Here is a 288,358-nt window from a genome sequence, read left to right as displayed (position 1 = left end):
TGAAGTCTGTTGATCAAGATGTGATGGGTGACTGGGTTGAAGACAGCGGATACGCCCAATAGAATGAGGGCCCCGATGTCGTTGGGGGCTTTGATGAGGGCTGTCTCTGTGCTGTGGTTGATTCGGCATCCAGATTCAGAGTCCTGGAGACTGTTGTGTTCTAGGTGTTTGGAGAGTTGCTGGTTGAATTTTTTCGAGATCCTTTGCTGGAAACGGGCGCAGGGAGATGGGCCGGTAGACCTTCATTTCTTCTGGGTTTGCAGATGGTTTGTTCGGGAGGGCTGCACTTAAGCGTGTCTCCAGTCTTCAGGGAAGATTGCTGAGGTAATGAAGGTGTTCAGGACTTTCTTGAGCTTGTCGCCAATAGTCTTGCTCCTGAGGCTGAAGATGGGGTGGTGACAGTGGTCTGTGGTAAAGTTGAGTACACAGAATTCATAAGGGAGATTGCGGCTTGAATTGTGAGGGTCCCAATTGGTGAGCAGGTGTTGGGGGTTTCCGTTTGTGGGTGTGAGCAGGCTGATGATGTCGGCAGCTGGGGGTTAGGCTTTTGAAGTTTTCGTAGTTGACAGAGCTTGTCATGGAAGAAGATAGTCAGGCTGTCACACATTTCTATGGAGGGGGTGGTGTCGTTCTCGGTGGCTGCGGAGTAGGAGAACTCATTCACGATGGGGAAGAGCTCCTTGCTGCGTTTTGTGCTGGTTTCTATGCGGTCAGCTAGAGCGTTCTTTTTTTCTATCAGTAGGGGGTGGTACTGGTTTAGAGCTGTCTTGAAGGTGGTACGATTCCCTACTTCTTTGCTGGTGCGCCACTTCTTTCTACTTGCCGGCAGTTGCATTTGGTGGCTTTCAGCTCAGCGATTAACCAGCTGGCTCTTCTGGCAAGTAATCTGGATCTGGCTGGCTTGGCAGTGGTAATTATGTCGACACATTCTATGATCCACTGGGAGAAGTTCTTCGCAGCCTATTCTGGGTCTGGGAGGTGAGAGTGGAGAGTATTGTTCCACCGTTGTTCTGATATATTGTTCCAGTTTCTGCGCATGGAGTTGGGGAGCATGGTGCCAGTGTTGGTAAGTCCTGAGATGGTGAAGTGGATGCTTTAGTGGTTGGCCCAGGTGAGCTGCGAGACATGGTTGAACTTGACTTATGCATTAAAATGATAAGGATTATGAGTAAAGTAACTGTTTTCTAAAAATCAGTGAGATGAAAAACAATGACCTATTCTTTTACCACTTTCGTAAGATTCCAGGTTTTTCCCCATGGGTGGAAGTGAAAAAAACCTTCTTATAGTCCATAAGGTCCACAATCCCCTTCAACGTATTAGATCTGAGCTTTCTAACAAGTATATGTAGGTCCTGGGTACTCACAAAGTGACTGTGATATCCATTCTGAGCTATTTGGAAAATTAGCAAATTTTGTCAAAAAAACATTTTTTGACAATTTTTGCTAATTTTCAGTATCAACCCTCATGACTGTTTTCAAGTCCCTGTAGCCACCAGGACCCCATAATATATCCCAGGTGATATAACAAGAGTGGCTAGGGCTCATTTCCAGCCTCCAGGTACATGTCTGACTCCTATTTTGGCTTGGCAGTTCGGGCTGGACTGTTCCCATGAGGCACAGGGTCAGACTGATTTGCATATGGCCATGTCTGAACTGGGGAGGCAGAGTGGGCTAAAGAACGGTGATGGATTAAACCCAGATCAGTTGACTGGGGGTGAGTGCTTGCAATGTTCAACACTCCGTCCATCATTTCCTTTGGTTTTGCTTTGTTCGCCATAAGTTGGCAGGGTATGCTCAGACGTGAGTCCCTTGCTCACTTTGCCACTGGATTCAAGCAAGCCTGGCTGAAGACGGCTGAAATGCCAGAAACCGGTCCTAGGTAGCTTGTTTCCGGTCCAGGGAAGACATGGCTTGGCAGTTCGGGCTGGACTGTTCCCATGAGGCACAGGGTCAGACTGATTTGCATATGGCCATGTCTGAACTGGGGTGGCAGAGTGGGCTAAAGAACGGTGATGGATTAAACCCAGATCAGTTGACTGGGGGCGAGTGCTTGCAATGTTCAACACTCCGTCCATCATTTCCTTTGGTTTTGCTTTGACTCCTATTTGTGACATTTCAAGGTGTTTGGTGTCAAACCCATTTTTTCCATTATAGGCCATAGAGCTCAGAGTAACATCACATTTCGAGTTCTGGACCCAAGGACCCCATAGTATACCTCAGATGACATACCAGGAGTGTCTAAGACCCATTTCTGGCCTCCAGGGATGACTTTTTGAAGTTTTTGGGCTTAAGGGGGCAAAGTCACTTCTTTCACCCAGCCCAAGGTGCTCAAAATCGGGTACAATATCAGGTTTTTCCCTTGGCTGGAAGCTGAAAAAAAAATTCAGATAATACCAAAGGTAGATAGATCAACTGAAAGCATCAGATCTGACCTTTCCAGCAGGTGTATTTATGTCTTGTGCACTCAAACGGTGTCTCTGATATCCAGTCTGTGCTATTTGATAAATTGGCAAAACTCGCTAGCAGTGCTCACTATTAGCGAGTTTTGCTAATTTTCAGTATCAACCCTCATGACTGTTTGAGGGTGCCTGTGGCCACAAGGACCCAATAATATATCTCAGGTGATATAGCAAGAGTGACTAAGGCTCATTTCCAGCCTCAAGGTACATGTCTGACTCCTATTTCTGACATTTCGAGTTGTTTTGTGTCAAACTTATTTTTGCCATTATAGGCCATAGAGCTCAGAGTCACATCACATTTCTAGTTCTAGACCCGAGGACCCCATAGTATACCTCAGATGACATACCAGGAGTGTCTAAGACCCATTTCTGGCCTCCAGGGATGACGTTTTGAAGTTTTTGGGTTTAAGGGGGCAAAGTCACTTCCACCCAGCCGGCTACGGTATCAGGTTTTTCCCTTGGCTGGAAGCTGGAAAAAACCTTCAGATAATACCAAAGGTACATAGATCACATGAAAACATCATATCTGAGCTTTCTAACAAGTATATTTAGGTCCTGGGTACTCACAAAGTGACCGTGATATCCATTCTGAGCTATTTGGAAAATTTGCAAATCTTGTCAAAAACACTTTTTTTGACAATTTTTGCTATTTTTTGGTATCAACTCTCATGACAGTTTGTGGGTCCTTGTGGACATCAGGAACCCACATTATACCTCAGGTGATATACCAGCAATGTCTGAGACCCAATTCTAGCATCCAGCCACCTGTTTTAGTGATATTCGTCATATTTTTAGGTGTTCAGGGAACAGAGTGACTTCTTCTACAGAAGGCTATGGTGCTGCTCCATGTGCTCCAAGAGGTCAAAAAAATATTTAATACAAAATCATTTCAAAAGTATATAGGTACAATTGCAGTGTCTGGAATGCCATACAGGTGCACTTACAGTGTCCTGTGTACATCCAAAATGAATTTCTAACACTTTTGAACTGTTCCTGAGGCAAAAAATGGCTAAGTCCCAAAACATCATTGATGCATCAAAGTGTTAAAAAATGCTCAAAAATGGATTAAAATGAAAATAATTGAGTGTTACAGTGGCCTCATTACATTATGAACAGACAATGAATGAAACAAAATGAATAGTTTCAAAAACAAGTTTGGGGGGACAAGGTCACAGTTGTGTCCTAAGTCATGGAACTCTGAGCTGGGTAAAAGTTCAGCATAGGGGCCCTCCCCATGGAGGTCAAAAATGTTAGTACATCAAAACCATTTAAAAACTAAATAGGTGTAATTGCAGCTTTCTGAATTGTATATAAGTGCATTTGCACTGTTCTGTGTATTTTCAAAATGAATTTCTAACACTTTTGAAGTCTCCATGAAAGCGAAAAATGACTACGTCCAAATACATCATTGGTCCATCATATTGTCCAAAAACGGTCAAAATTGGGTTAACATGAAAAAAAACAAAGTGCTACAGTGGCCCAATAGCATGCTAAACATATAATGAATGATATAGAATGAATAGTATTACAAAAACATTGAAAATTGTTATTTTAAATTTCAGGGGGACAAGGCCACGGAAGTCATGGAACTCCGAGCGTGGTAAAATTTCAGCTTTCCCCCCTTATGGAGGTCAAAAATGTTATTACATGAAAATCATTTAAATACTATATAGGTGTAATGGCAGTGCCCTGAATGCTATATAACTGCATTTTCACTGTTCTGTGTACCTCCAAAATGAATTTCTAACACTTTTGAAGTCTTCTGAAGCGAAAAATGACTAAGTCCAACTACATCATTCGTGCATCAAAGTGTTCTAAAACGGTCAAAAATGGATTGAAATGAAAATAAATGAGAGTTACAGTGGCCTTAGAGCATTATAAACACACAATGAATGAAACAGAATGAATAGCTTTACAAATAAGGATACAAATTAGCATTTTCAATTTCAGGGGGACAAGGTCACTTTTGTGTCCGAGGTCATGGAACTCCGAGTGTTGTATAATTTCACCTTGTCTCCCTTATGGAGGTTAAAATTTTGAATACTTCAACATCATTTTAAAACTATATAGGTGTGATTGCAGTGTTCTGAATAGTTCCCAAATGTATTTTCAGCACTTTTGAATCATCCCTCATCACAAAAATCGCCAATTTCCCACCTCATCACCAGTGCTTCAAAGTGCCATAAAAGGCTCAAAAATGGTGGAAAATGGGAAAAAAAGCATGGAACAGGTGCTTAATAACATCCTAAACACAATGTATAGCTCCATTTAGTTTTAAATCATTTAATAATAGAGTTACTTTTTCATGCATCACTAGTGATGCACACTAAATCTGAGACGCAGCACTGGTGATGCATTTGCATCACTAGTGATGCAAATGCATTTTTTGTATCAACGCTCATGACAGTTTGTGGGTCCTTGTGGACATCAGGAACCCACATTATCCCTCAGGTGATATACCAGCAATGTCTGAGACCCAATTCTAGCATCCAGCCACCTGTTTTAGTGATATTCGTCATATTTTTAGGTGTTCAGGGAACAGAGTCACTTCTTCTACAGAAGGCTATGGTGCTGCTCCATGTGCTCCAAGAGGTCAAAAAAATATTTAATACAAAATCATTTCAAAAGTATATAGGTACAATTGCAGTGTCTGGAATGCTATACAGGTGCACTTACAGTGCCATGTGTACCTCCAAAATGAATTTCTAACACTTTTGAACTGTACCTGAGGCAAAAAATGGCTAAGTCCCACAACGTCATTGATGCATCAAAGTGTTAAAAAATGCTCAAAAATGGATTAAAATGAAAATAATTGAGTGTTACAGTGGCCTAATTAAATCATGAACACACAATGAATGAAACAAAATGAATAGTTTCAAAAATAAGTTCGGGGGGACAAGGACACAGTTGTGTCCGAGGTCGTGGAACTCTGAGCTGGGTAAAAGTTCAGCTTAAGGGCCCTCCCCATGGAGGTCAAAAATGTTAATACATCAAAATCATTTAAAAAACTATATAGGTGTAATTTGAGCTTTCTGAATGGTATATAAGTGCAATTGCACTGTTCTGTGTATTTCCAAAATGAATTTCTAACACTTTTGAAGTCTCCATGAAAGCGAAAAATGATTAAGCCCAAATACATCGTTGGTACATAATATTGTCCAAAAACTGTTAAAATTGGGTTAAAATGAAAAAAACAAAGTGCTAAAGTGGCCCAATAGCATGCTAAACCTATAATGAATGATATAGAATGAATAGTTTTACAAAAACATTGAAAATTGTTATTTTAAATTTCAGTGGGACAAGGTCACGGAAGTCATGGAACTCTGAGCGGTGTAAAATTTCAGCTTTCCCCCCTTATGGAGGTCAAAAATGTTATTGCATCAAAATCATTTAAAAACTATATAGGTGTAATGGCAGTGTCCTGAATGCTATATAACTGCATTTGCACTGTTCTGTGTACCTCCAAAATGATTTTCTAACACTTTTGAAGTCTCCTGAAGCGAAAAATGACTAAGTCCAAATACATCATTGGTGCATCAAAGTGTTCTAAAACGGTCAAAAATGGATTTAAATGAAAATAAATGAGTGTTAAAGTGGCCTTAGAGCATTATAAACACACAATGAATGAAACAGAATGAATAGCTTTACAAATAAAGATGAAAATTAGCATTTTCAATTTCAGGGGGATATGGTCACTTTTGTGTCCGAGGTCATGGAACTCCGAGTGGTGTAAATTTCAGCTTGCCTCCCTTATGGAGGTTAACATTTTTAATACTTCAAAATCATTTTAAAACTTTATAGGTGTGATTGCAGTGTTCTGAATAGTTCCCAAATGTATTTTCAGCACTTTTGAATCATCCCTCATCACAAAAATCATCAATTTCCTAACTCATCACCAGTGCTTCAAAGTGCCATAAAATGATCAAAAATGGTGGGGGGAAAAAAGCATGGAACAGGTGCTGAATAACATCCTAAACAAAATGTAGATCTCCATTTAGTTTTAAATCATTTAATAATAGAGTTACTTTTTCATGCATCACTAGTGATGCACACTAAATCTGAGATGCAGCACTGGTGATGCATTTGCATCACTAGTGATGCAAATGCATCACTGGTAAAAAGGACCTGTTCACTACTACTGATCACTACACAGTATGCTGCCACCACCGCCCTCGTGCTGCTTGAAACCTACAAAGGCTGTAGCCTTCTACCACTATAAGGATAGCTGGGTATAGCCCCTGCTGGTCCAACAAGACAGCATACCGTGAGACAGACCTGTGTCATGGCGTCCCCGCATGATATGTGTTCACATATGAGAAAAAAATCAGCATTAGGGTCCAGTGCTTTAAATGGACCGGTACTGAGTACCGGCACTTCTCAGTTTTCTCCACCTGAGTACCGGAACTTGTTTTTGGGCAAGGAATGTACCGGTATTCCCAGAAGCAGCAGGGCTCATGCCCTGAAGTACCGGTATGTGCAATGCAAAAACGACTGAAAATAACCCTTTCTGATGGATCGTGTTTATGTGCCGCTCTGGCAGGCAACGGGTAGTGTATTCCTGTGCTGAGGTGCTCCTGCAGTTTTAGGTTCTAATCGGCATCGCAACGAGAATGAGGATGTGGCCAGAGCTGCTGACAGTGGAACTGGAGAACCAGGTTCGAATCCCGACGCCGGCTCATCATCCTGTGATTCAGGACAACTCCCTTAACCAGTGGTGCTTAAAAAAAAGGAAGCTTTAATGCAAATGTTCTGATTGTCCTGTAAAGCACTTAAATGTCCATGGCACAAATTCATGCAATATCAAACTGGCAAAAATTAGGCCCTGCACCTTTGACATTGGAGCTGATGCTTGCCATGTCTCCTATGTAAGGAGGCAGTTTGATATTTTGGGTGTCCGTGCCCTCCATGGCACGGAGATAGCTCTTCTGGCATTCACTGAGGAATTCAAAGCCTTATTAGATAACGGAGGAGCTGCAGCCATCGTCCTGCTGGATCTCAGTGCGGCCTTTGATACCGTCAATCATGCCATACTGAAAGATAGATTGAAGGAGATCGGTATCAGGGACAAAGCTTTGGATTGGCTCTTACCTGGACGACCGATCCTTCCAAGTTATGGAAAAGGACTGTCTCTCAGACCCCCGGCCCATAAAATTCGGAGTGCCACAGGGCTCTTCCCTTAGCCCCACCAGATTTAATATTTATGTAAGACAACTGGCCTCTATAACGCAGGAGTTCGGCATTTCAGGTTTGTCGTATGCCGACCACACGCAGCTGATCGTCTCTATGCCAAGCACTCCCAACCAAGACAATCTTCAACTGGTTCCATGTTTGACCAAATTATACCACTGGATTTCAAACAATTACCTTAAATTGAACGGAGAAAAGACCGAAATCATGATTCTGGGGAATATGCCCATCCCCAGGCCACTGAATAACTGGCCTTCATGCTTGGGAAATCCACCTACTCCCAGATCAGTCGTAAAAAGCCTAGGGATCTGGTTGGATAGTTCCCTTGCAATGAATCAACAGGCTATTAAACTGGCTGCCACTTGTTTCGGGCTTCTAAGAATGCTCAGAAAGATACTGGATCTTATCACAGAGCAGCTAAGGAAAACAGTCCTACAGGCCCTCATAGTCTCTCGACTGGACAATGGGAATTCTCTTTACCTAGGATCTCCTAAGTATGTGATTAAAAGGCTGCAGATGGTGCAGAACGCAGCCATGAGGCTCCTGCTTAATCTTCCTAGTCACGCCCCGGTAAGAGAGTCCCTTACACAGCTCCAGTGGCTACCAATCAATGCTAGGGTAAAGTTTAAATCCCTATGCATTGCTCACAAGGTCTTGAATAATAAATGCCCGGACAAACTCAAAACACAAAACAGCAGAATGTGCCCTTGAAGCGTATAAGGTAAAGACTAAATTTCAATTGTAGATTGTAGCCGAGATATGTACGCATTATGGTACCAATTCTTATGCATGTGGCCCACACAGAGAGTACATAAAATGGAAGTTGAATCCATACGAGGCGATTTTTGATTTCCGGCCATCTGGTCACCCAATTCCCAAAGAATATTGTTAATAATTCAGTGTGTTTTTATGCTATTTAGCTAATAATGCATGGAAATGTTTCTTAACATGTGTATAATGAGATACTAAAGAGAAAATAATGAAAATGTATTGGTAAACCGTATTTTGGTAGACGTTAAAAATCCCTATTAAATACACATGCATCACCAATGCTGCTTTTGCTTATGCCTAAAACGAAAATGTGTTATAAAAAAGTGAAAATAACACATAGAGATGTTTTTTCTTTTGTTTATGAAGCCTAATGTGAAGGCAAGTCAAACCTATGTGTTACTTTGAAAAAATCTCATTCCTAAAATTTACGGCTTTACCTTGGTTTTTTATATAGCTAAAAAACAATTGCGAAAGTTGCTTATAAAATAGTGAGTGCAAATGCTATTTTGTTTTTCTTTCCAGCTTGAGGTTCAGTTTAATATGAGTCTTAAATTGATGTATCACTTGCCCTAGTAAACAATCCCCAAAGTCGATTTTTTTAAATTTTTCCCAAGCTCAATAATAAGAGCATGCATCACCAATGATGCAAAAGGTCAAGTCTGAATATTCAAACAGCAATAAAAAAGTGAGGGAAACAGATATTTGAAACATTCCTTTTATTTATGTGGCCTTATGTCCAAAGGCTTCCAACAGGAGCATTTTTTTTTTATTTATTTTTTTTTAAATCGGGCGATTTAAAAAAATCTGCAAACTTTTTTTTTCCCTAAAAAAAGTGAGAAATAGTGAGTTTTAGTGTAAAAAAGTGACCGTACAATATTTTTTCACCAAATAAAGTTTTTTTTGACTCAGAATACACATAGGCTTCATGTCATTGTGTTTTTGTTTGGGGGAGGGGCCCAGGGGAAAAAACACCTTTGGGGAGTATGCATCACTGGTGATGCTCACTAGAAAATATGGTACCCCAATATTTTTTTCAGAAAAAAGGGGGTGCATATGAAAGAGGGCGTGAAAATACATAGATTAAGCACCTCTTTTTTTTCGGCTTGAGAAAAGGTCAAGCTGTAGGCCTCACTCAAGTGACAGGGTAAAAAGGACCTGTTCACTACTACTGAGCATAACACTGCACAACATCGTATCCTACGCCGATGACACCGAGCTCATCCTCTCCCTCACCAAAGACCCCACTACTGCAAAACTGAAGTTCCAGAGAGGAATGCAAGAATTGGCAGCCTGGATGACCAACAGCTGCCTAAAACTCAAGGCCGAGAAAACAGAAGTCCTCCTTGGAACAACCCCGTCAGCATGGGACAACACCTGGTGGTACTGTTATGGTGATGGAATGCACAGCATTATTCATAAATTTTCTATGTTTGTCCAATACTTCTCCAAGAATACGTGCTTACTGGTTAAGTGACATGCCCACGTCACCTCAATAAACAACAACTTAATGTAGGGCGTCATCTCGCCCCAAACCAATAGCACAGTGAAGTTACGCCATTGCAGCGCTATTTATATTTTCCTCCTTATTACTCAATGTATTCCATTTATTCCTTCTTCGTCTTTTTTTTAATTTTACTCTTGTTTTGATCCACATGCGGAATAAGATGCTATTTTCAAAGTTTCCCATGGTTGAGTTGTGCCCCTCTGGGCCTCTTACAAGAACACAAAGTGATGCAAAAATCGTCGTAGGCAGCGTTTATTAAAATACCCAATGCATTTCAGGCTACAGGAGCCCTTCGTCAGGGGTAACTACAAATGATAATAAAACATTTAACCATTACCATGTGATTCATTATTATACAAGATGCTTAATCACTCATCACAGTACAATGCCAAAATTACCCAAAACATGTATTTTACAAACCACTCATATTTCCACAATGTTAGCCCCTCCACAAACAGTTTTAATGCTAACCCGCCAATCTCTACTAACTAACCATTCTTACTACTAAACCGTTCCACATCCATTACCACTAACAGCTTCTCTTCCTTCAAAATACTCATACACACCTTTCCCTATACTGATGTTAACCTCTTCCATCTACCTCATTCACCCCCACAACACCTGGTGGCCCACCGCCCTCGGAAGCCCACCTACCCCCTCACACCACGCAAAGAACCTCAGCATCGTACTCGACTCATCACTCACCATGAACCGACAGGTCAACGCCTTCACCTCCAGCTGTTTCAACACCCTCCACATCCTCCAAAAGACCTTCAAATGGATCCCCCGAATCAAGTAAAACAGTCACCCACGCACTCATCATCAGCAAACTCGACTATTGCAGTGCACTCTACGCCGGCATCAACAAGTCCCTAGTCCGCAAACTGCAAACAATACAGAACACCGGAGTCAGACTCGTCCTCGGCATCCCCCGGCACGAACACATCAGCCAACACTGGTGGCGACTCCACTGGCTCCCAGTGGAGAAGAAAGTCACCTTCACTATCCTCACTCACGCTTCAAAGGCCTGCAAAGGCCTGCACAACAACGGACCTAAATACCTCAACGACAGATTAAACTTCCACGTAACCAAAAGAAACTTGCGATCATCCAACCTCGCACTGGCTGAGACTCCGCGAATACACAGAGCCAGATCAAGGAGAAGATCACTCTCCCACATTGCAGCCAAGACCTGGAACGAGTTACCGGCAGACATCAGACGCGCCCCCTCCCTGGACACTTTCAAGTAGACCCTCAAGACCTGGCTCTTCGGCTGAACGGAGGGGCGTACCCCCTCCCACCTTCCCCCCCAGCGCCTTGAGACCCTCACGGTTGAGTAGCGCTCTTACAATTCCCTGATTGATTTATTGTGCCACTCCAAAATATCTTCTAATTTGCGTCGGTGTGAGGTACGCCGTATGGAGGACATAATAGTTCATCTGTTTGAACCTCGCATTTCCACATACTTTTGTTGTCCTTTCTACTATGGTCTCTCAGTCTCATCGGCCTTCCCAAGTCCTCCTACCACTGCAACCTTGGTCGCTCCAGGGGTTTCTGCACATCATGGTGAATCGCTCTATAATGGCAAGAAACCGTTTTAATCCTTCCTGCCAAGAGTGTTACATATCTACAGCCCTCTAATGCTCTGGGCTCTGTAGTGCCCATGCCCCAGTGCTTCCGGAAGCTCAACGTGACAGCTCTGTGCATAAGAAAGTGGTTATGTTTCATATCGGTACTCTAATCTAGGTCCAGGGAACATCGTACCCTTTTCCCTATATCATCTCCCCTACATTTCACATGAACGAGCCTTTTAGGGACATATTGTCTAATAAGGACAGAACGCCTTATAGGGACAGAACACCTTAAAAGGATTGAACGCCTTTTATGGACTAAATCTTTCACCTCGTTCCATGCAGGACGGTTTTTCCCAATCAATACTGCTAAGACGTCATCCTTTGCACATATGAATAATTTATGAGAACCCTACCCAGGGGATATACTTCACCTTCCTCTACCTATGCACAAGGTTTAATCCCATACGTCATCCTCATACTAAACAATGGCTAACACACGCACAAGGGGCAACGGGACTCTGTATAAATACAGCACCTACAGTTAGGAGGGAGCCGAGACTTCAAGGCCGACACACTGACCAGAGATGCCGAGGCTTCTGCATGCAGTCGCTCCAGCTGACAGTGGTCTAACCATCCCTTGCGGGGTGTCTAACTCGAGACCAGGACAAGGTCCCACACTCTCATTATTCAGGTAATTGGGTTCGACTAAATCCAAGCAGGATTCTTGTCTCTTAGGCTTATTAGCTCTTCCACACCTACTCACATGCTAGGTACACTTAAGTACATCTGGACAGGCATCGTAGGAGTATGCGCTTTATTTTATAAATGCATTTTATATTCATGTATATGTTCATGACTATTGCAAAAAGGTAGAACTGTACTATTCCTTATTATTCACTGTACTGCTGATCCTATATCTCTGCTAATGTGTAACAGTTGTAGCAGCGCATATATTTTACACGAGAACAACAGTGCAATAAATTCTTACTGTAAACACGCTCAATTGTTTCTACTGTGTATCTCTCTGTGGCCAAATGAGCAACCACGAGTGACTGGGTGAAAAGTAGTATATTGTTTCCACGGGTCTGAGGAATCAGGGTTTGTTATGTTCTGATGTTGCCAAAAACTAATCTCTCTGATAAAAGGAGATTCTAGTGGCACTGTGAGCTAGCTAATGCAAACAAGGCTAACATACTTGGTGGGGGTGCTCAGAGTCAGTCTACCACCTGACCCACAGTGTATGTTATCCAAAAGCGCAGGTCCTGCAGGGGTACTATAGAAACTACACTACGTGGCACAACCGACGTTTGGTTTGGTACTTATTTAACAGTAGGATCCGAGTAGCTCAGTCGTGCTTATTCTCAGAGACCCCAACTCAATGCTAGGGTAAAGTTTAAATCCCTATGCATTGCTCACAAGGTCTTGAATAATAAATGCCCGGACAAACTCAAAACACAAAACAGCAGAATGTGCCCTTGAAGCGTATAAGGTAAAGACTAAATTTCAATTGTAGATTGTAGCCGAGATATGTACGCATTATGGTACCAATTCTTATGCATGTGGCCCACACAGAGAGTACATAAAATGGAAGTTGAATCCATACGAGGCGATTTTTGATTTCCGGCCATCTGGTCACCCAATTCCCAAAGAATATTGTTAATAATTCAGTGTGTTTTTATGCTATTTAGCTAATAATGCATGGAAATGTTTCTTAACATGTGTATAATGAGATACTAAAGAGAAAATAATGAAAATGTATTGGTAAACCGTATTTTGGTAGACGTTAAAAATCCCTATTAAATACACATGCATCACCAATGCTGCTTTTGCTTATGCCTAAAACGAAAATGTGTTATAAAAAAGTGAAAATAACACATAGAGATGTTTTTTCTTTTGTTTATGAAGCCTAATGTGAAGGCAAGTCAAACCTATGTGTTACTTTGAAAAAATCTCATTCCTAAAATTTACGGCTTTACCTTGGTTTTTTATATAGCTAAAAAACAATTGCGAAAGTTGCTTATAAAATAGTGAGTGCAAATGCTATTTTGTTTTTCTTTCCAGCTTGAGGTTCAGTTTAATATGAGTCTTAAATTGATGTATCACTTGCCCTAGTAAACAATCCCCAAAGTCGATTTTTTAAAATTTTTCCCAAGCTCAATAATAAGAGCATGCATCACCAATGATGCAAAAGGTCAAGTCTGAATATTCAAACAGCAATAAAAAAGTGAGGGAAACAGATATTTGAAACATTCCTTTTATTTATGTGGCCTTATGTCCAAAGGCTTCCAACAGGAGCATTTTTTTTTTATTTATTTTTTTTTAAATCGGGCGATTTAAAAAAATCTGCAAACTTTTTTTTTCCCTAAAAAAAGTGAGAAATAGTGAGTTTTAGTGTAAAAAAGTGACCGTACAATATTTTTTCACCAAATAAAGTTTTTTTTGACTCAGAATACACATAGGCTTCATGTCATTGTGTTTTTGTTTGGGGGAGGGGCCCAGGGGAAAAAACACCTTTGGGGAGTATGCATCACTGGTGATGCTCACTAGAAAATATGGTACCCCAATATTTTTTTCAGAAAAAAAGGGGGTGCATATGAAAGAGGGCGTGAAAATACATAGATTAAGCACCTCTTTTTTTTCGGCTTGAGAAAAGGTCAAGCTGTAGGCCTCACTCAAGTGACAGGGTAAAAAGGACCTGTTCACTACTACTGAGCACAACACTGCACAACATCGTATCCTACGCCGATGACACCGAGCTCATCCTCTCCCTCACCAAAGACCCCACTACTGCAAAACTGAAGTTCCAGAGAGGAATGCAAGAATTGGCAGTCTGGATGACCAACAGCTACCTAAAACTCAAGGCCGAGAAAACAGAAGTCCTCCTTGGAACAACCCCGTCAGCATGGGACAACACCTGGTGGTACTGTTATGGTGATGGAATGCACAGCATTATTCATAAATTTTCTATGTTTGTCCAATACTTCTCCAAGAATACGTGCTTACTGGTTAAGTGACATGCCCACGTCACCTCAATAAACAACAACTTAATGTAGGGCGTCATCTCGCCCCAAACCAATAGCACAGTGAAGTTACGCTATTGCAGCGCTATTTATATTTTCCTCCTTATTACTCAATGTATTCCATTTATTCCTTCTTCGTCTTTTTTTAAATTTTACTCTTGTTTTGATCCACATGCGGAATAAGATGCTATTTTCAAAGTTTCCCATGCTTGAGTTGTGCCCCTCTGGACCTCTTACAAGAACACAAAGTGATGCAAAAATCGTCGTAGGCAGCGTTTATTAAAATACCCAATGCATTTCAGGCTACAGGAGCCCTTCGTCAGGGGTAACTACAAATGATAATAAAACATTTAACCATTACCATGTGATTCATTATTATACAAGATGCTTAATCACTCATCACAGTACAATGCCAAAATTACCCAAAACATGTATTTTACAAACCACTCATATTTCCACAATGTTAGCCCCTCCACAAACAGTTTTAATGCTAACCCGCCAATCTCTACTAACTAACCATTCTTACTACTAAACCGTTCCACATCCATTACCACTAACAGCTTCTCTTCCTTCAAAATACTCATACACACCTTTCCCTATACTGATGTTAACCTCTTCCATCTACCTCATTCACCCCCACAACACCTGGTGGCCCACCGCCCTCGGAAGCCCACCTACCCCCTCACACCACGCAAAGAACCTCAGCATCGTACTCGACTCATCACTCACCATGAACCGACAGGTCAACGCCTTCACCTCCAGCTGTTTCAACACCCTCCACATCCTCCAAAAGACCTTCAAATGGATCCCCCGAATCAAGTAAAACAGTCACCCACGCACTCATCATCAGCAAACTCGACTATTGCAGTGCACTCTACGCCGGCATCAACAAGTCCCTAGTCCGCAAACTGCAAACAATACAGAACACCGGAGTCAGACTCGTCCTCGGCATCCCCCGGCACGAACACATCAGCCAACACTGGTGGCGACTCCACTGGCTCCCAGTGGAGAAGAAAGTCACCTTCACTATCCTCACTCACGCTTCAAAGGCCTGCAAAGGCCTGCACAACAACGGACCTAAATACCTCAACGACAGATTAAACTTCCACGTAACCAAAAGAAACTTGCGATCATCCAACCTCGCACTGGCTGAGACTCCGCGAATACACAGAGCCAGATCAAGGAGAAGATCACTCTCCCACATTGCAGCCAAGACCTGGAACGAGTTACCGGCAGACATCAGACGCGCCCCCTCCCTGGACACTTTCAAGTAGACCCTCAAGACCTGGCTCTTCGGCTGAACGGAGGGGCGTACCCCCTCCCACCTTCCCCCCCAGCGCCTTGAGACCCTCACGGTTGAGTAGCGCTCTTACAATTCCCTGATTGATTTATTGTGCCACTCCAAAATATCTTCTAATTTGCGTCGGTGTGAGGTACGCCGTATGGAGGACATAATAGTTCATCTGTTTGAACCTCGCATTTCCACATACTTTTGTTGTCCTTTCTACTATGGTCTCTCAGTCTCATCGGCCTTCCCAAGTCCTCCTACCACTGCAACCTTGGTCGCTCCAGGGGTTTCTGCACATCATGGTGAATCGCTCTATAATGGCAAGAAACCGTTTTAATCCTTCCTGCCAAGAGTGTTACATATCTACAGCCCTCTAATGCTCTGGGCTCTGTAGTGCCCATGCCCCAGTGCTTCCGGAAGCTCAACGTGACAGCTCTGTGCATAAGTAAGTGGTTATGTTTCATATCGGTATTCTAATCTAGGTCCAGGGAACATCGTACCCTTTTCCCTATATCATCTCCCCTACATTTCACATGAACGAGCCTTTTAGGGACATATTGTCTAATAAGGACAGAACGCCTTATAGGGACAGAACACCTTAAAAGGATTGAACGCCTTTTATTGACTAAATCTTTCACCTCGTTCCATGCAGGACGGTTTTTCCCAATCAATACTGCTAAGACGTCATCCTTTGCACATATGAATAATTTATGAGAACCCTACCCAGGGGATATACTTCACCTTCCTCTACCTATGCACAAGGTTTAATCCCATACGTCATCCTCATACTAAACAATGGCTAACACACGCACAAGGGGCAATGGGACTCTGTATAAATACAGCACCTACAGTTAGGTGGGAGCCGAGACTTCAAGGCCGACACACTGACCAGAGATGCCGAGGCTTCTGCATGCAGTCGCTGCAGCTGACAGTGGTCTAACCATCCCTTGCGGGGTGTCTAACTCGAGACCAGGACAAGGTCCCACACTCTCATTATTCAGGTAATTGGGTTCGACTAAATCCAAGCAGGATTCTTGTCTCTTAGGCTTATTAGCTCTTCCACACCTACTCACATGCTAGGTACACTTAAGTACATCTGGACAGGCATCGTAGGAGTATGCGCTTTATTTTATAAATGCATTTTATATTCATGTATATGTTCATGACTATTGCAAAAAGGTAGAACTGTACTATTCCTTTTTATTCACTGTACTGCTGATCCTATATCTCTGCTAATGTGTAACAGTTGTAGCAGCGCATATATTTTACACGAGAACAACAGTGCAATAAATTCTTACTGTAAACACGCTCAATTGTTTCTACTGTGTATCTCTCTGTGGCCAAATGAGCAACCACGAGTGACTGGGTGAAAAGTAGTATATTGTTTCCACGGGTCTGAGGAATCAGGGTTTGTTATGTTCTGATGTTGCCAAAAACTAATCTCTCTGATAAAAGGAGATTCTAGTGGCACTGTGAGCTAGCTAATGCAAACAAGGCTAACATACTTGGTGGGGGTGCTCAGAGTCAGTCTACCACCTGACCCACAGTGTATGTTATCCAAAAGCGCAGGTCCTGCAGGGGTACTATAGAAACTACACTACGTGGCACAACCGACGTTTGGTTTGGTACTTATTTAACAGTAGGATCCGAGTAGCTCAGTCGTGCTTATTCTCAGAGACCCCAACTCACAAAAATCAGAGACGTCTGGAGTGAGTGGGCAAAAACTCTGACACACAGCTGAGTAGGCAAAATACCCTCTATATTGGCTGCTGGATAATCAAGCTTGAAAGGACATTTTTCCCAAAATTGTGCATAAACACCTTATCCTAATTTCCTTGGACAGTTATTCAGTGTCTTAAACACAATGACTACCGTAAACGGAGATTTAGACCCACTGACATAAGCGCTTCCCAAATCAGAAGGTGAGGACGATGCCGATGCATTACAGATTACACCCAATGTAAGAACCAAATGGACAGTTAAACTCGTCTAACATGGGTTACCACCCAGAGGAGGTGTAGTAATATTCGTGATAGAGGCACACAAAGATTTCCAAACAGAGGTATTCTATTCCTGGGTTACATTCCCAGCAGCAAAAGCTCTAACAAACACTTTTCATTGTTACACACATGAAGAGATCCCAGTGGTCTACACTCCGTTTGAGGAGATTGAAATTCCACTTACCTACCAGGAACATATTTTCTGGTTTAATGGCGCCCTACCCCACACAAGAACAAGAGCAAGGCTTGGTCCTTTAGGAAGACCAGGAGCAACACGGCCGATATTAGCAACCTATGCACCACATCCTGACATTGACACAATGCCACGTGATGAACTGCTTGTTCAACACAAAGAGTAGGTAAAACTTTATAGAAACATGACAGAATTCATCCTGAGGACACTAGTGGTTCAACCAACAGTAATTACACCAAATGCAGCTCCTACACAGAGCACAGCTACTAAAATTACTCCACAAACCTTACATGCGGTAATGGGTATATTGCCCAGAAAACGTGAACAAATTCCTTTCTGGGTAGCTCAGAAAATAATCCAGTTAGGAACAGTATTCCCAAGTGCAACACCATTTGAAAAACACAGAATGTTAACAATCTGCTTGCCCATGGGGATTACACCACAGTTAGAGGATTGTACCTCTTGGGGTATAGTTTTTGCTGCCATATATACCAGAACTCATGGTATTCCTTCATTAGCAGTGATACCAGATGTATTAAGACAAATACACAATGAGTACGGATCAGAACCTGCCCTAAACTTAGGGATGAAGTTATTAAATAACTAGGACCAGGTATCAGCTATAATACTAGCTAATATTAAAGGAGAAGCAGCATCACTGGCAATCCACCAACCCCCACAGGAGTTCTCTCCATTAGAACAAGTAAATGAACTACCCAAAATAATTGAAACTGCATATGCAGAATTAGGCAGGGATAGTTTGGGGGTAAAAGCTTTAAAACCTCGACTAATGGGCAGTCCCGAAAAGGACACTTCAAAGCAGACACCTACTTCTTCTAAAAAGAAGTGGGATAATAAAAAACAAAACTATAAAGACAAGAGATCTCAGTCCCGAGGTAGGTCTCCTCCACAGGAGCCCTCTGAAAAGAGGTACAACCTTAGGAAAAGGGATAATATTAGGAAACATGACAGGTATTAGGATACTGATACACGTTCTTCTCGTTCCTTTCAGGGCTCAAAGAAAAGCTCTGAAAGAGAAGTACGGTCAGAAAACAGAGAAGAGCGCACAGAGTCCAGAGGCAAGCAGCGCGCTCAAGACTTTACTTCTAAGAAAGAAGATAAGCAAAACTCAAAACCTCAATTTAAGAAAAAGAAAGTTGCTGGTCTGAAAATCAGACATGCCCAGTATTCTGAGGACACAACTTCTGAACGGGGAATGGGCTCAGACGATGCTAGACAGTGCAGCATAAGTAACAATAACTCGCCAGAACCTGAAGGAATTTCTGGTGACAGCGGACTTGAATGATTATATCACGGCGGAAACACCAGACACCAGGCTGAGCGTACCACATAAGTTACATGAGATAACACTCCGGATGGAGGGGGACAAGCCCAGGAAAGTAAAAGCTCTTTTTTGGAAGAACTTACCATCTGGTTATGATATCCTGTTAGCAGAACAAGATTGGCCGCCAGCATTCGTAATGGAGTGCCCCAGGGGAGAAAGTATAATTTTTCCTGCATTTTCCGATCATGTTCCCGTTCACCTTAAACATACATATGCACAGGAGTGGGCAGTAGCCCAAGCTCCAGCATTGTACAAAAATCATACTGGTTGGGATGAGAACTCAAGCTACCATGTGATACAGTTAAAAGTTTCACCTACTGCTCAGAGGCAATATCCAATAAAGCAAGAAGCTAAACAACAGGTCAGGGAGATCTTAGATCAACTTGAATACCAGGGGGTCATTGAAAAATGTACCTCTCCAATTAACAATCCTTTGTTTCCCGTCTCTAAACCTGACAATCAGTGCTTTAGGGTCCCAGCGACAATTTTGTCGACTAGTCCAAGGGTATAAGAATAGCCCCGGGGTATTTTCAGCAAGAGTAACAGAGTTACTTCAAAAATGTGATGGATACAATGGGCTAATTCTCTTACTGCAACAGACGTTGAACACAGATTTAATCCAAGTTTAAAAACACAAGCATTCCTGTAATACGAACAATAATATCCTTCACCAAATGAAATCTTTCCATTAGATCAGTATGAATATATTATTTACACTGACGGACCTGCACAACCGGCCATAGGAAGTAAGCAGCAATACAGTTCATCATGTGCTATCATTCGAGGTCGCATGCGTGATGGCAAGTTTCATCCTAGTTGCACAAAGACGCAATCTCTAGGAGACTGCACGGCTCAGTTGCCAGAATTAAAAGCACTAATACTAGCACTTGTAAATACGGATCACGAATTCCCCACACTAATCGTGTGTGATTCCTTTTACTGTGTACAGTCGTACAATGAGTACTTACAACATTGGGAACAAAACGGGTTTAAGGATGCGAAAGGTGCCACAGTTAAGCATAAAATTCTATGGGAAGAGGTAGCAGAGTTGAAAAACAAGCTACCAAGGCCTCACATGATCCATACGTTGAGTCAACGTGATGGCATTCACGATGCAGGGAATTCATTGGCTGAAGAAGCTGCAATGGGGGCTGTTCGTACGGCTTCCGTAGCTGCACTCACTCGTTCAAAAACGAGAATAGACGGAGATATTATGGTAGCTGTCAACGCTTCACGCAAAGGCAGCACAGCAGTACCTAAAACATTTCCACTCAAATACTCCTACAAGTTAAATGCACAAAACATTCCATAAGATCAGATTCCTGGAGTGGGGAATAGAGTAATACCAAATATGGATCGTAGGCAAGGTTTAATACAAGCTGCACACGAGGGTTTGGGCTCTGCGCACACAGGGGTTACAGCGACTATTTCTTTACTGAAACAGCGCTATTGGTGGCCAGGGTTAACTAAGCAAACTAAGGACTATGTCTTCAATTGCGACATCTGCCAGCAGATGAAAGTCTCCACGGTAGCAAAACCAGCGCAAACACCATTATTAAAATCAGACTAACCTCTCGCATGTGTGTACTTGGACCACTGCGGCCCCTTACAAACGGACGGGGCTTACAAATATATCATGGTTTCAGTGGATTCCTGCTTGAGATTCCTATGGGTACGGCCTCAGCGCTCAGCTGACGCTCGAACTGTTAGCAAAGATTTGCGAGTCTTTATCGGCACATACGCAGTTAGCACGTTACATTCTGACACGGTCCTGCGTTTAGCTCTCTGGCTTACAAAGAGGCCATGGAAGGAATGGGCGTAGCATTGCAATACTTCTCTCCGTACCATCCTGAGGGAAATTCTGTTGTGGAGAGGAAAAACCAGGGCATAAAGCAATCTTTACCAGCTAGGGTATTAGGCAAGGGCGGCAGTTGGGTCACACACCTTTATGGGGTACAGCGAGCCTTAAACAACCAGCCAGTAAACTCTCTAGGGGGTGTCACTCCATATGAGATCCTCTTTGGGGCACAAATGTGTATACCTGATCTGGATTGTGAAGGCGCAGTGGCGGATGAAAAACCATTTGATATCCATGATTGTTTGGCTGTTTTACAGGATCTAAATTAATCCAGGACAAAACAAAGTAATGTCCATCTAAAGCAGACCACCACTGGGGAAGTCAAGGCAGTCATGGCAAGACCTGTGTGGATCCCAAAAGTCGGGGATCTGATCAGAGGAAAAATTGCGGACAAAAAGGAATTTGCACCTTCATACAGAAAACCTGTACCAGTCCTTGCAGTACAAGGAACAAGAACTGTGCTGCTCCCGCCTCTTGCCGGAAAAAAGGAGAAAAGATTTGTCTCAATCGACTTTATCAAACCACGCTATGTGGCAGATACTAAACAGTAGGCCTTGTGGACTCCGCTGTAGCAGACGCCCTCCTCTAGCTACAATCCAAGAAGTTCAATAAGAAAGACTCATCACGTTTGAAGAGCCACCTGTAAGGAATGAAGGACTAAGCAACAATGCTATGGAATTTGTTCCACTTAAACCAGACATTCAAATTCAAAATGAACATCAGAATAATTCACATTATTCAATTAGACCTAATACAGAAGTCTTCATCAACTTGCCTTGGCGAGAGGAAAATATCATTTAAATGAATCCCAATGCAATTCCTACAACTGATCGAACTGCTTCTGGCTATTTCATTAACTTCGATACGTTTTCTCTGGATCAAAGCGAGCCGGAATCGATGCCAGCCAAAACACCATTCAAGTAACAATTGAAGAACCTTTTTCACTTTCTTCAAAAGACATACCTGGTATCACCTTGGATTGAACTCTGGGTTAATTTCTGGGATAATATTTTTTCCTTTTCTGGCTAAGCTTAGTACTAACTTTTAGTATGCTTATTAATGGACACTGTCTTCAACAAAGTTCCACAGCCCAAAAGGTCAACATTCTACTGAGGCCTCATCCATCATCACATCATGAACAAAGAGACTTGTCATCGGTGAACATTACAGCAGTTCCTATACCGGATAGTATAGTATGGGACAAGGTTGATTTCAACATATTTGGACCGATCGAACTTTTAAGAATTAATAATGTATTTAAAATATCATTAAGTGATATCATTAACTCAAGTACATTTTCTGATGATTGGGACACAGACAATCAATAAACATGTTGTCTGATTTAGAGAAAGCTGCTGCATTTTCTAATAATGAAATGTTAGAGGGTTCTTCAGATTATGACACATTGTACTGTTACCAACATTATGGTCATCATTTCCTGCACAAATCCATTTCACCTAGGAATGTTTTTGAGTACCATCAGTGGGAACATTGCCCAACACCACCAAAAAGTAGTTGCACAGAAATGTTCATACTTTTCAGGGTTTAACACCACAGATCCGGCCTCATATTACTATATGGTTGCACAAACATCAGCACTGAAACTTATGTTGACAAACACTAAACATATTTACTCTGCATCCTTTTTGACCCAATTGTCTGAACAGGGTTTCAACCTATGGAGAGACAAAATTGACTCAAAATCGATTTGGGGTTTGAGGGACTGGCAAGTCCAGAGTACAGAGGCACTCTTTAGAGCATGCCTCATTCCACAGCAGATGATCTTTATAAACGATACTGTGCAACAGACATCCTGTCTTGGATTGGCCAAGAACAAAGATCTGAACACTCCTAGGTTTCCAACACCAACACAGGGGTGGCAGAATTCAACTACAATTGAGGGGGCAACAGCGGATGACATACTAAAGTACAATAGAACAGACCCAAATTGGAAGGTGTGGGTGGTTTGGCCCTTAGACACGAACATATGTCATAAGCATTTCCTGAACATCACCAAGGGACTCAGTATCCATAGGCCAGACCCACGTTATGTGCAGAGGTAACATCCAGGGGTAGTAACATCCTATAGGGTTGGGAAGTTGGGCATCAATTGGCTAGAAACCTCAACACATGCAGTAGTGAATCAACACTTGTCTTTACTCTCACATGACATGGATCTTAGGGACTTCTTACAAGAACCCAGGAAACAACGTCAAAAACGTTTCATAAATGCAGGCATTTATGCTGCCTATAATGAAAACTGGAAAATTTCCCAACCGGCAGCTGCAGAGAGAATACAGGAAATAGACCGTATAAACTTAGAAAAAGCTTTAGCTGTGGTGGATAATGGGTTAACAACTTTGACCTCCAGGATATATTCATTGGGCAACATTGTATCTTCTGCTATTGACATACCGGAACAGGATTTAGACATATTACAACACGGCCAATCTCAGTTACGTTCTATTATGTTATTAAGCTGGACACTGCAATCTTTGCGTGCAGGCTTTGTGCCTTGGCGTTTTATCAACAGTACGTCTCTGTTTTCAAAATACAATCTGACTGATACACAGATAGAAATGGCACAAAGGGGAGCTAAATATACAATGCTGCAAATTGAAAAACTGGATAAACTACCATTCACAATGGCTGAATTACCATCAACAGAATGGCTACTTCATGGCCAAATCACTTTCCTGGTCACGGCCTTTCAGTTTCACTATTGCCTTGAGCAAAGGCAGGCAGGCAGATATGAAAAATTGGGTAAAGAATCCATTAAGAAATCCTGGGATTTACCATATAGATTTCGATGCCGGAGTGGGGATCGAGAAGTGTTTCTTAGTGGTACAAACTGCAAGAACGCTTTATGCGGTTCTCTCATGTGCCGAGATATTGTTTAGCACGGAGCATGTAATCGTTCAATAGCGTATTTGTCTTGCCACATGAAAGAAACTCCAGCTGCTGTGATTACGCCAGTGTTCGAGTTACTTTCGAATGGGAGTTACTGGATGCTAAATTATCAAGGTTGCTGTGGTATGCTTCCAGGCATCGCCTATCTGGTGATCGTGAACACCAGGCTAACTTGCTGTATGCAAGTATTGTTTCCTCCGACAAATACAGTCAGGGAGGTGCCGCTATGGCCTTCACTGAATGTTTCTAGTATACAGTTTTACAGCAGACCGTACCCTTAACCTCCGCTCAAGAAACCTTTGAACTTCAAAACGCAAGGACCTCGACAGAGATACAGGCGCTTACTCGTACAAACTGCCCCCTACATTTCGTAGAAATGGTGGGTCATATCTTTAATATGTCAGATACGAGTGGTATTGTACGCCTATTTAAGACCATAGGGTCAGGATTTCTTAGCACCTTCCAGACAATCCTCAGAGTTATTCCTTAACTTTATACACTCCGTATTTGGAAGCATTTTCAGGGGTCTACCTCTGATCCTGCTCGCAATAGCTGGAATCCTGATTGTCGTTTACCTGCTATGCAATGGACGGACCAACCACCAGCAAGATGACAAAAGCTCTCCTGGAGAGTATTACTGCGAGCGCATAGTGCAAGATCTGGGTGCACCTCGCCTCTGGGAACTAAGTGCTTCTTAGTTCCTATCGTTCAGACCAGTCTTTGAAGACTGCATCATACTTGTTTTCTGATGCTTGTTTTGCCGAGGAGAATGCGAGTTGGACATCTGTCTGACACCTCAAACAGAGACGCCAGCAGACTTATACTCCAGTCTGGAACTACTGCAGTCCCATGCTCGACTCTGTCCTCAACGTATTCCCATCTTGACACATGCATTCCTCGAGGATCCGCTGGTGCCTTTTACAACGGAGTTGAATTTCAGCTCCACCGTTAGCACTGAGGTATCGACTACAGCACCGGCTGCCTCTCCACCAGCTGTTGGCAGCGCTGAATTCCATCTATGCACCCTGGACGTGCTATGCGAGGTATTACAATGTTTGTGGCAGCTATCAGCGATAATGTTGCATCTCCCAGCCAGGACGAATTTGGATTTTTCCCCTTTCATTTCAACAAAATGCTTCAAATTGACACTTTCAATAACAAAGCATGGCCTTCTAAGTATGCTTGCAGTAGTTTAACGTGTATGAATGAACTCATTTAGGACTGTGATTTGCGGAACTTTAAAACAAAAGTCATATTTCAAGAAAACGTTTTTTCTGTCCACGTTTTTTTAACTGTTTTTAAATGATTTTTTAACGTTTTTAGAAACATTTTAAATTACTCATTGATAGTTTTATGCACTGTCACCTAGTTAAAAATGTGTATCTCAATTATGTATATTTATTGTTGAGTATTAGGAGGAGTGGGTGTTATGTTTCATGTCAGTACTCTAATCTAGCTCCAGGGAACATCGTACCCTTTTTCCTACATCATCTCCCCTTCATTTCACATGAACGAGCCTTTTAGGGACACATCGCCTTGAAAGGACAGAACACCTAGGGACAGAATGCCTTATAAGGATTGAACGCCTTTTATGGACTAAACCTTTCACCTAGTTCCATGCAGAGGAAGGGTTTTTCCCAATCAATACTGCTAAGATGTCATCCTTTGCACATATGAATAATTTATGAGAACCCTACCCAGGGGGTGTGCTTCACCTTCCTCTACCTATGCACAAGGTTTAATCCCATTCATCATTCTCATACTAAACAATGGCTGACGCATGCACAAGGGGCAACGGGGCTCTGTATAAATACAGCACCTCTTCCTATCAGTAGTTAGGAGGGAGCCGAGACTTCAAGGCCAACACACTAACCAGAGATGCAGAGGCTCCTGCATGCAGTCGCTCCAGCTGACAGTGGTCTAACCATCCCTTGCGGGGTGTCTAACTCGAGACCAGGACAAGGTCCCACACTCTCATTATTCAGGTAATGGGGTTCGACTAAATCCTAGCAGGATTCTTGGCTCTTAGGCTTATTAGATCTTCCACACCTATTCACATGCTAGGAACACTTAGGTACATCTAGACAAGCATCGTAGGAGAATGCGCTTTATTTTATAAATTAATTTTATATTCATGTATATGTTCATGACTATTGCAAAATGGTAGAACTGTACTATTCTTTTATATTCACTGTACTGCTGATCCTATATCTCTGCTAATGTGTAACAGTTGTAGCAACACATATGTTTTACACTAGAAGAACAACGGTGCAATAAATTCTTATTGTAAACACGCTCAATTGTTTCTACTGTGTATCTCTCTGAGGCCAAATGAGCAACCACGAGTGACTGGGTGAAAAGCAGTATATTGTTTCCACGAGTTTGAGGAATCGGGGTTTGTTATGTTCTGAGGTTGCCAAAAACGAATCTCTCTGATAAAAGGATATTCTAGTGGCACTGTGAGCTAGCTAATGTAAACAAGGCTAACATACGCGGTGGGGGTGCTCAGAGTCAGTCTACCACCCGACCCACAGTGTATGTTATCCAAAAGCACAGGTCCTGCAGGGGTACTATAGGAACTACACTACATGGCCTCCTGCAGGTCATATTCAGCCTGTAACTCTTCAAAGGGGAGCTTCTCGGAGTCCTAGTAGAGATCTCCCACCTCTCTCAGTCCTGCCTCCTCCCAAGCTTCGAGTCCCGCACGGTGCCCCCCCTTGGAAAGTGTCAAAGCAGGCCCGGAGAATAGGGCACTCTGCTACCCACTCGCCTCCGGTACCTTGCCCATCACGTCTATTGGTGGGGGTTTATTAGGCTCCAGAGGGAATAACTTCGATTTCAGTCTGTTGATCTTGAGGCCAGATAATCTTTCAAATTGCTCCAACATGGCCTGCGCCCCTTCCAGGTCCGCAGTCGTATCTCAGAGGAATAGTAGTAGGTCATCCGCATATAGGGCTTTGCGATGATGTGTCTCTCTGATCATCTGGCCTCTGTAATCCTGCCTCTTTCTCGCTCGGCAAGTTGGTGGCTCTATAGCAAGAGCAAATAGCAGCAGGGACAGTGGGCATCACTGCCTCGTCCCTTGTTCCACCGCCTGTTTGGAAGAAATAGTCTTCCCCGTACACACTCTGGCCGTTGAGTTTGTGTAGAGCAGTTACCCTTGTCACAAACCCCCCCCCCCAGGCCCATCACAGTCATCACTTCGTATAGGAAGTGCCATTCAAGACTATCAAAGGCCTTCTCAACGTATACAGCATAGACCACTGCTTCAGGCTTATTATAGTCCACTACGTCCATAATAAAGGAGTCTTAGTATGTTTGTGGCTGGATTCCGCCCTGGTATAAATCCGGCCTGGTTGGAGTGGACCAACGTCGACATGTGCGGCAATAGCCGGGTTGCCAGTATTTAACTTAAGATCTTGTAATCCAGATCTTGTAATCCATGTTTAGCATGGATAATGGCCTGTACGCCATGTGACCATATGCCGATTTCCCCGGCTTCAGCACCAGAACTAGGAGGGCTTCTCTAGTGCTTTCCAGCAGTATCCCTGTGTCCCGGGCTTCAGCATACAACTTGACCAAGCCAGGGGCCAATTCTTCCACATGTGGCGTACAATTCTTCCGGCAACCAGTCTGTGCCCGGCGTTTTATTGCATGCCATTTGTTTAATGGCCGCTCGCACCTCCTGTAGTGTAATGTCTCCTCCCAACTCTTTGGTCTCTTCAGGGGCTAAGCGTCTCATCCACAATCCGTCCAAATATTCTCGGGTCTCCACTCTATTGCACTGCGCCGAACTCTTGAATAGCCCAGCATAGTACCCAGCGAAGATATAATTAATCTTCTCCTGCGGGTATTGTCTGTTGCCCTCCCCATCGTCCAGGTCTACTATTGGCGAACCCTTGTCTTTAGGGTTTGCGAGCCACGCTAGCAGGGACCCCAATTTATCCCTTTCTGCATGTGGTCGCTTTAGGTAGCGCTGATAGTCATAGCACCTGAGCCTTTCCGTCTGCCTCGCCACCTCCTCTTTAGCCTCCTGCTCTATTTCCTGGAGCTCCGGGTGTCCTAGGTGTCTGTGCTCCAAACCTCTGAGAGTCTCGTCTGCCTCCTCAACTTCCTTGAGGAGTGTATGCCTGACCCCTGTAGCTTCTGCTATACAATGACCTCTTAATATCACCTTAAAGGCGTCCCACGCTACCTGTGGGGAAGAGGCTGTCCCTTCATTCTCAGTGAAGTATTGGGTTAATCTGTTCCCAATCCCTTCTCGAACTACTTTGATTTGTAGGGTGGCTGGGCGGAGTCTCCAGGTGGGAATCGCAGGTCTAGAGCGTGCCCAATTAAAACTTATTAGCTCTGGATTGTGGTCTGAGATTGTACGTTACAAATATTATGCAGTGTGTACTAAGCTCTGTACATCTGCCGTGCATAGCAGTGTGTATACTCTCGTGTGTAGCTCCTGTACTGCCGAGTAGTAAGAGTAATCCCTGTCCCTAGGGTGAAGGATTCTCCATTAGTCCAGCAGTCCCCATTGATGTCGCAAGTTATTAAATGCCTGTGATGCGTGCACTGTCAGGTAATCCCGTAGTGAGGGATGGGACCTATCCAGAAGGATGTCACCCACGCTGTTAAAGTCTCCCCCCACGATCGTTGTGCCAGTCAGGTATGGAGCCAGGAGATGGTTTTGTTGGTTAAAGAAAGCAGGTTGGTCAGTGTTGGGGGCATATACACCACTATGCTCTTCGCGACCCTCCAGCCGTCCTTGTATGGCCACGAAGCAGCCCTCTGGGTCTACTGGGGAGTCTATGAGTTGGAAGGGGACCCCTGCCTGGATCCATATCATAGCCTCTCACGCATAAGCAGAGTATTTGGTAAGTTGGTCTTGTCCCCTCCAGCGCCTTTGCCTCACTATTCCCTCTTTTTGCGTGACGTGCGTTTCTTGAAGCAGGGATATTTTGATGCCTCATCTTCAGAGGTAGGAAAATACCTTATATCTCTTTGCCATTGTATGCATCCCTCTAATTTTCCAAGTCATGCATTTGTATGGTTGTGTGCCTGTCATCAGGTGTCATATTAAGAATGGTGGGTAGGCATCCCTGTCATTCCCCCTGCCTCTGTCACCTTAACCGGCTTGGGCTCTCTGTTCTGCAGCAGGTTCTGTAAGTGGTGCAACTCAAGTCCTTCCCTTTGTATAAACTGTAAACAATTCCCTCAACTCCCACTCCCCAGGACAAGTAGGTAAACCCCTCCCATCCAAACTGCTAACTTAGTCCTGCAAGTGGTTGCTTGGAGATTGTGTAGTCCGAGGGGGGTGGTCTATTGCTCCGTCAGCCCTTATGGCCGCCACCCAGCTCGCTCACATCAGAAAGTCCTCGCCAAGCTGCCCCCATAGCAACCCCAGTATCTTATCTCTGGGCCAACTGCATCAAATGTCCCCCAGAGTCTCTTCTCGGCTACCGCAACCGTTTATCCCTCAAATAACGTCATCAGCAGTCTGCGGTGTCGCCTCTGGGAGTACTGTGCTCCGGGCCTCAGACTCGCAGGAGCCCTGTTCGGAGTCCGTCTTCATCATTGCATCGCCGTCTTCGGATTGCGCTTTCCCCTCTCCTTCCCGCTAATCAATGCTACCACCCCCATCACCTTTTTTCTTTCTATTCGCGCCTCTTCCTGCGTGGGGCCAATGCTTCTCTTAGTTCTGCATGGGCGGGGTCTGTTTGTTTGTCTACTTGACTAGGGTGCCTCGTGGCCCAGTCCTGTTCCCTCTCGTGCCTCCAGCCATTCCCAGGTCTCTTGCGGGGTTTGGAAGAACTTAGCTCCATCTGGCAGGGTCACTCGCAATTGGGCCAGATAGAGCATTATATATTTATAGTTCAGCTGGCGGGGTTTTTGCTTTAAGCTCTGTACTTCTCTCGAGAAATCCGGAAAGAGTCTTACTGATGCATTATTCACCTTGATATCCCCCTTTTGCTGCGCCTAGGCTAATATATGGTCCCTGTCTTTGTAGTGCAGCAGCTTTGCTATCACTACTCGTGGAGGGGCTCCGGGTATAGGCGGTCTCGCTGGTACCCACTGGGCTCTCTCTAATACATAGAACTCTGATAGTCTTCCGGCGCTACCTCTGTGCGCATCCAGTTATCCAGGTAGTCTACCATGTTGGCGCCATCTACTTTCTCAGGTACTCCCCTATTCTAATGTTATTTCTGCAAGACCTGTTTTCAGCGACCTCCGCTCGCAATTCAAGTGTCTGCACTTTTGTTTCGAGAGTAGCCAACTGTTTTTTCATAGCTGCTATTTCTGGAGAGGCTTGTGCCAGCCGGCGCTCGTTCGATAACCCTCTTTCTGTCAGTCTGTGATCTTCTGTGAGTATGCCCAGATACACACCTATGGAGTCTATCTTGGCCTCTAATCGGTCACTGGAGGAAATTAGGACCTGTAGTAGGATCCTTGTTTTCCTCTATCGTTCTTTCAGCGGAGGCTCCATCTTTGTCCCGCTTCTTTGGGATTTCCCCATCTTTCCCTCCAGATATGTATTATTCATTATGCCCCTGTTAGTTTGTGCCTTTTGACCAGGGTTCTCCACTCTTCGAAGGATATGGGCTGTTAACTATTGCACCCTGCCAGCCCTACTTGCCTGCTCAGAAGTTTGCTGTGTCGTGCCTGGGTGACGTATGTCACTATTTGCGCAGTTCACGGCTTAATCTGTATGGGGAGTGCCTCTCAAGGCTCCTGGGCCTGCCAGCGCTTTACTCTGTGTGCAGCAGAGTCCTACGGCGCCACCCGACTGGTCCGGTTTTGGGGGTCTATCGTCAAGTATCTCAGAGGTATCTCTTCTCTTTGGTGCAGTTTCCTATCTTGCGGGCTACATCGTCTCAGGCCTGCTCCGCTGATGCTCTTTCTTCACCCCAGCCAGGCTGTCTAATCTCCTGGGGTTGCGTCAGCACAGCGCCTCGCTTCTCTCTTGCACCTGTCTCGCTTCTCCAATCTATGCCCCTCTCGGCTTCACCTTTACGGTGGCACCAGTCGGGGGGAGGGGGGGGGGGGGTCTCATGCTCAAATTCCGGATTCCGGTGGTCGGGGACACTTCCAGAGTCTTATTCTGTTCAGGGGGTCGCACTCACAGTCTGCCCCGTCAGCGGCACCCTCTTCTCCGCTGGACTCACCGCTGCTCTGTCCCTCTGCATTGGGGCTCCTCTTCTTGCCGTGTTTCCCACTTCTCAGGCCCGCAGTGCTCAGGTCAGATATCTTGATTATGGTCAGACCTCTGTCTGGGTCCATGGGTTCTGGGCCAGCCTGGGCCTCGCCTGCCGTCGCTCACGCGATCAGTTCTGTGCAGGACAGGCCTACCTCAGCTCAGGAACGTGGCTGATGGGACGCCTGTCATTTCTCCATGGATGTGCCTGCTCCCCTGTTGCAGTTCCTCTGTGCAACTCTCTTCAGTAGCTCCGTCGTACCTGGGGGGCGGGGGGGAGCTTGGGGATTGCTCTCCGGGGCAGAATGTCAGTCAGGATCCATCAGGATGGAGCTGGATGGCAGCCAGCCAATCGGAGCTCTCAAGCTGTGCTGCTCACTCCATCGGCGCCAGGCCATGCCCCCTTGAGAATGAAATATTCTGTTACACTGTCTCAACATATATTACACGTGTTATTGCCAGAAAACAACAATTAACAGAACCGGATGATTTGGAGTTTGAAGATTAGAGTTTACAGTACCTTGAATCCGAGGATACTATGGTACAACTGTTCTTAAGAAATGGACTTTTATATAATGGATTTTATTGGTATTTTAGGATTTTCGCTTATATATTTATGTACAGTGTAATATCGAGCACAAACAAATGTATTTAAAAGTAGTTTTAAATTGCTTTTATGGATAAATAATTATCCGAATAAAGATCTTGATGAGGATGAATATGTATTAGTGATGTGGGATTCATATTATTTTTGTGATGTTTTGAGATCAATGCACACCTGTCCCAATAAAGTGGCCTTTTACTCTCACTCTTCGGTCTTTCTTGCATACAGTCCCACCCGAAGATAGAACTGGGTTCCGAGGTTTCTTTTTTCAAAAGACCAACGGGAATACTACCAGACGTCCATCGATTCAGGATCTACCTCGCGCTGAGACTGTCAAAACGCCCTGAGCCAGAATATATACTTTTTGCCAGACTGTATCACTCTAACGTGACACATGTTGTAAAGCGCTCCGATACCTTCGGGTCTGGCTAGCGCTATATAAAACTCCTAAAAAAAAAAAGTAAGAACTATTGGCTTTGCCTATGCTTGTTTTTCCATAGCTGGTAAGTGACACCGTGTCATATGTGACACCTTCAGCCAATGCTGATGTATTACCCAATATCACTTTGTGTGCTCTTTTCTTTGAGCCTGTAAATGGAAACTACATGTACCATAATGCAATTTGCTAGGAGGTTCTGAATAAAACCAAAGACTTCCAGCACTGTTAGACCAGCCTTTTTGCAGCAGTGTTCTTGTTTCAGTCATGCACGTTTGCTCGCTCTTCGCCCCTCCTTCCTAAATAAGTAACATTACGTCAAAGCGCCAATCGTTTTGTGTCATGCGGCGACTGACTCACTCCTTCCCTCAGTGTTTATGAGGGAAGGAGACCCTTGGGCAACGGAAGTCAGTCTCTGTAGGAGCAGGTTTGTTGTTTCTTCCTCAGCTGCTCCCTGCAGGGCACATACACGGAGTTTGTGTCTGCAGTTCTATATGGCGCCGACACGAATGAGCAGCAGTTCCATTACACAGCGCTCCTTTCCCTGGTTACAGCGCTCTCTCACCTGCGCTGCAGACACTCTCTCACTCTTGACCTGTCACCGACAGGACCCGCTGCGCCCCCACATTCCTCCCTCCATCATTGAGACCTGGACTGAAGTAGACCACGACTCCCTAAAGAGAGGACTGTACCCCCTCCCCCCAGTGATCTCCCCTCATCTGTGGTGGTCTCCCCCTATCACTCCGGCCCTGTCCCCGGCAGGACCCGCAGCGCCCCCCCATTCCTCCCCCCCTGGTTCAGTCCTGGACAGAAGAAGGGCCGCAGGGTGGGGGGGAAGGAGCCCCCAGAGAAGGTGAAGAGCAGAGACCGGTCAGTCACATTGTACACCGAGAGCCTGCCCGCCTCATAGTCCACGAAGAGACCCACAGCCATGGGGGGCTCACGGGGGGCCAGGAGGATGGAGGGTCCATCGAGAGCCTCGTATTCACCATCTCTGAGCCACACTGTCCAGAATCCATTCTTGGGTGTAAATATGATCTTCCCCTTCCTGCTCGCAGCCTCGTTACACACCCCCAGGGTCCAGCGGGACTTGTCCCTCACCTCCACCTCCCAGTAATGCCTCCCGGAGCTCAGCCTCTCCCTCCCCAGGACAGCGACGACTCGATCGAATCTCTGGTCCGTGTCGGGCCGACCCTGGTCTCTGTCTCCCAGCCTCACGCTCCTTCCGTCCTGGGACAGGACGAGCCTCCGATGAGCGGAGTCCGGATCCAGGGTCACCGCAGCTGCAAGAGACAAACAGAGGTCAGAGGTCATCAATCACTCCTAGTAGTAACAACAACTCACCCAACCACTGAGGACCCACAGGCAGGTACTCCCAACCAGTGCTAAGTGCCAGGATTGTCATCAGGCGGCCACTGCAGCTGGCGCCACACACTGCCCCTGGCAGCGCCGTCACTGATAGGAACAACACCACTACAACCATCCCACGCCTACAAACACACCTACAACCATCACACGCCTACAAGTGTGACAACCCGGATTATTCCAGGCCTAAGAGTGCTAGGGCGGCAGGTGATAGTCATTTTTAATGTATATTGAATGAATAATTGATTGCTGTGGTGATCATCTCGAAATTAGCCAGACCGCATGTGCAACTTTCACAAGCGCTTGTGTGCCGGTGCCGAGCACCAGAAACCACACGCTCAAATTAAGCACTCCACCAATAAATCAGACAGGCCTGGCACTATCCGGCTGGCCTCTACCAGAAATAAATAGCTCTAATACTGAAGAAACAGAAAAGACACAACAAGCCAGCTCTGGAGGGGAGTCCGAATAGCAGTGGCTCTGGACTACCGGGCTCTGAAGCAGCCAGTGCCTGGTTCTAGCCTGCCGGGCTCTGAAGCAGCCAGTGCCTGGATCTAGACTGCCAGGCTCTGAAGCACCCAGTGCCTGGTTCTAGACTGCCGGGCTGGTTCTAGCCTGCCGGGCTCTGAAGCAGCCAGGGAGGGCAGTGCAGAGTGCGGAGGGCAGTGCAGAGTGCGGAGGGCTGTGCGGAGGGATGTGCAGAGTGCGGAGGGATGTGCAGAGTGCGGAGGGATGTGCAGAGTGCGGAGGGATGTGCAGAGTGCGGAGGGATGTGCAGAGTGCGGAGGGCTGTGCAGAGTGCGGAGGGCTGTGTAGAGGGCTGTGCAGAGTGCGGAGGGCTGTGCAGAGTGCGGAGGGCTGTGCAGAGTGCGGAGGGCTGTGCAGAGTGCGGAGGGCTGTGCAGAGAGCGGAGGGCTGCGCAGAGAGTGGAGGGCTGTGCAGAGAGTGGAGGGCTGTGCAGAGAGTGGAGGGCTGTGCAGAGAGTGGAGGGCAGTGCAGAGTGTGGAGGGCAGTGCAGAGTGCGGAGGGCTGTGCAGAGTGCGGAGGGCTGTGCAGAGTGCGGAGGGCTGTGCAGAGTGCGGAGGGCTGTGCAGAGTGGAGGGGCAGTGCAGAGTGTGGAGGGGCAGTGCAGAGTGTGGAGGGCAGTGCAGAGTGTGGCGGGCAGTGCAGAGTTTGGTGATTTGTGATCTGAGGAAGTGTGCAGAGGTTTGAGGGCTGTTTATTTATTTAATTACAATGTTATCTAGCATGAAAAAGCCCCACATTTGTACCAGAGTAGTTCACATATGATCAGATGCTACTGCATTCAAGCAGTTTACTAAAGAGCATTACATGGGTTAAGAAGAACAGCAACAAATTACACAATTACATCAGCTTAAACAGACGTCATGAGCAGAATTACTGAATTATCTAGAAATGCGGAGGCTGCCAAGCAAAAAAACTTAAAGAAGACAAGACCGTATAGAGTGGAAGGTTGTGCAGAGCGAGGAGGTTTGTGCTCTGAAGGAAGTGTGCAGAGCTTTGAGGACTGGGCAGAGTGTGGGTTTTACAGAGAGTGAAGGAAGGTGAAGAGTTAAGTTGTGTACAGAGCGGTGGGCTGTGCAGAGAGTGGAGGTCTGTGCAGACTGGAAGGTTGTGCAGTGTGTGGAGGGCTGTGCAGAGTGTGGAGGGCTGTGCAGAGAGTGGAGGGCTGTGCAGAGAGTGGAGGGCTGTGCAGAGAGTGGAGGGCTGTGCAGAGAGTGGAGGGCTGTGCAGAGAGTGGAGGGCTGTGCAGAGAGTGGAAGGTTGTGCAGTGTGTGGAAGGCTGTGCAGTGTGTGGAAGGCTGTGCAGTGTGTGGAGGGCTGTCCAGAGTGGAAGGTTGTGCAGAGAGTGGAGGGCTGTGCAGAGTGAAGTTGTGTACGGAGTGGTGGGTTGTGAGAGTGGTGGGCTGTGCAGCTGGCAGACCAGCACAGAGAGTGGAGGTGTGTGTGGGTGGAGGCTGCCTGTGTAGGACTGAGGACAGCATTACTACTGGGGATGTGCAGTGGCGGGAGGATGACACACAAAGCACACAGCACTGCCCAGGGCTAGAAGATGGTGCAAACGGGGCACAGCTGAGCAGAAGGCGGTGTCTGGTTGAAGTGTGAGACTGAGTATATGGAGTAACAGGACATGAAAAAGCTTAAACTTCACATGATTCACGACTCGAAATTGGCAACAGAGTAAGGCTGTGGAGGGCTGTGCAGAAAGTGTGGAGAGAGTAGGGTGGGTACATGTGCACTGAGTGGAGCTCTCGACTAGGTGGCGGCCTGTCCAGTGTTGAACATTGTGCAGTGTAATGGCTGTGCAGAGTGTGGGTGTCTGTCTACAGAACGGGGGGGGGGTGAGGGCTGTGGAGAGTGTGGCTGTGCAGAGTGTGGGTGTCTGTCTACAGAACGGGGGGTGAGGGCTGTGGAGAGTGTGGCTGTGCAGAGTGTGTGTGTGTCTACAGAACGGGGGGGGTGAGGGCTGTGGAGAGTGTGGCTGTGCAGAGTGTGGCTGTCTGTCTACAGAACGGGGATGTGAGGGCTGTGCAGAGTGTGGCTGTGCAGAGTGTGGGTGTCTGTCTACAGAACGGGGGGTGAGGGCCGTGGAGAGTGTGGCTGTGCAGAGTGTGGGTGTCTGTCTACAGAACGGGGGGGTGAGGGCTGTGGAGTGTGTGGCTGTGCAGAGTGTGTGCGTCTGTCTACAGAACGGGGGGGTGAGGGCTGTGGAGAGTGTGGCTGTGCAGAGTGTGGGTGTCTGTCTACAGAACGGGGGGGTGAGGGCTGTGGAGAGTGTGGCTGTGCAGAGTGTGTGTGTCTGTCTACAGAACGGGGGGGTGAGGGCTGTGGAGAGTGTGGCTGTGCAGAGTGTGGGTGTCTGTCTACAGAAAGGGGGGGTGAGGGCTGTGGAGAATGTGGCTGTGCAGTGATTGGGGGTTTTCTTCATAGAGAGGCTGACAGAGAGCCAGGGTTGCAGCGCCGTGCTTAATTTGTGCAGGTGGTTTCCAGTGCTTGGCACTGGCATTTAATGGTCAGCTCTAGCGACAGTCCAACACATGGTGGCACTGTCTTTTTTTAATTTTGAGATGAGCACAACAACCAAGTTTATTAAGTCAATATACATGAATAATACCAGCCTCCAAGCCATTATTATAGCTGTGTGGGGCCTGAAGTAGTCTAAATTGTCACACTTGTAGGAGTGCGATGGTTAGGTGTTATGTTGGCACTGCCACTGGCAGGGTATGGGTGGTGCATGCTGCAGTGGCCTTCCGAGAAGGACCCTGGCACTTCATGCTTTACAAATTAAGCACTGGTTGCAGAGGTGCTGGTACAATTTTCAATGTGGAGGGGCCAGCCACAGACGTCACCCCAATAGAGGCAGAGGGCTTGTGAAAAATCCAACCGGCGCCTACAAAGGGAGCTTAGAAAATGGCGCCACTACACCGTATGACAGAGAGCTTCCCGGGTGCAGGATCCAGTGGAGCATTTAGAGAGCATCTCCCGAGGCAGATATATTATTAAATGTGATGCGGTAGAGTAATCAATGTCATCAGACTCCTTAGAAATGACAGTTATGTGCAACTAAATCACCCAAACCACCCACTGGGCTGAAACTCAGGTGTGACTCAGTAGAAGCAAGTTCCTGATCACTTTCAGTGGCTGTGATTGGCTTAAAGCCACGGCTGGAGATCCTGGGGTCTGACATGAACAGGGCCTGTGGTCTGACCAACAAGCCACCAACAAGGGCACTAATGATTGGTCCATGGAAGCATGTGAAGTGCGTCAGGTGGTCTCAGACCCACTTGTGATAGGTGTGTGTTCCATATTTGGGTATTACTGCACCTAAACACTAAAATATCCTCAACACTTTGGAGAATGAGCTGATTTTGTCTCTGACTTACGGGAATCCTGCAATTCCCTGTTCTCCAAAGCACAGAAGGTGTAGAAAATGAAGGGGCGGGGTATCAAATTCCATTGCCAATGTGATTTAGGGAGTTATCTGCATGATTCTGTAGCTCGAGTCGTAATAATTCCCATTCCCCACTAAAGACCCCTCTTCAGCAGGCACCAAACCCCCAGATAAAGGAAAAACAGAAGAGCGACCTCAAGAAATCATCCAATAATGGACATTTTATAGCAAAGCCCCTGATGCATCACTTTTGGTTCCTCCAAAACATCTGTATTTCCAATAGAAATATATTCTGCCCATTGTGTAGATTATGAAATAGTTTAATTTAGAAACACTGAACCAGAGCATGAATACTGGGTCAGGGGAAGCAGTGGCCTCAAAACTGCCCCCCCCCCCCAGTGACCCCTCATGAGGCTGACACATTGATCCTTTAAAGCAGGCACCACTTTCCAGTTTTTCTCTTTAGCAGAACTTAACCGTCAGGTGTGTTAGTCACGTGGTGTCACTGAAAGCCAATGAACATACAACTCCCACAATGCACCTATTTTTTAAAGGTAAATCCAGGACTACAGACAGGGGCCCTCCTGACATGGGGCATGGAGGGAGATCTGACAACCCTAACACTGCAAACCATGGACAGACCTGATGCAGAGCCCGGCCTGTTCTGACAAGCACCACCGCTTCATGACCGTCAATGCACAGGAGCCAGGGCTGGGAGCAGGGGCAGAGCTGATGCAGAGCCCGGCCTATGCTGAACAGCACCACTGCTTCATGACCGTCAATGCACAGGAGCCGGGGCTGGTAGCAGGGGCAGAGCTGATGCCGAGCCTGGCCTATGCTGACCAGCACCACTGCTCAATGACTGTCAATGCACAGGAGCCAGGGCTGGTAGCAGGGGCAGAGCTGATGCAGAGCCCGGCCTATGCTGAACAGCATCACTGCTCAATGACTGTCAATGCACAGGAGCCAGGGCTGGGAGCAGGGCAGAGCTGATGCCGAGCCCGGCCTATGCTGAACAGCACCACTGCTCAATGACTGTCAATGCACAGGAGCCAGGGCTGGGAGCAGGGGCAGAGCTGATGCCGAGCCCGGCCTATGCTGAACAGCACCACTGCTCAATGACCGTCAATGCACAGGAGCCAGGGCTGGGAGCAGGGACAGACCTGATGCCGAGCCCGGCCTATGCTGAACAGCACCACTGCTTCATGACCTTCAATGCACAGGAGCCAGGGCTGGTAACAGGGGCAGAGCTGATGCCGAGCCCGGCCTATGCTGAACAGCAACACTGCTTCATGACCTTCAATGCACAGGAGCCAGGGCTGGTGGCGGTGGCAGGGCTGATGCCGAGCCCGGCCTATGCTGACCAGCACCACTGCTCAATGACCGTCAATGCACAGGAGCCAGGGCTGGGAGCAGGGGCAGAGCTGATGCCGAGCCCGGCCAATGCTGACCAGCACCACTGCTCAATGACCGTCAATGCACAGGAGCCAGGACTGGTAGCATGGGTAGAGCTGATGCCGAGCCCGGCCTATGCTGACCAGCACCACTGCTCAATGACTGTCAATGCACAGGAGCCAGGGCTCGGAGCAGGGGCAGAGCTGATGCCGAGCCCGGCCTATGCTGACCAGCACCACTGCTTAATGACTGTCAATGCACAGGAGCCAGGGCTGGTAGCAGGGGCAGAGCGGATGCCGAGCCTGGCCTGTTCTGACCAGCACCACTGCTCAATGACTGTCAATGCACAGGAGCCAGGGCTGGTAGCAGGGGCAGAGCTGATGCCGAGCCTGGCCTATGCTGACCAGCACCACCGCTCAATGACCGTCAATGCACAGGAGCCAGGGCTGGTAGCAGGGCAGAGCTGATGCAGAGCCTGGCCTATTCTGACCAGCACCACTGCTCAATGTCTGTCAATGCACAGGAGCCAGGGCTGGGAGCAGGGACAGAGCTGACGCCGAGCCCGGCCTATGCTGAACAGCACCACTGCTCAATGACCGTCAATGCACAGGAGCCAGGGCTGGTAGCAGGGGCAGAGCTGATGCCGAGCCCGGCCTATGCTGAACAGCACCACTGCTCAATGACTGTCAATGCACAGGAGCCAGGGCTGGTAGCAGGGGCAGAGCTGATGCCGAGCCTGGCCTTGGCTGACCAGCACCACTGCTCAATGACCGTCAATGCACAGGAGCCAGGGCTGGTAGCAGGGCCAGAGCTGATGCCGAGCCCGGCCTATGCTGAACAGCACCACTGCTCAATGACTGTCAATGCACAGGAGCCAGGGCTGGGAGCAGGGACAGAGCTGATGCAGAGCCCGGCCTATGCTGACCAGCACCACCGCTCAATGACCGTCAATGCACAGGAGCCAGGGCTGGTAGCAGGGCAGAGCTGATGCAGAGCCTGGCCTATTCTGACCAGCACCACTGCTCAATGTCTGTCAATGCACAGGAGCCAGGGCTGGGAGCAGGGACAGAGCTGACGCCGAGCCCGGCCTATGCTGAACAGCACCACTGCTCAATGACCGTCAATGCACAGGAGCCAGGGCTGGTAGCAGGGGCAGAGCTGATGCCGAGCCCGGCCTATGCTGAACAGCACCACTGCTCAATGACCGTCAATGCTCAGGATCTAGGGCTGGTAGCAGGGGCAGAGCTGATGCCGAGCCCGGCCTATGCGGACCAGCACCACTGCTCAATGACCGTCAATGCACAGGAGCCAGGGCTGGTAGCAGGGGCAGAGCTGATGCCGCGCCCGGCCTATGCTCACCAGCACCACTGCTCAATGACCGTCAATGCTCAGAAGCCAGGGCTGGTAGCAGGGGCAGAGCTGACGCCGAGCCCCGCCTGTGCTGACCAGCACCACTGCTCAATGACCGTCAATGCACAGGAGCCAGGGCTGGTAGCAGGGGCAGAGCTGATGCTGAGCCTGGCCTATGCTGACCAGCACCACTGCTCAATGACCGTCAATGCACAGGAGCCGGGGCTGGTAGCAGGGGCAGAGCTGATGCTGAGCCTGGCCTATGCTGACCAGCACCACTGCTCAATGACCGTCAATGCACAGAAGCCAGGGCTGGTAGCAGGGGCAGAGCTGATGCCGAGCCCGGCCTATGCTGAACAGCACCACTGCTCAATGACCGTCAATGCACAGGAGCCAGGGCTGGGAGCAGGGACAGACCTGATGCCGAGCCCGGCCTATGCTGAACAGCACCACTGCTTCATGACCTTCAATGCACAGGAGCCAGGGCTGGTAACAGGGGCAGAGCTGATGCCGAGCCCGGCCTATGCTGAACAGCAACACTGCTTCATGACCTTCAATGCACAGGAGCCAGGGCTGGTGGCGGTGGCAGGGCTGATGCCGAGCCCGGCCTATGCTGACCAGCACCACTGCTCAATGACCGTCAATGCACAGGAGCCAGGGCTGGGAGCAGGGGCAGAGCTGATGCCGAGCCCGGCCAATGCTGACCAGCACCACTGCTCAATGACCGTCAATGCACAGGAGCCAGGACTGGTAGCATGGGTAGAGCTGATGCCGAGCCCGGCCTATGCTGACCAGCACCACTGCTCAATGACTGTCAATGCACAGGAGCCAGGGCTCGGAGCAGGGGCAGAGCTGATGCCGAGCCCGGCCTATGCTGACCAGCACCACTGCTTAATGACTGTCAATGCACAGGAGCCAGGGCTGGTAGCAGGGGCAGAGCGGATGCCGAGCCTGGCCTGTTCTGACCAGCACCACTACTCAATGACTGTCAATGCACAGGAGCCAGGGCTGGTAGCAGGGGCAGAGCTGATGCCGAGCCTGGCCTATGCTGACCAGCACCACCGCTCAATGACCGTCAATGCACAGGAGCCAGGGCTGGTAGCAGGGCAGAGCTGATGCAGAGCCTGGCCTATTCTGACCAGCACCACTGCTCAATGTCTGTCAATGCACAGGAGCCAGGGCTGGGAGCAGGGACAGAGCTGACGCCGAGCCCGGCCTATGCTGAACAGCACCACTGCTCAATGACCGTCAATGCACAGGAGCCAGGGCTGGTAGCAGGGGCAGAGCTGATGCCGAGCCCGGCCTATGCTGAACAGCACCACTGCTCAATGACTGTCAATGCACAGGAGCCAGGGCTGGTAGCAGGGGCAGAGCTGATGCCGAGCCTGGCCTTGGCTGACCAGCACCACTGCTCAATGACCGTCAATGCACAGGAGCCAGGGCTGGTAGCAGGGCCAGAGCTGATGCCGAGCCCGGCCTATGCTGAACAGCACCACTGCTCAATGACTGTCAATGCACAGGAGCCAGGGCTGGGAGCAGGGACAGAGCTGATGCAGAGCCCGGCCTATGCTGACCAGCACCACCGCTCAATGACCGTCAATGCACAGGAGCCAGGGCTGGTAGCAGGGGCAGAGCTGATGCCGAGCCCGGCCTATGCTGAACAGCACCACTGCTCAATGACCGTCAATGCACAGGAGCCAGGGCTGGGAGCAAGGGCAGAGCTGATGCCGAGCCCGGCCTATGCTGACCAGCATCACTGCTTCAAGACCTTCAATGCACAGGAGCCAGGGCTGGTAGCAGGGCAGAGCTGATGCAGAGCCTGGCCTATTCTGACCAGCACCACTGCTCAATGTCTGTCAATGCACAGGAGCCAGGGCTGGGAGCAGGGACAGAGCTGACGCCGAGCCCGGCCTATGCTGAACAGCACCACTGCTCAATGACCGTCAATGCACAGGAGCCAGGGCTGGTAGCAGGGGCAGAGCTGATGCCGAGCCCGGCCTATGCTGAACAGCACCACTGCTCAATGACCGTCAATGCTCAGAAGCCAGGGCTGGTAGCAGGGGCAGAGCTGACGCCGAGCCCGGCCTATGCTGACCAGCACCACTGCTTCATGACTGTCAATGCACAGGAGCCAGGGCTGGTAGCAGGGGCAGAGCTGATGCCGAGCCCAGCCTGTGCTGACCAGCACCACTGCTCAATGACCGTCAATGCACAGGAGCAAGGGCTGGTAGCAGGGCAGAGCTGATGCAGAGCCTGGCCTATTCTGACCAGCACCACTGCTCAATGTCTGTCAATGCACAGGAGCCAGGGCTGGGAGCAGGGACAGAGCTGACGCCGAGCCCGGCCTATGCTGAACAGCACCACTGCTCAATGACCGTCAATGCACAGGAGCCAGGGCTGGTAGCAGGGGCAGAGCTGATGCCGAGCCCGGCCTATGCTGAACAGCACCACTGCTCAATGACCGTCAATGCTCAGGATCTAGGGCTGGTAGCAGGGGCAGAGCTGATGCCGAGCCCGGCCTATGCGGACCAGCACCACTGCTCAATGACCGTCAATGCACAGGAGCCAGGGCTGGTAGCAGGGGCAGAGCTGATGCCGCGCCCGGCCTATGCTCACCAGCACCACTGCTCAATGACCGTCAATGCTCAGAAGCCAGGGCTGGTAGCATGGGCAGAGCTGATGCTGAGCCTGGCCTATGCTGACCAGCACCACTGCTCAATGACCGTCAATGCACAGGAGCCGGGGCTGGTAGCAGGGGCAGAGCTGATGCTGAGCCTGGCCTATGCTGACCAGCACCACTGCTCAATGACCGTCAATGCTCAGAAGCCAGGGCTGGTAGCAGGGGCAGAGCTGACGCCGAGCCCCGCCTGTGCTGACCAGCACCACTGCTCAATGACCGTCAATGCACAGGAGCCAGGGCTGGTAGCAGGGGCAGAGCTGATGCTGAGCCTGGCCTATGCTGACCAGCACCACTGCTCAATGACCGTCAATGCACAGGAGCCGGGGCTGGTAGCAGGGGCAGAGCTGATGCTGAGCCTGGCCTATGCTGACCAGCACCACTGCTCAATGACCGTCAATGCACAGGAGCCAGGGCTGGTAGCAGGGGCAGAGCTGATGCCGAGCCCAGACTATGCTGGACAGCACCACTGCTCAATGACCGTCAATGCACAGGAGCCAGGGCTGGTAACAGGGGCAGAGCTGATGCCGAGCCCGGCCTATGCTGAACAGCACCACTGCTCAATGACCGTCAATGCACAGGAGCCAGGGCTGGTAGCATGGGCAGAGCTGATGCCGAGCCCGGACTGTGCTGAACAGCACCAATGCTCAATGACCGTCAATGCACAGGAGCCAGGGCTGGTAGCAGGGGCAGAGCTGATGCAGAGCTGATGCAGAGCTGATGCCGAGCCTGGCCTATGCTGACCAGCACCACTGCTCAATGACCGTCAATGCACAGGAGCCAGGGCTGGTAGCAGGGACAGACTCCTGTGTGCTGACATCAGCAGCCACATGCCAACTCATTCAGCCTTCCCTGATCAATAAATGTAGAATATAAGGTTACTGTGCTTTTCTGTAGATTGCAATTCATACTGAGGTTTTGTTTTTATTTTTAGTATAATAAAAGTGTAAACTCCACTCCCTGATTCTTGCTAAAGAGTATGGCATGAAATGTGTTCATTTTTGTAGCACCTACCAGTGTGAGCTTGGTAAAGACTAGACCTAGTTCAGTGGGTTAATGCACCTGCTGTGCAATGTCTCAAATGGAAGGAAACACCAAAAAATAGAAAAAACGTAACGTAGGTTCAATAGAAGCGGTAAGAATCTCAAAGGTTCCATATTACCGCCCAGTGCTAAATCAGGAGGTAAAAGCCACTAATAGACATCAACAAAAATGATGCTCGACATACACTCGCACAGTACACAATTTCACACATTTCTAACTCCAGGTCACCTCCAGCCTGTGCAGATGTAATGCAGATGTGTGTGTGCTGTGTTGCAGCTTTACCTTGTAATCTGTGTGGGCCAAATGTGTCATACAAGCGCTTTTATCTCTAAACTCACTGAGTACAAACTGTAATGCTGCAGGAATAGGGTCTCTGCACACATTTCACGGAGGTCTAAAGAGAGGCAATGTGTATGATAAAAGATGAAAGGCATCACAAGTATTTCTAATTTGACTGAGCTATGTTATAGACATAGGTCTAGTAGAAACAAAATGTCTTGGCTAGCACTACAGCTACAAAAACGGTCAGAAGTTGGCTGTCAGACTCTTGACTTTGCTTTTTTGTAATGTTTTTGTAAATCATTACAATTTTATAAAGAGGGATGAAAAGATAGAAAGAATCGAGAGGCTTGCAAAGGTAGAGAGAGAGAGTTGTTAGATAGACTGGCAGGCAGAGAAAGATAGAGACAAGACAGACAAATAGACCGTTGCATAGAAAGAGAGCTCAAGAGAGAGGGAAGCAGACATATGGAGAGTTGCCTGAATAGATTGGTCAGTAGACAGACAGACATGGTTGCAAAGATAGATGGACGGATAGCTAGATGTATACGTAGATAGACGGAAAGATACGTAGACAGATAGGTAGGTAGACAGACAGGTAGTGCTCCAAACACTACAAGCGATGTAGGCCCGAGCAGTGTAAAAGACCCCGGCATCAGTACAGATCCCAGCAGCACTACAGATCCCAGCAGCACCACAAATGCCAGAAATGCTATAGAACCCAGAAGTGCTACAGACCCCAGCAGCAGTACAGATCCCAGCAGTAGTACAGATCCCAGCAGCACCTCAGATGCAAGCAATGCTACAGAACCCAGAAGTGCTAAAGACCCCAGCAGCACTACAGATCCTAGCAGCACCTCAGATGCCAGCAATGCTACAGAACCCAGAATTGCTAAAGACCCCAGCAGCACTACAGATCCCAGCAGCACTACAGATCCCAGCAGCACCTCAGATGCCAGAAGTGCTACAGAACCCAGCAGCACTACAGATCCCAGCAGCACTACAGATCCCAGCAGCACTACAGATCCCAGCAGCACCTCAGATGCCAGAAGTGCTACAGAACCCAGCAGCACTACAGATCCCAGCAGCACTACAGATCCCAGCAGCACTACAGATCCCAGCAGCACTACAGATCCCAGCAGCACCACAAATGCCAGAAATGCTATAGAACCCAGAAGTGCTACAGACCCCAGCAGCAGTACAGATCCCAGCAGTAGTACAGATCCCAGCAGCACCTCAGATGCAAGCAATGCTACAGAACCCAGAAGTGCTAAAGACCCCAGCAGCACTACAGATCCTAGCAGCACCTCAGATGCCAGCAATGCTACAGAACCCAGAATTGCTAAAGACCCCAGCAGCACTACAGATCCCAGCAGCACCTCAGATGCCAGAAGTGCTACAGAACCCAGCAGCACTACAGATCCCAGCAGCACTACAGATCCCAGCAGCACTACAGATCCCAGCAGCACCTCAGATGCCAGAAGTGCTACAGAACCCAGCAGCACTACAGATCCCAGCAGCACTACAGATCCCAGCAGCACTACAGATCCCAGCAGCACCTCAGATGCCAGAAGTGCTACAGAACCCAGCAGCACTACAGATCCCAGCAGCACTACAGATCCCAGCAGCACTACAGATGCCAGCAGCACTACAGATGCCAGCAGCACTACAGATCCCAGCAGCACTACAGATCCCAGCAGCACTACAGACCCCAGCAGCAGTAAAGAGCTCAGCACTGGTGCTGACCCCAGCCTTGGTGCAAAGTTCAGCAGCGCTGTAGACCCCAGCAGGCAGTGTCGGCTTCAGGGCAGTGCAACAGGTGCCGCCACACCACACACCAACCTCAAGTGGGCGCTCTTTGCATGACAGGCAGCAGCGAGATAAGAGTAGCTGCAGAGATCTTTCTGTGCATGGCATGTTTTCTGAGAATAATTACAACGTCCTGTTGGTTAATGCACTTGATGGAGGCCGTTTGTCTGGTCCGGCTTTTGACTCGTGATAAAAGTAGCATGTAGGGCTAATGTTCCTGCTGCAAAGCTCAACGTGCAGCATGCAGACCACAGATTACTATTTTATATAGATAACTCTTTGGGTTATTGCTCTTGTCACAGAGATCCTTTTGTTAGTTGGAGTTCATCAGTTACAATCCTTCTACTATAGCACAGTGAGCTGCTTACAAATTGAAAGGCACAGGTTTAGAACCTTATTGTTATTTCCCTCAGTGTTTTGTTATTTTACGGTTGTCTAAAAGGGTTTCTTTGAGTAGTATACATTAACAATTTAGAGCAGTCCCTGACCAATTTAAAAACAGATTGTCCAAGGGTGGGGACACGCAACATCCCAGTGTTGCTGTACGCAGATGATGCGGTTCTTTTGGCGCGAACCCCCAAAAGCTTGCAGATTCTAATTGATGGGTTTGTCAAATTCATGGATGCGTTAGATCTGTCTGTAAACTTAAAAAAATCTTATGTAATGGCAGCAGGTCATAAACCACGGACTAGCTTCCCATACAGAATTGGAAATCACATACTTGAAAGGGTGCAATCCTTCTCGTACTTAGGGGTGCTCTTTGATGAGTCACTGAAATGTGCCCCTTTGGTACAGGAAAGGTGTGGCAAATTGGTGGCATCAACTGGGGCCATAGCAGGTTACGGGAGAAGAGTTGGCCGCTGGTGTCCGGAACAAACAATGAACCTTTATGGTTCAATGTGTTGTTCCAAAACCATGTATGGCTCAGAAGTGTGGGGTTTTACAAATCTTGAGTCACTGCAAAGGGAGGAAAATAAACTCTTTCGCTCAATATTGAAAGTCCCTAACTGCACACCAGCTGTTATAGCCCACAGAGAATTAGGAAGACCCTACCTAGAGGACTTGATCAAATTTAGACCAATTCTGGCTTTGCTTAAAATTTGGATAAACCCGGATGCCGCGCTGAGTAGGCAGATCCTAAAAGACTGCCTTGGCAGAGATAAAAGCCTGAATATTCCATGGCTTAACTATGTCAAAACTAGCTTGGAAAATATGGGTTGCAAGGAGTTTTACTCAAACCCTTCAGTGATCACCTCACAGGATAAGTTTCACCTCAAGAGAATTTTTCTGGATCTTAGATCATCTGTTAGAACCACACTGGAAGGGGTTAAACCATCAGTGAGTGCTCACAGCAAGCTTGAAACCACTGAGGGGATGGAACCGTATCTTTGTGTTTTGTATAATGCTCAAGAAAGATTTTTAATGTCACGTTTTAGGCTCAATTTTTTATCATACTTGCTAGCCGACCCAGCTGGTTTTAGTCATTCAATTGAGCAGAAGGGTGCCTGCGGCTGCGACAATAGGTCTCCGCAGGACACCCTTCATTTTGTACTCTTATGTCCTCTATACGCAATACCAAGACGAAGATTTTTAAAGGAAATTTAAAAAAAGGCTAGGTTCACTCGAGCCAAAGAGGCACTGATTTTTTTTACAAAGGGCTAGTGACCCACTAACACTGTGTTCTGTTATAAGTTTTTTGAAATTTGCACTAAGATTAAGTGTTACCAGAGGCCAAAACCACTCGTGATTCCTGCAGGTTTCCCTACCCGTTACTCTGTTCAAGCCACCAAGGTGGACTCATTGTGAATAATGAATTATTTTATGTATAGAGATTCAGTCAATATTCTTGTATAATGATTAAATACTATTTTAATTGTATATATGTGCACTCTTTTATGATGGTTTTTAACCACCGAATAAAGAATTATTGATTGATTGAGTAGTAATACAATTTAATAAATAGAACACCCCCACTTATTGTGTTACATTTTAAATCCCGAATTTACAGGCAGATTTACTAACCCTTTCCCACCCGGTTTGCTTTAAAACAGGGATGCACACCTGGTGCAAAGTGTTGTTTTGGGTCTTACCTTCCAGTGCAAATCTTGAATAGTGTTGGGTGGTGGCCTGAAAGTAACACCGTAGCACTATGCACTACTTTACGTCAAGGATGTGTCCCATGGGGGGGGGTTGATGGACGCTAATCCACATCTACTAACTTTCATAGAAAGGGATTTGCATCAGCAGCAGTGCAGACTCCAGCGAGAAGGGCACGGACTGCAGCAGCAGCACAGATACCAGCAGTACTGCAGACCCCAGCAGCGGCACAGACCACAGCAGCACTACGAGTAGATCCCACCAGCAGCACAGATACCAGCAGTACTGCAGACCCCAGCAGCGGCACAGACCACAGCAGCACTACGAGTAGATCCCACCAGCAGTACAGATACCAGCAGTACTGCAGACCCCAGCAGCGGCACAGACCACAGCAGCACTACGAGTAGATCCCACCAGCAGCACAGATACCAGCAGTACTGCAGACTCCAGCAGCGGCACAGACCACAGCAGCACTACGAGTAGATACCACCATCAGTGCAGATACTAGCAGTACTGCAGACTCCAGCAAGAAGCGCACAGACCACAGCAGCACTAGGAGAAGATCCCACCAGCAGTGCAGATTCCAGCAGTACTGCAGACTCCAGCAGCGGCATAGACCACAGCAGCACTACGAGTAGATACCACCATCAGTGCAGATACTAGCAGTACTGCAGACTCCAGCAAGAAGCGCACAGACTGCAGCAGAAGTACAGATACCCGGAATGGTGCAGACCCCAGCGAGAAGCGCACAGACCACAGCAGCACTACGAGAAGATCCCACCAGCAGTGCAGATGCCAGCAGTATTGCAGACTTCAGCAGCAATACAGACCACAGCAGCACTAAAAGTAGATCCCACCATCAGTGCAGACTCCAGCAAGAAGCGCACGGACTGCAGCAGCAGCGAAGATACCAGCAGTACTGCAGACCCTAGCAGTGGTGCAGATCCCAGCAGTGGTGCAGACCCCAGCGAGAAGCGCACAGACCACTGCAGCACTACGAGTAGAAACCACCATCAGTGCAGATTCCAGCAAGAAGCGCACGGACTGCAGCAGCAGCACAGATACCAGCAGTACTGCAGACCCCAGCGAGACGCGCACAGACCACAGCAGCACTACGAGTAGATCCCACCAGTCAGCACAGATACCAGCAGTACTGCAGACCCCAGCAGTGGAGCAGATCCCAGCAGTACAAAAAGATCTATTGATGGACGGAATGCAGAACAAATCAAAACATTCCAGGAGGGAGGACCTGGCTCGGCAGTTCGGGCTGGACTGTTCCCATGAGGCACAGGGTCAAGACTGATTTGCATATGGCTGGGTTCAAACTGGAATGGCATGGTGAGCAAAAAAACGATGAATTAAGGCCCAGATCGCTGTGTTGGGGTGAATTTATGACATTGTTCTGCATTCTGTCCATCCACTGTTGTTTTTGCATCTGTCACCCTGAGTGCGCCAGGTATGCCCAGACGTGGGTCCTGGACTCACTGTGCCACTGGAATCAAGCTATCCTGGCTGAAAAGGGGTGAAACCCCGAAACCGGTCCTAGGATGCTTGGTTCCAGTCCAGGGAGGACCTGGCTTGGCAGTTCGGGCTGGACTGTTCCCATGAGGCACATGGTCAAGACTGATTTGCATATGGCTGGGTTCAAACTGGAATGACATGGTGAGCAAAAAAACGATGGATTTAGGCCCATATCTTTGTACTGGAGTGAATGTATGACGTTGTTCTGCATTCTGTCCATCAACTGTTGTTTTTGCAGACCCCAGCAGTACGGCAGACTCCATGGAGAAGCGCACCGACTGCAGCAGCAGCACAGATACCCGCAGTGGTGCAGACCCCAGCAGTGGTGCAGATCCCAGCAGTACAAAAAGATCTATTGATGGACGGAATGCAGAACAAATCAAAACATTCCAGGAGGGAGGACCTGGCTCGGCAGTTCGGGCTGGACTGTTCCCATGAGGCACAGGGTCAAGACTGATTTGCATATGGCTGGGTTCAAACTGGAATGGCATGGTGAGCAAAAAAACGATGAATTAAGGCCCAGATCGCTGTGTTGGGGTGAATTTATGACATTGTTCTGCATTCTGTCCATCCACTGTTGTTTTTGCATCTGTCACCCTGAGTGCGCCAGGTATGCCCAGACGTGGGTCCTGGACTCACTGTGCCACTGGAATCAAGCTATCCTGGCTGAAAAGGGGTGAAACCCCGAAACCGGTCCTAGGATGCTTGGTTCCAGTCCAGGGAGGACCTGGCTTGGCAGTTCGGGCTGGACTGTTCCCATGAGGCACATGGTCAAGACTGATTTGCATATGGCTGGGTTCAAACTGGAATGACATGGTGAGCAAAAAAACGATGGATTTAGGCCCATATCTTTGTACTGGAGTGAATGTATGACGTTGTTCTGCATTCTGTCCATCAACTGTTGTTTTTGCAGACCCCAGCAGTACGGCAGACTCCATGGAGAAGCGCACCGACTGCAGCAGCAGCACAGATAACCACAGTGGTGCAGATCCTAGAAGCAGTGAAGCCCCAAGAAGCGGCACAGACCCAAGCAGCACTACAGATCCCAATACCACCCATGCTGCAGATCCCAGAAGCGCTGAAGATCCTAGCAGTGCACATACCACAGCAGTACTACTGATCTCAGCAGTAGAGTAGATCTCACCAGCAGTGCAGATTCCAGCAGCAGTGCAGACCCCAGAAGCCGTGCAGACGCCAGGAGTGGCACAGACCACAGCAAAATACAGACGCAACAGAGGTGCAATCCAAGCAGAGGTGCAGATCCCAAGAGTGGTGCAGATCCTAGAAGCAATGAAAACCCAGCAATGGCACAGACCACAGCAGAGTTACAGGCCCTGCAGCAGAGTTACAAGCCCCTGCAGCAGTTACAGGCCCCTGCAGCAGAGTTACAGGCCCCTGCAGCAGAGTTACAGGCCCCTGCAGCAGAGTTACAGGCCCCTGCAGCAGAGTTGCAGGCCCGTGCAGCAGAGTTGCAGGCCCCTGCAGCAGAGTTGCAGGCCCCTGCAGCAGAGTTACAGGCCCCTGCAGCAGAGTTACAGGCCCCTGCAGCAGAGTTACAGTTGCAGCAGTGCTCGTTGTCTGTTCTCTCCCAAAGAGTTGCGGTGTGCTCGGATGAGCTCTACTGCCAAAGCATGAATAATACCAAAGCAAGAAAGAAGAGTCCATCTAACCAACAGCAGAGACCCTCCGACATGCTGCCCATTGTTAATAATTGATTGATATGAAATTAATGCACAGAGAGACTCTTAGATCCAACTCCTTGAACATAACACATAGAAATGAAAGAGAATTAAGAAGTGAGGAAACCAAAGGAGGACAATCTGTAGTTACCTGCAAAGTGGCGGGCCCATCTCCACTCTAGAAGGCAAACACAGGAAATTAAAACAGTAATAAACACATATGGAAAATACACAAATTTGGATCTACAAACAGGGTTTACTATACAAATTTATATTTTATGTGGAAATGTTCTGAAATCTAATTCACTAAAAAAGGCAATTACCCTTACCAATGCTTTAATCCCAAAACTCCAACTGCTCCCCATCCCACAGTCAAATCCCAATCCTAACTAATCAATAAACATACACTAGTCTAACTCTATTCCTGTCAGACTTTTGCTCCATGTAAATAAATCTCCGCCAACTCTGGATGTAAGATCCCGATCAGCCAGAGGCTGGTTTAACTTTAACTTTAGCAGGGCTCTTTGGCAACCTGGGCAGTGGCGCACCTTCAATTCTTTGCACGCCGATGCACGGGTGATCCTTGGCACCCTGGCTGGCAGCCGTGCCGTATGGAGCAGCCCTTGAATTCCCTGTTTTTGTCCTTCAGGATTGCTCTACCACCACATGGGCTTATCTTGGTCCTAGTTTACGTAAAGTTTTGAGGACAACACAAACATCAATTGAATGTCATTCGAGATGCTGTGCATCATATGCAAGTGTCTGGAAGGCGGAACACCCACATCCCATAAGGATACGGTACATTCTTCCCGGCCCTCCATCACTTACCACTCAGCTGAAATAACGAGCAGATTTATTACAAAGAATCATGCAGCGCAGCGCGTCACCTTGCTGCGCTGCATGACAGGGTAAGGGCAGGAATGCACAGCATTTAACATTATACAGCGCATTCTTGTCTTCTCCCTGTGCTGGTGCACAATGTGCCCCCTAGCGCCACCGCAGGTGCACGAGTGCACCATGGTGCAAGGGTGTCTGTATGGCAAGCAGGATTGTTTTTGTGCAGGAAGGGGCATTGACTCAGAGGCATTTTCTTTTTTCTATGTGTGAGGCATAAAGCAGCACACCCAGAGGAAGTAACGAGGAGAAATAAAGATATTTCTCCTCATTACACCTCACCTGGTGAGGAGTAGAATTTAGACATTACCAGGTCTACTAGTAATGACAAATCTGGGAATGAGCCAAAATATGGGTGGATGCGTGGGAACACCTATGCTCCCCCATAGAATGTCTCCCCGGGGCAGAGTAACGCCACACAGTGATTTGCGCTGCTTTACTCTCGATTTATCTAGCCACGCAAGGCCACGCAGTGAGCAAACCAGGGGTCGCAGCCGATCCTCTATGACTTCAATGGCACTACTATCCCTCGCCTCCCAAGAAGACGGAGCCCGGCAATACAAAATGTGATGGAGACATTTCTGAAGTCTGCCATCCCCATATCATCACAGTGTGCGTTGGGGTCAGTGAGGCTTCGGATTCATCCCCATATCATCACAGTGTGCGGTGGGGTCAGTGTGGCTTCTGATTCATCCCACTGTGTGCTGAGATGGAAACGTTATTAGAGTCTGAGCTGAGTGACATAAAGCCACACGCAGGGCTTCTCTCTGCAATGCCCGAGGATACATCTAGGTGCTGCATTGCTGTTTCCTCCCCTGCACCACCCACTGATGTGAAGGGCTGCCCAATATAAGCATAATCTGAGCTGAATGACATAAAGCCACACGCAGGGCTTCTCTCTGCAACGCCAGAGGATACATCTAGGTGCTGCATTGCTGCTTCCTCCCCTGCACCACCCACTGATGTGAAGGGCTGCATAATATAAGCCCAATCTGAGCTGAGTGACAAAGCCACACGCAGGGCTTCTCTCTGCAACGCCTAAGGATACATCTAGGTGCTGCATTGCTGCTTGCTCCCCTGCACCACCCACTGATGTGAAGGGCTGCCCAATATAAGCCCAATCTAAGCTGAGTGACATACAGCCACACGCAGGGCTTCTCTCTGCAACGCCTCAGGATACATCTAGGTGCTGCATTGCTGCTTGCTCCCCTGCACCACCCACTGATGTGAAGGGCTGCCCAATATAAGCCCAATCTGAGCTGAGTGACATAAAGCCACACGCAGGGCTTCTCTCTGCAACGCCAGAGGATACATCTAGGTGCTGCATTGCTGCTTCCTCCCCTGCACCACCCACTGATGTGAAGGGCTGCCCAATATAAGCCCAATCTGAGCTGAGTGACAAAGCCACACGCAGGGCTTCTCTCTGCAACGCCTAAGGATACATCTAGGTGCTGCATTGCTGCTTGCTCCCCTGCACCACCCACTCATGTGAAGGGCTGCATAATATAAGCCCAATCTGAGAGAGTGACATAAAGCCACACGCAGGGCTTCTCTCTGTAACGCCCGAGGATACATCTAGTTGCTGCATTGCTGCTTCCTCCCCTGCACCACCCACTGATGTGAAGGGCTGCATAATATATGCCCAATCTGAGCTGAGTGACATAAAGCCACACGCAGGGCTTCTCTTTGCAACGCCTGAGGATACATCTAGGTGCTGCATTGCTGCTCCCCTGCACCACCCACTGATGTGAAGGGCTGCATAATATAAGCCCAATCTGAGCTGAGTGACATAAAGCCACACGCAGGGCCTCTCTCGGCAACGCCTGAGGATACATCTAAGTGCTGCATTGCTGTTTCCTCCCCTTCGCCACCCACTGATGTGAAGGGCTGCCCAATATAAGCCCAATCTGAGCTGAGTGACATAAAGCCACACGCAGGGCTTCTCTCTGCAACGCCCGAGGATACATCTAGGTGCTGCATTGCTGCTTCCTCCCTTGCACCACCCACCGATGTGAAGGGCTGCATAATATAAGCCCAATCTGAGCTGAGTGACATAAAGCCACACGCAGAGCTTCTCTCTGCAACACCCGAGGATACATCTAGGTGCTGCATTGCTGCTTCCTCCCTTGCACCACCCACCGATGTGAAGGGCTGCATAATATAAGCCCAATCTGAGCTGAGTGACATAAAGCCACACGCAGGGCTTCTCTCTGCAACGCCCAAGGATACATCTAGGTGCTGCATTGCTGCTTCCTCCCTTGCACCACCCACTGATGTGAAGGGCTGCCCAATATAAGCCCAATCTGAGCTGAGTGACATAAAGCCACACGCAGGGCTTCTCTCTACAACGCCCGAGGATACATCTAGGTGCTGCATTGCTGCTTGCTCCCCTGCACCACCCACTGGTGTGAAGGGCTGCATAATATAAGCCCAATCTGAGCTGAGTGACATAAAGCCACACGCTGGGCTTCTCTCTGCAACGCCTGAGGATACATCTAGGTGCTGCATTGCTGCTTCCTCCCTTGCACCACCCACTGATGTGAAGGGCTGCCCAATATAAGCCCAATCTGAGCTGAGTGACATAAAGCCACACGCAGGGCTTCTCTCTGCAACGCCCAAGGATACATCTAGGTGCTGCATTGCTGCTTGCTCCCCTGCACCACCCACTGAGGTGAAGGGCTGCCCAATATAAGCCCAATCTGAGCTGAGTGAGATAAAGCCACACGCAGGGCTTCTCTCTGCAATGCCCGAGGATACATCTAGGTGCTGCATTGCTGCTTCCTCCCCTGCACCACCCACTGATGTGAAGGGCTGCCCAATATAAGCCCAATCTGAGCTGAGTGACATAAAGCTACACGCAGGGCTTCTCTCTGCAACGCCAGAGGATACATCTAGGTGCTGCATTGCTGCTTCCTCCCGTGCACCACCCACTGATGTGAAGGGCTGCATAATATAAGCCCAATCTGAGCTGAGTGACATAAATCCACAAGCAGGGCTTCTCTCTGCAACGCCAGAGGATACATCTAGGTGCTGCATTGCTGCTTCCTCCCCTGCACCACCCACTGATGTGAAGGGCTGCATAATATAAGCCCAATCTGAGCTGAGTGACAAAGCCACACACAGGGATTCTCTCTGCAACGCCTAAGGATACATCTAGGTGCTGCATTGCTGCTTGCTCCCCTGCACCACCCACTCATGTGAAGGGCTGCATAATATAAGCCCAATCTGAGAGAGTGACATAAAGCCACACGCAGGGCTTCTCTCTGTAACGCCCGAGGATACATCTAGTTGCTGCATTGCTGCTTCCTCCCCTGCACCACCCACTGATGTGAAGGGCTGCATAATATATGCCCAATCTGAGCTGAGTGACATAAAGCCACAAGCAGGGCTTCTCTTTGCAACGCCTGAGGATACATCTAGGTGCTGCATTGCTGCTCCCCTGCACCACCCACTGATGTGAAGGGCTGCATAATATAAGCCCAATCTGAGCTGAGTGACATAAAGCCACACGCAGGGCTTCTCTCGGCAACGCCTGAGGATACATCTAAGTGCTGCATTGCTGTTTCCTCCCCTGCGCCACCCACTGATGTGAAGGGCTGCCCAATATAAGCCCAATCTGAGCTGAGTGACATAAAGCCACACGCAGGGCTTCTCTCTGCAACGCCCGAGGATACATCTAGGTGCTGCATTGCTGCTTCCTCCCTTGCACCACCCACCGATGTGAAGGGCTGCATAATATAAGCCCAATCTGAGCTGAGTGACATAAAGCCACACGCAGGGCTTCTCTCTGCAACACCCGAGGATACATCTAGGTGTTGCATTGCTCCTTCCTCCCTTGCACCACCCACTGATGTGAAGGGCTGCATAATATAAGCCCAATCTGAGCTGAGTGACATAAAGCCACACGCAGGGCTTCTCTCTGCAACGCCAGAGGATACATCTAGGTGCTGCATTGCTGCTTCCTCCCTTGCACCACCCACTGATGTGAAGGGCTGCCCAATATAAGCCCAATCTGAGCTGAGTGACATAAAGCCACACGCAGGGCTTCTCTCTGCAACGCCCGAGGATACATCTAGGTGCTGCATTGCTGCTTGCTCCCCTGCACCACCCACTGGTGTGAAGGGCTGCATAATATAAGCCCAATCTGAGCTGAGTGACATAAAGCCACACGCAGGGCTTCTCTCTGCAACGCCCGAGGATACATCTAGGCGCCGCATTGCTGCTTCCTCCCTTGCACCACCCACTGATGTGAAGGGCTGCATAATATAAACCCAATCTGAGCTGAGTGACATAAAGCCACACGCAGGGCTTCTCTCTGCAACGCCTGGGGATACATCTAGGTGCTGCATTGCTGCTTCCTCCCCTGCACCACCCACTGATGTGAAGGGCTGCCCAATATAAGCCCAATCTGAGCTGAGTGACTAAGTCACACGCATGGCTTCTCTCTGCAACGCCTGAGGATACATCTAGGTGCTCCATTGCTGCTTCCCTGCACCGCCAACTGATGTGAAGGGCTGCCCAATATAAGCCCAATCTGAGCTGAGTGACTAAGTCACACACAGGGCTTCTCTCTGCAACGCCCGAGGATACATCTAGGTGCTCCATTGCTGCTTCCCTGCACCGCCAACTGATGTGAAGGGCTGCCCAATATAAGCCCAATCTGAGCTGAGTGAGAAAGCCACACACAGGGCTTCTCTCTGCAACGCCTGAGGATACATCTAGGTGCTGCATTGCTGCTTCCTTCCCTGCACCGCCAACTGATGTGAAGGGCTGCCCAATATAAGCCCAATCTGAGCTGAGTGACATAAAGCCACACGCAGGGCTTCTCTCTGCAACGCCCGAGGATACATCTAGGTGCTGCATTGCTGCTTCCCTGCACCACCCACTGATGTGAAGGGCTGCATAATATAAGCCCAATCTGAGCTGAGTGACAAAGCCACATGCAGGGCTTCCCTCTGCAACGCCTGAGGATACATCTGGGTGCTGTATTGCTGCTTCCCTGCACCACCCACTGATGTGAAGGGCTGCCCAATATAAGCCCAACGTCATTGCATCACTCCTGTACCTCAAGAGTGTGCCTGGCTGCTCAACCTTTACTACAAGCGAGGCTCAGGCAGAAAGGCATTCAGCATTACATTTCATATGCGGACTGTCAGAGTCACGTTCACAAAACCAGCATTGGTAAATGCATTAGATTTTGCCTATATGATTAATAATAAGCTGTTTTTTGTCGTACGTTTCAGCTTGCGGAGTCGTGGTACAATATAAGTTACAAAAAGTCTGTTAATGGTTATGACTTGTTTATGTACAAAAAGGCAATTTATTGCGCTGTTACTAGTGGTATAGTGCAGGTACGTAATAGCGATATTTTGAAACATTAAATGAAAGAGAAATAATAGACTTAATTGATGAAATAGCAGTATTATGTGTTTAGAGGAGTTCTGATAACATTTGGGCTCTGTGTCACTGCACCTGCTGCACATTCGACTCATGGTCCTAGTGCCTGCAAGACTGCATTTGTGACTGCCTATTAAGTAGTAAAACACAGCAATATTTGCTGTTTAGAGGAGTTATGACAACCTTTGGCACTGTTGTCACTGCACCTGCTGAACCATTCAAATCTTGACTCTACTGCCTGTAAGGTAACTGCACTTGTGACTGCCTATTTAGTATTTAATTATTGTAATATTTGTTGTTTTGAGGGGTTCTTAGAGACTTTGGGCCCCGGCGTCACTGCACCTGCAGCACCATTGAAATCATGACCATGGAGCCTGCAAGATAACTGCACTTGTGACTGCCTGTTTAGTAGTAATATTTAGCAATATTCGGTGTTTAGTCGTATCCTTAGAACTTTTGGCCCCGGTGCCACTGCACCTGCTGCACCATCCAAATCAAGATCCTTTTAACTGCAAGGTATCTGCAATTGTGACTGCCTGTATGTAGCAAAATATGGCAATAAAAGGTGTTTGGAGGTGTTCTGACAACTTCTGGACCTGGTGCCACTGAAGCTGCTGCACCATTCAAATAATGACCTTGTCTTCTGCAAGATAACTGCATTTGTGACTGCCTGTTTAGTGGTAAAATATAGTAATAATCGGTGTTTAGTAGCCTGCCTGGAGCTTTTGGTCTCGGTGCCTCTACACGTGCTACACAATTGAAATCATGAACCTAGTGCTTGCAGGATAACTGCACTTGTGATTGCTTGTTTAGAAGTAAAAGATAGCAATATCTGGTGTTTAGTGGTGTTATGACCACTTTTGGCTCCGGTGTCACTGCTCCTGGTCCACCATTCAGATCAAGACCCTTTTAACTGCAATTGTGACTGCCTGTAAAGTAGTAAAATCAATCCGATAATGCCTACTAAGTGCAAAGAAAGGTACTGATGCATGAATAGGAAATGCCACAAATGTTCAAAACTTAATAAAAAAGCAAGCTTTCCCGCATACTGTTACAAGCTGTCTGCCTTTTCCTTGGAAGAGATCTTATCCTATGGTTTAACAGTCCCTGAAGTCTGGACAGTGGATGAGGCTTAAACCGTGTGAATAGCTTTAGTAGAAGGTAAGTATCATAAATGAGTGACGCCAGGGGAAGATATGTATCTGTAAATAGTACGTGCTGTGTATCCTTAATGTAAGAAAAACATATACTATAGCGGATTTGGATGAGTACTTTGGCCTTGGCAACTGATAAGAGAAGCCACTTTTAAGATATATTAAATACAATATAACTCACACAAAACCTAAAAACCGATAATGGGGTTGCAAATTATGTGAGAAGGCGGAGCTCCGAAGTCCTACTCAAGAAACCCCTACTATGGTATTAGGTGAATTATGCATCCTTTGTATGACTAATATTAATTTTTATTATAGATTCCTGTCAATCATCTATGTTTTGCCGTAAGATGACAGCAGAGAGAGTTAAGTCAGTCACTGAACTATCTGTGCTCAAAAGTCCTCAAGTCAAATCACAGCACGCCCACAAGTCTAGAACAGTGGATAGATAAATAAACAGGTATTTACAAATATTTAAAAAAGCCTGCATGTTTTATTAAGTCATCTTTAATTACTGCATTAATTTTATCATCAGCATTTAAGGTCTTTCATAGGTTGGCATTTAAGTGTCCTTGGGGCATATGTATCACGCACTTTTCCAGTTCGTAAACGGGCCGATTTTCAGAATCGTCCCGTTTGCGAACGGGAAAAAGCCTTTTGAGATGCATCATCCCAAAAGGCCCTCGCAAACTAGGGAATTGCAAAATTTGCGATTCTCTATTTTGCGAATGCATTTAAGTAATCGCAAATTGCGATTCCTTAAATGCAATATAGGAAGCACCTAAGTTGTGAGATTTTGACATAAGAAATCGCAACTTTAAGTTGGTGGTAAATTGCGATTTCTTTGAAAAATGCACTTTTTTGCAATTTTCAAAGTGCCATGTGGTGCGCATACATGCCCGTAAGGCATGTATGTGCGCCACATGTGCACACATGCACATTTCCGGGGTGCAACAGGGTGTCTTTTTTTAATACAATTCCCATTCATTCTTTTGGGCCTCTTGGCCCATAGCAGTGAATGGTAAGCCATTCCCTAATTGCGACTCACAATTTGCGAGTCGCAATTAAGGAATGCAAAGGAATCGCAAAATATTTGCTAATGTTTATTTACATCTCAATTTGCGATTCTCAAATAGCGATTCTCTAAAAATCGCTATTTAAGAATCGCAAAACCATTCTTTGATACATATGCCCCCATCTCACAATACATTTGCTAACTAAATATATTGGTGAGATGACAAATAGAGACATTCAAAGTTTACTGGACATTTTTATAGTTAACACTAATGACAAGTTTGTGGTTTCTCACCCAACGATTCAATTATCTTCATCTGCAGGTCCACCTCTTCCTCCTCCTCCTTCTCCTCCTCTTCGCCGGACTCCTCTTTCTTCTCCGTTAAGGTATCACCCTTAGTTTGCTGAGGTTTCATATTTTTATACCTTGGAAACAGACCAATAGAGATGCTATGAAATTCCCATCTGCTCAGACGGTAAGGGTAGGACAAAATGTATACATTGAGCCAGTAAAAGTATAAAGAAGCAATAAAAAACTTTTTTTTTTTTTTTTTTAAAAGAGGTATGCAGTGAGTAGGGGAGTAAAATGAAGAATGGAACACCAAGCCACAAACAAAAAATGTATATAGTCGAAAACATTTTGAGCCAAAGGCCATAAAAGGACAAATACAGAACGTAACACATACTCTTCACAGCAGATAAAAATGCACACCATAAAACTCACAAAATTAAGTAGCAATAAAATATGAGAAGGTTGAGCATATAAAGTGCAATGAATAGGCAGAGGCAGGAAACCGTCAAGGTGCATAGTGCTAATGCATGGAAATCTCAAAGGGAATTCATTGCTCGAATTAGACTTCCATAATGAACCCACATCACACCGCACCTCCGGCTCCTATAATAAGTGACAGAAAAGTGACATAAATAAAAATAAAAACTATCCTAACTAAATCAACCAAGATATACTTAAAATGTACATAGAACGTGGATTAAAGGAGTACAACAATGAACAATTTAATTAAGTGCATTATAAAATGTGATCGTGCTCCATCAGGATTCCCAAAAGGGGTTCTAGATCCGTGTTGGAGAAAGTCTAGAGCATATACATCAAGAAGAAAACAAGTATCTACTAATAATAAACACTAGAATCCCAGTGGAATCAGGGGTGATGATCCTCTGGGTAGTCCGGAATCTGTCTAGGCCCAGACTGAGACACAAAGGATGAATCCATTTGTGTCTAGGGCCGGCATAGTAAGGACAGAAAAAGAGGAAATGGTCAATGTCCTCAGATTTATAAAGGCTTTTAGAGGTAGAATGCCCAAATGTAATTTATTATAAAGAATTTTAGCAAGGGGAGGGGCAACCTCGTCAAGGAAAGCTTCACATTTTGGAAATGGTTTATGGGAATTGGGAAGAAATAGATCCCAGGTTAGTAGAGTAGTGCCACTGTGCTATTGTAAAATCCCAGCCAGTTTTAACTAAACGTACGTTTGAATTTGAATTAATAGACTCAGGGGAGGTGTAAATTGAATGGGACCAAACTTCGCAAACTATTCATTAAGGTGCAAGAACCCCTTCATCTTATTCCCTGTTTCGAGAATCATGACTTCTAGAAGATCCCTTCTATATACATTCAATTTGCAATGGGACCAGAGCCTGACACAGTGTAGAAGCAGTTTAAGGGCAGGAAGATGTTCAATACTTTTATGGGTAGTATGCAGGATGTTCAGTACTTGTTTGGGTAGTATGCAGGATGTTCAATACTTTTCTGGGTAGTATGCAGGATGTTCAGTACTTTAATGGGTAGTATGCAAGATGTTCAATACTTTTCTGGGTAGTATACAGGATGTTCAGTACTTTAATGGGTAGTATGCAGGATGTTCAATACTTTTATGGAGAGTATCAATAATTATGCGTATGGACGGTGCAGACTGGGTAGTTTGAGCAGTAATTTAACTTCATCTCCTTGACCTTTAACGAATTAAGGTTGGCAGGTCCCCATAATTCAGCTCCATAGAGAGCTGCTGAGTGAGCTTTGGTCCTATAAACGTTCTAGGCAGGAGAAAGTGTCTGAAATTTTGAGGATTTATGCATTTTCAAGATGCCAGCAGAAGTATGAGGGATGATCAAACAACTTTGAGGATCTGGGGGGACCACGAGAGGAAGTTAGTGATTCCAACCCCAAGAAAGATGAACGTTTGTACCGTCTGTAGTGCGGTAGTGCCTAAAGTGAATTTATACTTGAGATTCTTATGGGATCTGAAAACTATTAATTTAGTCTTTTGCAAGTTAATTTCAAGCCCCCCAGATAGGTAGAAATCGTCAAATTTAGATAGGAGATTTTGTAAGCTGGACGTGGTCCTAAAAATGAGAACAGTATCGTCTGGAAGAGGAGCGCAGAGATCTTGAGTCCGCTCAACTTCGGGCTGTCAATTTTCCAGGTGTTAAGATGGTCAACAACCCCGTAAATGACGAGAGAAAATAAGGAAGGCACTAGCACGCACCACTGTCAAACGCTCCTACGTACAAGGATGGGCTATAAAGATGTGTGTATGTAAGTTTATGGTATTTCTATAGCACGATCAAAGCCAATAGGCAGGGGAGCAATGTACTTGGCCAAAGACCAGAATATAGTCAATGAGGAATAGGAGCATAGATAGGTTGTCCCAGATACTGGGTGCATATACGGAAACGGCTTTCTGCATTGTTAATCTGCAGTCTGATGGTGTCCTGCTGTGGTTGTGCCGAGAACCACCATATATAATGACCTTCTCTGTAAGATAAGTGGGGTGTTGGTCACAATGGTGGGATAAATAAGAATTATATGACCATTGATTGCAAAGTAATGGAGAAGAAGTTCAACTAGGCCAATGGAATAAACAGAGGGATCTCCCAAAGGGAAGTGTTTGACTGGGAACCTATACTGTCAAACGAACACATGAGATGTAGCCAGAGAACTAGGCCCCACCCCCACACCCACGCTAGAAACCCAGGCATCATCTTGGACACCAGATCCATCACCTCTGCAGGCTTTCACATACTCCGCATACTCAGAAAAAGCATCACATGGCTCCCTTCTGACAGCAGAAAGACCGTCACCCAGGCTATTCTAACAAGCAGACTGGACTATGGCAAGGCCCTCTACAATAGCATCTCCGCAAACCTGCTGCACAAGCTGCAAACCATACAAAACGCTGCTGCCAGACTAGTACTCAACCTTACTCGCCTCACGCACATCACACCTCATCTCCGACAAATTCACTGGCTCCCAGTCCTGAAATGCCGCAAGTTCAAGATGCTCACCCATGCCTACAAGGCACTACACAACCTGCGTCCCACCTATCTCAACCACAGACTACACTTAAACCAACCAACCAACCAGGAACATCCACTCGGCATCACTCGTCCTCACACACACACACACACACACCTATATCCATAGAAGTAAGACAGAAGGCAGGTCGTTCTCTTGCTTGGCAGCCAAATCCTGAAACGACTCTTACAGAGTTTCACAAAAAACTGGAAACCCGGCTCTTTAACTGAACCATCTTGCACAGCCGGCACCTACTCAGTGCCTGGACACCCACGTGTGACAAAGTCACGCTCTACCAATCCACGTTACATTACATTACATAACAAAGATAAGAATGGGACATAGAACGTATACGATGAGGAAAATCAAAGTGTCACTTGTACTGTACAACACTAACTAAGTTACTGAGTTATATAATAATATTAAGTAAATGCGACTAAATTATATACCAATGCGCTGAAAGTTAAACAGTTGAGAAAAAGTATGTTAGAAATCTAATATTACTGTAAATAACTTGTCATTATATAGCACATCATATCACACTTTTACTGTTTCTAGGTGCTGTAGAAATTTGATTTATAAACTATTCCAATGTTATTTAATTGCTCAGCGCCAGAAGGAGGAAAACCCGAGTCTGCGCATCCTGCATGGTTCAGCAGCAATCATTCAACCCAGTAAGCCATACAATGAATATTATAATACTGCTTTATAACATAAAATACACAAATTAAGATAAAAAAACGTTATCCAAGAAGGGGATCTTACTGTGGATAAGAGAAACACAGAAGAAACAGTTAAATAAAAAACAAAGGCTAAAGAAAGACTAGACACGAAGAAAAAGAGGGGAGTATAATGGAAGGGCAAAAAAGACAAAAGTAAAAATAAAAAAAGACAATATACACAATAAGCAAAAAAACAAGATAAAGGCCACATTAAGAGAATGGAAATTAGTGCATGAAATTAAAGGAAAAAGAAAACTATGAAAAAATAAAGGAACATTATAAAATGAAAAGTAAAAAAAGAGGATATAAATGGAAAAAAGAAAATGAATAAAAAGATGACAAAGACCATAAAAAACTATACAGGAGGGCAAAATTAGAAAAAACAAAGAAAATATAAAAAAAAATATATAATCCTACATCTCCCTGTAGAATCGCATGTTTCTATGCTCCTCACACCTAACTAGAGCTATTGAAAAATGAGGTCACACAAGGGGCAAAAACATGAAGAAGACTGCAGTGTGATAAGGTGGTGGAGGTGGACGACTTAAAATTGCCTTAAATTAAATTCAGGCAAGACGGAGGTCATCCTTTTTGGGAATGACACCAATTTTTGGACCCCTAATCTGTGGCCAATAACACTAGGTATCCTTCCCACACCGTCAAGTAAGGTAAAAAACGTAGGCATCATGATATAGGATGATCAAAAGAATTCTCCCCTTTTTACCGGCTGTGAGAAGTTGGCCTGGCATATGCTGGTCACTAGTTATAGTGGCCACCTTGCACCAGTCCAATTCGACTCTTAAGGTGATAGGTTTAAAAGACAACCTTTAAAGAAAGCTATCCTAGCGGTAGCTGTGGAGAGCAGCCTTCAGGCTAAGTCTTGAAGGAGTGTTAAGCTTATTGTTTCACCATAGATAACCTCTTGAATGACCAAATGAAAGAGTAGTCCACACAGGTATGGGTATTAGTTGGGGAATAACACTGTTTTAATTATTTCCATGTATTAATTACGTTTTATGCTCTTTTTACTTAAGTTGACAATTGTGGCCTGCTACAAGATGGCCACCAACCGCAGCCTAAATTCGAGTAGACGATTTATAGAGAAAATGCATTCTGCACTGGCAACGACCCTGTCCTCCATTTGAACTGAGGAGAGATGTCATGGTGACTGTCTGGGAAGAGAGCCAGGACAACCCTGAAACATGCAGAAACTGCAAAGATTACGAACATTTAAAGATGTCAAAACCGGACCTGTGCAGCATGAAAAGAAACATTTCCGAGGGTCGTGTCCCTTATGCTTGCAACAATTATTGAAACAAAATTTACAGTGACAATCAAGAATCTACAAGTGAAACGCGTATGGGAAAGGATGTAAATGTTGCAGTGGAATCCGGACATCCGATATAGTGTGACCAATCAGAGACACAAGAATTTGGAAATGTAACTTTAATATTGTAATTTTCAGTATAAATATGACTAGCTTAGAGAGGTTAGCGCCAATCCCTTCCTGAACTTATGACCCGAGGTCCCGACGCTGACAGAGAGGACGGTGACGCCTATGACTGAGCCTGAGCTGATGACTGATGTATTGAGGACCAGTTCTGACTTAGAAAACGACAAATAGCCAGAATAGGTAAATATGACAAAGATAATGCTGCGTTTTGCTGAGTTTTAACCTGCAATTAATTTTAGATAAAGAGAAATTAATGTTTAATAAATGTGTCGGGTGATTATTTTAGTGAATGATTTATTTTGAAGATATTATAGAGTGTTTATATTTTAATTATCAAACCTGCAACTAGTTGGTCCATGCAACCTCTCTGAGGGAGGGACTGTTAGGGTGATTCTAAAGAAAGTGGTTCTTCCTTCAGAGAGAAATGCAGATTGGTTAAGAACAAAGGTTATTTTCCCTCTACAGGCACGGATAGTTTGATAGAATGAGTGTTGGTGTTATGGGCCCCACCAGCGTATGATGTGTGAGTGTGCACGTGACTGCGAAATCATTCCGTCCGTGGAAGTAGAGGGGATTTGGAAGCTCCGATCTGCATCACCATCTCCGGCTCACCCTGCCCCGTGCACGAGGGTGCAGCGGTTCCCCTCGGCATGCAGGCGCTTCACGGAGCTCTCTATATAAACTCGGGCGAAGATGAAATCCCACTGCAGCCGGACCCCCAGAGGCCATCTCTGGCTCACCCTGCTCCGTGCACCACGATGCAGCGCTTCCCCTCGGCCTGCAGGCGCTTCACGGTGGCGGCTGCTCTCTGGAGGGCGTCCGGCCGCACAGTTTCCAGCTGCCCTTTGTGTGTCAGAGCGCTGCCGCCAAGCTTCACTAGACAGTCAACGCCAGCCATGCCGTCGCGGGGTTCACCGGAGGCAGAACCAGCACAGGCAGCTATTGCCGCCCTTTCACTAGTACGGATTTACCGTCAGCAGTGACATGAAAATGGGGCGTGGCCAAAGAAGCTTGATTAGACCCGCTGAAATCAAGGGCGTGCAGGAAATACGATTCAGAGGCAGGTTTTCACTTTGTTTACCTTCTGTACATATGAAATGTGCATGCTGTGTTAGAACGTTTGATCGTTTCCTTTTATAGGGCAACTCACCCACATGCAATGCACCAGAGTGCTCTGCATCTCACACACAGTTCCTTGTCAGAGGTAGTAAATGCTATATACATGCATTTTAAACACAGCCTAAAGATGCAATCAATCATTTAACTGTGCAAATCAATGTCAATGCAATGTTACGTAGGCACATGAGGCTTAAAAGGTGTAGGAATCAGGCGGGCAACTAGAGCCACATTTCGGGGGGGGGGGGCTGAAAACGATTTCGGGGGGGGGGGGGCTAAGTCTGCCATAGGCAGAGTGGCTGTAAAAAGGGGTGAAAACACAACAAAAGCCTCATTAACGAGTAAATGGTCTTTTAAAGACCTGTGAAGTACTCTGGTGCGGCTGCAATTAGACGGACGCCAGTCCGCGAGGCTGTCTCAGCCGGGCTGACACACATGAGGGGGGGGGTGAAGCCCGGTGAGCCCAATGGGTGTTGCGCGCTTGTCATCGCGTGCTCGAGGCATTGTGTGTTGTGCTGCATGCCTGCTGTTCAGCATGTGTTAAGAAGCTGAGCTCACCGCGTGCTCGAGGCATTGTTGTGTTGTGCTGCATGCCTGCTGTTCAGGATGTGTTAAGAAGCTGCGCTCATCGCGTGCTCGAGGCATTGTGTGTTGTGCTGCATGCCTGCTGTTCAGCATGTGTTAAGAAGCTGAGCTCATCGCGTGCTCGAGGCATTGTTGTGTTGTGCTGCATGCCTGCTGTTCAGCATGTGTTAAGAAGCTGCGCTCATCGCGTGCTCGAGGCATTGTGTGCTGTGCTGCATGCCTGCTGCTCAGCATGTGTTAAGAAGCTGAGCTCATCGCGTACTCGAGGCATTGTGTGTTGGGCAGCTCGAGCGCGTGGAGTAGAGTGTGCAGCGGGAGCGAACAGCATGTGGAGCAGAACGCGCAGGAGAGTGCCGCGTGCTACTGTCAAGTCTCAAGTCGAAAGACAGCATGTGGTTGGTAGTGACAGTGGCGGAACGAAACTTGAGGGGGCCCCCCTGCAAAGTACATGGAGGGGGCCCCCCATTCTCCTCGCCAGTCAAGAGCCCTCAGGCCAGCGACCCGCCATACTGCAGGGGCTCACCCCAGCCATAAAAAAAGGATTCTGGTTCCTCTATTGGTCACATCCGCCCTCTCATCGAGCGATTTACATACATCAGTAAATGCTGCTGCGCCCTCCAGCAAAGTTACATAACACTGCCTCCAGCCGGCCCACCAAACACATCCTCCAACTTGTTGACCCACCTTCAAGTGAAGACCGCTCAGTTAACCACCTCCAAACGCAGGTCACTTCCGTCGTGCCTGCTACTAACGCATCCATTACACTCTACCCTCACCCCTATGAAACCCGCAATTATGCTTTTCTGCCCGCCTTTAAAACCACCCCTCGGATGTCACTGCAAACCTGTGACCGCCGCCTACTGCTCCCCTGTCCATCACCCACAGAAAGACTGATGACCGGTCACCATCTAACCACTGCCTACCAGTAAAGACAGAGCCTTTCAGCTGCTGGCCTCCCCAATGCCACTATGGAAGTTTTAAAAATGTTGAACAATCTCTGCAACTGACCACCTCAAAACATTTCTTCCTGCTAGCCTATACGGCATCAAAGCCGTTCCTGCTACTTTTCATCCTCTGCATGATGCACACAATAATATCAAATGTACAAAGTGTCCGATTTTTGTTTCCTCACGCCAACATTAATTTACACTATGTACCCCACTAAACCATACCTGCTGTCAAAGGCAAACCAGATCCCATATGTAGCACCAGTCAACAAGTACCCCAAGGACAAACACCAGAGAGAATGAGCGATTCATGAATTAAACCTACAATGACAACGTAGCATTTCCCCACCAACTGTCAGCCCAGCGAAGTCTGCAACCGCACAGTAGCCATCAATACCAGCAACGTCTAAAGCGCATTTCCACTTCCTTTCTTTGGCAGCTCCTGATACATATACGTATGCCTTCTGGGCGCCATCTACCACAGACCACAGCATTCTTTGTCTCCCTAAGACTAACCGAATGCTGTCGGTGAACGCTTCTCTTCCCCCTTCCTTACTAATAACTAATGGAGGATAACGAAAAAAATATATAGTATTTTCTTATGCAAATAGCGTATCAAGCACTTGCTGCCCGCAGTCCTCGCCAGATCCACACAAATCAATATTCTGCTATCGCACCATCCTGTCACCCCTATTATTATCTGAAGATATTTTTTTATCCCTTCCTTGAACTGGGAAAAACAATACTTTGCACAAAAACAAGTCCCTTTAAAACCTTTGCTACTTACAGACTCGCAAAGCACTTCCTTGTTTTACTAACTGTTGTAAAGCAAACGGATAACTCATTCTAGGATTGGGATTGTTGTTTAGAGGTGTGGAAGTTAGTACTGAGACATAGGATGATTTTTTGCATACACTCGTTCTTCCCTGCATGCGCACACAAAGCAACATTACAATTTAGCTAAACAAATTGTTCAGAAATGTACCGCAAGGTAAAGAAACAGCCCAAATTATTTTTACAAAGAAAAATAGACAATCGTCAACTTTATACCCCATAAAAGCCTTAGCGTGCACAGCTTGCTCAAATCCACGCTACCTAATTCTACCAAACTCAGCACATTTGAACATCTCATAATTCCATGCCACACAATTTAACTATAAATAATTTAACCCTACATTCCATACCACATTACAATCCTAAAAATGAAAAAACATATATTTCTACTTCACTCCATACCACATAAGTCCACATCACATAATAACATTCCACACAACTTAATAGCACTCCAAACCACAAAATGACACTCCACACAACACAATTTAAGTATACATAATTCCACTTCAACCTATATAATTATACGTCACACAACATATTTACACTCAACTTTAAAACACAGAATTACCCTCCACAAAATACAACTCTGCAACATGCTACATAATTCCACTCCGCACAATTATACACCACACCATGCCACATAATTCCACATGTCTCACAATTCCACAATTCATCCCCACACAATTCATCACACATAATTACTCCACATAATACCACTCAGCACCACATAATTACCCTCCACATAATTATGCTCTCATCCATATTGCATAAATACACTCCACATAAGTCTAGTCTATGCCACGTAGCAACATTCCACATACACTCGTTCTTTCCTGCATACGCACAAAAAGAAACATTACAATTTAGCTTAACAAATTGTTCAGAAATGTACCGGAAGGTAAAGAAACAGCCCAAATTATTTTTACAAAGAAAAATAGACAATCGTCAACTTTATACCCCATGACATAAAAGCCTTAGCGTGCACAGCTTGCTCAAATCCACGCTACCTAATTCTACCAAACTCAGCACATTTGAACCTCTCATAATTCCATGCCACACTATTCAACTATAAATAATTTAACCCTACATTCCATACCACATAATTACAATCCTAAATATGAAAAAACATATATTTCTACTTCACTCCATACCTCATAATTCCACATCACATAATAACATTCCACACAACTTAATAGCACTCCAAACCACATAATTACACTCCACACTACACAATTCAAGTACACATAATTCCACTTCAACCTATATAATTATACGTCACACAACATATTTACACGCAACTCCAAAACACAGAATTACCCTCCACAAAATACAACTCTGCAAAATGCTACATAATTCCACTCCGCACAATTATACACCACACCATGCCACATAATTCCACACATCACAATTCCACAATTCATCCCCACACAATTCATCACACATAATTACTCCACATAATACCATTCAGCACCACATAATTAACCTCCACATAATTATGCTCTCATCCATATTGCATAAATACACTCCACATAAATCCAGTCTGTCACGTAGCAACATTCCACATAACTACACTTCACACCATGCCTCATAATACCACTCAACATAATTTTCACCCAGCAGCGAACACTTCCACGTCACACATTTCAACTCTACACATTTCCATTCCACACCACATAATTCAACAACAAACTACATAATTCAAACCAACAACAGAATTACATAACACACCACATACATCCAATCTACACCACAAAATTCCACATCATGCTATAATATTTAACAGCACACCACATAAGTAAACTCCACTACATACCACTCCACAACGCAAAATACCATTCCAGATAATCTCACTCCAAGACACACAATCCCACTCCATGACACACAATCCCACTCCACATAATTCCAGTACACTCAATACCACGCAATTACTATACACATAATTACATTATTTCGCTACACAGATCCAATCCACACAACACAATTCCACAACTAACAATTCCAATCCAAACCACATATGTCCACTTGACACCACACACATTCACTCCACTCCAAGCAGAAAACACATAGGTAAAATACACTGTCCTTTACAATGTCAATAGCTCTAACTCTCACAAATGCGAGACCAATTGCAATGCAAATGCTTGTTTACCTTCCAATGCGACCGAGCAGATCCTGTTCATTTTTTTAATTTTTATTTATTTTATGGAGTTTTATATAGCTCGAACTTGACCCGTATCGGGTTTCATAGCGCTTTACATGAGCACCAGTTGCGTTACATGAGGACGCATTCATATTTGTTAGGCACAGGGAGATTAAGAGATTTGCCCAGAATCACAGGATGTTCAGCGTCATTGCTGAGACTTGAACCCAGTTCCCCAGATTCGAGGTCAACCGCCCTAGCCGTTAGGCCAACTCCTCTCCCAAGTATGAGTAAGAATAGGCATTCGAAGGGCTAAGCAGAAGAGCTGAAGTATGTAGATGTAAAAGTAGCGGAAGGTAGGTTCAAGTAGGAGTATGCAGGAGTAAGAGTGCAAGTAGGAGTAGGTAGGACTAAGTTAATGGTAATAAGGGCATTGGTAAATACGGTAGCAAAAGTAAGAATAGCAGTTAGAAGACGTAATAGGAGTAAGAGGAGAAATGAGTAAGAGCAGGAGGAAATAGGCGTAATAAATTGTAAGTGGAAGCAAGAGTATGTTGGAATAATTAAACGTAAGAGTGGGAACAAATATGAGGTGTAAGAGAAAGGTAAAATTAAGAGGTTACGTAGCACAGTAAGAGGAAGTATGAAACCTATGAGTAGAAACAAAAATCAGCAGTAGGCATAAGTAGGAAAAGTTAGTAAATTAAGTGCAAGATTAATGAAAGTAAGATTGAAAGAGACCAAGATGAGAAAAGAAAGACGAAGACAGCAAATCCTTCCATATTCTTCTACGACTCCAGTACTAACAAAGCGTGACATGCTTTTCAATTTATGCACACATCAGATGAAGAGCAAGGACCTTCCATTAAGCGCTATTGTAACACGCTTCAGTTGGTAACTTGCGTGCAGCTGAAATAGGTACAATTTATGTGTTTTATAGCGCTCACAAACAGCATAAGCGTGTTTCTTGGCACTATTTCAACAAAAGTTAACACTATGCCACTGGCAGAGGTGCAATTTGTTTTATTAATGGGTTGCACACAGACCGGTCTCTGTGACGTGCTGTTCGACGAAAAAGTGCAAGAAAAGACTTCTTAATACCACGTGAGCAGCACTTCAGAACTGTTTGGATAAAGCTTAGCCGTTGCCCGGGAGCCGAATAGTGATTTTTGTGTGTCTCTGGTGCCCAGTAGCAGTGCGTTTACCCCGAGGGCCACATTTGGCATGTTCTGATTTGAACTCACCATTATAGAGAGAATGTAATACTAGGTCATTTATTGTCACATGCAACAAGGGTAGTCAATCCCGGCCCCCTTTCTCTGTAGTCCCCGGCACCTGTTTAGAGGTGGACAGGAAGGAGCCCTCTCTCCTTCCAGCACAGCAAGCAATACCACAGAACAGCACCAAGACCAACACAAACGGCTCCCGGTAGCTCAGCTCATGTGCCCCGGTAGATGTGAGGCTGTGAGCTGATGAGTAAGAGGTTTAGGAGCAGGGTGAGGAGCTGGCAGCCTACACCAGGGTGGAGCAACAGCACCGAGGCGTCTACAGCAACAGGGGACGGGTCTCCTCAGCTCCGAAGTGTGAGGCCAGCACGTGGGAGCCATGCAGCGGCAGCCAATGCTTGTGAAGCAAGTAATCAAGCATTGGCAAAGGTAAAATAAAACCAAGCTAGTGCCAACTTACACGAAGGGTGGGACGGGGAATGGTAAAATTGGGGGCAGGAGGCAGGCCCGGCTCCGGGAATTTTTATTTGGGTGGGCCAAGGGTACATTCGGGTGGGCCACTGCTGGCCTGATTTATCGCTTATATATCTAGCCAGGCCTGCTTCTGGGCCCTCCTTTATCTCTCCTTACTCTTACAAGGCACAGTAAAACGCACTCTTTTCAAAGTCTCTTTCTAAATGTTATCACTCTCAAAAAGTGCTTTTCTTCCATGCAATGTCCCTTTGATGGGAAGAGGAAGTTTTTAAGGTGGGAGTATCAAGCAAGTGACTCTACTCAGGCTTCCTCTGTGCGAGCCTTCAGGGAGAAACCCTCTTCATTACTACCTCCACCTGACCTCTGACTCTGCAGCGCACTCTCTTACAGGCTTGATTATCCACTTTTCTACCACCCTTCTCCATCACACCTTATCTCACACCTGACCTTGGGCCCTAGCCCCATATCAGCCACCATTCAGTTCCACTTTCACTATTCCCAGTAAAAAACAATAGTAAAATCACCTTCAAACTTGAAACATTGAATATAGCAGTAAAAATAATTAGCATGCATGATAAAGTATGCTCCACAGTTGTCCTAATCACCTGACTGTTAATTAAATAAATGAAAACAGAAAGGCCATGACAGGGCCGGCTTTATTGCTGGTGCAAACGTCTTTTTGACCTCTTTTTTGACCTCTTTCTCTGTAGATAGCTTAACTACCACCCTCCAACAGTACCCTTCATCTCGCCATAGCCACTCCCCCTCATGGCCTCCTCCTCAGACTCCCTAACTACCACCCTCCACCAGTGTCCCCCATCTTTCTGTAGCTCCCCCACACCCCATGACCTCCTCCTCAGATTCCCTCACTGCCACCCTCCACCAGCGCCCCTCATAGCTTCGTATTTCCCCCCACTCCATGACCTCCTCCTCGGATTCCCTGCCACCCTCCACCAGTGCCCCTCATCTCTCTGTAGTCCCCCCCCCCATGACCCCCTCATCAGATTCCTTCACTGCCACCCTCCACTAGTGCCCCTCATCTCTCTATAGTTCCCCCCACCCCATGACCTTCTCCTCGGCTTCCCTCGCTGCCATCCTTCACTAGTGCCTCTCATTTCTCTGTAGCCCCCCCACCCCATGACCTGCTCCTCAGATTCCCTCACTGCTCCCTCAACCAGCGCCCCTCATCTCTCTGTAGTTCCCCCCCACCCCTGACCTCCTCCTCAGATTCCCTCACTGCCACCCTCCACCAGTGCCCCTCATTTCTCCATAATTCCCCCCACCCCCATAACCTCCTCCTCAGATTCCTTCACTGCCACCCTCCACCAGCACCCCTCATCTCTCCGTAGATCCCCCCACCCGTGACCTCCTCTTTGGATTCCCTCACTGCCACCCCCCACTAGTGCCCCTCAGGTCTCTGTAGTTCCCCCACCTCATGACCTCCTCCTCCGCTTCCCTCACTGCCAACCTCCACTAGTGCCCCTCATTTCTACATAGCCCCCCCACCCCATGACCTCCTCCTCAGATTCCCTCACTGCTCCCTCCACCAGCGCCCCTCATCTCTCTGTAGTTCCCCCCCACCCCATGACCTCCTCAGATTTCTTCACTGCCGCCCTCCACCAGTACCCCTCATCTCTCTGTAGTTCCCCTCCACCCTGTGACCTCCTCCTCGGATTCCCTCACTGCCACCCTCCACTAGTGCCCCTCATCTCTCTGCTGTTCCCCCCACCCCGTGACCACCTCCTCTGACTCCCTCACTGCCACCCTCCACCAGTGCTCCTCATCTCACTGTAGCTCCCCACCCCATTACCTCTTCCTCGTTTTCCCTCAATGCCACCCTCCACTAGTGCCCCTCATCTTTCCGCAGCTCCACCCCCACTCCAGGACCTCCTCCTCGGCTTCCCTCACTGCCACTCTCCACTAGTGCCCCTCATCTCTCTGTAGTTCCCCCCACCCCGTGACCTCCTCCTCTGACTCCCTCACTGCCACCCTCCACCAGCGCCCCTCATCTCTCCGTAGCTCCCCACCCCATGACCTCTTCCTCGGATTCCCTCACTGCCACCCTCCACTTGTGCCCCTCATCTCTCCGTTGCCCCTGATATCCATTCCATTTGTTGTACAGCGCTACTCATATGAGTGTAGGGTGTCACAGTACTTTACATAACAGCACGCATTATACAGAGACAATAAATCAGTCTATGGGGAATGTCACATAAGCCAAAGAGGATTACAAGGTGTAGAAATCACGTCATCCATACTAGTAGTGGGCAATATATTTTACGAGGGTTTGGACTGGAGAAGCATAAACTCAGGATTTAAAGAGTACTCCAGTGGTTGGGGGTTGGCTTTACTGATAAAAATGTAATAACTTCCCAAACAAACTCTTTTTGGCAACATTAGAATAATGAAGGAATGGAGAAGTTCTAACTATATCACAATACAAAAAAGCGAAGTTTGTATGCAGCTCTTTAAAGACAGTTCATAGGTCACTGTCCTATGTTAGGATAGTAACTTCTGAACTGCAAGTAACACAAGGATATCTGTGACAGAGGTAGTAACCCACTGAGCTATTCCCATAAAATTCAGTTTATCAGCATTTAAAAACTACCAACAGACAAATGGTTACTCTGCAGCAGGATCGTAAATCACCAGTTATCTGCACAGTTTTTATGTAGTTGTACATCGGTGGCAGATTCACTGGGAGGGCCATGGCTCATGTTTGGGTGGGCCTGGCCCACCCGGCCCACCCCACCCTCTAGAACCGGGCCTGGCAGGAGGTAACATATCCTGCACTTGTTAGTGGTGTGAGACAAAGAAAAGGGTCAGCGACAGGAGGATATTTACAGCTGGGACTAATTAAAGTCCCAGATAACCTATCTGTAGAAATGTAAATGCTGCATTTTAAAACATATTAGGCATTTGTTCTCAACCCACAACATAGCATGTTTTTGAAGGAGCACACAATTAAAACTTCACAATTAATACTGCTAGACTTACCGACAACGCTGCAGAATGTGATCTGTCCTGCTCTTTACAAGTCTAACCTCTCTCCCTGAAAGCCCCAGTGTTTCTGAAGAGTGCGGGGCTCTGACTGAAGAGAAACAATGTAACTTGTTATTTTGTTTCTCTTCAGTCCTGCCCTGGGTCAGCGGGAGGAGCTCTGAGCAGGCTGCAGGCTGCACCTGCTTTCTAGAGCAAGCCTTTCACTCACAGCTCTTTACTGAAGAGCTGAGGGGGCCCCTTCACCTAACCGAAGACTGGTGGCCCCCCCGCATCGCGGGGGCTGCGGGGGCGTTTGTTACGCCCCTGGGTAGTGACTGCGCGTGTTGTGGGGCGCGTGTCAGACCACGCGCTAATAAACAAACGGCGGTGCAGTGGATGCTAAGTATAAAACCTGCACGCTGGTAGAAGAAAAAAATATAGCGGCGTGGCATGGCAGGGGATAATTAACGTCTGGAATCCTTGTGTCCAGGTGTTGCTGACTGTAATATCGGCACGTCTGACCGTGCGTTGGCCAATTTTCAACGCCTGTCAGACCGTATACTGACAAAAGTAAATAAGGAGGTGTGCGGCGCTCTTTTGAACAAGTCAAAAGTCAAAGGAATTAAATGAAGTGAACATTCGTACCTCACCAAGAACACATGCTCTAGAGAATTCGAGAAGGTAGTGCTGCAACAGCATTCATTCAGAGTAAGGGCCTTTTTGTGAAGCGGTTGATTGCCGCAGTAATATACACATTCATGTCAGTGGCTGCACCAGGCTTTAGGTCAACCGTTATCGTGGTGGCTTATGATGAATCTTAAATTGATATTGCAATGACTTCAGAAAACAACCAATGAGATTTAGGCCCATATTTCAGTCTGTATTCAACCTCCCGACGCCATCTCCTCCTCGCTGCGGTTTTACAAGCATTTCGTTGTCTTTAATGGACTAGAGGAAAAGGACACAATAATGCCGACCTGAAAATGCCTAAACAGCATGCGAGCAGCTGTTATTTGCAACACTTGTGTTTTTGGAAAAGATTTTAACCAAAAAATGCATCCTCATGTCAAAAATGAACACAAGCACATATTTTATGCTAAAATATAACTCTATGTGATGTATTTGCATTTGGAAGACTTACGAGTAATTTCATGCAGTTTTGCAAAAATTCTGATATAATTATACGAAATTCTCACATCCCTAAGAGCAGTCGAGGCCGGCATTACGGGCAGGTGGGGGGGGGGTGAAAATTGGGTCGTCGCGCCGCGGGGGATAGGGGATAAGGCAGGAGGGGTTTAATGGGAAAAAAATATATAAAATAAAACTTACCATCCCGCGCCATCTTCTGGATGGGTCCTGACTCCCGCCGTCTGGTCCTGACTCGTTTTCCAGTTCCGGCCCGGGCCGGCTGCAGCTCTCCCTGCGTCATTAGGAAAGGCAGCCTCCCTCCTCTCTGCCAATCAGAACTGGTGAGGCGAATCTGAGCACGCCCCACCTGGGCCATTTTCTCTATGTAGGCTGCTGCATGCAGCAACCTACATAGAGAAAAGGGAGAGTGGGCGGTCTTGCTCGAGGGCAGGGGGGAGTGGCTTGCCCACTGTTGTATATACTGACTGTTTGGTCGGCCCTGGGGCTGGCCAAACAGTCAGTATGCAGAACAGTGGGCAAGCCACTCCCTCCCTGCCCTCGAGCAGAACCGCCCACCTCAAACCAGGCACTTCTGCTTTCTCGCAGTGCGAGAAGGCAGAAACAGAAATGGTAGTTATTACCATTTATGTTTCTGCCTTCTCGCACTGCGAGAAAGCAGGGGGGCGGCGCCCAAACGCCCCTATAGAGGAGCCGCCACTGTTAGTCACACAGAGTACAGCACAGGCAGTCACGGTGCAAGCTTCTAACTCACACACAGAATGAAGCACCAGCACCCACAGTGCAAGCTTCTTAGTCACACAGAGTACAGTACAAGCAGCCACAGTCAAGCTTCTCACTCATACACAGAGTACAGCACCAGCACCGACAGTGCAAGCTTCTTAGTCACACAGAGTACAGCACAGGCAGTCATGGGGCTAGCTTCTCACTCACATACAGAATACGGCACCAGCACCCACAGTGCAAGCTTCTTATTCACACAGAGTACAGCACAAGCAGCCACAGTGCTAGCTTCTCACTTATCCACAGAGTACAGCACCAGCAACCACAGTGCAAGCTTCTCACTCACACACAGAATGCAGCACCAGCACCAACAGTGCAAACTTCTTAGTCACACAGAGTACAGCACAGGCAGTCACGGTGCAAGCTTCTCACTCACATACAGAATACAGCACCAGCACCCACATGGCAAGCTTCTTCATCACACAGAGTACAGCACAAGCAGCCACAGTGCAAGCTTCTTATTCACACAGAGTACAACACAAGCAGCCACAGTCAAGCTTCTCACTCACACACTGAATACAGCACCAGCACCGACAGTGCAAGCTTCTTATTCACACAGAGTACAACACAAGCAGCCACAGTCAAGCTTCTCGCTCATACACAGAGTACAGCACCAGCACCGAAAGTGCAAGCTTCTTATTCACACAGAGTACAGCACAGGCAGTCGCTGTGTTAGCTTCTCACTCAGACACAGAGTACAGCACCAGCGCCCACAGTGAAAGCTTCTTATTCACACAGAGTACAGCACAAGCAGTCACAGTCAAGCTTCTCACTCACATACAGAATACAGACCCAGCACCCACAGTGCAAGCTTCTTAGTCACACAGAGTACAGTACAAGCAGCCACAGTCAAGCTTCTCACTCACATACAGAATACAGACCCAGCACCCACAGTGCAAGCTTCTTAGTCACACAGAGTACAGTACAAGCAGCCACAGTCAAGCTTCTCGCTCATACACTGAGTACAGCACCAGCACCGACAGTGCAAGCTTCTTATTCACACAGAGTACAGCACAGGCAGTCGCTGTGTTAGCTTCTCACTCATACACAGAGTAGAGCACCAGCACCGACAGTGCAAGCTTCTTATTCACACAGAGTACAGCACAGGCAGTCGCTGTGTTAGCTTCTCACTCAGACACAGAGTACAGCACCAGCGCCCACAGTGAAAGCTTCTTATTCACACAGAGTACAGCACAAGCAGTCACAGTCAAGCTTCTCACTCATACACAGAGTACAGCACCGGCACCCACAGTGCAAGCCTCCTATTCACACAGAGTTCAGCACAAGCAGCCACAGTGCAAGCTTCTTATTCACACAGAGTACAGCGCAAGCAGCCACAGTGTAATCTTCTTGTATATACAATCTGAGCAGAGCACATGCCATCAGAGTGCAAGATTCTCCCTCAGATAAAAGTTAAGCGCAGTAGCAGCAGAGGTTCTCACACACTGAGCAGGCACATTGCAGAATCAAACAGGTACAGGCAGAAGAAGCTTCCTTCACACACAGAATGGGTGCAGCAGTGCTCACACATGGAACAAGCACAGTGGAAGATCATACAGGTAGAACAAGCTTCCTTCGCACACATGATGGATATAGCAGCAATGCAGACTTCCCTTATGTATAGTAAAGTCACAATCAGGACACAGTCATACATGCCACAGCTGGGAAGAGGCAGATTTTAAAACACAAGGCATATAAAATCAGCCCCTGGCTTGAATTTGAGAAAGGGATAGCCTTGATAGGAGAAAAAAGATCCAAAATATGAAAATGTCGACTCAGAACATCTTTACATTCATAAAAGGTACACAAGGCACACACAACGACGATTTAAGTTTCCCTCATACACAGAACTGGTTAATTACAGGCAGTAGGAGTTCATGCTTCCTCTTCACAGGTGCACTACAGGCAACTGAGGTGCATCACAGACAATATAACAGCAGTCCAAGCTTCCCTCCCACAGAAGAGAGAACACAGACGCCAGCAGTACAAGTCTACCTCACACAAAAGAGGTGCAGCACAGACACCAGCAGTGCAAGCTTCCCTGATACAGAAGACGTGCATCACAGACAACAGCAGTGCAAGCTTCCCTCACACACAGAAGAGGTGCAGCACAGACAACCGCAGTGCAAGCTTCCATTACACACAAAAGAGGTGCATCACAAGCAAAAACAGTGCAAGCTTCCCCAATACAGAAGAGGTGCAACACAGATACCAGTAGTGCAAGCTTCCTTCACACAGAAGAGGTTAAGCACAGACAAAAGCAGTGCAAGATTCCCTCCCAAAGAAGAGGAAACGCAGATGCCAGCAGTACAAGTCTACCTCACACAAAAGAGGTGCAGCACAGATACCAGTACTGCAAGCTTCCCTCACACAGAAGAGGTGCATCACAGACAACAGCAGTGCAAGCTTCCTTCACACAGAAGAGGTGCAGCACAGACAACAGCAGTGCAAGCTTCCCTCACACACAGAAGAGGTGCATCAGTAAGCAACAACAGTGGAGGCTTACTGCACACACAGAAGAGGTGCAGCACAGAAAATAGCAGTGCAAGCTTCCCTCACACTCACAAGAAGTGCATCACAAGCAACAACAGTGGAGGCTTCCTGCACACACAGAAGAGGTGCAGCACAGACAACAGCAGTGCAAGCTTCCCTCACACGCAGAAGTGGTGCATCACAAGCAACAACAGTGGAGGCTTCCTGCACACACAGAAGAGGTGCAGCACAGACAACAGCAGTGCAAGCTTCCCTCACAAAGAAGAGGTGCAGCACAGACAACTGCAGTGCAAGCTTCCTTCACACAGGAAAGGTGCAGCACAGACAACAGCAGTGCAAGCTTCCCTTACACACAGAAGAGGTGCATCACATGCAACAACAGTAGAGGCTTCCTGCACACAGAAGAGCTTCAGCACAGACAACAGCAGTGCAAGATTCTCTCACACAGAAGAGGTTCACTACAAGCAATAGCAGTGCAAGCTTCCTTCACTCAGGAGAGAAGCTGTAAAAACAACAGCACTGGGAGTTTACCTCACATACAAAAGTGCAGTACAAACAACAGTAGTACAAGCGTCCCTCACACATGAAAGAGGTGCAACACAGACACCAGCAGTGCAAACTTCCTTCACACAGAAGAGATGCAGCACAAACAACAGCAGTGGAAGCGTCCCTCGCACACAGAAGTGCAGCACAAGAAACAGCAGTGCCGGTTTCCCTCACACACAGAAGAGGTGCACCACAAGCAACAGCAGTGCAAGCTTCCCTCACACACAGAAGAAGTGCAGCGCAAGCAGTGCAAGCTACCCCGCGCACTGAAGGGTACAGCACAAGCAGCAGCAGTGCATTCTTCCCTCACACACAGAACTTTTAATCACAGGCAGTAGCTACAGTCTTCTCTTAAACACAAAACTTCAGATTTAAAGGCATCAACAAGTGAACATGTACAAAGTACAGGTGGAGTTGCGATCTGATCTGGACGGTTATTTACTGGCCTGACTAGTATTTGTATGCATGGCTGGAATAGATTAAAAAACATGAAGCAAAAGCAGGTACTTTGCAGGCTTTAAAACCTTAAGGTAAAATTGCAAATGCAGAAAGAAATTGCCTAAAAAGTATTTTTAAATATGTACAATTCTTAAACAATGATTACAATCAACATATTTAAAAAATACAAAGGATTTTACAGAACATCGTTTTTAAGTGCAGCTCCTGAGACCTGCAGAAAGTGAGAACAAAACCAAGTGGCAGTTCCCTCCTGCTCTGTGACTGTAACTTGAACCCGGAAGTCCCAGTGCAGCCAGAGAGGGGCAGACGCACAGACACACCCACTTCACACAGAGAGAGAAATGAAACTTAAGTTTACTTCCTGCATTTCTGAATCATGGCGGCAGCAGCTCAGCTCGGGAACCTAAAGGAAGAGGCCACTTGTTCCATCTGTTTGGAATATTTTACTGATCCGGTGACTATTGATTGTGGACACAACTTCTGCCGCTCCTGCATCACTCAGAGCTGGGAAGGAAGAGATGGAAACTTCCCCTGTCCACAGTGCAGGGAAACATCTGGGAAAAGCCTCCGACCTAACAAGCAACTGGGGAACATGGTGGAAATTGCAAAACAGCTTCAGCTGCCCCCCGTGAGGCCCCCGGAGGAGAATCTGTGTGAGAAACATCACGAGAAACTGAGGCTGTTCTGTGCCGAGGATCAAAGGATGATATGTGTGGTGTGCTGGGAGTCCAAGGAGCATACAACACACTCAGCAAGTCCTCTAGAGAAGGCTGCAGAGGAGTACAAGGTATGTCTATAGGCATTCAGGGATCACAGTTTCACACTATGATCCCCATTGAGGAACCTGCATATGACTATAAGGGTGTGTGTGTGTGTGTGTGTGTGTGTGTGTGAGTGTGTGTGTGTGTGTGTGTGTGTGTCAATTGAAGATCACAGGGCATGTCTGTGGACATTCAGGGATCACAAAGTCACTCTGTGAGCCCCATGAAGGAGGCAGCCAGAAAGCACGAGCCATGTGTGCACGTACTTAGAGGTCACAAGTCACTCTGTGTACCTCATAGAGTCGGCTGCAGAGGAGCACAGCGTGCGTGTGTGCTCAGGATTCACTAGTGAATACACTCCTGGAGGCTTTCAGAAGTTCCAATGTCTCTGGGTCTTCAGTGATCAAAGGCACCCTTTGAGTTCCATACAGATAGTTGTCCAAGTGCACACGTTATGTGAGTGGGTGCTCAGAGCTCACTAATGAAGACATGAAATGATTCATACAAAGGAATACAAGGTATATAAGTTGGATTTTAGGAAATCACAGGTTGTTCAAGCCTCAAAGAAGAGGCTGGAAAAGAGGACAAGGCACGTCTGTGGGCATTCAGGGGTCACAAAGGCTCACCGAGCCCCAACCGAAAAACCTGCAAACAAGCACAAGGTGCGTGTGGGTGTTTAGGAACGACAAGTGTAGAGCACAAGGTATGTCTGTGAATATTCAGGGAACACAAAGTCACTTGGTGAGCCACACCAAGGGGCAGCCAGAGAGCACAAACTGTGTGTGAGTGTTCAGAGGTCAAAAGTCACCCATTGTATAGGGTGACCAGATGGCTCTGTGCCACTGGAACGCCGTTTTTCTATTCTTGGACTTTGCTTTTATATATATTTTTTATCTGGTGTGTTGAAGCAATAGGATTCAGTAAAATGAACCAAGACCACAACTCCCAGAATGCACTAATATGTTAAATCAAAAGTTCAGAAATGGAAAGTTAGAATGCCTGTGGCATGGCGACATCTAGTCACCCTACCTGTGTGCGCAATTGAGGAGACTGCTGAAGAGAACAGGGTACGTCTGTGGATGTTCAGGGAATCAAAAGTCACCGGAGAGTCAATAGAGGAGGCTACTAAGAGCTCTTGGTATGTCTGTGATTGTTTATTGGTCATAATGTGCCAGTGGGCCCCAAAGAGAAGTTTGTGCAAGGAGTGTATGTGGGTGTTCAGGATTTACAAGTGAAGACACTCTGTAAGTGACCCAGAGGAAGAGCCTGCAGAGGAGCACAAGGTAGGTGTGTTGGTGTTCAGGTACCACAAGTGAAGTCTTTAAGAGGATACAAAGTATGTTTTCGGGTGTTAAGAGATCACAATTCACCCTGTGGATCCAATAGAGAAGTGTGCCCAAGAGCACATGGTATATATGTGGGAGGTCAGGATTCACAAGTAAAGACATTCTCCGAGTCTCACAGCACGAACTTGACCCGAATGGGGTATCAGAGCACTTTACTTAGCACCCGTTGCATTACATGAGGACACATTCATTTTCTGTTAGGCACAGGAAGATTAAGTGATTTGCCCAGAATCACAGGATGTTCAGCGTCTTTGCCGAGACTCGAACCCAGTTCCCCAGATTCGAGGTCGACCGCCCTAGCCGTTAGGCAACTCCTCTCACATGGTAGTAGATGGTCACTTTCCTTTTGACATAAGAAAAATGCACATGTCACAGGGTGAGGGTTATTGAGATTGTATGACAAATGTGTGGTATATGTAAAATGGGGACTTTCTGTTTTATTCCGAGCCCTGATGCTGTGCCGGATACTGGGAGCATGAATGCAGAAGGATTGCTGTCTGTTTTTCCCTTCTTGCGTTGTTCTGTCTCCATTCTGGTGTTCTCCATGCTCTTGGTCTTGGGTGTCTCCTGGACGTGGCTAGTTTGTTTGCCGGGTAAGCTGGGGGTCTTGTTATTGACGTCTTTAGAAGTGATGCAAAGGATCTGAAGATGATCTGGGCTGGAGGGAGCAGCCAGTGTAGGTCTTTTAATGTGGAGGTGATATGATTTCTTCAAGCCCTCGATGAGCTGCGCCGCTTCCTATATGCTACCGTTCAGGGGTGCTAGGGTGGTGTTGGGGCGACCGTTGAAGAGGGTCTTGCCTCTGCCCCCATGGGAAAGGACTTGTAAGTACGTTCTGAAGTTATCTTCCAGGAGAAACAATTTCACTTTCTTCAAGAGGGAACATTGAAATCCACCTTCCATACTCTTCTTTGCAATGTGCTGCTTGAATGAGGGGATTGTGTTGAGGGTGGGGGTAAACCCTGGTAGGTTTAAGTCGGAGACCCAGGCTTAAATCTGGGGCTGTTTTGAGCTGTTTGAGGCTGTGGTTGGGTGAGGATATTTTATGTAGCGTTGAGTATCGTCTGCAGACTGATGGATCCTGATGCTGCTGTCTGTAAGGATGGATCCCAGAGATCCCATGTCTTTTATGTAGCGTTGAGTATCATCTGCAGACTGATGGATCTTGATGCTGCTTTCTGTAAGAGTGGATCCCAGAGATCCCATGTATTTTATGTAGCGTTGAGTATCATCTGCAGACTGATGGATCCTGATACTGCTGTCTGTAAGGATGGATCCCAGAGATCCCATGTATTTTATGTAGCGTTGAGTATCATCTGCAGACTGATGGATCCTGATGCTGCTGTCTGTAAGGATGGATCCCAGAGATCCCATGTCTTTTATGTAGCGTTGAGTATCATCTGCAGACTGATGGATCCTGATGCTGCTGTCTGTAAGGATGGATCCCAGAGATCCCATGTATTTTATGTAGCGTTGAGTATCATCTGCAGACTGATAGATCTTGATGCTACTGTCTGTAAGGATGGATCCCAGAGATCCCATGTATTGTATGTAGCGTTGAGTATCATCTGCAGACTGATGCATCCTGATGCTGCTGTCTGTAAGGATGGATCCCAGAGATCCCATGTATTTTATGTAGCGTTGAGTATCATCTGCAGAGTGATGGATCCTGATGCTGCCGTCTGTAAGGATGGATCCCAGAGATCCCATGTATTTTATGTAGCGTTGAGTATCATCTGCAGACTGATGGATATTGACGCTGCTGTCTGTAAGGATGGATCCCAGAGATCCCATGTATTTTATGTAGCGTTGAGTATCATCTGCAGACTGATGGGTCTTGATGCTGCTGTCTGTCAGGATGGATCCCAGAGATCCCATGTATTTTATGTCGCGTTGAGTATCATCTGCAGACTGATGGATCCTGATGCTGCTGTCTGTCAGGATGGATCCCGGAGATCCATGTATTTTATGTAGCGTTGAGTATCATCTGCAGACTGATGGATCCTGATGCTGCTGTCTGTCAGGATGGATCCCGGAGATCCATGTATTTTATGTAGCGTTGATTATCATCTGCAGACTGATGGATCCTGATGCTGCTGTCTGTAAGGATGGATCCCAGAGATCCCATGTATTTTATGTAGCGTTGAGTATCATCTGCAGACTGATGGATCCTGATGCTGCTGTCTGTAAGGATGGATCCCAGAGATCCCATGTATTTTATGTAGCGTTGAGTATCATCTGCAGACTGATGGATCCTGATGCTGCCGTCTGTAAGGATGGATCCCAGAGATCCCATGTATTTTATGTAGCATTGAGTATCATCTGCAGACTGATGGATCTTGATGCTGCCGTCTGTAAGGGTGGATCCCAGAGATCCCATGTATTTTATGTAGCTTTGAGTATCATCTGCAGACTGATGGGTCTTGATGCTGCCGTCTGTAAGGGTGGATCCCAGAGATCCCATGTATTTTATGTAGCGTTGAGTATCATCTGCAGACTGATGGATCCTGATGCTGCTGTCTGTAAGAGTGGATCCCAGAGATCCCATGTATTTTATGTAGCGTTGAGTATCATCTGCAGACTGATGGATCTTGATGCTGCTTTCTGTAAGAGTGGATCCCAGAGATCCCATGTATTTTATGTAGCGTTGAGTATCATCTGCAGACTGATAGATCTTGATGCTACTGTCTGTAAGGATGGATCCCAGAGATCTCATGTTTTTTATGTAGCGTTGAGTATCATCTGCAGACTGATGGATCCTGATGCTGCTGTCTGTAAGGATGGATCCCAGAGATCCCATGTATTTTATGTAGCGTTGAGTATCATCTGCAGACTGATGGATATTGACGCTGCTGTCTGTAAGGATGGATCCCAGAGAGCCCATGTATTTTATGTAGCGTTGAGTATCATCTGCAGACTGATGGATCCTGATGCTGCTATCTGTAAGGATGGATCCCAGAGATCCCATGTATTTTATGTAGCGTTGAGTATCATCTGCAGACTGATGGATCCTGATGCTGCTGTCTGTAAGGATGGATCCCAGAGATCCCATGTATTTTATGTAGCGTTGAGTATCATCTGCAGACTGATGGATCCTGATGCTGCTGTCTGTAAGGATGGATCCCAGAGATCCCATGTATTTTATGTAGCGTTGAGTATCATCTGCAGACTGATGGATCCTGATGCTGCCGTCTGTAAGGATGGATCCCAGAGATCCCATGTATTTTATGTAGCATTGAGTATCATCTGCAGACTGATGGATCTTGATGCTGCCGTCTGTAAGGGTGGATCCCAGAGATCCCATGTATTTTATGTAGCTTTGAGTATCATCTGCAGACTGATGGGTCTTGATGCTGCCGTCTGTAAGGGTGGATCCCAGAGATCCCATGTATTTTATGTAGCGTTGAGTATCATCTGCAGACTGATGGATCCTGATGCTGCTGTCTGTAAGAGTGGATCCCAGAGATCCCATGTATTTTATGTAGCATTGAGTATCATCTGCAGACTGATGGATCTTGATGCTGCTTTCTGTAAGAGTGGATCCCAGAGATCCCATGTATTTTATGTAGCGTTGAGTATCATCTGCAGACTGATAGATCTTGATGCTACTGTCTGTAAGGATGGATCCCAGAGATCTCATGTTTTTTATGTAGCGTTGAGTATCATCTGCAGACTGATGGATCCTGATGCTGCTGTCTGTAAGGATGGATCCCAGAGATCCCATGTATTTTATGTAGCGTTGAGTATCATCTGCAGACTGATGGATATTGACGCTGCTGTCTGTAAGGATGGATCCCAGAGAGCCCATGTATTTTATGTAGCGTTGAGTATCATCTGCAGACTGATGGATATTGACGCTGCTGTCTGTAAGGATGGATCCCAGAGATCCCATGTATTTTATGTAGCGTTGAGTATCATCTGCAGACTGATGGATCCTGATGCTGCTATCTGTAAGGATGGATCCCAGAGATCCCATGTATTTTATGTAGCGTTGAGTATCATCTGCAGACTGATGGATCCTGATGCTGCTGTCTGTAAGGATGGATCCCAGAGATCCCATGTATTTTATGTAGCATTGAGTATCATCTGCAGACTGATGGATCCTGATGCTGCTGTCTGTAAGGATGGATCCCAGAGATCCCATGTATTTTATGTAGCGTTGAGTATCATCTGCAGACTGATGGATCTTGATGCTGCCGTCTGTAAGGATGGATCCCAGAGATCCCATGTATTTTATGTAGCGTTGAGTATCATCTGCAGACTGATGGATCTTGATGCTGCCGTCTGTAAGGATGGATCCCAGAGATCCCATGTATTTTATGTAGCGTTGAGTATCATCTGCAGACTGATGGATCCTGATGCTGCCGTCTGTAAGGATGGATCCCAGAGATCCCATGTATTTTATGTAGCATTGAGTATCATCTGCAGACTGATGGATCCCGATGCTGCCGTCTGTAAGGATGGATCCCAGAGATCCCATGTATTTTATGTAGCGTTGAGTATCATCTGCAGACTGATGGATCTTGATGCTGCTGTCTGTAAGAGTGGATCCCAGAGATCCCATGTATTTTATGTAGCGTTGAGTATCATCTGCAGACTGATGGATCCTGATACTGCTGTCTGTAAGGATGGATCCCAGAGATCCCATGTATTTTATGTAGCGTTGAGTATCATCTGCAGACTGATGGATCCTGATACTGCTGTCTGTAAGGATGGATCCCAGAGATCCCATGTATTTTATGTAGCGTTGAGTATCATCTGCAGACTGATGGATCCTGATGCTGCTGTCTGTAAGGATGGATCCCAGAGATCCCATGTATTTTATGTAGCGTTGAGTATCATCTGCAGACTGATGGATCCTGATGCTGCCGTCTGTAAGGATGGATCCCAGAGATCCCATGTATTTTATGTAGCATTGAGTATCATCTGCAGACTGATGGATCCCGATGCTGCCGTCTGTAAGGATGGATCCCAGAGATCCCATGTATTTTATGTAGCGTTGAGTATCATCTGCAGACTGATGGATCTTGATGCTGCTGTCTGTAAGAGTGGATCCCAGGGATCCCATGTATTTTATGTAGCGTTGAGTATCATCTGCAGACTGATGGGTCTTGTTGGACCCGGCCTCGTGGCGTGGTCCTTAACCCCCTGGATTGTGCCCGTTCCCCGCCCCGGCCTTCACGGGCCACCCGTCTGAACTGCACCAAGGCCCTTCACCCGGAGCTGCGCGTGGTCGCATACTCCTCGTGGCTCCGCCATCTTGTTGGCATCCACGTCACACCGTGCACCAGCCAGCGCGACCCCGCTCAACCCGGCCTCGACCCCAGCGAAGCCCCGACATCGAGGCACCACGAACTGGCCAGGGGGTGCCGCAGGAACCATTCATCGCCCCCGGCGGAGGACAGTATCGATGGGACCCCCAACTGTCCTCCCCTCTCGAGGTGTGATCGCCCTGCAACTCCCTTGGGCCTGGCGCCTCTCCTGCTGGGCGTCTGGCCACCTCCACCCGGCCACTCCGCCCCCCTCGGGCGCCTAGGTCCGGACATCAAAGGGCTCCAGACCTATATCTGGGGCGACCCCACCACAGCTCGGCAGTTGTATCCCGGAATCGAGAGCCCTGCTGATTGAATCGCGGCTGACCCCACGGAGAAGAACTCTTGTCGGAACCATCACGAGCCCTGCTGACTGCGTCGCGGCTCCCTCTTGTGAACAATCTGAACCACCTGGAACATCGGAGCCCTGCTGACGCCGTCGCGGCCCAACCTCGCTGAAACCTTCCTCGGAGCCCTGCTGACGACGTCGCGACTCGAGCTGAGCAGAAGACCATCTTGAGAGCCCTGCTGATTGAATCGCGGCTCTCCACGAACTGTACGCCAGAGCCCTGCTGACGCCGTCGCGGCTCGACCCCTCCGAGATCGGAGGTCCTCCAGCTGAGGATAAGAACTGGGCCCCAGGTACCCTCGTACCGCATTCCTGCCAAAGACTGTCCCGCTACCCCTACCCTTCCAAAGAGACATTTAGACTTTTGGTGGATCCCTCGATCCCTTCGTGTAAATATTGAACTCGTAACCTTTTATTGCTGATAAAGAATTGCTTGTCGTAAAGACAACCTCCTTGAGTCCTGTGTGGTGGTGTTACTGTGCTAGTACGTGGTAGGAGAAGGATCTCTCAGGAGACTTCTCGGACAGCGCTCGGCTACTTCGTGCAGTGAGAGGGCCCCCCTTGGTGGTCTCGCCGACTCCTCGGGGTCCGCCTTCCAACATTTGGTGGCCAGCGACGGGATCCGAGCCGAACGCAATACGTACCAGCCAGTACCCACGAGCTACCCATCCAAACGAACAGCATCATGAGCAGCCAGGAAAACAACGCGACAATGGAGTTCCAGCCCGAACGGCTGGAGGAGTATACGCACAAAGAGTTAAAACAGTTCTGCAAGGACAAAGGCATTGCAACCACCGGCCTAGGTACCAAAGAGGAGATGCAGAAGGCTCTAAGGGCATGGTGGGAGGCCGGGGCAGGCCCCTCCCAGGAAGAAGGTCCCCTGGCCCTGACGGAGACCACATCAACCGCACTGACTCCGGCAACCGGAGGAAGAAAGAGCCTAGAAACCGGCCTCTCCGAAGACGAAATACGAGAGCGGGAGAAGGTCCGGAGCCACGAGCTAGAGCTCGCAGGACTGCGGCTGGACGGCGAACTCCAGCTAGCAGAAAAGAAACTGGCCCTAGAGCAGCTACGGCTTCAAGAGGAGATCGAGGAGAAGAGACGACACCGGGAGTTGGAGGAGAAGAAACTGACTCTTGAGCACGAGCGCAGTCTCAAGGAGCTCGAGATCAAGGCCAAGAACGGAGGGACCAACACCCCCAGTACTAGAGACACTCTACCGCCTTCCGAGACCAAGGTACATATCCCGAAAGAGGTCGTCAAGGAGTATTACAAGAATGACGACATCCAACAATGGTTCAAGGCCTACGAGGTGGCCATGACCTCTCATCGGGTGCCCCGAAAGGACTGGGGCGCGGGCCTGTGGGGGCGGTTCCTGAGTGAGGGTCGAGACACGCTGCTCCAGCTGCCGGAGGAGGTGATGACCTCCTATGATCACATGAAGGAGGCCTTGCTCACCCGCTACGGGCTAACCGCGGAAATGTACCGCCAGCGGTTCAGAGACTGCAAGAAAATCCCGGGTACCACATGGGTGGAATATGTGGACTTTTTCAGCCGGGCCCTAGAAGGGTGGATCAAAGGGAGCAAAGTAACCACCTACGGGCAGTTAGTCGACCTCATCGTGTGGGAGCACCTCTCCAACAATTGCTTTGTGGAACTAAGACAGCACCTCCTCGACAGCAAAATGACCGACCCACGAAAACTCGCCGTCGAGGCCGATCGATGGGTCAACTCCCGGGTCCCCCGGAACTCAATGGGGGAGTACCAGAGGAACCCCACCGGACCCCCCCGCCAGCGCGGTGGAGGGGGAGGGCCAAACAGGAACCGAGACCCTCCCGCCGGGGCACCCAGGAGCCCCCCTCGAGGGCCACCGCAGCAACAACTCTCCCCGAGCCTAGCCCGAAGGGGGGCGCCCCCGGCCAGACCCGGACCACGGCCACCAGTGATCTGCTACGGCTGCCAACAAACCGGACACTATGCCAGCGATCCGGTCTGCCCCCTGAACCGAAGAAACGGGGCCGGCGGGCCCCCGCCCCGACAGCTGGCAGCCGCCGCCCTGGGAGAAGGAGAAGAGGAAGAGGAGACCCTCGACCGAGGAAACACTGAGTGGGAGCCGGCAGCCATGTCTCTGGTCTGCCTGGGTAGCCGAGAAATGGTACCCTGCACCCCCATCCCAAGCAACACCCAGAAGTACCGGCAGCAGGTCACGGTCAATGGACAACGGGCCGAAGCCCTTCGTGACACAGGCGCCAGTATCACCGCTGTCCGCTGCCACCTGGTGACCCCTGAACAGATTCTACCGAATGTCCTGTGCCCCGTACGGACGGCCGACAACAGTGAAAGCCTGTGCCAGATGGCCCTGGTCCCCTTCGAGTGGGGAGGGGTGACGGGCCTGCTGAAGGTGACGGTGCGCGACGACGCCCCTGTCGACTGTCTCCTGGGGAACGATTTGGAGAGTTCCCCCTGGGCTCAAGTGGAGCGACGGGAGCACCTCCGCATGTTGGGACTGGCTGACTGGGCCTGCGCCATCACCCGGTCCATGACCGCCCGGGCCCCCCGCTCATCCTCGACCTCCGGGGCCGCCCAAGCCGAGGGGCTCGCACCCTCTCCCACCAGCAGCGAGGAGGAGGCAGACATCGACCCTGGACCCAGCGAATCCTCCCCCGAAGAGATGGCGTGCCCGAGCGCCCTACCAGAACTGACACCATGGCGAGATGAAGGGGGCCCCACCCGAGAGCAGTTCCAGCAAGAACAGCAGTCCTGTCCCTCTCTCGAGGGGGTCCGACAACAGGCGACCGCGCAAGCCAACGGTGACCAGACCGGCACCCACTGGGTCTACTGGGCCGAGGGCCTATTGTACAGTGAACAGAAGGTGGCAGAACTCGGGACCAGCCGCGTGTTGGTGGTCCCCCTCCGCTTCTGGGAGTTCCTTCTCAACCTGGCACATGATGTGCCCCTCGCCGAACACTTGGGGCAAGACAAAACGTACAGTCGTCTGGTGACCCACTTCTACTGGCCCCGGATGCGGAGAGACGTGGACAACCACTGCCGGTCCTGCCAGACCTGCCAGGCCAGCGGGAAGACGGGGGGTCGGGTCAAGGCCCCCCTCCGGCCCTTTCCAGCCGTCAGCACCCCGTTCGAACGGGTCGGAATCGACATTGTGGGGCCCCTGGACCCCCAAACCGCCCTGGGCCACCGCTTCATCCTGGTCCTCGTGGACCACGCCACCAGGTACCCGGAGGCGGTCCCGCTAAGAACTATAACGGCCCCTGTGGTAGGCCGGGCCTTGATGGGGATCTTCTCCCGAGTGGGATTCCCCCGCGAAGTGGTGAGCGACCGCGGCACGAACTTTATCTCCAGGTACATGCGGTCCCTGTGGCAGCAGTGCGGGGTCACATACAAGTTCACGACCCCCTATCACCCTCAGGGGAACGGACTGGTTGAGCGGTTCAACCGAACATTAAAAGGGATGATCCAGGGCCTGGAAGAGCCCCTCCGGCGGAGATGGGATGTTCTGCTGCCGTGCCTCCTGTTTGCCTATCGGGAGGTCCCGCAGAAATCCCTGGGGTTCAGCCCGTTCGAGTTATTGTATGGACACCCGGTCCGCGGACCGCTCAGCCTGGTCAAGGAGGGTTGGGAAATCAAGCCCCAAGGCGCCCCTCCTGACGTCTACCGATACCTCCTGACTCTCCGGAATCAGACCCGCAAGTTCCGTGCCATGGCCGAAGCCAACCTCGAGGCCAGCCAGGAGGACATGAAGCGGTGGTACGATCGGAACTCCTCGACCATAGAATTCGAGCCCGGACAGAAAGTATGGGTCATGGCCCCGGTCGAACCCGGCGCCCTCCAGGACAAATGGGCCGGGCCCTACAAGGTAGTGGAGAAGAAAAGTCCCGTCACTTACCTGGTCGACCTGGAGTCCCCCCGGAACCCCCACCGGGTCTTACATGCGAACAGGCTAAAACCCCACTTCGCCCGGACCGAACTGAGCCTGCTGCTGGCGACCGACGAGGGGGGCGAGGACGACTCCGAACCCCTGCCCGACCTCTTGCAGACCAACCTTCATGACGGATCGATCGAAGGGGTCCAACTCGCCTCTTCCCTGACTCCGGAACAGCGCAACGACTGCCAGCGACTGCTGCGGGACTACGCAGCCCTTTTCTCGCTCACCCCGGGGGTGACCCACTGGTGCGTCCACGACGTCGACACCGGGGAGAGCCCCCCCGTACGACACAGAGCCTACCGGGTGCCTGACCGAGTGCGGGCCTGCATCCAGGCCGAAGTAGCGAAGATGTTGGCCCTGGGGGTCATCGAACCTTCCGACAGCCCGTGGGCCAGCCCTGTCGTCCTGGTGCCCAAGGCCGCAGCTCCCGGCCACCCCCCAGAGTTGCGATTCTGCGTGGACTACCGAGCCCTGAATGCAGTAACCAAGACCGACGCACACCCGATACCCCGGGCCGACGAACTCATCGACCGCCTAGGGGCCGCTCGCTACTTGAGCACGCTGGACCTCACCGCCGGGTACTGGCAAATCCAGCTCACCCCCGGCGCCCAAGAAAGATCCGCCTTTTCGACCCCGGATGGGCATTACCACTTTCGGGTGATGCCCTTCGGAATGAAGAACGCCCCGGCCACCTTCCAAAGACTGGTGAACAAGGTTTTGGCAAGGCTTGAGGCCTTCAGCGCGGCCTACCTAGATGACATTGCCGTATACAGCAACCACTGGGCCGAGCACCTCCTCCACCTGAAAGCCGTCCTGGCCGCCCTCCAGCGGGCCGGGCTCACAATCAAGGCCAGCAAATGTCAAGTCGGCCACGGATCCGTGACCTACCTGGGCCATCAAGTGGGGAGCGGGCAGGTGGCCCCCCTCCAAGCGAAGATAGAAGCCATCCAGGCCTTTGAACCCCCCACTACCCAGACCGCTGTCCGGGCCTTCCTGGGCCTCACCGGATACTACCGGCGGTTTATCCGGGACTATGGGAGCATTGTTGGCCCCCTCACAGAGTTAACGTCCAAAAAGCAGCCCAAGAAGGTACACTGGACACCCCGCTGCCAAACAGCCTTCGACACCCTAAAGACAGCCATGTGTACTGCTCCGGTGCTGCAAGCCCCGGACTACTAGAAGGAGTTCCTGGTACAGACGGACGCCTCCGAGTATGGGATCGGGGCCGTCCTATCCCAAGCCGACGAAAAAGGGCTCGACCGACCAGTGGCCTTCATCAGCCGACAACTACTGCCCCGAGAGCAACGTTGGAGCACTATTGAGCGTGAGGCCTTCGCTGTGGTGTGGGCCCTCAAGAAGCTCCGGCCCTACCTCTTTGGCACCCACTTCCGGGTCCAGACCGACCACCGGCCCTTGCGGTGGTTAATGCAAATGCGGGGCGAGAACCCCAAGCTGCTGCGGTGGTCCATCTCGCTACAAGGAATGGACTTTGACGTCGAACACCGGCCCGGCAATGACCACGCCAACGCCGACGGCCTGTCCCGCTTCTTCCGCCTTGACGAGGAGAATCCCCAAGGAGATGGGTGTCTCTCCATGCCTTCGGCTGGGGGGGACGCCTGTTGGACCCGGCCTCGTGGCGTGGTCCTTAACCCCCTGGATTGTGCCCGTTCCCCGCCCCGGCCTTCACGGGCCACCCGTCTGAACTGCACCAAGGCCCTTCACCCGGAGCTGCGCGTGGTCGCATACTCCTCGTGGCTCCGCCATCTTGTTGGCACCCACGTCACACCGTGCACCAGCCAGCGCGACCCCGCTCAACCCGGCCTCGACCCCAGCGAAGCCCCGACATCGAGGCACCACGAACTGGCCAGGGGGTGCCGCAGGAACCATTCATCGCCCCCGGCGGAGGACAGTATCGATGGGACCCCCAGCTGTCCTCCCCTCTCGAGGTGTGATCGCCCTGCAACTCCCTTGGGCCTGGCGCCTCTCCTGCTGGGCGTCTGGCCACCTCCACCCGGCCACTCCGCCCCCCTCGGGCGCCTAGGTCCGGACATCAAAGGGCTCCAGATCTATATCTGGGGCGACCCCACCACAGCTCGGCAGTTGTATCCCGGAATCGAGAGCCCTGCTGATTGAATCGCGGCTGACCCCACGGAGAAGAACTCTTGTCGGAACCATCACGAGCCCTGCTGACTGCGTCGCGGCTCCCTCTTGTGAACAATCTGAACCACCTGGAACATCGGAGCCCTGCTGACGCCGTCGCGGCCCAACCTCGCTGAAACCTTCCTCGGAGCCCTGCTGACGACGTCGCGGCTCGAGCTGAGCAGAAGACCATCTTGAGAGCCCTGCTGATTGAATCGCGGCTCTCCACGAACTGTACGCCAGAGCCCTGCTGACGCCGTCGCGGCTCGACCCCTCCGAGATCGGAGGTCCTCCAGCTGAGGATAAGAACTGGGCCCCAGGTACCCTCGTACCGCATTCCTGCCAAAGACTGTCCCGCTACCCCTACCCTTCCAAAGAGACATTGAGACTTTTGGTGGATCCCTCGATCCCTTCGTGTAAATATTGAACTCGTAACCTTTTATTGCTGATAAAGAATTGCTTGTCGTAAAGACAACCTCCTTGAGTCCTGTGTGGTGGTGTTACTGTGCTAGTACGTGGTAGGAGAAGGATCTCTCAGGAGACTTCTCGGACAGCGCTCGGCTACTTCGTGCAGTGAGAGGGCCCCCCTTGGTGGTCTCGCCGACTCCTCGGGGTCCGCCTTCCAACAGGTCTTGATGCAGCTGTCTGTCAGGATGGATCTCAGAGATCCCATGTATTTTATGTAGCATTGAGTATCATCTGCAGACTGATGGATCCCGATGCTGCCGTCTGTAAGGATGGATCCCAGAGATCCCATGTATTTTATGTAGCGTTGAGTATCATCTGCAGACTGATGGATCTTGATGCTGCTGTCTGTAAGGATGGATTCCAGAGATCCCATGTATTTTATGTAGCGTTGAGTATCATCTGCAGACTGATGGATCCTGATGCTGCTGTCTGTAAGGATGGATCCCAGAGATCCCATGTATTTTATGTAGCGTTGAGTATCATCTGCAGACTGATGGGTCTTGATGCTGCTGTCTGTCAGGATGGATCCCAGAGATCCCATGTATTTTATGTAGCGTTGAGTATCATCTGCACTGATGGATCCTGATGCTGCCGTCTGTAAGGATGGATCCCAGAGATCCCATGTATTTTATGAAGCGTTGAGTATCATCTGCAGACTGATGGGTCTTGATGCTGCTGTCTGTCAGGATGGATCTCAGAGATCCCATGTATTTTATGTAGCGTTGAGTATCATCTGCAGACTGATGGGTCTTGATGCTGCTGTCTGTAAGGATGGATCCCAGAGATCCCATGTGGAGGTTAAAGATGAAGAGAGAAAGGATGGAGCTCTGAGGTACTTTGCAGGAGACGGGGATTTTCAGTGGTCTTGCTGAACCTATTTGCATGAACTGGTGCCAGCTGGTGAGGTTGGATATGAACCATTTCCAGAACGGGTCTGAAAATCCCACTTGTTGTTTTAGGGTGTCGATCAAAGCTGGATGGTCGTCTGTGTTGAAGGCTGCAGAGAGGTCCAGAAACAGGACCATGATGTCAGGGATTTTTCTTGTTGTTGAGGAGGGGGTTGTTGTCGTCTGCTTGGAGTGTGGCTGTGTCAAGGCTGCAGCATGATCTGAAGACAGATTGGACGTCCTGTAGTATATTAGCCTTGCGGAAGGGCTGCTCTAGAGTATGGCAACTGCTTTCTTGTTGATCTTCCCTATAAATGGAAGGTGTTTAATGGGCCAGAAGTTTGTGAAGTCCGCTGGGCCCAGGGATGGTTTCTTTGGCAGTGGAAAGATCTGACTTCTCTTAACAGTGCTTGAAAGTGTCCTATGGCTGAGGGAGATGTTGACAATGTGGTAGAAGGGCTTAAGGGCCTCTCCTTGAAGCAATTTGATGATGGATGAAGGAAGTGTCTCGTCTTTATCGGAGGTTTCTTAGACTAGAGTTTAGGATATTGGGGAGATCCATGCGTGAGACTGGATTGAAGAAGATCCATTGGGTGGCGTGGCAATGGGGGATGGTTGGAAGCGGAGCGAGTGTGGAGGGGGTGATAATGTTGATCTGATTTGTTTGATGGCATTGCATTTGTCGACTGATGCAGGGACTGTGGGTTCTGAGAGAGGATTGGTTCAATGCTAGACAGCCTTGAAGAGGGCTTTGCTTCTGATGGTTGCCTCACTGATGATGGTTTTGTAGTAACAGAATTTAGCTGCTATGATGAAGGACCTGCAGTTATAGTTGGTGTTTTTAGTAGGGTGTTTGACTTCTCCTGTTTTCGTATGGCACGTTTGTTTTCGTTACGCTCTGATCTCTGTGGTTGTCTGAAGTGTCTGGCAGGTCATTGAATGTATTACAGAAGGAAGGCTGATGGAGTGGAAGGTAACTATTCTTCTTTTCGATTGTCCTTGATACTCAGGTGTAGTATATGCATTGGTCCAGTTGAGGACGGAAAGGTGGTCTGTCCAGTTGAGGATGGAAAGGTGGTCGGTCCAGTTGAGGATGGAAAGGAGGTCGGACCAGTTGAGGCCAGAGAGGTGGTCGGTCCAGTTGAGGATGGAAAGGAGGTCGGTCCAGTTGAGGACGGAGAGTTGGTCGGTCCAGTTGAGGACGGAGAGGTGGTCGGTCGATTTGAGGATGGAAAGGAGGTCTATCCAGTTGAGGATGGAAAGGTGATCAGTCCAGTCGAGGGCTATAGGTGTCTAGCCGCAGATATTAGGAGATGCTGATAGACTGAGGCCTTGTGTGTTGACTGTGTTGGGCTATTGATGAGTTGTTTAATTTCCAGTGTCTTTAGTAGTGTGTAGAAGGCTTCCTTCATGTATCTTGTGTTGGCGGTGGAAGTCTTCGAAGAATGTGTGGTGGCTGCGTTGAATGGAGGCCGTTAGTGTATACTGAGGATGCTGTTTTGGAGATTGCTAGAGGTCAATAGCGGGAGAGGAGCTTGAAAGAGTTGGGTCTTGTAGAATTACTAACAGTGAGGGTCAGAGTGTCTGGTGTGTGACTGCAAGCCTCCCTCATCCTGGTTTGAGTGTGTGATCTATGTGTGGAAGCATCTAATTTTAGGGATGAGGACGCCTCAGATGTGTGTGAAGGAGGATGTGAACCAGGCTGGAGGTTGAAACTAGGTTGTGTCACTGCACAGTATGCATTAATGAACATCAATTCAGAAATTCACATATAATGTACCTTTTTACATTCTTTTAACCAAAAATGCTTCCTGTTTATTCTTGGTATATGGGCTGCATACATGGTTATTGCACTGATAAAAATGTGTTAGATTAGATATTTTCACATGGTTGTGTGTTGTTCTAAAATATGTCATAATGTCTATAGGACAAAGTGTGTTTTTTAAAGTAGTTCCAAGTCTAAATCTCTCCATGCAGTTAGGCTTAAAGTGAGCACAGTGTCTTTCTAGGCAAGAACAGGACCAAAGAAGTGACACCGTTGTCTGTGTCTTTGTCTGTGATACTTGGCGCTGGTGCTCACAACCCTGATATGTGTGACTAGTACATACAATCTGCATATGTGTGGCTGGTACTTACACTATTAATGTATGACTGGTATATACAGTCCGGGCACGTGTGGCAGATACTGTAGTGACTCTTTTTTGTGAGTAAGACCACACTCTACAAATATACACTTATTTCTTGCGCTCTCTTCTCTGCAGGTAAAACTTCAAGAGTGGCGGCGTCTTCTGAAGAAAGAGGAGGAATATATTCTGGAGTCTAAAGTCAAGGAAGAGGAACAATATAAAACCATGAGGGTGAGTGGCTGCAGGGAGTGCTGTGTCTCTGTGTGTCTGTCTATGTCTGTGCCGTGTGTTTGTGGTGACACACAGAGGCTGATGAGTCGCCCTACAGACTGCGTCATGATCCCCTCCAAATAAATATACTGACCGGGGTCACTGTGCTTGGATATTGGGGCTGAAATCAGCCAAAGGCTCGTTCAAAAATAAATAAAAACAAGAATTACTCTTCTGACCTTCAGGTAGTACTTACATACTGGTGTGTGTGTGCACAAATATATCGCATTAGCTGGCTGTGAGTATATACCAGTGTGTGTGTTTGTGCGTGCACGCGTATGTGTGCGTGCATATTCATGCTTAGGTGTACGTGTTTAAATATGTATTCATGTATGGATGGTCATGGAGTTATTCATGGGAGTGCATGCATGTCTACTCATCTCTGTGTTTGTGTGTTTTTGAGGGCAGGAACGAATGTTTCTGTGTGTCTTTGTATGCATGTATACATGTTGAGCCATAGAGTATCCAGATGCATGTGCTCATATCTGTACATGTGTGTTTGAGGGTTGTGTATGGTTCAGTCTGGATTTATTGGATGTGGGTTTGTACTTGCATATGTGAATGCCTGTCTAGGGGTTTGCTTATCGCATATTCTGGTGGTATTTGTGAGTGGGCAAAAACGTGGCATCTGTGTGTGTGTGTGCGTCTGTGAGCTTGTGTGTGCACAGGTCTGGAGTTATACATCAGTCTGTATGTGTGTGCGTCTGTGAGCTTGTGTGTGCATAGGTCTGGAGTTATACATCAGTCTGTATGTGTGTGCTTCTCTGAGTTTGTGTGCGCACAGGTCTGGAGTTATACATCAGTCTGTATGTGTGTGCGTCTGTGAGCTTGTGTGTGCATAGGTCTGGAGTTATACATCAGTCTGTATGTGTGTGCTTCTCTGAGCTTGTGTGCGCACAGGTCTGGAGTTATACATCAGTCTGTATGGTGTGCGTCTGTGAGCTTGTGTGTGCATAGGTCTGGAGTTATACATCAGTCTGTATGTGTGTTCGTCTGTGAGCTTGTGTGTGCACAGGTCTGGAGTCAGTCTGTATGTGTCCGTCTGTGAGCTTGTGTGTGCACAGGTCTGGAGTTATACATCAGTCTGTATGTGTGTGCATCTGTGAGCTTGTGTGTGCATAGGTCTGGAGTTATACATCAGTCTATATGTGTGTACGTCTGTGAGCTTGTGTGTGCATAGGTCTTGAGTTATACATCAGTGAGATTACATAGGCATCTCTTTGTGAATATGTATGGGTGTGCCTATGTGAGAGTGTGAATCTGCTGGGTTTGTGTATACACAGTCTGGAGATATTCATCTGTGAATGTGTACTACTGAGGTCATTTGCCTCTGGTGTCCTGAAGTCTGTCCTACTATGGCTCGACATTGGGTCAGGGACATCCCTCTCTGCACTTGACTCCCAGGATAGCGAGGTCGAGCAGTCAAAGGCTTCTCACGGAGGTAGAGGGCGGGGCAGGCATTCAGAACTCAACAGTCAACCAACAGATGCAATATTGTTATGTCTAGCCCTGTTCTTCAGAACTAAAGTCCTTTAAGCCCAAATAAAGGGAAACACCACATAGTTTAATAAAAATACAGTTGCAGGGTTGCAATGTACAATCCCCCAAAAAGCACAGCACCCTCTCTGGTGCCCTTCTCCCTCTGTAGAATTTTTAATATCTGTGGTCTCCTGTATGTTCTCAGCGCCGGCATACCCTTGTATGTGATTAGCCGCGTTCTATAAATCCTGTTTGATTGATTGATGTCATAGAGCATAGGGTTTATTCAAGCACAGACTCCGTTCAATCTGGGTCACTCCACTTGCTGCTGCGTACATCAGTTCAATGGCTTTTGCCTCAAAGAGTTCACACGGGCAAAAACTATATTGCTCAGACTGCAGATTTCTCTGCCCTGCTATACCTACTCTGTGGTGGGGTGCTCAGAGTACCCATTCCTGTATCAGCGGAGTCAGCTACGCGGATCTGTAGGGAAGCCTCATTTGGGACAAAGACTGCTGGTGATAATTAGTTCAGCAGGCCTGCACGGCGACACTCGTCATAGACCGCTGTGGCCTCTAAGGCCCGTTGCCCACAGATACTCGCTCTTAGCAGTTGCAGCCTGAGGGTCTAGTATTTAGCAGATGGTCATCATTGGCAGTTGCAGCCTCCCAGGCCGGATCAGTTCTTTCCATCAACGTTGCTGGTGGTTCTTCTTGGGCAGGTATGATATCACACAACAGCAGGCACTTATCAGGGCATCATACGACCCAATGGTGATTCTCACTTGAATGATTCGGCACTGCTCCGGGAGAACCCACACAACACAGATAACTCTTGTCCTCTCTCCGACCGGCAGTCAGCTTTCTCTGGATGATTCTCATTCCGAAAATATGCTGGGCTTCTCTCCTTGACAGGCAGTGACACTCTCCTTCCCTCTCTCCCCGGCAGACTCCTAGGTGCTAGGCAGGTCCTCAGCTCTTCCTGAAAGTGATGCAGGCTCCTGGGTGCTAGGCAGGTCCTCAGCTCTCCTGAAAGTGATGCAGGCTCCTAGGTGCTAGGCAGGTCCTCAGCTCTCCTGAAAGTGATGCAGGCTCCTAGGTGCTAGGCAGGTCCTCAGCTCTTCCTGAAAGTGGTGCAGGCTACTAGGTGCTACGCAGGTCCTCAGCTCTTCCTCAATGTGATGCAGGCTTCTAGGTGCTAGGCAGGTCCTCAGCGCTTCCTGAAAGTGATGCAGGCTCCTAGGTGCTAGGCAGGTCCTCAGATCTTCCTGAAAGTGATGCAGGCTCCTAGGTGCTAGGCAGGTCCTCAGCTCTTCCTGAAAGTGATGCAGGCTCCTAGGTGCTAGGCAGGTCCTCAGCTCTTCCTCAATGTGATGCAGGCTCCTAGGTGCTAGGCAGGTCCTCAGCTCTCCTGAAAGTGATGCAGGCTCCTTGGTACTAGGCAGGTACTCAGAGCTTCCTGAAAGTGATGCAGGCTCCTAGGTGCTAGGCAGGTCCTCAGCTCTCCTGAAAGTGATGCAGGCTCCTAGGTGCTAGGCAGGTCCTCAGCTCTTCCTGAAAGTGATGCAGGCTCCTAGGTGCTAGGCAGGTCCTCAGTCCTTCCTGAAAGTTATGCAGGCTCCTAGGTGCTAGGCTGGTCCTCAGCTCTTCCTGAAAGTGATGCAGGCTCCTAGGTGCTAGGCAGATCCTCAGCGCTTCCTGAAAGTGATGCAGGCTCCTAGGTGCTAGGCAGGTCCTCAGCTCTTCCTGAAAGTGATGCACGCTCCTAGGTGCTAGGCAGGTCCTCAGCTCTTCCTGAAAGTGATGCAGGCTCCTAGGTGCTAGGCAGGTCCTCAGCTCTCCTGAAATGATGCAGGCTCCTAGGTGCTAGGCAGGTCCTCAGCGCTTCCTGAAAGAGATGCAGGCTCCTAGGTGTTAGACAGGTCCTCAGCTCTTCCAGAAAGTGATGCAGACTTCGGGTGCTTTTCCCTCAGCTCTGGGAGACGGTCTGTTGTGCAGACATCAGCCCTGGTCACACAGCGATCCGGGTACTGTACAAAGCACTCCCGTCCTTGGTCAAGATGATCGTGAAAGCGGGGGATTTGGGTCCTATTTTATTCTACTCATTTTGCAGACGGGGGAAGCAGAACAGACTGCACTTTCATCGGACACAGGAAAGAGGTCGGGTCATAACTAATGATCCACAAAACTTGGTACGCTCCCACCACCACATTAGGTGGCTAACTCAGGACTTGGGAAGTAGTGTCCTCTCGGTGATGAGTGCACGCTTGGCGCCCCCCCCACATCAGCAAACAGGTTCTGAACCTCACTTTATCAAGGATAGGCCAAGGATTCTGCACAAGTTATAGTAGCATGATAACACGGCCAGGCAAGGTCTGGACACCAGTTTCACATACAGTCAGGCACTAACTGCGGGCATACACCCCTGTTTATCATTCTGAAGACATTCCCGTCCTAACATACCCTATCGTACAGATCACTGACTACCTTCTGTGGCTTTCCCTGGTGCAGGACATTAATTACCCAGTCACGCTCTGGGACTCAGTTGGTAGAATTTTCACATTGCCAACAGATCCCCAACTCCCTGTCCTGATGAAGACCGCTACAGAGGTCCACAAAGGGTAGAAACGCTGTGGCCAGAACATGAAGGAGAACTATGGTTGTCATTGGCAGTCGCCCCTTTCCCTATTGCAGGACATTATTTGCCCAGTCACTCTCTAGGATGCAGACTGTGAACAGGTCCTGAAGCTGGGAACCCTGTCCTGACGAAGACCCTTATAGGCCCACAGAGGGTAGAAACAACAAGGAAGAGGACTCTGAATTAAAAATTGACTATGAGAGGGGATTCCTTTAAATCAACAGAGACGCATATAATTGATATGCCCCCCACCCCCCGCTGATGTCACAAAAGACCTGTCCTTCATCTTGAGCGGGCTAAAGGTTCCTGCATTGTATCAAACTCACTGAACGTTAGTTAATCATGGTGGTGATGAGGTATACGTCTCTCAATTTAATAACATAAACTTTCATTATTACAAATCTGTATGCAACATATATGCCAATGATATTAAAAACTTAGCAAAATATGCTGCATATTAGATTTGTCATGGTTCACACCTTTAAATATCTCTAAAACAATTAATGCAAACGTGTTGTTTCCTTAGAGACTATGACTGATCCGTGTTTCTTCAGCAATTTCATTAAGATGACTTAATTGGCACTAGCTGTATACTAGTGCCCAACACAGGAGCAGAACCCTCTACCTGTATATAAGTGACACATCACAGGAGCACAACCCTCTTACTGTAAACTAGTGACACAGCACAGGAGCACAACTGTCTACCTGTATACTAGTGACACACCACAGGAGTGACATACCTCACCTGATAACACACAGGCTCCTGCTCTAAGCTACAGTGTTTTCATACCTCACCTGATAACACACAGGCTCCTGCTATAAGCTACAGAGTGACATACCTCACCTGATAACACACAGGCTCCCGCTCTAAGCTACACTGTGACAGACCTCACCTGATAACACACAGGCTCCATCTCTAAGCTACAGTGTGACGTACCTCAAATGATAACATACAGGCTCCTGCTCTAAGCTACAGTGTGACAAACCTCACCTGATAACACACAGGTTCCCGCTCTGAGCCACAGTGTGACATACCTCACTAATAACACACAGGCTCCTGCTCTAAGCCAAAGTGTGACATACCTCACCTGATAACACACAGGCTTCTCCTCTAAGCCACAGTGTGACATACCTCACCTGATAACACACAGGCTCCTGCTCTAAGCTACAGTGTGACATTCCTTACCTGATAACACACAGGCTCCTGCTCTAAGCTACAGTGTGACATACCTCACCTGATAACACACATGCTCCTAGATACAGTGTGACATACCTCACCTGACAACACACAGGCTCCTGCTCTAAGCTACAGTGTGACACACCTCACCTGATAACACACAGGCTCCTGCTCTAAGCTACAGTGTGACATACCTCCCCTGATAACACACATGCTCCCGCTCTAAGCTACAGTGTGACATACCTCACCTGATAACACACAGGCTCCTGCTCTAAGCCACAGTGTGACATACCTCACCTGATAACACACAGGTTCCTGCTCTAAGCCACAGTGTGACTTACCTCACCTGATAATGCTGCAGATCGGCGCATATAAATTCTCTCTACTTCCATAGATAGAGTAATTTCACAGTCACACGCACATACACTCATCATACGCTAGGGCCCATCACACCAACATACGTTCTATTACTCAATCTACACTGAATATATGAGAGAACTCCTAAATCAATCTGCATCTAAACTGAGGTCAATGTAACCTAATGATATTGTCTCGAGTCATGATTTAAACAATAATAATCACACTAGAGAACTCAATAAATGACAAAGAAATAACCACCCGACACTGTAATTCAAACAAAAGGTTATTTATCTAAAATTAGTTCAAATGAAAGTCAATCAATAGCAAAATCATCATTCTCATAGTTACCTATTCTAGCTAAATGTCATAATTGGATCAGGACAGGTCTCTCAGTAAAGTCTCCAGAGTCGCCGTCCTCTCAATCAGCATCGATCCTCACAAGCATAAATTCAGGAAGAAGTGGCGTAAACCCCTCTCTAGTCTAGAAATATTTATACTGAAAATTAACATACTAAAGTTACAAACAAACTCTAAACATCCGTTGAGCCATTGAGCAGAGCGAGCAGGAAAGGATGTATACTCGCAACAATTAGAAAACCTCCGCTCACAAAAATCACAAAAATAAAAAGACGGAAGAAGGAAACTCAAACTAGAAAACGATACATTCATGAATGCTCTTCCTCGGAACCATAGCGAAGCCACCGCAAGTTATCATAAGTTCATTGTGGCTTTATCCTTTTCCAAGGTCAATTGGCAGCAAGCCTGGAGTTGCTGTCCTCACGGAAAGTTTTAATTCAGCCAGAAGCCATGGTCAGGTGACTTTCAACCATGTTCAGCAAGGCCTCTCGTCACATTTCAATCACTCGAGTGCAGGCTGTGAATAGCGGCCATCTTGGTTTAGGCCAAAACGGACCATCTTAATTAGAAGAAACATAAAACAACGTTACTACATTGTAATAATTATACAGTGTTAATTCCCACTAATACCCTTATGTGTATGTAATTATCTAGCCGTCTGCAACATAAAGAAGCATTTTAAAAGCGTATTATTTCAAAGCGCAAACACATAACAAATAGCACTTTAGCCATACACATTTAATTAATCTGCTCACCAACTTAGTTCACGTATTAATTAAGCAACATAAATGCATTCCCGCGTGTAATTCTTTCATTAGTAATGTTGATTAATCAAGACTTTAAACAAAATTAGTAATTAATGATTATAAATCAGTAATTTTAATCATAACATATAAACAAAACTGAAGCTTAAATCTCAATAAATTTTCAATAGAAAACTCTGCTCCAGCAATCCCCCCTTTGGTGATATATTATCACCACAAAAACCAACCCAAAAAAAAACATTTAGTCCCAATTTTTAGGAGAAATTGAAATGTCTTTTCACAACACTACACACCAGACTCTCTTTCATCATCCCTTTTTGACTCTAAGTAAACACTCTCCCTCAATTCTTCTAATTCTATTTCTTGTGGGTCTCTCTTTGACCTCTTTTGTTTCTTTTCAGTATTTCCTCTAATTATTCTCTTTTTCCCTCCCCTGTTTTTACAACACAAACACCCTAATCTTAATATTAATAAAGCAACAATCACACATGTCAAAGGAAATAATATCTTACCAATAATGGTACTACCTATCTTAGCAATAAAGCTTTTAACGGCAACTATCTTATTAGCCATTTTAGTCCAGATACTTTCAGCTTCCAGTGGTACTAATTCTTCATGCAAATCAGTAATATTTTTGATATAGACCTTTAGATCTTTGCTTTCATCAGGAATGTAAGTGCAACAATGTTGAACTTTCAGCATTCCACAGACTCCACCCTCTTTAGCCAATAGAATATCAAGGGCAAGTCGATTTTGCATAGACATGGCACGTACGGCAATCATCTCCGTATTTACCAAAAGAAACCCTCCAGCGGTAATTGTCGATAAGCGATCCACCACTGTTGACAGTTTCTGAATTCCATATGCATTTAAAGAAATTCCCACTGCTGGAATTAAAGCTCCAAAAATATCACCTACAATTTCTGACCAAGTTTCTCTCTTAAAACGTGTTAGTAAATTAATGTGTTCTACATCTTCTATCCTATCTATATGAAAAATCTTTGGAAAGACCAGGCCAACATAACACGTGGCATACCAATGGTCAGGCAACCTGTAATAAGCCTTGTTCCCACAAATATAATACACTCCCGGGAAAACTGGATCTTCTCCTCCTTTGAATCCCCATCCCGTTGCAATAAAGTATGTATCATGGCACTCACTAGTCCCAACAAAATAATGATCATATTGGGATTTTCTCCTGGTAATGCATAATTTACCCTTCTGTGGTGCATCTAAAGCCAAAGTTAGAGAGGTGTGGCTCACTGGTTAGAGGCGGCAGACCCGTAAGCAGAGAATTGGCCAGGGACCAGGGTTCAATTCCCGACGCGGCAGGGTCGTGGACCAGGGTCAAAACGGACTTGATAATTCTCGTCTCGGTACCTACTCTAACCAGGAACACACTCGGCAACTCTGGGCATTAAGCTTGCCTCATCTCTACAACGGCCCCCCACAGACGCTGGGGATGCCTGGTTTCACCTTGGAGATACCCAGAAAGGGACCATCTCACAGTGATACCCAGGAAGGGTTCCCCAGTGGTCTATAGCGCCGGGACACCTCCTTGTGAGGTAGCTGTTCGCGCATTACAAATATCAGTATTATTATTATTATTAAGTTGGACTGGCCCCATTCCTCAACTCCTTTCCCATCTCAATATCCCATATTGTCTCACTTACTTTATATTTCCCTGCCTTTTCATGCATGCTCATTCTCCTTTCCTCTACCATGTTTAGGAAAGTTTTCTCCTCTTTTTTCAAACTACAAGTTAAATTGTTTCTAAAAATGTAATCTAATGTTAATTCTTCTTTCTCAATAAAAATCTCACCAAAAATGTTAGCTTCTTTAGCTGGATGCAGCTTTTGGTTCATAGGCAACTGCCCAAAAATGTTATCTTTATTAGACATCTCATAATCTATTTTCCCTAACAAATAAAAAACACTACTCAACACACTACAGGAAATTCCATACGTAGCTGGTAAATGGTGATAAGTAACACCTTCTGAAACGGATGCAGGTAACTGCATACAAACGTAGCAATCCCTAACTTCCATTGTCTTCACGTATTCATACAATAACTTTGAAAAAACATTGCTAGAAAAATCATTAATCGACCTATCTTTATGTATGTAAGTATTACTAATTCTAGTTGGAACTACTTTTTGTGAACTCTTCCCTACATTAGTCACATTTTCTGTATGCATCTCAAATGTACCTATGGTAACTCTAAAAGTAACTAATAAAGCAAGTACACCCCATAGTAGCATTAATAATCCTGTACAGCAGCAGCACATTCTACACCATCTTTTCAAGAAGGCACATCTACTTTGATTATTCTCTGTGTTAGCCATTTTACTACTTTTGGCAGTGTCTTTTGACTTAGCCTCTTCTACCCCACTACTGAAATTTTAACCTCTATATTATTTCAAACAACTAATTTCAGACTTTCTTCTTTTCACTTTTCTCCAAGTGACTCCTTTAATTCACTCAATTTGGATTTTCATCATTTTTCACTTCAACTTCATCAACATCAAATTGTATCAAATCTTCAACAACATCCTGAGCATCCGACTCTTCTCCAATGTCAGTCAAGATAACTTTCAGGATTCCTACTGTTTCCCCCTTAACCACTTCTCGTACGGTCCCCTCTGGATTTCCTTGACTTCCTGCCTCTTCACCTTCAGACAGTGCCACATACGTCCATTCCGGTGACCTATACTTCTGGTTAGGTTTTCTGATTCTCTTGATCTCCTCCGGTTCTTTTGAGACCTTTTGTTTATCACCCTTTGCTTGATTCTGACTAGACACCTCGTTCACCTGTTCAGCTTTCGATGAATTTGCTCGTGTCAGTCTGTATCTCAGCCTCTTTATCTTGTTAGGCCAAAGATCTCCTTTTACACTGCTTTTTGGTCTCACTTCTTTAGTATTTGTTTCTCCAATCCAAGTTCTCTTTCTCAAAACTCGACCCTATGATTTCTCATTCTCGCTCTCATCTGATTCTATTTCATTTGCCTCTTGTTCTTCAACAATTTTCTTTTGCTCCACAGTCTTTTCCACCACCGTTTGAGATTTCCCTATTTCTGTCCCTCCTCGGATCTCCAACACGCAATCTTCTTGCTGTCTACTTGTCCCTTCACCTAGCTTATCAGGAATGTTCCCTACACCTCCTCGGGGGTCTTCCGCAATCTGTCCCTCTCTACCTTCTTCTGACCCTACTTCTCCAGGTGTAATCTCAAGTGGATTCTCAATCTCTTCATCTGACTCAGGCGTAGTCTCTGTGGAATTATTCTTTTTCCTTCTTTCTTCTCCACTGCTTGTTGGAGCTTCAGGCACTCTTACAGAATCCGAGCTCTCCTCTGAGGCTCTCAATGTTTCTCTTGAAGCCTCTCTTGGAAAGAAAAAAGAATCACCTGACTCTCTTTCTCCTTCCACAACAACAACAATTAGAAAACCTCCGCTCACAAAAATAAAAAGACGGAAGAAGGAAACTCAAACTAGAAAACGATACATTCATGAATGCTCTTCCTCGGAACCATAGCGAAGCCACCGCAAGTTATCAAAAGTTCATTGTGACTTTATCCTTTTCCAAGGGCAATTGGCAGCAAGCCTGGAGTTGCTGTCCTCACGGAAACTTTTAATTCAGCCAGAAGCCATGGTCAGGTGACTTTCAACCATGTTCAGCAAGGCCTCTCGTCACATTTCAATCACTCGAGTGCAGGCTGTGAATAGCGGCCATCTTGGTTTAGGCCAAAACGGACCATCTTAATTAGAAGAAACATAAAACAACGTTACTACATTGTAATAATTATACAGTGTTAATTCCCACTAATACCCTTATGTGTATGTAATTATCTAGCTGTCTGCAACATAAAGAAGCATTTTAAAAGCGTATTATTTCAAAGCGCAAACACATAACAAATAGCACTTTAGCCATACACATTTAATTAATCTGCTCACCAACTTAGTTCACGTATTAATTAAGCAACATAAATGCATTCCTGCGTGTAATTCTTTCATTAGTAATGTTGATTAATCAAGACTTTAAACAAAATTAGTAATTAATGATTATAAATCAGTAATTTTAATCATAACATATAGACAAAACTGAAGCTTAAATCTCAATAAATTTTCAATAGAAAACTCTGCTCCAGCAATAACACACAGGCTCCCGCTCTAAGCCACAGTGTTACATACCTCACCTGATAACACACAGGCTCCCGCTCTAAGCTACAGTGTGACATACCTCACCTGATAACACACAGGCTCCTGCTCTAAGCCACAGTGTGACATACCTCACCTGATAACACACAGGTTCCTGCTCTAAGCCACAGTGTGACTTACCTCACCTGATAATGCTGCAGATCGGCGCATATAAATTCTCTCTACTTCCATAGATAGAGTAATTTCACAGTCACATGCACATACACTCATCATACGCTAGGGCCCATCACACCAACATACGTTCTATTACTCAATCTACACTGAATATATGAGAGAACTCCTAAATCAATCTGCATCTAAACTGAGGTCAATGTAACCTAATGATATTGTCTCGAGTCATGATTTAAACAATAATAATCACATTAGAGAACTCAATAAATGACAAAGAAATAACCACCCGACACTGTAATTCAAACAAAAGGTTATTTATCTAAAATTAGTTCAAATGAAAGTCAATCAATAGCAAAATCATCATTCTCATAGTTACCTATTCTAGCTAAATGTCATAATTGGATCAGGACAGGTCTCTCAGTAAAGTCTCCAGAGTCGCCGTCCTCTCAATCAGCATCGATCCTCACGAGCATAAATTCAGGAAGAAGTGGCGTAAACCCCTCTCTAGTCTAGAAATATTTATACTGAAAATTAACATACTAAAGTTACAAACAAACTCTAAACATCCGTTGAGCCATTGAGCAGAGCGAGCAGGAAAGGATGTATACTCGCAACAATTAGAAAACCTCCGCTCACAAAAATCACAAAAATAAAAAGACGGAAGAAGGAAACTCAAACTAGAAAACGATACATTCATGAATGCTCTTCCTCGGAACCATAGCGAAGCCACCGCAAGTTATCATAAGTTCATTGTGGCTTTATCCTTTTCCAAGGTCAATTGGCAGCAAGCCTGGAGTTGCTGTCCTCACGGAAAGTTTTAATTCAGCCAGAAGCCATGGTCAGGTGACTTTCAACCATGTTCAGCAAGGCCTCTCGTCACATTTCAATCACTCGAGTGCAGGCTGTGAATAGCAGCCATCTTGGTTTAGGCCAAAACGGACCATCTTAATTAGAAGAAACATAAAACAACGTTACTACATTGTAATAATTATACAGTGTTAATTCCCACTAATACCCTTATGTGTATGTAATTATCTAGCCGTCTGCAACATAAAGAAGCATTTTAAAAGCGTATTATTTCAAAGCGCAAACACATAACAAATAGCACTTTAGCCATACACATTTAATTAATCTGCTCACCAACTTAGTTCACGTATTAATTAAGCAACATAAATGCATTCCCGCGTGTAATTCTTTCATTAGTAATGTTGATTAATCAAGACTTTAAACAAAATTAGTAATTAATGATTATAAATCAGTAATTTTAATCATAACATATAAACAAAACTGAAGCTTAAATCTCAATAAATTTTCAATAGAAAACTCTGCTCCAGCAATCCCCCCTTTGGTGATATATTATCACCACAAAAACCAACCCAAAAAAAAACATTTAGTCCCAATTTTTAGGAGAAATTGAAATGTCTTTTCACAACACTACACACCAGACTCTCTTTCATCATCCCTTTTTGACTCTAAGTAAACACTCTCCCTCAATTCTTCTAATTCTATTTCTTGTGGGTCTCTCTTTGACCTCTTTTGTTTCTTTTCAGTATTTCCTCTAATTATTCTCTTTTTCCCTCCCCTGTTTTTACAACACAAACACCCTAATCTTAATATTAATAAAGCAACAATCACACATGTCAAAGGAAATAATATCTTACCAATAATGGTACGACCTATCTTAGCAATAAAGCTTTTAACGGCAACTATCTTATTAGCCATTTTAGTCCAGATACTTTCAGCTTACAGTGGTACTAATTCTTCATGCAAATCAGTAATATTTTTGATATAGACCTTTAGATCTTTGCTTTCATCAGGAATGTAAGTGCAACAATGTTGAACTTTCAGCATTCCACAGACTCCACCCTCTTTAGCCAATAGAATATCAAGGGCAAGTCGATTTTGCATAGACATGGCACGTACGGCAATCATCTCCGTATTTACCAAAAGAAACCCTCCAGCGGTACTTGTCGATAAGCGATCCACCACTGTTGACAGTTTCCGAATTCCATATGCATTTAAAGAAATTCCCACTGCTGGAATTAAAGCTCCAAAAATATCACCTACAATTTCTGACCAAGTTTCTCTCTTAAAACGTGTTAGTAAATTAATGTGTTCTACATCTTCTATCCTATCTATATGAAAAATCTTTGGAAAGACCAGGCCAACATAACACGTGCCATACCAATGGTCAGGCAACCTGTAATAAGCCTTGTTCCCACAAATATAATACACTCCCAGGAAAACTGGATCTTCTCCTCCTTTGAATCCCCATCCCGTTGCAATAAAGTATGTATCATGGCACTCACTAGTCCCAACAAAATAATGATCATATTGGGATTTTCTCCTGGTAATGCATAATTTACCCTTCTGTGGTGCATCTAAAGCCAAAGTTAGAGAGGTGTGGCTCACTGGTTAGAGGCGGGCAGACCCGTAAGCAGAGAATTGGCCAGGGACCAGGGTTCAATTCCCGACGCGGCAGGGTCGTGGACCAGGGTCAAAACGGACTTGATAATTCTCGCCTCGGTACCTACTCTAACCAGGAACACACTCGGCAACTCTGGGCATTAAGCTTGCCTCATCTCTACAACGGCCCCCCACAGACGCTGGGGATGCCTGGTTTCACCTTGGAGATACCCAGAAAGGGACCATCTCACAGGGATAGCCAGGAAGGGTTCCCCAGTGGTCTATAGCGCCGGGACACCTCCTTGTGAGGTAGCTGTTCGCGCATTACAAATATCAGTATTATTATTATTATTAAGTTGGACTGGCCCCATTCCTCAACTCGTTTCCCATCTCAATATCCCATATTGTCTCACTTACTTTATATTTCCCTGCCTTTTCATGCATGCTCATTCTCCTTTCCTCTACCATGTTTAGGAACGTTTTCTCCTCTTTTTTCAAACTACAAGTTAAATTGTTTCTAAAAATGTAATCTAATGTTAATTCTTCTTTCTCAATAAAAATCTCACCAAAAATGTTAGCTTCTTTAGCTGGATGCAGCTTTTGGTTCATAGGCAACTGCCCAAAAATGTTATCTTTATTAGACATCTCATAATCTATTTTCCCTAACAAATAAAAAACACTACTCAACACACTACAGGAAATTCCATACGTAGCTGGTAAATGGTGATAAGTAACACCTTCTGAAACGGATGCAGGTAACTGCATACAAACGTAGCAATCCCTAACTTCCATTGTCTTCACGTATTCATACAATAACTTTGAAAAAACATTGCTAGAAAAATCATTAATCGACCTATCTTTATGTATGTAAGTATTACTAATTCTAGTTGGAACTACTTTTTGTGAACTCTTCCCTACATTAGTCACATTTTCTGTATGCATCTCAAATGTACCTATGGTAACTCTAAAAGTAACTAATAAAGCAAGTACACCCCATAGTAGCATTAATAATCCTGTACAGCAGCAGCACATTCTACACCATCTTTTCAAGAAGGCACATCTACTTTGATTATTCTCTGTGTTAGCCATTTTACTACTTTTGGCAGTGTCTTTTGACTTAGCCTCTTCTACCCCACTACTGAAATTTTAACCTCTATATTATTTCAAACAACTAATTTCAGACTTTCTTCTTTTCACTTTTCTCCAAGTGACTCCTTTAATTCACTCAATTTGGATTTTCATCATTTTTCACTTCAACTTCATCAACATCAAATTGTATCAAATCTTCAACAACATCCTGAGCATCCGACTCTTCTCCAATGTCAGTCAAGATAACTTTCAGGATTCCTACTGTTTCCCCCTTAACCACTTCTCGTACGGTCCCCTCTGGATTTCCTTGACTTCCTGCCTCTTCACCTTCAGACAGTGCCACATACGTCCATTCCGGTGACCTATACTTCTGGTTAGGTTTTCTGATTCTCTTGATCTCCTCCGGTTCTTTTGAGACCTTTTGTTTATCACCCTTTGCTTGATTCTGACTAGACACCTCGTTCACCTGTTCAGCTTTCGATGAATTTGCTCGTGTCAGTCTGTATCTCAGCCTCTTTATCTTGTTAGGCCAAAGATCTCCTTTTACACTGCTTTTTGGTCTCACTTCTTTAGTATTTGTTTCTCCAATCCAAGTTCTCTTTCTCAAAACTCGACCCTATGATTTCTCATTCTCGCTCTCATCTGATTCTATTTCATTTGCCTCTTGTTCTTCAACAATTTTCTTTTGCTCCACAGTCTTTTCCACCACCGTTTGAGATTTCCCTATTTCTGTCCCTCCTCGGATCTCCAACACGCAATCTTCTTGCTGTCTACTTGTCCCTTCACCTAGCTTATCAGGAATGTTCCCTACACCTCCTCGGGGGTCTTCCGCAATCTGTCCCTCTCTACCTTCTTCTGACCCTACTTCTCCAGGTGTAATCTCAAGTGGATTCTCAATCTCTTCATCTGACTCAGGCGTAGTCTCTGTGGAATTATTCTTTTTCCTTCTTTCTTCTCCACTGCTTGTTGGAGCTTCAGGCACTCTTACAGAATCCGAGCTCTCCTCTGAGGCTCTCAATGTTTCTCTTGAAGCCTCTCTTGGAAAGAAAAAAGAATCACCTGACTCTCTTTCTCCTTCCACAACAACAACAATTAGAAAACCTCCGCTCACAAAAATAAAAAGACGGAAGAAGGAAACTCAAACTAGAAAACGATACATTCATGAATGCTCTTCCTCGGAACCATAGCGAAGCCACCGCAAGTTATCAAAAGTTCATTGTGACTTTATCCTTTTCCAAGGGCAATTGGCAGCAAGCCTGGAGTTGCTGTCCTCACGGAAACTTTTAATTCAGCCAGAAGCCATGGTCAGGTGACTTTCAACCATGTTCAGCAAGGCCTCTCGTCACATTTCAATCACTCGAGTGCAGGCTGTGAATAGCGGCCATCTTGGTTTAGGCCAAAACGGACCATCTTAATTAGAAGAAACATAAAACAACGTTACTACATTGTAATAATTATACAGTGTTAATTCCCACTAATACCCTTATGTGTATGTAATTATCTAGCTGTCTGCAACATAAAGAAGCATTTTAAAAGCGTATTATTTCAAAGCGCAAACACATAACAAATAGCACTTTAGCCATACACATTTAATTAATCTGCTCACCAACTTAGTTCACGTATTAATTAAGCAACATAAATGCATTCCCCCGCGTGTAATTCTTTCATTAGTAATGTTGATTAATCAAGACTTTAAACAAAATTAGTAATTAATGATTATAAATCAGTAATTTTAATCATAACATATAGACAAAACTGAAGCTTAAATCTCAATAAATTTTCAATAGAAAACTCTGCTCCAGCAATAACACACAGGCTCCCGCTCTAAGCCACAGTGTTACATACCTCACCTGATAACACACAGGCTCCCGCTCTAAGCTACAGTGTGACATACCTCACCTGATAACACACAGGCTCCTGCTCTAAGCCACAGTGTGACATACCTCACCTGATAACACACAGGTTCCTGCTCTAAGCCACAGTGTGACTTACCTCACCTGATAATGCTGCAGATCGGCGCATATAAATTCTCTCTACTTCCATAGATAGAGTAATTTCACAGTCACACGCACATACACTCATCATACGCTAGGGCCCATCACACCAACATACGTTCTATTACTCAATCTACACTGAATATATGAGAGAACTCCTAAATCAATCTGCATCTAAACTGAGGTCAATGTAACCTAATGATATTGTCTCGAGTCATGATTTAAACAATAATAATCACATTAGAGAACTCAATAAATGACAAAGAAATAACCACCCGACACTGTAATTCAAACAAAAGGTTATTTATCTAAAATTAGTTCAAATGAAAGTCAATCAATAGCAAAATCATCATTCTCATAGTTACCTATTCTAGCTAAATGTCATAATTGGATCAGGACAGGTCTCTCAGTAAAGTCTCCAGAGTCGCCGTCCTCTCAATCAGCATCGATCCTCACGAGCATAAATTCAGGAAGAAGTGGCGTAAACCCCTCTCTAGTCTAGAAATATTTATACTGAAAATTAACATACTAAAGTTACAAACAAACTCTAAACATCCGTTGAGCCATTGAGCAGAGCGAGCAGGAAAGGATGTATACTCGCAACAATTAGAAAACCTCCGCTCACAAAAATCACAAAAATAAAAAGACGGAAGAAGGAAACTCAAACTAGAAAACGATACATTCATGAATGCTCTTCCTCGGAACCATAGCGAAGCCACCGCAAGTTATCATAAGTTTATTGTGGCTTTATCCTTTTCCAAGGTCAATTGGCAGCAAGCCTGGAGTTGCTGTCCTCACGGAAAGTTTTAATTCAGCCAGAAGCCATGGTCAGGTGACTTTCAACCATGTTCAGCAAGGCCTCTCGTCACATTTCAATCACTCGAGTGCAGGCTGTGAATAGCAGCCATCTTGGTTTAGGCCAAAACGGACCATCTTAATTAGAAGAAACATAAAACAACGTTACTACATTGTAATAATTATACAGTGTTAATTCCCACTAATACCCTTATGTGTATGTAATTATCTAGCCGTCTGCAACATAAAGAAGCATTTTAAAAGCGTATTATTTCAAAGCGCAAACACATAACAAATAGCACTTTAGCCATACACATTTAATTAATCTGCTCACCAACTTAGTTCACGTATTAATTAAGCAACATAAATGCATTCCCGCGTGTAATTCTTTCATTAGTAATGTTGATTAATCAAGACTTTAAACAAAATTAGTAATTAATGATTATAAATCAGTAATTTTAATCATAACATATAAACAAAACTGAAGCTTAAATCTCAATAAATTTTCAATAGAAAACTCTGCTCCAGCAATCCCCCCTTTGGTGATATATTATCACCACAAAAACCAACCCAAAAAAAAACATTTAGTCCCAATTTTTAGGAGAAATTGAAATGTCTTTTCACAACACTACACACCAGACTCTCTTTCATCATCCCTTTTTGACTCTAAGTAAACACTCTCCCTCAATTCTTCTAATTCTATTTCTTGTGGGTCTCTCTTTGACCTCTTTTGTTTCTTTTCAGTATTTCCTCTAATTATTCTCTTTTTCCCTCCCCTGTTTTTACAACACAAACACCCTAATCTTAATATTAATAAAGCAACAATCACACATGTCAAAGGAAATAATATCTTACCAATAATGGTACTACCTATCTTAGCAATAAAGCTTTTAACGGCAACTATCTTATTAGCCATTTTAGTCCAGATACTTTCAGCTTCCAGTGGTACTAATTCTTCATGCAAATCAGTAATATTTTTGATATAGACCTTTAGATCTTTGCTTTCATCAGGAATGTAAGTGCAACAATGTTGAACTTTCAGCATTCCACAGACTCCACCCTCTTTAGCCAATAGAATATCAAGGGCAAGTCGATTTTGCATAGACATGGCACGTACGGCAATCATCTCCGTATTTACCAAAAGAAACCCTCCAGCGGTACTTGTCGATAAGCGATCCACCACTGTTGACAGTTTCCGAATTCCATATGCATTTAAAGAAATTCCCACTGCTGGAATTAAAGCTCCAAAAATATCACCTACAATTTCTGACCAAGTTTCTCTCTTAAAACGTGTTAGTAAATTAATGTGTTCTACATCTTCTATCCTATCTATATGAAAAATCTTTGGAAAGACCAGGCCAACATAACACGTGCCATACCAATGGTCAGGCAACCTGTAATAAGCCTTGTTCCCACAAATATAATACACTCCCAGGAAAACTGGATCTTCTCCTCCTTTGAATCCCCATCCCGTTGCAATAAAGTATGTATCATGGCACTCACTAGTCCCAACAAAATAATGATCATATTGGGATTTTCTCCTGGTAATGCATAATTTACCCTTCTGTGGTGCATCTAAAGCCAAAGTTAGAGAGGTGTGGCTCACTGGTTAGAGGCGGGCAGACCCGTAAGCAGAGAATTGGCCAGGGACCAGGGTTCAATTCCCGACGCGGCAGGGTCGTGGACCAGGGTCAAAACGGACTTGATAATTCTCGCCTCGGTACCTACTCTAACCAGGAACACACTCGGCAACTCTGGGCATTAAGCTTGCCTCATCTCTACAACGGCCCCCCACAGACGCTGGGGATGCCTGGTTTCACCTTGGAGATACCCAGAAAGGGACCATCTCACAGGGATAGCCAGGAAGGGTTCCCCAGTGGTCTATAGCGCCGGGACACCTCCTTGTGAGGTAGCTGTTCGCGCATTACAAATATCAGTATTATTATTAAGTTGGACTGGCCCCATTCCTCAACTCCTTTCCCATCTCAATATCCCATATTGTCTCACTTACTTTATATTTCCCTGCCTTTTCATGCATGCTCATTCTCCTTTCCTCTACCATGTTTAGGAAAGTTTTCTCCTCTTTTTTCAAACTACAAGTTAAATTGTTTCTAAAAATGTAATCTAATGTTAATTCTTCTTTCTCAATAAAAATCTCACCAAAAATGTTAGCTTCTTTAGCTGGATGCAGCTTTTGGTTCATAGGCAACTGCCCAAAAATGTTATCTTTATTAGACATCTCATAATCTATTTTCCCTAACAAATAAAAAACACTACTCAACACACTACAGGAAATTCCATACGTAGCTGGTAAATGGTGATAAGTAACACCTTCTGAAACGGATGCAGGTAACTGCATACAAACGTAGCAATCCCTAACTTCCATTGTCTTCACGTATTCATACAATAACTTTGAAAAAACATTGCTAGAAAAATCATTAATCGACCTATCTTTATGTATGTAAGTATTACTAATTCTAGTTGGAACTACTTTTTGTGAACTCTTCCCTACATTAGTCACATTTTCTGTATGCATCTCAAATGTACCTATGGTAACTCTAAAAGTAACTAATAAAGCAAGTACACCCCATAGTAGCATTAATAATCCTGTACAGCAGCAGCACATTCTACACCATCTTTTCAAGAAGGCACATCGATTGATTATTCTCTGTGTTAGCCATTTTACTACTTTTGGCAGTGTCTTTTGACTTAGCCTCTTCTACCCCACTACTGAAATTTTAACCTCTATATTATTTCAAACAACTAATTTCAGACTTTCTTCTTTTCACTTTTCTCCAAGTGACTCCTTTAATTCACTCAATTTGGATTTTCATCATTTTTCACTTCAACTTCATCAACATCAAATTGTATCAAATCTTCAACAACATCCTGAGCATCCGACTCTTCTCCAATGTCAGTCAAGATAACTTTCAGGATTCCTACTGTTTCCCCCTTAACCACTTCTCGTACGGTCCCCTCTGGATTTCCTTGACTTCCTGCCTCTTCACCTTCAGACAGTGCCACATACGTCCATTCCGGTGACCTATACTTCTGGTTAGGTTTTCTGATTCTCTTGATCTCCTCCGGTTCTTTTGAGACCTTTTGTTTATCACCCTTTGCTTGATTCTGACTAGACACCTCGTTCACCTGTTCAGCTTTCGATGAATTTGCTCGTGTCAGTCTGTATCTCAGCCTCTTTATCTTGTTAGGCCAAAGATCTCCTTTTACACTGCTTTTTGGTCTCACTTCTTTAGTATTTGTTTCTCCAATCCAAGTTCTCTTTCTCAAAACTCGACCCTATGATTTCTCATTCTCGCTCTCATCTGATTCTATTTCATTTGCCTCTTGTTCTTCAACAATTTTCTTTTGCTCCACAGTCTTTTCCACCACCGTTTGAGATTTCCCTATTTCTGTCCCTCCTCGGATCTCCAACACGCAATCTTCTTGCTGTCTACTTGTCCCTTCACCTAGCTTATCAGGAATGTTCCCTACACCTCCTCGGGGGTCTTCCGCAATCTGTCCCTCTCTACCTTCTTCTGACCCTACTTCTCCAGGTGTAATCTCAAGTGGATTCTCAATCTCTTCATCTGACTCAGGCGTAGTCTCTGTGGAATTATTCTTTTTCCTTCTTTCTTCTCCACTGCTTGTTGGAGCTTCAGGCACTCTTACAGAATCCGATCTCTCCTCTGAGGCTCTCAATGTTTCTCTTGAAGCCTCTCTTGGAAAGAAAAAAGAATCACCTGACTCTCTTTCTCCTTCCACAACAACAACAATTAGAAAACCTCCGCTCACAAAAATCACAAAAATAAAAAGACGGAAGAAGGAAACTCAAACTAGAAAACGATACATTCATGAATGCTCTTCCTCGGAACCATAGCGAAGCCACCGCAAGTTATCAAAAGTTCATTGTGACTTTATCCTTTTCCAAGGGCAATTGGCAGCAAGCCTGGAGTTGCTGTCCTCACGGAAACTTTTAATTCAGCCAGAAGCCATGGTCAGGTGACTTTCAACCATGTTCAGCAAGGCCTCTCGTCACATTTCAATCACTCGAGTGCAGGCTGTGAATAGCGGCCATCTTGGTTTAGGCCAAAACGGACCATCTTAATTAGAAGAAACATAAAACAACGTTACTACATTGTAATAATTATACAGTGTTAATTCCCACTAATACCCTTATGTGTATGTAATTATCTAGCTGTCTGCAACATAAAGAAGCATTTTAAAAGCGTATTATTTCAAAGCGCAAACACATAACAAATAGCACTTTAGCCATACACATTTAATTAATCTGCTCACCAACTTAGTTCACGTATTAATTAAGCAACATAAATGCATTCCCGCGTGTAATTCTTTCATTAGTAATGTTGATTAATCAAGACTTTAAACAAAATTAGTAATTAATGATTATAAATCAGTAATTTTAATCATAACATATAGACAAAACTGAAGCTTAAATCTCAATAAATTTTCAATAGAAAACTCTGATAACACACAGGCTCCCGCTCTAAGCCACAGTGTTACATACCTCACCTGATAACACACAGGCTCCCGCTCTAAGCTACAGTGTGACATACCTCACCTGATAACACACAGGCTCCTGCTCTAAGCCACAGTGTGACATACCTCACCTGATAACACACAGGTTCCTGCTCTAAGCCACAGTGTGACTTACCTCACCTGATAATGCTGCAGATCGGCGCATATAAATTCTCTCTACTTCCATAGATAGAGTAATTTCACAGTCACACGCACATACACTCATCATACGCTAGGGCCCATCACACCAACATACGTTCTATTACTTTATCTACACTGAATATATGAGAGAACTCCTAAATCAATCTGCATCTAAACTGAGGTCAATGTAACCTAATGATATTGTCTCGAGTCATGATTTAAACAATAATAATCACATTAGAGAACTCAATAAATGACAAAGAAATAACCACCCGACACTGTAATTCAAACAAAAGGTTATTTATCTAAAATTAGTTCAAATGAAAGTCAATCAATAGCAAAATCATCATTCTCATAGTTACCTATTCTAGCTAAATGTCATAATTGGATCAGGACAGGTCTCTCAGTAAAGTCTCCAGAGTCGCCGTCCTCTCAATCAGCATCGATCCTCACGAGCATAAATTCAGGAAGAAGTGGCGTAAACCCCTCTCTAGTCTAGAAATATTTATACTGAAAATTAACATACTAAAGTTACAAACAAACTCTAAACATCCGTTGAGCCATTGAGCAGAGCGAGCAGGAAAGGATGTATACTCGCAACAATTAGAAAACCTCCGCTCACAAAAATCACAAAAATAAAAAGACGGAAGAAGGAAACTCAAACTAGAAAACGATACATTCATGAATGCTCTTCCTCGGAACCATAGCGAAGCCACCGCAAGTTATCATAAGTTCATTGTGGCTTTATCCTTTTCCAAGGGCAATTGGCAGCAAGCCTGGAGTTGCTGTCCTCACGGAAACTTTTAATTCAGCCAGAAGCCATGGTCAGGTGACTTTCAACCATGTTCAGCAAGGCCTCTCGTCACATTTCAATCACTCGAGTGCAGGCTGTGAATAGCGGCCATCTTGGTTTAGGCCAAAACGGACCATCTTAATTAGAAGAAACATAAAACAACGTTACTACATTGTAATAATTATACAGTGTTAATTCCCACTAATACCCTTATGTGTATGTAATTATCTAGCCGTCTGCAACATAAAGAAGCATTTTAAAAGCGTATTATTTCAAAGCGCAAACACATAACAAATAGCACTTTAGCCATACACATTTAATTAATCTGCTCACCAACTTAGTTCACGTATTAATTAAGCAACATAAATGCATTCCCGCGTGTAATTCTTTCATAAGTAATGTTGATTAATCAAGACTTTAAACAAAATTAGTAATTAATGATTATAAATCAGTAATTTTAATCATAACATATAAACAAAACTGAAGCTTAAATCTCAATAAATTTTCAATAGAAAACTCTGCTCCAGCAATCCCCCCTTTGGTGATATATTATCACCACAAAAACCAACCCAAAAAAAAACATTTAGTCCCAATTTTTAGGAGAAATTGAAATGTCTTTTCACAACACTACACACCAGACTCTCTTTCATCATCCCTTTTTGACTCTAAGTAAACACTCTCCCTCAATTTTTCTAATTCTATTACTTGTGGGTCTCTCTTTGACCTCTTTTGTTTCTTTTCAGTATTTCTTCTAATTATTCTCTTTTTCCCTCCCCTGTTTTTACAACACAAGCACCCTAATCTTAATATTAATAAAGCAACAATCACACATGTCAAAGGAAATAATATCTTACCAATAATGGTACTACCTATCTTAGCAATAAAGCTTTTAACGGCAACTATCTTATTAGCCATTTTAGTCCAGATACTTTCAGCTTCCAGTGGTACTAATTCTTCATGCAAATCAGTAATATTTTTGATATAGACCTTTAGATCTTTGCTTTCATCAGGAATGTAAGTGCAACAATGTTGAACTTTCAGCATTCCACAGACTCCACCCTCTTTAGCCAATAGAATATCAAGGGCAAGTCGATTTTGCATAGACATGGCACGTACGGCAATCATCTCCGTATTTACCAAAAGGAACCCTCCAGCGGTACTTGTCGATAAGCGATCCACCACTGTTGACAGTTTCCGAATTCCATATGCATTTAAAGAAATTCCCACTGCTGGAATTAAAGCTCCAAAAATATCACCTACAATTTCTGACCAAGTTTCTCTCTTAAAACGTGTTAGTAAATTAATGTGTTCTACATCTTCTATCCTATCTATATGAAAAATCTTTGGAAAGACCAGGCCAACATAACACGTGCCATACCAATGGTCAGGCAACCTGTAATAAGCCTTGTTCCCACAAATATAATACACTCCCGGGAAAACTGGATCTTCTCCTCCTTTGAATCCCCATCCCGTTGCAATAAAGTATGTATCATGGCACTCACTAGTCCCAACAAAATAATGATCATATTGGGATTTTCTCCTGGTAATGCATAATTTACCCTTCTGTGGTGCATCTAAAGCCAAAGTTAGAGAGGTGTGGCTCACTGGTTAGAGGCGGCAGACCCGTAAGCAGAGAATTGGCCAGGGACCAGGGTTCAATTCCCGACGCGGCAGGGTCGTGGACCAGGGTCAAAACGGACTTGATAATTCTCGCCTCGGTACCTACTCTAACCAGGAACACACTCGGCAACTCTGGGCATTAAGCTTGCCTCATCTCTACAACGGCCCCCCACAGACGCTGGGGATGCCTGGTTTCACCTTGGAGATACCCAGAAAGGGACCATCTCACAGGGATAGCCAGGAAGGGTTCCCCAGTGGTCTATAGCGCCGGGACACCTCCTCGTGAGGTAGCTGTTCGCGCTTTACAAATATCAGTATTATTATTATTATTAAGTTGGACTGGCCCCATTCCTCAACTCCTTTCCCATCTCAATATCCCATATTGTCTCACTTACTTTATATTTCCCTGCCTTTTCATGCATGCTCATTCTCCTTTCCTCTACCATGTTTAGGAAAGTTTTCTCCTCTTTTTTAAAAACTACAAGTTAAATTGTTTCTAAAAATGTAATCTAATGTTAATTCTTCTTTCTCCATAAAAATCTCACCAAAAATGTTAACTTCTTTAGCTGGATTCAGCTTTTGGTTCATAGGCAACTGCCCAAAAATGTTATCTTTATTAGACATCTCATAATCTATTTTCCCTAACAAATAAAAAACACTACTCAACACACTACAGGAAATTCCATACGTAGCTGGTAAATGGTGATAAGTAACACCTTCTGAAACGGATGCAGGTAACTGCATACAAACGTAGCAATCCCTAACTTCCATTGTCTTCACGTATTCATACAATAACTTTGAAAAAACATTGCTAGAAAAATCATTAATCGACCTATCTTTATGTATGTAAGTATTACTAATTCTAGTTGGAACTACTTTTTGTGAACTCTTCCCTACATTAGTCACATTTTCTGTATGCATCTCAAATGTACCTATGGTAACTCTAAAAGTAACTAATAAAGCAAGTACACCCCATAGTAGCATTAATAATCCTGTACAGCAGCAGCACATTCTACACCATCTTTTCAAGAAGGCACATCTACTTTGATTATTCTCTGTGTTAGCCATTTTACTACTTTTGGCAGTGTCTTTTGACTTAGCCTCTTCTACTCCACTACTGAAATTGTAACCTCTATATTATTTCAAACAACTAATTTCAGACTTTCTTCTTTTCACTTTTCTCCAAGTGACTCCTTTAATTCACTCAATTTGGATTTTCATCATTTTTCACTTCAACTTCATCAACATCAGATTGTATCAAATCTTCAACAACATCCTGAGCATCCGACTCTTCTCCAATGTCAGTCAAGATAACTTTCAGGATTCCTACTGTTTCCCCCTTAACCACTTCTCGTACGGTCCCCTCTGGATTTCCTTGACTTCCTGCCTCTTCACCTTCAGACAGTGCCACATACGTCCATTCCGGTGACCTATACTTCTGGTTAGGTTTTCTGATTCTCTTGATCTCCTCCGGTTCTTTTGAGACCTTTTGTTTATCACCCTTTGCTTGATTCTGACTAGACACCTCGTTCACCTGTTCAGCTTTCGATGAATTTGCTCGTGTCAGTCTGTATCTCAGCCTCTTTATCTTGTTAGGCCAAAGATCTCCTTTTACACTGCTTTTTGGTCTCACTTCTTTAGTATTTGTTTCTCCAATCCAAGTTCTCTTTCTCAAAACTCGACCCTATGATTTCTCATTCTCGCTCTCATCTGATTCTATTTCATTTGCCTCTTGTTCTTCAACAATTTTCTTTTGCTCCACAGTCTTTTCCACCACCGTTTGAGATTTCCCTATTTCTGTCCCTCCTCGGATCTCCAACACGCAATCTTCTTGCTGTCTACTTGTCCCTTCACCTAGCTTATCAGGAATGTTCCCTACACCTCCTCGGGGGTCTTCCGCAATCTGTCCCTCTCTACCTTCTTCTGACCCTACTTCTCCAGGTGTAATCTCAAGTGGATTCTCAATCTCTTCATCTGACTCAGGCGTAGTCTCTGTGGAATTATTCTTTTTCCTTCTTTCTTCTCCACTGCTTGTTGGAGCTTCAGGCACTCTTACAGAATCCGATCTCTCCCCTGAGGCTCTCAATGTTTCTCTTGAAGCCTCTCTTGGAAAGAAAAAAGAATCACCTGACTCTCTTTCTCCTTCCACAACAACAACAATTAGAAAACCTCCGCTCACAAAAATCACAAAAATAAAAAGACGGAAGAAGGAAACTCAAACTAGAAAACGATACATTCATGAATGCTCTTCCTCGGAACCATAGCGAAGCCACCGCAAGTTATCAAAAGTTCATTGTGACTTTATCCTTTTCCAAGGGCAATTGGCAGCAAGCCTGGAGTTGCTGTCCTCACGGAAACTTTTAATTCAGCCAGAAGCCATGGTCAGGTGACTTTCAACCATGTTCAGCAAGGCCTCTCGTCACATTTCAATCACTCGAGTGCAGGCTGTGAATAGCGGCCATCTTGGTTTAGGCCAAAACGGACCATCTTAATTAGAAGAAACATAAAACAACGTTACTACATTGTAATAATTATACAGTGTTAATTCCCACTAATACCCTTATGTGTATGTAATTATCTAGCTGTCTGCAACATAAAGAAGCATTTTAAAAGCGTATTATTTCAAAGCGCAAACACATAACAAATAGCACTTTAGCCATACACATTTAATTAATCTGCTCACCAACTTAGTTCACGTATTAATTAAGCAACATAAATGCATTCCCGCGTGTAATTCTTTCATTAGTAATGTTGATTAATCAAGACTTTAAACAAAATTAGTAATTAATGATTATAAATCAGTAATTTTAATCATAACATATAGACAAAACTGAAGCTTAAATCTCAATAAATTTTCAATAGAATACTCTGCTCCAGCAATAACACACAGGCTCCCGCTCTAAGCCACAGTGTTACATACCTCACCTGATAACACACAGGCTCCCGCTCTAAGCTACAGTGTGACATACCTCACCTGATAACACACAGGCTCCTGCTCTAAGCCACAGTGTGACATACCTCACCTGATAACACACAGGTTCCTGCTCTAAGCCACAGTGTGACTTACCTCACCTGATAATGCTGCAGATCGGCGCATATAAATTCTCTCTACTTCCATAGATAGAGTAATTTCACAGTCACACGCACATACACTCATCATACGCTAGGGCCCATCACACCAACATACGTTCTATTACTCAATCTACACTGAATATATGAGAGAACTCCTAAATCAATCTGCATCTAAACTGAGGTCAATGTAACCTAATGATATTGTCTCGAGTCATGATTTAAACAATAATAATCACATTAGAGAACTCAATAAATGACAAAGAAATAACCACCCGACACTGTAATTCAAACAAAAGGTTATTTATCTAAAATTAGTTCAAATGAAAGTCAATCAATAGCAAAATCATCATTCTCATAGTTACCTATTCTAGCTAAATGTCATAATTGGATCAGGACAGGTCTCTCAGTAAAGTCTCCAGAGTCGCCGTCCTCTCAATCAGCATCGATCCTCACGAGCATAAATTCAGGAAGAAGTGGCGTAAACCCCTCTCTAGTCTAGAAATATTTATACTGAAAATTAACATACTAAAGTTACAAACAAACTCTAAACATCCGTTGAGCCATTGAGCAGAGCGAGCAGGAAAGGATGTATACTCGCAACAATTAGAAAACCTCCGCTCACAAAAATCACAAAAATAAAAAGACGGAAGAAGGAAACTCAAACTAGAAAACGATACATTCATGAATGCTCTTCCTCGGGATCATAGCGAAGCCACCGCAAGTTATCATAAGTTCATTGTGGCTTTATCCTTTTCCAAGGGCAATTGGCAGCAAGCCTGGAGTTGCTGTCCTCACGGAAAGTTTTAATTCAGCCAGAAGCCATGGTCAGGTGACTTTCAACCATGTTCAGCAAGGCCTCTCGTCACATTTCAATCACTCGAGTGCAGGCTGTGAATAGCGGCCATCTTGGTTTAGGCCAAAACGGACCATCTTAATTAGAAGAAACATAAAACAACGTTACTACATTGTAATAATTATACAGTGTTAATTCCCACTAATACCCTTATGTGTATGTAATTATCTAGCCGTCTGCAACATAAAGAAGCATTTTAAAAGCGTTTTATTTCAAAGCGCAAACACATAACAAATAGCACTTTAGCCATACACATTTAATTAATCTGCTCACCAACTTAGTTCACGTATTAATTAAGCAACATAAATGCATTCCCGCGTGTAATTCTTTCATTAGTAATGTTGATTAATCAAGACTTTAAACAAAATTAGTAATTAATGATTATAAATCAGTAATTTTAATCATAACATATAAACAAAACTGAAGCTTAAATCTCAATAAATTTTCAATAGAAAACTCTGCTCCAGCAATCCCCCCTTTGGTGATATATTATCACCACAAAAACCAACCCAAAAAAAAACATTTAGTCCCAATTTTTAGGAGAAATTGAAATGTCTTTTCACAACACTACACACCAGACTCTCTTTCATCATCCCTTTTTGACTCTAAGTAAACACTCTCCCTCAATTTTTCTAATTCTATTACTTGTGGGTCTCTCTTTGACCTCTTTTGTTTCTTTTCAGTATTTCCTCTAATTATTCTCTTTTTCCCTCCCCTGTTTTTACAACCCAAGCACCCTAATCTTAATATTAATAAAGCAACAATCACACATGTCAAAGGAAATAATATCTTACCAATAATGGTACTACCTATCTTAGCAATAAAGCTTTTAACGGCAACTATCTTATTAGCCATTTTAGTCCAGATACTTTCAGCTTCCAGTGGTACTAATTCTTCATGCAAATCAGTAATATTTTTGATATAGACCTTTAGATCTTTGCTTTCATCAGGAATGTAAGTGCAACAATGTTGAACTTTCAGCATTCCACAGACTCCACCCTCTTTAGCCAATAGAATATCAAGGGCAAGTCGATTTTGCATAGACATGGCACGTACGGCAATCATCTCCGTATTTACCAAAAGGAACCCTCCAGCGGTACTTGTCGATAAGCGATCCACCACTGTTGACAGTTTCCGAATTCCATATGCATTTAAAGAAATTCCCACTGCTGGAATTAAAGCTCCAAAAATATCACCTACAATTTCTGACCAAGTTTCTCTCTTAAAACGTGTTAGTAAATTAATGTGTTCTACATCTTCTATCCTATCTATATGAAAAATCTTTGGAAAGACCAGGCCAACATAACACGTGCCATACCAATGGTCAGGCAACCTGTAATAAGCCTTGTTCCCACAAATATAATACACTCCCGGGAAAACTGGATCTTCTCCTCCTTTGAATCCCCATCCCGTTGCAATAAAGTATGTATCATGGCACTCACTAGTCCCAACAAAATAATGATCATATTGGGATTTTCTCCTGGTAATGCATAATTTACCCTTCTGTGGTGCATCTAAAGCCAAAGTTAGAGAGGTGTGGCTCACTGGTTAGAGGCGGCAGACCCGTAAGCAGAGAATTGGCCAGGGACCAGGGTTCAATTCCCGACGCGGCAGGGTCGTGGACCAGGGTCAAAACGGACTTGATAATTCTCGCCTCGGTACCTACTCTAACCAGGAACACACTCGGCAACTCTGGGCATTAAGCTTGCCTCATCTCTACAACGGCCCCCCACAGACGCTGGGGATGCCTGGTTTCACCTTGGAGATACCCAGAAAGGGACCATCTCACAGGGATAGCCAGGAAGGGTTCCCCAGTGGTCTATAGCGCCGGGACACCTCCTCGTGAGGTAGCTGTTCGCGCTTTACAAATATCAGTATTATTATTATTATTAAGTTGGACTGGCCCCATTCCTCAACTCCTTTCCCATCTCAATATCCCATATTGTCTCACTTACTTTATATTTCCCTGCCTTTTCATGCATGCTCATTCTCCTTTCCTCTACCATGTTTAGGAAAGTTTTCTCCTCTTTTTTAAAAACTACAAGTTAAATTGTTTCTAAAAATGTAATCTAATGTTAATTCTTCTTTCTCCATAAAAATCTCACCAAAAATGTTAACTTCTTTAGCTGGATTCAGCTTTTGGTTCATAGGCAACTGCCCAAAAATGTTATCTTTATTAGACATCTCATAATCTATTTTCCCTAACAAATAAAAAACACTACTCAACACACTACAGGAAATTCCATACGTAGCTGGTAAATGGTGATAAGTAACACCTTCTGAAACGGATGCAGGTAACTGCATACAAACGTAGCAATCCCTAACTTCCATTGTCTTCACGTATTCATACAATAACTTTGAAAAAACATTGCTAGAAAAATCATTAATCGACCTATCTTTATGTATGTAAGTATTACTAATTCTAGTTGGAACTACTTTTTGTGAACTCTTCCCTACATTAGTCACATTTTCTGTATGCATCTCAAATGTACCTATGGTAACTCTAAAAGTAACTAATAAAGCAAGTACACCCCATAGTAGCATTAATAATCCTGTACAGCAGCAGCACATTCTACACCATCTTTTCAAGAAGGCACATCTACTTTGATTATTCTCTGTGTTAGCCATTTTACTACTTTTGGCAGTGTCTTTTGACTTAGCCTCTTCTACCCCACTACTGAAATTTTAACCTCTATATTATTTCAAACAACTAATTTCAGACTTTCTTCTTTTCACTTTTCTCCAAGTGACTCCTTTAATTCACTCAATTTGGATTTTCATCATTTTTCACTTCAACTTCATCAACATCAAATTGTATCAAATCTTCAACAACATCCTGAGCATCCGACTCTTCTCCAATGTCAGTCAAGATAACTTTCAGGATTCCTACTGTTTCCCCCTTAACCACTTCTCGTACGGTCCCCTCTGGATTTCCTTGACTTCCTGCCTCTTCACCTTCAGACAGTGCCACATACGTCCATTCCGGTGACCTATACTTCTGGTTAGGTTTTCTGATTCTCTTGATCTCCTCCGGTTCTTTTGAGACCTTTTGTTTATCACCCTTTGCTTGATTCTGACTAGACACCTCGTTCACCTGTTCAGCTTTCGATGAATTTGCTCGTGTCAGTCTGTATCTCAGCCTCTTTATCTTGTTAGGCCAAAGATCTCCTTTTACACTGCTTTTTGGTCTCACTTCTTTAGTATTTGTTTCTCCAATCCAAGTTCTCTTTCTCAAAACTCGACCCTATGATTTCTCATTCTCGCTCTCATCTGATTCTATTTCATTTGCCTCTTGTTCTTCAACAATTTTCTTTTGCTCCACAGTCTTTTCCACCACCGTTTGAGATTTCCCTATTTCTGTCCCTCCTCGGATCTCCAACACGCAATCTTCTTGCTGTCTACTTGTCCCTTCACCTAGCTTATCAGGAATGTTCCCTACACCTCCTCGGGGGTCTTCCGCAATCTGTCCCTCTCTACCTTCTTCTGACCCTACTTCTCCAGGTGTAATCTCAAGTGGATTCTCAATCTCTTCATCTGACTCAGGCGTAGTCTCTGTGGAATTATTCTTTTTCCTTCTTTCTTCTCCACTGCTTGTTGGAGCTTCAGGCACTCTTACAGAATCCGAGCTCTCCTCTGAGGCTCTCAATGTTTCTCTTGAAGCCTCTCTTGGAAAGAAAAAAGAATCACCTGACTCTCTTTCTCCTTCCACAACAACAACAATTAGAAAACCTCCGCTCACAAAAATAAAAAGACGGAAGAAGGAAACTCAAACTAGAAAACGATACATTCATGAATGCTCTTCCTCGGAACCATAGCGAAGCCACCGCAAGTTATCAAAAGTTCATTGTGACTTTATCCTTTTCCAAGGGCAATTGGCAGCAAGCCTGGAGTTGCTGTCCTCACGGAAACTTTTAATTCAGCCAGAAGCCATGGTCAGGTGACTTTCAACCATGTTCAGCAAGGCCTCTCGTCACATTTCAATCACTCGAGTGCAGGCTGTGAATAGCGGCCATCTTGGTTTAGGCCAAAACGGACCATCTTAATTAGAAGAAACATAAAACAACGTTACTACATTGTAATAATTATACAGTGTTAATTCCCACTAATACCCTTATGTGTATGTAATTATCTAGCTGTCTGCAACATAAAGAAGCATTTTAAAAGCGTATTATTTCAAAGCGCAAACACATAACAAATAGCACTTTAGCCATACACATTTAATTAATCTGCTCACCAACTTAGTTCACGTATTAATTAAGCAACATAAATGCATTCCCCCGCGTGTAATTCTTTCATTAGTAATGTTGATTAATCAAGACTTTAAACAAAATTAGTAATTAATGATTATAAATCAGTAATTTTAATCATAACATATAGACAAAACTGAAGCTTAAATCTCAATAAATTTTCAATAGAAAACTCTGCTCCAGCAATAACACACAGGCTCCCGCTCTAAGCCACAGTGTTACATACCTCACCTGATAACACACAGGCTCCCGCTCTAAGCTACAGTGTGACATACCTCACCTGATAACACACAGGCTCCTGCTCTAAGCCACAGTGTGACATACCTCACCTGATAACACACAGGTTCCTGCTCTAAGCCACAGTGTGACTTACCTCACCTGATAATGCTGCAGATCGGCGCATATAAATTCTCTCTACTTCCATAGATAGAGTAATTTCACAGTCACACGCACATACACTCATCATACGCTAGGGCCCATCACACCAACATACGTTCTATTACTCAATCTACACTGAATATATGAGAGAACTCCTAAATCAATCTGCATCTAAACTGAGGTCAATGTAACCTAATGATATTGTCTCGAGTCATGATTTAAACAATAATAATCACATTAGAGAACTCAATAAATGACAAAGAAATAACCACCCGACACTGTAATTCAAACAAAAGGTTATTTATCTAAAATTAGTTCAAATGAAAGTCAATCAATAGCAAAATCATCATTCTCATAGTTACCTATTCTAGCTAAATGTCATAATTGGATCAGGACAGGTCTCTCAGTAAAGTCTCCAGAGTCGCCGTCCTCTCAATCAGCATCGATCCTCACGAGCATAAATTCAGGAAGAAGTGGCGTAAACCCCTCTCTAGTCTAGAAATATTTATACTGAAAATTAACATACTAAAGTTACAAACAAACTCTAAACATCCGTTGAGCCATTGAGCAGAGCGAGCAGGAAAGGATGTATACTCGCAACAATTAGAAAACCTCCGCTCACAAAAATCACAAAAATAAAAAGACGGAAGAAGGAAACTCAAACTAGAAAACGATACATTCATGAATGCTCTTCCTCGGAACCATAGCGAAGCCACCGCAAGTTATCATAAGTTCATTGTGGCTTTATCCTTTTCCAAGGTCAATTGGCAGCAAGCCTGGAGTTGCTGTCCTCACGGAAAGTTTTAATTCAGCCAGAAGCCATGGTCAGGTGACTTTCAACCATGTTCAGCAAGGCCTCTCGTCACATTTCAATCACTCGAGTGCAGGCTGTGAATAGCAGCCATCTTGGTTTAGGCCAAAACGGACCATCTTAATTAGAAGAAACATAAAACAACGTTACTACATTGTAATAATTATACAGTGTTAATTCCCACTAATACCCTTATGTGTATGTAATTATCTAGCCGTCTGCAACATAAAGAAGCATTTTAAAAGCGTATTATTTCAAAGCGCAAACACATAACAAATAGCACTTTAGCCATACACATTTAATTAATCTGCTCACCAACTTAGTTCACGTATTAATTAAGCAACATAAATGCATTCCCGCGTGTAATTCTTTCATTAGTAATGTTGATTAATCAAGACTTTAAACAAAATTAGTAATTAATGATTATAAATCAGTAATTTTAATCATAACATATAAACAAAACTGAAGCTTAAATCTCAATAAATTTTCAATAGAAAACTCTGCTCCAGCAATCCCCCCTTTGGTGATATATTATCACCACAAAAACCAACCCAAAAAAAAACATTTAGTCCCAATTTTTAGGAGAAATTGAAATGTCTTTTCACAACACTACACACCAGACTCTCTTTCATCATCCCTTTTTGACTCTAAGTAAACACTCTCCCTCAATTCTTCTAATTCTATTTCTTGTGGGTCTCTCTTTGACCTCTTTTGTTTCTTTTCAGTATTTCCTCTAATTATTCTCTTTTTCCCTCCCCTGTTTTTACAACACAAACACCCTAATCTTAATATTAATAAAGCAACAATCACACATGTCAAAGGAAATAATATCTTACCAATAATGGTACTACCTATCTTAGCAATAAAGCTTTTAACGGCAACTATCTTATTAGCCATTTTAGTCCAGATACTTTCAGCTTCCAGTGGTACTAATTCTTCATGCAAATCAGTAATATTTTTGATATAGACCTTTAGATCTTTGCTTTCATCAGGAATGTAAGTGCAACAATGTTGAACTTTCAGCATTCCACAGACTCCACCCTCTTTAGCCAATAGAATATCAAGGGCAAGTCGATTTTGCATAGACATGGCACGTACGGCAATCATCTCCGTATTTACCAAAAGAAACCCTCCAGCGGTACTTGTCGATAAGCGATCCACCACTGTTGACAGTTTCCGAATTCCATATGCATTTAAAGAAATTCCCACTGCTGGAATTAAAGCTCCAAAAATATCACCTACAATTTCTGACCAAGTTTCTCTCTTAAAACGTGTTAGTAAATTAATGTGTTCTACATCTTCTATCCTATCTATATGAAAAATCTTTGGAAAGACCAGGCCAACATAACACGTGCCATACCAATGGTCAGGCAACCTGTAATAAGCCTTGTTCCCACAAATATAATACACTCCCAGGAAAACTGGATCTTCTCCTCCTTTGAATCCCCATCCCGTTGCAATAAAGTATGTATCATGGCACTCACTAGTCCCAACAAAATAATGATCATATTGGGATTTTCTCCTGGTAATGCATAATTTACCCTTCTGTGGTGCATCTAAAGCCAAAGTTAGAGAGGTGTGGCTCACTGGTTAGAGGCGGGCAGACCCGTAAGCAGAGAATTGGCCAGGGACCAGGGTTCAATTCCCGACGCGGCAGGGTCGTGGACCAGGGTCAAAACGGACTTGATAATTCTCGCCTCGGTACCTACTCTAACCAGGAACACACTCGGCAACTCTGGGCATTAAGCTTGCCTCATCTCTACAACGGCCCCCCACAGACGCTGGGGATGCCTGGTTTCACCTTGGAGATACCCAGAAAGGGACCATCTCACAGGGATAGCCAGGAAGGGTTCCCCAGTGGTCTATAGCGCCGGGACACCTCCTTGTGAGGTAGCTGTTCGCGCATTACAAATATCAGTATTATTATTAAGTTGGACTGGCCCCATTCCTCAACTCCTTTCCCATCTCAATATCCCATATTGTCTCACTTACTTTATATTTCCCTGCCTTTTCATGCATGCTCATTCTCCTTTCCTCTACCATGTTTAGGAAAGTTTTCTCCTCTTTTTTCAAACTACAAGTTAAATTGTTTCTAAAAATGTAATCTAATGTTAATTCTTCTTTCTCAATAAAAATCTCACCAAAAATGTTAGCTTCTTTAGCTGGATGCAGCTTTTGGTTCATAGGCAACTGCCCAAAAATGTTATCTTTATTAGACATCTCATAATCTATTTTCCCTAACAAATAAAAAACACTACTCAACACACTACAGGAAATTCCATACGTAGCTGGTAAATGGTGATAAGTAACACCTTCTGAAACGGATGCAGGTAACTGCATACAAACGTAGCAATCCCTAACTTCCATTGTCTTCACGTATTCATACAATAACTTTGAAAAAACATTGCTAGAAAAATCATTAATCGACCTATCTTTATGTATGTAAGTATTACTAATTCTAGTTGGAACTACTTTTTGTGAACTCTTCCCTACATTAGTCACATTTTCTGTATGCATCTCAAATGTACCTATGGTAACTCTAAAAGTAACTAATAAAGCAAGTACACCCCATAGTAGCATTAATAATCCTGTACAGCAGCAGCACATTCTACACCATCTTTTCAAGAAGGCACATCTACTTTGATTATTCTCTGTGTTAGCCATTTTACTACTTTTGGCAGTGTCTTTTGACTTAGCCTCTTCTACCCCACTACTGAAATTTTAACCTCTATATTATTTCAAACAACTAATTTCAGACTTTCTTCTTTTCACTTTTCTCCAAGTGACTCCTTTAATTCACTCAATTTGGATTTTCATCATTTTTCACTTCAACTTCATCAACATCAAATTGTATCAAATCTTCAACAACATCCTGAGCATCCGACTCTTCTCCAATGTCAGTCAAGATAACTTTCAGGATTCCTACTGTTTCCCCCTTAACCACTTCTCGTACGGTCCCCTCTGGATTTCCTTGACTTCCTGCCTCTTCACCTTCAGACAGTGCCACATACGTCCATTCCGGTGACCTATACTTCTGGTTAGGTTTTCTGATTCTCTTGATCTCCTCCGGTTCTTTTGAGACCTTTTGTTTATCACCCTTTGCTTGATTCTGACTAGACACCTCGTTCACCTGTTCAGCTTTCGATGAATTTGCTCGTGTCAGTCTGTATCTCAGCCTCTTTATCTTGTTAGGCCAAAGATCTCCTTTTACACTGCTTTTTGGTCTCACTTCTTTAGTATTTGTTTCTCCAATCCAAGTTCTCTTTCTCAAAACTCGACCCTATGATTTCTCATTCTCGCTCTCATCTGATTCTATTTCATTTGCCTCTTGTTCTTCAACAATTTTCTTTTGCTCCACAGTCTTTTCCACCACCGTTTGAGATTTCCCTATTTCTGTCCCTCCTCGGATCTCCAACACGCAATCTTCTTGCTGTCTACTTGTCCCTTCACCTAGCTTATCAGGAATGTTCCCTACACCTCCTCGGGGGTCTTCCGCAATCTGTCCCTCTCTACCTTCTTCTGACCCTACTTCTCCAGGTGTAATCTCAAGTGGATTCTCAATCTCTTCATCTGACTCAGGCGTAGTCTCTGTGGAATTATTCTTTTTCCTTCTTTCTTCTCCACTGCTTGTTGGAGCTTCAGGCACTCTTACAGAATCCGATCTCTCCTCTGAGGCTCTCAATGTTTCTCTTGAAGCCTCTCTTGGAAAGAAAAAAGAATCACCTGACTCTCTTTCTCCTTCCACAACAACAACAATTAGAAAACCTCCGCTCACAAAAATCACAAAAATAAAAAGACGGAAGAAGGAAACTCAAACTAGAAAACGATACATTCATGAATGCTCTTCCTCGGAACCATAGCGAAGCCACCGCAAGTTATCAAAAGTTCATTGTGACTTTATCCTTTTCCAAGGGCAATTGGCAGCAAGCCTGGAGTTGCTGTCCTCACGGAAACTTTTAATTCAGCCAGAAGCCATGGTCAGGTGACTTTCAACCATGTTCAGCAAGGCCTCTCGTCACATTTCAATCACTCGAGTGCAGGCTGTGAATAGCGGCCATCTTGGTTTAGGCCAAAACGGACCATCTTAATTAGAAGAAACATAAAACAACGTTACTACATTGTAATAATTATACAGTGTTAATTCCCACTAATACCCTTATGTGTATGTAATTATCTAGCTGTCTGCAACATAAAGAAGCATTTTAAAAGCGTATTATTTCAAAGCGCAAACACATAACAAATAGCACTTTAGCCATACACATTTAATTAATCTGCTCACCAACTTAGTTCACGTATTAATTAAGCAACATAAATGCATTCCCGCGTGTAATTCTTTCATTAGTAATGTTGATTAATCAAGACTTTAAACAAAATTAGTAATTAATGATTATAAATCAGTAATTTTAATCATAACATATAGACAAAACTGAAGCTTAAATCTCAATAAATTTTCAATAGAAAACTCTGATAACACACAGGCTCCCGCTCTAAGCCACAGTGTTACATACCTCACCTGATAACACACAGGCTCCCGCTCTAAGCTACAGTGTGACATACCTCACCTGATAACACACAGGCTCCTGCTCTAAGCCACAGTGTGACATACCTCACCTGATAACACACAGGTTCCTGCTCTAAGCCACAGTGTGACTTACCTCACCTGATAATGCTGCAGATCGGCGCATATAAATTCTCTCTACTTCCATAGATAGAGTAATTTCACAGTCACACGCACATACACTCATCATACGCTAGGGCCCATCACACCAACATACGTTCTATTACTTTATCTACACTGAATATATGAGAGAACTCCTAAATCAATCTGCATCTAAACTGAGGTCAATGTAACCTAATGATATTGTCTCGAGTCATGATTTAAACAATAATAATCACATTAGAGAACTCAATAAATGACAAAGAAATAACCACCCGACACTGTAATTCAAACAAAAGGTTATTTATCTAAAATTAGTTCAAATGAAAGTCAATCAATAGCAAAATCATCATTCTCATAGTTACCTATTCTAGCTAAATGTCATAATTGGATCAGGACAGGTCTCTCAGTAAAGTCTCCAGAGTCGCCGTCCTCTCAATCAGCATCGATCCTCACGAGCATAAATTCAGGAAGAAGTGGCGTAAACCCCTCTCTAGTCTAGAAATATTTATACTGAAAATTAACATACTAAAGTTACAAACAAACTCTAAACATCCGTTGAGCCATTGAGCAGAGCGAGCAGGAAAGGATGTATACTCGCAACAATTAGAAAACCTCCGCTCACAAAAATCACAAAAATAAAAAGACGGAAGAAGGAAACTCAAACTAGAAAACGATACATTCATGAATGCTCTTCCTCGGAACCATAGCGAAGCCACCGCAAGTTATCATAAGTTCATTGTGGCTTTATCCTTTTCCAAGGGCAATTGGCAGCAAGCCTGGAGTTGCTGTCCTCACGGAAACTTTTAATTCAGCCAGAAGCCATGGTCAGGTGACTTTCAACCATGTTCAGCAAGGCCTCTCGTCACATTTCAATCACTCGAGTGCAGGCTGTGAATAGCGGCCATCTTGGTTTAGGCCAAAACGGACCATCTTAATTAGAAGAAACATAAAACAACGTTACTACATTGTAATAATTATACAGTGTTAATTCCCACTAATACCCTTATGTGTATGTAATTATCTAGCCGTCTGCAACATAAAGAAGCATTTTAAAAGCGTATTATTTCAAAGCGCAAACACATAACAAATAGCACTTTAGCCATACACATTTAATTAATCTGCTCACCAACTTAGTTCACGTATTAATTAAGCAACATAAATGCATTCCCGCGTGTAATTCTTTCATAAGTAATGTTGATTAATCAAGACTTTAAACAAAATTAGTAATTAATGATTATAAATCAGTAATTTTAATCATAACATATAAACAAAACTGAAGCTTAAATCTCAATAAATTTTCAATAGAAAACTCTGCTCCAGCAATCCCCCCTTTGGTGATATATTATCACCACAAAAACCAACCCAAAAAAAAACATTTAGTCCCAATTTTTAGGAGAAATTGAAATGTCTTTTCACAACACTACACACCAGACTCTCTTTCATCATCCCTTTTTGACTCTAAGTAAACACTCTCCCTCAATTTTTCTAATTCTATTACTTGTGGGTCTCTCTTTGACCTCTTTTGTTTCTTTTCAGTATTTCCTCTAATTATTCTCTTTTTCCCTCCCCTGTTTTTACAACACAAGCACCCTAATCTTAATATTAATAAAGCAACAATCACACATGTCAAAGGAAATAATATCTTACCAATAATGGTACTACCTATCTTAGCAATAAAGCTTTTAACGGCAACTATCTTATTAGCCATTTTAGTCCAGATACTTTCAGCTTCCAGTGGTACTAATTCTTCATGCAAATCAGTAATATTTTTGATATAGACCTTTAGATCTTTGCTTTCATCAGGAATGTAAGTGCAACAATGTTGAACTTTCAGCATTCCACAGACTCCACCCTCTTTAGCCAATAGAATATCAAGGGCAAGTCGATTTTGCATAGACATGGCACGTACGGCAATCATCTCCGTATTTACCAAAAGGAACCCTCCAGCGGTACTTGTCGATAAGCGATCCACCACTGTTGACAGTTTCCGAATTCCATATGCATTTAAAGAAATTCCCACTGCTGGAATTAAAGCTCCAAAAATATCACCTACAATTTCTGACCAAGTTTCTCTCTTAAAACGTGTTAGTAAATTAATGTGTTCTACATCTTCTATCCTATCTATATGAAAAATCTTTGGAAAGACCAGGCCAACATAACACGTGCCATACCAATGGTCAGGCAACCTGTAATAAGCCTTGTTCCCACAAATATAATACACTCCCGGGAAAACTGGATCTTCTCCTCCTTTGAATCCCCATCCCGTTGCAATAAAGTATGTATCATGGCACTCACTAGTCCCAACAAAATAATGATCATATTGGGATTTTCTCCTGGTAATGCATAATTTACCCTTCTGTGGTGCATCTAAAGCCAAAGTTAGAGAGGTGTGGCTCACTGGTTAGAGGCGGCAGACCCGTAAGCAGAGAATTGGCCAGGGACCAGGGTTCAATTCCCGACGCGGCAGGGTCGTGGACCAGGGTCAAAACGGACTTGATAATTCTCGCCTCGGTACCTACTCTAACCAGGAACACACTCGGCAACTCTGGGCATTAAGCTTGCCTCATCTCTACAACGGCCCCCCACAGACGCTGGGGATGCCTGGTTTCACCTTGGAGATACCCAGAAAGGGACCATCTCACAGGGATAGCCAGGAAGGGTTCCCCAGTGGTCTATAGCGCCGGGACACCTCCTCGTGAGGTAGCTGTTCGCGCTTTACAAATATCAGTATTATTATTATTATTAAGTTGGACTGGCCCCATTCCTCAACTCCTTTCCCATCTCAATATCCCATATTGTCTCACTTACTTTATATTTCCCTGCCTTTTCATGCATGCTCATTCTCCTTTCCTCTACCATGTTTAGGAAAGTTTTCTCCTCTTTTTTAAAAACTACAAGTTAAATTGTTTCTAAAAATGTAATCTAATGTTAATTCTTCTTTCTCCATAAAAATCTCACCAAAAATGTTAACTTCTTTAGCTGGATTCAGCTTTTGGTTCATAGGCAACTGCCCAAAAATGTTATCTTTATTAGACATCTCATAATCTATTTTCCCTAACAAATAAAAAACACTACTCAACACACTACAGGAAATTCCATACGTAGCTGGTAAATGGTGATAAGTAACACCTTCTGAAACGGATGCAGGTAACTGCATACAAACGTAGCAATCCCTAACTTCCATTGTCTTCACGTATTCATACAATAACTTTGAAAAAACATTGCTAGAAAAATCATTAATCGACCTATCTTTATGTATGTAAGTATTACTAATTCTAGTTGGAACTACTTTTTGTGAACTCTTCCCTACATTAGTCACATTTTCTGTATGCATCTCAAATGTACCTATGGTAACTCTAAAAGTAACTAATAAAGCAAGTACACCCCATAGTAGCATTAATAATCCTGTACAGCAGCAGCACATTCTACACCATCTTTTCAAGAAGGCACATCTACTTTGATTATTCTCTGTGTTAGCCATTTTACTACTTTTGGCAGTGTCTTTTGACTTAGCCTCTTCTACTCCACTACTGAAATTGTAACCTCTATATTATTTCAAACAACTAATTTCAGACTTTCTTCTTTTCACTTTTCTCCAAGTGACTCCTTTAATTCACTCAATTTGGATTTTCATCATTTTTCACTTCAACTTCATCAACATCAGATTGTATCAAATCTTCAACAACATCCTGAGCATCCGACTCTTCTCCAATGTCAGTCAAGATAACTTTCAGGATTCCTACTGTTTCCCCCTTAACCACTTCTCGTACGGTCCCCTCTGGATTTCCTTGACTTCCTGCCTCTTCACCTTCAGACAGTGCCACATACGTCCATTCCGGTGACCTATACTTCTGGTTAGGTTTTCTGATTCTCTTGATCTCCTCCGGTTCTTTTGAGACCTTTTGTTTATCACCCTTTGCTTGATTCTGACTAGACACCTCGTTCACCTGTTCAGCTTTCGATGAATTTGCTCGTGTCAGTCTGTATCTCAGCCTCTTTATCTTGTTAGGCCAAAGATCTCCTTTTACACTGCTTTTTGGTCTCACTTCTTTAGTATTTGTTTCTCCAATCCAAGTTCTCTTTCTCAAAACTCGACCCTATGATTTCTCATTCTCGCTCTCATCTGATTCTATTTCATTTGCCTCTTGTTCTTCAACAATTTTCTTTTGCTCCACAGTCTTTTCCACCACCGTTTGAGATTTCCCTATTTCTGTCCCTCCTCGGATCTCCAACACGCAATCTTCTTGCTGTCTACTTGTCCCTTCACCTAGCTTATCAGGAATGTTCCCTACACCTCCTCGGGGGTCTTCCGCAATCTGTCCCTCTCTACCTTCTTCTGACCCTACTTCTCCAGGTGTAATCTCAAGTGGATTCTCAATCTCTTCATCTGACTCAGGCGTAGTCTCTGTGGAATTATTCTTTTTCCTTCTTTCTTCTCCACTGCTTGTTGGAGCTTCAGGCACTCTTACAGAATCCGATCTCTCCTCTGAGGCTCTCAATGTTTCTCTTGAAGCCTCTCTTGGAAAGAAAAAAGAATCACCTGACTCTCTTTCTCCTTCCACAACAACAACAATTAGAAAACCTCCGCTCACAAAAATCACAAAAATAAAAAGACGGAAGAAGGAAACTCAAACTAGAAAACGATACATTCATGAATGCTCTTCCTCGGAACCATAGCGAAGCCACCGCAAGTTATCAAAAGTTCATTGTGACTTTATCCTTTTCCAAGGGCAATTGGCAGCAAGCCTGGAGTTGCTGTCCTCACGGAAACTTTTAATTCAGCCAGAAGCCATGGTCAGGTGACTTTCAACCATGTTCAGCAAGGCCTCTCGTCACATTTCAATCACTCGAGTGCAGGCTGTGAATAGCGGCCATCTTGGTTTAGGCCAAAACGGACCATCTTAATTAGAAGAAACATAAAACAACGTTACTACATTGTAATAATTATACAGTGTTAATTCCCACTAATACCCTTATGTGTATGTAATTATCTAGCTGTCTGCAACATAAAGAAGCATTTTAAAAGCGTATTATTTCAAAGCGCAAACACATAACAAATAGCACTTTAGCCATACACATTTAATTAATCTGCTCACCAACTTAGTTCACGTATTAATTAAGCAACATAAATGCATTCCCGCGTGTAATTCTTTCATTAGTAATGTTGATTAATCAAGACTTTAAACAAAATTAGTAATTAATGATTATAAATCAGTAATTTTAATCATAACATATAGACAAAACTGAAGCTTAAATCTCAATAAATTTTCAATAGAATACTCTGCTCCAGCAATAACACACAGGCTCCCGCTCTAAGCCACAGTGTTACATACCTCACCTGATAACACACAGGCTCCCGCTCTAAGCTACAGTGTGACATACCTCACCTGATAACACACAGGCTCCTGCTCTAAGCCACAGTGTGACATACCTCACCTGATAACACACAGGTTCCTGCTCTAAGCCACAGTGTGACTTACCTCACCTGATAATGCTGCAGATCGGCGCATATAAATTCTCTCTACTTCCATAGATAGAGTAATTTCACAGTCACACGCACATACACTCATCATACGCTAGGGCCCATCACACCAACATACGTTCTATTACTCAATCTACACTGAATATATGAGAGAACTCCTAAATCAATCTGCATCTAAACTGAGGTCAATGTAACCTAATGATATTGTCTCGAGTCATGATTTAAACAATAATAATCACATTAGAGAACTCAATAAATGACAAAGAAATAACCACCCGACACTGTAATTCAAACAAAAGGTTATTTATCTAAAATTAGTTCAAATGAAAGTCAATCAATAGCAAAATCATCATTCTCATAGTTACCTATTCTAGCTAAATGTCATAATTGGATCAGGACAGGTCTCTCAGTAAAGTCTCCAGAGTCGCCGTCCTCTCAATCAGCATCGATCCTCACGAGCATAAATTCAGGAAGAAGTGGCGTAAACCCCTCTCTAGTCTAGAAATATTTATACTGAAAATTAACATACTAAAGTTACAAACAAACTCTAAACATCCGTTGAGCCATTGAGCAGAGCGAGCAGGAAAGGATGTATACTCGCAACAATTAGAAAACCTCCGCTCACAAAAATCACAAAAATAAAAAGACGGAAGAAGGAAACTCAAACTAGAAAACGATACATTCATGAATGCTCTTCCTCGGGATCATAGCGAAGCCACCGCAAGTTATCATAAGTTCATTGTGGCTTTATCCTTTTCCAAGGGCAATTGGCAGCAAGCCTGGAGTTGCTGTCCTCACGGAAAGTTTTAATTCAGCCAGAAGCCATGGTCAGGTGACTTTCAACCATGTTCAGCAAGGCCTCTCGTCACATTTCAATCACTCGAGTGCAGGCTGTGAATAGCGGCCATCTTGGTTTAGGCCAAAACGGACCATCTTAATTAGAAGAAACATAAAACAACGTTACTACATTGTAATAATTATACAGTGTTAATTCCCACTAATACCCTTATGTGTATGTAATTATCTAGCCGTCTGCAACATAAAGAAGCATTTTAAAAGCGTATTATTTCAAAGCGCAAACACATAACAAATAGCACTTTAGCCATACACATTTAATTAATCTGCTCACCAACTTAGTTCACGTATTAATTAAGCAACATAAATGCATTCCCGCGTGTAATTCTTTCATTAGTAATGTTGATTAATCAAGACTTTAAACAAAATTAGTAATTAATGATTATAAATCAGTAATTTTAATCATAACATATAAACAAAACTGAAGCTTAAATCTCAATAAATTTTCAATAGAAAACTCTGCTCCAGCAATCCCCCCTTTGGTGATATATTATCACCACAAAAACCAACCCAAAAAAAAACATTTAGTCCCAATTTTTAGGAGAAATTGAAATGTCTTTTCACAACACTACACACCAGACTCTCTTTCATCATCCCTTTTTGACTCTAAGTAAACACTCTCCCTCAATTTTTCTAATTCTATTACTTGTGGGTCTCTCTTTGACCTCTTTTGTTTCTTTTCAGTATTTCCTCTAATTATTCTCTTTTTCCCTCCCCTGTTTTTACAACCCAAGCACCCTAATCTTAATATTAATAAAGCAACAATCACACATGTCAAAGGAAATAATATCTTACCAATAATGGTACTACCTATCTTAGCAATAAAGCTTTTAACGGCAACTATCTTATTAGCCATTTTAGTCCAGATACTTTCAGCTTCCAGTGGTACTAATTCTTCATGCAAATCAGTAATATTTTTGATATAGACCTTTAGATCTTTGCTTTCATCAGGAATGTAAGTGCAACAATGTTGAACTTTCAGCATTCCACAGACTCCACCCTCTTTAGCCAATAGAATATCAAGGGCAAGTCGATTTTGCATAGACATGGCACGTACGGCAATCATCTCCGTATTTACCAAAAGGAACCCTCCAGCGGTACTTGTCGATAAGCGATCCACCACTGTTGACAGTTTCCGAATTCCATATGCATTTAAAGAAATTCCCACTGCTGGAATTAAAGCTCCAAAAATATCACCTACAATTTCTGACCAAGTTTCTCTCTTAAAACGTGTTAGTAAATTAATGTGTTCTACATCTTCTATCCTATCTATATGAAAAATCTTTGGAAAGACCAGGCCAACATAACACGTGCCATACCAATGGTCAGGCAACCTGTAATAAGCCTTGTTCCCACAAATATAATACACTCCCGGGAAAACTGGATCTTCTCCTCCTTTGAATCCCCATCCCGTTGCAATAAAGTATGTATCATGGCACTCACTAGTCCCAACAAAATAATGATCATATTGGGATTTTCTCCTGGTAATGCATAATTTACCCTTCTGTGGTGCATCTAAAGCCAAAGTTAGAGAGGTGTGGCTCACTGGTTAGAGGCGGCAGACCCGTAAGCAGAGAATTGGCCAGGGACCAGGGTTCAATTCCCGACGCGGCAGGGTCGTGGACCAGGGTCAAAACGGACTTGATAATTCTCGCCTCGGTACCTACTCTAACCAGGAACACACTCGGCAACTCTGGGCATTAAGCTTGCCTCATCTCTACAACGGCCCCCCACAGACGCTGGGGATGCCTGGTTTCACCTTGGAGATACCCAGAAAGGGACCATCTCACAGGGATAGCCAGGAAGGGTTCCCCAGTGGTCTATAGCGCCGGGACACCTCCTCGTGAGGTAGCTGTTCGCGCTTTACAAATATCAGTATTATTATTATTATTAAGTTGGACTGGCCCCATTCCTCAACTCCTTTCCCATCTCAATATCCCATATTGTCTCACTTACTTTATATTTCCCTGCCTTTTCATGCATGCTCATTCTCCTTTCCTCTACCATGTTTAGGAAAGTTTTCTCCTCTTTTTTAAAAACTACAAGTTAAATTGTTTCTAAAAATGTAATCTAATGTTAATTCTTCTTTCTCCATAAAAATCTCACCAAAAATGTTAACTTCTTTAGCTGGATTCAGCTTTTGGTTCATAGGCAACTGCCCAAAAATGTTATCTTTATTAGACATCTCATAATCTATTTTCCCTAACAAATAAAAAACACTACTCAACACACTACAGGAAATTCCATACGTAGCTGGTAAATGGTGATAAGTAACACCTTCTGAAACGGATGCAGGTAACTGCATACAAACGTAGCAATCCCTAACTTCCATTGTCTTCACGTATTCATACAATAACTTTGAAAAAACATTGCTAGAAAAATCATTAATCGACCTATCTTTATGTATGTAAGTATTACTAATTCTAGTTGGAACTACTTTTTGTGAACTCTTCCCTACATTAGTCACATTTTCTGTATGCATCTCAAATGTACCTATGGTAACTCTAAAAGTAACTAATAAAGCAAGTACACCCCATAGTAGCATTAATAATCCTGTACAGCAGCAGCACATTCTACACCATCTTTTCAAGAAGGCACATCTACTTTGATTATTCTCTGTGTTAGCCATTTTACTACTTTTGGCAGTGTCTTTTGACTTAGCCTCTTCTACTCCACTACTGAAATTGTAACCTCTATATTATTTCAAACAACTAATTTCAGACTTTCTTCTTTTCACTTTTCTCCAAGTGACTCCTTTAATTCACTCAATTTGGATTTTCATCATTTTTCACTTCAACTTCATCAACATCAGATTGTATCAAATCTTCAACAACATCCTGAGCATCCGACTCTTCTCCAATGTCAGTCAAGATAACTTTCAGGATTCCTACTGTTTCCCCCTTAACCACTTCTCGTACGGTCCCCTCTGGATTTCCTTGACTTCCTGCCTCTTCACCTTCAGACAGTGCCACATACGTCCATTCCGGTGACCTATACTTCTGGTTAGGTTTTCTGATTCTCTTGATCTCCTCCGGTTCTTTTGAGACCTTTTGTTTATCACCCTTTGCTTGATTCTGACTAGACACCTCGTTCACCTGTTCAGCTTTCGATGAATTTGCTCGTGTCAGTCTGTATCTCAGCCTCTTTATCTTGTTAGGCCAAAGATCTCCTTTTACACTGCTTTTTGGTCTCACTTCTTTAGTATTTGTTTCTCCAATCCAAGTTCTCTTTCTCAAAACTCGACCCTATGATTTCTCATTCTCGCTCTCATCTGATTCTATTTCATTTGCCTCTTGTTCTTCAACAATTTTCTTTTGCTCCACAGTCTTTTCCACCACCGTTTGAGATTTCCCTATTTCTGTCCCTCCTCGGATCTCCAACACGCAATCTTCTTGCTGTCTACTTGTCCCTTCACCTAGCTTATCAGGAATGTTCCCTACACCTCCTCGGGGGTCTTCCGCAATCTGTCCCTCTCTACCTTCTTCTGACCCTACTTCTCCAGGTGTAATCTCAAGTGGATTCTCAATCTCTTCATCTGACTCAGGCGTAGTCTCTGTGGAATTATTCTTTTTCCTTCTTTCTTCTCCACTGCTTGTTGGAGCTTCAGGCACTCTTACAGAATCCGATCTCTCCTCTGAGGCTCTCAATGTTTCTCTTGAAGCCTCTCTTGGAAAGAAAAAAGAATCACCTGACTCTCTTTCTCCTTCCACAACAACAACAATTAGAAAACCTCCGCTCACAAAAATCACAAAAATAAAAAGACGGAAGAAGGAAACTCAAACTAGAAAACGATACATTCATGAATGCTCTTCCTCGGAACCATAGCGAAGCCACCGCAAGTTATCAAAAGTTCATTGTGACTTTATCCTTTTCCAAGGGCAATTGGCAGCAAGCCTGGAGTTGCTGTCCTCACGGAAACTTTTAATTCAGCCAGAAGCCATGGTCAGGTGACTTTCAACCATGTTCAGCAAGGCCTCTCGTCACATTTCAATCACTCTAATGCAGGCTGTGAATAGCGGCCATCTTGGTTTAGGCCAAAACGGACCATCTTAATTAGAAGAAACATAAAACAACGTTACTACATTGTAATAATTATACAGTGTTAATTCCCACTAATACCCTTATGTGTATGTAATTATCTAGCTGTCTGCAACATAAAGAAGCATTTTAAAAGCGTATTATTTCAAAGCGCAAACACATAACAAATAGCACTTTAGCCATACACATTTAATTAATCTGCTCACCAACTTAGTTCACGTATTAATTAAGCAACATAAATGCATTCCCGCGTGTAATTCTTTCATTAGTAATGTTGATTAATCAAGACTTTAAACAAAATTAGTAATTAATGATTATAAATCAGTAATTTTAATCATAACATATAGACAAAACTGAAGCTTAAATCTCAATAAATTTTCAATAGAATACTCTGCTCCAGCAATAACACACAGGCTCCCGCTCTAAGCCACAGTGTTACATACCTCACCTGATAACACACAGGCTCCCGCTCTAAGCTACAGTGTGACATACCTCACCTGATAACACACAGGCTCATGCTCTAAGCCACAGTGTGACATACCTCACCTGATAACACACAGGTTCCTGCTCTAAGCCACAGTGTGACTTACCTCACCTGATAATGCTGCAGATCGGCGCATATAAATTCTCTCTACTTCCATAGATAGAGTAATTTCACAGTCACACGCACATACACTCATCATACGCTAGGGCCCATCACACCAACATACGTTCTATTACTCAATCTACACTGAATATATGAGAGAACTCCTAAATCAATCTGCATCTAAACTGAGGTCAATGTAACCTAATGATATTGTCTCGAGTCATGATTTAAACAATAATAATCACATTAGAGAACTCAATAAATGACAAAGAAATAACCACCCGACACTGTAATTCAAACAAAAGGTTATTTATCTAAAATTAGTTCAAATGAAAGTCAATCAATAGCAAAATCATCATTCTCATAGTTACCTATTCTAGCTAAATGTCATAATTGGATCAGGACAGGTCTCTCAGTAAAGTCTCCAGAGTCGCCGTCCTCTCAATCAGCATCGATCCTCACGAGCATAAATTCAGGAAGAAGTGGCGTAAACCCCTCTCTAGTCTAGAAATATTTATACTGAAAATTAACATACTAAAGTTACAAACAAACTCTAAACATCCGTTGAGCCATTGAGCAGAGCGAGCAGGAAAGGATGTATACTCGCAACAATTAGAAAACCTCCGCTCACAAAAATCACAAAAATAAAAAGACGGAAGAAGGAAACTCAAACTAGAAAACGATACATTCATGAATGCTCTTCCTCGGGATCATAGCGAAGCCACCGCAAGTTATCATAAGTTCATTGTGGCTTTATCCTTTTCCAAGGGCAATTGGCAGCAAGCCTGGAGTTGCTGTCCTCACGGAAAGTTTTAATTCAGCCAGAAGCCATGGTCAGGTGACTTTCAACCATGTTCAGCAAGGCCTCTCGTCACATTTCAATCACTCGAGTGCAGGCTGTGAATAGCGGCCATCTTGGTTTAGGCCAAAACGGACCATCTTAATTAGAAGAAACATAAAACAACGTTACTACATTGTAATAATTATACAGTGTTAATTCCCACTAATACCCTTATGTGTATGTAATTATCTAGCCGTCTGCAACATAAAGAAGCATTTTAAAAGCGTATTATTTCAAAGCGCAAACACATAACAAATAGCACTTTAGCCATACACATTTAATTAATCTGCTCACCAACTTAGTTCACGTATTAATTAAGCAACATAAATGCATTCCCGCGTGTAATTCTTTCATTAGTAATGTTGATTAATCAAGACTTTAAACAAAATTAGTAATTAATGATTATAAATCAGTAATTTTAATCATAACATATAAACAAAACTGAAGCTTAAATCTCAATAAATTTTCAATAGAAAACTCTGCACCAGCAATCCCCCCTTTGGTGATATATTATCACCACAAAAACCAACCCAAAAAAAAACATTTAGTCCCAATTTTTAGGAGAAATTGAAATGTCTTTTCACAACACTACACACCAGACTCTCTTTCATCATCCCTTTTTGACTCTAAGTAAACACTCTCCCTCAATTCTTCTAATTCTATTTCTTGTGGGTTTCTCTTTGACCTCTTTTGTTTCTTTTCAGTATTTCCTCTAATTATTCTCTTTTTCCCTCCCCTGTTTTTACAACACAAACACCCTAATCTTAATATTAATAAAGCAACAATCACACATGTCAACGGAAATAATATCTTACCAATAATGGTACTACCTATCTTAGCAATAAAGCTTTTAACGGCAACTATCTTATTAGCCATTTTAGTCCAGATACTTTCAGCTTCCAGTGGTACTAATTCTTCATGCAAATCAGTAATATTTTTGATATAGACCTTTAGATCTTTGCTTTCATCAGGAATGTAAGTGCAACAATGTTGAACTTTCAGCATTCCACAGACTCCACCCTCTTTAGCCAATAGAATATCAAGGGCAAGTCGATTTTGCATAGACATGGCACGTACGGCAATCATCTCCGTATTTACCAAAAGGAACCCTCCAGCGGTACTTGTCGATAAGCGATCCACCACTGTTGACAGTTTCCGAATTCCATATGCATTTAAAGAAATTCCCACTGCTGGAATTAAAGCTCCAAAAATATCACCTACAATTTCTGACCAAGTTTCTCTCTTAAAACGTGTTAGTAAATTAATGTGTTCTACATCTTCTATCCTCTCTATATGAAAAATCTTTGGAAAGACCAGGCCAACATAACACGTGCCATACCAATGGTCAGGCAACCTGTAATAAGCCTTGTTCCCACAAATATAATACACTCCCGGGAAAACTGGATCTTCTCCTCCTTTGAATCCCCATCCCGTTGCAATAAAGTATGTATCATGGCACTCACTAGTCCCAACAAAATAATGATCATATTGGGATTTTCTCCTGGTAATGCATAATTTACCCTTCTGTGGTGCATCTAAAGCCAAAGTTAGAGAGGTGTGGCTCACTGGTTAGAGGCGGCAGACCCGTAAGCAGAGAATTGGCCAGGGACCAGGGTTCAATTCCCGACGCGGCAGGGTCGTGGACCAGGGTCAAAACGGACTTGATAATTCTCGCCTCGGTACCTACTCTAACCAGGAACACACTCGGCAACTCTGGGCATTAAGCTTGCCTCATCTCTACAACGGCCCCCCACAGACGCTGGGGATGCCTGGTTTCACCTTGGAGATACCCAGAAAGGGACCATCTCACAGGGATAGCCAGGAAGGGTTCCCCAGTGGTCTATAGCGCCGGGACACCTCCTCGTGAGGTAGCTGTTCGCGCTTTACAAATATCAGTATTATTATTATTATTAAGTTGGACTGGCCCCATTCCTCAACTCCTTTCCCATCTCAATATCCCATATTGTCTCACTTACTTTATATTTCCCTGCCTTTTCATGCATGCTCATTCTCCTTTCCTCTACCATGTTTAGGAAAGTTTTCTCCTCTTTTTTCAAACTACAAGTTAAATTGTTTCTAAAAATGTAATCTAATGTTAATTCTTCTTTCTCAATAAAAATCTCACCAAAAATGTTAGCTTCTTTAGCTGGATTCAGCTTTTGGTTCATAGGCAACTGCCCAAAAATGTTATCTTTATTAGACATCTCCTAATCTATTTTCCCTAACAAATAAAAAACACTACTCAACACACTACAGGAAATTCCATACGTAGCTGGTAAATGGTGATAAGTAACACCTTCTGAAACGGATGCAGGTAACTGCATACAAACGTAGCAATCCCTAACTTCCATTGTCTTCACGTATTCATACAATAACTTTGAAAAAACATTGCTAGAAAAATCATTAATCGACCTATCTTTATGTATGTAAGTATTACTAATTCTAGTTGGAACTACTTTTTGTGAACTCTTCCCTACATTAGTCACATTTTCTGTATGCATCTCAAATGTACCTATGGTAACTCTAAAAGTAACTAATAAAGCAAGTACACCCCATAGTAGCATTAATAATCCTATACAGCAGCAGCACATTCTACACCATCTTTTCAAGAAGGCACATCTACTTTGATTATTCTCTGTGTTAGCCATTTTACTACTTTTGGCAGTGTCTTTTGACTTAGCCTCTTCTACTCCACTACCGAAATTTTAACCTCTATATTATTTCAAACAACTAATTTCAGACTTTCTTCTTTTCACTTTTCTCCAAGTGACTCCTTTAATTCACTCAATTTGGATTTTCATCATTTTTCACTTCAACTTCATCAACATCAAATTGTATCAAATCTTCAACAACATCCTGAGCATCCGACTCTTCTCCAATGTCAGTCAAGATAACTTTCAGGATTCCTACTGTTTCCCCCTTAACCACTTCTCGTACGGTCCCCTCTGGATTTCCTTGACTTCCTGCCTCTTCACCTTCAGACAGTGCCACATACGTCCATTCCGGTGACCTATACTTCTGGTTAGGTTTTCTGATTCTCTTGATCTCCTCCGGTTCTTTTGAGACCTTTTGTTTATCACCCTTTGCTTGATTCTGACTAGACACCTCGTTCACCTGTTCAGCTTTCGATGAATTTGCTCGTGTCAGTCTGTATCTCAGCCTCTTTATCTTGTTAGGCCAAAGATCTCCTTTTACACTGCTTTTTGGTCTCACTTCTTTAGTATTTGTTTCTCCAATCGAAGTTCTCTTTCTCAAAACTCGACCCTATGATTTCTCATTCTCGCTCTCATCTGATTCTATTTCATTTGCCTCTTGTTCTTCAACAATTTTCTTTTGCTCCACAGTCTTTTCCACCACCGTTTGAGATTTCCCTATTTCTGTCCCTCCTCGGATCTCCAACACGCAATCTTCTTGCTGTCTACTTGTCCCTTCACCTAGCTTATCAGGAATGTTCCCTACACCTCCTCGGGGGTCTTCCGCAATCTGTCCCTCTCTACCTTCTTCTGACCCTACTTCTCCAGGTGTAATCTCAAGTGGATTCTCAATCTCTTCATCTGACTCAGGCGTAGTCTCTGTGGAAATATTCTTTTTCCTTCTTTCTTCTCCACTGCTTGTTGGAGCTTCAGGCACTCTTACAGAATCCGATGTCTCCTCTGAGGCTCTCAATGTTTCACTTGAAGCCTCTCTTGGAAAGAAAAAAGAATCACCTGACTCTCTTTCTCCTTCCACAACAACAACAATTAGAAAACCTCCGCTCACAAAAATCACAAAAATAAAAAGACGGAAGAAGGAAACTCAAACTAGAAAACGATACATTCATGAATGCTCTTCCTCGGAACCATAGCGAAGCCACCGCAAGTTATCAAAAGTTCATTGTGACTTTATCCTTTTCCAAGGGCAATTGGCAGCAAGCCTGGAGTTGCTGTCCTCACGGAAACTTTTAATTCAGCCAGAAGCCATGGTCAGGTGACTTTCAACCATGTTCAGCAAGGCCTCTCGTCACATTTCAATCACTCGAGTGCAGGCTGTGAATAGCGGCCATCTTGGTTTAGGCCAAAACGGACCATCTTAATTAGAAGAAACATAAAACAACGTTACTACATTGTAATAATTATACAGTGTTAATTCCCACTAATACCCTTATGTGTATGTAATTATCTAGCTGTCTGCAACATAAAGAAGCATTTTAAAAGCGTATTATTTCAAAGCGCAAACACATAACAAATAGCACTTTAGCCATACACATTTAATTAATCTGCTCACCAACTTAGTTCACGTATTAATTAAGCAACTTAAATGCATTCCCGCGTGTAATTCTTTCATTAGTAATGTTGATTAATCAAGACTTTAAACAAAATTAGTAATTAATTATTATAAATCAGTAATTTTAATCATAACATATAGACAAAACTGAAGCTTAAATCTCAATAAATTTTCAATAGAAAACTCTGCTCCAGCAATAACACACAGGCTCCCGCTCTAAGCCACAGTGTTACATACCTCACCTGATAACACACAGGCTCCCGCTCTAAGCTACAGTGTGACATACCTCACCTGATAACACACAGGCTCCTGCTCTAAGCCACAGTGTGACATACCTCACCTGATAACACACAGGTTCCTGCTCTAAGCAACAGTGTGACTTACCTCACCTGATAATGCTGCAGATCGGCGCATATAAATTCTCTCTACTTCCATAGATAGAGTAATTTCACAGTCACACGCACATACACTCATCATACGCTAGGGCCCATCACACCAACATACGTTCTATTACTCAATCTACACTGAATATATGAGAGAACTCCTAAATCAATCTGCATCTAAACTGAGGTCAATGTAACCTAATGATATTGTCTCGAGTCATGATTTAAACAATAATAATCACATTAGAGAACTCAATAAATGTCAAAGAAATAACCACCCGACACTGTAATTCAAACAAAAGGTTATTTATCTAAAATTAGTTCAAATGAAAGTCAATCAATAGCAAAATCATCATTCTCATAGTTACCTATTCTAGCTAAATGTCATAATTGGATCAGGACAGGTCTCTCAGTAAAGTCTCCAGAGTCGCCGTCCTCTCAATCAGCATCGATCCTCACGAGCATAAATTCAGGAAGAAGTGGCGTAAACCCCTCTCTAGTCTAGAAATATTTATACTGAAAATTAACATACTAAAGTTACAAACAAACTCTAAACATCCGTTGAGCCATTGAGCAGAGCGAGCAGGAAAGGATGTATACTCGCAACAATTAGAAAACCTCCGCTCACAAAAATCACAAAAATAAAAAGACGGAAGAAGGAAACTCAAACTAGAAAACGATACATTCATGAATGCTCTTCCTCGGAACCATAGCGAAGCCACCGCAAGTTATCATAAGTTAATTGTGGCTTTATCCTTTTCCAAGGTCAATTGGCAGCAAGCCTGGAGTTGCTGTCCTCACGGAAAGTTTTAATTCAGCCAGAAGCCATGGTCAGGTGACTTTCAACCATGTTCAGCAAGGCCTCTCGTCACATTTCAATCACTCGAGTGCAGGCTGTGAATAGCGGCCATCTTGGTTTAGGCCAAAACGGACCATCTTAATTAGAAGAAACATAAAACAACGTTACTACATTGTAATAATTATACAGTGTTAATTCCCACTAATACCCTTATGTGTATGTAATTATCTAGCCGTCTGCAACATAAAGAAGCATTTTAAAAGCGTATTATTTGAAAGCGCAAACACATAACAAATAGCACTTTAGCCATACACATTTAATTAATCTGCTCACCAATTTAGTTCACGTATTAATTAAGCAACATGAATGCATTCCCGCGTGTAATTCTTTCATTAGTAATGTTGATTAATCAAGACTTTAAACAAAATTAGTAATTAATGATTATAAATCAGTAATTTTAATCATAACATATAACCAAAACTGAAGCTTAAATCTCAATAAATTTTCAATAGAAAACTCTGCTCCAGCAATCCCCCCTTTGGTGATATATTATCACCACAAAAACCAACCCAAAAAAAAACATTTAGTCCCAATTTTTAGGAGAAATTGAAATGTCTTTTCACAACACTACACACCAGACTCTCTTTCATCATCCCTTTTTGACTCTAAGTAAACACTCTCCCTCAATTCTTCTAATTCTATTTCTTGTGGGTCTCTCTTTGACCTCTTTTGTTTCTTTTCAGTATTTCCTCTAATTATTCTCTTTTTCCCTCCCCTGTTTTTACAACACAAACACCCTAATCTTAATATTAATAAAGCAACAATCACACATGTCAAAGGAAATAATATCTTACCAATAATGGTACTACCTATCTTAGCAATAAAGCTTTTAACGGCAACTATCTTATTAGCCATTTTAGTCCAGATACTTTCAGCTTCCAGTGGTACTAATTCTTCATGCAAATCAGTAATATTTTTGATATAGACCTTTAGATCTTTGCTTTCATCAGGAATGTAAGTGCAACAATGTTGAACTTTCAGCATTCCACAGACTCCACCCTCTTTAGCCAATAGAATATCAAGGGCAAGTCGATTTTGCATAGACATGGCACGTACGGCAATCATCTCCGTATTTACCAAAAGGAACCCTCCAGCGGTACTTGTCGATAAGCGATCCACCACTGTTGACAGTTTCCGAATTCCATATGCATTTAAAGAAATTCCCACTGCTGGAATTAAAGCTCCAAAAATATCACCTACAATTTCTGACCAAGTTTCTCTCTTAAAACGTGTTAGTAAATTAATGTGTTCTACATCTTCTATCCTATCTATATGAAAAATCTTTGGAAAGACCAGGCCAACATAACACGTGCCATACCAATGGTCAGGCAACCTGTAATAAGCCTTGTTCCCACAAATATAATACACTCCCGGGAAAACTGGATCTTCTCCTCCTTTGAATCCCCATCCCGTTGCAATAAAGTATGTATCATGGCACTCACTAGTCCCAACAAAATAATGATCATATTGGGATTTTCTCCTGGTAATGCATAATTTACCCTTCTGTGGTGCATCTAAAGCCCAAGTTAGAGAGGTGTGGCTCACTGGTTAGAGGCGGCAGACCCGTAAGCAGAGAATTGGCTAGGGACCAGGGTTCAATTCCCGACGCGGCAGGGTCGTGGACCAGGGTCAAAACGGACTTGATAATTCTCGCCTCAGTACCTACTCTAACCAGGAACACACTCGGCAACTCTGGGCATTAAGCTTGCCTCATCTCTACAACGGCCCCCCACAGACGCTGGGGATGCCTGGTTTCACCTTGGAGATACCCAGAAAGGGACCATCTCACAGGGATAGCCAGGAAGGGTTCCCCAGTGGTCTATAGCGCCGGGACACCTCCTCGTGAGGTAGCTGTTCGCGCTTTACAAATATCAGTTTTATTATTATTATTAAGTTGGACTGGCCCCATTCCTCAACTCCTTTCCCATCTCAATATCCCATATTGTCTCACTTACTTTATATTTCCCTGCCTTTTCATGCATGCTCATTCTCCTTTCCTCTACCATGTTTAGGAAAGTTTTCTCCTCTTTTTTCAAACTACAAGTTAAATTGTTTCTAAAAATGTAATCTAATGTTAATTCTTATTTCTCAATAAAAATCTCACCAAAAATGTTAGCTTCTTTAGCTGGATTCAGCTTTTGGTTCATAGGCAACTGCCCAAAAATGTTATCTTTATTAGACATCTCATAATCTATTTTCCCTAACAAATAAAAAACACTACTCAACACACTACAGGAAATTCCATACGTAGCTGGTAAATGGTGATAAGTAACACCTTCTGAAACGGATGCAGGTAACTGCATACAAACGTAGCAATCCCTAACTTCCATTGTCTTCACGTATTCATACAATAACTTTGAAAAAACATTGCTAGAAAAATCATTAATCGACCTATCTTTATGTATGTAAGTATTACTAATTCTAGTTGGAACTACTTTTTGTGAACTCTTCCCTACATTAGTCACATTTTCTGTATGCATCTCAAATGTACCTATGGTAACTCTAAAAGTAACTAATAAAGCAAGTACACCCCATAGTAGCATTAATAATCCTGTACAGCAGCAGCACATTCTACACCATCTTTTCAAGAAGGCACATCTACTTTGATTATTCTCTGTGTTAGCCATTTTACTACTTTTGGCAGTGTCTTTTGACTTAGCCTCTTCTACTCCACTACTGAAATTTTAACCTCTATATTATTTCAAACAACTAATTTCAGACTTTCTTCTTTTCACTTTTCTCCAAGTGACTCCTTTAATTCACTCAATTTGGATTTTCATCATTTTTCACTTCAACTTCATCAACATCAAATTGTATCAAATCTTCAACAACATCCTGAGCATCCGACTCTTCTTCAATGTCAGTCAAGATAACTTTCAGGATTCCTACTGTTTCCCCCTTAACCACTTCTCGTACGGTCCCCTCTGGATTTCCTTGACTTCCTGCCTCTTCACCTTCTGACAGTGCCACATACGTCCATTCCGGTGACCTATACTTCTGGTTAGGTTTTCTGATTCTCTTGATCTCCTCCGGTTCTTTTGAGACCTTTTGTTTATCACCCTTTGCTTGATTCTGACTAGACACCTCGTTCACCTGTTCAGCTTTCGATGAATTTGCTCGTGTCAGTCTGTATCTCAGCCTCTTTATCTTGTTAGGCCAAAGATCTCCTTTTACACTGCTTTTTGGTCTCACTTCTTTAGTATTTGTTTCTCCAATCCAAGTTCTCTTTCTCAAAACTCGACCCTATGATTTCTCATTCTCGCTCTCATCTGATTCTATTTCATTTGCCTCTTGTTCTTCAACAATTTTCTTTTGCTCCACAGTCTTTTCCACCACCGTTTGAGATTTCCCTATTTCTGTCCCTCCTCGGATCTCCAACACGCAATCTTCTTGCTGTCTACTTGTCCCTTCACCTAGCTTATCAGGAATGTTCCCTACACCTCTTCGGGGGTCTTCCGCAATCTGTCCCTCTCTACCTTCTTCTGACCCTACTTCTCCAGGTGTAATCTCAAGTGGATTCTCAATCTCTTCATCTGACTCAGGCGTAGTCTCTGTGGAATTATTCTTTTTCCTTCTTTCTTCTCCACTGCTTGTTGGAGCTTCAGGCACTCTTACAGAATCCGATCTCTCCTCTGAGGCTCTCAATGTTTCTCTTGAAGCCTCTCTTGGAAAGAAAAAAGAATCACCTGACTCTCTTTCTCCTTCCACAACAACAACAATTAGAAAACCTCCGCTCACAAAAATAAAAAGACGGAAGAAGGAAACTCAAACTAGAAAACGATACATTCATGAATGCTCTTCCTCGGAACCATAGCGAAGCCACCGCAAGTTATCAAAAGTTCATTGTGACTTTATCCTTTTCCAAGGGCAATTGGCAGCAAGCCTGGAGTTGCTGTCCTCACGGAAACTTTTAATTCAGCCAGAAGCCATGGTCAGGTGACTTTCAACCATGTTCAGCAAGGCCTCTCGTCACATTTCAATCACTCGAGTGCAGGCTGTGAATAGCGGCCATCTTGGTTTAGGCCAAAACGGACCATCTTAATTAGAAGAAACATAAAACAACGTTACTACATTGTAATAATTATACAGTGTTAATTCCCACTAATACCCTTATGTGTATGTAATTATCTAGCTGTCTGTAACATAATGAAGCATTTTAAAAGCGTATTATTTCAAAGCGCAAACACATAACAAATAGCACTTTAGCCATACACATTTAATTAATCTGCTCACCAACTTAGTTCACGTATTAATTAAGCAACATAAATGCATTCCCGCGTGTAATTCTTTCATTAGTAATGTTGATTAATCAAGACTTTAAACAAAATTAGTAATTAATGATTATAAATCAGTAATTTTAATCATAACATATAGACAAAACTGAAGCTTAAATCTCAATAAATTTTCAATAGAAAACTCTGCTCCAGCAATAACACACAGGCTCCCGCTCTAAGCCACAGTGTTACATACCTCACCTGATAACACACAGGCTCCCGCTCTAAGCTACAGTGTGACATACCTCACCTGATAACACACAGGCTCCTGTTCTAAGCCACAGTGTGACATACCTCACCTGATAACACACAGGTTCCTGCTCTATGCCACAGTGTGACTTACCTCACCTGATAATGCTGCAGATCGGCGCATATAAATTCTCTCTACTTCCATAGATAGAGTAATTTCACAGTCACACGCACATACACTCATCATACGCTAGGGCCCATCACACCAACATACGTTCTATTACTCAATCTACACTGAATATATGAGAGAACTCCTAAATCAATCTGCATCTAAACTGAGGTCAATGTAACCTAATGATATTGTCTCGAGTCATGATTTAAACAATAATAATCACAGTAGAGAACTCAATAAATGACAAAGAAATAACCACCCGACACTGTAATTCAAACAAAAGGTTATTTATCTAAAATTAGTTCAAATGAAAGTCAATCAATAGCAAAATCATCATTCTCATAGTTACCTATTCTAGCTAAATGTCATAATTGGATCAGGACAGGTCTCTCAGTAAAGTCTCCAGAGTCGCCGTCCTCTCAATCAGCATCGATCCTCACAAGCATAAATTCAGGAAGAAGTGGCGTAAACCCCTCTCTAGTCTAGAAATATTTATACTGAAAATTAACATACTAAAGTTACAAACAAACTCTAAACATCCGTTGAGCCATTGAGCAGAGCGAGCAGGAAAGGATGTATACTCGCAACAATTAGAAAACCTCCGCTCACAAAAATCACAAAAATAAAAAGACGGAAGAAGGAAACTCAAACTAGAAAACGATACATTCATGAATGCTCTTCCTCGGAACCATAGCGAAGCCACCGCAAGTTATCATAAGTTCATTGTGGCTTTATCCTTTTCCAAGGGCAATTGGCAGCAAGCCTGGAGTTGCTGTCCTCACGGAAAGTTTTAATTCAGCCAGAAGCCATGGTCAGGTGACTTTCAACCATGTTCAGCAAGGCCTCTCGTCACATTTCAATCACTCGAGTGCAGGCTGTGAATAGCGGCCATCTTGGTTTAGGCCAAAACGGACCATCTTAATTAGAAGAAACATAAAACAACGTTACTACATTGTAATAATTATACAGTGTTAATTCCCACTAATACCCTTATGTGTATGTAATTATCTAGCTGTCTGCAACATAAAGAAGCATTTTAAAAGCGTATTATTTCAAAGCGCAAACACATAACAAATAGCACTTTAGCCATACACATTTAATTAATCTGCTCACCAACTTAGTTCACGTATTAATTAAGCAACATAAATGCATTCCCGCGTGTAATTCTTTCATTAGTAATGTTGATTAATCAAGACTGTAAACAAAATTAGTAATTAATGATTATAAATCAGTAATTTTAATCATAACATATAAACAAAACTGAAGCTTAAATCTCAATAAATTTTCAATAGAAAACTCTGCTCCAGATATATTATCACCACAAAAAACAACTAAAAAAAAAACATTTAGTCCCAATTTTTAGGAGAAATTGAAATGTCTTTTCACAACACTACACACCAGAATCTCTTTCATCATCCCTTTTTGACTCTAAGTAAACACTCTCCCTCAATTCTTCTAATTCTATTTCTTGTGGGTCTCTCTTTGACCTCTTTTGTTTCTTTTCAGTATTTCCTCTAATTATTCTCTTTTTCCCTCCCCTGTTTTTACAACACAAACACCCTAATCTTAATATTAATAAAGCAACAATCACACATGTCAAAGGAAATAATATCTTACCAATAATGGTACTACCTATCTTAGCAATAAAGCTTTTAACGGCAACTATCTTATTAGCCATTTTAGTCCAGATACTTTCAGCTTCCAGTGGTACTAATTCTTCATGCAAATCAGTAATATTTTTGATATAGACCTTTAGATCTTTGCTTTCATCAGGAATGTAAGTGCAACAATGTTGAACTTTCAGCATTCCACAGACTCCACCCTCTTCAGCCAATAGAATATCAAGGGCAAGTCGATTTTGCATAGACATGGCACGTACGGCAATCATCTCCGTATTTACCAAAAGGAACCCTCCAGCGGTACTTGTCGATAAGCGATCCACCACTGTTGACAGTTTCCGAATTCCATATGCATTTAAAGAAATTCCCACTGCTGGAATTAAAGCTCCAAAAATATCACCTACAATTTCTGACCAAGTTTCTCTCTTAAAACGTGTTAGTAAATTAATGTGTTCTACATCTTCTATCCTATCTATATGAAAAATCTTTGGAAAGACCAGGCCAACATAACACGTGCCATACCAATGGTCAGGCAACCTGTAATAAGCCTTGTTCCCACAAATATAATACACTCCCGGGAAAACTGGATCTTCTCCTCCTTTGAATCCCCATCCCGTTGCAATAAAGTATGTATCGTGGCACTCACTAGTCCCAACAAAATAATGATCATATTGGGATTTTCTCCTGGTAATGCATAATTTACCCTTCTGTGGTGCATCTAAAGCCAAAGTTGGAGAGGTGTGGCTCACTGGTTAGAGGCGGCAGACCTGTAAGCAGAGAATTGGCCAGGGACCAGGGTTCAATTCCCGACGCGGCAGGGTCGTGGACCAGGGTCAAAACGGACTTGATAATTCTCGCCTCGGTACCTACTCTAACCAGGAACACACTCGGCAACTCTGGGCATTAAGCTTGCCTCATCTCTACAACGGCCCCCCACAGACGCTGGGGATGCCTGGTTTCACCTTGGAGATACCCAGAAAGGGACCATCTCACAGGGATAGCCAGGAAGGGTTCCCCGGTGGTCTATAGCGCCGGGACACCTCCTCGTGAGGTAGCTGTTCGTGCTTTACAAATATCAGTATTATTAAGTTGGACTGGCCCCATTCCTCAACTCCTTTCCCATCTCAATATCCCATATTGTCTCACTTACTTTATATTTCCCTGCCTTTTCATGCATGCTCATTCTCCTTTCCTCTACCATGTTTAGGAAAGATTTCTCCTCTTTTTTCAAACTACAAGTTAAATTGTTTCTAAAAATGTAATCTAATGTTAATTCTTCTTTCTCAATAAAAATCTCACCAAAAATGTTAGCTTCTTTAGCTGGATTCAGCTTTTGGTTCATAGGCAACTGCCCAAAAATGTTATCTTTATTAGACATCTCATAATCTATTTTCCCTAACAAATAAAAAACACTACTCAACACACTACAGGAAATTCCATACGTAGCTGGTAAATGGTGATAAGTAACACCTTCTGAAACGGATGCAGGTAACTGCATACAAACGTAGCAATCCCTAACTTCCATTGTCTTCACGTATTCATACAATAACTTTGAAAAAACATTGCTAGAAAAATCATTAATCGACCTATCTTTATGTATGTAAGTATTACTAATTCTAGTTGGAACTACTTTTTGTGAACTCTTCCCTACATTAGTCACATTTTCTGTATGCATCTCAAATGTACCTATGGTAACTCTAAAAGTAACTAATAAAGCAAGTACACCCCATAGTAGCATTAATAATCCTGTACAGCAGCAGCACATTCTACACCATCTTTACAAGAAGGCACATCTACTTTGATTATTCTCTGTGTTAGCCATTTTACTACTTTTGGCAGTGTCTTTTGATTTAGCCTCTTCTACTCCACTACTGAAATTTTAACCTCTATATTATTTCAAACAACTAATTTCAGACTTTCTTCTTTTCACTTTTCTCCAAGTGACTCCTTTAATTCACTCAATTTGGATTTTCATCATTTTTCACTTCAACTTCATCAACATCAAATTGTATCAAATCTTCAACAACATCCTGAGCATCCGACTCTTCTCCAATGTCAGTCAAGATAACTTTCAGGATTCCTACTGTTTCCCCCTTAACCACTTCTCGTACGGTCCCCTCTGGATTTCCTTGACTTCCTGCCTCTTCACCTTCAGACAGTGCCACATACGTCCATTCCGGTGACCTATACTTCTGGTTAGGTTTTCTGATTCTCTTGATCTCCTCCGGTTCTTTTGAGACCTTTTGTTTATCACCCTTTGCTTGATTCTGACTAGACACCTCGTTCACCTGTTCAGCTTTCGATGAATTTGCTCCTGTCAGTCTGTATCTCAGCCTCTTTATCTTGTTAGGCCAAAGATCTCCTTTTACACTGCTTTTTGGTCTCACTTCTTTAGTATTTGTTTCTCCAATCCAAGTTCTCTTTCTCAAAACTCGACCCTATGATTTCTCATTCTCGCTCTCATCTGATTCTATTTCATTTGCCTCTTGTTCTTCAACAATTTTCTTTTGCTCCACAGTCTTTTCCACCACCGTTTGAGATTTCCCTATTTCTGTCCCTCCTCGGATCTCCAACACGCAATCTTCTTGCTGTCTACTTGTCCCTTCACCTAGCTTATCAGGAATGTTCCCTACACCTCCTCGGGGGTCTTCCGCAATCTGTCCCTCTCTACCTTCTTCTGACCCTACTTCTCCAGGTGTAATCTCAAGTGGATTCTCAATCTCTTCATCTGACTCAGGCGTAGTCTCTGTGGAATTATTCTTTTTCCTTCTTTCTTCTCCACTGCTTGTTGGAGCTTCAGGCACTCTTACAGAATCCGATCTCTCCTCTGAGGCTCTCAATGTTTCTCTTGAAGCCTCTCTTGGAAAGAAAAAAGAATCACCTGACTCTCTTTCTCCTTCCACAAGAACAACAATTAAAAAACCTCCGCTCACAAAAATCACAAAAATAAAAAGACGGAAGAAGGAAACTCAAACTAGAAAACGATACATTCATGAATGCTCTTCCTCGGAACCATAGCGAAGCCACCGCAAGTTATCAAAAGTTCATTGTGACTTTATCCTTTTCCAAGGGCAATTGGCAGCAAGCCTGGAGTTGCTGTCCTCACGGAAACTTTTAATTCAGCCAGAAGCCATGGTCAGGTGACTTTCAACCATGTTCAGCAAGGCCTCTCGTCACATTTCAATCACTCGAGTGCAGGCTGTGAATAGCGGCCATCTTGGTTTAGGCCAAAACGGACCATCTTAATTAGAAGAAACATAAAACAACGTTACTACATTATAATAATTATACAGTGTTAATTCCCACTAATACCCTTATGTGTATGTAATTATCTAGCTGTCTGAAACATAAAGAAGCATTTTAAAAGCGTATTATTTCAAAGCGCAAACACATAACAAATAGCACTTTAGCCATACACATTTAATTAATCTGCTCACCAACTTAGTTCACGTATTAATTAAGCAACATAAATGCATTCCCGCGTGTAATTCTTTCATTAGTAATGTTGATTAATCAAGACTTTAAACAAAATTAGTAATTAATGATTATAAATCAGTAATTTTAATCATAACATATAGACAAAACTGAAGCTTAAATCTCAATAAATTTTCAATAGAAAACTCTGCTCCAGCAATAACACACAGGCTCCCGCTCTAAGCCACAGTGTTACATACCTCACCTGATAACACACAGGCTCCCGCTCTAAGCTACAGTGTGACATACCTCACCTGATAACACACAGGCTCCTGCTCTAAGCCACAGTGTGACATACCTCACCTGATAACACACAGGTTCCTGCTCTAAGCCACAGTGTGACTTACCTCACCTGATAATGCTGCAGATCGGCGCATATAAATTCTCTCTACTTCCATAGATAGAGTAATTTCACAGTCACACGCACATACACTCATCATACGCTAGGGCCCATCACACCAACATACGTTCTATTACTCAATCTACACTGAATATATGAGAGAACTCCTAAATCAATCTGCATCTAAACTGAGGTCAATGTAACCTAATGATATTGTCTCGAGTCATGATTTAAACAATAATAATCACAGTAGAGAACTCAATAAATGACAAAGAAATAACCACCCGACACTGTAATTCAAACAAAAGGTTATTTATCTAAAATTAGTTCAAATGAAAGTCAATCAATAGCAAAATCATCATTCTCATAGTTACCTATTCTAGCTAAATGTCATAATTGGATCAGGACAGGTCTCTCAGTAAAGTCTCCAGAGTCGCCGTCCTCTCAATCAGCATCGATCCTCACGAGCATAAATTCAGGAAGAAGTGGCGTAAACCCCTCTCTAGTCTAGAAATATTTATACTGAAAATTAACATACTAAAGTTACAAACAAACTCTAAACATCCGTTGAGCCATTGAGCAGAGCGAGCAGGAAAGGATGTATACTCGCAACAATTAGAAAACCTCCGCTCACAAAAATCACAAAAATAAAAAGACGGAAGAAGGAAACTCAAACTAGAAAACGATACATTCATGAATGCTCTTCCTCGGAACCATAGCGAAGCCACCGCAAGTTATCATAAGTTCATTGTGGCTTTATCCTTTTCCAAGGGCAATTGGCAGCAAGCCTGGAGTTGCTGTCCTCACGGAAAGTTTTAATTCAGCCAGAAGCCATGGTCAGGTGACTTTCAACCATGTTCAGCAAGGCCTCTCGTCACATTTCGATCACTCGAGTGCAGGCTGTGAATAGCGGCCATCTTGGTTTAGGCCAAAACGGACCATCTTAATTAGAAGAAACATAAAACAACGTTACTACATTGTAATAATTATACAGTGTTAATTCCCACTAATACCCTTATGTGTATGTAATTATCTAGCTGTCTGCAACATAAAGAAGCATTTTAAAAGCGTAATATTTCAAAGCGCAAACACATAACAAATAGCACTTTAGCCATACACATTTAATTAATCTGCTCACCAACTTAGTTCACGTATTAATTAAGCAACATAAATGCATTCCCGCGTGTAATTCTTTCATTAGTAATGTTGATTAATCAAGACTTTAAACAAAATTAGTAATTAATGATTATAAATCAGTAATTTTAATCATAACATATAAACAAAACTGAAGCTTAAATCTCAATAAATTTTCAATAGAAAACTCTGCTCCAGCAATCCCCCCTTTGGTGATATATTATCACCACAAAAACCAACCCAAAAAAAAACATTTAGTCCCAATTTTTAGGAGAAATTGAAATGTCTTTTCACAACACTACACACCAGACTCTCTTTCATCATCCCTTTTTGACTCTAAGTAAACACTCTCCCTCAATTCTTCTAATTCTATTTCTTGTGGGTCTCTCTTTGACCTCTTTTGTTTCTTTTCAGTATTTCCTCTAATTATTCTCTTTTTCCCTTCCCTGTTTTTACAACACAAACACCCTAATCTTAATATTAATAAAGCAACAATCACACATGTCAAAGGAAATAATATCTTACCAATAATGGTACTACCTATCTTAGCAATAAAGCTTTTAACGGCAACTATCTTATTAGCCATTTTAGTCCAGATACTTTCAGCTTCCAGTGGTACTAATTCTTCATGCAAATCAGTAATATTTTTGATATAGACCTTTAGATCTTTGCTTTCATCAGGAATGTAAGTGCAACAATGTTGAACTTTCAGCATTCCACAGACTCCACCCTCTTTAGCCAATAGAATATCAAGGGCAAGTCGATTTTGCATAGACATGGCACGTACGGCAATCATCTCCGTATTTACCAAAAGGAACCCTCCAGCGGTACTTGTCGATAAGCGATCCACCACTGTTGACAGTTTCCGAATTCCATATGCATTTAAAGAAATTCCCACTGCTGGAATTAAAGCTCCAAAAATATCACCTACAATTTCTGACCAAGTTTCTCTCTTAAAACGTGTTAGTAAATTAATGTGTTCTACATCTTCTATCCTATCTATATGAAAAATCTTTGGAAAGACCAGGCCAACATAACACGTGCCATACCAATGGTCAGGCAACCTGTAATAAGCCTTGTTCCCACAAATATAATACACTCCCGGGAAAACTGGATCTTCTCCTCCTTTGAATCCCCATCCCGTTGCAATAAAGTATGTATCGTGGCACTCACTAGTCCCAACAAAATAATGATCATATTGGGATTTTCTCCTGGTAATGCATAATTTACCCTTCTGTGGTGCATCTAAAGCCAAAGTTAGAGAGGTGTGGCTCACTGGTTAGAGGCGGCAGACCTGTAAGCAGAGAATTGGCCAGGGACCAGGGTTCAATTCCCGACGCGGCAGGGTCGTGGACCAGGGTCAAAACAGACTTGATAATTCTCGCCTCGGTACCTACTCTAACCAGGAACACACTCGGCAACTCTGGGCATTAAGCTTGCCTCATCTCTACAACGGCCCCCCACAGACGCTGGGGATGCCTGGTTTCACCTTGGAGATACCCAGAAAGGGACCATCTCACAGGGATAGCAAGGAAGGGTTCCCCAGTGGTCTATAGCGCCGGGACACCTCCTCGTGAGGTAGCTGTTCGTGCTTTACAAATATCAGTATTATTAAGTTGGACTGGCCCCATTCCTCAACTCCTTTCCCATCTCAATATCCCATATTGTCTCACTTACTTTATATTTCCCTGCCTTTTCATGCATGCTCATTCTCCTTTCCTCTACCATGTTTAGGAAAGATTTCTCCTCTTTTTTCAAACTACAAGTTAAATTGTTTCTAAAAATGTAATCTAATGTTAATTCTTCTTTCTCAATAAAAATCTCACCAAAAATGTTAGCTTCTTTAGCTGGATTCAGCTTTTGGTTCATAGGCAACTGCCCAAAAATGTTATCTTTATTAGACATCTCATAATCTATTTCCCCTAACAAATAAAAAACACTACTCAACACACTACAGGAAATTCCATACGTAGCTGGTAAATGGTGATAAGTAACACCTTCTGAAATGGATGCAGGTAACTGCATACAAACGTAGCAATCCCTAACTTCCATTGTCTTCACGTATTCATACAATAACTTTGAAAAAACATTGCTAGAAAAATCATTAATCGACCTATCTTTATGTATGTAAGTATTACTAATTCTAGTTGGAACTACTTTTTGTGAACTCTTCCCTACATTAGTCACATTTTCTGTATGCATCTCAAATGTACCTATGGTAACTCTAAAAGTAACTAATAAAGCAAGTACACCCCATAGTAGCATTAATAATCCTGTACAGCAGCAGCACATTCTACACCATCTTTTCAAGAAGGCACATCTACTTTGATTATTCTCTGTGTTAGCCATTTTACTACTTTTGGCAGTGTCTTTTGACTTAGCCTCTTCTACTCCACTACTGAAATTTTAACCTCTATATTATTTCAAACAACTAATTTCAGACTTTCTTCTTTTCACTTTTCTCCAAGTGACTCCTTTAATTCACTCAATTTGGATTTTCATCATTTTTCACTTCAACTGCATCAACATCAAATTGTATCAAATCTTCAACAACATCCTGAGCATCCGACTCTTCTCCAATGTCAGTCAAGATAACTTTCAGGATTCCTACTGTTTCCCCCTTAACCACTTCTCGTACGGTCCCCTCTGGATTTCCTTGACTTCCTGCCTCTTCACCTTCAGACAGTGCCACATACGTCCATTCCGGTGACCTATACTTCTGGTTAGGTTTTCTGATTCTCTTGATCTCCTCCGGTTCTTTTGAGACCTTTTGTTTATCACCCTTTGCTTGATTCTGACTAGACACCTCGTTCACCTGTTCAGCTTTCGATGAATTTGCTCCTGTCAGTCTGTATCTCAGCCTCTTTATCTTGTTAGGCGAAAGATCTCCTTTTACACTGCTTTTTGGTCTCACTTCTTTAGTATTTGTTTCTCCAATCCAAGTTCTCTTTCTCAAAACTCGACCCTATGATTTCTCATTCTCGCTCTCATCTGATTCTATTTCATTTGCCTCTTGTTCTTCAACAATTTTCTTTTGCTCCACAGTCTTTTCCACCACCGTTTGAGATTTCCCTATTTCTGTCCCTCCTCGGATCTCCAACACGCAATCTTCTTGCTGTCTACTTGTCCCTTCACCTAGCTTATCAGGAATGTTCCCTACACCTCCTCGGGGGTCTTCCGCAATCTGTCCCTCTCTACCTTCTTCTGACCCTACTTCTCCAGGTGTAATCTCAAGTGGATTCTCAATCTCTTCATCTGACTCAGGCGTAGTCTCTGTGGAATTATTCTTTTTCCTTCTTTCTTCTCCACTGCTTGTTGGAGCTTCAGGCACTCTTACAGAATCCGATCTCTCCTCTGAGGCTCTCAATGTTTCTCTTGAAGCCTCTCTTGGAAAGAAAAAAGAATCACCTGACTCTCTTTCTCCTTCCACAAGAACAACAATTAGAAAACCTCCGCTCACAAAAATCACAAAAATAAAAAGACGGAAGAAGGAAACTCAAACTAGAAAACGATACATTCATGAATGCTCTTCCTCGGAACCATAGCGAAGCCACCGCAAGTTATCATAAGTTCATTGTGGCTTTATCCTTTTCCAAGGGCAATTGGCAGCAAGCCTGGAGTTGCTGTCCTCACGGAAAGTTTTAATTCAGCCAGAAGCCATGGTCAGGTGACTTTCAACCATGTTCAGCAAGGCCTCTCGTCACATTTCAATCACTCGAGTGCAGGCTGTGAATAGCGGCCATCTTGGTTTAGGCCAAAACGGACCATCTTAATTAGAAGAAACATAAAACAACGTTACTACATTGTAATAATTATACAGTGTTAATTCCCACTAATACCCTTATGTGTATGTAATTATCTAGCTGTCTGCAACATAAAGAAGCATTTTAAAAGCGTATTATTTCAAAGCGCAAACACATAACAAATAGCACTTTAGCCATACACATTTAATTAATCTGCTCACCAACTTAGTTCACGTATTAATTAAGCAACATAAATGCATTCCCGCGTGTAATTCTTTCATTAGTAATGTTGATTAATCAAGACTTTAAACAAAATTAGTAATTAATGATTATAAATCAGTAATTTTAATCATAACATATAAACAAAACTGAAGCTTAAATCTCAATAAATTTTCAATAGAAAACTCTGCTCCAGCAATCCCCCCTTTGGTGATATATTATCACCACAAAAACCAACCCCAAAAAAAACATTTAGTCCCAATTTTTAGGAGAAATTGAAATGTCTTTTCACAACACTACACACCAGACTCTCTTTCATCATCCCTTTTTGACTCTAAGTAAACACTCTCCCTCAATTCTTCTAATTCTATTTCTTGTGGGTCTCTCTTTGACCTCTTTTGTTTCTTTTCAGTATTTCCTCTAATTATTCTCTTTTTCCCTCCCCTGTTTTTACAACACAAACACCCTAATCTTAATATTAATAAAGCAACAATCACACATGTCAAAGGAAATAATATCTTACCAATAATGGTACTACCTATCTTAGCAATAAAGCTTTTAACGGCAACTATCTTATTAGCCATTTTAGTCCAGATACTTTCAGCTTCCAGTGGTACTAATTCTTCATGCAAATCAGTAATATTTTTGATATAGACCTTTAGATCTTTGCTTTCATCAGGAATGTAAGTGCAACAATGTTGAACTTTCAGCATTCCACAGACTCCACCCTCTTTAGCCAATAGAATATCAAGGGCAAGTCGATTTTGCATAGACATGGCACGTACGGCAATCATCTCCGTATTTACCAAAAGGAACCCTCCAGCGGTACTTGTCGATAAGCGATCCACCACTGTTGACAGTTTCCGAATTCCATATGCATTTAAAGAAATTCCCACTGCTGGAATTAAAGCTCCAAAAATATCACCTACAATTTCTGACCAAGTTTCTCTCTTAAAACGTGTTAGTAAATTAATGTGTTCTACATCTTCTATCCTATCTATATGAAAAATCTTTGGAAAGACCAGGCCAACATAACACGTGCCATACCAATGGTCAGGCAACCTGTAATAAGCCTTGTTCCCACAAATATAATACACTCCCGGGAAAACTGGATCTTCTCCTCCTTTGAATCCCCATCCCGTTGCAATAAAGTATGTATCATGGCACTCACTAGTCCCAACAAAATAATGATCATATTGGGATTTTCTCCTGGTAATGCATAATTTACCCTTCTGTGGTGCATCTAAAGCCAAAGTTAGAGAGGTGTGGCTCACTGTTTAGAGGCGGCAGACCCGTAAGCAGAGAATTGGCCAGGGACCAGGGTTCAATTCCCGACGCGGCAGGGTCGTGGACCAGGGTCAAAACGGACTTGATAATTCTCGCCTCGGTACCTACTCTAACCAGGAACACACTCGGCAACTCTGGGCATTAAGCTTGCCTCATCTCTACAACGGCCCCCCACAGACGCTGGGGATGCCTGGTTTCACCTTGGAGATACGCAGAAAGGGACCATCTCACAGGGATAGCCAGGAAGGGTTCCCCAGTGGTCTATAGCGCCGGGACACCTCCTCGTGAGGTAGCTGTTCGCGCTTTACAAATATCAGTATTATTATTATTATTAAGTTGGACTGGCCCCATTCCTCAACTCCTTTCCCATCTCAATATCCCATATTGTCTCACTTACTTTATATTTCCCTGCCTTTTCATGCATGCTCATTCTCCTTTCCTCTACCATGTTTAGGAAAGATTTCTCCTCTTTTTTCAAACTACAAGTTAAATTGTTTCTAAAAATGTAATCTAATGTTAATTCTTCTTTCTCAATAAAAATCTCACCAAAAATGTTAGCTTCTTTAGCTGGATTCAGCTTTTGGTTCATAGGCAACTGCCCAAAAATGTTATCTTTATTAGACATCTCATAATCTATTTTCCCTAACAAATAAAAAACACTACTCAACACACTACAGGAAATTCCATACGTAGCTGGTAAATGGTGATAAGTAACACCTTCTGAAACGGATGCAGGTAACTGCATACAAACGTAGCAATCCCTAACTTCCATTGTCTTCATGTATTCATACAATAACTTTGAAAAAACATTGCTAGAAAAATCATTAATCGACCTATCTTTATGTATGTAAGTATTACTAATTCTAGTTGGAACTACTTTTTGTGAACTCTTCCCTACATTAGTCACATTTTCTGTATGCATCTCAAATGTACCTATGGTAACTCTAAAAGTAACTAATAAAGCAAGTACACCCCATAGTAGCATTAATAATCCTGTACAGCAGCAGCACATTCTACACCATCTTTTCAAGAAGGCACATCTACTTTGATTATTCTCTGTGTTAGCCATTTTACTACTTTTGGCAGTGTCTTTTGACTTAGCCTCTTCTACTCCACTACTGAAATTTTAACCTCTATATTATTTCAAACAACTAATTTCAGACTTTCTTCTTTTCACTTTTCTCCAAGTGACTCCTTTAATTCACTCAATTTGGATTTTCATCATTTTTCACTTCAACTTCATCAACATCAAATTGTATCAAATCTTCAACAACATCCTGAGCATCCGACTCTTCTCCAATGTCAGTCAAGATAACTTTCAGGATTCCTACTGTTTCCTCCTTAGCCATTTCTCGTACGGTCCCCTCTGGATTTCCTTGACTTCCTGCCTCTTCACCTTCAGACAGTGCCACATACGTCCATTCCGGTGACCTATACTTCTGGTTAGGTTTTCTGATTCTCTTGATCTCCTCCGGTTCTTTTGAGACCTTTTGTTTATCACCCTTTGCTTGATTCTGACTAGACACCTCGTTCACCTGTTCAGCTTTCGATGAATTTGCTCGTGTCAGTCTGTATCTCAGCCTCTTTATCTTGTTAGGCCAAAGATCTCCTTTTACACTGCTTTTTTGTCTCACTTCTTTAGTATTTGTTTCTCCAATCCAAGTTCTCTTTCTCAAAACTCGACCCTATGATTTCTCATTCTCGCTCTCATCTGATTCTATTTCATTTGCCTCTTGTTCTTCAACAATTTTCTTTTGCTCCACAGTCTTTTCCACCACCGTTTGAGATTTCCCTATTTCTGTCCCTCCTCGGATCTCCAACACGCAATCTTCTTGCTGTCTACTTGTCCCTTCACCTAGCTTATCAGGAATGTTCCCTACACCTCCTCGGGGGTCTTCCGCAATCTGTCCCTCTCTACCTTCTTCTGACCCTACTTCTCCAGGTGTAATCTCAAGTGGATTCGCAATCTCTTCATCTGACTCAGGCGTAGTCTCTGTGGAATTATTCTTTTTCCTTCTTTCTTCTCCACTGCTTGTTGGAGCTTCAGGCACTCTTACAGAATCCGATCTCTCCTCTGAGGCTCTCAATGTTTCTCTTGAAGCCTCTCTTGGAAAGAAAAAAGAATCACCTGACTCTCTTTCTCCTTCCACAACAACAACAATTAGAAAACCTCCGCTCACAAAAATCACAAAAATAAAAAGACGGAAGAAGGAAACTCAAACTAGAAAACGATACATTCATGAATGCTCTTCCTCGGAACCATAGCGAAGCCACCGCAAGTTATCAAAAGTTCATTGTGACTTTATCCTTTTCCAAGGGCAATTGGCAGCAAGCCTGGAGTTGCTGTCCTCACGGAAACTTTTAATTCAGCCAGAAGCCATGGTCAGGTGACTTTCAACCATGTTCAGCAAGGCCTCTCGTCACATTTCAATCACTCGAGTGCAGGCTGTGAATAGCGGCCATCTTGGTTTAGGCCAAAACGGACCATCTTAATTAGAAGAAACATAAAACAACGTTACTACATTGTAATAATTATACAGTGTTAATTCCCACTAATACCCTTATGTGTATGTAATTATCTAGCTGTCTGCAACATAAAGAAGCATTTTAAAAGCGTATTATTTCAAAGCGCAAACACATAACAAATAGCACTTTAGCCATACACATTTAATTAATCTGCTCACCAACTTAGTTCACGTATTAATTAAGCAACATAAATGCATTCCCGCGTGTAATTCTTTCATTAGTAATGTTGATTAATCAAGACTTTAAACAAAATTAGTAATTAATGATTATAAATCAGTAATTTTAATCATAACATATAGACAAAACTGAAGCTTAAATCTCAATAAATTTTCAATAGAAAACTCTGCTCCAGCAATAACACACAGGCTCCCGCTCTAAGCCACAGTGTTACATACCTCACCTGATAACACACAGGCTCCCGCTCTAAGCTACAGTGTGACATACCTCACCTGATAACACACAGGCTCCTGCTCTAAGCCACAGTGTGACATACCTCACCTGATAACACACAGGTTCCTGCTCTAAGCCACAGTGTGACTTACCTCACCTGATAATGCTGCAGATCGGCGCATATAAATTCTCTCTACTTCCATAGATAGAGTAATTTCACAGTCACACGCACATACACTCATCATACGCTAGGGCCCATCACACCAACATACGTTCTATTACTCAATCTACACTGAATATATGAGAGAACTCCTAAATCAATCTGCATCTAAACTGAGGTCAATGTAACCTAATGATATTGTCTCGAGTCATGATTTAAACAATAATAATCACATTAGAGAACTCAATAAATGACAAAGAAATAACCACCCGACACTGTAATTCAAACAAAAGGTTATTTATCTAAAATTAGTTCAAATGAAAGTCAATCAATAGCAAAATCATCATTCTCATAGTTACCTATTCTAGCTAAATGTCATAATTGGATCAGGACAGGTCTCTCAGTAAAGTCTCCAGAGTCGCCGTCCTCTCAATCAGCATCGATCCTCACGAGCATAAATTCAGGAAGAAGTGGCGTAAACCCCTCTCTAGTCTAGAAATATTTATACTGAAAATTAACATACTAAAGTTACAAACAAACTCTAAACATCCGTTGAGCCATTGAGCAGAGCGAGCAGGAAAGGATGTATACTCGCAACAATTAGAAAACCTCCGCTCACAAAAATCACAAAAATAAAAAGACGGAAGAAGGAAACTCAAACTAGAAAACGATACATTCATGAATGCTCTTCCTCGGAACCATAGCGAAGCCACCGCAAGTTATCATAAGTTCATTGTGGCTTTATCCTTTTCCAAGGGCAATTGGCAGCAAGCGTGGAGTTGCTGTCCTCACGGAAAGTTTTAATTCAGCCAGAAGCCATGGTCAGGTGACTTTCAACCATGTTCAGCAAGGCCTCTCGTCACATTTCAATCACTCGAGGGCAGGCTGTGAATAGCGGGCATCTTGGTTTAGGACAAAACGGACCATCTTAATTAGAAGAAACATAAAACAACGTTACTACATTGTAATAATTATACAGTGTTAATTCCCACTAATACCCTTATGTGTATGTAATTATCTAGCCGTCTGCAACATAAAGAAGCATTTTAAAAGCGTATTATTTCAAAGCGCAAACACATAACAAATAGCACTTTAGCCATACACATTTAATTAATCTGCTCACCAACTTAGTTCACGTATTAATTAAGCAACATAAATGCATTCCCGCGTGTAATTCTTTCATTAGTAATGTTGATTAATCAAGACTTTAAACAAAATTAGTAATTAATGATTATAAATCAGTAATTTTAATCATAACATATAGACAAAACTGAAGCTTAAATCTCAATAAATTTTCAATAGAAAACTCTGCTTCAGCAATCCCCCCTTTGGTGATATATTATCACCACAAAAACCAACCCAAAAAAAACATTTAGTCCCAATTTTTAGGAGAAATTGAAATGTCTTTTCACAACACTACACACCAGACTCTCTTTCATCATCCCTTTTTGACTCTAAGTAAACACTCTCCCTCAATTCTTCTAATTCTATTTCTTGTGGGTCTCTCTTTGACCTCTTTTGTTTCTTTTCAGTATTTCCTCTAATTATTCTCTTTTTCCCTCCCCTGTTTTTACAACACAAACACCCTAATCTTAATATTAATAAAGCAACAATCACACATGTCAAAGGAAATAATATCTTACCAATAATGGTACTACCTATCTTAGCAATAAAGCTTTTAACGGCAACTATATTATTAGCCATTTTGGTCCAGATACTTTCAGCTTCCAGTGGTACTAATTCTTCATGCAAATCAGTAATATTTTTGATATAGACCTTTAGATCTTTGCTTTGATCAGGAATGTAAGTGCAACAATGTTGAACTTTCAGCATTCCACAGACTCCACCCTCTTTAGCCAATAGAATATCAAGGGCAAGTCATTTTTGCATAGACATGGCACGTACGGCAATCATCTCCGTATTTACCAAAAGGAACCCTCCAGCGGTACTTGTCGATAAGCGATCCACCACTGTTGACAGTTTCCGAATTCCATATGCATTTAAAGAAATTCCCACTGCTGGAATTAAAGCTCCAAAAATATCACCTACAATTTCTGACCAAGTTTCTCTCTTAAAACGTGTTAGTAAATTAATGTGTTCTACATCTTCTATCCTATCTATATGAAAAATCTTTGGAAAGACCAGGCCAACATAACACGTGCCATACCAATGGTCAGGCAACCTGTAATAAGCCTTGTTCCCACAAATATAATACACTCCCGGGAAAACTGGATCTTCTCCTCCTTTGAATCCCCATCTCGTTGCACTAAAGTATGTATCATGGCACTCACTAGTCCCAACAAAATAATGATCATATTGGGATTTTCTCCTGGTAATGCATAATTTACCCTTCTGTGGTGCATCTAAAGCCAAAGTTAGAGAGGTGTTGCTCACTGGTTAGAGGCGGCAGACCCGTAAGCAGAGAATTGGCCAGGGACCAGGGTACAATTCCCGACGCGGCAGGGTCGTGGACCAGGGTCAAAACGGACTTGATAATTCTCGCCTCGGTACCTACTCTAACCAGGAACACACTCGGCAACTCTGGGCATTAAGCTTGCCTCATCTCTACAACGGCCCCCCACAGACGCTGGGGATGCCTGGTTTCACCTTGGAGATACCCAGAAAGGGACCATCTCACAGGGATAGCCAGGAAGGGTTCCCCAGTGGTCTATAGCGCCGGGACACCTCCTCGTGAGGTAGCTGTTCGTGCTTTACAAATATCAGTATTATTATTATTATTAAGTTGGACTGGCCCCATTCCTCAACTCCTTTCCCATCTCAATATCCCATATTGTCTCACTTACTTTATATTTCCCTGCCTTTTCATGCATGCTCATTCTCCTTTCCTCTACCATGTTTAGGAAAGATTTCTCCTCTTTTTTCAAACTACAAGTTAAATTGTTTCTAAAAATGTAATCTAATGTTAATTCTTCTTTCTCAATAAAAATCTCACCAAAAATGTTAGCTTCTTTAGCTGGATTCAGCTTTTGGTTCATAGGCAACTGCCCAAAAATGTTATCTTTATTAGACATCTCATAATCTATTTTCCCTAACAAATAAAAAACACTACTCAACACACTACAGGAAATTCCATACGTAGCTGGTAAATGGTGATAAGTAACACCTTCTGAAACGGATGCAGGTAACTGCATACAAACGTAGCAATCCCTAACTTCCATTGTCTTCACGTATTCATACAATAACTTTGAAAAAACATTGCTAGAAAAATCATTAATCGACCTATCTTTATGTATGTAAGTATTACTAATTCTAGTTGGAACTACTTTTTGTGAACTCTTCCCTACATTAATCACATTTTCTGTATGCATCTCAAATGTACCTATGGTAACTCTAAAAGTAACTAATAAAGCAAGTACACCCCATAGTAGCATTAATAATCCTGTACAGCAGCAGCACATTCTACACCATCTTTTCAAGAAGGCACATCTACTTTGATTATTCTCTGTGTTAGCCATTTTACTACTTTTGGCAGTGTCTTTTGACTTAGCCTCTTCTACTCCACTACTGAAATTTTAACCTCTATATTATTTCAAACAACTAATTTCAGACTTTCTTCTTTTCACTTTTCTCCAAGTGACTCCTTTAATTCACTCAATTTGGATTTTCATCATTTTTCACTTCAACTTCATCAACATCAAATTGTATCAAATCTTCAACAACATCCTGAGCATCCGACTCTTCTCCAATGTCAGTCAAGATAACTTTCAGGATTCCTACTGTTTCCCCCTTAACCACTTCTCGTACGGTCCCCTCTGGATTTCCTTGACTTCCTGCCTCTTCACCTTCAGACAGTGCCACATACGTCCATTCCGGTGACCTATACTTCTGGTTAGGTTTTCTGATTCTCTTGATCTCCTCCGGTTCTTTTGAGACCTTTTGTTTATCACCCTTTGCTTGATTCTGACTAGACACCTCGTTCACCTGTTCAGCTTTCGATGAATTTGCTTGTGTCAGTCTGTATCTCAGCCTCTTTATCTTGTTAGGCCAAAGATCTCCTTTTACACTGCTTTTTGGTCTCACTTCTTTAGTATTTGTTTCTCCAATCCAAGTTCTCTTTCTCAAAACTCGACCCTATGATTTCTCATTCTCGCTCTCATCTGATTCTATTTCATTTGCCTCTTGTTCTTCAACAATTTTCTTTTGCTCCACAGTCTTTTCCACCACCGTTTGAGATTTCCCTATTTCTGTCCCTCCTCGGATCTCCAACACGCAATCTTCTTGCTATCTACTTGTCCCTTCACCTAGCTTATCAGGAATGTTCCCTACACCTCCTCGGGGGTCTTCCGCAATCTGTCCCTCGCTACCTTCTTCTGACCCTACTTCTCCAGGTGTAATCTCAAGTGGATTCTCAATCTCTTCATCTGACTCAGGCGTAGTCTCTGTGGAATTATTCTTTTTCCTTCTTTCTTCTCCACTGCTTGTTGGAGCTTCAGGCACTCTTACAGAATCCGATCTCTCCTCTGAGGCTCTCAATGTTTCTCTTGAAGCCTCTCTTGGAAAGAAAAAAGAATCACCTGACTCTCTTTCTCCTTCCACAACAACAACAATTAGAAAACCTCCGCTCACAAAAATCACAAAAATAAAAAGACGGAAGAAGGAAAGTCAAACTAGAAAACGATACATTCATGAATGCTCTTCCTCGGAACCATAGCGAAGCCACCGCAAGTTATCAAAAGTTCATTGTGACTTTATCCTTTTCCAAGGGCAATTGGCAGCAAGCCTGGAGTTGCTGTCCTCACGGAAAGTTTTAATTCAGCCAGAAGCCATGGTCAGGTGACTTTCAACCATGTTCAGCAAGGCCTCTCGTCACATTTCAATCACTCGAGGGCAGGCTGTGAATAGCGGCCATCTTGGTTGAGGCCAAAACGGACCATCTTAATTAGAAGAAACATAAAACAACGTTACTACATTGTAATAATTATACAGTGTTAATTCCCACTAATACCCTTATGTGTATGTAATTATCTAGCTGTCTGCACCATAAAGAAGCATTTTAAAAGCGTATTATTTCAAAGCGCAAACACTTAACAAATAGCACTTTAGCCATACACATTTAATTAATCTGCTCACCAACTTAGTTCACGTATTAATTAAGCAACATAAATGCATTCCCGCGTGTAATTCTTTCATTAGTAATGTTGATTAATCAAGACTTTAAACAAAATTAGTAATTAATGATTATAAATCAGTAATTTTAATCATAACATATAGACAAAACTGAAGCTTAAATCGCAATAAATTTTCAATAGAAAACTCTGCTCCAGCAATAACACACAGGCTCCCGCTCTAAGCCACAGTGTTACATACCTCACCTGATAACACACAGGCTCCCGCTCTAAGCTACAGTGTGACATACCTCACCTGATAACACACAGGCTCCTGCTCTAAGCCACAGTGTGACATACCTCACCTGATAACACACAGGTTCCTGCTCTAAGCCACAGTGTGACTTACCTCACCTGATAATGCTGCAGATCGGCGCATATAAATTCTCTCTACTTCCATAGATAGAGTAATTTCACAGTCACACGCACATACACTCATCATACGCTAGGGCCCATCACACCAACATACGTTCTATTACTCAATCTACACTGAATATATGAGAGAACTCCTAAATCAATCTGCATCTAAACTGAGGTCAATGTAACCTAATGATATTGTCTCGAGTCATGATTTAAACAATAATAATTACATTAGAGAAGTCAATAAATGACAAAGAAATAACCACCCGACACTGTAATTCAAACAACAGGTTATTTATCTAAAATTAGTTCAAATGAAAGTCAATCAATAGCAAAATCATCATTCTCATAGTTACCTATTCTAGCTAAATGTCATAATTGGATCAGGACAGGTCTCTCAGTAAAGTCTCCAGAGTCGCCGTCCTCTCAATCAGCATCGATCCTCACGAGCATAAATTCAGGAAGAAGTGGCGTAAACCCCTCTCTAGTCTAGAAATATTTATACTGAAAATTAACATACTAAAGTTACAAACAAACTCTAAACATCCGTTGAGCCATTGAGCAGAGCGAGCAGGAAAGGATGTATACTCGCAACAATTAGAAAACCTCCGCTCACAAAAATCACAAAAATAAAAAGACGGAAGAAGGAAACTCAAACTAGAAAACGATACATTCATGAATGCTCTTCCTCGGAACCATAGCGAAGCCACCGCAAGTTATCATAAGTTCATTGTGGCTTTATCCTTTTCCAAGGGCAATTGGCAGCAAGCCTGGAGTTGCTGTCCTCACGGAAAGTTTTAATTCAGCCAGAAGCCATGGTCAGGTGACTTTCAACCATGTTCAGCAAGGCCTCTCGTCACATTTCAATCACTCGAGTGCAGGCTGTGAATAGCGGCCATATTGGTTTAGGCCAAAACGGACCATCTTAATTAGAAGAAACATAAAACAACGTTACTACATTGTAATAATTATACAGTGTTAATTCCCACTAATACCCTTATGTGTATGTAATTATCTAGCCGTCTGCAACATAAAGAAGCATTTTAAAAGCGTATTATTTCAAAGCGCAAACACATAACAAATAGCACTTTAGCCATACACATTTAATTAATCTGCTCACCAACTTAGTTCACGTATTAATTAAGCAACATAAATGCATTCCCGCGTGTAATTCTTTCATTAGTAATGTTGATTAATCAAGACTTTAAACAAAATTTGTAATTAATGATTATAAATCAGTAATTTTAATCATAACATATAAACAAAACTGAAGCTTACATCTCAATAAATTTTCAATAGAAAACTCTGCTCCAGCAATCCCCCCTTTGGTGATATATTATCACCACGAAAACCAACCCAAAAAAAAACATTTAGTCCCAATTTTTAGGAGAAATTGAAATGTCTTTTCACAACACTACACACCAGACTCTCTTTCATCATCCCTTTTTGACTCTAAGTAAACACTCTCCCTCAATTCTTCTAATTCTATTTCTTGTGGGTCTCTCTTTGACCTCTTTTGTTTCTTTTCAGTATTTCCTCTAATTATTCTCTTTTTCCCTCCCCTGTTTTTACAACACAAACACCCTAATCTTAATATTAATAAAGCAACAATCACACATGTCAAAGGAAATAATATCTTACCAATAATGGTACTACCTATCTTAGCAATAAAGCTTTTAACGGCAACTATCTTATTAGCCATTTTAGTCCAGATACTTTCAGCTTCCAGTGGTACTAATTCTTCATGCAAATCAGTAATATTTTTGATATAGACCTTTAGATCTTTGCTTTCATCAGGAATGTACGTGTAACAATGTTGAACTTTCAGCATTCCACAGACTCCACCCTCTTTAGCCAATAGAATATCAAGGGCAAGTCGATTTTGCATAGACATGGCACGTACGGCAATCATCTCCGTATTTACCAAAAGGAACCCTCCAGCGATACTTGTCGATAAGCGATCCACCACTGTTGACAGTTTCCGAATTCCATATGCATTTAAAGAAATTCCCACTGCTGGAATTAAAGCTCCAAAAATATCACCTACAATTTCTGACCAAGTTTCTCTCTTAAAACGTGTTAGTAAATTAATGTGTTCTACATCTTCTATCCTATCTATATGAAAAATCTTTGGAAAGACCAGGCCAACATAACACGTGCCATACCAATGGTCAGGCAACCTGTAATAAGCCTTGTTCCCACAAATATAATACACTCCCGGGAAAACTGGATCTTCTCCTCCTTTGAATCCCCATCCTGTTGCAATAAAGTATGTATCATGGCACTCACTAGTCCCAACAAAATAATGATCATATTGGGATTTTCTCCTGGTAATGCATAATTTACCCTTCTGTGGTGCATCTAAAGCCAAAGTTAGAGAGGTGTGGCTCACTGGTTAGAGGCGGCAGACCCGTAAGCAGAGAATTGGCCAGGGACCAGGGTTCAATTCCCGACGCGGCAGGGTCGTGGACCAGGGTCAAAACAGACTTGATAATTCTCGCCTCGGTACCTACTCTAACCAGGAACACACTCGACAACTCTGGGCATTAAGCTTGCCTCATCTCTACAACGGCCCCCCACAGATGCTGGGGATGCCTGGTTTCACCTTGGAGATACCCAAAAAGGGACCATCTCACAGGGATAGCCAGGAAGGGTTCCCCAGTGGTCTATAGCGCCGGGACACCTCCTCGTGAGGTAGATGTTCGCGCTTACAAATATCAGTATTATTAAGTTGGACTGGCCCATCTCAATATCCCATATTGTCTCACTTACTTTATATTTCCCTGCCTTTTCATGCATGCTCATTCTCCTTTCCTCTACCATGTTTAGGAAAGTTTTCTCCTCTTTTTTCAAACTACAAGTTAAATTGTTTCTAAAAATGTAATCTAATGTTAATTCTTCTTTCTCAATAAAAATCTCACCAAAAATGTTAGCTTCTTTAGCTGGATTCAGCTTTTGGTTCATAGGCAACTGCCCAAAAATGTTATCTTTATTAGACATCTCATAATCTATTTTCCCTAACAAATAAAAAACACTACTCAACACACTACAGGAAATTCCATACGTAGCTGGTAAATGGTGATAAGTAACATCTTCTGAAACGGATGCAGGTAACTGCATACAAACGTAGCAATCCCTAACTTCCATTGTCTTCACGTATTCATACAATAACTTTGAAAAAACATTGCTAGAAAAATCATTAATCGACCTATCTTTATGTATGTAAGTATTACTAATTCTAGTTGGAACTACTTTTTGTGAACTCTTCCCTACATTAGTCACATTTTCTGTATGCATCTCAAATGTACCTATGGTAACTCTAAAAGTAACTAATAAAGCAAGTACACCCCATAGTAGCATTAATAATCCTCTACAGCAGCAGCACATTCTACACCATCTTTTCAAGAAGGCACATCTACTTTGATAATTCTCTGTGTTAGCCATTTTACTACTTTTGGCAGTGTCTTTTGACTTAGCCTCTTCTACTCCACTACAGAAATTTTAACCTCTATATTATTTCAAACAACTAATTTCAGACTTTCTTCTTTTCACTTTTCTCCAAGTGACTCCTTTAATTCACTCAATTTGGATTTTCATCATTTTTCACTTCAACTTCATCAACATCAAATTGTATCAAATCTTCAACAACATCCTGAGCATCCGACTCTTCTCCAATGTCAGTCAAGATAACTTTCAGGATTCCTACTGTTTCCCCCTTAACCACTTCTCGTACGGTCCCCTCTGGATTTCCTTGACTTCCTGCCTCTTCACCTTCAGACAGTGCCACATACGTCCATTCCGGTGACCTATACTTCTGGTGAGGTTTTCTGATTCTCTTGATCTCCTCCGGTTCTTTTGAGACCTTTTGTTTATCACCCTTTGCTTGATTCTGACTAGACACCTCGTTCACCTGTTCAGCTTTCGATGAATTTGCTCGTGTCAGTCTGTATCTCAGCCTCTTTATCTTGTTAGGCCAAAGATCTCCTTTTACACTGCTTTTTGGTCTCACTTCTTTAGTATTTGTTTCTCCAATCGAAGTTCTCTTTCTCAAAACTCGACCCTATGATTTCTCGTTCTCGCTCTCATCTGATTCTATTTCATTTGCCTCTTGTTCTTCAACAATTTTCTTTTGCTCCACAGTCTTTTCCACCACCGTTTGAGATTTCCCTATTTCTGTCCCTCCTCGGATCTCCAATTCGCAATCTTCTTGCTGTCTACTTGTCCCTTCACCTAGCTTATCAGGAATGTTCCCTACACCTCCTCGGGGGTCTTCCGCAATCTGTCCCTCTCTACCTTCTTCTGACCCTACTTCTCCAGGTGTAATCTCAAGTGGATTCTCAATCTCTTCATCTGACTCAGGCGTAGTCTCTGTGGAATTATTCTTTTTCCTTCTTTCTTCTCCACTGCTTGTTGGAGCTTCAGGCACTCTTACAGAATCCGATCTCTCCTCTGAGGCTCTCAATGTTTCTCTTGAAGCCTCTCTTGGAAAGAAAAAAGAATCACCTGACTCTCTTTCTCCTTCCACAAGAACAACAATTAGAAAACCTCCGCTCACAAAAATCACAAAAATAAAAAGACGGAAGAAGGAAACTCAAACTAGAAAACGATACATTCATGAATGCTCTTCCTCGGAACCATAGCGAAGCCACCGCAAGTTATCAAAAGTTCATTGTGACTTTATCCTTTTCCAAGGGCAATTGGCAGAAAGCCTGGAGTTGCTGTCCTCACGGAAACTTTTAATTCAGCCAGAAGCCATGGTCAGGTGACTTTCAACCATGTTCAGCAAGGCCTCTCGTCACATTTCAATGACTCGAGTGCAGGCTGTGAATAGCGGCCATCTTGGTTTAGGCCAAAACGGACCATCTTAATTAGAAGAAACATAAAACAACGTTACTACATTGTAATAATTATACAGTGTTAATTCCCACTAATACCCTTATGTGTATGTAATTATCTAGCTGTCTGCAACATAAAGAAGCATTTTAAAAGCGTATTATTTGAAAGCGCAAACACATAACAAATAGCAGTTTAGCCATACACCTTTAATTAATCTGCTCACCAACTTAGTTCACGTATTAATTAAGCAACATAAATGCATTCCCGCGTGTAATTCTTTCATTAGTAATGTTGATTAATCAAGACTTTAAACAAAATTAGTAATTAATGATTATAAATCAGTAATTTTAATCATAACATATTGACAAAACTGAAGCTTAAATCTCAATAAATTTTCAATAGAAAACTCTGCTCCAGCAATAACACACAGGCTCCCGCTCTAAGCCACAGTGTTACATACCTCACCTGATAACACACAGGCTCCCGCTCTAAGCTACAGTGTGACATACCTCACCTGATAACACACAGGCTCCTGCTCTAAGCCACAGTGTGACATACCTCACCTGATAACACACAGGTTCCTGCTCTAAGCCACAGTGTGACTTACCTCACCTGATAATGCTGCAGATCGGCGCATATAAATTCTCTCTACTTCCATAGATAGAGTAATTTCACAGTCACACGCACATACACTCATCATACGCTAGGGCCCATCACACCAACATACGTTCTATTACTCAATCTACACTGAATATATGAGAGAACTCCTAAATCAATCTGCATCTAAACTGAGGTCAATGTAACCTAATGATATTGTCTCTAGTCATGATTTAAACCAGTGGTTCCCAAACCTTTGACTCCTGAGGACCCCCATCGAGTCACCACTGGAAGCCGGGGACCCCCAAGCAATTTGTATGATTTAAATTTCAAACAATAAAACAGTAATTCGAAAACAAACACATGTGTGCACACAAAACAAATATTCAAATTACTAAGGATTTTAATATTTTATATTGAAAGAATTTGCAAAAAACGGGAAGGTTAGGGCTGCATTTCCGTGACTAACTTTTAAATGGTTTGCTTTATTTTGCAGTACGAGGCTCCTGCCAGTGCCAGACTGGAAACCCAAAGCAGCCCTGGCAAATGTTTTCAGACCAGTCCCCATACAGTGAACAGCAAGTGCAGTGAGTGAGCCTGACCACTACAAAGGGGGCTTTGGGAGGCTCTCCCCCAAGAAAATGTAGGAAACAATGGTGCATTCTACAACAAATGTATCATTATATATATTGAATTGTATCAGCTTTTAAAGAATAGTAAATGATGATATCACTATGCACCATGATACGACAAACTTTGTAGGGGTTCTTCAATGATTACCTTATTATCACCCTCCAACAGCGCCTCTTATCTCTCCATAGCCCCTCTGTCACTTGTAGGATGTCAGAGCACTTTTCATCACACACATATAGGGGCACATTTACAAGCCCCTTGTGCCACGGGTGTGTCCCGAAAAGTGACGCACCGGTGGCGTATTGTAGAGCCCCATATTTCCAAGCACAGGAAAAGCCACCTTGCATGACTTTTCCTGGTCTTGTAAATATGGCCCATTTGCACACAGCACTTTGCGTTGAAGGGGCGTTCCATGGGTGTTGCTGTGGGTGTTCCCACGCAACACCCATGAAACCAGACACGTTTCCAGACTTACTAGAAATCGTAAATCTGGAAATGTGTCTGAATGCTACGCCTCCCCAGCGGAGGCATTGGGAGGCGCAACAAGGAGAAATGTATTTACTTCTCCTCGTTTTGTTCCTCTTTCTATGCGTGTTGCATTCTGCAGCACGCATAGAAAGAGGAAATCACCTCTGGTGATTGCTTATGTACAGGAGGGTGTCCCTTCCTGCACATAAACAATCAGTAAAACAATGAAGTTTTGCAAGTTCTATGTGTGCTAATGCAGCACACTTAGAAGTTGAAAAACTGCATTTCTGATTTTGTGCAGGAAGGGACCCTTGGGTGCAGGCATCCTTGCACCATGGTGCATGGGTGCCTGTGCAGGCGTATGGCAGCAGTTTGTGCCTCAGCTCAAGAGGAAGCGCAGATATCCGACATATTGTTGTAAATATGTTGCATCCCTGTGCTTTGAAAGCGACCAAATGGCTTACGGCACACACTGAGTCACTTTCCTAGCAAATCTGCCCCATAGAGACAATGATTCATACATGTAAATCAGTGTATAGAAAATGTTACATAGGCAAATGTGACTACAAGGTGTAGGATTCACATGTCATTCATAATGGTAGGCATTTTTAAAGAGTGCTTGGTCTGGAGAAGCACAAACTCAGGGTTCAGAACATAACACAGTGGTAAGCATTGACTTTAACAATAAAAATGTATTTCCACCCAAATAAACCTTTTTAGCAGCATCAATATAATGAAAGACTTAGAAAAACATGTTTCGAACTTGTAATATGCAGTTTGCAAGCAGCTCTTTGATGACAGTTGATAGGTCACTGTGCTAGATTACGATTGTCACTTATGAACTGCACATTAACAAAATCATCTCTGTGACAAAATCAGTAACCCACTAACCTATGAACATAAAACACTTTTTTTAAATGCATGCTACACGTTCTTTGCAGTAGGCATATTAACCCTCTGTGCTACATTAAATAGGTCAAAGCTGCCGCTGGACAACACTCTCATCTCTCTCCAGCAGGGACATTAATCACTGACATTTTCTTGACACTTTTATTGTTGCTGGAAAACTGCTAATTCTACAAGGAACTTTGTTGTGCTTTAAAAATTGCTGCCTGAGGACCCCCTTGGAATGTGTCACGGACCCCTGGGGGTCCGCGGACCACAGTTTGGGAAACACTGATTTAAACAATAATAATCACATTAGAGAAGTCAATAAATGACAAAGAAATAACCACCCGACACTGTAATTCAAACAAAAGGTTATTTATCTAAAATTAGTTCAAATGAAAGTCAATCAATAGCAAAATCATCATTCTCATAGTTACCTATTCTAGCTAAATGTCATAATTGGATCAGGACAGGTCTCTCAGTAAAGTCTCCAGAGTCGCCGTCCTCTCAATCAGCATCGATCCTCACAAGCATAAATTCAGGAAGAAGTGGCGTAAACCCCTCTCTAGTCTAGAAATATTTATACTGAAAATTAACATACTAAAGTTACAAACAAACTCTAAACATCCGTTGAGCCATTGAGCAGAGCGAGCAGGAAAGGATGTATACTCGCAACAATTAGAAAACCTCCGCTCACAAAAATCACAAAAATAAAAAGACGGAAGAAGGAAACTCAAACTAGAAAACGATACATTCATGAATGCTCTTCCTCGGAACCATAGCGAAGCCACCGCAAGTTATCATAAGTTCATTGTGGCTTTATCCTTTTCCAAGGGCAATTGGCAGCAAGCCTGGAGTTGCTGTCCTCACGGAAAGTTTTAATTCAGCCAGAAGCCATGGTCAGGTGACTTTCAACCATGTTCAGCAAGGCCTCTCGTCACATTTCAATCACTCGAGTGCAGGCTGTGAATAGCGGCCATATTGGTTTAGGCCAAAACGGACCATCTTAATTAGAAGAAACATAAAACAACGTTACTACATTGTAATAATTATACAGTGTTAATTCCCACTAATACCCTTATGTGTATGTAATTATCTAGCCGTCTGCAACATAAAGAAGCATTTTAAAAGCGTATTATTTCAAAGCGCAAACACATAACAAATAGCACTTTAGCCATACACATTTAATTAATCTGCTCACCAACTTAGTTCACGTATTAATTAAGCAACATGAATGCATTCCTGCGTGTAATTCTTTCATTAGTAATGTTGATTAATCAAGACTTTAAACAAAATTAGTAATTAATGATTATAAATCAGTAATTTTAATCATAACATATAGACAAAACTGAAGCTTAAATCGCAATAAATTTTCAATAGAAAACTCTGCTCCAGCAATAACACACAGGCTCCCGCTCTAAGCCACAGTGTGACATACCTAACCTGATAACACACAGCTCCTGCTCTAAGCCACAGTGTGACATACCTCACCTGATAACACACAGGCTCCTGCTCTAGGTCACAGCATGACATACCTCACCTGATAACACACAGGCTCCTGCTCTAAGCTACAGTGTGACAAACCTCACCTGATAACACACAGGCTCCCGCTCTAAGCCACAGTGTCACATACCTCACCTGATAACACACAGGCTCCCGCTCTAAGTCACAGAGTGACATACCTCACCTGATAACACACAGCTCCTGCTCTAAGCCACAGTGTGACATACCTCACCTGATAACACACAGGCTCCTGCTCTAGGTCACAGTGTGACATACCTCACCTGATAACACACAGGCTCCTGCTCTAAGCCACAGTGTGACATACCTCACCTGATAACACACAGGCTCCTAGCTACAGTGCGACATACTTCAGCTGATAACACACAGGCTCCTGCTCTAAGCCACAGTGTCACATACCTCACCTGACAACACACAGGCTCCTGCTCCAAGTGACAGTGTGTCATTCCTCACCTGATAACACACAGGCTCCTAGCTACAGTGTGACATACCTCACCTGATAACATACAGGCTCCTGCTCTAAGCCACAGTGTGACAAACCTCACCTGATAACACACAGGCTCCTGCTCTAAGCTACAGTGTGACATACCTCACCTGACAACACACAGGCTCCTGCTCTAAGCCACAGAGTGACACATCTCACCTGATAACACACAGGCTCCTATCTTGGTATAGGACAAGATTTCTAATCATCCTCCTCACCCATCTTCTATAGGAATTGCTGAATTTCCGAAAGAAACTAGTGCAGTAACATTGATTTTATCTGGTAGTTCTCCATTCAACAACAGAATACACATAATTTTTTTATGATTCTGAACGGGAAATAACCACATCAGTGATTCCTCATCAGTCTGAATGAGAGCCTTAGTAGGACACACCCTCTGCGTCTCCTTCTGAGCGAACATTTCCAGTGTCCTGGCAGGACAGGAGCAGCCTGCACACCACCTACATCCTCTCTTTCATCCCAAGGGCTCAAACTTCCTGCCCCCCTCATTTAAATTCATTTGTGCTAGTTACATCCACTCACACTTGACATCAGCCAGTCTCCACTCAGCCTGTCTCTGGGTCTTTGACTGTCTCTGCCTGTGGTGGGTTCGCTTCCTTGCACTTTCTTCATGGATCTAACTTCTCTGCAGCCTCACAAATTCTGACCTCCCCACAGTTTGTGAGGTGTCTGAGGCAGGAGTGGGAGAAGGATGTAAGGCAGTAAAAGTGAAGGTAGTAAGAGGCTGCAGTTCAGAAATTGGGAGAAGCATGCTAGTTTTCTGATTTTTTAAAGTAGCTACTAACCCCTCGACCCTCCCCCTGAACTTTTTAATATCTAACCAGCTTTTGTGTCTTTGCTTATGACAGGACAAGTTAAGAACTGAGAAGAATAAAATTGAATCTGGGTTTGAAAAACTGCGGCAACTCCTGAAAGAACATGAGCAAACACTTTGTGAAAAACTGGAGGAGATGGAGAAGAAAATTACCATGGTAGAAAATGCAAATATCACCAAACTGTCCAATCAAATCACCTCTCTCAACGCCCTGATAACAGTAATAGAAAAGAAGTGTGAGGAGCCAGCGTGGGAACTCCTGAAGGTGAGAGATCAATCAATCAATCTACCTGGATTTGTAGAGCACGGCTAATCGCCCGTGAGGGTATCCAGGCTGGGATCTTGCTGGGATCAGTTGAAATGCCAGGTCTCGATTCCTTTTCTGAAATCAGGGAGAGAGGATGATGTTCGGTGGTGCAGGGGAGCTCGTTCCAGGACTTTGTAGTGAGGTAGGAGAGGGAACATCCTCCACTGTTGCTTCGGTGGATGTGGAGAGTGTGAGCGAGGGCGAGGGAGGTGAAGGGCAGGTGTCTGGTGGGTTGGTGGAAGTTCAGGCGTTGGTTGATGTATACTGGTCCTTGGTCGTGGGTGGCCTCATAGGCGTCGGTCAACATCTTGAATTGGGATCTTTTCTGGATGGAGAGCCAGTGGAGGCTCCTGAGTTGGGGGGGATATGGTTCCTCCCGGGGGAGGTCCAGGATGAGTCTGGCAGGTGAGTTCTGTATCATCTGGAGTCTCTTCAGGAGTTGGATGATGAGTCCTGCGTAGAACGCGCTGCCGTAGTCCAGCCAGCTGGTGACTTGAACTTGAGTAACAGCTTACCTGGTGTTGATGGGGAGCCATCTGAAGATCTTTTGGAGCATGTGGAGGGTGAGGAATCAGACGGAGGAGACTGCATTGATCTGGTCTTTCATGGTGAGTTTGCTGTCCAGGGTGATGCTGAGGTTGCGTGTGCGGTCTGTCAGTGTGGGTGTGCGTCTGAGTTAGGAGGGCCATCAGGTGTCGTTCCACAGGGAGGTGTTATTCCCAGAATATCAGCACTTCCGTCTTATCCATGTTAAGCTTCAGACAGATGGTCTTCATCCAGTCGGTGACGCTCGTCATGCAGTTGTGGGAGTTGGCCCTGGTGGTGGAAGGGTTTTCTGTGAGTGAGAGGATGGGCAGCGTCTGTGTAGGATATGATGTTGAGGCCGTAGGTTCTGACGATGTCGACCAAAGGCGTCATGTACGTGTTGAACAGGGTTGGGCTGATTGAGCAGCCTTGAAGGACGCCGCAGATTATGTTCTTGGGTTCCGAAGAGGAGGGTGGTTGGAAGATCTTTTGGGTTCGTCCTGTGAGGAAGGATGTGATCCATTTGAGGGTGTCTCCCTGGATCCAGATGTGGTGGATTCTTTTGATGAGGGTGTCGTGAGATACGGTGTCGAACGCTGCTGAGAGGTTGAGAGGGATCACAGCCGCTGTCTCCCCATGGTTGAGGAGGGACCTGCTGTCATCAGTGGTCAGGGCAGTCTTGGTGCTGTGGTGGGCGTGGAAGGTAGTTTGGGAGGTGTCCAGCAGATTGCTGCTCTCCAGGTGCTCGTGAGTTGGTGATTGATCCCCTTCTCAAGGACTTTGGCTGCGAAGGGCAGCAGAGAGATGGGGCGGTAGTTCTTGAGTTTGCTGGGGTCGGCGGAGGCTATCTCGAGGAGCGGTCTGACCTCTACATGTTTCCATTGATCAGTAAAGGTGGCTGTGTTGATGAATACGTTGAGAATAGAGGTGGTGGGGGCAGGGGTCTGTGGGTGCTCCAGAGTGGATGGAGTTCATGGTGGCTGTGGTGCTCTGTGTGGTGAGTGGATGGTTGGGTGTGGCATCAGTTGACATGAGGAGGCTGTAGAGGTAGTTGTTAATGCAACACACCAGGCAATTCCAGTGAAAGTTATTAACATGGAAATGAAAGAGCAAATGGTGAAAAAAGCTGAGCCAGCATCTTTTCTAAGAAGTTTGAAAATATTTCTGTTCTAAAGCAGTTACTTTTTTCCGAGACAGATGGCCACTTACGTTTGCGTTCACCGATCTTTTGTTTGGTTGAACAGCTATATAGCTAGGCATTTGGAATAGATAATGACAAGCTCACTGTGTTTTTTTCCGCCCCAGATAAAGATTGCCACAGAAAATGCTTTAGTTTGAAGAAGAGTGACAATTATATATCACAAGTAACCCTTGGTCATATTACAGAGTGTGTGACATGAAAGTCTGCAAATTGCTGCCCGGCAGCACCAGAAATTTGATTTATAACTGGATTATCATGAAACCATGAACAGCAACCAAATTCCTCACCAATTTGGCTTCGGGTGGGATTAGAGTTATAAACCTCCTTAATCTGTCACTTTTGACAGTGATGCGCTGCTCAATTAGGATGATTCGTTTACAACCCAGAAGCTTCCTGAGAAATAGCTCCATGTATAGGGCATTAGATGAGGGTGACAGAGAGCATCCAGGACATCCCACCGAGGGTGAAGGAGAGCATCCCTCCGAGGGTGACAGAGAGCATCCCTCCGAGGGTGACGGAGAGCATCACTCGGAGATTGACAGAGAGCATGCAGAACATCCCACCGAGGGAGAATGGGAGCATCCTCCCAGAGGGCGATAGAGAGCATCCCCCGAGGGCGACAGGGAGCATCCCTCTGAGGGCAGCAGGGAGCATCCCTCCGAGGGTGGCAGAGAGCATCCCTCTCTGGTTCCACAGCCAGTTCTGAAACAGTCTAAGTTGAAGTGGATTATAATGACCATGACCTGTCAATGATGCTATAAACACGTAATTTACCAGTTAATCCAGGCACACGTTCAAATGCCATTTCTGCTTCTAGGCAAATAATAGATAGAAGAGCTATGATTCCCTGGGTGACCAATTTGGGAATCAAGCCCACCACCAGTGTAGCTAAAAGTTTGGCGTATAGTTTTGTGTGAGTGATGAGAAATGAAATGGTCCAGTAAGACCCACAGTCCAGGGGAGGCTCAGCCGTCTCACAAGAGAGGACCACTCTTGCCCCCTGCTAGGATGATGGACCTGGACCCATTGATATGACCTCGCGACTCAGTCTAGGATGCTGTCCCGTGACCTTTTGATGTAGCCTCTCTTACAGATACAGGAAGAGGACTCCTGACCTGGTGATGAACCTCTTGTGTCAGTTGAGGACGATGGCCCATGACCTGTTGGTGAACTCAAACGGTCCTATATGTTTGGCTTATCTGATGATCGTGGTCCTGCGCTTGCTACTTCCCACGAAGTCAGTAATTCTACTAACTTAGATTTTCAATAGACCGTACACAGATGTGGGGAGAAGTGCCCTACAACAGAAGGCTCCTCTATTCTATAGGCAGCCGAGAGCTCCTCTATTCTATAGGCAGCCTACAGCTCCTCTATTCTATAGGCAGCCTACAGCTCCTCTATTCTATAGGCAGCTGACACCTCCTCTGTTCTATAGGCAGCCTACAGCTCCTCTATTCTATAGGCAGCTGACAGCTCCTCTATTCTATAGGCAGCCTACAGCTTTTCTATTCTATAGGCAGCTGACAGCTCCTCTGTTCTATAGGCAGCCTACAGCTCCTCTATTCTATAGGCAGCCTACAGCTCCTCTATTCTATAGGCAGCCTATAGCTCCTCTATTCTATAGGCAGCTGACAACTCCTCTGTTCTATAGGCAGCCTACAGCTCCTCTATTCTATAGGCAGCTGACAGCTCCTCTATTCTATAGGCAGCCTACAGCTCTTCTATTCTATAGGCAGCTGACAGCTCCTCTATTCTATAGGCAGCCGAGAGCTCCTCTATTCTATAGGCAGCCGAGAGCTCCTCTATTCTATAGGCAGCCTACAGCTCCTCTATTCTATAGGCAGCCTACAGCTCCTCTATTCTATAGGCCGCCTACAGCTTTGCTTGCAGAGGTCCTTTCCAGGTTGCCCTTAACTGTAAGGAAGCGGCAGTCAGGCATCCTAGCTCTGGACCTGGTTCAATGTTTACAACTGTGAACCTCGTGTGCGCTGATTCACAACAAATGACTACACCTCGAGGACCAGCATTTGTGATATAATACTCTGTGACATCAGAGCTTTTAGGAAGAGCTGAACATAAGACTTTCATAGTAATTCATGACCATCAATGATGTAATGGTGTTTTAGGTTCCATATGATTCAGAAAAATATCTTTCTATTAAACATTGACTTTTTTTATACCTAAAAAACATGTTGTTTCTTATTTACATGTTTCTATAGCTCTAAATCTGGAGCTGGCTTCAGGGAGTTCTGACATTTTATTCATTGGCACAGACTGGTCAGGCTAAAGTCTTTGTCACTCAATCTTGGCAGGAAGAGAGAGTGGAGCTGGGTGTGCCGTGACAGAGAAATCTGAGGCGAAGGCTCAGAAGAGAGGCCTTCCCTCCCGGCTGCTGCACAGAACTGCATTAACTCTTCTGGCGATTAAGAATGCAGGAAGTGAACAGCGAACGACCTTCAGAGCATCCTTTGTCTCCCTCATTCCTTTCCGTTCACAGACGTCTGGTCCACTTCAAAGACCTGAAGAAGGTTTCCACAATCTACCTCCCTATCTGGCAGGCTCCCTCCATCCTCCATCATATGTACAATTCACACATAGGGGATACAACTCCTGTCCCCATACATTACATCGCAAAAGATGCACTCTGAGCTCACCCTAACCCCCACATGCAGCATGCATGTATCATGCACTGTCTCTGTTGGTCTCTAAGCGCTATAGATTACAGCATGTAGCTAAATTGTGACAAAGATTTTAGTGTATGAGACTCCATTAGGATAACTCACATCACTGCAGAGGTCCAAATACCTGTATTCAGAGCGTGACATACAGAGTGTTCATGGGAAGAAACCAACTTCCATTTGCCGCTCTAGCTGAGCTCTCACTGTGTGTCATATCATTTGTAGGTCGTGTAAAATGTCTCCTCTACGGGTGGATATCATTATAATATTATTTGAAGTTCTCCATGTGCTGGGTCATGTGACACAGTGCAGAATATAACAGACAATGCAGTGTCATGTGACCCCATTCAAAATATCACGGACTATGTCATGTGGCCTCATTCAGTAAATCCTACACTGCACTGCTTCATGTGATAACTTTCAGAATATCACAGATTGTGCCATGTGACTTGCTTTAGACAAACAGACTGTGTCATGTGAACTCATTCATATCACCCACTGCTATGTCATGTGACCAGGGACGTTGATTCTAGGAGTGGGCGGAAAACTCCGCTTCTTTGGCACAGTTTTTCCACATTCTGTGCTCTGCTTGGAGCATGGAGTTTGGCAAAAACCCTGCCTGCCGCCGGCAGAGCAGAGTTTGACGCCCGCCCTACCAACACTGCTCAAAAATCAATCCCATGTATGCGAGTGGGAAAACTAGCTGCCTGCATGGGCATTGTGGGCTTTGTGCATCTCTGAAATGCCCGAAAGCTGTAAGATGCCTGCACGTCCCCTTTCATTCTGGCGACAAAGCTGAATTCAGAATATAAAACTTCTGCTTCCACCAGTAACACTGGAGACGGTGCGGAAGTACGGCAGGATTGCTGTTGTTAGAGTATTACAGAGTTGTTACAGAGTGCCATAGCTGTTGGCCCGAGACAGGTTCACCTTCTCTTAATAAATAGGTAAGTGGTCCCCGCTTCCTCCTGATGCAATGCCTCCATAGGCCGCTACTTGCTCACATTGGATACTTCGTATTTTTTGTTATTATCTGCTGGTAAATATTATGCATAGTTTACACAGTCGCAACTTGGAAAATAACATCAGAGCATTGGAATTCTCTATAGGAGGGTGACGCAGGCAGCGGACGTGTGCGGAATAGATGCCCGACTGTCCCTCTTGCAAATCCTGCTCATTCTACAGTGGTAACTTTTTACTGCATGAAACCGTTGGTGCTGCCAGTAATCCGTGTACACCAGGGGTCTCCAACGTTTTCTGTAGAGAGAGCTACTTCCGATCAGCAAAATCATTGTGAGCTACTAAAGGCCGAGCAACTGGTGCATTGTTCCCAGGGTCCCCCCCTAGCACCTCCTAATAAAGTACCGCTCGCAAGTGGTCCCTCGGCACAAACCGGAGCCAGGAACCTATTTTACATCTCTCTCATTATTTTATTACAATTTATAATGCTTCCAGTGAGGGTTTTTAGGCGCTGTCCATAGGCCGCAGTCGATAGGAGATTAAGTCATTTGCCCAGAATCAGAGGATGTCGAGCCTACGCCGAGACTCGAACCTGGATCCCCACCTTCGAAGTCAGCAGCTCTGGCCCTTACCCCATACCCTCTCAGTCATTCAAATTCAATGAAATGTTCCTGACTCCGGTTTGTGGCCAGGAATGACTCTGATGACTTTATGTATTTAAAAATAAAAGATCCCTGTGAAACGCTGCTTTAATTTACATGATCAGGTCTCGAAAATTTTTAAAAATGCAGGTCTAGTGACTTGAATACTCTACTGAGAGTCTAGAGTGCAGCTAATAATTCAACAACACACACACACCTCAGCTGGCGCGTGGGGGTTTCCGAGATGGGATCTTGCGAGAGGGATGGGATACGAACACCCGAAACAACACTGGATGCTCACGTTTCCGGTTATCTCGAGACACAGAGTTGTGAACATGCACCACCCGCTCGCCCAACAGTCAGCCTGCACTGCCAAAAGATCGAGTATTTAAGTGACCTTTCCTGAGAACAGTATAATTTTTCTTTTAGTTTTATAGAGAGCAAACTCGACCCAAAGGTCTCAGAGCTCTTTACATGAGCACCAGTTGTGTTACAGACGAACACATTCATTTTGTTAGGCATTGAGAGATTATCTGATTTGCCCAGAATCACAGGATGTTGAGCATCCCTGCCGAGACCCAAACCCGGTTCCCCAGCTTCGAGGTTGACCGCTCTAGCTGTTAGGCCACATCCTGTCCCCTAATTATATCACACACCGGAATTGTGAACCTGCCACTATTGTTTAAGATGTGGGAGCTGGAGCGGATTCCAGGGTTGTGCAGGTGCCATCTAATATAAAAGCTATTAGCTATCGGGTGCTGTTGTTGGTTATTCATTTTGGATAGCACCCAGAAGGTCATGCTGCAGGGTGCTGAAGAGGAACCCCCCATCATGTCACTTGACTCTGAAGAGAACGGCACACTACACTGACAGAAACTCGCCAGCACAAACATGCAGACAAAAGGGCTTTTTTAAATGTATTAAGGTTTACATTAGACTTTTAGTTACCTGAATTCAACGATGAGCAACACGCGGAGGGGCTGCATGCATTTCAAGCTATAACATTTCCAGAGAATGGCATGGTGGAGAGGGGGCTCAGCCAGCTTCTGAAGCAGCTGATGCACTTCTGTTTCTAGAGAAAGCTTCACACCCACAGGCGCCGCACTAGCAAAGCAGCTGATGCACTTCTGTTGCTAGAGAAAGCTTCTCATCCACAGGCGCCGCACTAGCAAAGCAGCTGATGCACTTCTGTTTCCAGAGAAAGCTTCACATCCACAGGCGCCGCACTAGCAAAGCAGCTGATGCACTTCTGTTTCAAGAGAAAGCTTCACATCCACAGGTGCCGCACTAGCAAAGCAGCCGATGCACTTCTGTTTCAAGAGAAAGCTTCATATCCACAGGTGCCGCACTAGCAAAGCAGCCGATGCACTTCTGTTTCTAGAGAAAACTTCACCTTCACAGGTGCCGCACTAGCAAAGCAGCTGATGCACTTCTGTTGCTAGAGAAAGCTTCTCGTCCACAGGCGCCGCACTAGCAAAGCAGCTGATGCACTTCTGTTTCCAGAGAAAGCTTCACATCCACAGGCGCCGCACTAGCAAAGCAGCTGATGCACTTCTGTTTCTAGAGAAAGCTTCACATCCACAGGTGCCGCACTAGAAATGCAGCTGATGCACTTCTGTTTCAAGAGAAAGCTTCAAATCCACAGGCGCCGCACTAGCAAAGTAGCTGATGCACTTCTGTTTCTAGAGAAAGCTTCACATCCACAGGCGCCGCACTAGCAAAGCAGCTGATGCACTTCTGTTTCAAGAGAAAGCTTCACATCCACAGGTGCCGCACTAGCAAAGCAGCCGATGCACTTCTGTTTCAAGAGAAAGCTTCACATCCACAGGTGCCGCACTAGCAAAGCAGCCGATGCACTTCTGTTTCTAGAGAAAACTTCACCTTCACAGGTGCCACACTAGCAAAGCAGCCGATGCACTTCTGTTTCAAGAGAAAGCTTCACATCCACAGGCGCCGCACTAGCAAAGCAGCTGATGCACTTCTGTTTCTAGAGAAAGCTTCACATCCACAGGCGCTGCACTAGCAAAGCAGCTGATGCACTTCTGTTTCAGGAGAAAGCTTCACATCCACAGGTGTCGCACTAGCAAAGCAGCTGATGCACTTCTGTTTCAAGAGAAAACTTCACATCCACAGGCACCGCACTAGCAACGCAGCTGATGCACTTCTGTTTCTAGAGAAAGCTTCACATCCACAGGCGCCGCACTAGCAAAGCAGCTGATGCACTTCTGTTTCTAGAGAAAGCTTCACATCCACAGGCGCCGCACTAGCGATGCAGCTGATGCACTTCTGTTTCTAGAGAAAGCTTCACATCCAAAGGCGCCGCACTAGCAAAGCGGCTGATGCACCTCTGTTTCTGGAGAAAGCTTCACATCCACAGGCGCCGCACTAGCAAAGCAGCCGATGCACTTCTGTTTCTAGAAAAAGCTTCACATCCACAGGCGCTGCACTAGCAAAGCGGCTGATGCACTTCTGTTTCTGGAGAAAGCTTTACATCCACAGGCGCCGCACTAGCAAAGCAGCTGATGCACTTCTGTTTCCTGAGAAAGCTTCATATCCACAGGCGCCGCACTAGCAAAGCAGCTGATGCACTTCTGTTTCTGGAGAAAGCTTCACATCCACAGGCGCCACACTAGCAAAGCAGCTGGTGCATTTCTGTTTCCAGAGAAAGCTTCACATCCACAGGCGCCGCACTAGCAAAGCAGGTGATGCATTTCTGTTTCTAGAGAAAGCTTCACATCCACAGGCGCCGCACTAGCAAAGCGGCTGATGCACCTCTGTTTCTGGAGAAAGCTTCACATCCACAGGCGCCGCACTAGCAAAGCAGCTGATGCACTTCTGTTCCTAGAGAAAGCTTCACATCCACAGGCATTGCACTAGCAAAGCAGCTGATGCACTTCTGTTTCAAGAGAAAGCTTCACATCCACAGGTGCCACACTAGCAAAGCAGCTGATGCACTTCTGTTTCCAGAGAAAGCTTCACATCCACAGGCGCCGCACTAGCAAAGCAGCTGATGCACTTCTGTTTCTACAGAAAGCTTCACATCCACAGGTGCCGCACTAGCAAAGCAGCTGATGCACTTCTGTTTCAAGAGAAAGCTTCAAATCCACAGGCGCCGCACTAGCAAAGTAGCTGATGCACTTCTGTTTCTAGAGAAAGCTTCACATCCACAGGCGCCGCACTAGCAAAGCAGCCGATGCACTTCTGCTTCAAGAGAAAGCTTCACATCCACAGGTGCCGCACTAGCAAAGCAGCCGATGCACTTCTGTTTCAAGAGAAAGCTTCACATCCACAGGTGCCGCACTAGCAAAGCAGCTGATGCACTTCTGTTTCAAGAGAAAGCTTCACATCCACAGGCGCCGCACTAGCAAAGCAGCTGATGCAGTTCTGTTTCTAGTGAAAGCTTCACATCCACAGGCGCTGCACTAGCAAAGCAGCTGATGCACTTCTGTTTCAAGAGAAAGCTTCACATCCACAGGCGCCGCACTAGCAAAGCAGCTGATGCACTTCTGTTTCTAGAGAACGCTTCACCACCACAGGCGCCGCACTAGCAAAGCAGCTGATGCACTTCTGTTTCCAGAGAAAGCTTCACACCCACAGGCGCCACACTAGCAAAGCAGCTGATGCACTTCTGTTTCTAGAGAAAGCTTCACATCCACAGGTGCCGCACTAGAAATGCAGCTGATGCACTTCTGTTTCAAGAGAAAGCTTCAAATCCACAGGCGCCGCACTAGCAAAGTAGCTGATGCGCTTCTGTTTCTAGAGAAAGCTTCACATCCACAGGCGCCGCACTAGCAAAGCAGCTGATGCACTTCTGCTTCAAGAGAAAGCTTCACATCCACAGGCGCTGCACTAGCAAAGCAGCTGATGCACTTCTGTTTCAAGAGAAAGCTTCACATCCACAGGCGCCGCACTAGCAAAGCAGCTGATGCATTTCTGTTTCAAGAGAAAGCTTCACATCCACAGGCGCCGCACTAGCAAAGCAGCTGATGCATTTCTGTTTCCAGAGAAAGCTTCACATCCACAGGCGCCGCACTAGCAAAGCAGGTGATGCATTTCTGTTTCTAGAGAAAGCTTCACATCCACAGGCGCCGCACTAGCAAAGCGGCTGATGCACCTCTGTTTCTGGAGAAAGCTTCACATCCACAGGTGCCGCACTAGCAAAGCAGCTGATGCACTTCTGTTCCTAGAGAAAGCTTCACATCCACAGGCATTGCACTAGCAAAGCAGCTGATGCACTTCTGTTTCGAGAGAAAGCTTCACATCCACAGGCGCCGCACTAGCAAAGCAGCTGATGCACTTCTGTTTCTAGGGAAAGCTTCACATCCACTGGCGCCGCACTAGCAAAGCAGCCGATGCACTTCTGTTTCTAGAGAAAGCTTCACATCCACAGGCGCCGCACTAGCAAAGCAGCCGATGCACTTCTGTTTCAAGAGAAAGCTTCACATCCACAGGCGCTGCACTAACAAAGCAGCTGATGCACTTCTGTTTCTAGAGAAAGCTTCGCATCCACAGGCGCCGCACTAGCAAAGCAGCTGATGCACTTCTGTTTCAAGAGAAAGCTTCACATCCACAGGCGCCGCACTAGCAAAGCAGCTGATGCACTTCTGTTTCTAGAGAACGCTTCACCACCACAGGCGCCGCACTAGCAAAGCAGCTGATGCACTTCTGTTTCCAGAGAAAGCTTCACACCCACAGGCGCCACACTAGCAAAGCAGCTGATGCACTTCTGTTCCTAGAGAAAGCTTCACATCCACAGGCATTGCACTAGCAAAGCAGCTGATGCACTTCTGTTTCAAGAGAAAGCTTCAAATCCACAGGCGCCGCACTAGCAAAGCAGCAGATGCACTTCTGTTTCTAGAGAAAGCTTCACATCCACAGGCGCCGCACTAGCAAAGCAGCAGATGCACTTCTGTTTCTAGAGAAAGCTTCACATCCACAGGCGCTGCACTAGCAAAGCAGCTGATGCACTTCTGTTTCAAGAGAAAGCTTCACATCCACAGGCGCCGCACTAGCAAAGCAGCTGATGCATTTCTGTTTCCAGAGAAAGCTTCACATCCACAGGCGCCGCACTAGCAAAGCAGGTGATGCATTTCTGTTTCTAGAGAAAGCTTCACATCCACAGGCGCCGCACTAGCAAAGCGGCTGATGCACCTCTGTTTCTGGAGAAAGCTTCACATCCACAGGCGCCGCACTAGCAAAGCAGCTGATGCACTTCTGTTCCTAGAGAAAGCTTCACATCCACAGGCATTGCACTAGCAAAGCAGCTGATGCACTTCTGTTTCGAGAGAAAGCTTCACATCCACAGGCGCCGCACTAGCAAAGCAGCTGATGCACTTCTGTTTCTAGGGAAAGCTTCACATCCACTGGCGCCGCACTAGCAAAGCAGCCGATGCACTTCTGTTTCTAGAGAAAGCTTCACATCCACAGGCGCCGCACTAGCAAAGCAGCCGATGCACTTCTGTTTCAAGAGAAAGCTTCACATCCACAGGCGCTGCACTAACAAAGCAGCTGATGCACTTCTGTTTCTAGAGAAAGCTTTGCATCCACAGGCGCCGCACTAGCAAAGCAGCTGATGCACTTCTGTTTCCAGCGAAAGCTTCACATCCACAGGCGCCGCACTAGCAAAGCAGCTGATGCACTTCTGTTTCTAGAGAAAGCTTCACTTCCACAGGCGCTGCACAAGCAAAGCAACTGATGCACTTCTGTTTCCAGAGAAAGCTTAACATCCACAGGTGCCGCACTAGCAAAGCAGCCGATGCACTTCTGTTTCTAGAGAAAACTTCACCTTCACAGGTGCCACACTAGCAAAGCAGCCGATGCACTTCTGTTTCAAGAGAAAGCTTCACATCCACAGGCGCCGCACTAGCAAAGCAGCCGATGCACTTCTGTTTCAAGAGAAAGCTTCACATCCACAGGCGCCGCACTAGCAAAGCAGCTGATGCACTTCTGTTTCTAGAGAAAGCTTCACATCCACAGGCGCCGCACTAGCAAAGCAGCCGATGCACTTCTGTTGCCAGAGAAAGCTTCACATCCACAGGCGCCGCACTAGCAATGCAGCTGATGCACTTCTGTTTCTAGAGAAAGCTTCACATCCACAGGCGCCACACTAGCAAAGCAGCTGATGCACTTCTGTTTCTAGAGAAAGCTTCACACCCACAGGCGCCACACTAGCAAACCTACATTATTCAAGTGCTGCAGACTGAGTCGCTGCACGCGGGGGCTGGCAGAGGCACTGTACACACATCCCCCCTTGTTTATCAGCCAATGGGAAGCAGCCAACATGGACTGGAAGCACACCAGTCTCTGTCAGTGGGCAGTGTGACGTCACTCGCTCTGCTCCACCCCTCCCCAGCAAAGCTTAGTAGCCAATGGAATCAGTTGGTGTGTGCGACAGCGGGCAAGAATGGATAAGAGGCCAAAAAGGCCTAAAAATAAACAAAATTGCAATTTCAGGATATAAAGGTGGGGTCAGGTTGCGAGCTACGAACAGGATGTCAGTGAGCTACCTTGTTGCAGACCCCTGCTTCAAATGTTTGTTGATTTTCTCCCCCATAATTTTAGATAGTAATTTCATTAACCATTAACCAACATACGACCACAGGACGCTTGCTTATCATTAAACATTTATCATCCTGAAGTCCTACTGTAATGAACCAACATAGGCCCACTGGACGCTTGTTTATTATTCTGAAATTTTACCATCCTGAACTCGTACTGTATTACCGTTTTAGTGTCGCTTTGCCTTCCAAGATCGTCACCGAGGCTGCATGGTTCACTTAAATGATGAAGTCTACATTTTACCAATCAGAAAATGTATATTTTTGTGCCTTACTCATCTGGCTTCCTCTTGTTATTTTATTTTTCATTCCTCTTTTGTTTATCTCTCTACACCCTGTAATTTCATGGCCCGTTTTCATGATGTTTTTTACCATATTCTGAACATCTTCTCAGGTATCTCTTATGTCTGTTAATCAGGTTAATTTTCTGTTTTAAGAAGACATTAATCCTGTAAAATAGTTTATTACCATATCCGTTGCTACACCCGGGGCTGGGCATGATGATGAGGCGGTAACAGTAGAGCGACTGAAGGAAAGGCAGCAAGGGATAGAAAATGACCCATCACTGCATGGCTCCATAATAAAGCCATGCTGTGATTGGCCATGTCCTTCTGTAAAGCCAAACCTGGTGCCTCCAGGACTAGGCCTACACTTCGCCTCTTGAGCCAATCCAGAAGCTGCTTCACAGCATAAGAGCAGCGTTGGGATTGGCTGGAGCAGGCAAAGTCAGCGCTCCTTAGGAGACCGGGGAGGCTGCAGATGTGATCCCTGACTCACTAAAGTTGTGCAGGTAGGAGAGGCCTTATGTGCGCATGTCGGGTTAGTCGTAGTTAGACACCCATTCACCCTGACATGCTCACTTGCACATCTTTAGACCCAGACACTCTTCCGGTGACGTCTATAATGATGCCCTGCCCCCCGCCCACTCATAAATTGAAAGTCTGCTGCTTGCAATGTGCAGCCGGCTCACGGCTGTAATATAAGCACCGTGGCCAGTAATATAAACTTTATAAATGCATCTTAGGGTCCAGGAGGGCAGCAATTACAGGGCGGCAATGCCCCCCTAGATAAACCGCCGCTAGGCAGAATTACATCTAGTACATCAGGACTAGAATTTTGTGATTGTTGCCCCCCATATTTCATGGTTTTCCTCCCTTATGCCAAGAAGCATCTCCAATGAGCTAGTGCCAGTATTTTGTCACAGTTACCCCCTATGCCAACAATTGCCTACTGTGTGCCAGTAGCAGTGGTTTTCACAGGTGCCTGTTCATGTCTCCAGTTGGCTTAAGTGTGCCAGAAGCAGTGGTTTTCACAGGTGCCTGCCCATGCCGACAATTGCCTCCAGTGTGGCAGTAGCAGTGGTTTTCACAGGTGCCTGACCATGCCTACAATTGCCTCCAGTAATCCAGCAGTAGACGTTTTCTATGTGTCCCTCTATAAGCCACAAATTACCTTCAGTACGTAAGGGCCAATGGCAGACTAGCAAGCATTACATCATATTCTCACTCACATTTACTCAGCCGCACTCAATCATTCATTCTCACTCAGTCTACCTCACTCTCACTCATTTTTACTCTGACTCCAACATACTTACTCATACTCACTTGCTCTAACTGTCATTCTCACACACTCTGTATCACTCATTCTCTCTCCTTCATTCACACTCACTCCAACTCCTACTCACTCATACTTTTTCACTTGTGCACTCACTCTTATTGTCACTCATTCTGACTCTCATGATCACTGCCACTCATTCTCACTTATTCTCACTCACTACCTTTTAGTGCCCTTCACACACTACCTGTCACTGACACTCACTTTTACTTACAAACACTCATGCTCACACGTACAAACACACTCACAAACAGACAACCACACTCCGATCCCCAAGCACGTCCCCTACATACATTTAAAAGCATTTTTTTATTTAAGACATCTGCTACAGAAGTTCTCATTCTAGATCCTCGTGCCCCATTTTTTACTACACTAAAAGTGAATAATAATCTATTATTCACTATTAATTTAATATAAAATTGGCTGAAAACAAAGGGGGAGAACTACTCCCATAAGGGCGAGCGTCCGCTGTGTTCTCGGTACTCATTTTGCTACCTCTGAAGCCAGAGGTCGCACAAGCAGTGCCAGGGGTCACAAGGGGCAAGCCAGGAGTCACAGGTGCGACCCCTGTCCATGCATGTGACCCTTTTGCGAACATCATACAATGTGTCAGGTGACTCCATTCAGAATATCAGAATGTGCTGGGTTTTTGTGACCCCATTCAGAATTACACTGTGCTATGTCATTACCATTCTGAAGATCAGTTTCTGTTATATCATGTGACCTCATTTAGAATCACTCATTCTGTGCTTAGTCATGCGATACCCCAGAATGTGCTGTGTCATGTGACCCCAGTCACTGGTTTTTAACCATAGATAGAAGTGTGTCACTTCTTAAAATACTACCAAAACTTTAACATCTCCTGTGGAAACTGATTTCTCTGTATTTCTTTCTCTATTTTTCAGGATGTCAGAAGCACCCTAAGCAGGTAAGGCTGGTTTATTATCCTCCTGTCAGTGTGTAAGGAACAGGTCTCACTGCTGCAGTGTGAATGTCACTGCTGAGCTCACACAAAGTGTTAGGAGACTTTCAGACCCTCATAAAATCACTTCACATTCTGAAAAATACCTTTAAGTCCTCAGACTCCCCATAAAACTTAATTTCTCAGTAAACTCCCCTGTGTCATTAGGAAACCCTTACATTTTCATAAATCCCTGCGAGTTGTCAGAAGACTCCTGTGAGTCCTGAAATAATTGCAACAAAAATGAGTTGCTGTCCTCACAAAACCTATTTGCATCTTTAAAGCTTAACTGAAGTCCTAAGAAAAGTAACCTGAACACACAGAAAACGCAAGCACATTCTGGAAAGATCTCTTTACGTTTTACTCAAATCAGAGTTGTGCAAAAACTAAGTCAAAATTTCCTAATTATACAAACACAAATGGTGGCTCTGCTCACAACAACTGCAGATCCAATTTTCAGCACTATTGTCAGGGATGTTGGATCATACACATATAACTTCATGTGGGGTAGAGGTGCTACCATGGGACGGCAGACACCCTGCCACCTAGGGTGTTCGCCTGCTTAGGACAATGTCCTTGGCAAAAAATATACACAATAATAAGTACTAGAGCACACGTAGAAAGGCCATTTAATAAAGAAAGTAGTCCTAATGTGAAGTCCATCAAATTATTTGCCCTTTTTTGTGAAGTTATCTTATTTCATTTGTAGTTTCCACAATGTTTGGTTTATATATAATCAGGAACAGCCAATATCTGGTCTATACGAGCAAAAGCAGCCGACACGTGTTTCGCCCCTTGGACCCTTTCAAGGCTGCAGAAAATATACATACATTGGTATGGAACATCATCTCTCATGAAATCGTATACGTAAAATTCATATGTGTCAACCTCAGATAGCAGTGATGAGGCGAAGGAAAATAGTGACATGAAATTCTATATGCCGGTCACAACGCACTGGGGATATTGTGTAAAAATGCATTGTCGCGTCAGCTCACCCAAAGCCATAAAAAGCGGTACCCATGATAGGCGATGTTGACCGAAAGAAGAGAACCCATGAGGGCCACAGGGAATGCCAGTATATATTATAATACAAGTGAAAAACTAGATTGTGCATGCATTGTGCTCTCTAAGATACAAAGAAATATGTGTATTTGGTGTTCCTTTTTGCATGCAAGGAAAGAATATATATTAGTTGTGAGATTTAATAAGAATATAGAATAGCTGAGCGCCCTGTAGTAAGGACAATGTCCAAAAGTAGTCCGATAGATACAGAGAAGATCTTGTCAGAATCTATTTAAAATATATATAAAACTGCATGTATATGCAACCATGCTGAGGAAATTATAGGATTGTGCAGAAAAGTAAAAATCAGTACACCGTAAGGAGAGCAAAGTCTCCTGAGTAGTAAAAAGGGAAGTGCAAATAACAACATATAAAAATAGACCAGTTTAGAATGAAATCTGGTCACCCAGGTGAAATGAGGGAAGTGATTCCATGTGTAGTGGAATACAATGAAAAGGGCCAATGTACGAATAGTTGTCCCGTGAATTTCCGGATGGAGTATATAATTCCATTTCTAGGGCCTTGAAAAAGTCACTCTTGTCACTGCTTTAAGCAAGCAGATATTTCGGCCATTCAGTAGGTTGTGTATGAGTATGTAGCATCCTGTCAAGTCCGCAACCCGGCCACTCAGCTGAAATAAGAGCCCCGAGCCACCCATATGGATACCTCTCTGGCATAGGATGAATAAGTGGATAAGTAAAGCTGTCCCCTCCATTTTTTGTGGAGTTTCTGGGCTTCTGTCTTCAACATATGTATCTCCGGAGGAGAGCTAAATGAACTCTAATCCCTCTAAGATAGATGTGTGTTCTATACTGTTTCACGAAGGAGTTTAGACCCCTCACATTCCATGTGGCAAATATAAACTTTCACCCATCTCGTAACATCCCATTCCCCCTCGCTCTCCTGCTCCGCAGACACACCTCCCCACACCATTCCCAAACCCCCGCCACCCTCAGACACACAACTGATGCTTCAACAACGATAATAACCCCAAACCATATGCGACTCCCATTATACCACCTGGGTAAACACCTTTCAACTTTGCTAGTGTCCTCCCACACATAATGCTGCTCCCAACCACCCACCCAAAAAAAGTCTCAATTGAACTACAGTGTGTGTAAAATCCCTCTATTGGGTATAAACTGGTATTATATCTTAGGGGCAGAAAACAGTCAGATCTCACCCCAGGGGGCGGCTCAATCAGTAGTTCCACTCCCTAATACCCTGAGGTAGTCAGGTAATCCGTCACACCACAGAAAAGTAGAAACGGGAGAAGGTATGGGAGAAAAACAAGAAGTAAAGTATAATAGAGCAAGGGAAAAAGGAAGGGTTGGCAGCTTGGTGGGTGAATGACCCGGGCCCTCTATCAGTGCCACCACCTCATCTTATCACACCTCACTTAAAGTCCGTACAACAATGACCGAGTGTCCCAGGGGGAGCCTCAACAAACAGACTAACCAGTCCCGTCGTACTACTGGGTGGCATTTCCCCTCCAGCCCTCCTGATACCTGTCACACCAGGGGCAAGTGCAACATCATTCTACAGCACCTTCAGTGTTGTCCATAAATATGTGTCCATATTCGACCATCTGTTCGCTCGGGTGTTCGTGAGTCCCCAACAGATCCGATTCTGTGCTTGAGGAAGCGGCAGAGGTAACTGCCTCAACTAAGGCCCTGGCTGCTTCTCACTCCTATCATTGTTTTGCTAGGTCCAGAGTACCATCAGATTGCACCACCGTTCTCGCAGCAGATCTGGAACGGCGTCTACGTTGGCTTTGTCTCCTTGGAGTAGCCGAGGGGCCTTCTTTCTGCCACAGTGAATCCCGAGCCCGTCCCGTAGATGTCGAAGGCTGACGTTCAGCACTATGGACCTCCAGCCAGTCCCAAGTGTTCTCTGGCATTATGATAAAATGAGAACGTCCATCCCAAAGCACCTGCAGTTTGGCAGGATAAGACGACATATACTTCAAGCCAATCATTCTTAGCTTTTGTTTGACACTACTAAAGGACTGCCATTGCAATTGGACAGCTCTTGTATAGTCTGGGAATATTCGTTTACTGCTATTTACAAATATCGGGTCTCCATGGCTCCGAACCCCTCATAGTAGTTTATCCCGTTCTCTGTAGTTGAGAAATTTCCCTATTATGCTTCGGGTTCGAGCTCCTGGTTGCGGCGGTGGGACCAATGACTTGTAGGCCCTTTCCACCACAAGAAATAGTGTCACGTTTGTGAGTGCCGTCTTGATCCAGTCTTCCATGAATGTCTCTGGGACGTTACCTCCGGCGCCCTCGGGGAATCCAATAAATCATAGGTTACATCTGCAGGACCAGCCCTCCACATATTCCATCCGTGCCTCCAATCGACTCAAGCAGACCGCCTGGGCAGCCACCGTCACCTTCAATGTGGAGATCTCCCCCTGCACTTCCGTGACCTGTGTCTCCGTTTCCACTGATTGGTCCGCTACCGTGCGAAGGTCAGTGCGGAGGAGGTTCATGTCTATGGCCATGGCTTCGGTTTTGGCCTGAGGCTTCAATTGCTGCCGGAATCTGGGCCCCGAGGGCTCCATTGCAGGTTGTATCACCTCTTCAAGAGACTGTGATGTGGTGGTACCCGCTCCCTGTACCGTGAACTGGTCAATCTTTGTCTGCTTGCTGCCCCTGCGCAGTTTGTCCTTACCCATGCCACTTCGAGGACCTGCAACTTTCTCTCCCTCAATATCTCCAGGATTTCTGGTGGAAGCGCTGCAGTTGTGGTAGCTCCCCACACCTTGTGTGTTTAGAATGAATGCCACCAGTGGTACCAGTCCAATTCTGCACAGGTAAGCTGTGTGAGGGACTCCAGGAGTAGCAGCGCGGAGCAGCAGCACAGAGGATACAGAGTTCCCACCTCCTGGTGTCACCTGCAGCTCTGATTCAAATCCAGGGTCCGGTGTTCAGATGCCTGTGCAGGGATCGCGCCAGGCAGTCATGTGACTGTGGAGGCCATGCTCCTAGTTCAGAGCTAGTTACCAGCGATAATCCTACAGGAGGAGAATGTCAGGATCAATGGCAGGTTGCAAGTCACAGAGCCCACTCACCAGTCAATGGGACCGGCCACCAAGAGTGTGGGTTCACGTCCAGTCCAGTCCAGTCCACGCTGCCAAGGCTGACTGCTAGTCTCCTCTCGCTCCTCTGCACGACCCTCAATCCCGGGGTGGGGCGAATAAACAATTGCTGGCAGCCTCTCACTTGTGTGTGCTGCCACACTTATTATACCCTCCAGGCATACCCTTGCACAGCACCTAGAGGGGGGGGGGGGGAGGAGTTCACAGAAAAGCTCCTCCTCAAGCACCATGGGTCCACCAGGGCCACCACTGGATCCGTCCCCAGCATCCTACTGAGGGCCCCTTGCATCAACCAGGGCGCACCGTTGTCACGGCTCATCTCCACCACGGCATGTAGGAGTGCCTGCAATGTCCAGGGGATCAGCAGTCACAGTCTCTCTCGCACTCGGCCTCAGGAGGGGAGTAAATCAATGCAGCCACCATGTTGGGGGGTCTCTCCGTGGCGAGGCAGTCACCAAGAGCGGAGGCGTGCCGGGGCTCCGTTACAGGCTGCAGGTTCTGTCAGCAGGCCGGCCCCACCACTATCGGGGTATCAGCCATCCCGCTTTACCACCCACACTCCGTTCACCTCCTTTCGGCAGCTCCCCAGGTCCGCCCCACAGCTTCGGCAGGCAAGGTGGTCTCCAGCAGAGAGGTAGTGACTTGTAGGCCTCTCCTCGGTTTGTGCATCAGCGCGTTGCAGACAGCTCCGGGGTGTCACTATTTCCATGCCCCCTGGTGCCGCCCTATCCGGAGATCAGTTTCAAGATTTTCAGAGTCGAGTAGGGGGCGGCAGGAGGATGAAGTATTCCTCTGCCTGGGCTGGAGCTCTCTTTTAGTGCTGCCGCCCGGCCACCTTGTTGGCCATGCCCCCCAATCTTATCTGTCATTAATAAAATGAATGGCCATGCTGATCCTATGAATCCACCATAGGCTAAATGAACAGCTAGATCCTATGGATGCCGGAGCCAAAGATGAAAAGAAGAATCCTAAGAAGTAACAGTGCCTCGAGGTTACAGCGTATAGTGTCATGACTTCTCCTCTCTGCAGAGAGAGGTAGTATGGGGCACTAATCATCTACTGAGGCCGACTTGCGCTCCAAGTCCAGTCTACTGACATCTCTTACAGATCTGAGCCATTCTGATACCTTTGGTGAGTCGGGAGTAATCGATTTCTTACAGATTTCCGTTCTTGCTAGCGATATCATAAAAAATATCAGTGAGGCATGATCCAAGTTTAACACGTTCCAGTACGGGCACAAGTCCATCCCAAATCGGATCAGGCAGGGGCTTACGTTAACTTCGCAGCCATTAATTTCTTAAAACGCTTGACTTACATACCACCAGAAGAAGGCAAATAACGGGCAGTCCACAAACATGCGTATATCATCCGCCTCTGTGTCACCGCACTTCTAATATTTTGATGGTTCCTATGTGATCTTAGCCAACTTCGTTGGTGACCAATAAGGTCCATGGAGAGGAAACAAATGATTCTTTTTAAGTGGTACTGGTTTGATCAGAGTGTATAACAGATTTAAAGATACTCGCTATAATTGCTCTTTAGCCAGCGCCAGAAGGTCCTTTTCCCAGTGCAGGTATGGGACTCCCATTTTCTCATCTGTTGCGGAAATGAATACCCAATACCACTGGGAAACCTCTTTTTTTAGGTTGTTACTTAGCCGTCACCCACTTGAGAAAATCCTCCTGCACCGAACCACTCACCTCTGACTACGTTTGGGATGACCACTAACAACAAAGCGGCAGGCATTTCAATTTCGAAAGCCCCACTTAAAAAGTTTAGAGAGCGCTTGTCATGTCACCCCAGGTGGAAAGGTTGCCATGCTGGAGAGGGTAACTAAGTTTATCTTTAAGTCACTTGGGGGTTCCAGGAGAGCCCCAAATTGGTGCCAGGTCCGCATTGTAATCTATCCTGAGAATTCTCCTAAAGGATTCCCACACCCTCAGGATTGTTAAGAGTACCATTAACCTACCTTGTTTAAAAACTTTGGGTCCCCAGTCTTAAACAAAAAACCTTTTCAGGCTTAAATGCTTCAACATAGCTCTACACAATTGACCCATGTGAGAATTATCTAGCTCTCCAGCCAAGAGCCAGGAATTCTTGAACTGGAAAGGATAACAATAGGATTCAAAACTCGGAAGAGCGAGCCCCCCTTGCTTCAGTCTCATCCTGACCTTTTTTCATGAGATCCTGGCTCCCCTGGATGCCCATATGAAGCTGCCGACCCTCCCTTGCTTCAGTCTCCTCCAGAGCTTCTTTCGTGAGATCCTGGCTCCTCTGGAAGCCCATATAAAGCTGCCGACCCTCCCTTGCTTCAGTCTCCTCCAGAGCTTCTTTTGTAAGATCCTGGCTGCCCTGGATGCCCATATAAAGCTGCCGACCCTCCCTTGCTTCAGTCTCCTCCTTCTTTTGTGCGATCCTGGCTCCCCTGGATGCCCATATGAAGCTGCTGACCTTCCCTTGCTTCAGTCTCCTCCGGGGCTTCTTTCATGAGATCCTGGCTCCCCTGGATGCCCGTATAAAGCTGCCGACCCTCCCTGGGGCTTCTTTTCATGAGATCCTGGCTCCCCTGGATGCCCATATAAAGCAGCCGACCCTCCATTGCTTCAATCTCCTCCAGAGCATCTTTCATGAGATCCTGGCTCCCCTCGATGCCCATATGAAGCTGCCGACCCTCCCTTGCTTCAGTCTCCTCTTTCTTTCATGAGATCCTGGCTCCCCTGGAGCCCACATGAAGCTGCCGACCCTCCCTTGCTCCAGTCTCCTCTAGAGCTTCTTTCGTGAGATCCTGGCTCCCCTCAATGCCCATATAAAGCTGCCGACCCTCCCTTGCATCAGTCTCCTCCTTCTTTCATGAGATCCTGGCTCCCCTCGATGCCCATATGAAGCTGCCGACCCTCCCTTGCTTCAGTCTCCTCCTTCTTTCGTGCGATCCTGGCTCCCCTGGATGCTCATATAAAGCTGCTGACCCTCCCTTGCTTCAGTCTCCTCCTTCTTTCGTGCGATCCTGGCTCCCCTGGATGCTCATATAAAGCTTCCGACCCTCCCTTGCAATTTCTGCAAAAGCTTTTTGGGGAAAGGAAGTGGTTTAGTGTTCAACAAGACAATCACCTTCGGAAGAACCAGCATCTTAATGGTGTTCACCCTCCATAGATACCGAGGGGCAGATTTTCCCTCCATCTTGTAAGGTGAGCATCTATATCACGGTGTTGCTTGAACATGAAATACCTTTGAAAAACCTTTGGCAAAACAGGAACAGTTTGTTTAATTAAACATAGCGGCCGGGAGAACAGTTACAGACACAGGGTCTGAGGAATGTCTCAAATTACAATCAATCTGTAGCGTTCTTTTATACAATTCATTATAGGCAATAAAATGTTTCTGGAGATCCTTGTAGGGAGAGGAATGTAAGTTGCTCCCTCTAGATTCATAAATTAATTTTAATTGATAATCCAGGTGGGCCTCGACCTTGCAAGGACAAAATGCGGCCAGTGGTTAAAGTGTCCAGATGTCTGGACGGGGAGCACGTGATCACTGCGTGTTCTGTAATGTGATTTTCTCTATGTTCCTAACTCATGTAGCATCTGACTTTATGCTGTTTTTGGAGCGCGTGTACCCCCTCCAGCCATGCTCGCTTTATTGGGGCCAATCTCCCTTAACAATTGTAGTGTTTCTTCACTAATCCGTGGGATTGATCTCGGATTTCCCGTCCATGCATTTGTCTGCCGGCTACGTGCCACCCCACCTGTGGCCTTTCAATCAGTATCCTTGGGCCTAGGTCTCAGTGCTTGCCGGACTATGTATTTGCGAGTCGAGGTTGATGCGGCGTTCACATCGGGTGAATTTGTTAATAAGGACGCGATTTTGTTCAAATAAATAAATGTATCATGTGTCGTATCCGCATCAAATTTTTCCAAATTCACAAGGATACCTTAGTTAAGTTTACATCCGGTATTTCCTCCAAACTCTTGAGTTACGATGATCCCAGGATTCCTAATCTGGTTTCTGGTTTGAAGCCCTACCTTCTCTTTAGCTCATGTCATAATCTCTGTCCTCCCCTTATTGATTAGATATCCTGACAGACTCCCAGAATCTCTGGCATACATCTCAAGCTGTGGAACACAGAGCTCTGGCTTCGATGCACACAGAACTATGTCATCAGCATGCAGTTCTAGTCTGGTTGGTAACCCTGCAGCTTCAAAGGGAAGAATGGTCTAATCCTGCCGAATCATCTGGGAAAAGGGCTTAATATATACACGGAACAGAACTGGCGACAAAGGACACTGCTGTCTAGTTCCCCTTGGATATCTGAAACAAAGCTGTAAGTTCGTCATCCAAAATCTTAGCTGCCCGCACCTTAAATAGCATTTGCACAACTTCAGTAACATTGCTGCTGAAACCATAATCCTGCAATGCCTCCCAAAGATGGAACCAATCAACCGTATCAAATGCTTTAGCAGCATCAATTGTTGCGATTGTCAACAGGAGATTAGAGGCCTCGTCCATATCATTTGCACCAATGTCATTGGGTTAATTCACACAGCTTCCTTCCAGGTACAAACCCCTTATGATCGAAATGGAGCAACTTTTGAAGGACATCTGACAACCTCTTAGCCAAGATTCCTGGAATCATTTTGTAATCACAGTTCGAATAAGATATAGGTCTGTAGAAATCCACTAACCTAGCATCTTTACCCAGCTTAAGGATCATAACTACAGGTGCCTCATGTTAGGAAGGTGGAGTTTAACAGCCTTCCAGAGAGATCTCATTAAAATAAGATACCCAGAGACAGAATCCCGCCTGGGCCTGCTGCTTTCCCTTTACTGAGCCTCCTAACCTGTTTCCTTATCTCTCCCTCTGTGATCCCGCCTGGACCTGCTGCTTTCCCTTTACTGACCTCCTAACCTGTTCCCTTATCTCTCCCTCTGTGATCCTTCCCCTACAGCCTAAAATCTGCTGTTCCGTACGACGTGGGAGTTTTTGTTTTACAACCAGTTTTTCATTACTAAGCGGTCTGGGTTCATATCTACCTTATATATCCCACTAAGGCTCGTCAATATCTTAGTTGTAGAGAATGGTGACAAGGTTTACACTGGCAGAGATTGGATGTGACAATGTTGTGTTGTGGGTGCTGTCGGGAATTCACGTGGACCTCAGGTAGGAAGGCATTTATTAAGTATATACACAAGACTCCTCCAGGAGCAGATGTAACCTGTTACTCAACCGCCCCCCCTCACTCAGCCAACGGCCGCTCCTAGAAAACCCACAACGAGGCACTCCATAGGATCATATAAAGCACACTTGTCTATCTGAGCCATCTGCCATAGAACACCCACATCCTGTCATAAGATGTTAAAGGTACTTTTGGATATCGTTAGAGCTTTGACTGTTTAGTGTATGAACAGTAACTCACACTGAGCTCTAGTCCGCAGGCGCTGCTCTTAATACTGAATCTTATTTCAACTACAGGTCCTATGTGATGTTCATACTTTGTTCCTGTAGCTGTCATTGTTCTTTAATACAAAGACGATGTGTGTGTTATTACAGGTGTAATAATGTGAAGATTCAGAGCCCAGAGGTGGTGAAGAGTTATAAAGGTAAATACCATTGTGATGATTAGCTCTGAATATTACCGTTCATGAATATGATATGGTGTGATGTTCTATGGTGTGGTGTGGTGTGCTATGGTATGGTGTGGTGTGGCGTGGTGTGCTATGGTATGATGTGCTATGGTATGAATGAATGAATGAAAGGGCATTTGTAAAGCGCATGGCTACCTGGGAGTGTCCCAGCGCTAGGTGTGGTATGGTATGGTGTGGTGTGATATGGTATGGTGTGGTGTGCTGTGGGATGGTGTGGTGGGCTATGTATGGTGTGGTGTGCTATGGTATGTTGTGGTGTGCTATGGTATGGTGTGGTGTGGTATGGTATGGTATGGTGTGCTATGGTATGGTGTGGTGGGCTATCGTATGGTGTGGCATGGTGTGCTATGGTATGGTGTGGTGGGCTATGGTATGGTGTGACGTGTTATGGTGTGGCGTGCTATGGTATGGTGTGGTGTGGTATGGTGTGGTGTGCTATGGTGTGGTGTGGTGTGGTATGCTATGATGTGGTGTGTTATGGTGTGGTATGCTATGGTATGTTGTGGTGTAGTGTGGTGTGCTATGGTGTAGTGTTGTGTGGTGTGCTACGGAATGGTATGGTATGTATGGTATGTTATGGGATATTATGGTGGGATGGGATCAGATGGGATGGTGTGGACTGGTATGTTATGGAATGTTATGATGGTATGGTGTGGTGTACTATAGGGTGAGATCATTGTATAATATGGTATAGTGGTATGGGATAGTTTGTTATGGTGCTAATGGATTGAATGGGATGGCGATATGGTATCGAGTGGGCTGGTATGGTATTGTATGGCATTTTATGGTAATGTGCACTCACGTCAGGGTACAGGTACTTGATTTGTGTCTCTAAACTTTGTCTTTTCCAGATGTTTCTAGATTTCTACTTATCTCTATTCTGTATACGTGCTGCCGCATTTCCTTTGCTTAAATCATGCTTCACCTTGGACATTCATGCTAAGTTTATTGGAAATTCAGATGCGGTAATTTCACACCTCACATTAATGATACTGCTAGACTTGACAACTGCGAGCAACTCAGTTACTGCAGTATTCTGAGACTATTGAATGGGAAATTACCTCAGAATTTGGTATTTACCACATAACATTCTATTTCCCAGAGTTTTAGCACCAACAGGGACCTAGAGCATGTATCTACACGGACCCAACGCATGCATCTACACTGACCCAACGCATGCATCTACACTGACCCAACGCATGCATCTAATCTGACCTAACGCATGCATCTACACTGACCCAATGCATGCATCTAAACTGACCTAACGCATGCATCTACACGGACCCAACGCATGCATCTAAACTGACCTGGCACATGCACTTACACTAACCTAGTGCAAGCATCTGTACGGACCCAGCTCATGCAACTACACGGACCCAACTCATGCATCTAAATTGACCTGGCACATGCACCCAGTCTAACCGAGAGCATGCATCTACATGGACCCAATGCATGCATGTAAACTGACCTAGCACATTCACTTACACTAACCTAGCGCAAGCGTCTACACGGACCCAACGTATGCATCTAAACTGACCTGGCACATGCACCCGCACTAACCTAGCACAAGCATCTACACAGACCCAGCTCATGCAACTACACTGACCTAACGCATGCATCTACACTGAGCTAGTGCCTGCATCTGCACCTACTTAATGCATGCATTCACACTATCCTAGCGCAAGCATCTGCACTGACTTAGTGCATGCAACTACACTGACCTAGTGCATGCTCCTACACTGACTTAGCACATGTGTCTACACTGACGTAGTGCATGCACCTACACTGACCTAGCGCATGCACCTACACTGACCTAGCGCATGCACCTACACTGACCTAGCGCATGCACCTACACTGACCTAGCGCATGCACCTACACTGACCTAGTGCATGCACCTGCACTTACTTAATGCATGCCATCACACTAACCTAGCGCAAGCATCTACTCTGACCTAGTGCATAAACTTACACTGACCTAGTGCATGCATCTACACTGACCCAGCTCATGCAACTACACTGACCTAACACATGCATCTACACTGAGCTAGTGCCTGCATCTGCACCTACTTAATGCATGCACTCACACTATCCGAGCGCAAGCATCTACTCTGACCTAGTACATGCACCTACACTGACCTAGTGCATGCACCTACACTGACCTAGCGCATGCACCTACACTGACCTAGCGCATGCACCTACACTGACCTAGCGCATGCACCTACACTGACCTAGCGCATGCACCTACACTGACCTAGCGCATGCACCTACACTGACCTAGTGCATGCACCTACACAGACTTAGCGCATGCACCTACACTGACCTAGTGCATGCACCTACACTGACCTAGCACATGCACCTACACTGACCTAGCACATGCAACTACATTGACCTAGCGCATGCACTCACACTAACCTAGCGCATGCACCTACACTGACCTAGAGCATGCACTTACTCTGACCTAGTGCATGCACCTACACTAATCTAGTGCATGCACCTACACTGACCTAACGCATGCATCTACACTGAGCTAGTGCCTGCATCTACACCTACTTAATGCTTGCATTCACACTATCCTAGCGCAAGCATCTACTCTGACCTAGTGCATGCACCTACAGTAACCTAGCGCAAGCATCTACACTGACCTAGTGCATGCACCTACACTGACCTAGTGCATGCTCCTACACTGACTTAGCACATGTGTCTACACTGACATAGCGCATGCACCTACACTGACCTAGTGCATGCACCTACACTGACCTAGAGCATGCACCTACACTGACCTAGAGCATGCACTTACTCTGACCTAGTGCATGCACCTACACTAATCTAGTGCATGCACCTACACTGACCTAGAGCATGCACCTGCACTTACTTAATGCATGCATTCACATTAACCTAGTGCAAGCATCTACTCTGACCTAGTGCATAAACTTACACTGACCTAGCGTGTGCATCTACACTGACCTAGTGCATACATCTACACTGAACCAGCTCATGCAACTACACTGACCTAACACATGCATCTACACTGAGCTAGTGCCTGCATCTGCACCTACTTAATGCATGCACTCACACTATCCGAGCGCAAGCATCTACTCTGACCTAGTACATGCACCTACACTGAACTAGTGCATACACCTACACTGACCTAGCGCATGCACCTACACTGACTTAGTGCATGCACCTACACTGACCTAGTGCATGCACCTACACTGACCTAGTACATGCACCTACACTGACCTAGTATATGCACCTACACTGACCTAGTGCATGCACCTACACTGAACTAGTGCATGCACCTACACTGACCTAGCGCATGCACCTACACTGACCTAGCGCATACACCTACACTGACCTAGCGCATACACCTACACTTACCTAGTGCATGCACCTACACTGACCTAGTGCATGCACCTACACTGACCTAGCGCATACACCTACACTGACCTAGTACATGCACCTACACTGACCTAGTGCATGCTCCTACACTGACTTAGCACATGTGTCTACACTGACGTAGTGCATGCACCTACACTGACCTAGCGCATGCACCTACACTGACCTAGCGCATGCACCTACACTGACCTAGTGCATGCACCTACACTGATCTAGTGCATGCACCTACACTGACCTAGAGCATGCACCTGCACTTACTTAATGCATGCATTCACACTAACCTAGCGCAAGCATCTACTCTGACCTAGTGCATAAACTTACACTGACCTAGCGTGTGCATCTACACTGACCTAGTGCATGCATCTATACTGAACCAGCTCATGCAACTACACTGACCTAACACATGCATCTACACTGAGCTAGTGCCTGCATCTGCACCTACTTAATGCATGCACTCACACTATCCGAGCGCAAGCATCTACTCTGACCTAGTACATGCACCTACACTGACCTAGTGCATGCACCTACACTGACCTAGTGCATGCACCTACACTGACCTAGTGCATGCACCTACACTGACCTAGTGCATGCACCTACACTGACCTAGTGCATGCACCTACACTGACCTAGTGCATGCACCTACACTGACCTAGTGCATGCACCTACACTGACCTAGCGCATACACCTACACTGACCTAGCGCATGCACCTACACTGACCTAGTGCATGCACCTACACTGACCTAGCGCATACACCTACACTGACTTAGCGCATGCACCTACACTGACTTAGCGCATGCACCTACACTGACCTAGCGCATGCACCTACACTGACCTAGCGCATGCGTCTACACTGACCTAGCGGATGCGTCTACACTGACTTAGCGCATGCACTCACACTAACCTAGCGCATGCACTTACACTGACCTAGTGCATGCACTTACACTGACCTAGTGCATGCACTTACACTGACCTAGTGCATGCACCTACACTGACCTAGTGCATGCACCTACACTGACCTAGTGCATGCACCTACACTGACATAGAGCATGCATCTACACTGACTTAGCGCATGCATCTACACTGACCTAGTGCATGCACCTACACTGACCTAGCACATGCACCTACACTGACCCAGCGCATGCACCTACACTGACCTAGTGCATGTACCTATACTGACCAAGTGTGTGCACCTACACTGACCTAGAGCATGCACCTACACTGACTTAGCGCATGTGTCTTCACTGACCTAGTGCATGCACCTACACTGACCTAGTGCATGCACCTACACTGACCTAGTGCATGCACCTACACTGACCTAGTGCATGCACCTACACTGACCTAGTGCATGCACCTACACTGACCTAGTGCATGCACCTACACTGACCTAGTGCATGCACCTACACTGACCTAGTGCATGCACCTACACTGACCTAGTGCATGCACCTACACTGACCTAGCGCATACACCTACACTGACCTAGCGCATGCACCTACACTGACCTAGCGCATGCACCTACACTGACCTAGTGCATGCACCTACACTGACTTAGCGCATGCACCTACACTGACTTAGCGCATGCACCTACACTGACTTAGCGCATGCACCTACACTGACCTAGCGCATGCACCTACACTGACCTAGCGCATGCGTCTACACTGACCTAGCGGATGCGTCTACACTGACTTAGCACATGCACTCACATTAACCTAGCGCATGCACTTACACTGACCTAGTGCATGCACTTACACTGACCTAGTGCATGCACTTACACTGACCTAGCGCATGCACCTACACTGACCTAGCGCATGCACCTACACTGACCTAGTGCATGCACCTACACTGACCTAGCGTATGCACCTACACTGACCTAGCGCCTGCACTTACTTAATGCATGCATTCACACTAACCTAGCGCAAGCATCTACTCTGACCTAGTGCATGCACTTACACTGACCTAGTGCATGCACCTACACTGACCTAGTGCATGCACCTACACTGACCTAGTGCATGCACCTACACTGACCTAGTGCATGCATCTACACTGACTTAGCGCATGCATCTACACTGACCTAGTGCATGCACCTACACTGACCTAGCACATGCACCTACACTGACCCAGCGCATGCACCTACACTGACCTAGTGCATGTACCTATACTGACCAAGTGTGTGCACCTACACTGACCTAGAGCATGCACCTACACTGACTTAGCGCATGTGTCTTCACTGACCTTGTGCATGCACCTACACTGACCTAGTGCATGCACCTACACTGACCTAGTGCATGCACCTACACTGACCTAGTGCATGCACCTACACTGACCTAGTGCATGCACCTACACTGACCTAGTGCATGCACCTACACTGACCTAGTGCATGCACCTACACTGACCTAGTGCATGCACCTACACTGACCTAGCGCATACACCTACACTGACCTAGCGCATGCACCTACACTGACCTAGCGCATGCACCTACACTGACCTAGCGCATGCACCTACACTGACCTAGTGCATGCACCTACACTGACTTAGCGCATGCACCTACACTGACTTAGCGCATGCACCTACACTGACCTAGCGCATGCACCTACACTGACCTAGCGCATGCGTCTACACTGACCTAGCGGATGCGTCTACACTGACTTAGCACATGCACTCACACTAACCTAGCGCATGCACTTACACTGACCTAGTGCATGCACTTACACTGACCTAGTGCATGCACTTACACTGACCTAGTGCATGCACCTACACTGATCTAGTGCATGCACCTACACTGACCTAGAGCATGCACCTGCACTGACTTAGCACATGTGTCTACACTGACGTAGTGCATGCACCTACACTGACCTAGCGCATGCACCTACACTGACCTAGCGCATGCACCTACACTGACCTAGTGCATGCACCTACACTGATCTAGTGCATGCACCTACACTGACCTAGAGCATGCACCTGCACTTACTTAATGCATGCATTCACACTAACCTAGCGCAAGCATCTACTCTGACCTAGTGCATAAACTTACACTGACCTAGCGTGTGCATCTACACTGACCTAGTGCATGCATCTATACTGAACCAGCTCATGCAACTACACTGACCTAACACATGCATCTACACTGAGCTAGTGCCTGCATCTGCACCTACTTAATGCATGCACTCACACTATCCGAGCGCAAGCATCTACTCTGACCTAGTACATGCACCTACACTGACCTAGTGCATGCACCTACACTGACCTAGTGCATGCACCTACACTGACCTAGTGCGTGCACCTACACTGACCTAGTGCATGCACCTACACTGACCTAGTGCATGCACCTACACTGACCTAGTGCATGCACCTACACTGACCTAGTGCATGCACCTACACTGACCTAGCGCATACACCTACACTGACCTAGCGCATGCACCTACACTGACCTAGTGCATGCACCTACACTGACCTAGCGCATACACCTACACTGACTTAGCGCATGCACCTACACTGACTTAGCGCATGCACCTACACTGACCTAGCGCATGCACCTACACTGACCTAGAGCATGCGTCTACACTGACCTAGCGGATGCGTCTACACTGACTTAGCGCATGCACTCACACTAACCTAGCGCATGCACTTACACTGACCTAGTGCATGCACTTACACTGACCTAGTGCATGCACTTACACTGACCTAGTGCATGCACCTACACTGACCTAGTGCATGCACCTACACTGACCTAGTGCATGCACCTACACTGACATAGAGCATGCATCTACACTGACTTAGCGCATGCATCTACACTGACCTAGTGCATGCACCTACACTGACCTAGCACATGCACCTACACTGACCCAGCGCATGCACCTACACTGACCTAGTGCATGTACCTATACTGACCAAGTGTGTGCACCTACACTGACCTAGAGCATGCACCTACACTGACTTAGCGCATGTGTCTTCACTGACCTAGTGCATGCACCTACACTGACCTAGTGCATGCACCTACACTGACCTAGTGCATGCACCTACACTGACCTAGTGCATGCACCTACACTGACCTAGTGCATGCACCTACACTGACCTAGTGCATGCACCTACACTGACCTAGTGCATGCACCTACACTGACCTAGTGCATGCACCTACACTGACCTAGTGCATGCACCTACACTGACCTAGCGCATACACCTACACTGACCTAGCGCATGCACCTACACTGACCTAGCGCATGCACCTACACTGACCTAGCGCATGCACCTACACTGACCTAGTGCATGCACCTACACTGACTTAGCGCATGCACCTACACTGACTTAGCGCATGCACCTACACTGACTTAGCGCATGCACCTACACTGACCTAGCGCATGCACCTACACTGACCTAGCGCATGCGTCTACACTGACCTAGCGGATGCGTCTACACTGACTTAGCACATGCACTCACACTAACCTAGCGCATGCACTTACACTGACCTAGTGCATGCACTTACACTGACCTAGTGCATGCACTTACACTGACCTAGCGCATGCACCTACACTGACCTAGCGCATGCACCTACACTGACCTAGTGCATGCACCTACACTGACCTAGCGTATGCACCTACACTGACCTAGCGCCTGCACTTACTTAATGCATGCATTCACACTAACCTAGCGCAAGCATCTACTCTGACCTAGTGCATGCACTTACACTGACCTAGTGCATGCACCTACACTGACCTAGTGCATGCACCTACACTGACCTAGTGCATGCACCTACACTGACCTAGTGCATGCATCTACACTGACTTAGCGCATGCATCTACACTGACCTAGTGCATGCACCTACACTGACCTAGCACATGCACCTACACTGACCCAGCGCATGCACCTACACTGACCTAGTGCATGTACCTATACTGACCAAGTGTGTGCACCTACACTGACCTAGAGCATGCACCTACACTGACTTAGCGCATGTGTCTTCACTGACCTTGTGCATGCACCTACACTGACCTAGTGCATGCACCTACACTGACCTAGTGCATGCACCTACACTGACCTAGTGCATGCACCTACACTGACCTAGTGCATGCACCTACACTGACCTAGTGCATGCACCTACACTGACCTAGTGCATGCACCTACACTGACCTAGTGCATGCACCTACACTGACCTAGCGCATACACCTACACTGACCTAGCGCATGCACCTACACTGACCTAGCGCATGCACCTACACTGACCTAGCGCATGCACCTACACTGACCTAGTGCATGCACCTACACTGACTTAGCGCATGCACCTACACTGACTTAGCGCATGCACCTACACTGACCTAGCGCATGCACCTACACTGACCTAGCGCATGCGTCTACACTGACCTAGCGGATGCGTCTACACTGACTTAGCACATGCACTCACACTAACCTAGCGCATGCACTTACACTGACCTAGTGCATGCACTTACACTGACCTAGTGCATGCACTTACACTGACCTAGCGCATGCACCTACACTGACCTAGCGCATGCACCTACACTGACCTAGTGCATGCACCTACACTGACCTAGCGTATGCACCTACACTGACCTAGCGCTTGCACTTACTTAATGCATGCATTCACACTAACCTAGCGCAAGCATCTACTCTGACCTAGTGCATAAACTTACACTGACCTAGCGTGTGCATCTACACTGACCTAGTGCATGCATCTATACTGAACCAGCTCATGCAACTACACTGACCTAACACATGCATCTACACTGAGCTAGTGCCTGCATCTGCACCTACTTAATGCATGCACTCACACTATCCGAGCGCAAGCATCTACTCTGACCTAGTACATGCACCTACACTGACCTAGTGCATGCACCTACACTGACCTAGTGCATGCACCTACACTGACCTAGTGCATGCACCTACACTGACCTAGTGCATGCACCTACACTGACCTAGTGCGTGCACCTACACTGACCTAGTGCATGCACCTACACTGACCTAGCGCATACACCTACACTGACCTAGTGCATGCACTTACACTGACCTAGTGCATGCACCTACACTGACCTAGTGCATGCACCTACACTGACCTAGTTCATGCACCTACACTGACATAGAGCATGCATCTACACTGACTTAGCGCATGCATCTACACTGACCTAGTGCATGCACCTACACTGACCTAGCAAATGCACCTACACTGACCCAGCGCATGCACCTACACTGACCTAGTGCATGTACCTATACTGACCAAGTGTGTGCACCTACACTGACCTAGAGCATGCACCTACACTGACTTAGCGCATGTGTCTTCACTGACCTAGTGCATGCACCTACACTGACCTAGTGCATGCACCTACACTGACCTAGTGCATGCACCTACACTGACCTAGTGCATGCACCTACACTGACCTAGTGCATGCACCTACACTGACCTAGTGCATGCACCTACACTGACCTAGTGCATGCACCTACACTGACCTAGCGCATACACCTACACTGACCTAGCGCATGCACCTACACTGACCTAGCGCATGCACCTACACTGACCTAGCGCATGCACCTACACTGACCTAGTGCATGCACCTACACTGACTTAGCGCATGCACCTACACTGACTTAGCGCATGCACCTACACTGACCTAGCGCATGCACCTACACTGACCTAGCGCATGCGTCTACACTGACCTAGCGGATGCGTCTACACTGACTTAGCACATGCACTCACACTAACCTAGCGCATGCACTTACACTGACCTAGTGCATGCACTTACACTGACCTAGTGCATGCACTTACACTGACCTAGCGCATGCACCTACACTGACCTAGCGCATGCACCTACACTGACCTAGTGCATGCACCTACACTGACCTAGCGTATGCACCTACACTGACCTAGCGCCTGCACTTACTTAATGCATGCATTCACACTAACCTAGCGCAAGCATCTACTCTGACCTAGTGCATAAACTTACACTGACCTAGCGTGTGCATCTACACTGACCTAGTGCATGCATCTATACTGAACCAGCTCATGCAACTACACTGACCTAACACATGCATCTACACTGAGCTAGTGCCTGCATCTGCACCTACTTAATGCATGCACTCACACTATCCGAGCGCAAGCATCTACTCTGACCTAGTACATGCACCTACACTGACCTAGTGCATGCACCTACACTGACCTAGTGCATGCACCTACACTGACCTAGTGCATGCACCTACACTGACCTAGTGCATGCACCTACACTGACCTAGTGCGTGCACCTACACTGACCTAGTGCATGCACCTACACTGACCTAGCGCATACACCTACACTGACCTAGCGCATGCACCTACACTGACCTAGCGCATACACCTACACTGACCTAGTGCATGCACCTACACTGACTTAGCGCATGCACCTACACTGACTTAGCACATGTGTCTACACTGACGTAGTGCATGCACCTACACTGACCTAGTGCATGCACCTACACTGACCTAGTGCATGCACCTACACTGACCTAGCGCATGCACCTACACTGACCTAGCGCATGCACCTACACTGACCTAGCGCATGCACCTACACTGACCTAGCGCATGCACCTACACTGACCTAGCGCGTGCACCTACACTGACCTAGTGTGTGCACCTACACTGACCTAGTGTGTGCACCTACACTGACCTAGTGTGTGCACCTACACTGACCTAGTGTGTGCACCTACACTGACCTAGTGTGTGCACCTACACTGACCTAGTGCGTGCACCTACACTGACCTAGTGCGTGCACCTACACTGACCTAGCGCATACACCTACACTTACCTAGTGCATGCACCTACACTGACCTAGTGCATGCACCTACACTGACCTAGCGCATACACCTACACTGACCTAGTACATGCACCTACACTGACTTAGTGCATGCTCCTACACTGACTTAGCACATGTGTCTACACTGACGTAGTGCATGCACCTACACTGACCTAGCGCATGCACCTACACTGACCTAGCGCATGTGTTGGACAGGCCGCACGAAGGGCTTGCTCCCTCCCCGCACGACAGGGCTCGAGCTCCGGCCCACCAGGCATAACCCACGAAAAGCACCCGTACCCCGTCTCCCGACGGATCTTCTGCCCTCGGACCTCTACTCATCACGGGGCACAGCCCCACCGGCCCCCCCGGCCGGTTCAAGCCGCCATCTTGGGCCCTGCACCACGAGGCCGCGTGGCCTCGGCCCGACCCTAACCCCGGGCCTGACCGGCCCCGACATCCCGGCACCACCATCCACCCAGGAGGTGAGCGGACCACTTGGCAGGTCAATGGGAGGACGAAGTGTCAAGAGCTCTTCCCCCGCCAGGTGCCGATCGCCCCCAGCTCCCCCAGGCGCTGGCTCCACCCTCTGCTGGGTGTCTGGACACCTTCATCCCGGGCCCTCCGACCTCCAAGTGCGAGGGTCCGGACATCAAAGAGTGCCTGCCCTATAACTGGGGCAACGCCGGAGCAGGAAGGCAGTTGTATCCTGGAGTCGAGAGACACCGAGAGAACTCAGCCTTGACGGACTACTGGCGCTGCCGTAGCCCGCTCTTGTGAACCATCGTCCTGCCTGCTGGCGCTGCCGCGGCCTTCTACAACATCCACCCTCGTCGGGACCTGCTGGCGCTGCCGCAGCCCGTTGTAACGACCATCCTCACCGGGACCTGCTGGCGCTGCCGCGGACCGTACATCGACCATCTTTCCGGGACCTGCTGGCGCTGCCGCGGCCCGCACCAACTAAGCTCGAGGATTGTGAGCTAATCATCATCTCATCCAACCTACCTGACTGGTAGACAGACTGTCCCGCTACCCCTTACCCTGCTTTGAGAGACTTGAATCGAGGGGACCCCTGAGTCCAGACCTCCTTGTACCATTCAACCGTACCTTAAGAAGTGCTTATAAAGAACACTGAACCTTATCCGTGTGTGGTATCTGTCTGTGGGGGGGAAGTTACTTATCTGTACGATCGCTGGAGACGGCTCTCCCCGGAGACCTCTCCTCCTGACCCCGGCCGACCCTCCCGGTCCGTCTATCCTTTCTAACATTGGTGGCCAGCGGCGCGATCCGAATCAACGCGTAATCGTACAGAGAGTAGCTCACCCCACGACAACAACACGATGTCAGCCAAAGATAGCAACTCCACCGAGAAATTCCAAATGGATAAATTAGAAGAATACAACCACCGCGAACTGAGACAATTCTGCATAGAACTTGGCATTGCTACCACCGGCCTGAGTACCAAAGAGGATCTAAAGCACGCCCTAGAGTCATGGGCAGAAACTGGGGTCGCCGGACCCTCCGACCAAAGCAGCATCACACCAGAGGGGAACGCCACGGCTCCCGAGGAGCGGGGGACGGGCCTCTCGCAGGAGGAGATCCGAGAAAGAGAAAGAACCAGACTGCACGAGTTGGAAATGGCACGACTCAAGATGGATGGGGAACTCAAGTTAGCTGAACAGAAACTCAACCTCGAGCACATGCGGCTCCGAGATGAACGAGAAGAGAAGCAGAGACAGAGAGAGCTGGAGGAGAAAAAAATAACGCTCGAGCACGAGCGCAAACTGGCGGAAATAGAACTTCGGAAACAGAATAAAGAACTGGGGGTGCCTGAGCGACCACACACCCCGGGGCCAATCGAGAAAAAAGTCCACATCCCCAAGGATGTTGTCCACGAGTATGTCCGAGAAGACGACATACAACAGTGGTTTAAAGCCTACGAGATCGCCATGACCTCCCACCGGATCGACCGGAGTGATTGGGGAGCCGGACTCTGGGGGAGGTTTATCAACGAGGGGCGCGATGCCCTACTGCAGCTCCCAGATCACCAAATGTCGTCCTACGACCACATGAAGGCTGCCCTCCTCACCCGCTACGGCCTCACACCCGAGATGTACCGCCAGAGGTTCAGAGATTGCACCCGGATCCCAGGTACAACTTGGGTAGAATACGTGAACTATTTCAGCCGTGCCTTCGAGGGTTGGATAAAGGGGAGCCAGGTCGCCACCTACGAACAACTCTTTAACCTGATGGTATGGGAGCACCTGTCGAACAACTGCTTCGTCGAGCTCAGGCAGCACCTCCTCGACAGTAAGCTGACTGACCCCCGGCAGCTCGCCGCCGAAGCTGACCGATGGGAAAGCACCCGAGTGGGCCGGAGGGGGCCACACGAACAGAACAGAAACAACCAAGGCCAGCACCGTCCTCGGGGAGGAGGAGGGGGCCAGGGGCGAGGGAGAGACGCCTTGCCCGCAACACCCGTGGCCAGCACCCCGGCTCCGGCCGGTCGGGGCAACCCCCCGTGGCGTCCTGGGGTCCGAGCCAACGTCACGTGCCACCGATGCCAGCGAGTCGGCCACTACGCCAATGACCCGAACTGCCCGCAGAACCAAACACCCAAGCCCCGCCAGGTAGCTGCCGCCGCCCTGGGGGAAGAGCGATCATTGGAGGAACCAGAGGAGTATGAGCCGGCCCAGCAAGAGTGGGAACCGGCCGCCGTGCTTAGGGGGAAGAGACATGGTTCCGCGGGCTCCCCTACCCGCTAACACCAGGAAATACGGTCAGTGGGTGACCATTAATGGACAGAGAGCCGAGGCCTTGCGTGACACAGGCGCCAGTGTGACGGCCGTCCGCTGTCACCTGGTGAAGCCCGAGCAGATCCTGCCGAACATTCTCTGCCCCGTCCGCTCGGCAGACAACTCCGAAAGTATGTGTCAAATGGCCTGCGTTCCATTCGAATGGGGAGGGGTCTCCGGCCTGTTGAAGGTGACGGTCCGGGACGATGCCCCCGTGGACTGCCTCCTGGGGAATGACCTCGAGAGTTCCCCGTGGGCCACCGTTGAGAGAAGAGAGCACCTGGGGATGCTGGGCCTCCCGGACTGGGCCTGCATAACCACCCGGTCCATGGCCGCCCGTGCCGTCCCTCGATCAGAAGAACCAGAATGGCCAGCACCTCCGCCCCCAGTCGCCCCAGTAGAAGACAACGACGAGGCCAGCCTCCCAGACCCGACGGCCGAAGGGGACGCGCAACCCCAGGACCTTCCTGACCTGGCTCAGTGGCGTCAAGAGGGGGGGCCCACCCAAGCACAGTTCCGCCAGGAACAAAAGACCTGTCCCTCCCTCGAGGGACTCCGCCAACAAGCCAGCGCCCAGAACGCCGGGGACTCCACCGGAACTCACTGGGTCTACTGGGATAACGACCTGCTATACAGCGAGCAAAGAATCGCCGAGCTGGGGGCCGGTCGAGTGCTGGTGGTACCTCTCCGCTTCAGAGACTTTCTGCTCAACCTGGCCCACGATGTTCCCCTGGCTGGACACCTGGGCCAAGATAAAACGTACAGCCGCCTAGTGACCCACTTTTTCTGGCCGAAGATGAGGAATGACGTCCTGAACCACTGCCGATCTTGCCCCACATGCCAAGCCAGCGGGAAGAGTGGTCGGAAGCTGAAAGCCCTTCTGCAGCCCTTCCCTGTGGTCACCACCCCGTTCGAGAGGGTGGGGATAGACATCGTGGGGCCTCTGGACCCCCGCACGGCACAAGGACACAGGTTCATCTTAGTACTGGTGGACCATGCCACCCGCTACCCCGAGGCGGTGCCCCTACGGACCGTGACCGCTCCGGTGGTTGGCCGGGCCCTAATGGGGATCTTCTCCCGGGTAGGCTTCCCCCGAGAAGTCGTCAGCGACCGAGGCACGAACTTTATATCCAAATACATGAAGTCCCTCTGGCAACAATGCGGGGTCACCTACAGATTCACGACCCCCTATCACCCCCAAGGGAACGGACTAGTGGAGCGTTTTAACCGCACCCTCAAGGGGATGATTGGGGGATTGGAAGAGCCCCTCCGTCGCCAGTGGGATGTACTACTCCCGTGCCTCCTCTTCGCCTACCGCGAAGTTCCCCAGAAGTCCCTCGGTTTTAGCCCTTTCGAACTCCTGTACGGGCACCCTGTGCGAGGGCCCCTCAGCCTAGTAAAAGAAGGTTGGGAGATGGCCCCCCTAAAGACCCCTCCAGACGTCTTCAAATACCTCCTGGCCCTACGCAATCAGACCCGGCGCTTCAGAGAGATGGCCAAGGCGAACCTCGAGGCCAGCCAGGAGGACATGAAGAGGTGGTATGATCACAATGCCTCCTCCGTTGAGTTCGAGCCTGGACAACAAGTATGGGTGATGTCCCCCACCGAACCATGTGCCTTGCAAGATAAGTGGACGGGGCCCTTCAAAGTGGTCGAGCGCAAAAGCCCCGTCACTTACCTCATCGACCTGGGGACCTCCCGGAACCCCCTTCGGGTCCTCCACACCAACCGACTCAAACCACACTTTGTGCGCTCAGAACTCAGCCTCCTGATGGCTACGGACAGTGGGGCAGAGGAAGACTCCGAACCCCTCCCGGATCTTCTGAAGACTCAGGAGAATGACGGCTCCGTGGACGGGGTCCGGCTCTCTGACACCCTCACTTCGGAGCAACGCCAGGGCTGCCGGAACCTCCTGCTGCAGTTCGCTACCCTGTTCTCCCTCACCCCCGGGGTCACCCCTTGGTGTTTGCACGACGTGGACACCGGGGACAGTCCCCCTATCCGACACCGGGCCTACCGCGTACCAGATCGGGTACGGGCCTGCATACAGGAGGAGGTGGCCAAGATGCTCACAATCGGGGTCATCGAGCCCTCGGACAGTCCCTGGGCCAGTCCGGTTGTATTGGTCCCCAAAGCCGCTGCCCCCGGCACCGCACCTGAACTGAGATTCTGCGTCGACTACCGGGGCTTGAACGCTGTCACCCGGACCGACGCTCATCCGATCCCCCGAGCAGACGAGCTGATCGACCGGCTGGGGGCCGCCCGCTACCTCAGTATCTTCGACCTAACAGCGGGCTACTGGCAGATCGGCCTCACACCCAGGGCTCAGGAACGGTCAGCCTTCTCTACCCCCGATGGCCACTACCAATTCAAGGTCATGCCCTTCGGCATGAAGAATGCCCCCGCCACGTTTCAACGCCTCGTGAACCAGGTCTTGGCGGGGCTCGAAGAGTTCAGCGCTGCCTACCTGGACGATATCGCTGTATACAGCCACCACTGGCCCGACCACCTCCGTCACCTCCAAGAGGTCCTACAGGCCCTCCAGCGGGCCGGCCTCACAATTAAGGCCGGCAAGTGCCAAATTGGCCAAGGGTCTGTGACCTACCTTGGGCACCAAGTGGGAAGCGGGCTGGTGGCCCCGCTACAACTTAAGATTGCTGCCATCCAGTCCTGGCAGCCCCCCGGCACCCAGACCGAGGTCCGAGCCTTCTTGGGGCTCACCGGCTACTACCGGCGGTTCGTGAAGGACTACGGCAGCATCGTGGGGCCCCTCACGGGTCTCACGTCCAAGAACCAGCCGAAGCGGATTAACTGGACCCCCGATTGTCAAGCGGCCTTCGAGAAGCTGAAGGCCGCTCTATGCACCGCCCCTGTGCTCCAGGCCCCCGATTACAGTTGGGAATTCATGGTACAGACCGACGCCTCCGACCACGGCATCGGAGCCGTCCTTTCTCAGTTAAACCCCGAAGGTCATGACCAGCCGGTGGCCTTCATCAGTCGACGTCTCCTGGCCCGAGAACAGCGCTGGAGCACCATCGAGAGGGAGGCCTTCGCAGTGGTGTGGGCCCTCAAAAAGCTCCGGCCCTATCTCTTCGGTACCCACTTCCGGGTACAAACCGACCATCGACCCCTGCAGTGGCTGATGCAGATGCGGGGGGAGAACCCAAAACTCTTGCGCTGGTCCATTTCCCTGCAGGGAATGGACTTCACTGTGGAGCACCGACCAGGCCAAGACCACGCCAACGCGGATGGCCTGTCCCGCTTTTTCCGCCTCGACGAAGAGAGTCCCCAAGGAGATGGGTGACTCTCCCCGCCTTCAGCTGGGGGGGACGCATGTTGGACAGGCCACACGAAGGGCTTGCTCCCTCCCCGCACGACAGGGCCCGAGCTCCGGCCCACCAGGCATAACCCACGAAAAGCACCCGTACCCCGTCTCCCGACGGATCTTCTGCCCTCGGACCTCTACTCATCACGGGGCACAGCCCCACCGGCCCCCCCGGCCGATTCAAGCCGCCATCTTGGGCCCTGCACCACGAGGCCGCGTGGCCTCGGCCCGACCCTAACCCCGGGCCTGACCGGCCCCGACATCCCGGCACCACCATCCACCCAGGAGGTGAGCGGACCACTTGGCAGGTCAATGGGAGGACGAAGTGTCAAGAGCTCTTCCCCCGCCAGGTGCCGATCGCCCCCAGCTCCCCCAGGCGCTGGCTCCACCCCCTGCTGGGTGTCTGGACACCTTCATCCCGGGCCCTCCGACCTCCAAGTGCGAGGGTCCGGACATCAAAGAGTGCCTGCCCTATAACTGGGGCAACGCCGGAGCAGGAAGGCAGTTGTATCCTGGAGTCGAGAGACACCGAGAGAACTCAGCCTTGACGGACTACTGGCGCTGCCGTAGCCCGCTCTTGTGAACCATCGTCCTGCCTGCTGGCGCTGCCGCGGCCTTCTACAACATCCACCCTCGTCGGGACCTGCTGGCGCTGCCGCGGCCCGTTGTAACGACCATCCTCACCGGGACCTGCTGGCGCTGCCGCGGACCGTACATCGACCATCTTTCCGGGACCTGCTGGCGCTGCCGCGGCCCGCACCAACTAAGCTCGAGGATTGTGAGCTAATCATCATCTCATCCAACCTACCTGACTGGTAGACAGACTGTCCCGCTACCCCTTACCCTGCTTTGAGAGACTTGAATCGAGGGGACCCCTGAGTCCAGACCTCCTTGTACCATTCAACCGTACCTTAAGAAGTGCTTATAAAGAACACTGAACCTTATCCGTGTGTGGTATCTGTCTGTGGGGGGGAAGTTACTTATCTGTACGATCGCTGGAGACGGCTCTCCCCGGAGACCTCTCCTCCTGACCCCAGCCGACCCTCCCGGTCCGTCTATCCTTTCTAACAGCATGCACCTACACTGACCTAGTGCATGCACCTACACTGATCTAGTGCATGCACCTACACTGACCTAGAGCATGCACCTGCACTTACTTAATGCATGCATTCACACTAACCTAGCGCAAGCATCTACTCTGACCTAGTGCATAAACTTACACTGACCTAGCGTGTGCATCTACACTGACCTAGTGCATGCATCTATACTGAACCAGCTCATGCAACTACACTGACCTAACACATGCATCTACACTGAGCTAGTGCCTGCATCTGCACCTACTTAATGCATGCACTCACACTATCCGAGCGCAAGCATCTACTCTGACCTAGTACATGCACCTACACTGACCTAGTGCATGCACCTACACTGACCTAGTGCATGCACCTACACTGACCTAGTGCATGCACCTACACTGACCTAGTGCATGCACCTACACTGACCTAGTGCATGCACCTACACTGACCTAGTGCATGCACCTACACTGACCTAGTGCATGCACCTACACTGACCTAGCGCATACACCTACACTGACCTAGCGCATGCACCTACACTGACCTAGTGCATGCACCTACACTGACCTATTGCATGCACCTACACTGACTTAGCGCATGCACCTACACTGACTTAGCGCATGCACCTACACTGACTTAGCGCATGCACCTACACTGACCTAGCGCATGCACCTACACTGACCTAGCGCATGCGTCTACACTGACTTAGCGCATGCACTCACACTAACCTAGCGCATGCACTTACACTGACCTAGTGCATGCACTTACACTGACATAGTGCATGCACTTACACTGACCTAGTGCATGCACCTACACTGACCTAGTGCATGCACCTACACTGACCTAGTGCATGCACCTACACTGACATAGAGCATGCATCTACACTGACTTAGCGCATGCATCTACACTGACCTAGTGCATGCACCTACACTGACCTAGCACATGCACCTACACTGACCCAGCGCATGCACCTACACTGACCTAGTGCATGTACCTACACTGACTTAGCGCATGCGTCTTCACTGACCTAGTGCATGCACCTACACTGACCTAGTGTGTGCACCTACACTGACCTAGAGCATGCACCTACACTGACTTAGCGCATGCGTCTTCACTGACCTAGTGCATGCACCTACACTGACCTAGTGCATGCACCTACACTGACCTAGTGCATGCACCTACACTGACCTAGTGCATGCACCTACACTGACCTAGTGCATGCACCTACACTGACCTAGTGCATGCACCTACACTGACTTAGCGCATGCATCTACACTGACCTAGTGCATGCACCTACACTGACCTAGCACATGCACCTACACTGACCCAGCGCATGCACCTACACTGACCTAGTGCATGTACCTATACTGACCAAGTGTGTGCACCTACACTGACCTAGAGCATGCACCTACACTGACTTAGCGCATGCGTCTTCACTGACCTAGTGCATGCACCTACACTGACCTAGTGCATGCACCTACACTGACCTAGTGCATGCACCTACACTGACCTAGTGCATGCACCTACACTGACCTAGTGCATGCACCTACACTGACCTAGTGCATGCACCTACACTGACCTAGCGCATACACCTACACTGACCTAGCGCATGCACCTACACTGACCTAGTGCATGCACCTACACTGACCTAGTGCATGCACCTACACTGACTTAGCGCATGCACCTACACTGACTTAGCGCATGCACCTACACTGACCTAGCGCATGCACCTACACTGACCTAGCGCATGCGTCTACACTGACCTAGCGGATGCGTCTACACTGACTTAGCGCATGCACTCACACTAACCTAGCGCATGCACTTACACTGACCTAGTGCATGCACTTACACTGACCTAGTGCATGTACTTACACTGACCTAGTGCATGCACCTACACTGACCTAGTGCATGCACATACACTGACCTAGTGCATGCACCTACACTGACATAGAGCATGCATCTACACTGACTTAGCGCATGCATCTACACTGACCTAGTGCATGCACCTACACTGACCTAGCACATGCACCTACACTGACCCAGCGCATGCATCTACACTGACCTAGTGCATGTACCTATACTGACCAAGTGTGTGCACCTACACTGACCTAGAGCATGCACCTACACTGACTTAGCGCATGCGTCTTCACTGACCTAGTGCATGCACCTACACTGACCTAGTGCATGCACCTACACTGACCTAGTGCATGCACCTACACTGACTTAGCGCATGCACCTACACTGACTTAGCGCATGCACCTACACTGACCTAGCGCATGCACCTACACTGACCTAGCGCATGCGTCTACACTGACCTAGCGGATGCGTCTACACTGACTTAGCACATGCACTCACACTAACCTAGCGCATGCACTTACACTGACCTAGTGCATGCACTTACACTGACATAGTGCATGCACTTACACTGACCTAGTGCATGCACCTACACTGACCTAGTGCATGCACCTACACTGACCTAGTGCATGCACCTACACTGACATAGAGCATGCATCTACACTGACTTAGCGCATGCATCTACACTGACCTAGTGCATGCACCTACACTGACCTAGCACATGCACCTACACTGACCCAGCGCATGCACCTACACTGACCTAGTGCATGTACCTATACTGACCTAGTGTGTGCACCTACACTGACCTAGAGCATGCACCTACACTGACTTAGCGCATGCGTCTTCACTGACCTAGTGCATGCACCTACACTGACCTAGCACATGCACCTACACTGACCCAGCGCATGCACCTACACTGACCTAGTGTGTGCACTTACACTGACCTAGTGCATGCACCTACACTGACCTAGTGCATGCACCTACACTGACCTAGTGCCTGCACCTACACTGACCTAGTGCATGCACCTACACTGACCTAGCGCATGCACCTACACTGACCCAGTGCATGCACCTACACTGACCTAGTGCATGCACCTACACTGACCTAGTGCATGCACCTATACTGACCTAGTACGTGCACCTACACTGACCTAGTGCATGCACCTACACTGACCTAGCGCATGCACCTACACTGACCTAGCGCATGCACCTACACTGACCTAGTGCATGCACCTACACTAGTGCATGCACCTACACTGACTTAGTGCATGTGTCTACACTGACCTAGCGCATGCACCTACACTGACCTAGCGCATGCACCTACACTGACTTAGCGCATGTGTCTACACTGATGTAGTGCATGCATCTACACTGACTTAGTGCATGCACCTACACTGACCTAATACATGCACCTACACTGACCTAGCGCATGCACCTACACTGACCTAGAGCATGCACCTACACTGACCTAGCGCATGCACCTACACTGACCTAGCGCATGCACCTACACTGACCTAGCGCGTGCACCTACACTGACCTAGTGTGTGCACCTACACTGACCTAGTGTGTGCACCTACACTGACCTAGTGTGTGCACCTACACTGACCTAGTGTGTGCACCTACACTGACCTAGTGCGTGCACCTACACTGACCTAGTGCGTGCACCTACACTGACCTAGCGCATACACCTACACTTACCTAGTGCATGCACCTACACTGACCTAGTGCATGCACCTACACTGACCTAGCGCATACACCTACACTGACCTAGTACATGCACCTACACTGACCTAGTGCATGCTCCTACACTGACTTAGCACATGTGTCTACACTGACGTAGTGCATGCACCTACACTGACCTAGCGCATGCACCTACACTGACCTAGCGCATGCACCTACACTGACCTAGTGCATGCACCTACACTGATCTAGTGCATGCACCTACACTGACCTAGAGCATGCACCTGCACTTACTTAATGCATGCATTCACACTAACCTAGCGCAAGCATCTACTCTGACCTAGTGCATAAACTTACACTGACCTAGCGTGTGCATCTACACTGACCTAGTGCATGCATCTATACTGAACCAGCTCATGCAACTACACTGACCTAACACATGCATCTACACTGAGCTAGTGCCTGCATCTGCACCTACTTAATGCATGCACTCACACTATCCGAGCGCAAGCATCTACTCTGACCTAGTACATGCACCTACACTGACCTAGTGCATGCACCTACACTGACCTAGTGCATGCACCTACACTGACCTAGTGCATGCACCTACACTGACCTAGTGCATGCACCTACACTGACCTAGTGCATGCACCTACACTGACCTAGTGCATGCACCTACACTGACCTAGCGCATACATCTACACTGACCTAGCGCATGCACCTACACTGACCTAGTGCATGCACCTACACTGACCTAGTGCATGCACCTACACTGACTTAGCGCATGCACCTACACTGACTTAGCGCATGCACCTACACTGACTTAGCGCATGCACCTACACTGACCTAGCGCATGCACCTACACTGACCTAGCGCATGCGTCTACACTAACCTAGCGGATGCGTCTACACTGACTTAGCGCATGCACTCACACTAACCTAGCGCATGCACTTACACTGACCTAGTGCATGCACTTACACTGACATAGTGCATGCACCTACACTGACCTAGTGCATGCACCTACACTGACCTAGTGCATGCACCTACACTGACATAGAGCATGCATCTACACTGACTTAGCGCATGCATCTACACTGACCTAGTGCATGCACCTACACTGACCTAGCACATGCACCTACACTGACCCAGCGCATGCACCTACACTGACCTAGTGCATGTACCTATACTGACCTAGTGTGTGCACCTACACTGACCTAGAGCATGCACCTACACTGACTTAGCGCATGCGTCTTCACTGACCTAGTGCATGCACCTACACTGACCTAGTGCATGCACCTACACTGACCTAGTGCATGCACCTACACTGACCTAGTGCATGCACCTACACTGACCTAGTGCATGCACCTACACTGACCTAGTGCATGCACCTACACTGACCTAGTGCATGCACCTACACTGACCTAGTGCATGCACCTACACTGACCTAGCGCATACACCTACACTGACCTAGCGCATGCACCTACACTGACCTAGCGCATGCACCTACACTGACCTAGTGCATGCACCTACACTGACCTAGTGCATGCACCTACACTGACCTAGTGCATGCATCTACACTGACTTAGCGCATGCATCTACACTGACCTAGTGCATGCACCTACACTGACCTAGCACATGCACCTACACTGACCCAGCGCATGCACCTACACTGACCTAGTGCATGTACCTATACTGACCTAGTGTGTGCACCTACACTGACCTAGAGCATGCACCTACACTGACTTAGCGCATGCGTCTTCACTGACCTAGTGCATGCACCTACACTGACCTAGCACATGCACCTACACTGACCCAGCGCATGCATCTACACTGACCTAGTGTGTGCACTTACACTAACCTAGTGCATGCACCTACACTGACCTAGTGCATGCACCTACACTGACCTAGTGCCTGCACCTACACTGACCTAGTGCATGCACCTACACTGACCCAGTGCATGCACCTACACTGACCTAGTGCATGCACCTACACTGACCTAGTGCATGCACCTATACTGACCTAGTGCGTGCACCTACACTGACCTAGTGCATGCACCTACACTGACCTAGTGCATGCACCTACACTGACCTAGCGCATGCACCTACACTGACCTAGTGCATGCACCTACACTAGTGCATGCACCTACACTGACTTAGTGCATGTGTCTACACTGACCCAGCGCATGCACCTACACTGACCTAGCGCATGCACCTACACTGACTTAGCGCATGTGTCTACACTGATGTAGTGCATGCATCTACACTGACTTAGTGCATGCACCTACACTGACCTAATGCATGCACCTACACTGACCTAGCGCATGCACCTACACTGACCTAGCGCATGCACCTACACTGACTTAGCGCATGCACCTACACTGACCTAGCGCATGCACCTACACTGACCTAGCGCATGCGTCTACACTGACCTAGCGGATGCGTCTACACTGACTTAGCGCATGCACTCACACTAACCTAGCGCATGCACTTACACTGACCTAGTGCATGCACTTACACTGACCTAGTGCATGCACTTACACTGACCTAGTGCATGCACCTACACTGACCTAGTGCATGCACCTACACTGACCTAGTGCATGCACCTACACTGACATAGAGCATGCATCTACACTGACTTAGCGCATGCATCTACACTGACCTAGTGCATGCACCTACACTGACCTAGCACATGCACCTACACTGACCCAGCGCATGCACCTACACTGACCTAGTGCATGTACCTATACTGACCTAGTGTGTGCACCTACACTGACCTAGAGCATGCACCTACACTGACTTAGCGCATGCGTCTTCACTGACCTAGTGCATGCACCTACACTGACCTAGCACATGCACCTACACTGACCCAGCGCATGCATCTACATTGACCTAGTGTGTGCACTTACACTGACCTAGTGCATGCACCTACACTGACCTAGTGCATGCACCTAAACTGACCTAGTGCCTGCACCTACACTGACCTAGTGCATGCACCTACACTGACCCAGTGCATGCACCTACACTGACCTAGTGCATGCACCTACACTGACCTAGTGCATGCACCTATACTGACCTAGTGCGTGCACCTACACTGACCTAGTGCATGCACCTACACTGACCTAGTGCATGCACCTACACTGACCTAGCGCATGCACCTACACTGACCTAGTGCATGCACCTACACTAGTGCATGCACCTACACTGACTTAGTGCATGTGTCTACACTGACCTAGCGCATGCACCTACACTGACCTAGCGCATGCACCTACACTGACTTAGCGCATGTGTCTACACTGATGTAGTGCATGCATCTACACTGACTTAGTGCATGCACCTTGTTGGACAGGCCTCACAGACGGCTTGCTCCCTCCCCGCTCGACAGGGCCCGAACTCCGGCCCACCTGGCATATCCCCGCAACAAGCACCTGTACTCCGTCTCCCGACGGACCCTCTGCCCTCGGACCCCTACTCATCACGGGGTCCAGCCCCACCGGCTTTCCCGGCCGGGTCAAGCCGCCATCTTGGGCCCTGCACCACGCGGCCGCATGGCCTCCCCTCGACCCTAACCCCGGGCCTGGCCGGCCCCGACATCCCGGCACCACCATCCACCCAGGAGGTGAGCAGACCACTTGGCAGGTCAATGGGAGAACGAAGTGTCAAGGGCTCTCCCCCGCCAGGTGCCGAGCGCCCCCAGCTCCCCCAGGCACTGGCTCCACCCCCTGCTGGGTGTCTGGACACCTTCATCCCGGACCCTCCGACCTCCAAGTGCGAGGGTCCGGACATCAAAGGGCACCAGCCCTATAACTGAGGCAGCTCCGGAGCAGGAAGGCAGTTGTATCCTGGAGTCGAGAGACACCGAGTGAACTCAACCCTGACGGTCTACTGGCGCTGCCGTAGCCCGCTCTTGTGAACCATCGTCCTGCCTGCTGGCGCTGCCGCGGCCTTCTACAACAGTCATCTTCCTGGGACCTGCTGGCGCTGCCGCGGCCCGTTGTAACGACCATCCTCACCGGGACCTGCTGGCGCTGCCGCGGCCTTCTACAACAGTCATCTTCCTGGGACCTGCTGGCGCTGCCGCGGCCCGTTGTAACGACCATCCTCACCGGGACCTGCTGGCGCTGCCGCGGACCGTATATCTTCCGGGGACCTGCTGGCGCTGCCGCGGCCCGTTGTATCGACCATCCACACCGGGACCTGCTGGCGCTGCCGCGGCCCATACCACCTAACCACCAAGCTCGAGGATTGTGAGCTCATCATCTCATCCGAACTACCTGATTGGTAAATAGACTGTCCCGCTACCCCCTTCCCTACCTTGCGAGACTCTAATCGAGGGGACCCCTGAGTCCAGACCTCCTTGTACCAGTTAACCGTACCTTAAATAAGTGCTTATAAAGAACACTGAACCTTATCCGTGTGTGATATCTGTCTGTGGGGGGGGGAAGTTACTTGTCTGTACGATCGCTGGAGACGGCTCTCCCCGGAGACCCCTCCTCCTGACCCCGGCCGACCCTCCCGGTCCATCTACCTTTTCTAACATTGGTGGCCAGCGGCGCGATCCGAATCAACGCGTAATCGTACAGAGAGTAGCTCACCCCACGACAAAGCACGATGTCGACCAAAGATAGCAGCTCCACCGAGAAGTTCCAAATGGAGAAATTAGAAGAATACAACCACCGCGAACTGAGACAATTTTGCATAGAACTTGGCATTGCTACCACCGGCCTAAGTACCAAGGATGATCTAAAGCGCGCTCTTGAGTCATGGACAGAAACTGGGGTCGCAGGACCCTCCGACCAAAGCAGCGTCACACCAGACCAAAACAGCATCACACCAGAGGGGAGCGCCACGGCTCCCGAGGAGCGGGGAACGGGCCTCTCACAGGAGGAGATACGAGAAAGAGACAGAGTCAGATTACACGAATTAGAGATGGCACGACTCAAGATGGATGGGGAACTTAAGTTAGCTGAACAGAAAATCAACCTCGAGCATATGCGGCTTCGAGAGGAACGAGAAGAAAAGCAGAGACAAAGAGAACTGGAAGAGAAAAAAATAACGCTCGAGCACGAGCGCCGACTGGCGGAAATAGAACTGCGCAAACAGAATAAGGAACTGGGGGTGCCTGAGCGACCACACACCCCGGGGCCTATTGAGAAAAAAGTTCACATCCCCAAGGATGTGGTCCGCGAGTATGTCCGAGAAGACGACATACAACAGTGGTTTAAAGCCTATGAGATCGCAATGACCTCCCACCGGATCGACCGGAGTGATTGGGGAGCCGGACTTTGGGGGAGATTCATCAACGAGGGTCGCGATGCCCTGCTGCAGCTCCCCGATCACCAAATGTCGTCCTACGACCACATGAAGGCTGCCCTCCTCACCCGCTACGGCCTCACGCCCGAGATGTACCACCAGAGGTTCAGAGATTGCACCCGGATCCCAGGTACAACTTGGGTGGAATACGTGAACTATTTCAGCCGGGCCTTCGAGGGTTGGATCAAGGGAAATCAGGTCACCACCTACGAACAACTCTTCAACCTTATGGTATGGGAGCACCTGTCAAACAACTGTTTCGTCGAGCTCAGGCAGCACCTACTCGACAGTAAGCTGACTGACCCCCGGCAGCTCGCCGCCGAAGCTGACCGGTGAGAAAGCACCCGAGTGGGCCGGAAAGGGCAACACGACCAGAACAGAAGCAACCAAGGCCAGCACCGTCCTCGGGGAGGAGGAGGGGGCCAGGGGCGAGGGAGAGACGCCTTACCAGCAACACCCGTGGCCAGCACCCCACCTCCGGCCGGCCGGGGCAACCCCCCGTTGCGGCCCGGGTACCGAGCCAACGTCACGTGCCACCGGTGCCAGCGACTAGGCCACTACGCCAACGATCCGAACTGCCCGCTAAACCAACCACCCAAGCCCCGCCAGGTAGCTGCCGCTGCCCTGGGGGAAGAGCAATCATCAGAGGGACCCGAGGAGTATGAGCCGGACCAGCAAGGGTGGGAACCGGCCGCCATGGTCCTGGCATGCTTAGGGGGAAGGGACATGGTTCCGCGGGCTCCCCTACCCGCCAACACCAGAAAATACGGTCAGTGGGTGACCATTAATGGACAGAGAGCCGAGGCCTTGCGTGACACCGGCGCCAGCGTGACGGCCGTCCGCTGTCACCTGGTGAAGCCCGAGCAGATCCTGCCGAACATTCTCTGCCCCGTCCGCTCGGCAGATAACTCTGAGAGCATGTGTAAGATGGCCTGCGTCCCGTTTGAATGGGGAGGGGTCTCCGGCCTACTGAAGGTGACGGTCCGGGACGATGCCCCCGTGGACTGCCTCCTGGGGAATGACCTCGAGAGTTCCCCGTGGGCCACCGTCGAGAGAAGAGAGCACTTGGGGATGCTGGGCCTCCCGGACTGGGCCTGCATAACCACCCGATCCATGGCCGCCCGTGCCGCCCCCCGATCAGAAGAAACCGAATGGCCAGCACCTCCGCCCCCAGTTGCCCCCGTGGAGGACAACGGCGAGTCCGACCTCCCAGACCCGACTACCGAAGAAGACGCGCAACACCAGGACCTTCCGGATCTGGCCCAGTGGCGGCAAGAAGGGGGGCCCACCCAAGAACAGTTCCGCCAGGAACAAAAGACCTGTCCCTCCCTCGAGGGACTCCGCCAACAAGCCAGCACCCAAACCGCCGGGGACACCACCGGAACCCACTGGGTCTACTGGGATACCGACCTGCTCTACAGCGAGCAAAGAATCGCCGAGCTGGGGGCCGGTCGAGTTCTGGTGGTACCTCTCCGCTTCAGAGACTTTCTGCTCAACTTAGCCCACGATGTCCCCCTGGCTGGACACCTGGGCCAGGACAAAACGTACAGTCGCCTGGTGACCCATTTTTTTGGGCCGAAAATGAGGAATGACGTCCTGAACCACTGCCGATCGTGCCCCACATGCCAAGCCAGCGGGAAGAGTGGCCGGAAGCTGAAGGCCCCTCTACAACCCTTCCCGGTGGTCACCACCCCGTTCGAGAGGGTGGGGATAGACATTGTGGGACCTCTGGACCCCCGCACGGCACAAGGACACAGGTTCATCTTGGTACTAGTGGACCATGCCACCCGCTACCCCGAGGCGGTGCCCCTACGGACAGTGACCGCTCCAGTGGTTGGCCGGGCCCTGATGGGGATCTTCTCCCGGGTAGGCTTCCCCCGAGAAGTCGTCAGCGACCGAGGCACGAATTTCATATCAAAATACATGAAGTCCCTCTGGCAACAATGCGGGGTCACCTACAGATTCACGACCCCCTATCACCCCCAAGGGAACGGACTAGTGGAGCGTTTTAACCGCACTCTCAAAGGGATGATTGGGGGATTGGAAGAGCCTCTCCGTCGCCAGTGGGATGTACTGCTCCCGTGCCTCCTCTTCGCCTACCGAGAAGTTCCCCAGAAGTCCCGCGGTTTTAGCCCCTTTGAACTCCTATACGGACACCCTGTGCGAGGGCCCCTCAGCCTAGTCAAGGAAGGTTGGGAGATGGCCCCCCTAACGACCCCTCCAGACGTCTTCAAATACATCCTGGCCTTACGAAACCAGACCCGGCGCTTCAGGGAGATGGCCAAGGCGAACCTCGAGGCCAGCCAGGAGGACATGAAGAGGTGGTATGATCACAATGCCTCCTCCGTTGAATTCGAGCCTGGGCAGCAAGTATGGGTGATGTCCCCCACCGAACCATGTGCCCTGCAAGATAAGTGGACGGGGCCCTTCAAAGTGGTCGAGCGCAAAAGCCCCGTCACTTACCTCATCGACATGGGGTCCTCCCGGAACCCCCTTCGGGTCCTCCACACCAACCGGCTCAAACCGCACTTTGTGCGCTCCGAACTAAGCCTCTTGATGGCTACAGACAGTGGCACAGAAGAAGACTCCGAGCCCCTCCCGGATCTCCTGAAGACTCAGGAGAAGGACGGCTCCGTGGACGGGGTCCGGCTCTCTGACGCCCTCACTTCGGAGCAACGCCAGGACTGCCGGAACCTCCTGCTGCAGTTCGCTGCCCTGTTCTCCCTCACCCCCGGGGTCACCCCCTGGTGTTTGCACGACGTAGACACCGGGGACAGTCCCCCTGTCCGGCACCGGGCCTACCGCGTACCAGATCGGGTACGGGCCTGCATACAGGAGGAAGTGGCCAAGATGCTCACCATCGGGGTCATCGAGCCCTCGGACAGTCCCTGGGCCAGTCCGGTCGTGTTAGTTCCCAAGGCCGCTGCCCCCGGCTCCGCCCCTGAACTGAGATTCTGCGTCGACTACCGGGGCTTGAACGCTGTCACCCGGACCGACGCTCATCCCATCCCCCGAGCAGACGAGCTGATCGACCGGCTGGGGGCCGCCCGCTACCTTAGTATCTTCGACCTAACGGCGGGCTACTGGCAGATCGGCCTCACACCCAGGGCTCAGGAACGGTCAGCCTTCTCTACCCCCGATGGCCACTATCAATTTAAGGTCATGCCCTTTGGCATGAAGAATGCCCCCGCCACGTTCCAACGCCTTGTGAACCAGGTCTTGGCAGGGCTTGAAGAATTCAGCGCTGCCTACCTGGACGATATCGCTGTATACAGCCGCCACTGGTCCGACCACCTCCGTCACCTCCAAGAGGTCCTACAAGCCCTCCAGCGGGCCGGCCTCACCATTAAGGCCGGCAAGTGCCAGATTGGCCAAGGGTCTGTGACCTACCTTGGGCACCAAGTGGGGAGCGGGCTGGTGGCCCCACTACAACTTAAGATTGCTGCCATCCAGTCCTGGCAGCCCCCCGTCACCCAGACCGAGGTCCGAGCCTTCTTGGGGCTCACCGGCTACTACCGGCGGTTCGTGAAGGACTACGGCAGCATCGTGGGGCCCCTCACGGGTCTCACATCCAAGAACCAGCCGAAGCGGGTCAACTGGACTCCTGATTGTCAAGCGGCCTTCGAGGAGCTGAAGGCCGCCCTGTGCACCGCCCCTGTGCTCCAGGCCCCCGATTACAGTCGGGAATTTGTGGTGCAGACCGACGCCTCCGACCACGGCATCGGAGCCGTCCTCTCTCAGTTGAACCCCGAAGGTCATGACCAGCCGGTGGCCTTCATCAGCCGACGTCTCCTGGCCCGAGAACAGCGTTGGAGCACCATCGAGAGGGAGGCATTTGCAGTAGTGTGGGCCCTCAAAAAGCTCCGACCCTATCTCTTCGGTACCCACTTCCGGGTACAAACCGACCATCGACCCCTGCAATGGCTGATGCAGATGCGGGGGGAGAACCCAAAACTCTTGCGCTGGTCCATTTCCCTGCAGGGGATGGACTTCACCGTGGAGCACCGACCAGGCCAAGACCACGCCAACGCAGATGGCCTGTCCCGCTTTTTCCGCCTCGACGAAGAGAGTCCCCAAGGAGATGGGTGACTCTCCCCGCCTTCAGCTGGGGGGGACGCATGTTGGACAGGCCTCACAGACGGCTTGCTCCCTCCCCGCTCGACAGGGCCCGAACTCCGGCCCACCTGGCATATCCCCGCAACAAGCACCTGTACTCCGTCTCCCGACGGACCCTCTGCCCTCGGACCCCTACTCATCACGGGGTCCAGCCCCACCGGCTTTCCCGGCCGGGTCAAGCCGCCATCTTGGGCCCTGCACCACGCGGCCGCATGGCCTCCCCTCGACCCTAACCCCGGGCCTGGCCGGCCCCGACATCCCGGCACCACCATCCACCCAGGAGGTGAGCGGACCACTTGGCAGGTCAATGGGAGAACGAAGTGTCAAGGGCTCTCCCCCGCCAGGTGCCGAGCGCCCCCAGCTCCCCCAGGCACTGGCTCCACCCCCTGCTGGGTGTCTGGACACCTTCATCCCGGACCCTCCGACCTCCAAGTGCGAGGGTCCGGACATCAAAGGGCACCAGCCCTATAACTGAGGCAGCTCCGGAGCAGGAAGGCAGTTGTATCCTGGAGTCGAGAGACACCGAGTGAGCTCAACCCTGACGGTCTACTGGCGCTGCCGTAGCCCGCTCTTGTGAACCATCGTCCTGCCTGCTGGCGCTGCCGCGGCCTTCTACAACAGTCATCTTCCTGGGACCTGCTGGCGCTGCCGCGGCCCGTTGTAACGACCATCCTCACCGGGACCTGCTGGCGCTGCCGCGGCCTTCTACAACAGTCATCTTCCTGGGACCTGCTGGCGCTGCCGCGGCCCGTTGTAACGACCATCCTCACCGGGACCTGCTGGCGCTGCCGCGGACCGTATATCTTCCGGGGACCTGCTGGCGCTGCCGCGGCCCGTTGTATCGACCATCCACACCGGGACCTGCTGGCGCTGCCGCGGCCCATACCACCTAACCACCAAGCTCGAGGATTGTGAGCTCATCATCTCATCCGAACTACCTGATTGGTAAATAGACTGTCCCGCTACCCCCTTCCCTACCTTGCGAGACTCTAATCGAGGGGACCCCTGAGTCCAGACCTCCTTGTACCAGTTAACCGTACCTTAAATAAGTGCTTATAAAGAACACTGAACCTTATCCGTGTGTGATATCTGTCTGTGGGGGGGGGAAGTTACTTGTCTGTACGATCGCTGGAGACGGCTCTCCCCGGAGACCCCTCCTCCTGACCCCGGCCGACCCTCCCGGTCCATCTACCTTTTCTAACACACCTACACTGACCTAATGCATGCACCTACACTGACCTAGCGCATGCACCTACACTGACCTAGCGCATGCACCTACACTGACCTAGTGCATGCACCTACACTGACCTAGCGCATGCACCTACACTGACCTAGCGCGTGCACCTACACTGACCTAGTGTGTGCACCTACACTGACCTAGCACATGCACCTACACTGACCCAGCGCATGCACCTACACTGACCTAGTGCATGCACTTATACTGACCTAGTGTGTGCACCTACACTGACCTAGTGCATGCACCTACACTGACCTAGCGCATGCACCTACACTGACCTAGTGCATGCACCTACACTAGTGCATGCACCTACACTGACTTAGCACATGTGTCTACACTGACCTAGCGCATGCACCTACACTGACCTAGTGCATGCACCTACACTGACCTAGCGCATGCACCTACACTGACCTAGCGCATGCACCTACACTGACCTAGCGCATGCACCTACACTGACCTAGCGCATGCACCTACACTGACCTAGCGCATGCACCTACACTGACCTAGTGCATGCACCTACACAGACTTAGCGCATGCACCTACACTGACCTAGTGCATGCACCTACACTGACCTAGCACATGCACCTACACTGACCTAGCACATGCAACTACATTGACCTAGCGCATGCACTCACACTAACCTAGCGCATGCACTTACACTGACCTAACACATGCATCTACACTGAGCTAGTGCCTGCATCTACACCTACTTAATGCTTGCATTCACACTATCCTAGCGCAAGCATCTACTCTGACCTAGTGCATGCACCTACAGTAACCTAGCGCAAGCATCTACACTGACCTAGTGCATGCACCTACACTGACCTAGTGCATGCTCCTACACTGACTTAGCACATGTGTCTACACTGACATAGCACATGCACCTACACTGACCTAGTGCATGCACCTACACTGACCTAGAGCATGCACCTACACTGACCTAGAGCATGCACTTACTCTGACCTAGTGCATGCACCTACACTAATCTAGTGCATGCACCTACACTGACCTAGAGCATGCACCTGCACTTACTTAATGCATGCATTCACATTAACCTAGTGCAAGCATCTACTCTAACCTAGTGCATAAACTTACACTGACCTAGCGTGTGCATCTACACTGACCTAGTGCATACATCTACACTGAACCAGCTCATGCAACTACACTGACCTAACACATGCATCTACACTGAGCTAGTGCCTGCATCTGCACCTACTTAATGCATGCACTCACACTATCCGAGCGCAAGCATCTACTCTGACCTAGTACATGCACCTACACTGAACTAGTGCATACACCTACACTGACCTAGCGCATGCACCTACACTGACCTAGTGCATGCACCTACACTGACCTAGTGCATGCACCTACACTGACCTAGTACATGCACCTACACTGACCTAGTATATGCACCTACACTGACCTAGTGCATGCACCTACACTGAACTAGTGCATGCACCTACACTGACCTAGCGCATGCACCTACACTGACCTAGCGCATACACCTACACTGACCTAGCGCATACACCTACACTTACCTAGTGCATGCACCTACACTGACCTAGTGCATGCACCTACACTGACCTAGCGCATACACCTACACTGACCTAGTACATGCACCTACACTGACCTAGTGCATGCTCCTACACTGACTTAGCACATGTGTCTACACTGACGTAGTGCATGCACCTACACTGACCTAGCGCATGCACCTACACTGACCTAGCGCATGCACCTACACTGACCTAGTGCATGCACCTACACTGATCTAGTGCATGCACCTACACTGACCTAGAGCATGCACCTGCACTTACTTAATGCATGCATTCACACTAACCTAGCGCAAGCATCTACTCTGACCTAGTGCATAAACTTACACTGACCTAGCGTGTGCATCTACACTGACCTAGTGCATGCATCTATACTGAACCAGCTCATGCAACTACACTGACCTAACACATGCATCTACACTGAGCTAGTGCCTGCATCTGCACCTACTTAATGCATGCACTCACACTATCCGAGCGCAAGCATCTACTCTGACCTAGTACATGCACCTACACTGACCTAGTGCATGCACCTACACTGACCTAGTGCATGCACCTACACTGACCTAGTGCATGCACCTACACTGACCTAGTGCATGCACCTACACTGACCTAGTGCATGCACCTACACTGACCTAGTGCATGCACCTACACTGACCTAGTGCATACACCTACACTGACCTAGCACATGCACCTACACTGACCTAGTGCATGCACCTACACTGACCTAGTGCATGCACCTACACTGACTTAGCGCATGCACCTACACTGACTTAGCGCATGCACCTACACTGACTTAGCGCATGCACCTACACTGACCTAGCGCATGCACCTACACTGACCTAGCGCATGCGTCTACACTGACCTAGCGGATGCGTCTACACTGACTTAGCGCATGCACTCACACTAACCTAGCGCATGCACTTACACTGACCTAGTGCATGCACTTACACTGACCTAGTGCATGCACTTACACTGACCTAGTGCATGCACCTACACTGACCTAGTGCATGCACCTACACTGACCTAGTGCATGCACCTACACTGACATAGAGCATGCATCTACACTGACTTAGCGCATGCATCTACACTGACCTAGTGCATGCACCTACACTGACCTAGCACATGCACCTACACTGACCCAGCGCATGCACCTACACTGACCTAGTGCATGTACCTATACTGACCTAGTGTGTGCACCTACACTGACCTAGAGCATGCACCTACACTGACTTAGCGCATGCGTCTTCACTGACCTAGTGCATGCACCTACACTGACCTAGTGCATGCACCTACACTGACCTAGTGCATGCACCTACACTGACCTAGTGCATGCACCTACACTGACCTAGTGCATGCACCTACACTGACCTAGTGCATGTACCTACACTGACCTAGTGCATGCACCTACACTGACCTAGTGCATGCACCTACACTGACCTAGCGCATACACCTACACTGACCTAGTGCATGCACCTACACTGACCTAGTGCATGCACCTACACTGACCTAGTGCATGCACCTACACTGACTTAGGGCCTGCACCTACACTGACTTAGCGCATGCACCTACACTGACCTAGCGCATGCACCTACACTGACGTAGCGCATGCGTCTACACTGACCTAGCGGATGCGTCTACACTGACTTAGCGCATGCACTCACACTAACCTAGCGCATGCACTCACACTAACCTAGCGCATGCACTTACACTGACCTAGTGCATGCACTTACACTGACCTAGTGCATGCACTTACACTGACCTAGTGCATGCACCTACACTGACCTAGTGCATGCACCTACACTGACCTAGTGCATGCACCTACACTGACATAGAGCATGCATCTACACTGACTTAGCGCATGCATCTACACTGACCTAGTGCATGCACCTACACTGACCTAGCACATGCACCTACACTGACCCAGCGCATGCACCTACACTGACCTAGTGCATGTACCTATACTGACCTAGTGTGTGCACCTACACTGACCTAGAGCATGCACCTACACTGACTTAGCGCATGCGTCTTCACTGACCTAGTGCATGCACCTACACTGACCTAGCACATGCACCTACACTGACCCAGCGCATGCACCTACACTGACCTAGTGTGTGCACTTACACTGACCTAGTGCATGCACCTACACTGACCTAGTGCATGCACCTACACTGACCTAGTGCATGCACCTACACTGACCTAGTGCATGCACCTACACTGACCTAGCGCATGCACCTACACTGACCCAGTGCATGCACCTACACTGACCTAGTGCATGCACCTACACTGACCTAGTGCATGCACCTATACTGACCTAGTGTGTGCACCTACACTGACCTAGTGCATGCACCTACACTGACCTAGCGCATGCACCTACACTGACCTAGCGCATGCACCTACACTGACCTAGTGCATGCACCTACACTAGTGCATGCACCTACACTGACTTAGTGCATGTGTCTACACTGACCTAGCGCATGCACCTACACTGACCTAGCGCATGCACCTACACTGACTTAGCGCATGTGTCTACACTGATGTAGTGCATGCATCTACACTGACTTAGTGCATGTACCTACACTGACCTAATGCATGCACCTACACTGACCTAGCGCATGCACCTACACTGACCTAGCGCATGCACCTACACTGACCTACCGCATGCACCTACACTGACCTAGCGCATGCACCTACACTGACCTAGCGCGTGCACCTACACTGACCTAGTGTGTGCACCTACACTGACCTAGTGTGTGCACCTACACTGACCTAGTGTGTGCACCTACACTGACCTAGTGTGTGCACCTACACTGACCTAGTGTGTGCACCTACACTGACCTAGTGCGTGCACCTACACTGACCTAGTGCGTGCACCTACACTGACCTAGCGCATGCACCTACACTGACCTAGTGCATGCACCTACACTAGTGCATGCACCTACACTGACCTAGTGCATGCACCTACACTGACTTAGCGCATGCATCTACACTGACTTAGCCCATGCATCTACACTGACCTAGTGCATGCACCTACACTGACCTAGCACATGCACCTACACTGACCCAGCGCATGCACCTACACTGACCTAGTGCATGCACTTATACTGACCTAGTGTGTGCACCTACACTGACCTAGTGCATGCACCTACACTGACCTAGCGCATGCACCTACACTGACCTAGTGCATGCACCTACACTAGTGCATGCACCTACACTGACTTAGCGCATGTGTCTACACTGACCTAGCGCATGCACCTACACTGACCTAGCGCATGCACCTACACTGACCTAGCGCATGCGTCTACACTGACCTAGCGCATGCACTCACACTAACCTAGCGCATGCACCTACACTGACCTAGTGCATGCACCTACACTGACCTAGTGCATGCACCTACACTGACCTAGTGCATGCACCTACACTGACCTAGAGCATGCACCTACACTGACCTAGCGCATGCACCTACACTGACCTAGCGCATGCACCTACACTGACCTAGCGCATGCACCTACACTGACCTAGCGCATGCACCTACAGTGACCTAGCACATGCACCTACACTGACCCAGAGCATGCACCTACACTGACCCAGAGCGTGCACCTACACTGACCCAGAGCGTGCACTTACACTGACCCAGAGCGTGCACCTACACTGACCTAGTGCGTGCACCTACACTGACTTAGCGCATGCGTCTACACTGACCTAGCACATGCACCTACACTGACCTAGCGCATGCACCTACTCTGACCTAGCGTATGCACCTACACTGACCTAGCGCATGCACCTACACTGACCTAGAGCGTGCACCTACACTGATCTAGCACATGCACCTACACTGACCTAGTGCATGCACCTACACTAGTGCATGCACCTACACTGACTTAGCGCATGCGCCTACACTGACCTAGTGCATGCACTCACACTGACCTAGCGCATGCACCTACACTGACCTAGCGCATGCGTCTACACTGACCTATCGCATGCGTCTACACTGACCTAGCGCATGCACTCACACTGACCTAGCGCATGCACTTACACTGACCTAGTGCATGCACCTACACTGACCTAGAGCATGCACTGACACTGACCTAACACATACGTCTACACTGACCTAGTGCATGCAGCTACACTGACCTAGCTCATGAACCTACTCTGACCTCGCTTGTGACCCTACACTGACCTATTGCACGCTCATAATTCATGAGATCTTCCCTCACAGTCCACACTCACACCCTGCACTTGCAGTTAGGCCCGTCGCGTCACGCACATATGCACTCATGCCATGCATGCACGCACACAACACCAGACAACAGTAGAGTACTGCTGCCCAGATTTCTGCAGATAATTCCTGAACACTATTTGTCGTTTTAACACTATTTGTCGTTTTCCTGCTATAATTTCTGTAATTTCAGCCAAAGTGGAATGTGTCCCCAGTAATATCTGGTTGAGTGGAAACGCATGTGGTAATACTGTATGTGGTAATTCTGTATGTGGTAATTCTGTATGTGGTAATTCTGTATGTGGTAATACTGTATGTGGTAATACTGTATGTGGTAATACTGTATGTGGTTATACTGCATGTGGTAATCCTGTATGTAACTATGCTGCATGTGGTAATACTGCATGTGGCTATGCTGCATGTGGTTATGTTGGATGTGGCTATACTGCATGTGGTAATCCTGCATGTGGTTATGCTGCACATGGCCATACTGCATGTGGTAATAATGCATGTGGTAATACTGTCACCTGGAATACCAGTTGGGCAGGAACTTCACTTTTTTGCCAAATTAGTACAGTGGTTTATTTCCCTAAATACTTGGAGTTTTAAATAAATGTATTGGGAAAACGTGAAAACCCTCCCACACAACACTGTAGTCTTGACTTCACTAGAGCTTAGCTCAGGCCTGGGACCGGTCCCTGCTGGAAGTTAATCAGATTAAAATGATCCTCTCTCCGGCTGCACTGACCTGCGGTAGGAATGTTTATTCCCTCTCAGACATTCCTAAGGCTAGACATGGGCCCTGGGAACATGGACCTGAGATTGGACATCCCAAGAGATGGACCTCAGCTCTCCGGCCTTTACGTCACAACCAAATGTCTTTCGTCTACAACACTTCTGATCAGAACCTTAACTGTGACCCCCAAATCCTGGCTGAGGTCTAGTAGGAATAGGAGGCGGCGTCTGTGGACAGCTAAAGCCGAAGGCTGTCTGCAAAGTCTGTGGGAATCTAAAAGACACGGGGACCACCAGCAAGATGTGCAGAGCGGTATCTGTGCATGAGTTTACCTGCTGTGGCCTTACACCTGGAATATCATCTGTATCTACACTCATTAATTCGACTAATGCCAACCAATCGAAGCATCCCTAAAGGACGGTGTCTACCTGGGCCACTAAACTAGTACAGTGTACCCTCTAGAAGCACTGTCATTCTGCACCATCTGATACTGTGTGCTCTCTAGTACAGTATACATGGAAGTAGCTAATTTACTCTGTACCATCTAATGCAGTGTACTGACTAGTACAGTATACCTTGGGGTAGCTCTACCACTCTGTACCATCAAACATAGTGTACTTACTAGTACAGTAGACCTTCGAGTAGCTCTGACACTCTGTACCATCTAATGCCGTGTACTGATCAGGACAGTATACCTTGGACTAGCTCTGCCACTCCTTACCATCTAATACAGTGTATTGACTAGTACAGTGTATCTTCTAGAAGCTCTGTTACCCTGTACCATCTAATACAGTGTACTGACAAGTACAGAATACCTTCTAGTACCTCTGTAATTCTGTGCCATCTAATTCAGTCTACTGACTACTACAGTATGCCTTTCAGTAGCTCTGTCACTCTGTACCATCTAATGCAGTGTACTGACTAGTACAGTATACCTTCTAGTAGCATCTGATACTGTGTGCTCACTAGTACAGTATACATTGAAGTAGCTAATTTACTCTGTACCATCTAATGCAGTGTACTGACTAGTACAGTATACCTTGGGGTAGCTCTACCACTCTGTACCATCGAACATAGTGTACTTACTAGTACAGTAGACCTTCGAGTAGCTCTGACACTCTGTACCATCTAATGCCGTGTACTGATCAGGACAGTATACCTTGGACTAGCTCTGCCACTCCTTACCATCTAATACAGTGTATTGACTAGTACAGTGTATTTTCTAGAAGCTCTGTTACCCTGTGCCATCTAATACAGTGTACTGACAAGTGCAGAATACCTTCTAGTACCTCTGTAATTCTGTGCCATCGAATTCAGTCTACTGACTACTACAGTATGCCTTTCAGTAGCTCTGTCACTCTGTACCATCTAATGCAGTGTACTGACTAGTACAGTGTATGTTCTAGTAGCTCTGTTGCTCGATTACATCCAATACAGTGTACTGACTAGTAAATTATACCTTCTAGTAGCTCTGGAACTATATTTCATCTAAAATAGTGTACTGACTACTACAGTATACCTTAGAGTAGCTGTCAGTTACTCTATTCCAACTAATGCAGTCTACTGACTAGTACAGTATAACTTCTAGTAGCTCTGCCACTCTGTACCATCTAATGCAGTGTACCGACTAGTACTGTATACCTTGGAGTAGATCTGCCACTCTGTGTCATCTAATAAAATATACCTATTCCCATGGTTCTATGTATAACACTCTATACTGTAAAGGCACTAGAATGAGTTTTAAAGCAAACTTCTTTGTAATAACTGTTGTATTGTTGTCGCCAAAAACATCCTCCCGTCTCTCGCCCCAAAATCAGTTCAAACGGAGAAGAAACCTGCATTCGTCCTGAGCAGCTCGCGACTATATATCAGTGTGGAGGCCCAATAGTATAGTTTCAGGTTCGGGGGAGCCAAACCACCCCCCTGTCCCTCGGTAGGATGAGAAACCTAAGGGCTCGGCGAGGTCGCGAATATGCCCATATAAACTGGGAGAATATATCTTCTATTGCTTTAAACCATTGATGAGTGAATTCTAAACAGATGGCCCTAAAAAGATATAAACATTTCAGGAAAAAGAGCATTTTTATTACATCACACCTACCCCCTATGGATAAATGTAGGTTATTTAACCTTGCGAGAGCTTTTTTAATATTCTCCGTTAGAGGCTCCATATTGTCCTTGACCACATTATCCAACCTGGAGGTTATACTAATACGTGGCCTTTTCGACTACGGTTGTCCATCATCTTGACTTTATCATTAAGCACAAGCTGCGTCTTATCTTGATTCAGAGCATATCCAGAGATATGCCCGAAGCGCTCCGCCGCATCTTCGATGACCTTTATGGCAGAATTATGGATCTGATGTAACAAGGACAATATCGTCTGCGTAGGCCAATGTTTTAGTGTCCCAGTTCTGTGACCATATTGCCGGTATTAGCACATTATTTTCTAACTTGCGGATAAAAGGATCAATGCACACTGCAAAGAAAAGAGGGGAGCAAGGGCAACCCGCCTGGTCCCCCGGGAAATAATTTTTTTTTCAAAGAGCGTACCATTCACTATTTCTACCGCTGATGGTTCGACGTATAATGTTTTGACCGCTTGAATAAAACCATCCCTAATACCAATTCTAGACATGGCCGTCCATAGACATTGGGAGGAGACCCTATCAAAAGCTTTTTCTGCATCCAATTGGATAAGAGCCATAGGGTCTCCTGCAACATTGGTGATATCAAATAGTGCGATAACTCTCTGGACATGGTCAATTGTAGATCTCCCGGGAACAAACCTATGTGGGCGCTCCGAGATAACCTTATGAAATATTGGCGCAAGTCGGATGGCCAATAACTTTGAATAGATTTTAGAGGCGTCGTTAATCAAGGTAATAGGATGGTAGGAGCCCAATTGTAAGGGAGATTTAATCTTTTTTCAGAAAACCACTATTTTAGCCAAAGACCATGATCCTGGAGGCCGTCAACCATTGAAAATATGTACAAATAATTTATTTACAATTCCTTTTAGGTGACGGGAAGTAGTATAGAATTAAATCTGGGTTGGTAATCCGCCCTAGCACAGGGTCATTAATTTCTCGGATTCTGTTAGATGTTATTTGCTGCCTGGTACGAACTGCCAAATGGTGACCAATCTGCTCGCTAAACTCATAAACTGTTTCTTTTTGGGTTGTTGCTGTACTCATTACTCCAGAATATCAGTGATGGCGGATTTATCCATCGCCACCTGCCGTTGTTCTACCTCCAGATCCCGTCCCTCAGCCCTTACCAAACCTTCGTCTGCCGCCCCTAAATTATCCTGAAGAGCCTTCATTGTTTGCTTGGCACATTTGTTAGGATTTAAGGAATACCTCAATGTTTCTCCCCTAATACCTGCTTTCAAAGCATCCCAAGCCACCCCAATGGATGTACTCCCCGTATTATCCTCCGCGAACATTGGGATCCATTGTCTCATGTGTATACAATATTCCTCATTTAGTAGCATTGAGCTCTCTAATGTCCATGATCTTAAGTTTGGCCTGGATAATTCCAATTCTAAATCGAGGATCAACGGGTTATGGTCTGATAGTACCCGCGGTAGCTTTTATATGATATTTCGAGCGCAGCGTATTTGAAAGAAACATGTAGTCCAGTCTAGCATGAGTCATATGCGCGTTAGAAGAATAAGTGTACCCTGGGTCATTTGGTTTGATCAGGTGCCAGCAATCAATCGGACCATGGGTCTGGCATAGATTCCTTAATGCCTGAAACGCATTTGGTTTCCTACCCGTATATCTCCATCCGGCCTCCAGAGACCAATCACTGGGTAAGTTAATAATATAGTCCCTGCACAGAATAAGTGGAAGAGGCCAATGCGCGAGTTCACTGGAGATAGTATTGAATACACCAGGATCGTCGCTATTACATCCATATACTGTACATAGTGTCAGTTTCTTACCCATACTATATTGACATTCAGTAATCGCCCACCGGCCAAACTTATCAGACATGACCGTGTGCATTGGATCCCGCCTCCGTTAGCCAATATAGCAACGCCCCGAACCCTGGCCCCCTGCGTTGTTGCACTAACCACCCTATACCCCTGTGTTTTTAATACATGCAATTGTGATCCATCGATATGTGTCTCTTGGAGGCAAATAATATTTGCAACAAATGCTTGTAACCCAACCGCTACCCTCGGCCTTTTCTTGATGACATTGAGACCACAGATGTTGATAGTTGCGATTCTAAGTCTGCCCATGTCGGCTTATAACATTAACCATATTCTGGCACCGCATCGCTGTACAGCAATCCCACCACACCGATCCCGCACTCTTTTCATCTAATGTGACAAATGTGATAAATGTGACAAAAACCCTATTGAACCAGCCCCTTTTATCACCCCTCTGAGGATCCCATTCCCCCTCCCTTTCCCCGCCCCCGCCCCCCCGCCCTAGCCACAACCTAGGCAATGAGGCTCAACCATGAGCCTGCGCGAGGACGTCTGGACCACTCCTCTTCTCCCTCCACCTCTCTCCCCCACCAGTGATCAAATATACATTAAAAAAATACAGCCCTCCCATAAAGGGGAATCTCCAGCCTCTATCTAGCGCTTTCCCTCGCATGTTACAGACTTATTTTTTAGCACAGATGGCCACTGCTAAGATATCATCCAGTAGCTTCTGGGCTTGGATTATAGAAGTGAAGCTAATATTCTGACCCTGAAAGGCGACTTTCAGCCTAGCTGGATTTTGCAAAAATACTGCTGTCTGGAGAGGGGTTGTAAACTGTCTAAGCCGCCATCTCCTGAGTGTTTGATTGGTTCTGATGCTCCGTCCATCACCACCCCCTTTTGTACCGCTTTGATCTCCTCTCAACTGCAGCGTGTGCGAAATCTGGTTTGGCAAAAAAGGAGAAACCCTCAAACTTCTTTCAGCATTAGGTCTGGCAAGGTCATACACAGCCTGGCGTAACAAAACATTTCCAAAATAAACCAATATAGCACGGGGCAGCGCCCGCTCACTGGACGAGTGCCTGGCAGGTGATAAGGGAAATCGATGGACACATTGCACTTCCTTGTCCCAATCCCAGTGAGAAAGTTCGGGTAGGGAACCTTTCAGCCGGGTTCACAGCGAAGATGTCCACAATAGATCAAATGTTTGGGTAACAACTATTACATTGGAAGTCAGTGTGTATAGAGGGTGGCAGCCTCCAGCTAATTTTTGTGGATCTATCTGCATCTGACTTGGTGTCGAGGGACAAACTGTGGTCTGTTTTATTGGAATTTGGGGCTCCACCTTAACTTTGCCACCAGCTGAAATGACTGCATGAAGGCAATTTTGCCCAAATTAGGTACGGCAGAAATGGTGAACTTACAGCCCCCATACCTGTAGACAGAGGTGTACGCCAAGGCTGCGTCTTGGCCCGACCCTTTTTTGCCTTTTTATTAATGGCCTAGTTGAGGCTTTGATTGCTGTTAAGGATACTGATGCCCCTAAGCTGGCGGACCGTGAAGAACCTGCCATGATGATCACCGATGACACCCTTCTGCTCTCAAAGTCACCTATGGGAAGTCAGAGAGCCTGAGACAGCTTTATGTTTTTTGCAAAAATAGGGGGTTGGAGATCAATTTGCAGAAAACCAAATGCATGGTATTTAATGCAGGTAATAGTGTTCGGTCTAATCCTTGCCTAGATGGGAAACCCCTTGAGAGGGTGACCGTCTTTGAATATCTTGGAATCACGCTCAGTGAAAAAATGGACTTGGGTGCCCAAATCGAGAAAGCAAAGTTAAAGCTGGCCCAGACAACGGGGGAACTGACAAAGGTATGCAGAAGTTGTATCCATAAATCTGTTGGGCCGGTGGTGGAAATCTACAAAGCACAAGCTAGGGGTCCTGCCCTGTATGGGGCTGATATATGGGGTCACCGTCCATCTGGCTCTATAGAGAAAATTGAGAATTCCTTTGCCATGTAATTGTTGGGTCTTCCCCCAAGCTCCCCGCTTACACCCCTTCGTATGGACCTTGGGATTAGTCCAATTGCAGACACTCTTAGACCACTTTTATTCTGGCGATGTGTGTGGAGTACCCCAGAACTGGCTGTACACAGGGAAGAGCTGAGCGAAGTGTTGAGCTTACAGGATGCAAGCAAACTACCATGCCTGGCCTTCATCAAGAATACTTTTGCGGCCATAAGAAGGGGTAATTTGTGGAACAATGCAGAAATCTGCCTGTCTGCCTGATAATATCTAGGAAGGACCTGATAGAGAGCTACAGGGAGCACAAACTTACCCGGATACAGGGGAGTTCTGCAACTGTGCTCATTAATTGCAGTGTTTTTAGAGATAAAAAAACAGTACAGATTAGATCCTGCCTGGACGATATCCAGCTGGCTCTTGCCAAGAAGTTATACCTGCAGTTTAGGCATGGGGTGCTCCCGTTTCGTGCTTTCACAAATAAATGAGCGGGTTCATCCAATTTGGGATGTCCGGCATGTAGCAATGCAGCGGAGACGGAATATCATGTAATATTTTTCTGTCAAGGGTATAAGAAGGTGAGACACCTATGGCTATTACAGCTAATTACGATCTAATTCGGCCAATCTGTTAACAATAGGTAGGTTTAAACTATCATCAAAAGGAGGGAAGTCGGCAACGATACTGGGAGCAAAAGCTTGGAATCATATGCCAAAGGAACTGAGGGCAATCCAACAGGAAGATCTGTTTAGACGGGCCCTGAAGACTTGGATCTTTGGTTTATCAGATACCACCTGCCTTGCCTTCATTTAGACTGCACAGTAATCAGCTAATAACGTTACCTATAAGCGCCAGGAGGCTCCGTCAGGAGTGACAGTTGCGCTATATATACCTTTATTTTTCATTTCATTTCATTATACAGAAATCTGGGATCTAAGCACTGTGCTGAGGTTTTTAGGATTTTGAAATATGACGCGCACATGCCCATTGTGCACTCAATATGACGTTTTTTATTCTCCATGTGGTGTGCACGTCGAGAAATCCTAAAGATGAGCCCATAGGTTCTGCCTGATTATTTTATCATATCTTATCAACTGGGTTTCGTATTTTTATTATCATTTTTTTTAAGCTTAAAATGTGCATCTTGTACCTTTTTTATCTGTATATTCTTTTAAAGTTGTGATCATGTGACGGCTGTGATGTTAGCAACACAAACTTTGGTTTCTTGGAAAATTTGTTAAGGCCTAATATTGCTCTTGTATTGCACACCCATTTTTATTGGTATTTTATTAAATAACAATGTAATGCACATGCAATTTATGAGTAACTCTACCCTCTATTAACTCTATTTAGAGCAATGAGAGTTTTTTACCTTCATGAAAGGAAAATTCAATCGAATGAAATGTATTGTATTTTTATCTGTGCTTTTATGGTCATATTCAGGGTGCTCTCCTGCGATGTATCCTGAACCTTCAGCGTGTCAACTGTATTTTCTAATGCCTCAGTACGCGTCTCTACCATATTTAATTTCTCCGAGATATCAGTACAGATTGTCCCAGTCTTGCGTATGGATCCTTGGAGTTTTTTAGAGGCAAGCCGTGCTTGACATCATCCTGGAATAGTCGCAGGGATTGCAAGATTAAAGCTAGGAAGGGTTCATCCACCTTTCTATCGTTTGATTGCGCCATTTCACCCCCTGGATTCCCAATTGATAGATTCTCTTTTCCATTTACATCTTCAGGGGGTAACAGTTGTGCAGCTGAATAATCCCAACCCAATTCCTCCTCAACCTCATTATCACCTGGGTTTTTCTTGAACTTTCTTCCCAGATGTCTGTTTGGGTTTCTTAGAGATGGCGCCTTTCTCTTGTCGGCTACTATTACTTGAGGAAGAGCCTCCGCCATCGCTACTGGCAAATAGGCTGGTGTCAGATACCTCTGGTTCCTCAGTTAGAGAAAAAAGAATTTCCAAAGAATCCGGTGATAAACAACGAGTCTCCATAGTTTTTCTTTGGGATTCGCTCCCTCCAGATGCGCAATGCGTACTTTTGTCATATCCTGTGTACTAACACCCTTCTCATCATTTGATGTGGTGCACTGTCAAGTACAATATACCTTGGAATAGGTCCGTCACTCTGTACCATCTAATGGAGTGTTGACTAGTACTGTACACTTCCAGTACCTCTGTCACTCTGTGACCTGCATACAGTGTAATGACTAGTACTGTATATCTTGGAGTAGCTCTGCCATCTCAAGCAGTGTACTGAATAGTACTGTTTACCTCTAGCAGCGTTCTCACTCTGTACAATTAATCCAGTGCGCTCACTAGTACTGCTTTCCTTGTAGTAGCTCTGTTACTGTTTACCATTGAATGGAGTGTACTAACTAGTACTGAACACTGCTGGTACCTCTGTCACTCTGTGACAGGTAATGCAGTGTACTGACTAGTACTGTATACCTTCTAGTAGCTCTTTCTCTCCGTACCATCTAATTCCGTGTATTGACTAGTACAGTACACTTTTAGTACCTCTCTTACTCTGTGCCATCTCATGCAGTGTACTGACTAGTACTGTTTTCCTTGTTGCAGCTCTGTTACTCTGTACTATCTATAATAGAGTGCTGACTAGTACAGTATACCCTGGAGGAGCTCTGTCACTCAGTACCATCTAGTGCAGGGTACTGACTATTACTGTATACCTTCTAGTAGCTGTCTTACGCTACACCATCCAATGCAGTTTACTGAATAGTACTGTATGCCTTGGAGTAGCTCTGTCACTCTGTGCCATCTAACGCAGTGTACAGTAATGTATACCATGCAGTGTACTGACTAGTACTGCATGATTTCTAGGAGCTCTCTCACTCTGTGCAATATAATCCAGGGTACTGACTAGTACTGTTTTCCTTGTTGCAGCTCTGTCACTCTGTGCCATCCAATGCAGTGTACTGACCAGTACAGTACACTCTCAGTACCTCTGCTACTCTGTGCCATTTCATTCAGTGTACTGACTAGTACTGTATTCCTTCTCGTAGCTCTCTCACTAGTGTACTGACTAGTACTGTTTCCTTATAGTGGTTCTGTCACTCTGCTATCTAATGCACTGTACTGACTAGTACTGTTTACCTTCTTGTAGCTCTGTTACTCTGTACTATCTATTAGAGTACTGAATAGTACAGTAACCTTGGAGTAGCTCTGTCACACCAGACCATCTAAGTTACTGTTACTCTCTGCTATTGTAGTGTGCGTCATGTGTGGTAAAGCAATGTAGTATGATGCGTGTAGTGTGTAGTAGAATGTCCTATGTAGTGCAGAGTGCTGTTCGGTGTAGTGTGTGCTCTGGATGAATACGGGCTTTAGTGTAGTGAGCAGTCTAGTGCCGCACGCTTTAGTGTAGTGAGCAGTCTAGTGCTGTGTGCTTTAGTGTAGTGAGCAGTCTAGTGCTGCAGGCTTTAGTGCTATGAGCAGTCTAGTGCCGCACGCTTTAGTGTAGTAAGCAGTCTAGTGCCGCGCTCTCTAGCGCCGCGTGCTCCTTCCAGGTGTGGTGTACATTAATCATATGTAAAACAGAAGCAGTAATTACAGCCTTTCTTTGTGCCGTTAAATCTCTAATTGTGAATCTCTTCTCTGCAGTGATGGTGACTCTGGATCCTGACACGGCTCATCCTCGGCTCCTCCTGTCTGAGGGGGGGAGACGTGTGAGAGGGACAGACACAGCACAGACCCTGCCGGACACCCCCAAGAGATTCACCTACTACAGCTGGCCCTGTGTGCTGGGGAGCGAGGGGTTCACCTCCGGCAGACATTACTGGGAGGTGCAGCTGCTGCAGGAGGTGGGAGGGTGGCGTGTGGGGGTCGCTGCAGAGTCTGTGAACAGGAAGGGAGACATCACATGGTCACCTGAGGGGGGAGTCTGGGCTGTGAGGGGGTGTGGGGGTCAGTCCTGGGCTCTCACCTCCCCTTGGACCCCTCTGTCCCCTCGTGAGAAGCCCCTGAAGCTGGGGGTGTATCTGGACTACGAGGGGGGGCGGCTGTCCCTGTACAATGCTGACTCCATGGAGCTTCTCTACTCCTTCCCGCGGGCGCCCTTCACGCAGAGGCTCTTCCCGTACTTCTGTCTTGGGGGAGGAGCGGAGCTGAGGCTGGTGTGAGAGTGACTCCCCCTCAACTGTCATCTACAGTTCAAACCTCAACATTCCAAAGGACCTTCTTCACAATGACCCTCTCACCTGTTTCCATGACAACCAGAAGCCTCACCTGAAACTCTGTATCTCTTTTCCTTGTACATTTTTAAAACAAGGGCAGACAATGTTTGCCGTGTGAATCTTGCACCTAAAATCATGTAACATATGATAAAGTCTCTGCAGAATTAAACCAGCATTGGCATAGCCAACAGGTCTCGCCTTTAGGAGCTTGTAAGTGTTTAGGTATGTTGTAGAGCAGTGTGGCTGCTGTGCTCCGTACTACAAACTTGGCGCCTCATTTACGCCGCCGTTGCATCACTTTTGTGACGCAGCGGCGGCGCAAATCCTGCGCCATGCTGCAGGGTATTTACAATGTGACGCATCTGGGAGATGCGTCACGTTGTAAAGCCCTGCGCCAGAAGTAGGTGTACCTGTGCAGGGGGGGCGTTCCGTCGCAAGAACGCCTCCTAAAAGTGGCTGAGTGAAATCTTGTAGATTTCACTCAGTCACTTTTGAGCCCATGCTGCGTCAAAACCCTGCGCCTGCTTGAAGCAGGCGTAAGGATTGACGCAGCATTGTAACAATAGGGCACCCCCGAGCCTTGCTGGAGCTGCAACTCCAGCAATGCGCCGCCCTTCCGCCATCAGATGCGTCACTTATCTGTTGATCCTTGTGCCATGATGCGCTGTATTATAAATGCGGCGCATCTGTGGTGGCGCAAGGGTAAACTTGCGTGACGCGTCTTTCCTGGTGTGTTCCTGCTGATTTGCAGGGATGCGCCAGGAAACATAAATCTGCCCCTTGGTGTCTAGTGCAGTGACATGGGGCAGTGGCATGGTGTGGTGTGTTGTTATAAGGTGTGTGTTGGTGGGATGCATGCGGGTAGTGTGCTGGGGTCCATGTGGGTGGCATATGCATCTTTACAACAAAAATCCCCAATTGTAATTAGATTAATAATGCTTGTCTACAAACTATTGAAGGGCAATAAGGGACCAATCAAACACGTTTATAATAGTAAAATATCGATTGAAAACAAAAAAACTACCGGCCTGTCGTTACCTCTACTGTTTGTGTTTCCAAATTGTTAAATCCCTTACCACATCGATTGGCGGCAATTTCCCAGAACCCATAGTCACTCATTGCAATGATCTAGCAACTTTTTTTTTTTTTAATGTATGAAATTTACTGTTCCCCATAAAGTACAATAAATACACCAATTTCTACCCCCCAAAAAAGGACTCTGGACTCACTCACAGTTTGCCTCACAAATGCCCCCTCCCCATTACCAGATAAACTCCTCCAACACTTTTTAGTAAAGTGAAATCTAGTTCCGCTGTAGACCGCACACATCCCCACATACTCCTTCAAGGATACAGCCACTAGCTACAACTTCCTTCTCACTCCTGCAGGAACCTTAATCGTCAAAGTTACATTTACATTTTTATTGTCGCCTGAAAACCTCTGAACTCACAAGCAAATGTTCTTTGCAGCAGGCATCTTAATCCTCTGCGAAACTTTAGCATAAGTGAAAACAGCCATTGGATAAAACTCCGATCTGTCTCCTGCAGGAACATTAATTTCCAAAGTTAACTTTACATTTTTATTATTGCTTGATAACCTCAGACCATACAAGGACATGTTCTTTGCAGCAGGCATCTTAATCCTCTGTGCTACTTTAGCATGAGTGGAAGCAGCCACAAGATAAAACTTCCTATCTCTCTCCCACAGAAACATTAATAGCCAAGGTTACCTTTACATTTTTATTGTTGCCTGAAATCCTCTGGACACGCAAGGACATGTTCTTTGCAGCAGGCACGCATCTTAATCCTCTGCATCACTTTAACATGAGTCGGAACACACACTAGATAAAACTCTACTATCTCTCTCCAGAAGGAACCTTAATTGCCAAAGTTACCATTACATTTTTATTGTTGCCTGAAAACCTCTGAACACACAAGGACTTGTTCTTTGCAGCAGGCATGCATCTTAATCCTCTACGCTACTTTAGCATCACTGGAATAAGCCACTAAATTAAACTCCCATCTCTCTCCAGCAGGAACATTAATCGCCAAAGTTCCCTTTACCTTTTTACTGTCACTTGAAAATGTATGAACACACAAGGACATGTTCTTTGCAGCAGGCATATTAATCCTCTGTACTACTTTAGCATGAGTGGAAACACCCACTAGAAAAAACTCTGATCTCTCTACCGCAGACACATTATTTGCTAAGGTTAACTTTACATTTGTATTGTCGGCTGAAAACCTCTGAACACACAAGGAAATGTTCTTTGCAGCAAGCATCTTAATCCTCTGCAAAACTTTAGCTTGAGTGGAAACAGTCACTGGATAAAACTCCGATATGTCTCCTGCAGGAACATTACTTCTCCAAAGTTAACTTTACATTTTTATTGTCGCCTCAAAATCTCAGGACACACAAGAACATGTTCTTTGCAGCAACCATCTTAATCCTCTGCGCTACTTTAGCATCACTGGAAACAGCCACTAAATTAAACTCCCATCTCTCTCCAGCAGGAACATTAATCGCCAAAACTCTGATCTCTCACCAGCAGACACATTATTTGCTAAGGTTAACTTTACATTTGAATTGTCGGCTGAAAACCTCTGAACACACAAGGAAATTTTCTTTGCAGCAGGCATCTTAATCCTCTGCGAAACTTTAGCTTGAATGGAAACAGTCACTGGATAAAACTCCTGCAGGAACATTACTTCCCAAAGTTAACTTTACATTTTTATTGTTGCCTGAAAACCTCTGAACACACAAGGACATGTTTTTTGCAGCAGGCATCTTGAACCTCTGCGCTACTTTAGCATGAGTGAAAACAGCCACTAGATAAATCTTCTGATCTCTCTCCCACAAAAACATTAAGGTTACCGTTACATTTTTATTGTTGCCTAAAAACCTCTGAACACACAAGGACATGTTCTTTGCAGTAGGCATGTGAATCTTCTGTGATCCTTTAGCATCAGTGGAAACAGCCACTAGATAAAACTTCCATTTCCGTCCTGCAGGAACATTAATTGCCAAAGTTACCTTTACATTTTTATTGTTGCCTAAAAACCTCTGAACACACAAGGACATGTTCTTAGCAGCAGGCATCTTAATCCTCTGCGCTACTTCAGCATGAGTGGAAACAACCAATAGATACAACTTCTATCTCTCTCCAACAGGAATATTAATCACAAAAGTTACCTTTACATTTTTATTGTCTCCTGGAAACGTATGAACACACAAGAGCATGTTCTTTGCAGCAGGTATCTTAATCCTCTGCGCTACTTCAGCAGCACTGGAAACAGCCACTAAATTAAACTTCCATCACTCTCCAGCAGGAACATTATTCGCCAACGTTACCTTTACATTTTTATTGTTGCCTAAAAACTTACAGCCACACAAGGTTCTTTGCAGCAGGCACGTTAATCCTCTGTGCTACTTTAACATGAGTGGAAACAGCCACTAGACAAAACTTCCATCTCTCTCCAGCAGTAACATTAATCCCCACAGTTACCTTTACATTTTTATTGTTGCCTGAAAACCTCTGAACACACAAGGACATGTTCTTTGCAGCAGGCATGCATCTTAATCCTCTGCGCTACTTTAGCATCACTGGAAACATCCACTAAATTAAACTCCCATCTCTCTCCAGCAGGAACATTAATTGCCAAAGTTCCCTTTACATTTTTATTGTCGCCTGAAAACGTACGAACACACAAGAGCATGTTCTTTGCAGCAGGTATCTTAATCCTCTGCGCTACTTCAGCATCACAAGAAACAGCCACTAAATTAAACTTCCACCTCTCTCCAGCAGGAACATTAATCGCCAAAGTTCCCCTTACATTTTTATTGTCGCCTGAATACCTCTGAGCACTCAAGGACATATTCTTTGCAGCAGGCATCTTAATCCTCTGCGCTACTTTAGCATGAGTGGAAACAGCCAATAGATAAAACTTCTGATCTTTGTCCCACAAAAACATTAATTGGCGAGGTTACATTTACATTTTTATTGTTGCCTAAAAACCTCTCAACACACAAGGGCATGTTTTTTGCAGCAGGCACCTTAATCCTCTGCGCTACTTCAGCATGAGTGGAAACAGCCACTAGATAAAACTTCCATCTCTCTCCAGCAGGAACATTAATCGTCAAAGTTACCTTTACATTTTTATTGTTGCCTAAAAACTTACAGACACTCAAGGTTCTTTGCAGCAGACACGTTAATCCTGTGCGCTACTTTAACATGAGTGGAAACAGCCACTAGATAAAACTCCCATCTCTCTCCAGCAGTAACATTAATCGCCAAAGTTACCTTTACATTTTTATTGTTTCCTGAAAACCTCTGAACACACAAGGACATGTTCTTTGCAGCAGACGCGCATCTTAATCCTCTGCGCTACTTTAGCATCACTGGAAACAGCCCCTAAATTAAACTCCCATCTCCCTCCAGCAGGAACATTAATCGCCAAAGTTCCCTTTACATTTTCATTGTCACCTGAATACCTATGAACACACGAGCATGTTCTTTGCAGCAGGTATCTTAATCCTCTGCGCTACTTCAGCATGAGTGGAAACAGCCACTAGATAGAACTTCTATCTCTCTCCAACAGGATCTTTAATCGCCAAAGCTACCTTTACATTTTTATTGTTGCCTGAAAACCTCTGAAAACACAAGGTCGTGTTTTTTGCAGCAGGCATCTTAATCCTCTGCGCTACTTTAGCATCACTGGAAACAGCCACTAAATTAAACTCCCATCTCTCTCCAGCAGGAACATTAATCGCAAAAGTTCCCCTTACATTTTTATTGTCGCCTGAAAACGAATGAACACACAAGGACATGTTCTTTGCAGCAGGCATCTTAATCCTCTGCACTACTTTAGCATGAGTGTAAACAGCCACTAGATAAAACTTCCATCTCTCTCCAACAGGAATATTAATCGCAAAAGTTACCTTTACATTTTTATTGTCGCCTGAAAGCGTATGAACTCACAAGAGCATGTTCTTTGCAGCAGGTATCTTAATCCTCTGCGCTACTTCAGCAGCACCTGAAACAGCCTCTAAATTAAACTCCCATCTCTCTCTGCAGCAGGAACATTAATCGCCAAATTTCCCCTTATATTTTTATTGTCGCCTGAAAACGTATGAACACACAAGAGCATGTTCTTTACAGCAGGCATCTTAATTGTTTGCACTACTTTAGCATGAGTGTAAACAGCAACTAGATAAAACTTCCATCTCTCTCCAGCAGGAACATTATTCGCCAAAGTTCCCCTTACATTTTTATTGTCGCCGGAATACCTCTGAACACACAAGGACATGTTCTTTGCAGCAGGCATCTTAATCCTCTGTGCTACTTTAGCATGAGTGAAAACAGCCACTAGATAAAACTTCTGATCTTTGTCCCACAAAAACATTAATTGCCGAGGTTACCTTTACATTTTTATTGTTGCCTAAAAACCTCTGAACACACAAGGGCATGTTCTTTGCAGTAGGCATCTGAATCCTCTGTGATCCTTTAGCATCAGTGGAAACAGCCACTAGATAAAACTTCCATTTCTGTCCTGCAGGAATTTTATTCGCCAAAGTTACCTTTACATTTTTATTGTTGCCTGAAAACTTCTGAACACACAAGGACATGTTCTTTGCAGCAGGCATTTTAATCCTCTGTGCTACTTCAGCATGAGTGGAAACAGGCTCTAGATAAAACTCCTATCTCTCTCCAACAGGAACTTTAATCTCCAAAGTTGCCTTTAAATTTTTATTTTCGCCTGAAAACCTCTGAACACACAAGAGCATGTTCTTTGCAGCAGGCATCTTAATCCTCTGCGCTACTTCAGCATGAGTGGAACCAGCCACTAGATGAAACTTCTATCTCTCTGCAACAGGAACTTTAATCGCCAAAGTTATCTTCTTTATTTTCATTGTTGCCTGAAAACCTCTGAACACAGAAGGTCGTTTTCTTTCCAGCAGGCATCTTAATCCTCTGCGCTACTTCAGCATCACTGGAAACAGCCACTAAATTAAGCTCCCATCTCTCTCCATCAGGAATATTAATCGCCAAATTTCCCCTTACATTTTTATTGTCGCCTGAAAACGTATGAACACACAAGGACATGTTCTTTGAAGCAGGCATCTTAATTCCTCTGCACTACTTTAGCATGAGTATAAACAGCCACTAGATAAAACTTCCATCTCTCTCCAGCAGGAACATTAATCACCAAAGTTACCTTAACATCTTTATTGTTGCCTAATAACGTACAGACACAAAAGGTTCTTTGCAGCAGGCACTTTAATCCTCTGCGCTACTTTAACATGAGTGGAAACAGCCACTAGATAAAACTCCCATCTCTCTCCAGCAGTAAGATTAATCGCCAAAGTTACCTTTACATTTTTATTGTTGCCTGAAAACCTCTGAACACACAAGGACATGTTTTTTGCAGCAGGCGTCTTAATCCTCTGCGCTACTTTAGCATCAGTGGAATCAGCCACTAGATAAAACTTCTAATCTCTCTCCCACAAAAACATTAATTGCCGAGGTTACCTGTACATTTTTATTGTTGCCTAAAAACCTCTGAACACACAAGGACATGTTCTTTGCAGTCGGCATCTGAATCCTCTGTGATCCTTTAGCATCAGTGGAATCAGCCACTAGATAAAACTTCAATTTCCGTCCTGCAGGAACCTTAATTGCCAAAGATACCTTTACATTTTTATTGTCGCCTCAAAACGTATGAACACACAAGGACATGTTCTTTGCAGCAGGCATCTTAATCCTCTGTGCTACTTCAGCGTGAGTGGAAACAGGCTCTAGATAAAACTCCCATCTCTCTCCAACAGTAACATTAATCGCCAAAGTTACCTTTACATTTTTATTGTTGCCTGAAAACCTCTGAACACAAAAGGACATGTTCTTTGCAGCAGACATGCATCTTAATCCTCTGCGCTACTTCAGCATGAGTGTACACAGCCACTAGATAAAACTCCCATCTCTCTCCAGCAGCAACATTAATCGCAAAAGTTACCGTTACATTTTTATTGTTGCCTGAAAACCTCTGAACACACAAGGACATGTTCTTTGCAGCAGGCATCTTAATCCTCTGCCCTACTTTAGAATGAGTGGAAACAGCCACTAGATCAAACTTCCGATCTCTCTCCAACAGAAACATTAATTGCCGAGATTTTTATTGTTGCCTATAAACCTCTGAACACACAAGGACATGTTCTTTGCAGCAGGCATCCTAATCCTCTGCCCTACTTTAGAATGAGTGGAAACAGCTACTAGATCAAGCTTCCAATCTCTCTCCCACAGAAACATTAATTGCAGAGGTTACCTTTACATTTTTACTGTTGCCTGAAATCCTCTGAACACACAAGAGCTAAAACTTCCATTTCCGTCCTGCAGGAGCCTTAATCGCCAAAGTTACCTTTACATTTTACTATTGCCGGAAAACCTCTTAACACACAAGAGCTTGTTCTTTGCAGCAGGCATCTTAATCCTCTGCACTACTTTAGCATGAGTGGAAACAGCCACTAGATAAAAAATCCATCTCTCTCCAGCAGGAACATTAATCGCAAAAGTTACCTTTACATTTTTATTGTTGTCTAAAAGCTTACAGACACTCAAGGTTCTTTGCAGCAGACACGTTAATCCTGTGCGCTACTTTAACATGAGTGGAAACAGCCACTAGATAAAACTCCTATCTCTCTCCAGCAGGAACATTAATCGCCAAAGTTCCCCTTACATTTTTATTGTCGCCTGAAAACGAATGAACACACAAGGACATGTTCTTTGCAGCAGGCATCTTAATCCTCTGCACTACTTTAGCATGAGTGTAAACAGCCACTAGATAAAACTTCCATCTCTCTCCAACAGGAATATTAATCGCAAAAGTTACCTTTACATTTTTATTGTCGCCTGAAAACGTATGAACTCACAAGAGCATGTTCTTTGCAGCAGGTATCTTAATCCTCTGCGCTACTTCAGCAGCACTGGAAACAGCCACTAAATTAAACTCCTATCTCTCTCTGCAGCAGGAACATTAATCGCCAAATTTTCCCTTACATTTTTATTGTCGCCTGAAAACGTATGAACACACAAGAGCATTTTCTTTACAGCAGGCATCTTAATTGTCTGCACTACTTTAGCATGAGTGTAAACAGCAACTAGATAAAACTTCCATCTCTCTCCAGCAGGATCGTTAATCGCCAAAGTTCCCCTTACATTTTTATTGTCGCCGGAATACCTCTGAACACACAAGGACATGTTCTTTGCAACAGGCATCTTAATCCTCTGCGCTACTTTAGCATGAGTGGAAACAGCCAATAGATAAAACTTCTGATCTTTGCCCCACAAAAACTTTAATTGCCGAGGTTACCTTTACATTTTTATTGTTGCCTAAAAACCTCTGAACACACAAGGGCATGTTCTTTGCAGTAGGCATCTGAATCCTCTGTGATCCTTTAGCATCAGTGGAAACAGCCACTAGATAAAACTTCTATTTCTATCCTGCAGGAACATTAATTAAGAAAGTTACCTTTACATTTTTATTGTTGCCTAAAAACCTTTGAACACACAAGGACATGTTCTTCGCAGCAGGCATCTTAATCGTCTGCGCTATTTCAGCATGAGTGGAAACAGCCACTAGATACAACTTCTATCTCTCTCCAACAGGAACTTTAATCGCCAAAGCTACCTTTACATTTTTATTGTTGCCTGAAAACCTCTGGAAACACAAGGTTGTGTTCTTTGCAGCAGGCATCTTAATTCTCTGCGCTACGTAAGCATCACTGGAAACAGCCACTAAATTAAACTCCCATCTCTCTCCAGCAGGAACATTAATCGCCAAAGTTCCCCTTACATTATTATTGTCGCCTGAAAACGAATGAACACACAAGGACATGTTCTTTGCAGCAGGCATCTTAATACTCGGCACTACTTTAGCATGAGTGTAAACAGCCACTAGATACAACTTCCATCTCTCTCCAGCAGGAACATTAATTGCAAAAGTTACCTTTATATTTTTATTGTTGCCTAAAAACTTAGACACACAAGGTTCTTTGCAGCAGGCACCTTAATCCTCTGCGCTACTTTAACGTGAGTGGAAACAGCCACTAGATCAAACTTCCGATCTCTCTACCACAGAAACATTAATTGCCGAGGTTACCTTTACATTTTTATTGTCCCCTGAAAACCACTTGATACAGAAGGACATGTTCTTTGCAGCAGGCATCTTAATCCTCTGTGATCGTTTAGCATCAGTGGAAACAGTCATGAGATAAAACTTTCATTTCCGTCCTGCAGGAACCTTAATCGCCAAAGTTACCTTTACATTGTTATTGTTGCCTGATAACCTCTGAACACACAAGAACATGTTCTTTTCAGCAGGCATCTTAATCCTCTGCACTACTTTAGCATGAGTGGAAACAGCCACTAGATAAAACTTCCATCTCTCTCCAGCAGGAACATTAATTAAAGTTAACTTTACATTTTTATTGTTGCCTAAAAACTTACAGACACTCAATGTTCTGTGCAGCAGGCACGTTAATCCTGTGCGCTACTTTAACATGAGTGGAAACAGCCACTAGATAAAACTTCCATCTCTCTCCAACAGGAACTTTAATCGCCAAATTTACCTTTACATTTTTACTGTTGCCTGAAAACCTCTGAACACACAAGAGCATGTTCTTTGCAGCAGGCATCTTAATCCTCTGCGCTACTTCAGCATGAGTGGAAACAGCCACTAGATGAAACTTCTATCTCTCTCCAACAGGAACTTTAATCGCCAAAGTTATCTTCTTTATTTTCATTGTTGCCTGAAAACCTCTGAACACACAAGGTCGTGTTCTTTCCAGCAGGCATCTTAATCCTCTGCGCTACTTCAGCATGAGTGGAAACAGCCAGTAGATAAAACTTCTATCTTTCTCCAACAAGAACTTTAATCGCCAAAGTTACCTTCTTAATTTTCATTGTTGCGTGAAGACCTCTGAACACACAAGGTCATGTTCTTTGCAGCAGGCATCTTAATCCTCTGCGCTACTTTAGCATCACTGGAATCAGCCACTAAATTAAACTCCCATCTCTCTCCAGCAGGAACATTAATCGCCAAATTTCCCCTTACATTTTTATTGTCACCTGAAAACGTATGAACACACAAGGACATGTTCTTTGCAGCAGGCATCTTAATCCTCTGCACTACTTTAGCATGAGTGTAAATAGCCACTAGTTAAAACTTCCATCTCTCTCCAGCCGGAACATTAATCGCCAAAGTTACCTTAACATTTTTTTTGTTGCCTAAAAACGTACAGACACACAAGGTTCTTTGCAGCAGGCACTTTAATCCTCTGCGCTACTTTAACATGAGTGAAAACAGCCGCTAGATAAAACTCCCATCTCTCTCCAGCAGTAAGATTAATCACCAAAGTTACCTTTACATTTTTATTGTTGCCTGAAAACCTCTGAACACACAAGGACATGTTTTTTGCAGCAGGCGTCTTAATCCTCTGTGCTACTTTAGCATGAGTGGAAACAGCCACTAGATAAAACTTCTGATCTCTCTCCCACAAAAACATTAACTGCCGAGGTTACCTGTACATTTTTATTGTTGCCTAAAAACCTCTGAACACACAAGGACATGTTCTTTGCAGCAGGCATCTTAATTCTCTGCCCTACTTTAGAATGAGTGGAAACAGCCACTAGATCAAACTTCCGATCTCTCTCCCACAGAAACATTAATTGCCGAGGTTTTTATTGTTGCCTGAAAACCTCTGAACACACAAGAGCATGTTCTTTGCAGCAGGCATCTTAATCCTCTGCCCTACTTTAGAATGAGTGGAAACAGCCACTAGATCAAACTTCCAATCTCTCTCCCACAGAAACATTAATTGCCGAGGTTATCTTTACATTTCTATTGTCGCCTGAAAAACTCTTTATACACAAGGACATGTTCTTTTCAGCAGGCATCTTAATCCTATGTGATCCATTAGCATCAGTGGAAACAGCCACGAGATAAAACTTCCATTTCCGTCCTGCAGGAGCCTTAATCGCCAAAGTTACCTTTACATTTTACTGTTGCCGGAAAACCTCTGAACACACAAGAGCATGTTCTTTGCAGCAGGCATCTTAAACCTCTGCGCTACTTCAGCATGAGTGGAAACAGCCACTAGATAAAACTTCCATCTCTCTCCAACAGGAACTTTAATCGCCAAATTTACCTTTACATTTTTACTGTTGCCTGAAAACCTCTGAACACACAAGAGCATGTTCTTTGCAGCAGGCATCTTAATCCTCTGCGCTACTTCGGCATGAGTGGAAACAGCCACTAGATGAAACTTCTATCTCTCTCCAACAGGAACTTTAATCGCCAAAGTTATCTTCTTTATTTTCATTGTTGCCTGAAAACCTCTGAACACAGAAGGTCGTTTACTTTCCAGCAGGCATCTTAATCCTCTGCGCTACTTCAGCATCACTGGAAACAGCCACTAAATTAAGCTCCCATCTCTCTCCATCAGGAATATTAATCGCCAAATTTCCCCTTACATTTTTATTGTCGCCTGAAAACGTATGAACACACAAGGACATGTTTATTGTTGCCTAAAAACTTACAGACACTCAATGTTCTGTGCAGCAGGCACGTTAATCCTGTGCGCTACTTTAACATGAGTGGAAACAGCCACTAGATAAAACTTCCATCTCTCTCCAACAGGAACTTTAATCGTCAAATTTAGCTTTACATTTTTACTGTTGCCTGAAAACCTCAGAACACACAAGAACATGTTCTTTGCAGCAGGCATCTTAATCCTCTGCGCTACTTCAGCATGAGTGGAAACAGCCAGTAGATAAAACTTCTATCTTTCTCCAACAGGAACTTTAATCGCCAAAGTTACCTTCTTAATTTTCATTGTTGCGTGAAGACCTCTGAACACACAAGGTCGTGTTCTTTGCAGCAGGCATCTTAATCCTCTGCGCTACTTTAGCATCACTGGAATCAGCCACTAAATTAAACTCCCATCTCTCTCCAGCAGGAACATTAATCGCCAAATTTCCCCTTACATTTTTATTGTCACCTGAAAACGTATGAACACACAAGGACATGTTCTTTGCAGCAGGCATCTTAATCCTCTGCACTACTTTAGCATGAGTGTAAATAGCCACTAGATAAAACTTCCATCTCTCTCCAGCCGGAACATTAATCGCCAAAGTTACCTTAACATTTTTATTGTTGCCTAAAAACGTACAGACACACAAGGTTCTTTGCAGCAGGCACTTTAATCCTCTGCGCTACTTTAACATGAGTGGAAACAGCCGCTAGATAAAACTCCCATCTCTCTCCAGCAGTAAGATTAATCACCAAAGTTACCTTTACATTTTTATTGTTGCCTGAAAACCTCTGAACACACAAGGACATGTTTTTTGCAGCAGGCGTCTTAATCCTCTGTGCTACTTTAGCATGAGTGGAAACAGCCACTAGATAACACTTCTGATCTCTCTCCCACAAAAACATTAACTGCTGAGGTTACCTGTAAATTTTTATTGTTGCCTAAAAACCTCTGAACACACAAGGACATGTTCTTTGCAGCAGGCATATTAATCCTCTGCGCTACTTCAGCATGAGTGGAAACAGGCTCTAGATGAAACTCCCATCTCTCTCCAACAGTAACATTAATCGCCAAAGTTACCTTTACATTTTTATTGTTGCCTGAAACCTCTGAACACACAAGGACATGTTCTTTGCAGCAGGCATCTTAATCCTCTGCCCTACTTTAGAATGAGTGGAAACAGCCACTAGATCAAACTTCCGATCTCTCTCCCACAGAAACATTAATTGCCGAGGTTTTTATTGTTGCCTGAAAACCTCTGAACACACAAGAGCATGTTCTTTGCAGCAGGCATCTTAATCCTCTGCCCTACTTTAGAATGAGTGGAAACAGCCACTAGATCAAACTTCCAATCTCTCTCCCACAGAAACATTAATTGCCGAGGTTATCTTTACATTTCTATTGTCGCCTGAAAAACACTTGATACACAAGGACATGTTCTTTTCAGCAGGCATCTTAATCCTCTGTGATCCATTAGCATCAGTGGAAACAGCCACGAGATAAAACTTCCATTTCCGTCCTGCAGGAGCCTTAATCGCCAAAGTTACCTTTACATTTTACTGTTGCCGGAAAACCTCTGAACACACAAGAGCATGTTCTTTGCAGCAGGCATCTTAAACCTCTGCGCTACTTCAGCATGAGTGGAAACAGCCACTAGATAAAACTTCCATCTCTTTGCAACAGGAATATTAATCGCAAACGTTACCTTTACATTTTTATTGTTGCCTAAAATCTTAGACACACAAGGTTCTTTGCAGCAGGCACCTTAATCCTCTGCGCTACATTAGCATGACTGGAAACAGCCACTAAATTAAACTACCATCTCTCTCCAGCAGGAACATTAATCGCCAAAGTTCCCTTTACATTTTTATTCTTGCCTGAACACGTATGAACACACAAGAGCATGTTCTTTGCAGCAGGTATCTTAATCCTCTGCGCTACTTCAGCAGCACTGGAAACAGCCACTAAATTAAACTCCCATATCTCTCCAGCAGGAACATTAATCGCCAAAGTTCCCTTTACATTTTTATTGTCGCCTGAAAACGTATGAACACTCAAGAGCATGTTCTTTGCAGCAGGTATCTTAATCCTCTGCGCTACTTCAGCATCACAGGAAACAGCCTCTAAATTAAACTCCCATCTCTCTCCAGCAGGAACATTAATCGCCAAAGTTCCCCTTACATTTTTATTGTCGCCTGAATACCTCTGAACACACAAGGACATGTTCTTTGCAGCAGGCATCTTAATCCTCTGTGCTACTTTAGCATGAGTGGAAACAGCCACTAGATAAAACTTCTGATCTCTCTCCCACTAAAACATTAATTGCCGAGGTTATCTTTACATTTTTATTGTTGCCTAAAAACCTCTGAACACACAAGGGCATGTTCTTTGCAGTAGGCATCTGAATCCTCTGTGATCCTTTAGCATCAGTGGAAACAGCCACTAGATAAAACTTCCATTTCCGTCCTGCAGGAACATTAATTGCGAAAGTTACCTTTACATTTTTATTGTCGCCTGAAAACCTCTGAACACACAAGGACATGTTCTCCGCAGCAGGCATCTTAATCCTCTGCGCTACTTCAGCATGAGTGGACACAGCCACTAGATACAACTTCTATCTCTCTCCCACAAAAACATTAATTGCCGAGGTTACCTTTACATTTTTACTGTTGTGTAAAAACATCTGAACACACAAGGACATGTTCTTTGCAGTCGGCATCTGTCGAGTTCTTCAGCTCCTCAGGATCGGACCGATGCTCGTTATGGTCCACCTCTCGATAGCTCCAAGTCTGATGGCTATTATAGCGCAGAACATTGAAGTGATCGAGCGAGGGAAGGAAAGGGTGGGGACAGCAGGGAAGGAGATCTGAAATGAGATAAGGACAGCCCGTTAATAATACTCTGCCTCCTCCCACCACTCGACCCGTCTAAGCTGTAAGGGAGGTTATGTTACTAACTCGTAGCTACCTGTAAAGAAAATAAGAATGCCCAATCACTGGTGACCTGTGGCCTGTTCACCCTCACACTCGGGAGTCCCTGGGACAACGCAGGGTTGGACCAAGGAAAGAAATGCTTCACTATAAAACAAAATGACATATATTAAACACACCAATCCTACTCTCATGTAATTCTCACTAGGCAGGCATTCCGCTTCTTCTCCACACGTACCTAAAATGGCCTGGTTATCCACCTCTCAGAGGGCGTATGAATGCACCGGATCCAACCACAATCCTAAGATAGGCCAATAAACGGAGAATAATTTGTGAGCAAAACCAAGTTCCTTCCGTGAAATCAGAAAAAGCAAATCCACTCACACACGTGAGAAAACAGTGGGAAAAACAAAGTTCCGTGTTCAGCTCCACACGGTATTACCGCAATCCCAAAATATGGCAGTAACGCTTTAGTGTATAAAAATAAGGAGGTTCTTTGGCGCCGGTATTCCTACAACTCGCATGAGCCTACAGACGTGTGGCTCTCCAACGAGGAGGAACACCTGGCGTACATTAGCACTGTAGAGTCCGGGAGACAAAGTTCACCTCCCCTCTTTACTTAGGCAGCCTTTAGCGGGGATTAGTCAGGCTGCAGAGGAGGTAGTATACAGAGTGGTGCACAGCACCCTTACTGCAACCGCCACACGTTACACCCAACAAGATCTTTCTCTGTCACGTACACCTCCACTCGCACTCGGGACAAGTCGGGACAGGATTCTTAGTGCCACTCCGTCTCCTGACGTAACGGACTTCGCAAACGAAATGAGGACCGCAACCAAGACGCGCTGCTTCCTCACGGCTTCCAGGATAATCGGCAAAGACACCAACGCGGAAGTGCTCTATGAAGCCTTCCGCGTCTGCGCGCGCATGCCGGAAGTACAAAGGCTCATGGGACTTGTAGTCACCAGAGCGAAGATCGCGGGAGTGCGGAAATAACCCATGTGTTCTGGTGTGGCAATGCGTGTTCCTGACAGTACATCCCTCTTAGGCGAGTCTTGTTTGTGATAGGCGCGGAGCAAACGGGGTGCATGTATGGCCGTTGCCGGTTCCCAGGAATTGTCTTCCGGTCCATACCCCTTCCACGCTATCAGATATCATTTTTTCCTTCCTCTTGTTTTAGAGTCCAATATCTTTGCTATCTCGTATTCCTGTTCCTTGTTAACCCATATGGGACTTGGCTTCTTTTTTATTGGGGTGATGGACGGCTTGAGCAGGGATACATGAAACACAGGATGGATGTGTAATGACAGGGGCAAAGCGAGTTTCACCGTTACAGGACTCAGAAGCTTTAGGATCTTATAGGGCCCAATATATTTAGGGTTGAAAAGGGATCGTTTTTTGAAGTGAATATTCTTTGTGGACAGCCATACCATATCACCTCGTTTATACTGGGGACCTACCCTACTGTCAGGTTCCTCGTTCCGATGTCCCCGGGGCTGTGTTGATGCTCTATGGGGGCCCACCTCTGGATGACCCCAAGTCCGGCTAGTGAAACCACGGACTTTTGGGGTGATCGAGCGGGGGAAGGAAAGGGTGGGGACTGCAGGGAGGGAGATCTGTGAAGGCAAAAGAGACAACAGAACACAGCATAAGACGTTTTGTTTCCAGTTTCTCAATGGGAACCATACGCGTTACTTTTAGCAGGATTGTGTTAACGCGAGCTTGCCCTCTCACCTGAAAAGGAAAATAAGGTATGCCCGGACATATGGGGGAGAGCTACAGGTCGTGGTCTTTTCGTTGCAGGCACTAATATAAACGACAAGGAAAGGCACACGTGGGGAGAATGACAGGGATCAACATACAGACGCACATACACCATATACAACTTTGTGGTGCAATACCCACTTGTGACTGCCCAGCTCATTCCATGCCTTCGGCTTTGTAACCACCCCTCTCTCCTGACTCGCACATATGTCTAGGAATATAAGCAGAAGAAATCAAAAGTGTAAACCAGGCCACCGCTGGGTGCGGATGCTCACTGCTAGTGTCTGCCTGGGAACTGAGGTCTGTGAGGCTGGAGCACGATTCGCCTATGCTTTCCTATGCCTCCGATCTGTCGGAAGATTGCATGTATCAACACACTAGGTCTCGTTGTCTCAGAGTAATGTTCGGGCTTGCACACTGCCTGTCTTGAACAGCGAGGCTTGCCCCCCTTAAGTCTAGTCACTCTCAATATACTTGGTCGCTCCCCTGCATGAGACCAGCCGGTCTCGCCAACAGAGGGGCGGGTCTGGGAATCTCTATGGATCGAAGAGCTTGTCTCCGACTAAGATGGGTCGAGCCCCGATGGAAATACTGCCACAGTACTCCTACCTCGGTCACGACGAACCTCCGGATGTCACGGGCCGCTACCTGGGTGATGAGCTCGTCCGAACCTTCGTCTCTCGGCGTCTCCTCGTCTCGTCTCCCGGGTCGAAGAATTATCGGCTCCGTGTGCGGCGACCTTTCGCCTTTTGACGTCTTGTGGTGGGGCGTGGCGCGCGTTACGCAGCGCACCTCCCGCACTGCCCATCGGGAAGTGTAGTTCCTCGCGCATTTCCTAGTGTTGCGCGAGTATTGGCCGGCGTGCGCTGATAAGTCTGACAGCACATCCCTCTTCCGAGGATCACCGCCGGCCGCTAGGCTTGTCTGGGTGAAGCCTATGGAACCGAGCGACCAGTCTGGGTGCATGGACCGCTGTGGCGGGTTCCCATGAGTCATCTTCTGGACCGTACCCTTTCCAAGCGATCAAGTACCACAACCTGCCTCGCACTGTCTTTGCGGCCCGGATGGCCCTGACTTCGTACTCCTGTTCCTGCATTACCTGGACCGGGGATGGACGGCTAGACGGGGGCTGTTGGGCACGTTTCAGAAGGGAAACATGGAACACGGGGTGGATCCGAAAGTGCGATGGTAAGCGAACCTTTACAGCTACCGGGTTTACATGCCCCAGCACTCTATATGGGCCTATGTATTTGGGGTTGAACACACTATACTTTTTAAAACGGATGTTACGTGTTGAAACCCACACCCAATCTCCCCGACTATACACTGGCCCTGGTCTCCGACGTTTATCCGCCTGCTTCGTGTACTGTTCCTTTGCCTTCAACAGATTTCCTCTGGCTACCGCAAGCACCCTACGCATACGCTTCAGCCTGTTGTGCAGTTCTGGGCGTCGGGTGTCAGTGTTGGGCAGAAGTAGGGGAGTAAACCTGGGATGGAACCCATAAGTGCTAAAGAACGGAGTGAACTTCGTGGATGCGTGCGTGGCACTGTTATACGCTACCTCCGCTGCCCATAACCATTCCACCCATTCCTCTGTAGCTGAGCTCACGTAACAACGGAGATATTGCTTGAGAGTCTGATTGAGTCTCTCGGTTTGGCCATCTGTCTGTGGGTGGAAGCTTGTTGACAAAGAAGAGGTGACCTGGAGTTTGGAACACCACGTTTTCCAAAATCCCGAGGTGAATTGGGCCCCTCTGTCCGATACTATGACCTGTGGAAGTTCATGAAGCCTAACGATGTGTGTTAGCAGGAGTATGGCCGTTTGCCCCGCTGTGGGAGCCAGTTTGCAGGCTACAAAGTGCCCCATCTTGGTGTAATAGTCGACCACCACCATGATGGCAGTCATACCGTGATCGTTAGGAAGTCCCACGATGAAATCTACTGAAATCCGTTCCCACGGTCGCTCTGGTGTGGGCAGAGGATGTAGCAAGCCCTGTACGGGTTGGCGGTCCGCTTTCATTTGGGCGCAGATGGAACAGTTTTGCACCCATTGCTGAAGGTCGGGACGAACCGAAGGCCACCAGAACTGTCGAAGCACTTTTTCTAGTGTCTTGGTGCGCCCGGTATGTCCGGCACAGGGAGAGTTGTGACACCGTTCGAAGACCATCTTCCTCAATGCTCCTGTGGGTATAAGCAGCTGCTTCCCTTTTACTGGGAGGCCTTGATGGAGTCTCCATTCGGGGTGGAACCGTAACCAGGTTCTCCAAGTGGTGTGGCGGATCCCTCTCCGCACGCCGTTCAGGAAGTCGTCGGTGGCCACGAGACCTACCACTCGACTAGGTTCTATGATCGATGCCTCCTTCACTGGTTCTTTCTGTGAAGTGTTTTCCTGCCGTGTGAGGGCGTCGGCCTTCCTATTGTTGACTCCCGGGCGGAATGTGACGATGAAGTTATACTCCGCGAAAAACAGCGTCCAGCGTAACTGACGCGGTGTAAGATGTCGAGCTGCTCGCAAAAACTGCAGATTGAGGTGGTCGGTATACACGGTTATCTGATGTACAGCCCCCATCAGCCAATGCCTCCATTCCTTGAAGGCATCCTTGATTGCTAGGAGCTCTTTTTCAGCTATTGTATAATTCAGCTCTGCGGGGTTTAGTTTTCTGGACATAAAGGCAATGGGGTGTAGATATCCGGTGTTCTCCTGTCTCTGCGACAATACCGCTCCTACCGCGATGTCCGAGGCGTCTGCTTCAACAAAAAACGGCATCTCCGGTTTAGCATGTACTAGAATAGGAGCGGAGCTAAAGGCATGTTTCAGTTGATCGAATGCCCCTTGGGTTTCCGCCGTCCAAACAAAGGGAACCTTCACTCGGGTCAATTTGGTCAGAGGGGCGACCGTGTTGGAGAAATGTTGTATAAATCGCCGGTAAAAGTTTGCGAACCCAAGTAGGCTTTGGATGTCTTTGACGTTCTGTGGACGGGGCCAGTCCGTCACTGCCTTCACCTTCCTCTCGGCCATCACTTGTCCTGAAGGGGTCAGCATCACCCCGAGGAATTCCACGGTGGTCACATGAAACTCACACTTTGTGAGTTTGCAGAATAGGTGGTTTGTGAACAAGGCGTGTAGCACTCTTTGCACGTGGGTTATGTGTTCGTCTTCTGTGAGGGAATACACGAGGATGTCGTCGATGTATACGACCACGAAGACGTCCAGAAAATCACGCAACACCTCGTTGAGAAAGAATTGAAAGGCGGCCGGGGCGTTACAGAGCCCAAAGGGCATTACGAGGTACTCAAACAGCCCATACCGCGTTTTGAATGCCGTCTTCCATTCATCACCATCGCGCATACGCACAAGGTGATAAGCTCCTTTCAGATCCAACTTGGTGTATATCGTTGCAGCTCTCACCTGCTCCAAGAGAACCGGGATCAACGGGAGGGGGTATCGGTTCTTCACCGTGATAGCGTTGATCGCTCGAAAGTCGATACAACACCTCAACTCCCCATTGGCCTTGGGTATGAAGAAGAGTGGTGATGCCGCAGGTGATCTAGACGGACGAATAAAGCCGAGTTCTAGGTACTTATCAAGGTATGCTCGTAGGTGCAGGTTTTCTGGGATGGTTAGAGCATATATTCGCCCACAGGGTATCACCGCCCCGGGTACCAGATCGATCCGACAGTCAAATTCCCTATGTGGAGGGAGTTCTTCTACCTTACTGTCGCTGAAGACTTCTTGGAAGGCAAGGTAGCATTCGGGTAACTTGGTCTCCTTTTCTGCCGCCGTGGCTATCCCGTGGACGATGGCGAGCACCGCCGCCAGCTGCACTGGTTCGCGGTTACAATGGGCTTGACAAAATGCCGACCTCAGCTGGAGGGTCTTCGAGGCCCAGTGAATCCTGGGTTCATGTTTCTGTAGCCACGGGAGTCCGAGGATGATCCCGTACTGCGGGGCGTGGATGACGTTGAACGATATCCATTCGCGATGATCCCCCTCATACCGGAGTTCGTACTCCACTGTGTGATGTCGTATGGGTCCGGAATCCAGCTCTTTTCCGTCCACGGCGTAGACCAGTTCGGGGGAGGCTTTTAGGAGGAGCCGTACGCCTAGTCGGTTGGCCTCCTGCATATCCATAAAACAGCCTGTGGCTCCGGAATCAACCATGGCTCTGACCGGGAGGAGCACGTTATTGATGTCTATCTGCATGTTTATAAAAAAATGTTCTTTTTCCCGGAAGGAAAAAAAATCCACTGAAGGGATGGTATGTTTCCCTGAAACCTTCCCTCCTTCCGATTTCAGGTACGACAGTTTTCCTCCCCTTTATCCGTGGTTGTGACTGCCGCCTGGCCGATCCGTGGCCGTCCAAATGCCGGTTTCACGGGGCATTCTCTGATGAAGTGGCCTTCTTGCCACAATAGAGGCACAATCCCTGTTTGCGCCTATGATCTCTTTCGCTCACGGTTAACGAGGCCCTCACTGCTCCGATCTCCATAGGTTCGGATTTAGAAGGGGGTTTCTCCGGCGCTCCGGTACGATCACTCCATGTGGTACCCCTTTCTTTGCGGGTATGCTCGCCTTTCCGCTCTCTCAAGCGATGGTCCAACCGCAGCGTCAACTCGATAAGGGCCGCACAAGTGCTAGGTTGCGGCTCGATTTGGGCCAGGACGTCCTTCAAATCCTCGGTGAGGCCATGGTAAAAGACGACCAACTGTTTGGCTTCCGGCCAATCGGTCTCGGCCACCAGTCTTCGAAAGTTGTTCAGGTAGCTCACCAAATCAAGAGAGCCTTGCTTCAGCTCCTTTAGATCCTTATCCGGCGAGAACGTCTCGGATCGTCGATCAAATGTTTTCTCGAAGGCCATGCGAAAGGCGTCCCAATCGTACAGCAGATGGTCGTCGTTCCTTACGATAGGGACCGCCCACTGGGCAGCTTCGCCCCCCAGATAGGATATGAGAAACGCGACCCTGGCTTGGTTGGTGACAAACATCTTCGGTTTGCAAGTAAAGTGGAGCAATATCTGTCATGAACACCTGAACCTTGTTCCGGTCACCATGGAACCTCTCTGGGGGGGCCAGGGGAATGGCCGCCGGCACTTCTACCACTAAGGACGTAGGGGAAGACGGGCTACCCATGCTAAACGGGTTCCTTTGCATGTAATCGACACGTGAGTGCAATGACGCAGTTTCCTGTCGTGAGGCGGCTAAGTCTACCTGCATCGACGCTGTTTCCTGGCGTGAGGCGGCTAAGTCTACCTGCATCTGTGCTAACAGAGCCATCACGTCGTCTAAGGTAGTCATGACCAGCTTTCAACACAACCAGGGGGATAAGAGAATTCTTGGGCCGATAATTCTGTCAGGTTCCACGTTCCGATGTCCCCGGGGCTGTGTTGATGCTCTATGGGGGCCCACCTCTGGATGACCCCAAGTCCGGCTAGTGAAACCACGGACTTTTGGGGTGATCGAGCGGGGGAAGGAAAGGGTGGGGACTGCAGGGAGGGAGATCTGTGAAGGCAAAAGAGACAACAGAACACAGCATAAGACGTTTTGTTTCCAGTTTCTCAATGGGAACCATACGCGTTACTTTTAGCAGGATTGTTAACGCGAGCTTGCCCTCTCACCTGAAAAGGAAAATAAGGTATGCCCGGACATATGGGGGAGAGCTACAGGTCGTGGTCTTTTCGTTGCAGGCACTAATATAAACGACAAGGAAAGGCACATGTGGGGAGAATGACAGGGATCAACATACAGACTCACATACACCATATACAACTTTGTGGTGCAATACCCACTTGTGACTGCCCAGCTCATTCCATGCCTTCGGCTTTGTAACCACCCCTCTCTCCTGACTCGCACATATGTCTAGGAATATAAGCAGAAGAAATCAAAAGTGTAAACCAGGCCACCGCTGGGTGCGGATGCTCACTGCTAGTGTCTGCCTGGGAACTGAGGTCTGTGAGGCTGGAGCACGATTCGCCTATGCTTTCCTATGCCTCCGATCTGTCGGAAGATTGCATGTATCAACACACTAGGTCTCGTTGTCTCAGAGTAATGTTCGGGCTCGCACACTGCCTGTCTTGAACAGCGAGGCTTGCCAGCCTTAAGTCTAGTCACTCTCAATATACTTGGTCGCTCCCCTGCATGAGACCAGCCGGTCTCGCCAACAGAGGGGCGGGTCTGGGAATCTCTATGGATCGAAGAGCTTGTCTCCGACTAAGATGGGTCGAGCCCCGATGGAAATACTGCCACAGTACTCCTACCTCGGTCACGACGAACCTCCGGATGTCACGGGCCGCTACCTGGGTGATGAGCTCGTCCGAACCTTCGTCTCTCGGCGTCTCCTCGTCTCGTCTCCCGGGTCGAAGAATTATCGGCTCCGTGTGCGGCGACCTTTCGCCTTTTGACGTCTTGTGGTGGGGCGTGGCGCGCGTTACGCAGCGCACCTCCCGCACTGCCCATCGGGAAGTGTAGTTCCTCGCGCATTTCCTAGTGTTGCGCGAGTATTGGCCGGCGTGCGCTGATAAGTCTGACACCTACGATGTTTGTTGGCTTCTCTTTTGTATCGTTCTTTTGCCTTCTGTAAGTGGGTTTGTGATTTTATTAGAGTTCTCTGTATGTGTTTAACTCTATCTAGTACCTCAGGAAGATTATTTCCCACTTCGGGGTGAAGAAAGGGAAGGAACCTAGGGTGGAAGCCATACATGTTTTAGAAAGGGGTTGCTTTTGTGGAGCTATGTAGGGCGCTATTGTAAGCCAATTCGGCTACCCATAAGTGATCCACCCAAGCCTCTGTGGTAGAATCTACATAACACCTTAGGTATTGTTTGAGAGTTTGGTTCACCCTTTCTGTCTGCCCGTCGGTCTGGGGGTGGAAACTGGTGGACAATGCTACTTGTACGTGTAGGGCCGCACACCAAACTTTCCAGAATCTGGCAGTGAATTGTGTCCCTCTATCGGACACTATGCGCTGTGGCAGTCCGTGTAGACGAACAATATGTATCAATAATAGTTTGGCTAATTGCCCTGCTGTGGGGATTTGCTTACAGGCAATAAAATGCCCTAGTTTTGTGAGATAGTCGACTACAACCATGATGGTGTCGCAACCTTGATCTTTGGGTAGACCCGTGATGAAGTCAACTGAAATATGTTTCCATGGAACTGTGGGTGTGGGCAAGGGTTGAAGCAGCCCCTGCGGTTTCAGGTGTTCGGTCTTCATGCGGGCACATGTCTCACATTTCCGTATCCATAGTGTTACATCTTTACGAACACTGGGCCACCAGAGCTGTCTTTTAATGCGATCCAGAGTCTTTACCACACCGTTGTGTCCAGCACTAGGTACGTCATGGCACCATTGGAATACCTGTTTCTGTAGGGTTTTTGATGGTATGAGAATCATTTGATTATACATGAACAAGCCTTGTTTTTCTTTCTACTCGGGGTGGTTCCGGACCCATGATTTCCATTTACAGGTTTGGCTTCCGGTTGCGACTTTCTGCAAAAAATCAGTCGTTTGCATAGCACAAACTACCTTATGAGGGGGTATGATGGCATGTTCTATGGGTGCTTCTTCTTCACGAAGAGATTCTTGTCTGGTAAGGGCATCTGCCTTATTGTCTTTCCCCGGTCGAAATGTGACCACGAAGTCGAACTCTTAAAAAAAAAGCATCCACCTTAGTTGTCTGGGTGTTAGATGTCTAGCAGAGCGCATGAACTGCAAATTTCTGTGGTCGGTATAAACGGTGACTCTTTCTTTGGCTCCTAACAAGAAGTGTCTCCATTCGGTAAATGCAGTCTTGATCGCCAAC

The 288,358-nt window shown here is 45.9% G+C and overlaps 1 protein-coding gene across 1 annotated transcript; it reads left to right on the top strand.

Moving 5' to 3' along the window:
* Positions 1–81,462: 81,462 nt before the first annotated feature.
* On the top strand, positions 81,463–264,470 carry LOC146869558 (E3 ubiquitin-protein ligase TRIM39-like). The gene is made up of 6 exons (XM_085606123.1): positions 81,463–81,925; positions 98,605–98,700; positions 189,851–190,081; positions 205,205–205,227; positions 214,971–215,020; positions 263,711–264,470. The coding sequence occupies exons 1-6, from the start codon at positions 81,515–81,517 to the stop codon at positions 264,226–264,228; spliced, it is 1,329 nt and encodes a 442-aa protein (XP_085462249.1). The 5' UTR covers positions 81,463–81,514; the 3' UTR covers positions 264,229–264,470.
* Positions 264,471–288,358: the final 23,888 nt, after the last annotated feature.

Source organism: Triturus cristatus, chromosome 1_1 (assembly GCF_964204655.1).
Source record: "Triturus cristatus chromosome 1_1, aTriCri1.1, whole genome shotgun sequence".
Lineage (NCBI taxonomy): Eukaryota > Metazoa > Chordata > Amphibia > Caudata > Salamandridae > Triturus > Triturus cristatus.
Note: the sequence above shows the minus strand (reverse complement) of the source record. Positions and strands in the feature narration are given on the sequence as shown.

Bases quoted from the DNA above. Each gene is read 5' to 3' on its own strand.
- LOC146869558 (XM_085606123.1), top strand. From the start codon at position 81,515: ATGGCGGCAGCAGCTCAGCTCGGGAACCTAAAGGAAGAGGCCACTTGT. The intron at 81,926-98,604 runs GTATGTCTATAG...TCTTCTCTGCAG, and splicing joins AGGCTGCAGAGGAGTACAAG to GTAAAACTTCAAGAGTGGCG. The intron at 190,082-205,204 runs GTGAGAGATCAA...TCTATTTTTCAG, and splicing joins CAGCGTGGGAACTCCTGAAG to GATGTCAGAAGCACCCTAAG.